Below are 288358 nucleotides of genomic sequence, written 5' to 3' on the forward strand. Positions count from 1 at the left end.
CAACAGAAGCCCAGGTCTTAGCACAATAAAAGTTCATTTCTCACTCATAAAATCTAAATCCCGTGCTTCTGGCAAGAGTAGGGGAGAGATAGAGGAAGCCCCTTCACCTGCTGACATTCGAAACTCTAAAGTGTGTCTCTAGGATTGTCTTTATGCAACCTCTGAGATCATCCAGCGTCCAGCATGCAGCTGGTAAGGATGAAAACGCAGAGAACACGCCACCACTTCAGGTCCCGTTCCACCAGCAAGAATTACTCAGGGGTCCAGTTGGCTGGACTCAGGGGGCGGGGCGGGCTTAGACATAGAGGCTGGGATCTGTGTATGCTGTGGAAGATAGTCAATCTTTGCTACAGCAAAGTACACGGAGAAAAATAAGCCACAGCCAGGACAGCAAGCAGGCTTGTCTAAAATATAAACTAAGCTTCCTGGCAGATGAAAACGGTTAGACAGGGTCCGGAAACTAATTAGTGGGAGACTCGCGATCCCACTACTTAAGACCGTTGCTTTGATTTGAGAGAACTGTGACTCAAACCTGGAAGAAGCATTTGATAATGATGTCGAAAGTGAGTTGGAGCCTTAAGAAAAGTGTTCATTCGGTTCTCATTCCCGCATACCTTTCTCGTGTGGAAGTTCATAAGTGAAATGGGGCGTGGGGGGGGGGGGGGGCGCAGTCGGAGGTGGCTCACGCCTTTAATCCCAGCACTCGGGAGGCAGAGGCAATCAAATCTCTGTGAGTTCAAGGCCAGCCTGGTCTACAGAGCTAGTTCCAGGACAGGCTCCAAAGCTACAGAGAAACCCTGGTCTCTCATCAGTCAGCATCGTCCATCGTGAGCTTTCCGAGCGCTGCTGGGGCTGTTCGCCCTCCGTGGTTCACTTTAGTTGCTGCCCGTGAAGTCCTTCATTCTCCTCCTTTCTTCTGATGCAGACCACTTGTTTCTAAACTCCTCAGTCTCCCGTGAATGTTGGGATTCACTCATCTAGTCGGTGCAGCTGGATGTCACCTTTTCCTCTCTACTCTTGTATGACGCTGCCTGCACTAGACATGAAAGTAATCTTCACCACACAGCATTCAAGGGCGACATTTTGACACCTTTATTGACATGTCAAAATTGAATTTCCTTTTAAATACATCAATAATAAAAGATTTGTCGCTCTCCTGCATCATAATTTATTGCATCTCTTTCATCAATGTTCACTAATTTTAGAAGGGAAAATCTTTGACTTTATAATAGAAGTCAATGGGAAAAGGAAATATACTTCATAGAGATTTACATCTACTATCAACTTGATGATGATGATGATGATGATGATGATGACGATGATGATGAGTGTGTGTGTATGTGAGCATGCTATGGCCCACATGTGAAGTCAGAGGACAAGTCTCAGGAGTTGGTCCCCTCCCTCCATCTTGGGGTTCTGAGCATTGAATTCAGGTTGTCAGGCTGGGAGGCCAGCACCTTTACCTTCTCATTGTCTTGCGGGCCCCATAGCCAACCTTGGGATGCTTGTATTTGCTCAGTAATAGAGACTTAGGGATTGGGGCTCAGTCATTAAAGTGTTTTTGAAGCAAGCAGAAAACATACACACACACACACACACACACACGTATGTGCACACAAACACTCATACACATAAACCACATTTAAAAATTAATGATATTAAAATTTATAAAAAATGGAAAAGTACATTCACACTACCTACTGTTTTAATTTTTTGTAGGTTTCAAAAATGTGATTTTGGGCCCCCATGCTGGAGAATCACTGTTGTTAGTGCGCCATCTAGTGGCCATGCCACATGATTTAATTTTTTTTTAATTTATTTTTATCTTACGCTTTATTGGGGTAGAAGGGGCTTCCCATGCAGCGCAGTCAAGAGCAGGGCAGCCTAGAAGTCTTTACTGCTTGCTTTAATCAGGTCAGCAGGAGAGAAAAGCTTCACCAGTACTTAACTTGGACTGTCGCTGGGGTCGGTGATGGCTGGCCTACCCTTGCGGCAGAAGCCAATCACTGGGAATGGGATTGTTAAACGCTGAGTAGGTAAATGCCTTGCCAGGGTTTTTAAAGGATGCAAGCATCACCACCCAGGCGCATATTTACTTCTTCAGGTTTCCTCCAAATGACGAATATTAGGTTCCATTCAGAGCATCATATAATACCTATTATCTTATAGCACCGTTTTTATCAACAATTCATTAGGCCAAGATGTTGGGTTGGTAATTTTACCCTACCTGAGAGCCCATGACCAAAGTATGAAGGCAGAGAACTCAAGAATAAAGTTCTATGCAGTGATCATGTGCATTTTATAAACGTCTTTGCATGTATCGCATGCTTTCCGGAGCTACGCTCTAACTTGGCACAATGCTAAGCTACCGTTGTGAAGGAGTTTGACTAACTCAGGGTGCATTTATACAGCACAACCGGAGAAGAGCTGGGTAGAGTTTGTCGGAAGTATCCAGAAGGCCCTTAGGTCCTGCAGGTAGCTAGCTGACGGCCCTTAGATCCTGCAGGTAGCTAGCTGACGGCCCTTAGATCCCGCAGGTAGCTAGCTGAAGGCCCTTAGATCCTGCAGGTAGCTAGCTGAAGACCCTTACTCCCTGGGCCAGGGTTGGATGCCACTAATTTAAACCTATCTGGTACTCTTGTTTATCTTAGTCTGGGAGCAACCATGGGAAACGGAAGCTATTGGGTGAAGATAGCTTGGCTTCCCGTTAAACGTGGATAAACCCAAAGAGCAAATCCTTTGTCCTGCTCTGCTCTTTGGCCTGGGTCCAAAGTCCCATCTCCGGAGGCACAGCAGACACTTGAGACCCTGACATGGAGAGTCAGGACGGGTTTCTCAGAGGGCGCTGCCTCTGGGTTTCTTATTGTGATGGACAGATCTACTGGCAAAAGTTGCTGACTATAGGTTTTTCTATTACCTGGACATTGTGTATCAGATTGGACTATATACCAGATATATGGCATGGTCATTTCTGTAAATCAAAAATGATAAAGATAAGCAGTTTTATGTGATTACACCGCATTTTTGTATTGATGCAACATTCAAAACCATTTAAGCTCTCCAGCAGTCAAAACCTTGTTGCCCTATGCTGCCACTGAAAACATTTAAAGATTGTAGAAAATAAAAGAGAGAGAGCCAAAGTATTGAAGTCTTCTTGAGGTTTAATCAATAGCGTGCTGGTAAGAAAATCACCTAGGAGACTGGCAGCTCTGAGCAGACAGTGAATGTATTACACTTTCTCCTCTGGTGCATTTCGAGGTCCTCTCAAGGTCACTGGACAGACAGTTAGACACACGTGTCTGCTGTCATGACTGGCTCCTTGGCCGGCCCCAGGACATCATTCCTATGCCAGGATTGTGGCTCTTCCTTACAGTATGTAGTAGTCAGAGCTTTGAGAAAGTGATTGATTACACCCTTTATCACTTACCTTTGTAGGGATGAGACAAAGATATGAGGAAAGGCATTTAATCAGGAGTTGGAGGAACTGTCAATAGAAAGACATGTCTGCCTTTTGATCTGTTGAGACCTCAGAAGAAAGAAATCTGTGAACCTAGTCAAGGGAGCCGAGCCAGAACTAAAGTGAGTTTTTCAAGCCAGCTCTTCTGTCATCTAACTCCAGTTAGGTGTCTCTAAGAAAGCAAGAAAAGACTGTATTTTTCGCTGGTTGTCGGCTTTTTTAAAAGCTGCAACAGTACTATTACAGCCAAAGAAGATGAAGTATCTGACTTCCCTTTGGGGCTGAATCACCCTGGACACACACACACACACCCCAAATAATTTTCTCACTTTTTAAATATTTTATTACTGTAAATTAATTGTAAAGATCACTGTATTTTTGTTTTTTATTTGATTTGATTTGATTTTGATTAGCTCATCAAATAGCAGGTTTCCTTGTGGCAACCTTTATAATACTTTATTTTGACCAGCGGATTCTCTGTCTGTTTGTCTAGTCTCTCTCTCTTTCTCTCTGTCTCTCTCTGTGTCTCTCTGTTTCTCTCTGTCTCTCTCTCTCTCACACACACACACCCCTGCCTCACTTCCCCCACTATGCCCTTTTATCCCTTTCCACTTTATCTAGTTTTTAAACATTCATTCAGGCTGTGGCCTGCTGTAAGTCACTCCCTATTATGAAAGACAGTAGCTTGCTGCTGTGCCTTGCCCTAAGAGACTCCATTTAATAAAATGGCATCAGGCTCCCTGCTTCAGTGCAAACACAGAGGCAGGATGGCTCTGTGCCTCACTGTGCACCTCCCTGGATGCCACCCTCTGTCCAGCATCACCCACGAGGCACAGAATGATGAGTAGTGAATTCCTAGCAGTGGAAAGTTACTGTATGACATCAGCGTAGGCCGGGGATGTGTGAGCACACGAGCGCACTAAAAACACGTTAGAACAACAGCAAAAGCCAGGCCAGAGAGCTAACTGAACATATACACAAGCAAGGGACACAACAGGTGAAGAACTCCCCCGTCCAGCTCAGGTACCGCTGCTGCACACAGTCCACTCAAGCTGCTTTCTATCCATCTGTGTGTTCATCCATCCAGTCCTGGTCTAGCACTCTGCCTCCCTATTTGCATCCTATGCCTCTCTGGATCATCTCAACTCCATTGCCTGGCTGAACCCTGAGGCTGACCTTGGTCACAATTATTTTATCTCACCACCTGTGATGACTGTCAGCTTTGCTATCAGCTCTCTTCTCTGCCCCTGTAAGATCTCTCTGAAGGCCTTGAACTCTGCTGTGGCCTCTTTCCTACTTCTGTAGCTGTAGTAGCTACGTTTCTGATACTGTGAGAAAACACCATGACCAAGGCACCAAATAAAAGAATTTACTTGGAGGCCAAAGCAGGCCTGAGGCAGCAAACTCCACAAGAGCAGGTGCACAGGAGGAACTGCTGAGCAAGTGGGTCAGAGCCAGAGACCACTGTGGGTCCAGGCATGGTCTGGGACCTCTGAGAAAGTAGGCAGGAACCAGAAACATTTGTGGGTACGGGCGTAAGTCTGGGACCTCCAAGGGAGAAGATCAGAGCCAGAGACTTTGCAGGACCAACCCCCAAGCCAGTGACCTCCACAGGAGCAGATCCAGACCAGGGACATTTACAGAAACATGTCTGAGCCAGCAATGTAGACCAGAGTAGGCCTGAGACAGCAAACTCCACAGGAGCAGAACAAACCCCAGGAGCTCTGAGTGACCTCCAGAAACATGGAGTGACCAAAGGGGTAACTAGAACCGTGGCACTGACTGTACCATAAGGAACAACCATCTGAGTGGATCCAAATCCACTGGCACCTAGAAGATTAATCAACAGAATCACAAACAGCCCCAACCACATCAATTAGAGGAAAAGATGAGTAAACAAGGTAAGAACACACGCAACACCACAAAGAGCAACATGATACCAGTAAAATCTAGAAACCCTACAACAGCAAGACTTGAACAACCAAATATAGATGAAGCAGAAGAAAATGACCTAAAAAAATAACTTCAGGAGAATTTTTGAGACTCTTAAAAGAGGAAATGAGAAATTGGCTCAAAGAAATGGAGGAAAACACAAACAAAAAATTGGAAGACATCAGCAAATCCCTTAATAAAAACCAAGAAAAAGAAATCAAACATATGAAAGAAACTATTCAAGACTTGAAAACTGAAATAGAGACAATAAAGAAAACACAAACCGAGGGAATTATAGAAACAGAAATCATGAGAAAATGATCAGGAACCACAAATACAAACACAAACAGCAGAATATAAGAGATGGAAGAGAGAATCTCAAGCACTGAAGATACAATAGAGGAAACAGACTCTTCGGTCAAAGAAAACATTAAATCTAACAAAAGCTTAACCGAAAATATCCATGAAATATGGGACACCATGAAAAAGACCAAACCTAAGAACAATAGGTATAGAAGAAGAAAAAGTTCAACTCAAAAGCACAGAAAATATATTTAACAAAATCATAGAAGAAAACTTTCCCAATCTAAAAAAAGATATGCCTATTAAGACACAAGAGACTTACAGAACACCAAACAGACTGGATCAAAAAAAAAAAGTCACCCCTCCACATAATAATCAAAACATTAAACATACAGAATAAAGAAAGAGTATTAAGAGCTTCAGAGGGAAAAGGCCAAGGAATATATAAAGGCAGACCTATCAGAATTACACCTGACTTTTTCTTGGAGACAATGAAAGCCAGAAGGTCATGGTCAAGCATTATGTAGACATTAAGAGACCACAGATGCCAGCCCAGACTACTATACCCAGCAAAACTTTCAATCACCATAGAAGGACAAAATAAGATATTCCGTGACAAAATGAAATTTAACCAATCCCTCGCCACAAACCCAGCCCTACACAATGTACTAGAAGGAAAACTTCAACCCAAGGAGTTAGCTACATCAACAAAAACATAGGCAATTGGTGATCTCACAGCAGCAAATCCCAAAGAAAGGAAAAACACACAAATTAACATCACAAACAACAAAAACTAAATCAACAGAAGATAACAATCATTGGTCATTAATGTCCCTTAATATAAATGGACTCAACTAACCTATAAAAAGGCACAGGCTAGCTCTTGTAGACCAGGCTGGTCAAGAGCTAGTTCTGGGACAGGCACCAAAGCTACAGAGAAACCCTGTCTCGAAACCGCGCCCCCCCCCCAAAAAAAGGCACAGGCTAACAGATTGGATACAAAAACAGAATCCGTCCATCTTCTGCATAAAAGAAACACCTCAACCTCAAAGACAGACATAGCCTCAGAGTAAAGGTTGGAAAAAAATTTTCCAATCAAAGGGACCTAAGAAACAAGCTGGTGTAGCTAACCAAATATCTAACAAAACAGACTTCAAACTAAAATCAATCAAAACAAACAAAAAAGGACATTAATCACAAGAAAAATCCATCAAGAGGAAATCTCAATACTAAAAATCTATGCCCCCAAATAAAAGGGCACCCTCATATGTAAAAGAAACACTTCTAAAGCTTAAATCATACATTAAATCCCACACACTAAGAGTGGGAGACTTCAACATCCCACTCTCACCACTGGACAGGTCAGTGAGACGAAAAATTAACTGAGAAATAAGGGAACTAACAGACGTTATGACCAAATGGACTTAACAGACAGCTATAGAATATTCCATTCAAACAGAAAAGAATGTACCTTCTTCCCAGCACCTCATGGAACCTTCTCAAAAACTGACCATACTCGGTGACAGAACAAACCTCAACAGATACAAAAAATTGGAATAACCCCATGTATCTTATCAGATCACCATGGCTTAAAACTAGAAGTCAACAGCAATACTAATTCTAGAAAGCCCACAAACACATGAAAATTAATCAATGCTCACCTGAATCATCAATGGGTCAAGGAAGAAATAAAGGGAAAAATTAAAGACTTCTTAAAATTCAATGAAAATGATCACACAACATACCCAAATTTATGGAACACAATGAAAGCAGTGCAAAGAGGAAAGTTCATAGCACTAAATGTCTGTATTAAGAAGCTGAAAAATCCCACACTCCTGAATTTACAGAGCATTTGAAAACTTGAGAACAAAAAGAAACAAACTCACCCAAGAGAACTAGACAGAAGGAAATAATTTTTTTTTGTTTTTTGTTTTTTCGAGACAGGGTTTCTCTGTGGCTTTGGAGCCTGTCCTGGAACTAGCTCTGTAGACCAGGCTGGTCTTGAACTCACAGAGATCCGCCTGCCTCTGCCTCCTGAGTGCTGGGATTAAAGGCGTGCGCCACCATGGCCTGGCTAGAAGGAAATAATTAAACTGAGAGCTGAAATAAACAAAACAGAAAGAAAGAAAGAAAACAATACAAAGAATCAATGAGAAAAAGAGTTGGTTCTTTGAGAAAATCAACAAAATAGACAAACCTTTATCCAAACTAACAAAAAGGCAGATAGAATATCCAAATTAACAAAATCAGAAATGAAAAAGGGGTACTTAACAACAGACACAGAAGAAATACAGAGAATCATCAGGTCATATTTCAAAAACCTGTATTTCACAAAATTGGAAAACTTAGAGGAAATGGACAATTTTCTGGATAAATATCACTTACCAAAATTTAATCAAGACCAGATAAGCAAATTAAACAGATCTATAACTGCTGAAAAAATAGAAACAGTCATCAAAAGTCTCCCAACCACAAAAAGTCCAGGACCAGATGGTTTCAGCTCAGAATTCTACAAGATTTTCAAAGAAGAACTAATACCAATATTATTCCACACAATAGAAAGAGAAGGAACATTGTCAAACCCTTTTTATGATAGGGATACCCAAACCACATAAAGACATCACTAAGAAAGAGAATTAAAGACCAATCTCATTCATGAACATTGATGCAAAAATACTAAATAAAACACTGTCAAATTGAATCCAAGAACACATCAGAACCATCATCCACCATGATCAAGCCAGCTTCATCCCAGAGACACAGGGATGGTTCAACATACGAAAATCTGTCAATGTAATCCACCATATAAACAAACTGAAAAATAAAAACCACATGATCATCTCCTTAGATGCTGAAAAAGTTTTCAACAAAATACAACATTTCTTCATGATAAAGGTCTTGGAGAGAGCAGGGATACAAGGAACATACTTAAACATAATAAAGGCAATATACAACAAGCCAACAGCCAACATGAAACTAAATAGAGAGAAACTCACAGCAATCCCACTGAAATCAGGAACAAGATAAGGATGTCCACTCTCTCCATATCTATTCAATATAGTTCTTGAGGTCCTAGCTAGAGCAATTAAGACACCAAAAGGAGTTCAAGTGGCTATGAATCAGAAAAGAAATTAAATTCCCACTATTTGCTGATGATATGATAGTTTACATAAGCGACCCCAAAAATTCTACCAAGGAACTTCTACAACTCATAAACACTTTCAGTAATGTAGCAGGATACAAGATTAGCTCAAAAAAATCAGTAGCCCTCCTGTACACAGATGATAAATGGACTGAGAAAGAAATCAGAGAAGCATCACCCTTCACAATAGCCACAAATAGCATAAAATATTTCAGAGCAACTCTAACCAAACAAATGGAAGACCTGTATGACAAGAACTTTAAATCTCTGAAGAAAGAAATTGAAGAAGACACCAGAAAGTGGAAAGATCTTCCATGCTCTTGGGTAGGTAGAATAACATAGTAAAAATGGCAATCTTACAAAAGCAATCTACAGATTCAATGCAATGCCCAGCAAAATCCCAGCAAAATTCTACACAGATCTTGAAAGACTAGTACTCAACTTCTTATGGAAAAGTAAAAACACCCAGGATAGCCAAAACAATCCTGTGTAATCAAAGAACTTCTGGAGACATTACAATCCCTGACTTCAAATGCTGCTACAAAGCTACAGTACTCAAAACAGCCTGGTATTGGTATAAAAACAGACAGGAGTACCAATGAAACCGAATCAAAGACCTTAGTAACAATCCACACACCTTCAAACACCTGATTTTTGACAAAGAAGCAAAAAATATCAAAAGGAAAAAAGAAAGCATATTTAACAAATGATGCTAGCATAACTGGACATCAACATGTAGAAGAATGAAAATAGATCCATATCTATCACCATGCACAAAACTCAAGTCCAAATGGATCAAAGACCTCAACATAAAGCCAGCTACACTGAACCTTATAGAAGAGAAAGTGGGAAGTACACTTGAACGCATTGGCACAAGAGACCACTTCCTATATATAACCTCAGTAGCCCAGACACTGAGAGAAACAATTAATAAATGGGACCTCCTGAAACTGAAAAACTTCTGTAAAGCAAAGGACATGGTCAACAAGACAAAATGACAGCTTTCAGAATGGGACAAGATCTTCACCAATACTACATCAGACAGAGCTCTGATCTCCAAAATATACAACGAACTCAAGAAATTGATCATCAAAAGAACAAACAATCCAATAAAAAAAATGGAGTACAGACCTAAACAGAAAACTCTCCACAGAGGAATCTAAAATGGCTGAAAGACACTTAAGCAAATGTTCAGCATCCTTAGTCATCAGAGAAATGCAAATCAAAACAACTCTGAGATTCCATCTTACACCTGTAAGAATGGCCAAGATCAAAAACATTGATGATAACTTATGCTGGAGAGGTTGTGGGGTAAAGGAAACATTCCTGCATTGCTGGTGGGAGTGCAAGTTGGTACATCCCCTTTGGATATCAGTGTGGTGATTTCTCAAAAAACAAGGAAACAACCTTCCTCAAGACCTAGCAATACCACTTTTTGGGTAAATACCCAAACGATCCTCAATCATGCCACATAGACATGTGCTCAGCTATGTTCATAGCAGCTTTGTTTGTCATATCCAGAATCTGGAAACAACCTAAATGCCCCTCGACTGAAGAATGGATAAGGAAAATGTACATTTATACAATGGAGTACTACACAGCAGAAAAAAATAATGACATCTTGAAATTTGCAGACAAATGGATGGAGCTAGAAAACATCATATAAAGTGAGGTAACCCAGACCCAGAAAGACAGTTATCACATGTACTCACTCATAGGTGGTTTTTTAACATAAAGCAAAGAAAACCAGCCTACAACTCACAATCCCAGAGAACCTAGACAACAATGAGGACTTTAAGAGAGACATATATGGGTCTAATATACATGGGAAGTAGAAAAAGACAAGATCTCGTAAGTAAATTGGGAGCATGGGGACCTTGGGAGAGGGTTGAAGGGGAAACGAGAGGCAGAGAGGGGAGAAGAGAAAAATGTGGAGCTCAATACAAATCAATTTAGAAAAAAGCAAACAACAACAACATAAATATCCAGTTATGCCAGCATCATTTGTTAAATATACTTTCTTTTTTCCATTTGATATTTTTTGCTTCTTTGTCAAAAATCAGGTGTTCAAAGGTGTGTGGATTCAATATAGTTCTTGAGGTCCTAGACTGCATTTCTTATTCAGCTCCAAAGCAAACAGGATTCAGACTGCAAGCAAGTTATAGTCATCGTGTAGCAGGGTCTCTGACTGTGTGTGTCCTGAGTATCTGGAAGCAGCTCAGCATCTGTCCCTCACTGCAGCATGGCACTCTGCAGCACAGAGTGGCGGCCGCAGGTCCTGCAGATTAGGAACACTTCTCTGTAGGGGTGTGGAAGATTGGACCCAGGACTCCTCTCCAACATTTGCAGCTATGATGTCATCAGGTCTGTGATTTCTTTACTGTATATGCAGTCATTTTCTCCAGCTTTATTTTTCTGTGTATGTGAAAAAAGCATAAACACATTCTTGACCCCAGATTAATATAGGGCCAGGTCTTTTTATAATTTATTGTAAGTGCTTTTTTACTTTGCCTTAACAAAGGTCACCTTGATGTCATTACACCAGATCTGTTGCAGCGATCTGTATAGCTTTTATCCTTCTAGGCTGTTTTTATGGAGCCATGACATGCTCCACATTTTTTTTATTATTAACCATATATGTAGTCTGTTATTGGAAGAGCCATGTGTAAAATTTTGTATAAAATTTTTTAAGGAATCTTTATAACATTTGCAAAATATAGTTGTGCAAATAGCAGCAACGATCAGCAGGGAAAAGATTATTATTACTCTGGCTTTTTAATTGAGCAAACGCATTTGTCTAAGAATCACTATTTTAAAATTATCAATTAATCTGTTGCTTAGGATAAGAAACGTTAATCATAGTCTGTACTCTGCTAAAGCATCTCCTAGATTCTATCCTGTTTTTCTGTATTAAACAAGCTACTGCTTTAAATTAAGAGTTTAATATCTTAACTGGCAAAACGGGAACGTGCAGCCGTAAAAGCAGACCATTTTTTTCCATAAAATTGCTGTAGGATAAGTTTTGTGTTTAATATACATGCTTGTCATAGATGATTTATAATTAATATATTTTTACCTGCTTGAGTGCTTCTTTGGCAGCTTTTATAAGCTGACTATTGGAATTTGGCTCATTGCTCCCATTATGAATTTTATTTAGTGGCTCAAGGTCTCCCAATAAGAATATTATAATTAAAACTTTAGCCATTGTATATCTAATTAAAAGTTTGTAAACTGTCCTCCTTTTAAGTTGTAAGTCTGCTTCGTTTACAGGAAAATGGGGGAAAAAAGGCATATTTAACTAATGATGCTGGCATAACTTGATATTATCACCTAGAAAAATAAAAACAGATCGATATTTATCTCTATGCACAAAACTGAAATCCAAATGAATCGAAGACCTCAATATAAAATCAACCACATTGAACCTCACAGAAGAAAAAGTTAGAAGTACACTTGAATGCATTGGCACATCTCAAACACAGCCTCAGTGGCACAGACATCGAGAGAAACAATTAATAAATAAGATCTCCTAAACTAACGAGCTTCTGTATAGCAAAGGACACTGCCAATAAGACATAATATCAGCCTATAGAATGGGAAAAGAACTTTACTAATCCATTCCAAAACATACAAAGAACTCAGGAAATTAGTCATCCAAAGAACAAATAATCCAATAAAAATATATGGTACAGCCCTAAACTGAAAACTCTCAACAGATGAACCCAAAATGACTAAAAGACACCCAAAAAATGCTCAAATCCTTAGTCATCAGGAAAATGCAAATCAAAACAACTCTGAGATTCCATCCTATCACCATAAGAATGGCCAAGATCAAAGACACTGATGACAACTTACGCTGAAGAGAATGTGGGGTGAAGAAAAGTTTCTCACTGGTGGGAGTGCAGATTGGCACAGCGACTTTGGATTCTAGTATGGCAATTTCTCAGAAAATTAGGCAATGAACTACCTTAAAACTCATCGATACCACATTTGGGCCTATACACAAAAGATGCTCAACCATACCATAAGGACATGTCAACTATGTTCACAGAAGAACTACTTTGTCAAAGCCAGAATCTGAAAACAACCTAAAATGTTCCTCTTTTACATAAGTTATAAACGAGAGATCCTTTGCGATAGCCACAAATACCATAAAATGTCTTGGAGTAACTCTAACCAAACAAGTGGAAGAATCTGCATGATAAGAACTTTATATCTTTAAAGAAACTGAAGACATCAGAAAATGGAAGGATCTTATTCTTTTGGGAAGTTAGGACAAACATAGCAAAAATGACCATCTTCCTGAAAGCCATCTACAGATTCAATGCAAAATGCCCATTAAAGTTACAGCAGAATTCTTCACAAACCTTGAAAGAACAATCCTCAACTTCATAAGGAAAAGAAAAACTCAGGATAGCCTAAGTAATTCTAAAAAATCCTGAACAATAAAAGAATTTTTGAATGCCTCACAATCTCTGACTTTAAACTTCATTACAGAGCCACAGTACTGAAAACAACCCGATATTGGCATAAAAACAGATGCTAGAACCAAAGGAACGGATATCCACCCCTTGGATAGCAATCCACACACCTATGGTTTTTAATAAAGAAGCAAAAATTGTGAAATGGAAAAGAAGCATATTTAACCTGCTCATTTATTTTTAATTGTCCTGAAGCTGCAACTTTCTGAGGCTCCTTTTTTGCAAACCTGCCTGTCAGCTCTTAGCTGAAGGAGGGGCACGGCAGGGGGTAGGATATGCTCCCTCCTTCTGCCAGCCTTCCAGCTGTACTAGGAACCCTAGGAAGCATGCAATGCCCCTTCTTCATTTCCCTTTCTGCTTTTTGAGTTTAAAAGGCCCATCAGAGGTCAGTGGCTGACACAGTTACAGGCTCTCTGGTGTCTGCCATCAAAGCGTGCAGTCACAAGCTTTGGCAGGTGTAGCCGTGGGTTTTTACTATCTCTGCTTTTTTATTTTAACTTGTAATCATAAAATTAGGAGAACTCTTGAATCCTCTCCTCTGTTGTATTGACTGACTCTTGGCAGTTGACTGTGTTTGTCCTCTAAACTTACTCTGTCTCCTGCTTGCCTCTCACCCGCCAGTGGGTTAGAGTCAGCTGGCTACTGCGCACGGCTCAAACTTAGCTACAGTGGAAACCTAGGCAATTTTTGGCCAAGTGCCATATTCTCTTCATTTTTCCTACCCATTTTGCAAGCGATCAAAGTTGCATCTCTGTGACCATATCGCCTACAGACTCTAGATATCTCTGCCTTTGTTTTTTCTCTACTTTAACGTCCTTTAGCTATCAACATACATAACTGATTACTATTTACAAATTTTTACTCCCTGATTTTTCTGTCCTGTTTTATTTTATGCTTCCTTAAATTTCATTCTTTATTTTTGAGCTCTCATTACTCACATATCCACCTGTGGTGCAGTTGTTTTTGTTTTTTTGTTTTGTTTTGTTTTGTTTGGGGGGGGGGGTTCCTCACAGTCTCCCCTGTATGTCTGGTCACTTCTCCCATGTGTTTTTTTAGGGTTCACCGATCAGCCCCAAGTTGCAGGGCGCCACTATGTTGTGGTCTGGGTTCAGCCTGGACCATAAATTATTTTTCTGACCAGAGGGGAGGCATGGGAATAAAGACACTACTCACATGACTTTATCTGGAAGGAGTTCTCGGGGATCCCTCATGAAATCCTGAGTTCACATTCTGAAATTTTACCCACGTTTATTCTCCAAACAGCTTTTCTACCAAAAGGTAAACTGAGGGGGAAATTCATTAGCATTCTGTCACATCCACACCCCTCTATGCCCATCTTGCCACATCTTCCTCTCTGTCTGAGTGCTCTGCATGTCTGCCCTGTCACATAGACTGAATTAATACCTCTTTCCCAGAAGATCTCCCAAATTACAAGGAAGGATCAGAGCAACATTAGCATATGCTGACCCTTTGTTTAGGATGGCGACAGTTTGTCTGGAAAGGCTAGGTGACCACCTTCTGTGTGGCCAGGTACAAACTGTGGCCTGAAAGTCTGGCCGCCATATAATGTAGAAATACGGGCCTGTATAATGTGGCCCTACAGCGCAGCCATATTCATGACAATCAAGAGCTGGAGTCAACCATGGTCCATGAACAGACTAAGACATGAAGAAAATGTAGAGTAAATACAAATAGGACGGTGTCCTCCATAGGGAGAGTGAGGTCCTGACATTGTGGCCACGTGCACGCCACTGGAGGATGTTAGGTGAAACAGGCCAGGCACAGAAAGACAAATACTGCGTGTTTTCATTCATGTATGGAGACTTAAAAGAAAATTGATGTCATAGGAATAGAAACCAAACAGTGCTAAGAGGAGGGTGGAGGGGAGAGAAGGGGCTGGATAACAGGCATCCAAATGCATTCAGACAGGAACACAGTCTAGCACTCTAGAGCTCGGTAGAATAACTGGGAGCTAGTCTGTCTTTAGACAACAGAAGCGATGAATTCAGAGCTCCCCCACCTGTAGAAGTGATAGATGTTTAAGGAGGCAGATATGCTAACTGTCCTCACTCAGTTACTCTAGCTGTGCACATGTCATGTGATCACACTCTCCAGAACTGGATAACTCACTATGGACCACTTTGAAACCCTGCCAGCTCAGCAGCACTTTCCACCCACACTTCCTGACCCAACTGCTCTCTTTTAGCTGTGACCCTAGCTTTTCACGGCTGAGCCATCTCTCCAGTCCCTGATGCAGCTACTCAGAGTATGAGGTTCTCAGTTAACTTACCTTTTTCTCTTTTTTTGCAGTGCCAGAGACTGAACCTGGAGCCTCACACATGCTAAGCAAATGCCCTGCCACTGATCCACATCCCTAGACAGTTCATGGTGGTGTTTCCATGCTTAACACTGCTTGATGCTACGATGGTATGTTAATTGTAAGGCCAACCCCGATACTCAGTCTGGGCAGTCGGAGCTGCGGCCACTCCCTGTCTGTATTAGCAGGACTCACTGGCACGACCTAGTCAGTGTCGCTTTGGTGCTAAGCATCTTCTGTCTGGACAAATGGCTAGGTTGCTTATTCCAGAAGGCATCCCAACAACCCATTACTTCTAAAGAAAGTATACCTGACAGTTTGGACCTAAAATTTTTGAAATCCTGTGCCTTGATATTCTCATCAACCTTGGACTCGGATTTTTATTCAATCCTGAGCCTTCTTTTAAAAAAATGAAATTTTACATCCAATATACCTGATTTGCCTTGCCCTTTGCAGAGATGCTACCAAAGTGAGCAACAAACTCGGGTTTGTCTAGTCAGCAGGCTGTGTTGATGATCTCTGGAGAGTCAGCTTTTTCTAACTCAGGAGGCTTGCTCACAGAAGACAGTCATAAAATCCTTAAAATCATTGAGTACCACTGCCATGGGAGGTTAGCCGTAGGCTGAGGTCCTTCAGATTGGACAGCACAGAAAAGCACAGCTGTTGGAAAGACAGTCTTGGGTGTCAGGATACCAAAGCCCATTAAAAAGCAGCTTTGAATTGAATTTGAAAATAGAATTTATTTTCCCTCTGGAATAATGGCAACTTTTAGTATTGCATACTCAATAAACCACAAAGAAAAAATAACACTAGATGGCGCTAAAGTCCACATTAATACACACACACACACACACACACACACACACACACACACACTAAGGAAACCAGTAGCAGGAAAAAAAAACCTAATCATTTGCTAACGTGTAAAATCTAGGGGAAAATTATGCAAAGGCACAGGTCAGTTGTGGAGTACTTAACTGTTTAAAAGAATAAACTTTAACCTTCAGCACAGTGACATTTTCCTTCCAGGTTCACATAGGTCTTACCAATTTCTCTTCAACCTGTATGGCTTTTCCTAGTGAAAACATGCAGGAGACTTGCTTCCATTGTGGGCGGAACTAGGGGGACTTCTGGCAGGACCTCCACAATAGAGGAAGGCCTTGTAAAGGAAGTAATGGATCTAAATGGAGTTGCATCTCCACTCACCAGCATAAGAAACAATGCTACAGGAAACCTTGTGCCTGCATAGTATACAGCGTGTCCATGGCCCCTGACAGCAGCACAGCACATGCTCAGTAGGAATATTTACCGTGCCTTTCCAATTCCAAGTGCCGACTTAAGCATCCTTGGCCTGACAAAGGCCAGCCCAGAATAGGTGCTTATCACATACGGCTCCCTAAGAACCTGTTTGTGGGTTGTGTGGAAGTGTAAACGCGTTATTTATATTCACTGACATAAACTGTGACATCTTACTGAAAAAGAGACACACACGTGAAATAAGGTCCGAGGTCCAAAGACCCCCGACAGATCTAGACTGTGGCCTACGCATTTTAAAAGCAGGAACTGTGGAGGCACGAGGGCGGCTGTTGCAAATGACAGAAAGGCTCTGGGTAATTGGCTCAGTAGCCAGTCAGGCTGAAGGAGATGGAAACCGCCACAGGCGATGGGGAAGGCGGGTGAGGAAAGACAGTGAGCAGTCTCCTTCCACCAGCGCGTCTGAGGCAGCCTCTCACGCGCCGCGACAAAGCCAGGAGGTCAAGAGCCGCATTTCTTGATTAGCTGCTGCTGGGGACACTTTCAAATAGCAAAAGTCTGGGGCTTTGTGGTGCATCCCGGAAACGAGCCCGCAGGCTAGAAGGGGAGGAAAAACCAGCCCACTGCCTTCTTCCACTCGTCCCTTTCTGATCCAGCCTAATTCCGTGTCTCAGAAGAGCTTATATTGTTGTTATTTAGAGAAAAGTCCGAGTTTCTCTATCGATTGAAAGACTTTCCTTATCATTATCATGCACGCAGACACAAAAGGACCTGGGAGTCTGCTTGTGGCTCATGGCCTTACCGCAGCCCAGGAGCACAAACACCCACTTAGAAGCATCACCACTTTCCTCTGACCTGACATTACCGGACTGTTCGGTTCACACCCTGAGCCCTGGAAGCCCTAACAAACTGGGATAGGCTATCTGCCCACAGGTAATAGTGAAATGCAGAAAATGCACGCATTAGTAAGCATTGTTGGTTCCAGGAGGGACGCAGAATTAAGCAGTTCTTCTAGTCAAGGCAGGGTCCTGCCCATCACCATTGCTTTGGCTCCAGTCTTTCAGGCAAGAATCTGGTCTGACAAGTTTGAAAGAACTGAAATCTCTTCTGGGAGACAAGCTCTCCCTCTGGCCGGTGTGGAGGTCAGCCTTTTCCTACTCTCAGCATGAGACCCTCAGGGAATCTGCAATTGTGAGGAGACCATGGTTTCAAAGTCAGCTAATCAAAGGAAGGAGCAAGATGTCTCCTGGGTGTCTTCATTCCTGGCAAGCAAGACAATTACAGCAGATAAGGCTTTTTCCATGGTACCAGTCACAAGGCCAGCATCTCAAATGAAACGGATACTCACTCATAAAACATCAATGGGATGCCTACTGTGTGCCAGCGCTATAGAAACAGCAAACCCAGAGCCCCGCCCACAAGGAACAGAGACCCAGCAGAGCAGAAAGAGAGCTAGCATTCAGAGACGCTGGTGCAAAGTGTGGGCTATCTGCAAGTTCATTGGACAGGAGCCCATGCAGGAAACTCAACCAACCGACACCCCAACAGACAGAGGCCTGTATCCCAGCCTTTGTGCCCCTAATGCTAAGGGCGAGTGGGGAACCCAAGACGGGTCCATCTGCTCTGTGATGACGCCCAGCCTGGCCTCTTCTCTTCCTGCTCCCCTTCTCTAGCATGGAAGCATTTGTGGTCACACCTGCTTCCCTGGGACTGTAAGACGGCTGGCAGGCAAGATGGCAGGAAGGAGGACGAAGATGGAAGAAAGCAAGCCATACAAAACATGCCCTCCCTCTTTCCTTCCTCTCTCCCTCTCTTCTGACCTCCCCCCATCCCTTCTTCTCTTTTTTTAAACTCAGGAAAGCAAAACTTTCCCAGAGATCACAGCACAGGGTTATCTTACATCTAATCTGTCAGAGTTTTGTCATGGGGCCACCTTGACTAGAAGATAGCAGCTAGTAAGAGGGACCTTGTTATAGGGGTCAAGTTAGTTACCTCACAGTGTGGGCCATGTTAGTACATCTCCAGTGCTTTTTTCCACACATTCAAGGAACCCTTGATGGCCTAGGTCTTGTGAGCCTTGAAGGGAAAGTTCTGGCAGGGTTCCTGATACGTCTATGATAACTGCTCTTTCAGTATAGTTGGCTAGAGCAAGATAAAGAGAGAGGGAAGTTCAGCTTTCAAAAGACAACCCTGATTCAGTCAGTCTGTTTGTGTCAGACCAGCTATTCAAAGAGGAAGATTCACCATGTCTTCCTAAATACATCCATTCTTCCACCCTCAATGGCTTGGTGTCACTTTTAGGCTGTTAAAAACCCAGTAATGGGGGGCTGGAGAGATAGCTCAGAGGTTAAGAGAACAGGCTGTTCTTCCAGAGGTCCTGAGTTCAATTCCTGGCAACCACATGGTTACTCACAACCATCTATAATGGGATCTGATGCCCTCTTCTGGCCTACAGGCATACATTCAGGCAGAACATTGTATATATAAACCCTGTCGTGGTAGCACACACCTTTCATCCCAGCACTCAGAAGGCAGAGGCAGGTGGATGTCTCTGAGTTGGAGGTCAGCATGGTCTGCAGAGTGAGTTCCAGGACAGCCAGGACTGTTTCACAGAGAGACCATCTCCAAAACATAAACAAACAAAAACAAAACAAACAAACAACAAAAAAAACCCAACTGGGTTTTGAAACCAGTGACTTAAGCCCCACCCCTTCAGCTGGTGTTCCCACTACCAGACTACAAGACAACAGAACAGTCCCTCACCAAAGCCACCTGCCACAGGAACAAGTATTCCCTAACTTACTGTTTCCTGGGCAGAGAATGTCCGACAGTCATTCATTATCTGCAGGCACAGATGCAGTCCTGAACTCCTCAGACTCTTCAATAGCAACCGTATGACAGGTACTAGGACCATCAGTTTATCAACAAAGTAGCCAAGGCACAGGAAAATTATGTCACCTGTCCCAGCCACATAGTTAGCAGCAAAGCTGGCTTCAAGCCCAGACTATCTGCTTTGTGTTGGGAACTGAGCAGCGACTGTTAGTCCTAAATCATTCCTCCTCATATTAGGGAAGATTACATTTCTCCACTGCTCTTGGGGACACCAACAGTGGGGAACCTTGTGACCGGTGCTGGTCGGGGCTAACAATGCAGGAATATAAAGAACTTAGGATTCTAGGGGCTAGAGAGATGGCTCAGAGGTTAAGAGCATTGCCTGCTCTTCCAAAGGTCCTGAGTTCAATTTCCAGCAACCACATGGTGGCTCACCACCATCTGTAATGAGATCTAGTGCCCTCTTCTGGCCTTCAGGCATACATGCAGGCAGAACACTGTATACTTAATAAATAAATAAATGTAAAAAGAAATGAGCTGTTTTTAACTCTGAGATTCCAGCTTACATCTGTCAGAATGGCCAAGATCAAAAACACTGATGACAACTTATGCTGGAGAGGATGTGAGATAAGACAAACACTCCTCCACTGCTGATGGGAATGCAAACTGGTACAGCCACTTTGGAAATCAGTATGGAGATTTCTCAGAAAATTGAGAGACAATCTACCTCAAAACCCAACAATACAACTTTTGAGTATATACCCAAAGGATGCTCAATCATACCACATGAACATGTGTTCAGCTATGTTCATAGCAACATTATTTGTAATAGCCAGAACCTGGAAACAACCTAAATGCCCCTCAACCAAAGAATAGGTAAAGAAATTGTGGTACATTTACACACAGTAAAAAAATAACAACAACTTGAAATTTGCAGGCAAATGGATAGATCTAGAAAAAAACATATTGAGTGAGGTAACCCAGACCCAGAAAAATAAATATAATATGTACTCACTCATAAGTGGCTTTAAGACATAAAGCAAGGAAAACCAGCCTACAGTTCACAATCCCGGAGAACCTAGACAACAAAAAGGATCCTAGAAGAGACATACATGGATCTACATAGGAAGGAGAAAAAGACAAGATCTCCTGAGTAAATTGTGAATGTGGGGGTCACAGGAGAGGGTAGAAGGGCAGTGGGGAGAAAGAGGGGGGAGTAGAGAAAAATGAATAACTCAATAAAAACAATAATAAATAAGTAAATAAACCCCTAGATTCAAAGGGCTAAAAAAATTTTAAGGTTTTAGCTGTTCATTTGGTATCTCTTTTGTCTCTGTTGTGTCCTAGATGTAATGATCTGTCCTGCCCCTTTAAGAGACAAGCCACACCTACTCCCTCCCTCCCCCCTCTCCCATCCTCCCCCCACACACCCCAGGCTTCCAACCTGAGTCCCTTGCTTTTCAATCTCCCTCTTGCAGAGGCAGCTTCTGTCTCTCCCCACTTCTCCCCTTCTCCCTTCTGTTTCTCTCTCTCCTCTTCTCTCCTTCTCCCTCTTCCCTTCCATAACTCACTAAATAAATATCCAACCTCATTCTGCATGGCGTGCCTATTCATGTCGCTGTCTTTCACCCACTGAGTGGCTCCCTGCCCGGGACCAGCCGCCTTCGGAGACCTGTGGCATGGTCTCATGGTGGACTGGCTGCCCCATCCAGGACTCTCACCCACTCCAGATCCCTGCCTGGGACTCATGGCCCACTGCAGCCACTTGGGGAACTGCACGGTCCCTGCGTGGGACTGGTTGCTCTCAAGACCCGCTGCCCACTGCCACCGCTTGGGGACCTGCAGTGTTTCTGCCCCTGCAGCCACTTGGGGATCTGCAGCATTCTTACTTAATCCATTACACTAGGTACTGCTTCAGGACGTTGAGATTCAACAAGCAAGACAACCTGGTTCTTCCCAGAGTGCTGTAGTCTCCAGGGAAGACAGTTATATAAAATTTGATGGAACAATGGGTCTAGAAAAATTCAAGGTACTGTAAAAATATAGAGGAACTGGAGTGATAGCTTAGGGGTTGAGAGAATTTATCGTGCTTGCAGAGGACCAGGGTTCAATTCCCAGTACCCACACAGAAATGCACAACTATCTGTAATTCTAGTTCCAGGGGATCAAAACCCCTTCTGACCTCCACAGGCACGCCAGGGTGCACAGACATAAACTTAGGCAAATCACTCACGCACATAAAACAATACCAAGTAAACCTTTAAAAAAAAAACAAACAATCACAGGATCACAGAGGGGTGCTTCCTATTGGAGGAGGGGAACAGGCAGCTGGTCAAAACGGAAAGGAGGTTCTTAAGCTCTCGGCAGGGTTGCTGTCAGCTAGACCAAGAGGTAGGAAGCCAGGGTTATTGGAGAATTAGAAGGAAAGGCAAAACTTCTAGGGCAGAAGTTTGAAGGTGCCAACAGATGTGGGCAGGAGAGTCATGAAAAGCTCTGACTTTCTAAGACAACTGAAGGCTGAGTGCTTTGTTTACGAATTTAGCTTTTTGGCAAAGCAGAATCTCTAATAAATGAGACCATGGCATTGTTCTTGCCATTTTGTTCCTTAAGCAGCTTGTTAACTCCACGGTACACTGAGCATTTAAAAATGAGGAGGTTTTTTTTTTCCTCATTAACTTCAGAATGTTTGGAAATAAATTTCTTGATTCTTTGATACTTGAAGGCATTTCTCGTGCTCCGGCTGGAGGAAAGGAGGTAAATGTCTGTTATCTAACGAATGCTTGTTGTTCTAGCTTTTTTTGTTAGTTTGTTTGTTTGGTTGGTTGGTTTTTGGTTTTTGTTTGTTTGTTTGTTTTCTGAGATAGGGTTTCTCACTCCCAAGGCTCCAATGCCGTCTTCTGGTCTCCTTGGGCACCAGGCACCTACATGGTATACAGGCATGCGTGCAGACAAAATACTCATACACATTATCATTCTTAGGGTTTCTATTGCTGTGATAAAACACCATGAGCAAAGGTAGCCTAGGGAGAAAGGGTTTATTTCACCTTCTACATTAGGTAATAGTCCATTACTGAAGGAAGTCAAGGCAGGAACTCAGGTGGGACAGGAACCTGGAGGCAGAAGCTGATGCAGCATCCGTGGAGGAGCGCTGCTCACTCACTTGCTCCTCACGGCTTGCTCAGCTTGCTTTTTTAGATACCTCAGACCACCTGTCCAGGGTTTATATACCTGTCAGTCGGTATATATAAAAAAAGAATGTTTATAAACCACCCACCGTAGCCAATCCCACCTACATCAATCAAAAAAAAATGTGTTGTAGCTTTTCCTTCAGGCCAAACTTACGGTGGTCAGTTTTTGAGTAAGATCCCCTCTTCTCAGATATGTCTGTCCCTATCATGTGTCAATTTGACATAAAACTAGCTAACACAAACATAAAGTATCTATTAATTAAAATATGCCAGACTGCTTTGTAGAAAATAGAAAAGACACTGTTAACAAATAAATACAATAAGATCTAAGGTTTTTGGGAAATATATTCATGGATTGAAGATACCAAAACAGTAAAGAGTAATTCTTTCCAAATGTATCTATATATTCAATAAAAGCAATGTTGATTATGTTGTTTGGTTTTGTATATAACTTGACAGGCTGTTTCTAAATACACTGAGCAATATAAAGGGCCAAACAGGTGCAGGCAGTGCTTTAAACCTGGACTTCTGACTCCCAAGGCCATGGAGCCGCAGGCGGACAAAGGTACAAGGAAACAGACTACAGGAAGAGGCTGAGAGAGGGGGGAGCCATGCAGTCAGCCACACAGACATTCAGGTCACGAGAAAGGCATGATACAGGCCAGTGGAGGGAAAGAGAATCTGTTCCGTCAATAATCCTGGGGTAATTAGACAAAATTATTACAAACATAAGCTTGACCCAGCCCTAATCCCCAAAGACATTAATTCCATTATTTAAAAAGTGGGGTGCTGTAGAAATGGACCAGCAGCTAAGAACACTGGCTAGCCTTTCAGAAGACGTGGGTTCAATTCTCAGCACCTACACGGCAGCTCACAACTGTCTGCAACTCCAGTTCCAGGGGATCTGATGTCCCCTTCTTACCCACACAGGCACCAGGCACGTACACAGTGCACATAGACGTTCAGGCAAAACACTCATATGTATAAAATAAAATAAATGAATCTAATAAAAATAAATAAATTTAAACACAGAAAATTGTTTAAAAAGTATAAATGTGAAAAGAGAAATGAAAGAACTTTAAGAAAGCATGACAGGAAGATACTGTCATTATTTTAAATTTTTAAAAAAGACTTAAGACTATAAGAGACACCAATCCTAAAGTGGCCCCAAAAGCATGGCTTACACATTCAGCTACAGGGGAATGGTCCTGGATGCCTGGCAGCACTCATCCATAAGAATGAAAGAAGCCCAGAGTGGAAGAGACTGTGTTTAAAGCAAAGAGCTGAGGGCTCTTCTCCCATCATATAAGGACTTCTACAATTGTTCTGTTCGTCATTTTAAAAGGCAATCTGCTTGCTTATTCCCCGCTTGGAGCCCTTCCACTCTCCGGAGTTTGTTCTCCCTCCATAAATCCATGTTCAGTCTGCTCAGGAAGAAGAAAGAGGAGGAGGAAGAGGAGGAGAAGGAAAGAGAGGGGGAAAGGAAGAGGGAGAGAGGAAGAGAAAAAGGAAGAGGAGAAGGAACAAGAGGAGAAGGAGGGGGAGAAGGAGAAGGGGAGAGGGAGAGGGAGGAGGAAAAGGAAGAGGAAGAGAAGAGATAAGGAAGGAGAAGGGGGTTTTTAAAAATATTTTTAGCTATGTATATATGTAGGAGTGTATAGGTGCAGGAACCTGTAGGTACCAGAAGAAAGCATAGAATCTCCCAGAGCTTAAATTATAGGTGGTTGTGAGCCACTAAAAGAGGATGTTGGGAACTGAATTTGGGTCCCCTGGAAGAGCAGCAAGCACTTTTAACCCCTGAGCCATCTGTCCCAAGCTTCGGTGTTTTTAATCCAAGAATCCAACCCTGGCTATTAGAAAGTGCATCAATTTTCAGTGAGACTTTGGGCTTCAGTGGAGTTCTGGTTATCAGAACTGAGAGTCGTAACACATTGGTACAAGTAAATGGAAAGACTTGAGGATATTTTGTCAAAAGATATTTATTTCAGCATGGTCTTGTTCCCTTACACCAGCTCTTCCTTTCATCCGTCAGCCAGGTCCTCTGTTGGTGCCCAAGTCTAAGAATAGTGATGGAAACTTCAGGAAGCTTCTCCACTCGCCACCCAACCCCCAAGTACCACTGGTAGCTGAAGAGAGATCCATATCTGAGTTACTAGCTGCGGGATAGCACTGGGGAAAATATCAATTACAAACTGACTGTTTCCTGAGGGGACAGTATTGGACTCACATTTTCAGGAAATCACCCACAAAAATAAGTAAATAAAATAAAATCACCCACAATAATGTGCACCTAAAAATTGCACAGCTGGGTCTGGTTGGCACAGTCCCATAATCCCAGCTACTCGGGAAGCTGAGGCAGGAGAATCACAAGATTAAGGCCTGCTGTGCTGTGGCTGAGCTGGTTCAAGGCCAGGCTGAGTAGCAAAGCAAGGCCTGAGATCTCGGAACTAAAATAGAAAGGAGGGTTGAGGATACATCTCAGAAAACTCTCCCCTAGTGGTACAGAACACACAGGCAGGCAGACAGACAGAAAGGCATCAAAAGTAGCAAACACAGGCTACCTCACAAACCCCTCTAACTTCTTCAGGTACTGTCTGTGCTTCCAGTACAGGAACTCCAGTGAGAAATCACGCAAAAACATTTGCTCTGAAACCATCTATGACATTTCCTCCGTTTAAAACAACAACAGACCGATAATTATAGTGTATGGTCATTCGAGTCATGCCTCTGAAAATAGCATGCAGGTGAATTCTTTGGAGAGAACAGATCTATCTGGGTATTTTACTGTGCAATGGATTTTATTCCAAGTAGCCTCAGAGGCACTGTGTATATAAGTTAAGCCCACACTCCTTCACCCGGTGTAGCTCTAGCTTGGGTTGTATGCAGCAAGTCTACTGATGTAGAAGTGCTGGGCATTAAACAAAACCCCAAAATAACGTTGTGGGAGCTTGTGTTCTTTATATGTTCCAAAGCACCTTTCCTAGAGTAGAGATGGTTTTTGAAATATTCATAAGGGCCGATTCTGAGTGTGGCTATCCCGAGCTCCATTATAGCCAATCAGTTTTACACATTCTCCCAAATCGTCACATTAATGCACCTTAGGAACCTAGCCATTGAATCTGACAGCTAAAACCAAACAAACAAACGAAACCTAAAATAAAATCAGCATTGCCTTGTAAAGCATTTTATCAATCTTCCAGTTTGGTGAAGGAACGCCATATGAGAACTGTAAATAGAAAATGTATTTGAGTACCAGAGGAAAAGTTAAAGTACTTGCCTAAACTCTTAGAACTGGGCTGCATGCTTTGGCTTTCTTTGGGGAAAAGTTCAAACTATGTATTAAGGCAGCGCACTGAACAAACAAATGGAGAAAATTCAGAGAATTGTTTGTCCCAGATACATACGCTAAGGCCTAGAGAGGCCCACGTTTGGGTCAGCTGTCACTGTCTTGAAATTCTTTTGGTTTCAACTTACTGGGGTTTTGCTTGCTTGTGGTTTTGCTGTTGTTTATTTATTTATATTTATTTTTGGTTTTGTTTAGACAGGCTCTCAGTCTGTAGCGCAAACTGGCCTGGCATTCTCTCTATAATCCAGGTTGGCTTCAAATTCATGACCGTCTTCCTTGGGGCTGGCATTACAGACATGAGCCACACTTGGCTTCTACTTCTCTATTTTGAAATTCCTGTCAGTTTTTTTTTAACATGGCATCCTGGGGATCCCACAGATTATGCACTTCCCCCTTCCTTGTTCTTCCCCTCCCTCTCCTCAGGAGACCACACAAGACCACTTTTCACTTGGGAGAGCAAGTGCAAGCAGAAGGTCTTTCCACAGCCAACATTTAGTAACTTGTGAGAAGACTCGTTGAAGTCGCCGGAAGTTGTTAAGCTCATTTAGAGGTTACTACAGGGAAAGCCACAGAGTAAAATCAAGGACCCAAGCCCACAGGGCGGAGTCCGGGAGAGCAAAGGTGGAGCTGCTATCGCCTGCTCCCACGGCCCCACTGGGTCATTCCTCCCCCAGAGCTAACGCGTGATGATCAGCACAGAGTCAATAAGGGTCTCCCCTGAGCCTGGTGTCCTGACCTTAGCCTGCTTGTGGCCCCAGGAAGGACCCAAGGAGCCCACACACTAACTTTTGTTCTAGGTCTTCAGGTGTAGGTACGTTCTACCTCAAATCACCCTGTTAGATCCAGGTTCCCAGGTAGGGACACTCTATCATATCTGATGCTCCAAGCACTGTATCATCCCCCAGAGCCAAAGACAAAAGGTCCCAAGGTTAAATTATCTGTTAAATATTCAACGAATAAAATTACGCATTATACAGTTTGTCTAGTCTCTTTACATCTGTGTTCATGCCTGGAACTGGTCTATAAACTTTTTACTTTCCCTGTTCTGTCTAAATCTGTTATCAGTACTTGTACTAAACTTATTGAGCAGACTTGGGAATGCTCCTTCTTTTTCTATGATCTAAGAGTTCTCATAAAATTGGCATTACTTATTAAATATTTATTAGAACTTGCTCTTTAATCATTGGCAGACCTTACAGTTTTTTTTTAAAACTTGCCAGTGCTGAATTTAATGGTTTTTTTCCCTGCATGAGCTAAGATTAACACATAAAGTTTCTCCTTACAGCATCGTTAAGACTTTTACATCAATGCATTTCTCGTACTGAACCATTTACTAATTTTTGTATATTGCCCAATTTGATTTGCAAATATTTTTGGGGTATATGTTTATCTGTGTGTATATGTTCATGTAGTGTGCTTAGATACATGTGTGTATGCATGCCTGTTGGGGCCAGGTCTACCCAGTTGCCCTTCGTCTTCAGTTTTGCATGGCAGGCATGTGCAAACGCAAGCAGAGGCCTGAAGTTGGCACCTGGTCTCTTCCTCCACCACTCGGCACTCTATCTATTGAGACAGGGTCTCTTACCGAACCCAGGGTTTGCTGGCTCCGCTAGTCTTAGCTTGACTGCTTGCTCCAGGATTCCCAGTCTTCATCTGCCACGCGACGGGATTAAAGGAGGGCTGCGACACCCATTCAGTTTTATGTGGGTCCTAGGTATCTGGACTCCGGTCCCCACACTTACACAGCAAGTTCTGTACCTGCTGGGACAGCTACCCAGCCCTTCACCTGGTTTTTCAAGACAGAGTCTCTAACTGGGCCTGTAGCTTGCCGGTTTAGCTAGACGAACTGGCCAACAAAACCCAGAGATCCTCCTGGCTCTGCCTGCCCAGGGCTGGGATTACAATGCAGCACCACGGCCTGCTTTTAAATGCAGGTGCTGGGGATCAAACTCGGGTCCTCATGGCACAGCGAGCACTGACTGAGGGTCATCCTCCTAGCGCCGAGATGTGCACACATTTTATAAAACAGTCTTCTGAGGTGTAATACATCTGCTATTTTATCTCATTTGACTATCAAAACTATACTATATGTAAAAGCAAATTAAATTATCTGCAAGGTAGTGGTGGCGCACGCCTTTAATCCCAGCACTTGGAAGGCAGAGGCAGGCAGATCGGTGAGTTTGAGGCCAACCTGGTCTACAGAGTGAGTTTCAGGACAGCGAGAGCTGTTACACAGAGAAACCCTGTCTCAAAAAATAACAGCATCAAAATAATAATGATGAAATAAAAATAAGACAAAACAATTTGCAAATATATTTTTATATTTATATATTTTATATTTCTTAATATATACATATATAAAACAATATTGGTCCAATATTGATTACTTTTTTCTTAAAATATTTATTTCACCCAGATTTCAAAAGTTGCTGCTATCTTCATTTCTTATTATCTATCGTTTTTACAGTAGATTTATAGTAGCTGTACCCTTTTATATGTTCTTGTTTGCTGATATCTTAGTCTTTTCTCTTGAACAAAATTGCTAGAATTTTCCATCCCTTCAAATAGCCATGTTTAGCTGGGTATGGTTTGAAATTCCAGTATCTGGGAGGTAGGGGCAGCAGGATCAGGCTATAGAGTGAGTTCAAGGGCAGCCTCTGCTACACAAAACCCTATCTTAAAAAAAAAAAAAAAAGCTGGGCGGTGGTGGCGCACGCCTTTAATCCCAGCACTTGGGAGGCAGAGGCAGGCGGATCTCTGTGAGTTTGAGGCCAGCCTGGTCTACAAGAGCTAGTTCCAGGACAGGAACCAAAAGGCTACGGAGATACCTTGTCTCGAAAATCCAAAAAAAAAAAAAAAAAAAAAAAAGACAAAATACAAACAGAAGAAAAATGATCACATTGCTTAAGTCACATCTACAGGCTGTCAAAGTTTGATTCCTAGCCAAAAAGAAACATATCCAATGGGAGAAATTTATCTCTCATGCTCTTGAATTTAAGTTCAAGACAGACAAGCGGCTTGCCTCTGCTTCTGAGAGGGTGGAGTGGTTTAAAGTCAGCATGCTCTGGGGGTGTGGGACATGGTTCTTCAAAGGGTAGAAGACAGAATAGACCATGTTCCTATGGCTCCTTTTTGTAGAAGCATTGACCTGATCATGAAGGCAGAACCCTCCAGACCTGAACAGTAACCATCGGGTCACACGTCCCAGGACGCCACACAGCGGATCAGGCACATAACGGACGGAGCTGAAGCAGACACACTACAGCCCTGGAGTTGGGCTCTGCTGTGACTGTTAACTTTCATGTCTTTCAAAGCATTTCTCTCCAGCACTTTCAGATCATTTCTTTTGCAAATCGTTTAGTATTTCATAGCATAATTTTACTTAGTTGGAAATTGAGACCACAGTCTAATATTCTAACTTTAATAATATTTTTTTAAAAATATAAAGATAACCTCATAGATTATTGTCTTTTGTTCAGTGTATTTTTTTTTAATATTTATTTATTTATTATGTATACAGTGTTCTGTCTGTGTGTATGCCCACAGGCCAGAAGAGGGCACCCGACCCCATTACAGATGGTTGTGAGCCACCATGTGGTTGCTGGGAATTGAACTCAGGACCTTTGAAAGAGCAGGCAATGCTCTTAACCACTGAGCCATCTCTCCAGCCCCTCAGTGTATTTTTTGAAAGCATTTTTTTTCCCAGATAAATTTCATGAGTGGGTCTTATAGAAGAGGGAAAACACTAGAAAACAGACTTAGGACAATGTGTGCACAATACAATGAGACACAGGGTGCAATATTTCAGAAACCTCCCACCGGGGAAGCACTAACTCAGGAAAAAAAAATATGAGCATCTTCAGGATACTGCAGATCAGAGGCTGATGTTCATCTGGGTCTGAAGCGAGCAGGTCTTTGAGTCCTGACTGCTTGGGCTCTAGCTGCTGGTCTGTTCCCCACAGTCCTCTGTAAAATTCAAATGTGATAAAGTAGGCAAAGTGCCTATCAGTTACTTTTCTCATCACTGCGGTCAAGCATCCCACAGGTAACAATGTGAGGGGGGGAAGAAGGATTTATTCTGACGGCATGAGAGGGCTCAGCCCATCGCAGCAGAGAAGGCAGTAGGTAGCTTCATGGCGGTGGGAGCATAGAGGAACTGCTTGTTCACATCTCTGCATACCAGAAAGCAGAGATAGAGACTGGCGCTCAAAACTGGGGTGGGCTATAACTCCGAAAGCTTACCTTTTGTGGTCCACCCCCTCCAGCTAGACATCACCTCCCCCAAACTTTCCTCAACCTCCCAAAATAGTCCCACCAGCTGGGACCAAGAGTTGAGATAAAAGCCTGTTGGGAATATTTTAGCTCAAACCATAATAGTACCTGAACAAGAGGTACATGACAAGTTATGCCTAATATTATTGATGACTGGAGGAAGAAATTGCTACATAGATGACAAAGCATTCTAACCAGAAACATGTTCCAGAGGATACACATAGATTGAAGATTCCTAGTGATTTTTCCTCTTACCATAGAGGGGCAAAAATCCTGCCATGTTAATGATTTGCACATATCTACAGGGGAGCAGCTCCCAGCATGTTCTACACACATACACACACACACACACACACCCGCATGCACACACGTGCTAAGAGATTCAGCAGTCTCTGCCCATCCCTTCCAAACAAGAAAACAGTTCACGTGCATTTGTACATTTAAGAAAGCATCTTCCTTTCCAGAAGAATGAAATACTTAGAAATGCCTATTTTGGTTGTTTTTAGCACTGCAATGTCCTCATCAGTTTTGAGTTATTCTTGCTGGAGTAGATAAAATTTCAGCTTTTTTGTTGGAAACCTTACTGAACAATTCGAAACTGGTGTCTGAATTTCCAAGTAGTTCATTTACCTTAAGTATTCTGAAGATATATAATCATTGGTGAGTTGGAGAGAGCGGATTTCCACACTCATGCTGTTGGGAGAAAAATTCCCACCCGTCTCTTGATATTTGAGCTATTTGCAGAAGCACTGATTGCCTGTTTTCGGGGCTGTCTTCTCAAGAATGCTTGTGTGTGCAAAACAACCTTAGTTAACAGAGGCGGTGATTCCCTCTGGAGCAGGGAACAGCATGTCTGCTGTTACGTACAATGTAATGGCATAATGCAGCCCTTTCTCTCTGAAATGCAAAAAAACAAATATGATCACAGCCTGCCCTGGAAGACTCCGGTCAAACCTCCCCTCAAGCCAACCCTCTGCCCATACGAGAATCATCTGTCAATTTTCCTATGGTGTTTGTTGGATATTAAGTCTTGGAGAACTTTTTTTAAAAAATTGATATTCTGACAACTATTACTGCACGATAAACCACCCTTCATCTCTTTGCAAGAGTCTTATGTGTTCTGCAGCATCCAGGGGGCATGGCTAACTGGCAGGTTAAAAGGAAACGTGAGAGTCTGCAGCGTTCTGAACCTTCATTTGATCACCAGCAAACGGAGCTAAGAAAAGACGAACAGTCCTACCAGTGAGTAACCTTGGGAAGCTCTTTGATCCCCTTTTGCTAAATTCCCCTGAGAGAAGGAAGGTCTGGATGACTTCAGTCTCTAACACTCAAGACCCCAGGAAAGGGCCAAGAAGAATGAAAGTTGTATGGGTGAAGGGGTGGGGCGGTGGGTGGAGTATAACTATAAAGTTCTCTGTGCCGGAACTGGGGATTTCAGACTCTAGGACACAAACTCCTGTTCTGCTACAGAAACCTGGGATGGCTCACACAGTCTCATAGAAGTCGAGTGCTGGAACTTTGACAGTGGCTTTCGGGTTTGAAAGTGTGTGATGCTCTCCAGCCCCTCCTCTGTATCCTTAGGGGATTGTCTCAGCTCTAAGCACGTACATCCCCTGTCTGTTAAGTCTCCACCACTGCATGCATGTCCTTTTCATGCCTTCACCGCTCCCCTTTCCCAAGCGGGTGAGGTCTGCACAGAGAAACCACGGCATGCCTTAGACTTCTTGTCTAAACATCCCCAGCATGGATGGTGGTGGAGGCGGGCTGTTTGCTCAGAAATTCCTCACTTCCACAATGAGCATTTCAATTTACAGAATGTCAATGAGATTTATCTCATTGCTGGTTGGTGAAGTGTAAGGCCAGCATTTCTGACTTTGTGATATACGGGTGTTTGGGCGAGCTGCGGAGCGTTGAGCAAAGTAAATGTTTCCATTCCACCCCGCTCGCCAGGCGCACATAGGCACAACCTTTCCTTTCCCTCCTAAAGTAAACACAGCTGGGTCACGCTGTAGGGTTTTTTTTTTTCCTTTCTTTTTTACTGCTGGTATTTTATTTAAATGTTTGCGTCCATATCCTGAGTTGGTATTTTCTTTCCTCAAGTCTTTGTTTTACAGTCATCTTTGAAACAAGATGGTGGCCTCCTGTAAGAAAGGAGGCTCAAACTCTTGAGTGTTGGGCTGGAGAGATGGCTCAGAGGTTAAGAGCATTGCCTGCTCTTCCAAAGGTCCTGAGTTCAATTCCCAGCAACCACATGGTGGCTCACAACCATCTGTAACGAGGTCTGGTGCCCTCTCTGGCCTGCAGGCATACACACAGACAGAATATTGTATACATAATAAATAAATAAATATTTAAAAAAAAACAACTCTTGAGTGTTTGTCTGCCTGGCACCCAGCGGCCAACCCAAGTCGGACAAATGTCAACAATGGTAAACCGTTTTGAGGGGCATTCTAGTTACAGCAGCAAGCGTTGCTTTTCCTGACTCCTACACCCCTGTCATGAGTCCTATCATGATACTAAGTGTCTTCTGTATCCACGTGGATGTTACTTCAAAGGCCCAGGCCTCACAGCTCCTTCGACTTCACTAAACTGGCTCCCTTTAGCCACCCTTTAGCCAAGATGCTGGAGTCTGTCATTCCCTAGTGAAAGACTCATGGCGGCACATCCCCAGGCTGGTGGAAGACAGACAGATACGCCATGCGGAGCTTGGGTAAAGAGTTTATTTAAAGAGTAAGGGGATTATAGAGTAAAGCGGGGAGGGAGAGAAGGGGAGGCAGTAGTTACCTCTTCAGAAGAGAGGCAGACGGGTGAAAATGGAGAGAAGATACAAGATCAGCTTGCCTAGGCAGGCAGGCTCCGGTGGGAGGAATACTGGGGGAACGGAGCTTGTCTCTTAAAGGGACAGGGTACCCAGGTGACAGGAAAGGTCAGCAAAATGATAACACCTAGACCCTCCCAGCTGTACTCACTCTTCAACCCCATGGAGTTTTCTTACCCCCTTGGCTCACCCTTTCTGGGCTTCATGTATTTCCCTGCCCAGGAGTTTACAGGAATACCCTGAACCCTCTTGGGAATTTGTCCATCACAGGCTCTGGAGAAACCCTAATCCCAGACCTGCCCTGGGGCCACTTTCTCAGTTTCTGTACCTACTGCTGAGGCTGAAGAAATCTCAGGGAAAGACCTTTACACCCCTTTATTCTCGTTCCTTTGTTTCCCAACCACAGCTGCGATGATGACGCAATCACTTCCTCTAGACCAGGGCTTCTCGATCTTCCTAAGGCTGCAACACTTCATGTTGTGGTGACCGCCAACTATAACATTATTTTCCTTGCTACTCCATAAATGTAATTTTGGTACTCTTATGAATCGTAAACGCCTAGTTTCCGATGGTCTTTGGGAGTCCCGGCCCACAGGTTGAGAACTGCTGCTCTAGGTCTCCAGACTTCTATTAAATGACCCCCTCTGCTGGTAGTGATTTTCAGGCAAATAACTCCACGCTGCTCAGTCCTCAGAATCGCCGGATCCGGACCCACCCTCTCTCCAGGCTCTTCCAGTTTTCTCTCTAGCCTTTCTGCACTCCACTGCACATGCGCCTGTGCACGCCCCGGCAGGCAGCAGGCCTTCAGACTCTCCTCCACTGACTTCTCCACTCTGAGCCATTCAGCCATTTCTTTTCTTACAGACGGATTTGATGACTGTGTGCCTACTTGCCTGAAAAATCACTTCCTCCCCCAAAGTCCCTTTTGTTAATCCTTTGACAGGTAAACTTGTTTGACCAGGTGTGATTGTCTGTGGAATTACTGAAATGTTTAAACACCTAGGTGTAGTGAATTCTGCATTCTCCCTGGATTCCTCCCTCTTTCCTCACTTTCTAAATCAGCCAATCTGGAACAAACTGTGAGGCTGACCATCAGCAAGGAGGAAAAGTCAACACCTCCTTGCGTTAGCGGAAAAAAGGCAAGCATCTTGGCTACCAATGCTTCTGCCTGCTGGCTGTGGATATAGCCCCTTTTACAAAAAGATTGCTAATTTTCAACGACTCTAACATTAGCTATGCCCAACCATCCTAACCATCAGTGGCCCTCGGGCCCTCTGCATCCTTAGTGGTGGGGCTCTGTCTTGGTCTTCCTTTCTGCCTACAGAAATTACAAAGGCTGAGTCCGTACTGCCTTCTTCTGGAGCATTCCTTGGTCTACGGTCTGGCTTCCTCCTCCAATTAATTACTTTGCCAAGGTCGCCAGTTCCTAGGTCTAGGGAACTTTCCAGGCTGCTGAATTCTTCCTTCCTCTCCTTTATCTTCAAGGGTTCTATCCTCCAGCTTTGTGACATTTTCGAATCCCTGGTAGTGGGTTTCTCTGCCGACATGAGCCAGTAAGCCAAATCAAGCCTAATTAAAAGTAAGGAACCAGGTCTAATCTAAGCAGTGCACTCAGAGGTGAAGAAGAAATCCCAAAGCAGGTCTACTGACTGGAACTTAAACACCCTATAGGCACGGTCTTGAACAGCTGGGGGGCGGGGGAAGCTGCTGCTTGGCAAGCTTTCTTAGAGGGGGCAGGGTTTGGAGTGGGAGGAGGCGGGCTGAGATGGAGCTTCTGTGGAACACTCTGGTTTTCTCCTTTAGCGATTTCATCCTCCTTTTCTGGCTTTCCAGCTGCTTAAATATGAACGTCTCCACTATTTTCCTTTTCTCTTCTATTACATATGCTCTAATCTAGGAATTGGGCCTACCTGCGTACCGACTGCCGAGGGCAGAAATCTACATCTCTACTGCAGTCTTTTCTTCCAATCCCCAGGCTTCTTCATTTGACTCTGGACGGGACATTTCCTCTATGATGCCTCACAGGCAGTCCAGGTGCAACATATCTAGCATAAAACTCACTTTTCTCTCTCAAACATATTCTCATTTGGGAAAATAGCACCATGCTTTACTGTGTGGCTCTCCCAAGAAGCCAGCCAGCCACTTCTGTTTTCCACGTCCTTCCACACGGTCAATGCCGGCATCTCAGGACTTCTCCAGTGCACATCCAAGTTCCCTCCCTTGTTACCACACCCAGTTCAAGCCTTCATCCCTGGATATTCCATTTCTTTTACAGTGACTAGAAGCCTCTTTCTAGATTGCTGACTTCCACCACAGGACTCCATGGCTTTCAAGTTAAGTCTAAAATGATGTGGAGTGTTGTGCTGGCCGGTTTTCTGCCAACTTGACACATGATAGAGTCATTTGCGGAGGGGGGACATCAATTGAAACCATGCCCATAGGCAAGCCTGTGGTACATTTTCTTGGCTGATGAATTGTGTGGAAGGGCCCAGCTCCCTGAGGGCAGTGCCACCCCGGGCTGGTAGTCCTGGGTGCTGTAAGGAAGCAGGATGAATAAGTCATGAAGAAAGAGTCAGTAATCAGTACACTCCACAGCTTCTGAATCAGCTCCCCTCACCCCCCTCGCTCCCTGAGTCCCAGCCCTGACTTCCATGGATGATGGCCTACAAGCTGTAAAATGAAACAATTTCTTGTTCTCCAAGATGCTTTTGTCCCAGGTGTTTGATCATAGCAATAGAAACCCGAACTAAGATAGATATTACGTGGTGGCCTTTGTGATCTATCTTTAGCCTACTTTTCCAGATTCCCCTGTGTGGATAAAGATGTATCCAGCCATATTCAGCTGTAGTTCTGGTCAAGGCAAACTCTTACAGGTCAGCAGATGCACTGTGTTCTGTCCAGCGTCTCACCGGTAACCATGGCACCCCCTCCATCTGAAACCTGACCCTTTCTTGCCACACTGCTTTGCTTCTAGTCTTATTTTTCACGCTCATCTTGGATGCTGCACCCTTATAGAACCTTTTCTGGATGTCCAGCATCCTTCATTCTGGATATACTCTTCTTTATTCTCCTACAGTGCCTTTGCATAGACTTATGATTGCTTTTATGTGGGTCTAAATGATCTGCCTGATTCAGCTATTAAATATTAAAAACTAAGAACTCTTCCCAAGTTGAAATCTCTTGCTGCCTCTGGGCAATATGTCAGCCCCCCCCCCCCCAATCGGTTTTCTTACTTTACCCTCTGCCTTTTTCCATGCCAACCAATGTCAGCATTACCACCAGAGGGACAATCTTCAGATGCAGATTTGATCTATATTCTTGTCCTGCTTAGAAATGGCTCTGAAGGAGGAAGTGAATCAAAACTGGGAGATATTTTCAAAATGTTGCTTTCGTGTCTAAATCCATGAATGAGTTCAAAGGTGGCCTCGCACAAATGAGACTTTCGTTAGGTTTTCTATGATTAATAAACTATTTATTGACCTATGAAAACTATTCACGAGTTTGTTTTAGTTTTTGTTTTGAGACAGGGCCTACTATAAATTCCAAGGTAGTCTAGAACTCACTATAGCTAAGCTAACCTGGAACTTCCCATCTTCCTCTCCACCTCCCAGATGCTGGGGTTACACAAAAGCACCACCATTACCCTTGTAAGAAGATTAGTCAGTTTGACAGAGAGAACCTTCATCAAGAGCCTTGCATAGGTAAGACTGGAGTGGGCTTTTTAAAAAGTAAGGAACTGTCAGAATTAGCAGTGGAGAAGTTGTCTGTAAACCAGAATAGAGACTGCTCATTGTGATGTTCACGAGCCACACCATCCAACGTGGCTTTCTCAGGATGAAACCTTGCTCTGCACCTCATTCCCCTACTTGAGCCTAACACACCGGAGGGAAAAGCAATGCCAAAAGAATTCTGGAGAGACACTGGGGGCAAGGAGCTAAAGGGGTCAGACAGACAGCATTTTAAGGCCTAGCTTTTAGCTTCTTTTAAGATTATAATTTAATAATATTTCTCCCTTTACTATTTTCCTTCCACACCCTCCCACATTCCCCTCCCCACCCTCCTTCAAATTCACAGCCTCTTTTCATCAATTGTTATTGTATACATATCTGCATCAAGGCTGGACAACCAATCGGTGTGCTCTTCCCTGGGGAGGACCAACTCTCCTGCTTTCTTTGCCTTTAGTACCTTGTGTGGGGTTGAGGCCTCATGGGCTTTTCCCACCCAATTTGGCGTTTTCATTGGTGTCTTTCTTGTTCAGCTCATGTTTGGGCATCCATATCCATGAGACTTTCTGGGTGTAGGTTCTGATACTACCGGGAGACACAATCTCATAATAAAGATGTATCATTTTAACATCCTGATAGGAAAATAACTGAAATATAGATTGACCTAGAATTTTTTTTTAAAGAAACTCATTAGTTACTGTAGTATCTAACCAAAGCAACTACTTTGTATTTAAGTGTATATTCATGCTGTATAAGAAAAAAGAAAGGGGGCTGGAGAGATGGCTCAGTGGTTAAGAGCATTGCCTGGTCTTCCAAAGGTCCTGAGTTCAATTCCCGGCAACCACATGGTAGCTCACAACCATCTGTAATGAGGTCTGGTGCCCTCTTCTGGCCTGCACGCGTACACACAGACAGAATATTGTATACATAATAAACAAATAAATATTTAAAAAAAAAGAAAAAACTTGAGACAAAATAAATTTAACTTTCAGCAAACAAACAAACAAAACCAGTCATAAACAGGAAACCCTGGGGACCAGGGGAAGACTGGGAGTTTCCTACAGACAGAAGACTAAAGAAGCAGTGAGAAGAAGAAAAACAGGGGGTTGTGTCAAAATTACTTTCCTTCTAAACTTAAAGGAGAGGGGCTTCCTTACTACAAGGTCTGCTGAGGGATTTAGCCTCTCTTATACATGCTTTCTTTCTCTTTCTTTCTCCTGCTCTCCCTTCCCTCTCCCCCCTCTTTCTCTCTCCCTCTCTCTTTTTCCCTCTCCCCTATTTCTCTTTCTCTCTCTTCCCTCTTCCCCATTTCTGAGCAAGTTAAGCAGTTTCACCTCAACAGAAATTTAGCACAAGTGACTCCATTTAGTTTGATCTGTTAGGGCCTAATGCAGGCACACAGCCCAAACTGTACACATATATGCATTGTAAGGGATGAAAACTGTCGTGCAAACATGCTTTATAAGAGGTGAACAATGTCCTCATAAGAGAGGACAGTTAGATTAACACCAGAAGAGCAGGGCCACAGGTACAGGCAGTGGTAGGGAGCTTATCTTGTGGGGACAAGGTTCTAAGGTGGTCCTTTAGCACTGCCAAGGGGGGCAGAAAGCCTGCTAGTACCTCGGTACTAGTTACTTTCCACGGAGGACCTGCGTTTAATTCCTGCCATCCATAGTGGCTCACAACTGTCTGTGACTCCAGTTCCAAGGGATCCAGAGCCCTCTACTGGTCTCCAGTGGCACTGCACACAGCTGGTGTTCAGACACAAGTACAAACATGCACTTCATAAATGTTGTGGGAGTTCTATCTATTTAGCCATGACTTTGGGGGTGGTTTGCCATGGGTGTAGTTTTCTCTGGAGATGTGAGCGGATAAAATAGAGGAGCAGAGTCACCTGCTTTCTCTAGGGTGGTCAGAACTGGAGCAAGCCCTGTAGTTGTTCCTCAGTGCCCTTGGGAGAATGATGACCAACAGAGACTGGACCAGCAGAGGCCATTGTACCCCTTAGTAAATTGTTAGGCTTTTGTGGGTTCTCATTTCATATAAACATTCAAAAAATAAAACCTGTAAAGAAAATTTAAAGGGATAGGGTGAGGGAAGGAGAGAAAAAGATGGAGGAAAATGTATTTGATATGTTTTATCTTACAGAAGAGCCTTCAGAAGTAAAGACAAAAAAGGTAAGCCTTTGTTGGTTATGGCCCAGTCTTGAGAAAGAGGTTGCTAGTTACAGAGAAGCATGAGGAAGCAATGGCTGGGATCCAACGATGGTCAGCGGAGGGACTTAACAAAGCCAATTGTTGTGGGATATTCTTTCGCACTGACAATCCGAGAGAACTAATAAAGTTAGGCCTTAAATCAGAGGGCGGAGTCCATGACTGGCTGACCAGAATTAGCCAGAGAGATTTTGGAGAGCAGATAAGGAGGTACAGCAATAGAGGGGGAGGGGTTTAGGGAGATTTCGAGGGTCTTTCTCCATCTGGGAGGTGGAACGAGTCAGCCCTTCGTTTCTCCACTGCTTTCTTAATCTATTGAGTTTGTATCCCAATATCTGACTCCCGAGTTCTTTACTGATGAAAGAATAACTTAGATAAACACATCATTTAGATTCTCCTCACCCCTGTGTCTTCAGAGACAAGGAGTGGGACAGAGCTTTCAGATGAAGTCCCCAAACTAAGGAGAGTCAGTGACCTTTCCCCTGCTTTTTCAGTATTGGTTGATCCCATATTTGGGGACAGCACATTCGGGATCCATTTGCTATTCAAAAATAATCACACGTGCGTGAAAATGAATTAACAAGTATTGGCAACTACAACAGAAAATTTTAGGGAAAGAATACCGAAGTTAACAAGGAAAGGGAAACAAAGGTCAGTGAGATGGTTCAGCAGGTCAAGGGATTTGCCACTGAGCCAGATGACCTGTGCCCAAGTCCTAGGATCCACATGATGGGAGGAGGGAACTGACTCCTACAAGCTGTCCTCTGACCTCTCTCTCTCTCTCTCTCTCTCTCTCTCTCTCTCTCTCTCTCTCTCTCTCTCTCTCTTTCTCTCTCTCTCTCTCTCTCTCTCTCTCTCTGTGTGTGTGTGTGTGTGTGTGTGTGTGTGTGTGTGTGTGACTTTACAATACATTTAACTTATAAAAATTAAATGAAAACAAACTGCGTGGTGGTGGTGCACACCTTTCATCCCAACACTTGGGAGATGCTGGGATGAAAGGTGGGTCTCTGTGACTTCGAGACCAGCCTGGTCTACAGAGCAAATGCCAGGACAGGCTCCAAAGCTACAAAGAAACCCTGTCTCAAAAAGCCTAAATAAATAAATAAAATGAAATGAAAATTAAATGAAAACAAAATGCTACAAGGTACCTTTGTCTCCAGAGAAAGCGATAACTGTTTAAAATACGGTCTGATGTGTGAAACTCAGTGTGGAATTCAAATACGGCAGGAAATGAGTGTTTCTTCTCACTTACCTCCAAATAAATAGCTCTGTGTTCGAAGTTTCTCTGCAGGATATGAGGTCACGGGTGGTATGAATCACACGGATTGGCTAATAGCTAAACAAGGATTTTTAACTTTCTATTTGTCTTGGAAACTGGGACAGGGTGAATTAATATCAGTTTCGCTATGATTTCTAAAGTCTTTTTAGAGTCCTGGATAGAAAACTGGAACATCTGGGTTAACGTCTAGGCCTCCAGTGATCGGAACATTTCACTCTGAGCCCTACAACAATCAGGTGTTCTAGTACACCGAAGGAAGTTCGCCAAGATAATGACATTTTAAAAAGTCTTGAGTACTAATACGATTCGTCTTTTGGAAAAGACCTAGATGGGAAATACATAATTATTTTTGACAGAGATATTAACTATTACCTAGCATGACTTTGAGTGTAAGTTGTAGCAGTGTACTGGACTCTTTTAGGACAAATATAACATTTAGGATTGAGAACATGAAGTTTGGGTGGTTGGGGGTGATCATCTCCCTCCAAGGACAAACAGAGAAGTCATTGCTGCTGGCTCAGCACCGTGAGAAAAGACTGATTGGTGGTAGTGGTTTGAATGGAATGTTAGAAATCGAGCCCAGTGCTGAAAGGAACTTGTTATTAGACTCTGAATGAAATGTATTAGCGGATTCCAAACCTGGGTAACAAGAATGTATCAACTTTTGAGGGAAGCACTAAAGCAAAATTCTCCAGAGTCTCCGAGCACTAAAAGTATTATAAAAACAGTCCTTAATCATTGAAAAAAAAAAAGAGAGAGAGAGAGAGAGAGACAATAAAAGAGGAAGCGGGAGAGTGAGGCAAGGAAGGAAAGGGTGGGGAGAGAGACGGATTCATGAGAAGATATAAAATAAAGAAAAGAACATATTCAGTATTTGCAGCCAAATTTAATGGTGCGGGGAATCGGGAGTTGGCCTGGTCTAGCTGCCTTGAGAGGCGCGTGTCATGGTTTCTGAGGTTTGAGTCCAGGACTCCTGCAGCGCTGTGTACCTTTCCGTTCTTGAGAAACCAAGGCATTCCTCAGGTAGTGAAGCACACAGGCTTTCTGTGTGGTTCTGCATGCCACAGCAGTTGGCACAGCACGTAGAAGCTTGGCAGAACAATTAGTCTTAGACATTAATCTTATATGCCCTGTCTAGCTTGCAGCCACCGCTATATCCTGGCAACCGCATTGTATTCTATTTTGATAAGAGCATAAAAAGCCTGATTGCCTGAAATAAATTTGTCTCAGTCTCATTCTTGCTGAGACCCTTCCAAATGGCCTGCCTCGCTCCCACTGACCATATCAGGAGATGGCTTACACAATGGTATGTTTTTCCATGAGAACTTAAACAATATAAGAATATATAAGTGGGTATTAGGAATGAACATAAATTCTGTGGTTGCTGGAAAGATGATGACATAGCTCCTGACTTCAAACATACTGTGTTGGGTGCTGGAGAAATATCTCAGGGGTGCAACACTTCTCTAACATGAGTGAGGCCTTGGGTTTTCTTCCCAGCATTGCAATAGCACACATATAAACACACACATGCACACAAATACACATACACACACATATAAACACACACACACATATATTTATTAAAAAACACTCAGTTGCCAATGCAACTGGCCAATAAATATGTCTGGGAGTTTCTAGAAGTTGAATGAATGTAAGCATTAAGAACCATGAAGACATTAATCTTACTGTAACTGTGTGCATAGACAAGAGCAGGCGGGTAAAAGGGCTTAGTGTCTCCCTCAGTGTGTCCCTTAGTGTCTCCCTTTGTGACCCAGGTATCGAGGTGCTACCAGACCTAATATGTATAGGACATGCTCTTAGAAATGTCCGATTTGGGCCTGGAGAGGTTCATTTATTTATTATGTATACAGTGTCCTGCCTGCATGTATGCCTGCACACCAGAAGAGGGTACCAAATTTCTTTCTAAATAGCTGTGAGCCACCATGTGGTTGCTGGGAATTGAACTCAGGACCTCCGGAAGAGCTGCCGGTGCTCCTAACCATCTCTCCAGTCCACTGCAGAGGTCTTTTTAGTGGCTGGCATGAGCATCCCTGAGATGGCTAATGAGGAAGGCAAAGAATCAATTTGCCATCTGTGATACTGATGCAAACATATCCAGGCAAAGGTTTTCCAAAAGGAATGTCAAGCATTCCTAGTTGTTCTACCACAATTATTAAAATATGCAGCTAAGCCGTCCAGATGCCCACGGTAAGTGGCCTTATACTGACCACTGGAGGACTGCATGACATGCCAAGAAGCACAGGCTTTAGTGTGAGGGACAGGAAATCAGGTCCCATCGTGATAAGTTGCTAGAACAGCTCTTTTATAGAACCCCCAGTAAATTTCCCATCTGGAAATGGGTCTTTAATATCCAACACACGGGCAAGACATAACTCTTGGCAGTAATGGAAGCAGAGAACCCGACTCTGCAGTTACCTGGGGTAAAGGAAGTCATCCTTAGCAGTCCTTTATTGCTCTGCTACTCAAATCCTGGGTGGTATTAGGTGCTGCCTTTGCATATGTGTGTGCATGTGTGTGTGTGTGTGTGTGTGTGTGTGTGTGTGTGTGTGTGTGTGTGTGTGTGAAGGTTGAGCCTAGGGTGTTATGTACCTAGTTCCTCCAAACTGAAACATTACCTCATAGAGGAAGCTTATAAAACTAAAAAAGTAAACAAAGATTTTAAGCCTCAGGGACAGCATGAAATTTATAAGGTTCAGAAAGTGGTAAGAGTTGCAAGGTCCTTGGATGCTACAATACCAACGAGACAAGAAAGATATGCCTACTGGTGCAATAACGGCTACACTATTAAGGATGTAACCAACTGATGTCCGATTGGCTCTGAAGCTTACTCTCTCAAGGACAGTGCTCATGTCCAGTACCGTAGACCTGGTCAAAGGTTAAAAATTGGAGAAGTCATAGACATACAGGGTAAATCTATTACTTGTGTTTTGCTAAACTGACATGTTGTCAAACTGCCTCCTAAATATTTGTATTTATGTGCATATATTAGTGCTTTGATGAGCCTTGATCAAAGAAATTTGTCTTTGCAACAAACAACAGCATTAATGCAGGCATTTGCGGCTCATTAGGATGCTGAGAACAAGTGATTGTTGAGGGTTTATTTTTTTGTTTGTTTTTCGAGACAGAGTTTCTCTGTGTAGCTTTGGAGCCTGTCCTGGAACTTGCTCTGTAGACCAAGCTGGCCTCAAACTCACGGAAATCCACCTGCCTCTGCCTCTTGAGTGCTGGAATTAAAGACATGTACCACCACCACCCAACTGAATGTTCAATTTTAAATGGAGCATTTAAGGCTCAAGGAACACTGCAGGAAAGGGACAAGTGGACTGTAAGTGCTGGATGATTAGTCTAGGGCCATGGAATACTGGCCATAACATGGTCACGGCACACACAAACTCACAGGAGCTGCGCTAACCTACCATCAAGTCTGTACTAGTCTGAACCTGTAAACATTCAGTCACAGATGGGGTAGGTGCTCATGAGGGCCAGCCCTGACCTAAGGAGCTACTGGCACTCGAAGACTTCTGGAAGGGAGAAGCCATTGCCTTCAGTGATGCAGCCCCTATGAAATCCAGTGAAGCGCTTCACTCCCAAGATCCACTAGGGCCACCTTATTCAAACCGAGAGGGTCACAAAGCAACAACAAAAAGACATTTAAGTGGATTGGGGTCTTGCTGAGAAAATTAGAATCGCTGGAGAGGGGTGCTGGGAATGTAACATATGTATGTATAAAATTATTAAAGAAAAATAAACTAAAAAGAATGGATTTTTGAGGCCCCTCACTAATGTTTGAAAAACAGAAAGAAATTGCTGGGAAGGGAGGAGACTCTCCAGTGGACACGTTGGGAAGGGAGTTCCAGAGATGAAACTTTCCTGAGTCATTACCCATGCCAGAGTGAGCTTTCCCCACCAGCTGCCTTTGAGTCACCCACCCTCTTTTTTTTTTTAAGATTTATTTATTTATTATGCATACAGTGTTCTGTCTGTATGTATGCTTGCTGGCCAGAAGAGGGCACCAGATCTCATTACAGATGGCTGTGAGCCACCTTGTGGTTGCTGGGAATTGAACTCAGGACCTCTGGAAGAGCAGTCAGTGCTCTTAACCTCTGAGCTATCTCTCCAGTCCCTCACCCACCCTCTTGTAAGTAACCTTGCACCCATGCACAGTGGTATTTTGTTTGTGATCTGACAAATAAAGCTTGCCTGAAGATCAGAGAACAGAGCTAAACCACTAGTTAGCCATGGTAGCCAAGTAGTGGAGGCATACATCTTCAATCCCAACACTTAGGAGACAGAAACAGGTGGATTTCCATGAGTTCAAGGCCAGCCTGGACTATACCAGATTGAATCTGTCTAAAAGAGAAACAGAGCTCAGACAAAGGTGGTCCCAACACTTGGGATCACAGGCCTTTAATCCCAGCACTAAGGAGATGGAGACAGGAGTGATATGGCTGAGCGGAGAGAGGAATATAAGGCAGGAGGAGACAGGAGTTCAGTGCAGTCTGAGCATGCAGTCTTGAAGTTTCGTAGAAAGAACAGTCAGTCTGAGGATTCGTAGAGACAGGATCACCCCTTAGGTCTGAGTATTGGTAGAGGTAAGAACACTCGAATGGCTGGCTGCTCTGCTTCTCTGATCTCTCAGCATTAACCCCTATATCTGACTCCAGGTTTTTATTATTAACACCAATTAGAATTTGTGCTACACCCCTAGCCTTCCACATAATCCCAGCCAGCTCATTGGTTCTCTAAGCTCTTCTTGGGTGGCATCGCTTACTGAGTCCGCCATCAGTGTTGTATCTGGGGCGAACAGACATTTACTCACCTCTCCCGGGAAGTCAGGAAACACAAGACCATGCACACACCAGACAAACACTCTACCTCTGGTTTCTCTGTTACAGCCCAGCTCTGGCCGTCCTGGAACTCGCTTCATAGACCAGGCTGGCCTCAGAATCACAGAGATCCGATCTTAGTTTGTTAAATAACACTAAAAGTTATAGGATCTTCAACCCCAGTGGGTAATCTCAGGATACCCACAGCCAACAAGATTTGTGTTAATTCCAAATGCAGACTATTAATAATAAATCAAAAAGAGGATATCTTAAAGAGCACACACAGCCTAGACTTTGAAGCCAAACAAATTTGGGTTCTGATCTTATCTTCCTACTTAACAGCCACGGGCTTTGAGGCATTAATTTCTTTCAATCTTCTGGACGTAAATGGGACCACAGTGTTTACTTCGATGTGTTGTCGGATTCCACGAAGCATCGCCTGCCATTTCTCAGGGGTGTGACCCAGGGCACAGTCTGTTTAGCGTCCCTATCATGTCAGGTGTTTAACTCATTTAGACTCAGGGTGGTTGTGAGAATTACAACCGTTAGCGCACAGACACGATGGCTGACATGTGGGAAATGCTCGGGCAGTGTTATTTGGTTCTGTTTGTTTGTAGGGTGTCTCCTTTGGTTTAATCAGTAGCCAGAAATTGGGCCAATGAAAATGGCATGAATATGAAAACAAATGCACATATAATTGTCTAAGAAGATGCCGCCCTTGTCCGTGTGGCTTTGGCACCACGTGGCTAAGGGTCAGAGAGATTGGGAGAGGAGCAGCATGGGCTCTGGAGAACACTGTGTCTGGTCTGACAAACAACGGGGGTAAGTCCCTTCTTCCCGCCCCGTCTGTCCCAGCAGCCATCCTTGAAGGTCCCTGCCCTGTACCTGACAGTTCCACTGGCCATCCAGTCACACTCCTTCATTCCCTCCAGGTTCCCCTCCGGACCAAGCAGATAAGTTCAGCCAGTGCTACACACCACACCCCACTCAGTCCCTTCTTTGACTCATTTCTTTTCTTTCCTGTGATAATGCAAGTTTCTCCTCATACCAGGAACTAATTCAGAAAAAATGTTGCCATGGAAGTTGCTGGAAGTTTCCATATATTGGCAGAAGAACAGTTAACTGGCCTGTCAGGCCATATAGTCCCCATAGAGGTCACCTCTGATAGCTGGCCTTCCATGACTAAGTAAACACACCAGTTGGTGTACGGGAGCAGTCAGCATTCCTCCTGACAGGACGAGATGTGGAAAAAACCTGCGGGAAAGGTAGGAGACAGCTTATTAAATGTGTGTCAGACCTACTGCCTGATACCTCTTAAGCCCAGTCTGATTCCTTTCGGGCCCCTGACACATGCTAATTGGCATTATTCCATTAGCAGATGCTGACTGGAGCCGGAGCCAGCTTCCTGCTTCTCCGGTGCTCGGCGTGACATCGTCTCATCAGCACCAAATGGGGCTCCTCAAACAAGTGGGATATGCTAAATGGGTACTTAGATGTATTTAGACAGCTTATTCATCCATGAATATGGCACAACACATCGTGTGCTCTTTTGCGGGGTAGGAAAAAAATGTCACAAACTATGGGAGAGAATGAGTCAAATGGAAGTCAACTGGGTATAAACAGTGTGTGTCTATGTGGCGTGGCCAGCCCTCAGAGTTCACATCAGTGGGCAGCCTTCGGGATGTTCATGCATTCACTCGTTTACTAATAAATATTCATAATTTGCTAGGCCAGACTCTGTTCTCGGTGTAGGAAATACAGTGATAAACAAACAGATCAACACCCTTCGCCATTGTCAAACTTCCACAGTAAGTAGACTGTGGTGTGTGCGTCAACTGGGATGGATGTGATGGAGGAAGACAACATACAGGGGGCATCGTGAGCCTTGTCTGGCCAGAAGCTCCCTGAGCGGGCACCCAAACAAAGGAGCAGGGGAAAGTACTCAGGGAGAGGGCAGAGAAGCAGGAAGGCCCTGAACGGGATCACATTTAGAGGACACGGAAGCCAGTGGATGATGCAGCGTGAGTGTGGTTCTCAGGGAGCCGCCCAAGGGTGTGAAGGGGAGTGAGGACCAGCAGGCCTTGGGAAGGACTTGAGCTTGGCTGCACTTTACAGTTCACTGCAGGGTTTTCAGCCAGGTGAGTTTCTAGTATGGATCCCGGCCCCAGGAATGCTTCTGGAATCTTGGTATGTGTTGCCAGTGCAAAGGCAGAGAAGAAGAGACATTGAGTCACAGAGATTCTAAGCTGAGGACGAGATGAGCTGCCTCATCCTTCAGATGAGCCCTGTGGTATCTAGCGTCAAGGACTGACCCTAGAAGGGCAAAGATGGAAGTAATGGGGGAGGTCAAGGAATTGATGCCTGAATGAAGAATGAGATGGAAGTAGCAAAAAGTGGTCAGATACCAAGTACAACTTGCAGGCAGAGCCTAGGGAATGTCCCCAAAGGTCAGAAAAAGGATGAAAGGGCAAGGGACTAGTCCAAGATGGCTTGGTGTAACACGAGGGCCTGTTTCTTGGGGTGTCTGTCCTGCCCGTTTCCTGCAGCTGGTAAGTCCCAAAGAAAATCGCACAGAGGTCTCCAGAAGTTATAAACTGATTGGCCCATTAGCTCAGGTTTCGTATTAGCTCTTATAACTTATATTAGCCCATTATTCTAGTATATGTTAGCCACATGGCTCAGTACCTTTTTCAGCGGGGCAGGTCATATCCTGCTTCTTCAGTGTCTGGACAGGACTGCAGAAAGAGCTTCCTTCTTCCCAGAATACTCCTGTTTTCATTGCCCCGCCTCTACTTCCTGTCTGGTTGTCCTGCCTAAACTTTCTGCCTGGCTACTGGCCAATCAGCGTTTATTTAAAACATAATTGACAGAATATTGACAATTCTCCCCTCTTTTTTTTTTTATTGGGTGTGGTTGTATACACCTTTAATCACTTGGGGCCTGAGTAATCGAATGGATGGAGTTCCTGTTTGACTGAGATGAGAAAGGCCAAGGGAGGAACCAAGATGACACTTCCATATCAACATAACCCTCTCATGGGAATGCCCCCCAACAACATGGTAATGCTGCCCTCCTCCACTCCCACACTCCCCCCCCCACACACAGCAAGTGCTCACTCAATGCTCCTGGGATGGGGAGGAGCTGGGAGCATGCGTAGCTGAGCATCTTTAAGGTGGTTTGATAGAAGTTAAGTACTTAGTTCTTATGTTCTAAGTAATTTCTGGAAGGAGAGATGAAGATGTCAAGCAGGAAACCTTCCTGCCCACGGCACTCAATCACCGCCCCGCAGAAGAGGTTTCGCTGTCTCGCAGGAATCCTCCCTTCATCTCTAAACTCAAGAGAAGTGCAGGATGCCTTATCCTGTGAGCGACATTCCTACCTCCCCCAGGGTGTGGTACTTAAACTGAACAGCTAAGTGACAAATAGCAGAGACTTAGCCACCACACGAGCAGCAGAGAAATCCTGTAAAGTCAAGCCTGACTTGGTTCGTTCTGAACATCTGAGACCCTGTATGTGGCAAGTATGATTTCATTTTCAGAATCCCTGCCAAATTCTTAAGCTGCTTATTGTTGACCATTTATATAAGAAAAAAACAAAATGAAACAAAAAGAAACCCTGGCAACACTTTGTTCTTCCAATCATTGGATACCATAGGCAACCATGGTCCTTATTTACTGATTCTATATAACGATCAGTGGTATGCTTTCCCAATTGGATCCTAAGATGACCAAGATTTCCAGCATAAATGGCTCTTGACAAACTTGGCCCAGAATCAAGCAGTATGTTTCCTCTGGTTTTGGGGGGGAAAAATCAAAGTTATTATAAATGGTTACTAAGGGGAAATGTTCATTATTTTCTCCACTGATTCGAAATAGGTCAGATTGAAAACCAAAGGCTTCCCTAAGGTTGCAATTAAGTATGAATATTAAAAATTTGAGAACAAATAAAAAACAATCAACTTCTTTTAAACCCTCTCATCATTGATATTTCATTGCATTTTTTCCACCTTGGGCGAGATTACATTCTTTGGAGAAAAGGAAGGAAGATGAAAACTGATTCTGTTCGGTGTGCAGCAGGTTGGTGTGCAGCAGGTCTGTAGGATGAGACTTAGAGGAAGTCTGGTTTGAGAACGAATGTTTGGAAAGATTGAGTTGGCAGGGTTGGGGTAGCGCGCACACACAGGCTCACCATGCAGCCCGAACTTCTGGGAGGAGTTCTCCAGGTCAGTCTGACATTACCCGTAAAAGTCTCTTTCCACCCAAGCCATCCACTCCTATAAAACTGGCTTAGTCAAGTCAATATGTGGGCTAGCAATGTAAATTTAATTACAATGAGGCTTGAGTAAACACTGGCTGGCGCTGAGACGTTCTTGGACTATGGAGTGATAACCGAATTAAGTAGGATTATTTCATCACGATCCAGTTAAGCCCACACAGTTACACATGAGAAGCTAATATTTCTAGCTCTTTTTAGTCTAGCAAAACATACAGATCTATCTAACGTGAGCTATGTTAGCAGGCTTCTTTGGGGAGTTATGAAGCATTTGGTGGGACTGCATCTCCAAAGCAGAGGGACAGAGGACTGTGAGGGGGGTTACACTGCAGCCCACCCAAAGTGTCTAGTGGACCCCCCACACACACCCTGATGGGGCTCATTATAAGTCAGATCCATCGTTCTAGTCTTTTTAGTGGGCTGAATGTCCACAGACCGTGCTGTGGAAAAGACACAGGCCCTCTCTAAGCAGAGCCACCCAGGAATTATTTCTTCCAGGATCTCTTTGACCTCCCTGTCAGAGCGTTTCAACATTGAGACATTTGCTTCTCGGTAAAATTCTGCATTTCTTCAAAACCTGGGAGTGCTTTGATTGTTGTTGATCTTCAGGTTGAGGCAAGGAGAGGCATCTATGCGATATTTAATAACGTTTACTGGATGTGTGGTGAGTGAAATAGAGATGCAAATGCCTCCTATATGCTAAGCTTGGGCTAAAGAGATAGATGCTGCTGTGTACAGAGTGAGATTCTGAGTCGGGAAGATGGGGACACAGAGAAGAATAAAGGACCGTACTGATGGGAGGCGAGCTCAGCTGGAGCTGGGGGCAGGGGGAGATTGTGCAAAGCTGGAAAAAGAGCCGGACCACTGAAGGGAGGGCACAAGAGCAGAGCCCTCTTGTGGAGATGAAAGATCCTGCAGCCTAATATACTTCAGTGCCTAACACAGTTCTGGGTCCAGACCAGGTAGCTCAGATCCTGATATTCGTGGAGTGACTGACCACCGTGGCACTTCCAAGCTCTCACAGGCAAGAGACAGAATGTGCAAAGCCTTCAGCATGGAATCTACACACAGGAAACAATTATTACTGTTATCTTATGACGTGACACATGCCAGAGACCTTCATTCTACTGTGGTGGAGGTGAGACTTGGGGCTGTGGGTACAGACATGGGGTTGGCATGGCCTCCCCTCTAGGCTGGATCAAGAATATTAATATGCCATAGGTTATCTCGAAACGGAATCTCTGACGTTCATTTCAGGGCAGATTAAGGAGCTTGTCCTACCTGTAAGGCATCAGCTGCTGAGGATCCTGGTGAAGGCGGCACTCGTGGCATCTAGAGCAGGGGTTCTCAATCTTCCTAAGGCTACCACCCGATAACCCAGTTACTCATGGTGTGGGGATCCCCAGACATAAAATTACTTTGTTGCTACTTCATAACTCTCATTTTGCTACTGTTATGAATTCTACTATAAATATCTGATATGAGGTCTTAAAGGGGTCTCAGCCCACCGGTTGAGAACCATTGATCTATTTAACTAGTGTTCAAGACTTCATTACATTAGCCCAGGTGGCTCCCACTTTTACCTCCTATTGGCTGTTAGAGCCACTAATAGGCAAATCTTGATCACTGTTCAATTGCTTTAGGTTTATCTGACTACCCTCTGGGCTGGTTGGGTTTTAAGAACTTGACAGAAACATAGACATATCTGGGAAGAGGGAATCTCAATTGAGAAAAAATGCCTCCATCCGATGGCCTATAGGTGGAGCACACCCCGTCCTGGGTTGTGGAAGACAGAGAACAAACTAGTAAGGAGCCATAGTTCACTTCAGCTCCTGCCCTGGCTTCCCTCAAGGGGCTGTGACTTGAGATATGTAAGCCAAATAAGACCTTTCCTCCCCAAGTTGGTTTTAATCAAGTGTTTTGGCACAGTACCATAAATGAAACTGAGACAGCCTCTCTATACCAAAATGTCTATGAGGACAGTATAGTTACTATGCCATCCCTTATGGTCCCACAATGCTCACAATACCGGCAATGCTCAGTAATCTTAGCGGATGGCTACCAACGCAGTGACCCTTTGTCCTGTCATTCTATGATGCGAAGATTCTAGGGACACTATAAATTTTTCTGAAGGTATATCTGGTGTGTAGCTAGGATATTACCAGTAGAAAACTTTAATAAAGTAAGCTGGCAGCTGTACCTTGTTAAACAATTTTTAAATTACCTTGAGAAGCCTCATTTTAAAATTAGTTTGGGAAAACCCTCAAAAAGGTCTTAATTGCCCATACTATTTTCCTGGAAACTTAAAACAAAATTTCTGCTCGCCCTCAAATAAAACTTCTACTCTCGAAATCACGAATACTTTTTAAATGTAAGAATACTGGCATTAATCACTTATTCATTTAAATCTGTTGCTATATAGTTCATAGTGATAAAGATTTTGCATGTTAAGTGATTACATGGAGAAGTAGGAACAGACGGATGAGCCAGTAAACTGGGGAAACCTGGGCTAGCATGGTGGTTTAAAAGAGAATGATCCAGGGCTAGAAAGATGGCTCAGTGGTTAAGAGTCCTGCCTGCTCTTCCCGAGGTCCTGAGTTCAATTCCCAGCAACCACATGGTGGCTCACAACCATCTGTAATGGGGTCTGGTGCCCTCTTCTGGCCTTCAGGCATGCACACAGACAGAATATTGTATACATAATAAATAAATAATTTTTTTTTAAAAAAAGAATGGTCCCTATAGGCTCATATATTTGAATGTTTGGTCTGCAGTTGGTCTGGGAAGGATTAGGACGGTGTGGCTTTATTGGAGGAGGTGTGTCACTGGGTGTGGTTTGGAGGTTTCAGAAGCCCAAGCCTTTCCCACTTTGGAGCCTGTAGGTCAGACGGAAGCACTCAGCTACCACTCCAGGACACTGCCTGCCTGCAGCCGCGCTCCCACCACGAAGGTCACAGTCTCTGAAACTGTGAAGGTCATGGCCTCTGAAATTGTGAGCCCCCAGATGAAATGCTTACTTTTAGAAGTTGCCTTAGGCATGGCCTTTGTCTGGGCAATAGGAAGTAACTAAAACAGCTACCTAAGCCACACCTTCCCGGATGGAGTCCCATTTTTGCTACACGTACCGCATTTGCCTTCAAAAGCACGCCCACATTCACTATAACGTATACTCTCCTATTTATCTTCTCCATACACGTTCCCTGAGAATTAATTACTTCGCATCCCTTGTGTGTTCATATGCACACGTATACATGTGTTTGTGCACATGTATGTGGAAGCTAGAGGTGGATACTTGGTCTTCCTTAGTAGCTCAACTTCTGCCTGAAATCGGCTCTCACTAAACCAGGGACTCAGCAACTGGCTAGACTGGATGTCCAGGAAGCTTTAGGTATCCACATGTTTACGCCACCCCCACCTCTCATATCCATAGCACTGGGTTAGGAGTGGGTGCTGGGGATCATGACTCAGGCCCTTGTGCTTGGGCAGCAGGGACTCTTCTGCCTGAGATACCATCCTCTTCCTCAGAGTCCTTACTAACTCTGACAGCTCATGACTTACAAAGCAATTTTATTAGTAAACCAGATGTGTGGTGTGCATGTGTGTGTGTGTGTGTGAGACTACATGATTTAATACAAGTTATTAACGGCGTCACCTGAGAAAATTACTTTTTCTGTTTTGACCTTCTTTCTCCATTTGCTAGACTTCCCATCTTTCAAGCTTGCTGTGATGGGGGATGACAGCAAATCAATACTACTCATTGTGAGCTTGGTACTCAGTACGTGCTAAATAAATACTACTTCTCATTGTGAGCTTGGTACTCAGTAGGTGCTAAATAAATACTATTTCTCATTGTGAGCTTGGTACTCAGTAGGTGCTAAATAAATACTACTTCTCATTGTGAGCTTGGTACTCAGTAGGTGCTAAATAAATACTACTTCTCATTGTGAGCTTGGTACTCAGTAGGTGCTAAATAAATACTACTTCTCATTGTGAGCTTGGTACTCAGTAGGTGCTAAATAAATACTACTTCTCATTGTGAGCTTGGTACTCAGTACGTGCTAAATAAATACTACTTCTCATTGTGAGCTTGGTACTCAGTAGGTGCTTAATAAATACTACTTCTCATTGTGAGCTTGGTACTCAGTAGGTGCTAAATAAATACTACTTCTCATTGTGAGTTTGGTACTCAGTAGGCGCTAAATAAATACTACTTCTCATTGTGAGCTTGGTACTCAGTAGGCGCTAAATAAATACTACTTCTCATTGTGAGCTTGGTACTCAGTAGGTGCTTAATAAATACTACTTCTCATTGTGAGCTTGGTACTCAGTAGGTGATTAATACACGAGTCCAGTATTTTTGCATTTTCCAGTGTCTAACCATTTTGTTTATCCTTGTCCTTATATAAAGGCTGCCTTCCCTGTAATCCATCTGCAAGTCTCAATGGCCCCTAGGCAATATTCTAAATAATTCAAGAGGCATCCTGGCTAGCTTTTTTTTTTTTTAAATCAATTTGAAGTCCACGAAAAGAGGGAATCTCAAAGGAGGAATTGCTTCTATCAGACTGGCCTGTGGGCATGTCTGTGAGGCATTTCCTGATTGATGAGGGATGGGGGAGGACCCAGGCCATCATGGGCAAGGACACTCCTACACAAGTATCTTGGGATATATAAGAAAGCGGGCTGAGCAAGTTGGGGAGAGCAAGTCAGAAAGAAGCATTCCTCTGCTCTGGTGACAGACTGACTTCCATCAGTGATGGGCCGTATCAGGATGCGTAAGGCAAATAAACCCCTCCCTCACCAAGGTGCATTGGGCACCTTGCTATTAAAGCAACAGACGGCAGACTATGACCCAGAAAAATCTTATCTGTCCACCATGCCTCATAGAGACACTCCAGGAAACACCTGTCTGAGTACTTAAAGTTGTCATGATTATTGTGATTAAAAAAAAAAACCGAACTGATTAACATATATGGCAGACCAGTAGCTACCTCTGCACATAGACTACCATGATGAGAAATAAAGAACACGGGCCTGGAGCTGCGCTTGGGAAGGGGAGGAAGGAGGAAACCAGGAAACGTTCTAGTGGATTTTCAAAAAGAATAGTCTAGCATGTTGAAAAACAATGACATTTCGGTTCTCTGTAGATGGAACCCGCACTCAAAATCCTTGGGATGTAAGCTAACGGTGCCATGAGCTAATCAAATTTGAAAGCTCCGGTGCTCGCTGTTAAAATCCTGATCTGTTGTAGCCGCTTTCAGACTAAAAATAGTTTTAAAAATGAAAGAATCGGGGATGTTGTCATGTCAAAGTAATTTTAGATTTCATAATTTAGAAAAATATAAGCTGTTAAGTTCCAGCCAGTGTTCTACTTAGGGGTCCATTTAGAGTCAGCAGACCAAAATCTTGGTTAAAAAAAAAATCTATTTTTACGGACGAAGTTTTTTATCATTATTAATAAATCCACTACAAGTAATACTGCATTTTGACAGGGCCCCAACAGATGAAATCTGCTATGGTTCCATTCAGCACGTGTTTCAACAAAACAGGTAGAATGAGAATCATATGGTAAGAAAAAATTTTAAATATGATTGGTAGGCTCCATCCCAAACTTCCTGAATTAGACTCTCTGATTAGGAGTGGGAAGCCAATCTTGTCTGACTTTCTCCTAAGACTCTGTGGAGAAGCCTGGCTTTGGACTTACTGCTGGGCCTTTAAGAGCGTCAGACGGCACCAGAAAGTCACCGGAATCAGCAGTGGCTGTGGCTGGACCCTGTTCAACAGTACTTAGCGGGATTCCCCAAACACACGTCTTCTCGGGTCTTGGACTGAGAGTGCCTGCCTGGTCTCTCATGTTCCATCCTCACAATTTTATCTTTCCCCTTTTCTAATCAATGTTTGGGAAAAAATGTTTATTTGGAAAAATGAAATTCATTTTTCTATGCTTAGTCAAGCAAAACTAAAAATAAATATTGAACTGTGTCTGGGGCAGCAGTGAAGAGAAAGGCAGAGGCCGAGCCTACATACTAAAGTCGCTTTAGGGCATCTTTTCAGGAAGTTAGTCTTGAAAGTGCTGTTAAAATATTCAGTGTGTGCTGTGTGTGTGCTTCTGTGTGTGTATGTGCCTGTGTGTGTGTAGTTGTGTGTGCTTGTGTACTTGTGTTTGTGTGTATACTGGTGTTTGTGTATGCACTTTGTATGTGTGCTTGTGTGTGTTCTCATGTGCACTTCTATGTGCGCTTGTGTGCTTGTGTTTGTGTTTGTGTGTGCTTGTGTGTGCAGACAGGTGCATAGACGCCACTGTGGCGGCACAGATGTCACACGACAACTTCCCATGTTGGCCTTCGCCTGCCCTGCGCCTTGTTAGAGTATCTTCACCGCTGTGTAAGCCAGGCTCGCTGCCCTCCTGTCTCTCCCTCATCCTTCTAAGGTGTTCTGGGGTTACTGGTGCTTACCTACTGGGTAGTTTTTGATCTGGGTTCTGGGGACCCCCAACTCAGGTCATCAGGTTTGGCTTTTAATCACCGAATCCCCACCTCCATGCCTCTAAAAATCTTAACTCAAAATTATAACTATTTTACACATACACACACATACACACATATAAAAAGAGTGAACCTAGAATCTCCAAATCAGTGAACATACTCTAAACCCAAGGAAAATTCATCAGGGCGAGAGATGGCTCAGGGGTTAAAAGCTTTTAGAGGACCAGAGTTCAGTGTCCGCTATCTGAGTCAGTCAGCTTAAAACTAGTGTAACTCCAACAGGAACCTGCACTTGTGCACACACATGCACGCACATGCACACACATATGCACACATACACTTCCATACATGCACATACACGCATGCACATACACACACACGATGGAATAATAAGCCTTTGAGAAAGAGAACGTCCCACCTGAGGCGGGTACTTGACTCTCCATGAGCCGCCACCTCTCCCCACTGCGTACTGTCTCCCCACTTAAGAAAGGCACTCAGATGCATGAGTCCAGGTTATTACTTAGAAGGAAAATTATAAAAAGTTTTGAGTGAGGCAAATTTATAAAACACACATTAAATTTTGTTCCTATATTTAAAACACCCGAGATCAGGTGCCTACTTAAGAACTGATAAGCCTTGGCACTTAGAATCCCACAGGATTTATCTTCTTTATCTTCTTGTTTTTTGTGTTTCCTTGAAATGGAGAGTTTTGAAAACTTGGGATTGTTTGTTGCTTTATTCTGACTAACAGTACCTTGGTTTCTATTTAAGTGTATCCTACCCCTAATCTGGCCTCTGGGCATTAGAAGAAGCCGTGACTGATGCCATCACCACTCCCAGAACTGCCCCATTTCCCTGCCAAGCCCAGCACTTATTTCTTAGAATCAGCAGCTGGAAGAAGCCCTTACGGGTCTCATCCGGATGAGATGCAATTTACGGACCCTCTTCAGTTTTGTTGCCAGAGTGACGCCAGCCCCATCATACCCGAGAGGCAGCACCTTCGTGCCCTTAGTGGTTGCTGTGAAGGGAGAAGAGAAGGTGGCCCCGGTGGTTACACCAGCTCCACACATCTTTACGTAAACAGCTGCAACCACAATAAAATGCTCGCTGGTAACATGGCTCTGAAGGATGAGGGATCTGAGAAGCCGGATGGTCATTTTTAACCCTGTGTTCACAGTACTGAGCCCCCATTCCACATCCTTTTCCCTAGGGCCCCCCCAACCACTTTCTCCTTAACTCCCTGACAGCCAGTCTGCTACAGAGAATACCAGACAGCACTCAGAGAGCTGTCCTTAGTCCGCCACTACGAGAACCGCTTTCCCAGTGAGCCAGTCAACCTTTCTTCCTCATCTCTGTCTCTAGAACATCTCACTTTGACCACGCCCAGCATTCCCTAGGAAGACGTCTATCTGCTTCTCCTCTGCCTTTCATCCCGCTTCTGATTTCATTCTTTCTCCATACCCATGAGTGTTTAAGGTAACAATTCTTTTGGACCCCTTGTCCCTCCAGTGAGCATGCTGAGCCTGGGTTTTCGTCCCTTCCTGTCCTTCAGCCACTGGTCATACCCAACCCATGAGTCTCTCTAAGCCTCCTTCACTCAGACCCTTGTGAGCTCTGGTGTTGTGCTGGTCCATCCTGACCTGTCAGTGATGTCCACCTTAACCCTGTATTCCCTCGGCATAGGGTACAGGTTTAGAAGGCCAGGGTGACTCTGGGGCTGACAGTTAGCACTGCCAGGAAACCAGATTTTAATATGGGAAGGAAGCTGACGCATCAATTGGTCCAAACCCTCCGTTCCAGTGCTGGAGAGGCAGATGACCATTTCTTGGCAGATGTGGGAATACTCAGCTCTCCCAGGTACTCACTTGTCCTAAAACTAGAACTTAAGTTTCTCCCAAACCTGGCTGGAGTACATGATATCAGAATAAACTATGACACAGAGAGAAAAATCGGATTAGGATATTTTAAAGCTGTTTTATCCCTCTATAAAAATAAAGTCCCTACGGCAATCACAAGACTTTTGAAGAGACCCTTGCCGTAACGTGTGCACCGTGTGACGGTGCTTCACACAAACAGTACAATCCGGTCACATAAAACATCACAGATTGCATTTGTAAATAGGCAACGGAAACATCAAGTCACAGAGCGTATGTATTTATACTGATTTAAATGCCCCAAGTCCATCACATTTGGGGCCACTGAGTAGTCCATGTAACTTAAGAGTTTACAGATACACAAGCAGATGGACAAACAAGCCTGTTACAGCGAAGGTTTAGAGTTGCTCAGACATTTTGATAGGGACACACATCCTTGGCGACAAATAATGACACCTTTAATTTCCCAGTGAGAGCTCTTGTGCCAGGGTACAGCATAAAGAGTACAGAGAAGGGGGACAGCCCAACAAGCACCCCATTTCCACTGCTTACTCCACACTCCACAGGCTGTGGCATAACCCCGTGCATGTTATCAGAGTCTGTCCATTCTGGTCTGAAATGATGGTTTTTGGCTGGAAAAACCTCCAAACTAACTTTATGTTTTATAAATACCCGACTCCTCCTTCTACATCTTTTAAAGATGAAAAGAAGTCACTGATGTTTTTCTAAAAAAAGCTCAACTTTGTTTCTTATAAGTTAACAGGCTCTATTTTTAAGGAATGAAAATATATAGCTTTGTTTTTCCTTTGAGAAAGCCTGATAAGAGGATCATGGTCAGTCACATTGCCTTCTGCTTTAAGATCACCAAAGATGTTGAAGGCTAAGACGCTATTTTCCAGAACTTAAAACTCTCAAAATCAACCTCCCCTTTCCCCAGCACAGTGAGCAACCGGTGTGCCTTACTTCACTTCCTAGCAACCATCTTAAGACACCATTTGGTTTTATCTCAAAAGACAAAACAATTTCCGCCCTGCTACTGATTTTGTGGACCACACGAAGTTAAATAAGGAAGAGATTAAATCATGACACCAGAGAAAGACAGACACACAATTAAGTGGATGCCACAAAGGGTGTGTCTGAGAACACAGAAGTGACTGAGTCTGAGTCAGATTTCACCCTCGTGGACTTTAAGATGCCCTCGGCTGTAGTCTCACTGGGGAAAAGCCTCACTTTCCCGTTCTGCCCGGCTGCAGTATCCTTCAGGGGCTCCAGAAATACCACTCTTTTACCTGCCTTCCGTTCATCAGTGGAGGCATCACCAGAGGGGCCGGGACTGAGAACGGAGGAATGGGCACTGCTTTGGTTCAGCACATCTTTCTGTCTCTTGGACTTACATTTGCATGGGCACGGTGTCAGGTACAGATAAAGCAAGACCAGGACTATGCTGGCCACGCAGGCGGCGAGCGTGGTGAAAGCCGTGTTAAACGCCTCATGAGCGTGGGATCTGTTTATGGTGAAATTGCTCACGTTTATCATGATATCCACAGTTTCATTTAACAGGCGTTGCCTATTCATTGCGATACAAGAATAAACTCCGGCATCCTCAAAACCAGGGCTCTCTATAACCAGACTGCCATTGTAAAACACACGAAAGTTTCCCATGTCTTTATCGGGCTCCAGCAGTCTGTTATCCGGGCCAACCCAGATGAAATCAGTGTTTCCATTACCAGTCTTGCTGTCACAGTGAACAACCAGCCTTTCCCCGACCTGTGCCTCGTGAATAAAGCCAAGCACGTGGAAGGAGCTATTGATGACGCTCTCAGAACAGTTCAGAAAGCTATCCTGGAGCAAGGGCAGCTGACGGGAGTGCCTGGAGTCAGACCACAGGCGACAGGTGTAGTCGTTCTTAAAATCCATCACGGAGCTAAAGTGTCTACGGTACCAAAAGATCAGCAATGAGTACAGGGAACAATCACAGACAAACGGATTTCCATGAAGGTAGATGCCCCTCAGCTGCTTTCCCGGCACTAAATTTAGGTGGTGCATTGGTATGGAAGGGATTCGATTATAAGAAACATCTAAAAATGTCAGATCGGGCAGCCTGAACCTCCCCACATACAAATCCATAGGAAACTGTGTGAGGAGGTTCCCACTCAAGTAGAGTTTCTGCAAGTGGGAGAGCCCTCCGAATGCTGCCGGGTCCAGGGAGGAAATGCGGTTGTTGTAGAGGAGGAGCACCTCCAGGACCTTCAGCTCCTGGAACACGGCACTTTTCACCGACTTCAGCCGATTGGATGATAAGTCAAGACACTTTAAATTTGGAGTCGTGGAGAAACTGCCCGTGGAGATGCTGGTGATGTTGTTGTGACGAATAATCAGAGTACTCAGCTTGACGAACGACACAGGGATCCAGTCGGCATCGAGAAGTCCAATTCTGTTATGGCTCAGATCCAGTCTTTTCATCAGTCTGAAAAGGTTCCCAGGTACCTTAGACAGGTTCTTGTTGGTGCAGCTGACAATGTCAGTGGCGCAGATGCAAGCCGTGGGACACATTCCTGAGGCGCCGGGGTTCACCATCATGGTGATCACCAACAAACAGAGCAGCTCTCTGCAACCCGGTCTGACAGCTCCAGGCAGGGTGGGCAGTGTGTGGAACCTTAACGACATTATGGTCGCCTCTCAGTCTCTTCCAGTCGCTTCTCACCAGTTCAGCCACCCACCAATCTGGCAACAATATTTAAAAAGGGAGGAAAGTACAGGTTAACTACCACTAGTTAAGCCCTCAGTTATTCCGCATTTACTTCCGTTTCAATTAACTTCGGAAATGACTTTCATTTCCAACAAGGGAGCCAAAAGAAAGAAAGGAAGCCTGTTAAATGCATTTTTTTCTCCTTGGTTCCTCCAACTCTGTAGGCTTTCCAGGTACCTTCTCTCAATGCAACCGTCTCACTATCAGAAACTCAGTTTTTAAAAAGGACACATTCTGCCTTAACTCCCTCCACCAACACAAAAACACACAATCGCATCCCATAAACAATTGAACGGAAATACTTAGCCAGCCGTCGGTCTAGCCGACCACTCACAGCGCTGGGAAGCCGCCGCGGCTCGGGAGAGGCCGCCGACGGTCGTGCGCTCGGCAGCTCCGCGCGTCGCCGGGTCGCTTCGAGCCCCGCGCGCTCGCACCTTCCCTCCTGCTCCCGGTGGGCGGCAGCCTCTCAACTTTGGCGACTTTGGAGGCGGCGGCGGTGGAGCAGTGTCCTCGGCTCTCGCTCGGCTGCAGGTACCGCTCGGGCTCGAGCGCGCCGGGAGCGGGGTGGGGTGGGCGGCGGGTAAAGCCAGCCCGCCGGTGGCGCTCGCAGGCTGCAGGGCCCGGGCTCCCGCGCCCGCCGCCCGCCTTTTATCCCGCGCGCCCGGGGTCGGGAGCGGGCGGGAGGCGGGTCCCCGCGTCCTCGCTCCTCGGGCGCCGCGGCGGGCGGAGCGGGAGAGGGGGGGTGCAGCCAATCGCAGAGGCGGCCCCGTGCGGGCTCCGCGCCGCCTCTCGGCCGGGTGGGACCGCAGCGCGGCCTGCGACTCTGCCACCCCCAGGCCCCGCGCCCCTCGCCCCGCACCCGCGGGGGAGCCGCCCAGCCCGGTAGGGAGCCGCCCAGTCTGCCGGGGAGCCGCGCACCGGAGCCCGCGCGTGGCGGCCCGCAGGTGGCACCCCACCCCGACCTCAGATCCTGGTTTAGGGGCTGGGGCGAGCGAGGGGCCTGGCGGGCGCTGTGCACCGGGTGCTTGCTTGGGTTCCCGCCCGGGGTTTGGAGGAGGACAGTAGTGAGGGCCGCAGCGCGTTCCCTCGGGCGACACCGGGGTTTTGCGGGGAGGGGCGGAGGGGGGGGGATGCCAAGGCGCCGCGGGGACGCCCCTCGGTTCCCAGGGAAAGTTCGAGCCCTTTCCTAACTCGGAGAAGGCAGCCCGAGGCACCGGGCCCAATTCTAGTTGCAAGGGGGCAGGAAAGAAGGCTCAAGAGACCTTCCGGCTGGAGCGCAAAGATAAGGGCATTAGCCTTAAAAAAAAAAATAAACAAACAAAAATCCGGAGTCCTGCTGGCAGCTGCGGGGACTAGGATTAATCCGGTAGGGGTGGCTACGCAGAAGGACTTGTCCCCTAAAGGCCCTGCAGCCACCAGGCTCCAGTAGACTGAGGTAGCGTGCTGGGAAGGCATAAGCTGGACAAGGCAATGTGAAAATGAGGTAGAGCTTGAGGCTGGTGAGCTTTTCGATTAAAAATCCATTTCTGTTTAAGGCTTAAACGACGGGATTTGACTGAGCCAAATGATCCATTTGGCCGCTGTACACGGATTAAAATAAATAAATTACTGTCCCTACAAAAACATGCCAACTACAGTAGAAGGGATAGGGAACCAATGAAAGGCCGACAAAATTAGGGAGGCAGTGGGGGCAGAGCGTATGACTGCTAATACTACTTAAAACTAAATGATTACCTCACCTTCCCCACACCCCACCCCAGGCAACCTTAAATTTAGTGGAAACTCCCCGAGTGAGTTTTTGGCATGGATCTGGTGGACCCGTACAAGTGTGTTGTGTTAACCTGTGTATGAACTGGTTCTGGCATAGCACTGTGTATCCAAGTGTGTCCAAGCGAGAGTAACTCAGTTCGTGCTGTTTTCTCTTTCACTGAAGATCGACTTTACCACAGGCGCCCAGCCTAGTGCGCTCCAAGAGTGCATTCTTCATGCCCCCAGAGAAATAGGTTAAGCTTTTCGGGTGGACCTCACCCCCTGGCTTCTCAAAGAAACTTGGGTTTGAAGGCTTCATGGTCATAAAGTTGAGTGTAACCTGGAAGTAGAATCAGGTCATCAACGGAATGCCAATAAGTGACCGGGTTTTGCAGTAGTTTGCTTACATCCTATTGGAAGGAAATAGCCTGTGCTTGGCATAGAATGAGCTAAAATGGGTGTTTTTTTAAAAAATAGCGTAAGTTATGTTGTAGTTGGAGGCAATTGGCAGAAGTAGCATGCCATCACCCCACAGCGTAAAGTAGTTGTACCCAGACTCCTAAGCAAGGCTGTTTGCAACCTGATCTTTGAGCCACCCACGTACGTCAGAAGCAAGAGAATTGTGAAAGGGGCGTATTTACTAGCATGGAGACGAGAAAGATGCCTTGAATGATGGCAAAAGGTGTGGCCTTATTTTGTGGAAGGTAACATTTTTATTTTTCAGGCATTCTTTAATCTTTATCTTCTAATAGATCCCCACCATATTAGTCCATTTTCTGTTGCTCTAACAGAATACCAAAAACAGCATTTTTCTTCTCCAGAGAAATGTAACTGAGCTCACGGTTACCGAGGCCGATGTCCTAGGTCAGTTCTGCCTCTGCGTGGGTTCCCATGGCGCTCACAATGTGGTGGATGGAATGATAGCAAGGTGAGAGAGGAAGTGGAGCAGCCTGCCAGAGAGGTTCAGGAGCCAAATTTGGTCTTTTTATAACACCTTTAGCATCTGTGGTCCCTTGAAACCTGCTTCAATCCCTTCCAAGGGCGAGCCTCCATGGATTAATGACTTGGCATTAGGCCCCACCCCCTAAAAGTCCCAGCACTCTTACGTCGCCACACATGGTCAGGCTTCTATTGCATGAATTTGGGGGGGAGGGATACAGACTCAAATCATATCCAAACCATAGCACCCCCTCTCCACTTTAAGGAACATCCTATGAAGGCCACGGTATCCTCTGTCATGGTCATGCTGTGTGACACTTGGTTGGTGTAGGTAAAACCTGGAGCCCATTCTAGATGGCGATCGTCTGTCTCCTCCTTCTTACCCTTGACACTTCATAAAGCTTGTCTGGAAGCAGGGAGAAGCGTAGAGGAGCCGAGAAACACCTGAAAGGGTCCCAGTGCTCTCCTTTCTTGTTTAACTGTATTCCCTCCTGGTCCCCCTTGGTTTTGCGCGAACGGTTCTGCACTGAGCCTGTGTCCCTTGTGACTGATCTAGTCCTAATGCACCCAGCAGAGGCGCATGCCTGCTCTGCCGTGCCAGATGAAGCTGTGTTTGCACACAGCATCTCACTCACTGTCCACCTCCACCCACCCCGCAGCGTGACACTGTCCCATAACCCGATGATAAACAGCTGCACTCCAAACTGTTTGAAAATGGAATGCGTTCAAATGGTCTTGAGGAGTTTAAATTGAACAGAACAGAGAAGTTTCTTCCTCCAACTTGGAATGAGTACCAAGGCAGATGGCCGGGTGCCGTCTCGGCGCCTTAAAATAGGACAGGCGGGTGTTCCTCTGGTCTCGTCCACGCGGTGTTATCTGCTGGTGTTTCTGACCGTTTGAGAATGACTCCAGGGGATAGTAGGAAGTGCCTTTGACACGTGGCTTTGGAATCTTGTGCACTGAGATGGGTGTGATCGTGGAGCATCTTTCTGGTTTCGGAAGCCTCTCCTGGCTGAAGGTGGTGATCGAGATGAGGTCCCTGGGCCTTCAAGCTCTGTGGTTTCCAAGTTCTCAGGTTATATTAAAAAGCTTAAAGAATTAGCGATCAAAGACAAGAGGTTATTGTGGCAGGAGTATATCAGACTTCTCTGGGGGACTGGAACTAATACAATGGATATATATATTAAAAGGAGATTCACCACCTTGCCTTATACTGCTGTCTAGGTTGTCTGTCACCGGCAGTCTTCACACTGGGGAGACATAGAACCTGGTAGCCGTGCTGTCTGTGAGGCTGGATGCCTCAGCAGTCCCAGCCTGGGGCTGGAGGCTTAGAGGATTCCCTGTTCCACTGTTGGGTGGATTCTTCAGTCCGTGTTGGAAGCCTGAAGAAGTCGCATTCTGGTATGAGCAACCAAACACGACAGCGGTACTGGCAGGATTTGGGTAGATGACCTTGCCAGCAAGAGCCAGGGCCCGCAGGCAAAAAGCAAAGCCTTTTGGCCTCCAGATCTCCTCCCCATCTGAGCTGCTGCGTGGAGGTGCTGCCCACATTCAGGCTGGGTCTTCTCATCTCAGAAACCTGATCGAGAAAATTCCTCCCAGCTTTGCCCAGCAAGCTTGCCTTTTAGTTTGTTCCAGATCCAGTGAAGTTGACAAGCAAGATTAGCTATCGCAGTTAGTCATCTTTACTAATAACTGCCATTCGGTAGGGCTTTCTCTCCTGTGTGGGGTTTTCATGTCCTCGCCTTCATTCCCTTTGATTCTAGCACATTTTCTGTGACCCAGTGAAATCTCTCTCTCTCTCCCCACTCCCTCCTTGTCTCTGTCTCTCTTTCTCATTCTCTTATGTGTCTGTTTGCGTGTGTGAGTCTCTCTTTTTTTCTCGCATGCGCACGTGTGTGTGTGTGTGTGTGTGTGTGTTTACACGCACACTCACTAACTCTCGCGCCTGTGGCACTCTGTTTTTTGCTCATCGAGTCCTCACTACCAGGTAGCACTCATAATAGCGGAACGGGAAAGGGGGTGTTTCTGAGAGCGAGGGTTCTCATATTAGGTGAGAGCACTGGACGCCAAGGGTCACACAGAACTTCATGAGTCAGAGGCTCCGCTTTGGGTCCTTGTCCCACAAACTTGCGCAAGAAATTCACAGACAAGAAGGGTGTGCATGGAAGGGAACTTTTTATTATAGAGATACAGTTTAAAGAAGATTAAACTCCATGGCCGAAAGCAGAGCTCAGGAGAGGATCCAAGAAAGGGGAAACCCACGGAACTGTTTGTCCAGGGGCTTTCTATAGGATGGCAGAAACGAAAGGAAGACGGAAGGCATTTCTGTTGTGATTGGTTCATTCTCGGGGTATTTCACAAGTTGAGCCAATGGGGGCCCAAACTCTGTGCTTGTCCCAGGCCCAACAAGGGAGATGACCACACGCTGCTCCCCTGATGCTCTCCCGGGGGGCGGGGGGAGTGGTCCAGCTATGAAGCCCCCGTTCATCTTTGTTTGCTGTTGACCTTGACTGTTGGCATTTCGCCCTGACAGCTGTGCGCCTTGCAGGTGCTGCTGGCCTTGGACCCTGCTGGGGTCTGCTGGCCATTACTTAGTCTGTGTGCTCTATTTTCATGCTGCCACGACCAGTTTGCAGTTTTGCCGTGGTGGGAGCTTACTACTTCCATAGTTACAGAGATGTTTGCCTTGGCTACTTCTGGTCTGGCTCCCTGTCCATGGGTGGTCCCTTTCTGGAACAGGGGGAGGCATTTTGGAAATCAGTTTCCCCCATGGTGAAGCCTGTTCTAATTGACTGCATTAGAAATAAGAACTTGTGAAAGCAAGTGCACCTTTCCCACATTCCCCCAGGAGAGGGTCTTGGGGCGAGCCAGCTCATCTGCCAGAACTGGCTCCAAGGCCTGCCCTTGCGCTCAGCTGGCCAGCCAGCTTCTCTAATACCCTTTTCATCCCTAACCTCTGCTTCTCTGCTACTATAGAGGTTTTACTCAAGTGTCTACCCGTAGGAAACACATGGTTTTGCCCACCAGCCCCAGAAGTGCCTCCACCTTTTGTAGCCTTTTCTGGTCTTGGCTGGCTCCTGCTGGTGTGTATAAGTTGCCCGACTTCTGCAAGGGAGGCAGCACTCTGCCCCGCTTCCCTCATTGTTGGAGATTATATTCAGAACAGACTCAAACTCCAGCTCAGTTCATGTATGGGTTGAAGGGTTGTAGTGATATTTTGTTTGTGTTTGCCTGCAGATCAGAGTGCAGAGTTAAGCCATTAGAGGCCAGGCAGTGGTGGCACACACCTTTAATCCCAGGACTCAGGGGGGGGGGATAGATTGAGCTCTGTTAGTTCAAGGCCACCTGAGCTACATGAAATTGATCCAGTCTAAAAGAGAAACTGAGCTCACACAAAGGAGATCCCAGCAATTGGGATCCCTTACCTTTAATCCTAGGGAGGTGGAGACAGGAGTGATATGGCTGGGAAGAAAGAGGAATGTAAGACAGTAAGAGATGAGCTCAATGCAGTCTGAGGACAGGATGGCCCATTTGCTCTGAGTGTTGGTAGAGGTAAGAACCTAGTGGCCGCTTGCTCTGCTTCTCCTATCCTTCAGCTTTCACACCCTGATAGCTGACCAGTTAGAATTCGAACTACACAGGATTCCAGGAGGCATGTGTCAATCTACAGTTTGCTCTTCTGGAAGCAGCCTCTAGTTGACTGGAAATGGTTCCCCGGCCACGTCCCCTCCCCAGGGAGAGCCCAGAATGGACACCCCTGAAGCAGTATCCACGCACTGGGCTTCATCCTCATTCCATGTTGTTGTTAATCAATGGAGAGAAAAGTCACCATTTTAGACATTTTAACATACAATAAGTTCATATTTCAGTATGCTTATAGTAATATGTACCGAGCATCACTGTCTAAGTCCTCCCTGGTCCTCCCTGTTGAAGTTTAAATGTGAAATGTCCCCCCCTGGGCTCTCGTGTTTGATCAGCTGGTCCCCTGCTGGGTGCAAACCTGGCTGTGGGGCTTAGCTGGAGGACCTGGTGCTTTCACAGCCTGGGCCCCCTGCCTGCCACTGTCTGCTTCCTGTAGTATGACCAGAAATTCACACTCTGCCAGGGTGCCTTCCCAAAGCGATGGACTATGAAACCTTGAACTGTAAGCCAAAGGCCCTCCCTTAAGTACTTCCTGCCAGGGATTTTTCATAACAAGAAATATAGCTGCTATACCCTCCCCCGCCCTTTCAAGCACTGTCCCACTTTGCTGGCTAGGTCCATAAATGGGATCCTACAGTCGGTAGCCTTCTGTGTATGACATCGCTTACTCCTTTCAAGGTTTGAGTGGCATTGGAACCAGCCTGTAGAAATCCCTGCATAGTTGACTTAGCTTTATTTGAAAATAAAAAGGGGAGAGGGTACAATCCCGTTTTTCAGAGTCTTGAACTCCAAAAGTATTAGACCCCTGTGTGACAATAGAATTCTAATAGTACTATGAGGTTCAGAAGTCTAAGATCGAGTCTTCAGCGGCATCCCCATAACTTACCCCAAACTCCCAATGATTAGTACTTGATTGTGACACGTGCTCTCCTCTAAAGGCTCTTCAGACTTCCAAACTATCCAGTGTGACCTCCGTTGCTCAAGCCGGTGACACTGACTGGGTAAACAGCAGGTACTGACTAACTGGGACAGGTCCAGGCATAATTTCATGTGGGTTGGTGATTAATGCACTGAGCACACAGCCTTCTTGGGCTCTGAAGTGGTTGGTGTCTGTCTCTGGCTTCTTCCACAAAAGCCACATAAGTATGGTCCTTTACAAACGACAGATTGTTTTATCAAGTATTTAATTTTTTAATTATTTATTTGGTGAGTTAATTGAAGGGTTTTTTTTTCTCTTTTTTTGAAACAATGTCTAAGTATGTAGTTCTTGCTGGTGGAGATCCAACACAGGTCTCCAACCCCAGATCCTCCTGCCTCAGCCTTCTGAGTGTTGGGGTACAGGTGCGTCACCAGACTTGGCTTAGGTATTCAGCTCTGGTTGCATATCACATCCTCATTGCAGCATCTTTTCTAACGTGGCAGGAATGTGAGTAAACAAATTAGCATGCATACATCTGGTGTTACGCTATATTTATTGTCTCTTAAGCTGTGGGTTGTGACTGAGGGTGAGTAACTGAATGTCAGGATTGAAAAAAATGGCAACAGTAAGACTTTCTGAACATTTAACAATCAAAAATTAATTCAGAATTAATAGGCAGTGAATCTGACAGTTATCTGCCAGTGCTTTCCTGTGTTGTCCCATGTGACGTCACTGCAGCCTTGGTTCTGAACGTACAGCATGCATACATGCCATGCAGCGCTGATGAATGCTGCTCAGGATACCTCAGCTGAGACTAAGGACTATAGTCTATGAATTGCAGTGTTTTTACTGTTATACAAGGTTTTCTGCTTCTATAGAAACATGATGGTCTAATTATGGAAAATGAAAACATTTAATATTCTTCTACCATTGTTCCTCAGCGTACAGATAATTGAATTAGTATGTTTGGATTATGTTGTGTTAGTTTGTCTTTAAATGATATTGTTTGAAATGCTGACTAGTGTTTTATTAAAAAAATTTTAAGCAAAAATTGACTTAGGAATAGGATACAATTTCTGAAATAGCCTAAACATACTTCTGCCATTTTGTTTTACGTATTTATGCAAACTAGTTATCATCATTGGTGACTATAAAATCAAAATATCAGTCAGCTCAGAAAAAAACATTGACAATGCTGTGTCCTTCAGCATCAAATACTTGCCATGATTTGAAGATTCATTTATTTTTTTAAAGTACACATGCGTGTGTGTGTGTGTGTGTGTGTGTGTGTGTGTGTGTGTACGCATTCAAGTACATGTATGTGTGAGAGCAAGTACCCTTGGAGGCCAGAAGAGGGCACTGGATCTCCTGGTTAACTCTATAACTCTGTAACTCTATACAGGCAGTTGTGAGCCATCCAACCTGAGTACTGGGAACTGACCATTGATCTCTGGTCCTCAGCAAGAGCGTCACATAGTCTTTACCAGTGAGCCATCCCTCTAGCCCCAGGATTTAATGCTTTCTGTAAAAAATAAACCACATTCATCTTGGTGCAATGAAAGTTTGCTTTCATCTCCAATAATAATAAATTATTATTTAATAAATAAATAATAGTAAAAGTATACACTAAAAATTATTTTAAAATAAAAAAATTTATTTCAGCATGTTTTCAGTTTGTACACCTATCTTAATACACACATGCATACCTATATCTGTCATTTTGTAATAATGTATAGGGCAAAAATGGGTCACCAGTGGAAAAGGTTAAGAAGCCCTGTTTTATTGCTATTTAAGATAATGTGGAATAATAAAAGCGTAATATTTATTGACATCGAAATTACAAAATGGTACAATTCTGATTCTTATTAAAATAAATAGATGTATATATATATATGAATTGTAGATTATGTAAACAAATTATATCTCTACATCATTGGTGGTGCTTAAAATACAACTTTACTTATCTGCATGTTCTATTATTCTACAATTCTTTTATGATGAGAAAAATACAACAGAATGTTCTTGCTGGCTAGTGCGGATTCGTGGTTAATCACCTGCTTCAGACCCCCCCCCCCCCCCCCGCTTCTCAAGCAGACAGTGAAGCAGCCCCTGTCTTGGGGAGGGCAACAGCTGTCGCCTCTGTTGGCAGCACAGTTGTTTATCTGGCAGATACACACTGAGCACCTACAGTGTTCCAGGCACACTAGTGTGAGAATTATAGTGCCATATAAATGCCCTGACAGGCAGACCAGTGTAATGGAAGCAGATTCTGATCATTAGTCTGCATTCCCAGGTCCAGGTCGGGACACAGCATCCTTGGTTGAATTTCACTGCAAAAAGTTGTGAGTCCCCTCCCATGGCACATCTGTCATCCAGCGTTTGGGAGGGTCACATGCTCCCCTACCCCCAAGCCACCATTTGTTTTTCAATAAAAAAAACAATAATACCAATAATATTTAAGGACTTTATCCCTAATCATGAAATTACTGTGAATCCCGTGAAGGATTAGAAGGTAGAGGAGGCGAATCAGAGAATGCCATTCATAATCTCGCTGGTAAATTAAGGTTTCTGCTCAAGGAATAAATCTGCTGGAGTGAGAAACCTGAAGTCTGTAGCATGATTTTCTTCTTTGCCACAATTATGCTTTGATAGAAATAGACTTCTCCTCCCTCTTTCCTACTCCTGTTCCCCTCCCCCTTTCTTTCTCCTGCTCCTCCCCTTCTTCTTCCTCCTCCCCTTTTCCTTCTTCTGCGACTCCTCTTCCTATTCCTCCTGCTCCTTCTCTTCCTTCTTCTTTTGTTGCTATGCAACCCAAACTGGCCTCCAACTGGCCAGTCGCTAAGTTTGCAGGCGTGTATCACTATGCCCCTTTTCTTTGTCCTTTTTCTTTCATTTTCCAAATTCAGCCTTGGGGATGAAATACACCAGGAAGAATTTTCTTCTAAAAGCTCTTAGGGCTGAGGAGATGGCTCAGTGGATAAAATGTTCACTGCTCAGGCGTAAGGACAGGAGTTCAGATGTGCACAACCTCATACAGAACTAGAGCCACATGCCTGTCACCCCAGCACTCCCCAAGGGGGAGTCACTGACCACCCAGTCTAGGGGAACTGCAAGCTCTGGACTCAGTCAAAGAGCCAGTCTCAAAAAACAAGGTAGAGAGCTACTGAGGAGACATTCAGTGTCCACCTCTGGTCTCCACAAATGTATGCATGGGTAAACACACTGCAAAAACATGCATACAAATACGACATGCACACACCAAAAAGAAAGAAAGAAAGAAACTTTACATTTTTTAAAAACTCAGTGTGGGGGCTGGAGAGATGGCTCAGTGGTTAAGAGCATTGCCTGCTCTTCCAAAGGTCCTGAGTTCAATTCCCGGCAACCACATGGTGGCTCACAACCATCTGTAATGAGGTCTGGTGCCCTCTTCTAGGCTGCAGACATACAGACAGACTATTGTATACATAATAAATAAATAAATTTAAAAAAAAAATAAAAATAAAAACTCAGTGTGCTGAAACAATGTTCGGAAGTATTATGATTATTAGGGTCTGAGGCAAAATTGGCAGGGATGTAATTTTTATTTTGTTCATCACTAGCCTGGAGGGATCATCTCATTGAATTCCTAAATGCTGTTATATCCTCAAATCTGGAGTCATTGTTTTCATTCTGATACACACTGGTAACATTCAAAGCTCCCAGGTTTGAGGATTTCCTATAGCATTAATTATCATGGCTTTATAAAAGGCAGGTGTGGTTATTTAAAGTAACATCTAATTTGAAGCAAACACCATTCACCAGCTCGCATTACCACAAGTGAAATAAGATAGCATTGAGCGAGAAGAGAGATTTCCCTTGTCCACAGCCAGCGTGACCACAATGCTCTGCCAGTTATTTTCAGCAAACAGGCCTTTGTGGTCGATGCTCCATGGATAATTGGCTGTGGAACTCTGACCTTTGAGTTTGTAGTAATGAAATGTAACATCACATTCCGTAGGAGAAGGGCTTCTGGAAAGACCACAGGAAGTGGCCATAGCGAGTACACGCGGTCTAGACAATACTTCATTCACTCCATTCCGTGCTGCTCCCTGAACTACTACAAGGACCCTAGGTAGTGGCTCTTAAAACCCCCATTTTCTACCAGGAGCTATGGGGGCTTAGCTGGTGAACTGACCCAAGATCAGAGAGGTACGTACCTCCTCTTTTACCCTGGTCTTTCTTACTTGAGTTTCAAGCTTAACCATTAGTGCTAATGTTTCCCATTTAGGGAGTAGCAGGGCCAACCATGATTTAAATTCCATTCAGCAAATATTGTTAGTCTTGGCCCCACTCCCAGAACTATAATGTGGTTGCTCTCTTCTAGGAATCTGTAGTGAGATTAGAAATAAATATCAGCAATGACGCAATGTAGAGAATGCAACTTTGTGACCAGGAGCTGAAGCGCCCCAGAATCGTGCAGGACTTTAGTTCTTACTCATTTTGTTGACAAAATATCTCACTCAACAAAGGGAAGTATATGTAAGTAAAAATATAATTTGGGAGAAACTATTAAGAAATCAAGGGTAAAAAAAATATTTCAGAACTAAGCGATGATGCCGGGCATAGTGATACATGCCTGTAATCCCAATTCTTGGGAGGCGGACACAAGAGGGTCTGTGGTTCAAGACTAGCCTCAGCTACGTGGCAAGTTTGAGGTTAGCCTGGGCTACATGCAATCCAATTTTGAATAAATGACAACAAAAGGAATTAAGTAACCTCAAGATTCCTCATTTCTGTGACATTAACAAAGAATTATAAGCCAAGAAAGACATGTCTCTCATGGCATGCACCCCGGGTCAGAAAACACCCTGGAGTCAGTGCCAGATAGCAGCGTCTAACAATAGGGTGCTATGGTGAAAATGACCACTAAAGAATAAAATCCCTGGATTTGGGTCCCAAGTGCTGTTTCTTGGCTCTGTGATCTTCAGAGCTCAGCCTTCAGGTTCCGGCCGTACAGGTGTGTGATACCCTGGCGCTGTATTTGATTTTTGCAAGGCTGCCTCGGGTGAGATGGCTGAACAGGGCTTTGGGATTTAAAAAGCTGTAAATGAGCATTTCCTCTTGTTGCCCTTGGCCTCAGCTATGGTTCGATATAGCACAGATGTTTAATAAACGTTTGTTGAACCTAATGGCCAGGTTTATGTACAAAAATAAACAGAGCTGGAGAGGTGGTTCACCACAGGGTGTTTATGGCAACAATGTGGCTCCCCCAGCCCCGCTCTGCCAGAGCGCGGCAGCCCTCCTATGCTCAGCTGGCCTTGCTCTCTCTGCAGCCGCAGAGGACAGCTGCCCTAGCCACCCAGGCTTCTCAGAGCCCCTGGACACTGACAAAGGTGACTTCTTTGGTGAAGGTCTTTACTTAGGAGTGAAGATAGGCTGTGTCAGAGTTCCACAGAAAATACCCAACGGGTATATAGAAAAAGAAAAGCAAACAAAGCAAGAATCACTCCAGAGAACGGTTTTGACATGCCGCTCTTTGCCTCCTACACTGTGGTAGACAGTCGTGGTAGGAGAAGGTGTGGCTTTCCTTAGCAGCTGCTGACATGCCCGCTGACATTCCCGCATTGTGCAAACAGGAGGGTGAGGAGAACACGCTTCCTGTGGCGGCTGTCCACATTTGCCTCCAAAGAAAATCCACCATGTACTCAATTATATGTGTTAAAATGACTGGCCGGCGGTTTGCTGGGCCAGTCACAGAGAACTTGACTTCTTGGCTGTCGAATCAGTGAGTGTCCCAGGGTGGTCCAGGTGGGGCCAAAGCAGGCGCAGCACCATAGCTCCCACCTGAAAATCTAGAAGCTTGATATTTTTGGCATCTTTTATACATGGAAAATGATGTAACATAAAAACCAAAAGAACATCTGCCTCTCAATTTAAAGTAAGCATTCCAAGGAATATGTTTGGTGAATATAAAACGAGAGTAAACAATAGTACTTAATAAGCTTAATATTTATTGTTATCAAGCTATATAATCTGATGACACACGAGAGATCCCAAGGCACCGTTGAAATCTTTTGTGTTTGTTACTGAGACGGAATCTGGCTTTACACTTGGAATCCTCCGGCTCCATCCTCACATGTGCTAGGGATTATAGCACACATCAACTCCTATTCTCAGTGAATTAGGCTTTTTGTTATTTTTGTTGTTTGTTTGTTTGTTTGTTTGAGACAGGGTCTTGTGTATTCTCAGCCTAGCCTTGAACTCAGTATATAGCAAAGATGACGTTGAACTTCGCGTCCTCCTGCTTCTACCTCTCAAGTGCTGAGAGCACAGAAGTAAGCTGCCATGCCTGGTTTATTATTTATTTATTTATTTACTTACTTACTTACTTATTTATTATGTATACAACATTCCTTCCATGTATGCTTGCATACCAGAAGAGGGCACCAGATCTCATTATAGATGGCTGTGAGCCACCATGTGGTTGCTGGGAATTGAACTCAGGACCTCTGGAAGAGCAGCCAGTGCTCTTAACCTCTGAGCCATCTCTCCAGCCCTGCCATGCCTGGTTTCTGCAGGGCTTCATGTTTGCTAGCCAATTCTCTACCAACTGAGCTCCATCCTCTGCCCCCGCGAACCTTGTTACTCCAGAAATACAGTGGCCTCCGATTCTACCCCAGTGGAAAGAAAATTTAGCATTTCTGTTTAGACTGATGTTTCCCCTTCTCCCTTACCTGATGACGGCAGAGTAGGAGGAGGCAGCACAGCACTGTAAATAAAGTAGAATGGTCATGAGGACGAGCATAGACTCTGTGCCAGGAAAACTGTCAGAAGGCTGGGAGTTACCTGGAGAGAGAAAGGCTCAGAAACAAGTCAGCAGAGGCAGGTATTTGCAGAGCCTCAATAAAATATAGTTGTAAATGTGCATATGGAAAGGAAAGCGAACAATTACATGTGCAGAAATTGCATTCTGTCCAGCTAATTTAATGGAGAAGAACGCTAACGAGGATAGGCAGGGGACCAGACTCAGAGACGGGGGTGAGCAGAACTCCATGCCCTTGAAGGCAATTGACATACAGGACTTCTACCGGCACAAATGTCCAGAGTTTCCTTTAGCCCCCAGCCTCCTGGTGGCAGTCTCCTGACTTGGGACAATGCAGATTGTTTTTATACTTCATGTTAATAGGGTCCGTCTATATTTTGTCTGGTTTGATGCTAAACTTATTTGAGAGATCCATCTGTAGTTTTGGTGTTCGGATTAGCTGTAGATCTGTATGATATTCCACTGTGTGGCAATATCGAATTTTCTTTAACCATTTCTTTAACAGAGGCATTTGGGTAGCTTCTAATTTCTCTCTCTCTCTCTCTCTCTCTCTCTCTCTCTCTCTCTCTCTCTCTCTGTGTGTGTGTGTGTGTGTGTGTCTGTGTGTGTGTGTGTGTCTGTGTGTGTCTGTGTGTGTACATGTGTATGGAGCCCAGAGGGCAATGTCAGGTGTCAGGTGTCTTTCTCAGTTCCTCTCCGCTTTAGTTTTGGGGACAGAATTGCTTGCTGAGCCTGGAGCTAACCGGTCTGCCAGCAAGCCCCAGGGATGTTCCTGTCTCCACCTCCCCAGTGCTGGGATGATAGGCACTCACCATAGTGCTCAGCTTTTCGTAGGTGCTGAAGATAGAACTCAGTCTTCATGCTTACATGGCAAGCATTTTACCAACTGAACCGTATCCCACGCCGACTTTCATCTTTTGTCTATGGCAGTGTCCCTGTGTATACTGTAACACTTGAGTTTGCTAAACATGCACGTTTTTTGTTGTTGTTGTTCGATGGGGTGTTCGTTTGTTTGTTGAGACAGTCTCATAGCCCAGACTGGACTTAATATGTAGCAGAGGATAGCCTTAAAGTCGTGGGACTACAGACGTGCACCATAACACCAGATACCATAGTTTCTTTAGAATATGTACCTGAGATGGATTTGCTCGATGTATTCATGCTCAGGACTAGCAGTAGCTACCAGCTTCCCAAAGTGGTTCTATCCGTTTATCCTCCCGCAAGGAATTTGCGGAAACACAAGTTCTCAACCATCGTCGCTAACAGCAGCGTTTTCCGTCATTTTATCTTGGCGTGGTTCCACCGTGGCCTTCATGTGCTTGCCTTCCAGATTAATGACTCCCGTGGCCCCACTCACTTCTGTGGGGAAGAAGTTCTCAGCTTTAATAGAGTTGATTTTACTCCACTGTTTCTCTTGTGGTTCGTTTGCTTTTCTGTTTTGTATTTAAGGGTGGCTTGGTCCAAGGTCCTGGAGGGGTTTGTATCGAAGGGCAAGCCACCAGGAGTTGGCTTTTGCGTGTAGCGTCAAGAGGTGCCTTTTTTCTCCATCCACCTTTCCTACTGAGACGTGGGGTCATTGTTCTTGAAGGTCAAGTGTTGATAGCTATGCAGGGCTACTTTTGGACTCCTCCCTCTTGCGTTGGGCATGCTGTCCTGGAACCCACAGCTCTCCAGTTTTATTATCAGTAGCTTTAGAATAATAGTTTCCCACTCATGCCATCCTTCTAGGGCACCTTGGCTCTTCTAGCCCTTCATAGTTCCACGTTAATTTTAGAAAGTTTTGACAATTTCTGGAGGCCAATAGACCAACAGTCATCTTGGGTTTTGGTGAGGGATTCTTGCAAGCATGCATTCATCTGGCAGCGCTAATAATACCCTTCTCACATAGCAATGTGTGTGCTTCTGTTTATTTGATTCTATAGTGTTTTCTCAGTGATATCGTATACTTTTCTAATTTATAATTTTTTGTTTTTTGTTTTTTTTTTTGAGGCAGGGTTTCTCTGCATAGCCCTGGTTAGGCTGGAACTAGCTCTGTAGACACCAGGCTGGCCTCAGACTCAAAGAGATCCACCTGCCTCTGCCTCCCAAGTGCTAGAATGAAACGTGTGTTCCATTATCACCTAGCTCTAATAAATTTTAAGTATGTGAGTCTTAATCCCCATTGTAAATGTTTTATTTTCTGTGTATTTCTTGCCAGTTCATAAAAATATGCCAAACTTGTGGAAATTCTGTACGAGGATGATCTTACGTCTCCAAATGACAATTTCATTTCTTGTTTTCTGCTCACCGCGCCCCCATTCCCCCACCCCACCCCCCATAGACCTCAAGTTAGTGTATAAAACTGCTAACAGGCTACTCTAGACTCTGTCCCCAAGCTGAAGAGGAGTTTTCCATGTTCTGCCTTTGACACTGTGTGTATTTTATAGCTATTCTTTACCAAGGTAGGTGTCTGGTCTGCAGCTAACAGGAAAGTGTTCTCATCAGGAGCCAAAGTTGGATTTCTCAGGTGCCTCTCAGCACTGGAGACGCCTGCAGGATTTTCCTTCTCCCTTTGTTCTTGAGGTGAACGGTTTGGCTTCTGAATTGCAGACCAGCCCCACATGCATAGGCTGAACTCTCTGATGTCCTAACACTTGGTTAAGACATTTTAGAAATGTCTGAGACAAGAGGAAAGGGAGAGGTTTTTTTTTCTCATAATACTTAGCCCAGTTTTTAAACCACATTGCATTATTTTAATATTTTGAAAATATCTAAGAGGTTTTGATATTCTTGAAGAATTCTAGAATACAGGTACTAATTCTTTTCAAAATGTTTGAAGAACTCACTGGTGAGCTCTCTGGACCTGAATTTTCACTATGGCAAAAAAATTCTCTTCAGTTATAGCCTATATTTAAATTTATTTATTATTACTAATTGTACACACGTGTGTGCCCAGCACATAGGTGGAGTCTGAGAACACCTTGGAAGAGTCAATTCTCTCCTTCCACCGTGGTCTTCAGGCTTGGTGGCCAGTGCCTTCACCCACAGAGCCATCACACTGGCCCTAGGACTCATTTATAAGACATTATTGAAACAGTCATATGTGAGCCTTGGTAAATTTTATCTTTTGAATTGGCCATTTTGTCCACATTATCAAATTCCTCAGCATAAAGTTATTTTTAGCCTTTCATTATCCTCTTTGCATTGTGTGATCCACAGGGAGACTCTTTTTCATTCCTCTGTCTTAGTCAGAACGGATAGAACGAATAAAATATTATTCATTATATATTATAAGTATATATAACGAATGTACATATGAATGAAATATGTGGAATTTATTGGAGTAGCTTACAAGTTGTGGTCTGCATCATCCAATAATGGCTGTCTCCCGACAAAAATGCCAAGAATCTACTAGTTGTTTGGTCTGAACGTCTCAGCAGACCTGGTGCTGGAGTCCCAGGGAATTCCTAGAGAGCTGCTGGTCTTTGGTCTTCACGGTGAAGTAGGTTCAAAGGAATGCATCAGTGGGAGGATAAATGAACTTGCCGGGGACAGTGAGGGCAAGCAGACGAAAAGTGAAAGCTCCCTTCTACCATGGCCTTCTACGTGAGGAGCTACCCGAAGGTGCGGGGTTCATATTTAGGGGGGAGGTCTTCCCTCTTTGAATGATCCAACCAAGAAAGTCCCTCCCAGACATGCCCAGCTGCTTGGGAGTCAGTGGATTCTGGATGTAGTCACATTGACAGCCAAGGTTAGCCATTACAAGTCCACACTTTGTCAACTTGACGCCCAATGACATCTTAATAACATGCTTTGTTTCCAAATGAAAACAATAAGCAGGTCATAATTGCCTGACAAAACTACCCACACGACAATTGTAAACACATTATATATTTTAGAATAGGTGGCTGCCAAGTCTTTGACAGATTTCCTTAACAGGGCTTCCAGGTATTTGGCCTCCGTAGGAGGTATGAGGGAATGAAATTAAAACAGACAGACATAGAAAAACAGTCTGGGGTCAGATAGAACGGGCTCTCTGATGGAGACACCTCAGCACCCTGGAGGCACTGTGTTTGTTATATACAGTTAAACACAGAGTCAAGGTTATTGCAATCAGCTGAACAGGAGGTGGGGATATTACATACTGATAAAGAAGGAGGCGGGTTATTGCATGCAGGGAAGCAAGGAGGCAGGGTTTATGGCATACAGCTGGTCAAGGAGCCAGATTTCTCTAATCTAATCTAAGTAGGGCCTGTACAAGAAGATAGACTAAAATTTATTATAAATTTTGAAATTGTTGAGACTTTGTTTATAAGATATGGATTTTAGTATGTTCATACGCATGTGAAATGAACATGAAATGGTCACTAGTAGCTACAACTCTGAATAAGATCACATATTATAATTGTGCTGTTTATATCTTCTATATAAACCTGCTTATGGTTCACATTGCTAATAGTGTCGTTCCCGCCTTCTTTTCTTTTTGATTAGCTTTGGCAGGGTATGTTTCTCTTTCCTTTTATATCAAACATTTGTTATATTTATAGCATATAATTGGATTTTTAAAAATGGTCTGACAGTCTTCATCTTTTATTTCAAATTGGATCTATTATATCCCGCGTAATAGCTGACATATTGGGTTTTCATTTTCTCTCATATTATTTTCTTCCTTTCTTTCTGGGTTTCTTTTGTCATCTTTTCTTGCCTCGTTTGGAATACTAAAAGTATTATTTTTTGTATTTATTCTAGTTACCTGCAGGTTGTGTATGATCTTGTTATTCTGACGCAATTATTCTAGAAGCTGTTGTGTGCATCCTTGACTTGCCACGCAATGTCTTAGTCTGTTGAGTATGCTATAACAAAATGCCCTAAACTACATAGCTTACAAAGAACAGAAACAGTTTCTCACAGTTAAGAGGTTGGGGAGTTCCTGGCCACAGGGTAGCAGATCCAGCCCCTTCCTCACACTGCTGCCGTGTAGCTGAGCAAAGAGGCTTCTCTGGTTGTCCTGTCATCCCTGAGAGGTCTAGCCTCATAACCTTATGTCCTGTTTTTATTTCCCTTTGCGGTGGCAACAAAGCCTGACTTAAGAAACTTAGAGCAGAAAGTGTTTATTTTAGCCCACAGCTCCAGGTTATCATCAGTATCAGGGAAGTCACCGGTGGTGGGGCCGTGCAACAGCAAGTCATAGCCACAGTCACAACAGACAAGCATGCTTGCCAGTGCTCAGCTCACCTATCACACTTCATAGTCCAGCCTGTGAAACAGTGCCACCTGCATTCGGGATTGGTCTTCCACCTCAGTTAACCCAATTAAGAAACTCTTGCAGGGCGGTGGGGGCACACACCTTTAATCCCAGCACTCGAGAGGCAGAGGCAGGCGGATCTCTGTGATTTTGAGGTCAGCCTGGTCTGTAGAGCTAGTTCCAGGATAGCTAGGGATGTTCCACAGAGAAACCCTGTCTCAGAAGGAAGGGAGGGAGGGAGGGAGGGAGGGAGGGAGGGAGGGAGGGAGGGAGGGAGGGAGGGAGGGAAGGAGTTTTGTTAACTGCTTATATCCTTTATCAAATTTATCATAAGTATTTTACTTTCCTTTTCTGAAAATTAATTTTTGACTCATCTGTGAGTTAGACAACTGAGAAGCTTAGTTTTTTTGTTGTTGGTGGTATTTATTTATTTATTATGTATACAATATTCTGTCTGTATGTATGCCTGAAGGCTAGAAGAGGGCACCAGACCTCATTACAGATGGTTGTGAGCCACCATGTGGTTGCTGGGAATTGAACTCAGGACCTTTGGAAGAGCAGGCGATGCTCTTAACCACTGAGCCATCTCTCCAGCCCCCTGTTGTTTTGTTTTTAATGTAACTTTGGGGGGGGGGGATAAGGGTGAATGCAGGCATGTACATGCCATGGCAGCTGTGTGAGGTCAGAAGACAGTTCTGTGGAGTCAGTTCTCCATCTTTCTGTGAGTTCCAGGGATCAAACTCAAGTGCTTTACCTGATAAGTCATCTCAACAGCCCCAAAGTAATTTTCTTTCTTCCTTTCTTGCAAAGAGGCCATCTTTAAAATTTTTTATTTATTTTATTTTATTTATGTGTATCTGGTTTTGCCTGCTTGTTTATATATGCACTGTGTGTGTGCAGGTGTCTGAGGAGCCCTGAAGGAGTCAGATCCCTGGAGCTGGAGTTGTAGGTGGTTATGAACCAGCTGATGCGGATACTGGGAAGTAAACTCAGGTCCTCTGCGAGAGAGGACCGTGCTGGGCCACCTCTCCAGCCTCTCAAAGCTCAGCTCCCTGCTGTGCCTGTCCCACAGTCTTAAAGTTGACCATCGCATGCCTAGTCAGGGATGACTGTGCACTGCCTGTATGTACCCTCACTGTGAGAGGGTGTTCACAGAAGCGGGCTGTCCTGTGCTGGATATGATTTCAGCGAGACCATATCTCATGTTGGGGAAGAGAAGCCAAGAGAGTCACTGCAGAGGCTTCCCTGAGTGGTTGACCTGTGTTCTCATTCCAGCCTGCTGAAAACCCATTTCTGTGTGGCCTTGTATCCCATCCCTAGCAGGGTTTTAGGAATATCTCACTGCCATTGTTGATTAGGGACTGTATTCTGTATTGGACACAGGATAAGCATGACATGGAACTATAAATGAATATTACTTATTTAGGCTAATTCACTTTAATAATGTACTTGTTTTATCTTTATAATGAAAGGATTAGTATACATTTATATTAATAGAACACAGCTTAAAGTATATAGCTACTCAGAGAAATTAATTCGCCTGTATTTACTTAACCTGCCCTTTATCTTGTTCTCTTCTCAATCATTAAAAATAGAGGTGGTCTTCCTATGTCTTATTCTCTGAAGCTCTTAGCACTACACCTGACACACTCTGAACTTAGTCTGTGGGTCAAGTTGAATTGCAAAATCTCTTCTTGCTTTAAGAAAAAGGGGTATCTTAAATCAGATTTTGGGAGCTGGTGTTATAACTTGGGAGTAGACTGACTTGCTTAGTATGCATGAGGCCCTGGATTTAGTCCCCAAAAGTGAACCAAAAAAAATCCAGATTTTTTTTAAATAAATGGATATTGTAACTATTTCTAGTTTTATTGAATAGTCATCTGCTTTGGATATATTTGCCCCCTAATGACTAATTTCATTCTATTGTCTATTTTAGAAAATAAACTTGAAGTCCACCTACTGTGTAACTGAGCTCATGTAAAATGTGAGATGGGGCTGGAGAGGTGGCTCATCAGTTAAGAGCACTGGACCCACGTTCAGTTCCCAGCACCCACATCAGGTGGCTTACAACCACCTGGAACTCCAGCTCCAATGGATCACACGCCTTGGCTTCCTAGGGCACTTGAACACAGATACACTCCTATACGAAGGACTTAGAATAAAACTTTTAAAAGTATGAGGTGGAATTTGCTTAAATACTACTAAAAATGTGTATATTTGTGCAAAATAGTTCTAGTAGTGAGGGTAGGCGACACTAGTCATTCTTTGATAAAGTAGTGAATTCACTCGATCAACACAACACTTGCTAAGTGGTTGTCATAGTCCCTTTCTATTGCTATGCTAAAGGCACCACACTGTGGTGAGGAAAGGGTTCATTGGGCTTACACATCCCCATTATGGTCCATCACTGAGGAAAGCCAAGATAGGAATTCAAACAGGGCGGGAGCCCCAGCCAGGGACTGAAGTAGTGGCTGTGGAGGAGTGCTGTGCACTGGCCTGCTCTCCATGGCTTGCTCAGCCTACTTTCTTAGACCTCCGAAGACCACCTTCCCAGGGAGTGACGCGGCCCACAGTAGGCTGGGCTTTCCTACATCAATCACCAATCCAGAAAAAAAAATGGCACACAGGCTTGCCCCTAGGCTTTTCTGACGGTATTTTCTTAGTTGACATCCCTAGCTAGTGTTAAGTTGAGAAAAAAAACAAAACAAAACACTAACAAGGACAGTGGTATTTTGCGGTGATTAAAATGTTACTTTTAATTTTTTGGTTAATTCCCTTAATAACTCGATGGATGGGCAAAAAGAAGGAGCCAGCTAACATTTATACACCTTTGGTTGTCAAAGTCAAGTCCTGTGCTGCCTGGTTCGGTGGCCTATTTGTTTGTATCCACGAAAAATGCCAGAAGAACTTGTGTGCCGGCCAGGATGAGTGTACATACGTATCACCAGCCCAGCCTCAAAGCACACAGCCTAACGACCGTCCCCTAAGTCGGTGCTCTCTTCCTTTCCTGTCCTGTTTCAGAACTCTAGATTTTAAGAACTGAGCAGGTGGACATCAGCTGTGGGCAAACAGTGAGCTTCTGACGAGCTCACCTGGAAGCCACGCAGCGTGGGGAAGAGAAGGCGAGGCTGGTGATACTGTTTGTTTTAGCCTTCTTGTTTAGGGTTTGTTTCTAGGCGCTGAACTAGGGCCAGGAGTTATCTTTGTTTATCCAAATTTATTAAGACTTTGCTTTTAGGAATTTGGGGGTACTTTAGTTTTCAGTAATATTTGGGGAATTTCTAGGTAGTGGCGTTTAAAATGTGGTTTGGTGGAAAGCTTCTGAACACCACACCAGACCAGACCGTGATTGGCAGAGGAGACTTTGAGGGTACAGCGCTGTCCTTACACAAGGTTGTGATGCAGGCAATGGTACAGTGCTCTCTCTTCATTAGTTAGCGAGTGGATGCAGACAGCCTCAGGCCCTGAATATTTCTGCGTATTCCAAACATCCTTCTACATTAACACACCATAGCAAACATAGTGTAGCTCTCTCCAAACCTAGTCCCGTGCCACATAGTGTGGAGGGGGTGCTTGGTCTACAACAGTGGTTAATGTGTACTGAGACATTTGTGTCACCTTCGCAGCTTCCTTCTCTGAGAATCCCTGCCTTTCACAGTCTCTGCCAGAAGGGACCCACTCAGCAGCCCTGACCCACCCCATTACATTGGGAGTAAACCCACGGACACCAACCCTCAGATTCTCTGATGATTTGGGGGCAAGGTATAAAGGCCAGGCCAGGCTGTGGACTGCAGCAACAGCCCCAGGCTCAGGGAGGGCTAAGGCAAGCGTCAGAGCAAGCCAGAGTCAGCTACAGCAGCATTGCTTTGTAGAGTTTCTTAGCTATAGCCAGAGAGGTCAGAGTTTTCGGGAAGACATTAGGCATGCTTTTAAGGGACAGAATTAGTCGGATCAAAAACAAAGATGAAGATGAACGAATTAGAATGCAGCTGTGGTGTGAAAGACCTTTCTCTCCCAACCCTGGTGCCGGGGAGCCCAGCTAGACTTTGCTTCTTGCTTGTAGAGGTCTGTGGACTCGCTGGCTTTATCTTTACAGTCCTCTCATTGTTTTAATTTCAGTTACTTGGAGCCAGGTTTGATTCCTAGCAACCAACTGTCTCTGGTGAAGGGACAATCCCGTCTCCTGGCCACCAGTGCTTTCGGCTCCGCACTGCTCTCTCCTGTCAGGAAAGAGACAACCTGCTGCTGTTTGCTGGCCTTCCAGGAGCATTGTAGAGAAGCAGGATGGCGTGAGGGCCACCTGCGGCACCAGGAACTGACAAGTCACTGTGTGCTTTTGACAGGCAGGGTAAGGGCTCACTACTTACTGCTCGCGGTCTCAGCGGAACCCTCCCTTCTCCACTGAGCTCACTGCGCATACCATACAACACCCCAGTGATGGGAATGCTGTGGAAACACTGATGAGGGCCGCTGTCTGCCGTGGACTTTGCACCTTCACATGGTGCCTACAAGACCCAGCACTCTTTAGTTGATGCCTGCCATGCACACGGTGTGATCTGAACACCTCGCGCCTCTGAGCCCAGTGTTCAGAAACATGCCTGTGCCCTTTGCCACACTTTCTGTGCTTTCGTCTGCCCTTGGGTCCAGCTAGAATTGTTTGAAGTGTATCGGGGACAGCAAATCATTAGTTTTTCCTTGGACAAAAGAAAGAATTGAAGGAAGGGAGGGAGGGAGGGAGGGAGGGAGGGAGGGAGGGAGGGAGGGAGGGAAGAAAAGAAAGGGAAAACCTGAACTTGGTTCAGCCTCATTCACAAAATGGTGACGATTGGAAAGGGCTTCCTGAGCTGGCATGACCTGCCATCTGGTTACTCCCAACTGCTGTGCTTTGGGCCAGCATCCACTCCCAGACCGTCACAAATATGCTCTCTGGGGAAAACCAGCAGAGCAGTACATTCAGATTAGTGCAGATTTGAACGCATTAACGCGGGGCTCCTGAAGGCCCGTCCTGCGCAGGGGTACCATTCACTGGGAAAGGCCCAGTCCCACAAATCACACCTAAGACCAGCAAGGAGAAGTAAAATTTAAAAGGCCCCTGCAGAGGACATGAACAGAAACTGACAACTATCCAAACACCGCATTAAGGACAAGACGGCTCAGTGGGTGGACTCACTGGCCTTCGAGCCTCACAGCCCGATTGCTAACCCTCAGTCGACCTGGTAGGAGAGAAGTGACTTAGGCAGATTTCCCTCTGACCTCCACACGTGTGCTGCGGCACAGACATGTGCGCACACACGTAAGTAAATATAATAAAAATGTTTAAAACACTGTTTACAAATGCCTTCATTCATAAAAAGCTGCTTCTCCTGACAGGCCTGTCATTACCATTTCGTTGCTCTGTTCTATGTCGTTAGAAGCAAGAATAATATTTCGAACACTGGGAAGTCACGCAGAAGTAAGAGAAAATGATGTTTTTGGCATGCTTTGTTCTCTACCGTATTGTGTCCTTGTCTTTTCTGGTACAATAGTAGGATTTATTTTCTAAACATTCCTGCTTTGCAGAATGAATCACTGTGGATGTTGGGGACCAGATGAGTCATCCATCCATCATCCTCCTTCCTCCCTTCCTTCCTTCAGCCATTGTCCTTGTTTTCATCTTCCTTTCGCACACCGATCATCATACTAAAAGGGACACTAGGTGTTCTTCTATTTAAAGCACTTTCGCCTCAGTTATGTTATTTGGATCCTAAGTAATAAGGTGCAGTTGCTATTAACCTCGTCGTGGCTCAGATTCTGTGAAAAGCATTTATCTGGAGACTTGAGTCGTGTGCAGCCTCCCATTGCATCAGCCAGGTGCCTTCCAAATAGGAGATAAGTTTAGGAACGAAAGGTAGGAGAGAATGCGTGCTGGTTGTGCTGATGGATCTGTTTCCACTTTGCTTGGTGTTGCAGTAAATGCCGACTTAAAAAGTTGTTTTTCAAATATGGAGGCTCTTAAATATCTAAGATATTTTATTTATTATGTTAATTTGGGGACACAATTGTTTATTCTTTGTATTCTTTTCAAGGTGAACAAATGTAGGTAGTAGAGGAAAAACACTAATTTTAGCTGGACTACGATTGGGCTGGGCTTGCCACCTAGGCAGGGGCATTGACCGTAGACTCAAAAACTGACGCTGGTCACTGTGATGTCGCTGGTGTGTTGAGTGACTGTCACTGAGGGGGCTCTCTTATGATTCAGCTTCCCTTTCAGTAGAAGATTCCTCCAAGGCCTCGTGGCTCACTTTAATTCTCATTGGCTGATCCTATGGCTTATTATTTGATGCAAGCCATGCAGCACAAAGCATCCCAGTCATTATGCATTTAACAGCCATTGCTTGGAAGCTACTGTTTATCCAATGCAATCATCATGAATCCTTTCATTTCTCCCATCCTGCCTATGTCTATACAGGGCCGAGTAGAAATCTAGGTGTATTGCTCATTACTCCCAAAAGGAGAACTCAGAAATAATTTGTCTTATCCATCTAAAGTGCCCTAGAATTGACTCTCACATAGTATCGTTTGACTGCACCCCTGCTCATAAACCACCGCCCAGTGCTTACTAAAATATTTGTGCATCATCGGCTTTCAATACTTGAAATCAGTTCAGTGCTTGGAAAACCGAGTGTGATTCCATGTGGAGGTTTTCAGATAGAGTGTTTCAGAGAGTTTTAGGTGTGCTTTGCCATTTTTAGTGCAGAGATGGTGAATTTTATTACCATTCCCACCATCCCACCCCGACACTGCATTGGGTGGTTCTCTGATCAGCGTGCTGTCAACAGCAAGGACTCTGTGATGTCAGGAGACTCTGTGTTTCCTTTCAGGGTCAACATATCAAGCGTTAGGTTGGTAAGAAATAATTGACTCCTGGCAGTTTCCCATGGCTCAGTCTGAAGAGCTTCGGGCTTGACCTCCAGCCTGAATCGTGCAATCACGAATTAGTGAGCATTGGTGAGACTGATTCCTTAACTGCCGAGCCTCGGTTTGCCAAATCAGAATAACACATGCTGTGTGGAGTTGATGTGATGGTTAGCAATTACATATAGAAATACTGGGTCTGGCCTGGCGGTGGTGATGCCTGCCTTTAATCCCGGCACTTGGGAGGCAGAGGTGAATCTGTGAGATTGAGACCAGCCTGCTTTACAGAGCAAGTTCCAGGAGAGCCAGGGCTACACAAGGAAACTCTGTCTCAAAACAAAACAAACAAACAAACAAAAAATACTGGGTCTGGAAGTATTAAACATTCAAGAAATAGTTAATAATAGACTGCTGTTACCAACCTAAAATAACATAGAGAGTTTCTTTGCTTTTCCTCTGGCAATTTCTGCATATATGGCAAAAAGGATGGTTGCTATGGTAGAGCGAAATGGGAAATGTTTGTTTGGCAAGCATGATTTTAAAAACCCAAAGCTTTAAAGGCCTTCCAATCCTGTATGCTCTGGTATGTCCTAGTAAGGTCACAGATAAAGTTTGATAGATTCAGTAGAGGATCTAAATAGAAAATGTACTGAAGCAAACCAGGAACAGAGTTTAAAAAAATCAAAAGCCCAGAGTAAAAACATTCTGGACTTTTGGCAGAGGTATTGGACTGACTGAATCCCCATGATTCTATGAGTTATTAATAGTGACTCTTTTTGACGTATTTTAAGTCGATATATATTTGTATGTTGCCATGTGGTATTGGCATGTGGAGACATCCAAGGCTTGATGGTCTATGGAAAACTGTGTAACCCTGGGAGAGAACAGGGAGGTGTCACCCTGTCCTCTGTGACTTACCTACCAGGATGCACTCAGCAAGTGCTCAGGGGACGATGGGCACTGCTGCCGTCCCTGGGACACGGCTTCATCTGCTTGGCCAGGAACTGTGATGAAGTCACGAGTTGGGCAGCAGTAGTGTCTCGGAGCTATTTATGACCACCGTAACAGTGAAGGCCTATATTAGAAGGCTGTGTTTACATGCCGTGCAGCAGACTGTGTCCGTGAATCATTTCCACTGTAACGTTCCATCAAACTGATCAACCAAGTCAGGGAAATCCAAGCAGTCAGTGTCAAGGCTGTGATTAACGCCTCTCCAAGTTAGCTCTACCTTGCTGGCTTCCCGCGTCTGAATGTGAACTGACTCCCACACCCTTCCATGCAGCCTCTCTCTTTCCTGGCCACCATGCTACACCTGCATTATATCCCCTCCACACAAAACATCAGGTAAGCAACAAAAAGTCCGAGGACAGAGCCCCTGTGTGCGTAATTTAAAAAGCGTATTTTTAGCACACGTTTATTGGCTCATTGTCATCTCTCCATTATGTGGCTTCAATTAGTGACCCTGCTGATTCGTTTGTGTCGCGATCAGTAAAGCCCTTTCATTTGTCCATTTAGAGGGACTTGGGGTTTTAGTTAATTATCCCTTCCTGAGCGCCTGAAGGTCAGACTATTACCTTTTGTTTCATTCTGAAGTTAATCTCCTCATTAAGACTGATAGAAAATGAATAATTAAATATGTGCCATTTTCATATTTCAGGTAATGAGAGGCCCTCAGATCCCAGAGGACACCACAAGAGGAGAAGAGTCAAGAAAGTGCGGAAGACCCTGTCTCCAGCAACCATGTGAGTCTCAATCCAATTATGGTGGAAAAGCTTCCGCTAATGTACTTCCCCTAAGCTGAAGCCAGTTGAAAATACTACTCACAGGGCTGGGCTCTGAGTCTCCTAGACTGCTGTGACCAAAACACCCAACAGACCGAGCTCAGCGGGAAGCTGTACTTGCATTCACAGTGCCAGAGAGACCTCGGCCTGTCTTGGCGGAGAAGGTGTGGTGGCAGGAGTGTAGATGGGGAAGCAGAGGCAGCTAGACCAGAACGGGAGGTGAATACAGCTCAAAGGCCTGTCCTGAAGGACCTACTCTTCCTTCTAGGCCCCATCTCCTAAAGCAGTGGTTCTCAACTTAACGTGTTATGATCCCCTTGGGGATCAGCTATCCTGCATATCAGATATTTACATTATGATTCATAACAGTAGCAAAAATGACAGTTATGAAGTAGCAATGAAATAATGTTTATGGTTGGAATAATATTCAAGGGTTGCAACATTAGGAAGGTTGAAAACCACTGTCCTAAAGATGCAAATAGTACCAAAATCTGGTTACCAAGTACTGAAAATATGAGCTTTGGGTGGGGGTCATTTTGTATTCAAACCACAAAAGCAGGGAACCTTTGACATACAGGTTCTCTTGGTTGGGGGTGTGATAACTATATCCAGACGTGTCTCACGCAGTAAGTGCAGAATGAGTGGAAGTGCATGCTGTGACAGCACCTGCTGGCTAGCCATAGAAGAGCTTCGTGGTGACACAGACAAAGGGACTGAGTGGTGTCAGTTGCCAGCCTCCACCCACTTACAGAGCGTACAAGTCCCCTTTGATTCGCTGTGCCAAGTAAGGGTGAATTGTATTAAGCTCTGGATAAGAACCCACGTCTCTAGGGTGTGAGGAAATCCAACTTGAACTAAACCTTTCAGTTATGATCAGGGGATCTTTTGGAAGGCTGAAGCTACAGAAAATAGAAAGATGATAGACGTGACTCACAAGGCCACAGCTGTGGAGTGGAGGCAAAGCCATCCACAACAGCCTCCAGGGTACAGTCTGAAGTCCCGCCAAACTGCCAGACATCATCCATCACCCCAGCCCTTCCTTTGCTTGTTGTCGTTATGGAAGCCCACTCAGCCCAGACCACTCCAGTGCCCTGCCTCTGGCTCCTGTCTCATCTCATTGGTTTTTTTGAGGTATCTTAAGCTCATCCCAACTAAGAGTATTCTCAGCCCTACTGAGGAAGCCCTGTCCTACTAGGAAACATCAAGGTGTCTTATTGGTTGCTTGTATTTGTTTACTCAAGACACAGAAAGTTCCCCAGAGGAAGAGCAAGTCTCAGCTGAGTCTAGAAGATTCAATATTTGACTGACAAAGACAAGCAGTGGGTACTTTAAGTGAGGAAGCAGTGTAGAGTCTCAAATATGGTACAGAAACTAGCCCCATGGGGGAGTGATGATGGCTAGGAGGACTGGCCAGCAGGAAAGGTCTAGGAGCTGGACCAAGGTCCTGGGATTTATCCTGATGGTCAGTAATGTCAGTGTGCATTGCTATGGTTGTAGGAGTGGTTAGATAATTTGACAGGAAGAAGAGGGGAGCAAAGCTTGTGGTAATGCAGCCCCGGAATGAAAAGAGAAATAAGATGCATTCGACCGGATCATTGCTTATATGAAAAAGGGGTGGCAATTACTGCTCAGAACTGAATCTTAAAAATTTGCTGTATCATTCATTATTTTTCTTTAAGTGGTCAACCTTAGTTAGACTCTTCTTGTAGGAAGACTATGTTGTTCCTTTACATGAGGGTCTAGGAAACAGCCTCTCTAAACTGCTCCTGCAAGAATGTGTGTCACAGGGGAAGAGCGTGGGAGCGTGCACATGGATGTATGTGTGTCAGAGGAGCAGGCCCATGGATGGGTGCTCAGCCACACAAGCAGTCTTGTGGCAACCTCATTTCATCCTTGGATGGAAATATTTTCTAGTCTTTGAAAAGCATTGGATGACAGAATGGGGAAATTGTATGATTTTTAATTGAGTGATGCATAGCACTGTTAGAAAACCAAACCTGGACAACTTCTATTTCATTGTGTCATGTTCTGGAGGAATGAACAGGACAGAAAAATAAAGCCTCTGCCCAGAACCAAATGTGTCTTAGTTACTGCTAGAAGGTAGGGCTTGGACTCACAAGAGTCCTGGATAACTGTTTGATGGCCAAAATAGGAGCGGTGATGTCAAGAGCTGTTTAGTTGGACACATGCGTTGCATTCCTTGTGTAATTGGAGGCTGTTCATTCAAGCCACCCCAGACTGGGTATAATCACACAGAAACTATATTATTTGCATTACTACTTGGCCAATAGCTTAAGTGTATTGCTAGCTACCTCTTATATCTTAAATTAACCCACCTCCATTAATCTGTGCATCAGCACAAGGTTGTGGCCTTCTGGCAAAGTTTCAGCTCTCGTGGAGGCATTTGTCTCCTGCAGTGGCTGTGTGGCTTCTCCCTGACTCTCCTACGTGCTCTCTCTCTCTCCATCTCTGTTTAGATTTCCCACCTGGCTTTACTCTGTTAAACCATTGCCTGAAAGCAGCTTTATTCATTAGCCAATAAAAGCAACACATAGACAGAAGGACCTCCCACACCGTTTCCCCTTTTCTGTTTAAATAGAAAGGAAGGTTTTAACTTTAACATAGTAAAATTACATATGACAAAACAGGTATCAAGCAAGAATTATAGTTACATTATTTAGTCCGTTTACATTTGGAAAATTAAGGAAAATACTCTTTTCATTTATCTTATCTTTGTGAGTCTAAAATTTTATATCTAATCTATCTTTTATAATTATAGCTCTTTTTCTTTAACTCCATCAAAGACTCCAGAAGGATATAATATTACCTAAGTAAAGAGGAAGTGCATTGTAAACAACTTGGAAAACTCTAGAATTGACAGAGACATCTTACTGCCTGGACAGTCACCCAAAGTTCTTCTGTAATGTTGCGGGCACCCATCTTCAGCCTACAGGCCATAGTATCTGGAAGACTTTTCCATGAAGGAGGAAATTTTCAAAACTATTTCACCTATATTGGTAGCTTGTCAGTCACTTTCTTCTGTGTCCTGCAGAATGTCTGGCAGACTCTTTCATGAAGCAGGAACCCCGAAGGACTGTATCACCTTTAAGCAAGTTCAGCAGTCGTTTCTCTATGGGTCCTGCACTTCCAGTTCATACAGCATAACATCAAGCAGTCCAGGCAAGAGCAGTTTCTTCCCCAAATGGCTAACAAACTTCTTAAGGAGCCTCTTCGGTTCCCATTATCTCTTGAAGTAGATTGGTGCTGTCAGGAACAGATGTGTCTCATTGTCATGAAAAATTCTAAGTTCTTTTTTTTTTAAAATATTTGTTTATTTATGCATTATGTATACAATATTCTCTCTGTGTGTATGCCTGCATTCCAGAAGAGGGCACCAGACCTCATTACAGATGGTTGTGAGCCACCATGTGGTTGCTGGGAATTGAACTCAGGACCTTTGGAAGAGCAGGCAATGCTCTTAACCACTGAGCCATCTCTCCAGCCCCTCTAAGTTCTTAAGACATTTGAAATGCCATATTCTGAAGGTCTCTGAAAGTTTTGAAGAATACCTATCTAACTGAAATATATCTCTATTTATCTAGAAAACCTAACTAACATGACAACAAGCTTGACTATTATTGATGACTATCTATTAACCTGTATTTCTTAATTATACATTACATTTATAAATGAGCTGCCCAAACACAATACCTTAATCAAGAGCAGAAATATATATATATAAAACAAAGTTGATCTAAAATTTGTATCAGCAGACCAAGATCTGTACCAATGCAAAGTATTAATATTGAGAGCATATCCCCCTTTAAATGTAAACAAACATCTATAAACAATCATTTAGGGAATTTGGGAATTGTTGTCTAAACTAGTTTCTGCTGATTGGAAGCGCTGTTAATCAGGTCTGTCATGGGGTATCCTGTGTGGCAGGTCCATCTCAGCCAGCAGTCCTGAAGCTGTCATGGATGTTGGATCATCTGGGCCATTGTTTTAGGGACTCTTGTTTCATTTGATCAAACCACATTAGTCTGGATGGAATCCACAGGTTCCCACACAATCCTTATTGCAAGCATTACATTTCTCTGGAGAACTAGCCGTGAAGTAAGCCTTGTGTTCATGACCTCTTCACTCAGAGTGTGAGTGGGAAGGAAAAGAGGTCCCTCTGGGAAAGCACAGTCTTCAGACAGCCCCAGTAGTGTGAAGGTTGAGCGAATCCCTTGTAGAAGGATCAGCAAACGTTGTTCTCTGGTCCATCGTGTGGAGACAGTGAGCCTACACAGGGAGTCCAGCACTCCCTGCCCCATAGGAATCCCTTCTTCATCTTTGATGAGCGCCCCCCCACCTCCCGCCACAGAAGCTTGAGTTCTGTTCTCCCTGTTACCATGGTTTCATGTATTGAAGGCCTGGCTCCCTGGCTAGGGTCGCTTGGGCAGGTTATGGAAGCATAAGAGGTGGGGCCTAACTGTAGGAAATCGGTCACTGGAATTGTATCTTGCCTTGCAACCTTGCCTCTATATCTCTGTCTCTCTGCTTGTCTCTCCCCCCACACACACACACTCCCCCTGGCTACCATTAGGTGAACAACTCTGATTTAAGCGCACCCTTCTGCTGTGACATCCTGCCCTGGACTGAGACCATGAGCCCAAATAAATATTTTCTCCTTTAACAAGTTTCTCTCTGGTATTTGCACAACAAAAGGCTACAGAACACACCCTTCTTCATGCTCCTCCATCTCTGCATAAAGCTGTAAGAGAAAAGAATTCATCCTGTCAAGACACAGTCCCTTCCTTTTCTGCCCACTCTTGTCCTTTCTCAGTCCCCACCTTTCACCCAGGAGAAAGTGTCTCCACTTCAGGCAGAGGAATGCTAGGTCCTGCTTCCTGTGCCCCAGGCTGCAGCCTTCTCTCAATAGGGGTACTTCTTCCCCATTCTGAGAAGGAAGGCCCCCAAAGCCAGCTATTCTCCTGCAGACACACATTTTATCTCTCCCCCATTCGGAGAAGGGATAACCCCAAACCCATCCATTCTCCTGCAGATCCCCACCCCCCACTTCAGTGGCCTGGCCCGGTTTGAGGACACGGGGAAGTCATTAGGAGACACTGTGGGGCTTAACTTGGAGAAGGCTGACAGATGCCCTGTAAAATGTGCATAAAGCGAGGACATGTGCCACCGAGAGTCTCTGAAAGGCTGTAAAGTTTTAGCACAAGCCAATAAAGTACTCAAGCAGTGTGGTTTTCATTGGACTCTTGTTTCATTAAGCACAGACCACTTACGAGATCTGTCTGCATGTCCAGCTTGATGAGACTTCCGTTTTGAAATTAGATCAGACACGGCCATAGGTAGTAAGTTTCCCAAGCTTGGTTCTGCCCTTCATGTAATATTCATGTCAACTCTTCCTGCAGACGTTTAGCGTTTTAGAATTAGTTGGATTCAGTTCATTTTATGACAACTTCAGTTTTTAATGCTTTGGCCATCAGACTCATCCTCCGACATCACCAGATCTCTGCTGTGAATTCCCTGGGCGGCCGTTAGCAACGGAGCCAGTAGGATCTTCTTATTTTCTTACTTCATTCTCCTCTCCCCCAGTGTTTCTTAATTTATGATTCTAACTTCACGATATTCTAGGGCTGACTTTTATTGGATTTTGCATCAAGACAAAGGTTCTTCTTTCTTCAGTTGTTTGTGCCAACATTGTGTTAGATGCAGAACAAATCACGGGAAATAAAATGATGTTTCTCATTTTCGGCTCATATTCCACTCCCTATCCCCCCTCCCACACACACACACCTTCTTTTGAGACTGGGTCTCGCTTTTAAGCATAGTTGAGTATGGCCTTGAACTTCTGATCCTTCTGCCTCTACCTCTTGAGTGTGAGGATTGCAGGCATGAGGCAGCCACCTGTTTTATGCAGTGCTGAGGAGCGAAATCACAGCTTTCACATGCCAGACATGCCCTCTAACAGAGAGCTACATCCCTAGCCCTGGGCCTCCCTGGTGTCCATGGTAACAAAGCCCACTTCAGTTATCAGAGAAGGTCACATGGTTCGAAAGAGGCCAGCCAGTTCGAATCCTCCTCCAGAATTTTCCTCCCAGGTCAGCTGAAAGGCTGTTGGTTGTGGGAAGGCTAGCCTTCTATTGTCCTCTTTCCCCAGCTTCTCACTAGGACTCCTGAACTCAGACAGAACAAAGCAATAGGCAAAGAGAAGCACAGATGAGAGATCATTAAATTGAATTCCAAAGCAGCAGTTCTGTCCTCAGGCAGCCCGGACCATTCCTCTGTGGCTTTTCCTATGGATGGGGTATAGGAGATTTTAAATTTTTATACCTATGTAAATGACTTTGAGTCATTAATTACCATTATTTGCTAATAACTCCACATTGTCACAGAAGTCAATCATGTGAATGTAAGTGCTTCTCATGGTAGAGTACTTACTTACCTGTGGTGGAGCTGCTTGGAAAATTCTTAAACCGAATGCACTGAGGTTTGGGGTTCCCTGGCTAATTTCCTTGAGGCAATTCTTGGTTATACCCAGTACCCTGATTCCTTGTTCACAGTTACAGGAAGTGACTGCCTTCATAGACTTCATTATTAATTCATGTTAATGAAAGCTCTGAAGTTTTGATTGGTGAATGCTCAGGTCCTATGTCACCTGTCAAGACACTGTGATTGTATCAAGAAGCTGGAATTTTGGTGGGGATCAGTCTTACCCATCTCTATGGACGATTGTCTTGCTCTTCCAGGCTGGTCTTTGGGACAGGGCCATCATACACTCTGCCAGAAGCAAGGAGAGGAGGCTCTTCTCTCCCCTTCTCTGGGTCCTTTGATAGAAGGCCCCCCAAAGGGCCCAAATTTAAGAGGACAAACTGAGGTGAACTGGTTCAGGATTTTATCAACTTTTCAGAAGAATCAAAAGACACTGAGCCAAATTCAGAGGGTGAGGGAAGGTAACAAAAATACCTGACAAAAGCAGCTTAAAGAAATAAGAGGGGTTTATTTCCGTCCACAGCTAGAAGGGACAGCCATCATGGGGTGGAAAGTCCTGACAGGAGCTTTGAAGCAGCTGGTCACATTGTATCCATATTCAGGAATGGACGGGGCTGATGCTCAGGGGGCTTTCACCTTGTTATTCAGTCTAAGACCCCAGCCCACAAATGGTGTTGCCCATATTTAGGACGAATCTTGCCACCTCAGTTAACATGATCAATCAGCTCCTCCGTTGACATGGCTTCTTTCTTGTGTGATTCTAGATCCTGTCAGTATTCACTATTACAGAGGACTAGGGCAGGGACCCTGACACAGTCCAAGATCTGCAGGATCCTAGTAGAAGGTGTGGCAGTTTGTAATTGGCCCACATAAGCTCACAGGGAGTGGCACTATTAATAAGGAGGTGTGGTTTGCTGGAGTAGGTATTGGCCTTGTTGGAGGAAGTGTGTTACATTGGAGGCAGGCTCATGTATGCTCAAGCCATGCTCAGTGTCTCAGACTACTTCCTGTTGCCTGCACAAGATGAAGAACTCTTAGCTACCTCCCCAGCACCATGTCTACCTGCATGCCACCGTGGTCCACCATGATGATAATGGACTGAACCTCTGAACTATAAGCCACCCATTAAGTGTTTTCCTTTATAGGAGTTGCCATGGTCATGGTGGCACTTCACAGCACTAGAAACCCCAAGGCAGAAGGTATTAGTGGGAGCAGGGCCTTCTCTCTCCATTGATGAGTACCAGGGGAGGCACAGGGCCCAACATGCAGACAGGCAGAGAGTGACTCTCACAGGGCAGGATGCAATGCCTCAGAAAGGAAATGGGCGAGGCCTTGAGATTCAGCCCAGGCCCTGAGGTCCCTCACCTGGTTTAGCCTCCAGCTCTTTACCAGTTTCTCAGACATCTCTTTAGAGTTTACCTTGTGGGAGAGGAAACTGTTGGAAACCTGTGTTTTCTCTCCCAAGACCTTCGCTTTTAAATACAGGTGATAAAAATCAGAACCCTGTTTGCCAATTACAAGTTGAGTGTCCTCAGGAAAGCCATTTAATTTTCCCAAATCTCAGGAGCTCATATGGAAAATTAAAACAAAAATAATAATTACCTTCTAGGATTATTTGAGGACAATCATTATGAGAAAGCGAAAAGCTGTTTAGACAGTGCTCACTCGGAATATAGCAATATCTAGCAACCAAGCTGGCCTGGACCGTGCTACAGGGGTTGAATGGTGGTGGGTGGGGTAGAATCTTTAGGTTGTCTAGTTTGAGAACCGTGGTCTGCTGTTGAAGTGGGCTCTGGGGAAGGGCCTGGACAAATCGCAGGGAGCATAGCTCCCCAGAGCTGGTGTGCGTGTGAAATACGCATGCACTAAACAAGGACCTAGCTCTGCTGATTCAGCGGACTCAAGGGAATGCCCGTTGTAGGGACAATGAAGGAGAGAAGCGTTTTCTATCAACTTTCTCTCCTAGAGTCCTTTGTACATGCACGTTCCTGACGCTCAGCTCTCAAAGCAACACAATTCCCAAATACACCCCAGATCTCCTTCTTCCTCAATCTTCGTTCATCCGGATGATCCGTATTTCGCTTTCTGTTTATCCAATAAAGGAAATTAAAATTTACTTCCCATTTTCCTGATCTCTGATGAGATTAAGCCTCTTCCTGCGTTTATCAACCATTGCATGTTCTCTTCGGCTTCTGTTACTTCACAACATGGGATCAGTTTAGGAGTTGGTTCGAGCATTCGTTGTGGTCATTCTACATTTCTTTCAGTTTCCTTAACCGTTATGACATCAGCTCGTCTGTTTAATTTTACAGCCGCGCAGCGCTTCAGGGCACACACAAGTGTTTGTCTGTCTTCTCTTGGAAGATTTCTTACATTAGATAGAATTCTTTCATCATTTGGACTCATCATGGCCCAAATCTAGAAATAAAAGCAAAAGTAAACTTTATAGTTTCCCGTTCATCTCAGTTTGAGCTTACTCGGACTTGAGTGAAACCACCCATTCGATCGCACTCAGCATGTTCTTGCTCAGCCTAAAGAACAGTATGGGCGGCAGGCTTTTGGAGATGGAAGTTTCACGACGTTAAAGATGTTCAGTTTAGGGTTTTAGAATCTGCGCTGCTGCGTGCTTCCACGGACCTCTGCGTCCCTCCCCACCAGTCATCTGTCGTTTGTCCTCCGTGAATGGGTACAGGGAAGGACTGGGCCTTCTCAGTGGAGTTCCTTCAGCCCTAGTGACACACTCGAAATACTTCAAAAACTTTTCAAAAATGATTTAAATTTTTTTTAAAAAAAATACACAAATCTACAAAATCAAGGTCTCTGTGAGTAGGATCTGTGCGTTGATGTTGCACCAAGACAACTTCAGGGGTCTTCGTGTGCAGCAAGAACAGGCCTTGCCGAGCGTGGTCGTCTTTGGTATACCTTCTGGCAGTCTTCGCTCAGACTCTGAGCTATGTTAAATTGGGACAGTATAACAACATCTTCAGTGACCTCTAGCCTATAAAGCAGAGTTGACGTTTACCCACATGGTATAATAGAATTTATAACTGAGCTCCATGCTTTGACATGGTATAATAGAATTTATAGCTGGTCTCGATGCTTGGCCTGCCAGTGCTTGGCAGAGGTTGAAATCATTTATAGACCTTCCTGCTTTTTCCACTCTTATGATATCCTCTAGATGAAGCATCATTATGAACTTTTGATTGAACTAAAAAAATAGATGGTCAGAGCAGAATGGATTAATCATGGGCGGTTAGTCACGTGACCTACTAATCCCGGAGACAGCCAGCAGCCACTTCTCCCATCTCCACTTTAGGGCTAAAACTAAAATGTATTTAGGGTGTCAAGGAAGCTTTGCAGAATGTGTTGTCAATGAAGAAGCAAGCACAATAGGGTTACAGTAAGACCCACTTCAGTGGATAACTGTTTACTCGATTAGCAACTATGCAATCAGCTGATTGAAAATAGTTCCTGCTGGCTGCAATGGCTCAGTGAGTAAAGATGCCTGCTGCCAAGCCTAACAATCCAAGTTCGGTTCCCTGAGTTTGATTCCTGGACCCACATGGTAGGAGAGAATAGACCTCTGCAAGTTGCAAGTTACCTCCACACACATGCCAAGAAATATACACTCCCCTAAGCTCACAATAAATAAGCAGTTATTAAACAGGCAAACTTGGGGCTATAGAGATGGCCGTTGTTAAGGGCAGTTGTTCTTATAGAGTACCTGGGTTTGATGGTCATCACCCACATGACAGCTCACGACTATACATCACTCCAGTTCCAGGTGGCCCAGTGCCCTCTTCATATCCACACATAAAATAAGTAATCCTACAAAATTTAAAACCAGCATAGTTCCCTAGGAGATGTTCAAGAACAGATAGTTTGTGGTTGGCAAGAGCAATGTATCCAGCATAACGTAGTCCTAAATTTATTGATAAAAATGTAGTATTTCTGCTGAAGAAAGAATTTATTACTGGGTAGGCAAAATTCCTAAAGGGCAAAGATGCTTCATATTTCCCGTATGTGCAAGGATGCAGGCTTCAAGTGCAGAGACGCAGCCTCGTCTTGAGTTTCAGTGTAAACTGATGGAGACCCCTGTGGGTATCTGTTTGGGGACCCAGTCCCTGAGGTTCCCTGATGAAGCTGCTTTGATCGTGAAAGCATGGGTATTGTGTTATAGATCTAATCAGTCTGTTCTTACAGATGGCTTCCCACTTCCCATCAAGCCCATCTCTGTTGAGTCAATAACAGACACCCACGGGCAGAGGTTGGCCATTTGAGGTTTGATTTCCTAGGCCACAGGTACAGAAAAATAGGAGGTCACAGCACCAAAGATTTGAGCTCTTCAGTTCAAAAGCTACATGCAGCATGAAGGAATGTGCTGGAATTCTTTGAAGTTTGATTTATATAACTTCAAATTTCAAAGAGAAATGCATTCCTCCTCCTACAGACTTCAGTTGCTTTAGAAGGCTGATTTTAAAAAAAAATTTTAAAAAAACACAACTGATTTTTAGTAGAACTGAAAAGTCTACTTAACATTTTGGTTGTGTTAATAATAGAGGTCCAAGCCCTGCCGGGTGCCTCCTGTTTTAAAGTCCCTTACAAAGACACGAAAAGATGGCATCACTTTGCCCTCAGGGGAATCTGCATCCCCACGGAAGACAGTTGTGGAAGACCTGTCTCTGGGACAGTCTCTGTGATCATAGGCTTCTCTCACCTCAGACTAAATAAATGCATCTTGAATTTTTCTATGTATTTTTTTCATCTGTGTATTTTAGAATTGTAACTGAATACCAAAGGCAAATGTATATACTGTGTTTGAGACAGAGTCTTATATAGTCCAGGGTGGCCTTGAACTCCTCGACCCTTTTACCTCTGACCTCAGCTTGCATCTTAATCTTAAGTAGGAATCTTAGCTGCCTTCCTGTTGTTGTCTTGCCATCGCCACCATCATCTACAGGACTCATTTCATCTTGTAAAACTGGGACCCCACACACAATGACTAGAAACTTTCCGTTCCCCTCCCACAACTCCTGACAACTCCATTCTACTTCCTGCCTCTAGATTGACCTCTTTAGGTAAGTAGAATCATTCAGTGCCTGTCTGTGGAGACAGCTAGCTAGCCTCAAAGGAGCCGTTTAAAGAGCTAATACTGCCAAGTCTCCTATGCTGCCAGCTGTGCCTGTTCGACCCGAGCTGCCTCGGTGTGTTTGCACAGCTTCTGAGCTCTAACTGGATGTAACGTTGCATAGAGTGGTGAGGAAGCTTCATTCACAGATGCTCTGAACCCCTCCATGGACCCCCAGGAGCACCTGGGCAGAGTCAAGAGGCTGAAGCATGGGATTGTAAACTTAAGACTAGCCTGGTCTACGGAGTGAGACCCTATCAAAAAAAGAAGATGAAGAAGGAGGAGGAGGAGGAAGAGGAGGAGGAGAAAGAAGGGTAGAGAGAGAGGGAGAAAGAGAGAGGGAGGAAGTAGGGAGGGGCGGGAGAGAGAGAGAGAGCATACATCCACAGAATCTAAAACACCATTCGTGGAGGTGGATCAACTCCTCCTCCACAGAGGCCAGCGGAGAAGGAGCCAGCCTGACTCAGCTTTCGCCAGCCCCCAGCCCACAGGGGCTCTCTGCTTGATTATGAGTGCCTGTTGCCATCTGGTATGTGGGTAATAGTGGTAAGAATGAAGACTCAGACTCCCTGTGTCACATGTTGCAATTATTTTATTTAAGACTCGTCACAAGGCCAGAACTGCACCAGTACAACCCCAGACCTGGCATTATTTGATCTACTCCCTGTCTGTTATTCAAGTGATGCCTTTGACAAACTGCTTCAGGGCATCCCTCCCGGTCACCTAAGGGTAGCTTCCTTTCCTAAGGCCTTTCAGAGGCATCTCTGTTGTTTAAAAGCTGTTCAATGAAGTTTTCTTATTTTAAGTAATTGTCATTTCCCTAGGAATCTTGAGGCAAATTTCTGTGTATTTCATTAAATTTTTGTTTTGGACAAAATGCATACCTCTGTATCTCTATTCATGAGACAATAATTTTAGCTGAAGATTTGTTTATGATTTCTGTCATAGTCTGTGTATCGAACCTGAATACACTGAATTGGGGTGTTTTTCACAGGAAACCTCCAAGGTACAGTGTTTCACCAGAATGCCTTTGTCTTGGTTTGTTTTCTATTACTATGATAGAACACCAGGAACAGAAGCAGCTTGGGGAGGAAATGGTTTCTTTGGCTTGTGCTCCCTGGATTACAGTCCATCTAGAGGAGCCAAGGCAGGAGCTGAGGGCAGGAAACTGGAGACAGAAACAGAAGCAGAGCCCACGGAGGGGCATTGCTTACGGGTTTGCTCCCATGGCTTGTCCAGTTTGTTTCTTTTAAACCCTCAGTACCACCTGCCTAGGGGTGCCGCCTCTCATAGTTGTCTGAACCCTCAGGCATCAATCATTAATAAAGAAAATGTCCTATGGACAAACCTACAGGCCAGGCTTACGGAGACATTTTCTCAGCTAAGACCCCCTCTTCCCAGACGGTCTAGACTTGTGACCAGCTGACAAATCCCAGCAGGAGCACAGCCTTCTAAAGTCATGGTCCTGTAATAGAGACACGTGAAGTCATGCTAGTTGTCGCTGTAACCCTTGCTTTACTCTTGTGCCATCTGAAAGGCTCCTCCCTTTTCTGCTGGGCTCTGGGAAGTGCTGGTGTTGCTAAGGTTCTTCTCCCTTCAGCCGGAGACCAAGGTGTCCTTCAGCAGCAGAGCTACTCAGCCCATCACACACAGGGAGAGCTTTGTGTGGGAGAGGCTGTTGGCCGGGCGGGCGCTCACAGAGGCTGCTGCTCTGCTGCCCTGCTGCGTGCAGAAGCAGTTGTGATGATGTGAGCTGCTGTGCCTGCGCCCTTAGTCAGTTGTCTAAAACTGGTGTTAGCTTTCTTTAAGAACATGCCCTATCCTCCCAGTTATTTGGAATGTCTCTTTCATCCCGTAAAAGAGTGTAGGATACTGGGTTAGGACTCACAGATGTGCCAAGGCACACCAGGGGGTCCTTGTGGAGGAGCAGGGGGGAGTCTCACACTCCGTGACATAAATACATGGTTGAGAGACGGCTGTGGGAAGTCGCAGGGTGGACAGAACTCTGGATTTAGAAATCACAGATGCATCAAAGGATCCAGCTCTTCTTGCACACACACACACACACACACACACACACACACACACTCTCCACACAGCATGGGCACTATGTCAGCAGCTCACAGACGTGGTCTAGTTCTACACCCAAAGGCATTGTTAGGTGCTTTTCCTCTTTGTGTGGCGATGAGAAGGAGCTTTTCCAGGTCTCTTTGCTCAACATTCATACTCTGTTCCATGCCGCTGACCTTTCCTGCTTCCTGTCCCATTCCCTTGTTCTACCCCACACCCACTCCCCAAAGAAAGACAGCCCACTTTTACCAGATTTGAGTTGCCTTTAAGTATATACTCAAAGTTTGTGGGACGTGTGTAGAAAAATACTACGCTCCGTATGTATTTTTAAAGACTGTGGTTTTGAGAATCACATAATATATACAGAGGTACCCACTGGAAAAGCCTTTTGTATATTTTCATGATTCTTTTTCCATTCTGAGATTCCCTTTGGGAAAGAAAAAATAAACACCAGAGTTTGAGTCTTGGGAGATGTGTTCTAGATTTTGGGGGGCTAGGGAGAGATGTATAGCATACCAGTGGCACACGTGTGCAGAGAGAGCTGTTGTCAAAATTCAGACCCTGTGTGCACATTGTACACACCACAGCTAAAACCCACCTTTGACTGTCCAGCCTGCACAGAAAGAGCTTGTGCTGACATCTCCCATTGGATGTGAAAGCTGAGATGCAGAAAGATTATAAATGCAGGAGTTTGGAGTCTCGCCCAGGCCCCCTGCCTCTAAGTCTAGTTCATTTGGCACCTGAGAAAAGGCTTTTCGGCTTATTAAAATGTGACTTCCCATTCTGGAATCCCTGCTTTCTCATGCTTTGGTCTGTCACTTTGGCATCCTGGGAAGGAAGCAGAGAACATGGCCCTGGGGATAGGCCCGGGACTGCCCCGTTAAACTTGTTGCAGTACACTTCAGTGCTAGCTCACAAGTCTGTTGCCTGGGCTTATTCAAGGCCACCTCCCTGTCGTTCTTGCTGTTGCCTGCCCTGTCTGTAGCTTGTTCTTTAGAATAAGCTTGTGTTCCTATTCCAGAAGCTGAAGGCTGCTGGCCCCACATCCTCCAGCTGCACAGGGAATAGAGATCTCTGCCACCTACGCTGTCACCAACACACAGACCTTAGGATAAGCCTCACAGAATGAGCCAGGGCCAGCGTCTGGCTTTCATCAGGCTGTCTTACTCCTCGACGCAGCACTTTTCAGGAAAATCTGTTGTCATGCTGCCTGCTAACCATGGCTTAGTGATGGACGGAGAGGTGGGAAGATGGGCTAGGAAGGTGGACTGTGTGCATGTCAGTGAGCTTCTTCAGACATATCAACGAGAAAACACAGCGACGTAATTTTTAGATAATTTATTTATTTATGTGCATTGGTGTCTGTGTGAAGGTGTCAGATCCTCTGGACCTGGAGTTACAGTGAGTTGCGAGCTGCCATGGGGTTGAATTGAATCCTGGTTCCCCTGGAAGAACAGCCAAATGCTCTTAACCACTGAACCATCTCTCTAACCCTTGTAGCAACACAATTAAGCTCCAGTCTACTTCACTATGGTCTGATTAAGCACAGTGTTATCTAAATGCATTGGAAAGTTTTCATCGAAGAATGACACATAGGTTGTGAACAAATGCTTCATAATGGGTAAATGAATGGTCTTAAGGCCTTGCTTAAACCGAGTTGCCTGCTTCTATATTTGTCTGCCCTGATTTCAGACCATCACAATAGTGACGGGGAGCTTCAGGCCTAAGAAGAGAACAGTTGTCACGGTCTGCCTTGCATGGTTCCTACAGGTGGATACTTTACTGTCTTCCTGCCTCTCCCACAGTGTTTCCAGACTCTCCTAGCCTTCCACTTTTATGTTTTCAAAGACAAGGAGAGGATGTTTTCATGTAAAGCTACAGGCGTGCTCATGGGAACAACTAGAAGCCTGTAGCCAGTCAGAAAGACAAAAAGCTGTTTCCCCAGTCTTCCTTCCTCTCCTTCTAGAAACATTTTAAGTTAGAAAAGAATTGTTTCCTTTGCCTTTAAAAATATGGCATAGAGGGAGCTGGAGATATGGATCAGAGGTTAAGAGCATTGCCTGCTCTTCCAAAGGTCCTGAGTTCAATTCCCAGCAACCACATGGTGGCTCACAACCATCTGTAATGGGGTCTGGTGCCGTCTTTTGGCCTGCAGGCATACACACAGACAGAATATTGTATACATAATAAATAAATAAATATTTAAGAAAATATGGCATAGATTTGCTCTCCTTAGTCCATCATAGAGGCCAAGCCGCCTTTTCCTGATTGTCATCCTTGCATCCTCTACATGGTGTGACAACACTGATCACTGGAATCCCCCTTTAGATCTCTCTCTTAGATCTCCACGCAGTCCTTTTGTATGCAGACCCTCTCGTGTGCGCGTACAAAGCATTTGTGTACAGCCGTGTGAGGCTCTGTACAAGGAAGGCCCCGACCAACTCTGTGAAGTTGACTTTTGGCCTCTGACAGCAGAAGAGCTTCTGACTTCACATCAGTTAGCCCTTGTTCCTTTCGATCCGTTTACTAAAAGTCCATGTTCATAACAATAATAAAAACTAAAATATACAAGCAATGCGTAAAAAAGAAAATATCCAAGAATCAATCAATGATTCTAATGGTTTTGAGAAAGGGTCTCTCGTAGCCTAGACTGGCCTCAAACCCATTATGTGGCCAAGGAGGGAGGACCTTGAACTTCTGATCCTCATGCACCTTCCCCGTCTGGAATTATACGTTTGTGCCCAGTATCTGGGGCTTGGGTCTGGGACCTCAGGCATGCTAGACAGGCTCTTCAGCAACTGAGGAACACCTCAGATGTTATGGTTTCTGTCCATAAGTTTTTGTGATATTTTGTTTCAAAGCATCGGTTATTTCCCCATGTTTCTTTCTAAAGTGACCTTTATTACTAAGTTTCTCTGTGGCCTCTAGCCAGCGCCTAGAACACAAGCACTGTGTCTTAGGATGTGACTATTTACAGACACACCCTCAGTGTGATGACCATGGAGGAGGTGTGGATGGCCTCTGTCCATTCCAGTCATCCTTTGTCCCGTCAAGGAGTGCAAAGCCTGCCAAAACACATGACTCTTTCTAGTCTCCAAATATCAATCTGGTGGTGCCAATGCTATGTGGGCCACAGTTTGACAGAAAGGGACATCTTTATTATTAAAAGAGTAAAAGGCTATTTTTGATTTGTGTTAAAAAAAGAATAGATTGATTTATATTAAGTATTTTTCCAGTTCCTAAATTGAAAGTTCTATGCTTTACATAAGAGGTTGCAACCCCTTTATAATAGTTTGCTACTGGGATAGTGCAAGATATTAATGGGTAGCTAGATAATTTGTGTACATTTTTTTTGAACATTAAATGCTAATAGTCATTTGCTGACCATACCAGAATAGGGAGATCTTGGGCTATATCAACCATGAGTATTTGTAAAGGATATTTGTTTATTTTTTGAGGCAATGTCTTATTATGTAGCCCAGGCTAGCCTCAAACTCATGCTCTTCCTCCCCCAGGCCCCAGAATTCTGGAATTACAGTTTTGCAGCACCACACATGACTTATTCTTATAGGATAGCATGTGTATTGTTGTACATATGTATGTGAATGTCTACATGTTTGTGGTCACACATGTGTGTCCAGGTGCATGTGAGCATGTGTGTATGCGTGCATATATGTGTGTGTATGTTTCTTCTTACCTATGCTTTGTGTGTGTGGTCTACATATGTGCATGCATGTGTCTGTGAATGTTTATGAGGGGGGGCGTGTAGACCCAAGACTGACATCAGAAGTTTTCCTTTGTTAATCTTCACCTTATTCTTTGAGGCAGAGTCTCTCAGTTGAGTTCACCAATATGTCTAGTCTAGCTGACCGCTTTGTTCTGGGGATCCCCTGTGTCTGTATTTGAAGCTCTGAACTCAGGGGCTGCCACATCCACCCAGCATGTATATGGGTGCTGGTGTAGACAGAAATTTCTGTCCTGCCTGGTCCCACAGCTGTCCAGTCCCAAATAAACACACAGAGGCTTATATTAATTATAAACTGTTTGGCTAATCACTCAGGCTTATTATTAACTAGCTCTTACGACTTAAATTAACCCATAGTTCTTATCTATGTTTAGCCATGTGGCTTGGTACCTTTTCTCAGTAAGGCATTTTCATCTTGCTTCCTCCGTGTCTGGATGACAATTGCATCTCTGACTTTCCTCTTCCCAGAATTCTCTTAGTCTGGTTGCCCCGCCTAAACTTCTTGCCTGACTACTGGCCAGTCAGAGTTTTATTAAATATGAGTGACTAATTTTTACAGTGTACAAGAGCATTATCCCACAGCATTCTGGGGAGCTGAATGCTAGCCCCATGCTTTCACACCAAAATCTTTATCTACAGAACCATTTTCCCAGCTCCAGTCACTTTTTATTAGAAGAAAGGAATCTTGTCAGCTTTTCTCTGGGGTGTATGAACAAGAAAGCCTGTTTAATGTGTCCTTACATTTCTTATTAAGATGAAAATTTCATGCAATGTCCGGCATATTCTTGTATGGCTTCCCTCGGGACGCTGCCGATACAGGTGGAGAAGTGGGTAAACCCACCAGAGACTTTGGCGTCCTTCCTGGCTGTCAAGATAAGCCAAGTGCCGGTTCCCTTTCTTCACCTGTCAATGGACTTAGGTATAGTTCTCCGCAGCTTCCGAAGCGTCAGAAAGCATTAGGAGGGATAGCAAGAGAGACTGCACGTTTAGTGAGTAATCACTCTTAAGTGCTTAGCATCATCCTTGCTTTAGGCATTCATCCCATGGCCAAATGAGTGCACTCCCAAGGCACTTACTCTGGTGTCTTCTTTTTCAGTTAAGTCGTAAGAGATTTGCAGTTGCTCATACCACCGAAAGGCCGCCTTAGTTTTAGTTGCTCACAGCATCATAGTTCTCCACAGCTGGGTAGAAACCGCTGGATCCACATATGCAGTACACTTTAAAGTTTGGCCATTCCACATCGTCTTGATGTTCCTGATGCATAATTTTTATGTTTGAAAAGTAATAAAGAAATAAATATTTTCAGTGACTTCATCTTTTAGCCAAGGTCTAGCATGGGAGACCGGAATGATGGGGCTCATTCCTCCATAACCTCTGCTCTCAGGACCTGCCGTTCCTCTCTGAGGTATAAACATTTCTCACGCAGCTTCTAGAAATTTCTCTGCAGAGTCATTCAGACCTGGAATATAAGAGTTTAGAGACGGACATAATGAATAAGTGATTTACAGATTTGCAGTTCTGTTTTAATTCTAGAGCACTGGCAGACAAAAGTAAGAGGATCATAGTTCAGGCTAGCCCAGGCTACATAGCAAGACCTTGTCTCAAAAAATAGAACTCATGGTCCATTTTGTGTTAATATTCTTGGCATTCTTTGAAGTCTGGATTAGTTCCTCTTCGACTTTTCCTTTGCACATGGGTGAGATTGGGCCAGCATTATTTACAAGAAGAACTTTCCTTGCTACTGGATGCATTGCCTTTCTACCAGTTGACAATGTAGACACACACATGTGCGCACGCACATGGGTCTGAACTTGGGAAATTTGCTATTTTGATCATTTATCTACTTTTTTCTCTTGATGGCAATACCAGTGTTTTGATTACTCTAGCTTTTTGCTGTCTTTCTTTTTTCCTTTTATTAAAAATATTTTTTCTCTCCTAATACATCCTGATTATCGTTTCTCCTCCCCTCTACCTCTTCAAATCCCTACCTTCTCTCTGATAGATCTACCTCCTTTTTGTCCCTCATTAGAAAACAGACTTCTAAGGGATAATATAATATAAGGGTCTTGTTTTCTTGGTGTCCTGAAGTTTTGGGGTGACTTTTATGTACTATTTTATCATCTTCAAATAAAGATACTTTGACTTCTTCCTTTCCAGTTTTTGTCTTCTTGGTCTCTCTCAGTTGTCTCATTGCTCTAAGACTTCAAGTACTATATTGAATAGGTGTGGGCAGAATGGACAGCTTGTCTTCTTCCTGATTTTAGCGGAATCGCTTTGAGAGTCTCTCTATTTCAGTTGGTATTGGCTATGAGCTTGCTGTGAACTTGTTGAGGCATGTGCCTTGTATCACTAATATCTCCAGGACTTTTATCTTGAAGGGATGTTCGATTTTTGTCAAGGGGCTTTTCTTTTCTTTTTTTCTTTCTTTCTTATTTATTTTGCTTTATGACTAAAAGTCATTTATGAGTGGTGTCTGGGTTACCTCACTCAATATGATGTTTTCTAGATCCATTCATTTGCTTGCAAATTTCAAGATGTCATTGTTTTTTCTTCTATGTATTACTCCACTGTATAAATGTACCACATTTTCCTTATCCATTCTTCAGTCAAGAGGCATTTAGGTTGTTTCCAGGTTCTGGCTATGACAAACAATGCTGCTATGAACATAGTTGAGCACATGTCCTTGTGGTACGTTTGAGCATCCTTTGAGTCTATATTCAAAAGTGGTATTGCCGGGTCTTGAGGTAGGTTGTTTCATAATTTTCTGAGAAATTGGCATACTGATATCCAAAGAGGCTGTACCAGTTTGCACCCCCACCAGCAATGGAGGAGTGTTTGTCAAAAGGCTTTTCTGTGTCTAATCCGTTGCGGATACAGTTTTGATCTTTCAGTGTGTCTGTATCATGGATTACAGTTATCAGTTTATGTATGTTGAACCATCCCTGCATCTCTGTCATGAGGTCTTCTTGATCATGGTGGATGATTTTATTTTATTTTGATGTGTTCTTGGATTTGGTTTGCAAGTATTTTGTGAGAGTCTTTGAAACTATGTTTGTAAGGGAAACTAGTCTGTAATTCTCTTTCCTTGCTGAGTTTTTATGTGGCTTGGGTATCAGGGTAACTGTGGCTTTGTGAAATAAATTGGACAATGTTCCTTCTGTTTCTATTTTGTGGAACATTTCGAGGAGTATTGGAATTAACCCTTCTTTGAAAGTCTGGTAGAATTCTGTGCTAAAATCGTCTGATCCTGGTCTTATTTTGGTTGGTAGACTTTTAATAACTACTTCTGTTTCACAGGGGCTTACAGGTCCATTAAATTGCTTATCTGATCTTGATTTAACTTTGATAAGTAGTATGTATTGAAAAAAGTATCCATTTTTTTTAAAGAGTTCTAGTTTAATGGAGTTCAGATTTTTAAAGTATGTCCTTTTGATTCTCTAGATTTCCCCAGGGTCTGTTGTTACGTCATCCTTTTCATCTCTATTTTTGCTTTTATTTGGATATTCTCTCTGTCTTTTAGTTAATTTGGATAAGGGTTTGTCAATCTTACTGATTTTCTTAAAGAACAAACTCTTTGTTTCACTGACTCTGTAACTCTTGTTGTTTGTTTGTATTTTATTGATTTGAGCCCTGAGTTTGGTTATTTCTTTTTGTCTCCTCCTTTTGGGTGTGTGTGATTTCTTATTTCTATTTTGGAGCTTTCAGGTGTGCTGCTGAGTTGCTACTATGAGATCTCTCTACTTGTTTTTTTTTTTCTTTTTTTATGTTGGCACTTAGTGCTATGAACTTGCCTCTTAGACCTGCCTTCATTGTGTTCCATAAGTTTGGGTATATTGTGTATTCATTTTTATTCTAGAAAGTATTTTATTTCTTCCTATCTTCTAGTTTTTAAAAGATTTATTTATTATAGAATGTTTATAAAGATTTATTTATTTATTATATAGTGTTCTGCCTGCATGTCTGTCTGCCTGCAGGCCAGAAGAGGGCACCAGATCTCATTACGGATGATTGTGAACCACCTTGTGGGTGCAGGGAATTGAACTCAAGTCCTCTGGAAGAGCAGCCAGTGCTCTTCACTGCTGAGCCATCTCTCCAGCCCTTACTGTCTTATTTTCTGTCTTGACCCATTTTTCATTCAGTAGTGAGCTGTTCAGTTTCCATGATTCTGTAAGCTTTCTATTGTTTCTTTTGTTGATGGTGTGCAGCTTTAACCCATGGTGCTCAGGTAGGATGCTGGGGGTTATTTCTATTTTCTTGTATTTGTTGAGACTTTCTTTGTGTACAAGTATGTGATCAGTTTTGGAGAGAGGTACATGAGGTACAAAGAAGAAGGTATTTCCTTTTGTGTTTGGGTGAACTGTTCTATAATTATTTGTTAGATTCATTTGGTTTATAATGTCATTTCTCTCCAGCATTTCTGTTTAATTTTTGTCTGGATGACCTGTCTGTTGGTGTGAGTCAGGTATAGAGGTCTCCCACTATCAGTGTGTGGGGGTCCATATGTGATGTGAGCTGTGGTGGTATTTCTTTTATGAACTTGACTGTCCTGTGTTTGGTGCATACATGTTAAAAGTTGCACTCTCTGTCCTCTTGTTGGGTTTTTTCTTTGAGTATGGAGTGTCCTAGCCTATCTCTTCTGATTAGTTTTGGTTTGAGGTCTCTTTTGTCAGATATTAAAATGGTTACACCAGCTTGCTCCTAGGTCCATTTGCTTGAAATATCTTTTTCTATCCTTTTACCCTGTCTGTATGCAGCAGAAAGATGGATCTTGTTTTCACATTCATTTTGTTAGCCTGTGTCTTTTTATTAGGTGATTAAGACCATTGATCTTGGAAGATATAAATGAGCAGTATTTGTTGATTCCTCTTATTTTGTTGTTGTTGTTGGTGGTGGTGGTGTTGGTGGTGGTGGTGGTGGTGGTGGTGGTGGTGATGGCGGCAGTGGTGGAGGTGGTGGTGTGATGGTGGTATGGTAGTGGTGGTGGTGGTGTGTGTATGTGCTTCCCATCTTTTGATTCATTGGTCTGGGATTATTTATTCCTTGTGTTTTCTTGGATGTGGCTAACCCGTTTAGGTTGAAGTTTTTTCCTCTACTGCATTTTGTAAAGCTGAATTTGTAGATAGATATTGCTTGAATTTGGTTTTATCATGGAATGTCTTATTTTATTCATCTATTCTAATTGAAAGTTTTGCTGAGTATAATAGTCTGGGCTCTCCTCTTGTGCTTAGAGTCTATAGCAATCTGTCCAAGTCTTTTACTATCTCCATTGAGAAGTCAGGTGTTATTCTAATAGGCCTGCCTTTATATGTTCCTGGGTCTTTTCCCCTTGCAGCATTTAATATTCTTTCTTTGTTCTGTGTGTTTACTGTTCTTTTCTCTTCCAGTTTATTTGGTTTTCTGTATGTTTCTTTTACCTTGATAGGCATCTCCTTTAGATTAAGGAAATTTTCTTCTATGATTTTGTTGAATATATTTTCTGTACCTTTGACCTGGGTTTCTTGTTAGTCCTCTGTTCCTATTATTCTTAGATTTGTTCTTTTCATAGTCTTCTAGATTTCCTAGAAATTTGTTCCAGGAGTTTTTTAGATTTAACATTTTCCTTGACAGAGGTGTCCCCTTCTCCAATTGTGTCCTCAATTCCTGAGGTTTTCTCCTCCATCACTTGTATCCTGCTGGTGAGGCTTGCCTCTGAGTTTGCTGTTCAAGTTCCTAAATTTTTCATTCTCACATTTCCCTCATTTTGGGTTTTCCTTGTTGATTCTATTTCCACTTTCAGTTCTGGAACTATTGCCACTTTCAATTTCGTTTCTTTTAACCGTTTGTGTCTTCACTGATTCTTTAAGGGATTTATTCATTCCCTCTTTAAGGACCTCTATCATATCCATAAAGGCTCTCGTAGGGTCTTGTTTTGTGCTTCAGTGATGTTGCAATACTCAGCGCCTGCTGTGGTAGGGTTGCTGGGCTCTGGTGGAGACATTGTCCTGGTTGTCATTGACTGTGTTTTTTTTTCTGGAATCTAGGCATCTGAGTGTAGAAAGATTGTGATTCTAGGTGTTGATATCTGGTCTTGTCTTTGTTGGGTGGATATTTTGTTCCTTTGTTTCTGTTGCCCTCTCTGGTTCTTAGGAGAGTGTGTGGCTATGTGTTGCCCGATTCTTCTGGGATCCTAATAGGTGGTTCTGGGTAAATTGTGTTTCTAGGTATTAGATGCTCACATTTAGGAGTGGGAATGGACTAGGAGTGGGCATTCTGAGGAGGTCTATGGGAGGGAGGAAAGCAGGGTGTTCCACCAGGATCTTCTTAGTCCCATGGGAATGGAATCAGAGAGTGGGGAGAGCCCCAACGGGTAGTCTGCTACAGAGCTAGGGATGAGACTGGGGGATCGAATTTGGAGGAGAGGTGGAAGGGGAAGATGTGAAGCTTGCTTGCGTGCTGGCCTACTTGCTTCTCTAACAGGGTTGGCTGGTGAGTTCCAGGGAATGCCTGCTGGAGTTGGCGGCTGGGATAACAGGATGAGTGGGGAAGAAGGTTGGAGAAGATCTGTGTGATCTGCTGGAGATGTGTGGTGTGTGTGTGTGCACCCACGCACGTGTGTGTGTGTGAAGCCCCAAGCCCTAGCAGGTGGTCTGCTGCTGACCTTGGGTGAGGCTGGGAGGTTGGATGTAGAGGAGAAAAGGGACAGGTGAAGATCTACAGTTAGGCTACCTGCTTCCCTGGCTGGACCAGTCTGCAGGTTCCCAGGGAATGCTTCCTTGCTGGAGTTGGGGACTGGGGAAGGGGCGGTTGGAGGAGAAGGTATGTGTGATCCACTACTATGTAACTGGGAATAAGACTTCTTTTTTTTCTATTTCTTAACATCAAGGAGCATTGGCCTTCCCTTTAGTTCTTTTGCTGTTTGGAGTTATTCTAGGTCTTTTGATTTTCCATATGAACTATGGAATCTATTGGCTAATTTTGAATAAAAATGTGGCGGGGGAGGAACTACTAAGATTTTGATTGATACCGTGATATTCTGATCCGTGTATATAGTTTATCTTTTCCTTACTTTTTCACCACCATTTTTTAAATTTTAGTTTATGGTTTCCATTTTGGGGGATTATCAGTGATTTTTACCATTTTGCCCATTTCATTTTTAATGCTGTTATAAATGGTATTTCTCTTTCATATTCCAATAGATCATTGCTAGCTAGTGTACAGAAATGTAACTGGCCTTTGCATGCTGGCGTCACACTCCACTTATCTATAATCATTTGCTCGTTCTGATAACTTTTAAAAGTAAATTCCCTAGAACTTTCCGTGTAGGCAATCCTCTCATCTTCACGTAGATTCATTGTTCTTGTCCAATCTTTTCACACAATCTTTTGGGGAAATGAACTCTTTGTATCTTTTATTACTGCATATTGCAGTTCTAGTATAACGTCTAATAGAGTGAGTGAGAGTGGACACTCTTGCTTGTTTCCAGTCTTACGGGGTAACGCGGTGTGCGTTCATCACGGAAGGGATGGCTACTGTAATGTTTTCTTTAAGACCCCTTTTCCAGGTGGAGTGCTTTCCCTTCTGTTCCAAATTTACTGTGAATTCTTATCAGGAAGGTATTTGGGCTTTACTCTCTCCACTCGCTAGGAAGATGACAAGATTTTAGCTTGTGTTTGATACTATGGTGAGTTAATGTTGATTAGTTTTCTAGTGTTAAGGCAATCCTGAGTTCATGGGATAAACCCAGTTTGTTCTGAAGCATTATTCTATTGCTGGGTGCTAGAATCCATCTACATGAGCTTGCACTGGTGGGAGGATTTTCTTTTCTTGTAATACCTTCGATTTCATTATTGGGATATCGCCAACCTGAGTTGGGAACTTTTTCCACCTCTGTAATTTCCTTGGAAGAATTTTTTTGAAATTCATATTTGGTTAGAGTTACCAGAGAAGTCATTTGTGCTTGAACTTCTGTGTATGGATTTTAACTACTAATTTAATTTCTTCAGTGCATAGAAGGGTATTTTAAGAACTGCATTAGCCTTGACCCATCAATTATTATGTTTTCCTTGCATCTAGTTTAGGATACTTTATATTTTAATTTCTCTGTTATTTCTTTGGTTACCATGAATAAATTCAAACTATTTAGTTTTTAAGTATTTGAGGACTTTGTACTTATCCTCCTGTTATTGCTTTGTAGTTGAACTCTGTGATGGCTAAGGAACATATTCCATGACTCAAATCCTTTCAAAAATGTGATAAATGTTATGGCTTAGAATATTGTGTACCTGGTTAAATGCCTGAAAATAATGTGTATTTTGCTGGTGTTAGGTAAGTAACATGAGTCAGTTTAGCTGAGAGTACCATTCAAGGCCTCCATGTATTTGCTGCTTTTCTGCCTATCAGATTCGGTTACTAAAGGAAAGTACATATGTTTTTGCTTCATTAGTACATGGGAGGAGAAAGATGTGAATGTCATTGAGAAGATGAATTATTGATGCATAAGCACATCCTCCATCAGTGATGATGATGTAAAACGGTGCTTGGAAACATTGGCCCTTGAATTTGGATCTTGAAATGAGGAGTCAGAGCCATCTTGAAATGGTCAAGAGTTCCGAGTGCAGTGTTCCATATGCTATGATAATGTTAGTTACTTTCTGTGTAGTTTTGGGAGTATTTGCTAAATTAAATTTGACCAGATTTACTCTAGTACACGTCACAGATAAGAGTGTTTTAAATATCTAAAAGTACTTAAAACACAAAGATTGAGGCAAAGCCGTCTTTATCAGGTCTCTGCCTGTAGAGCCTCAATTTGAGCCTCATTTCCTCCCAAAGGCAATGTCTGTCACATCTCAGCCAAAGACTTAATATACCCTGCGGGGCACTGGAAACACGAGATTTACTCAAGTAGTCCACCAAATGTGAGGAGAAAGATGACCCAGTTCCAAATCCTCACTGTCAAGCCTGTATCAACAATATGGCTCGGCAGACCGCCTAGAGAACAGTTTGACATTCTTTTCCTGACGTTAATTCTGGTCTTATTAGCCGAATAAAAGAGGATGTTCAGTTGCTGATATCTGTCCGGTCTTAAGATAACAGAACAACTCAGTATTCAAACCTGGTCTCACGTGCTGACTGCTGAGTGGAATTGCGCGTCTGGAGAATCAGGAAAACTAGGCAGCGGAGCTAGTGAGGCTTGTCCGGAATAAAACTGACTGAGAATGCTGGGTAGATTGTGCTAGTGGAGACTTGGGTAAGGAGCTGAGGAAGCGCGGGGCGCCATCTTGGAGTCTTCCTCAGGCTGTGTCTGTAGTCTGTGGTCCAGGCGGAGCCGCTGGAACAGCTCCTCCCCGCTCCCTTCACAGATGCCCTGCTGTTGTTTCTGCCCCATGGCTCTCCGCTTTTCTTCATTGCCTTTGCCACGACAAATCCTAATCTCTTCACCCAAGGCTTTTGCTCTCTGCCTTCTTTCCGCCCATCTCCCTGTTTATTTTCTCTCTCTATTTCAAGACTACATTTCCCAGCGGGGAACTCAACCTCCCAGAATGTGCCCCTCTGGAAGGGATTTGCCTGCCATGTTTTGAGAACACAGCTTAATCATTTATAGAGAGCTCCAGAAGATCAGATGGCTATCTTGGTCCAGTCAACCCGTCAGTGTGGGGCAGTATGCCCTGCAGGCGTGGAACATGGTCTGTGTCCACAGATATCCTCAACAGTATAACAGTGTCCTGCTTAGGGTTTCCATGGATGTGATGAAACACCGTGACCAAAAGCAAATCGGAGAAGGAAGGGTTTATTTGACATCCACTTCACTGTTCATGATTGGAAGAAGTCATGACAGAAACACAAGCGGGAAGGAACCTGGAGGCAGGAGCTGATGAGAGGCCATGGAGGAGAGCACCTTAGTGGCTTGTTCCCCATGGCTTGCTCAGCCTGGTGTCTTAGAGAACCCAGCTGAGGGATGGCACCACCATGGGCTGGGCCCTCCCCCACTGATTACTAATAAAGAAGATGCCGTACAGGCTTGCCTACAGCCTGATGAGAAGGAGGCATTTCTCAGTTGAGTCTCCCTCCTCTCGGATGACTCTAACTTGTGTGTCAAGGGGACATAGAACTAGCGAGCACTAGTGGTGTAGCTGGCATTTGTCGGACTTGCCTAGTATCGCATAGAAAGCCATTTATTGTGTGCCACACCGTGCCTGGCACAGAGAGGAGCCCCGCAGGCAGACTCTGCACTCCATGTGCCTCTTTCCAGCCAAAGCAATGTCATATTATTCACTTCTGTGCGTTAGATGTGTAAACGAAATGCCATTTGAAGATAACATTATACTACTCATGGAGTCTGTGAGTCACTGAGCTAAAGGAACAGAGGCTCCAGATGTGTGCCCTGTTGTCCGTCATAAATCTGAGATAGCTCTCACTATTAGCACCCCGAGCACAGCAGGGAAAGGAAGGCTGGAGGGAGCAATGAGGGCGTGGGAGGATTTCTCCAAGGGTTCTTCCCACAGTTGCCATGTTTGAGTTCATACTTAGGCACATGCCTGTAATCCAGAAACTGAGAGAGAGAGAGAGAGAGAGAGAGAGAGAGAGAGAGAGAGAGAGAGAGAGAGAGATAGAGAGAGAGAGATAGAGATAAAGAGAGATAAGAGAGAGAGAGAGAGAGAGAGAGAGAGAGAGAGAGAGAGAGAGAGAGACTGAATGAATGAATGAATGAATGTGTGTCTGGTGTGTAGTAACCTTAAGGGCTGGGTCACAATAAGACCTTATCTTGAGGGGAAAATGGTAGTGACTCGGGCGGTGGTGGCACATGCCTTTAATCCCAGCACTTGGGAGGCAGAGTCAGGCATCGGATCTCTGTGAGTTCGAGACCAGCCTGGTCTACAAGAGCTAGTTCCAGGACAGGCTCCAAAGCTACAGAGAAACCCTGTCTCGAAAAACCAAAAAAAAAAAAAAAAAAAAAAAGAAAATGGTAGTGACTGGGTTGAGTGAAAGTAGATGACCTGGGAAACAATGCACTTTACCCAGAAAGCCGTCAGCATCCGGTCACCAAGCATCCGGTCGCCAACTGTAGAGAGACTACACTTTCCCTGTTACCTTTCAAATACACCTGGAAAGAAGCTCCCTGATAGGTTACCCAGTTTCAAGCAGCGCTAAACACGCGTACATACAGGCAACACGTGATGGACTCAGTAGGTTACTCACCCACAAATGAAAAAGGAGGTCATGACTTTGAGAGGAAGTGGGGGGTCATGGGAATAGTTGTATAGGGAAGAAGAGTAAACAAAACACTTAAGTCCTAAATTCTCAAAAATTATGACACAGAATAAATTCTGCCTGCCTGCCAGGACCCACATGAATAGGTGGCAAATTCCCTCTTTCCTGTTTGTGACTTCTAAACAAGGTGCTTAATATAGGACCTTGATTTATTAATATAGATATGCATGCGAATAATTATGGGGGAAATAGCCCCTATACAGTCATAATTTTTATTCATATTTGCCTAATAGTCTGGAGCTTTGATTTTGTTTATTCAAACTGAAAATGAGACCCTAATAACATTATCTTAATAGGAATTGTTCCTCTAAAATAAATAAGTCTGCCAAGTCTGTGGAAGAATAAAATGGTTTGAAGTGAGACTTATAATTCAAGCGCGAACACAGTCTTCATTTTGTCAGGGAAGGCGATTCATCACCTAGCGCATGGGCTCTGTGAAGATATGTGGTCCCATCAGATAGCGAAGCTGGGTCACTCACTGTACTGGGACCAAGTTAAGACCCCTTAGCATCCGCAGCTGCTCTAGACACCATGCTTTGGGCTAGAAGGGAGATAGAAGGCTCTATACATGGCTCAGCCCAGATCTTTGTAATTCTCTGTAAAGTAAACCACAGGATTCTGAGACTGGAGAGTCACCCTCCCTTAATACAGATGTGCAGCGGTCTCACTACTAAGAAGCAAATGCTGCTGCTATATTCCCCATTTATGGTTTTCCTTATTTTATTTTGCCAGTTCCCACTGGTCGGGATTGGTCGGAATTGGTCGACCACAGTTGGTTGCCATTACCAATAATAAAGTTGCTAGTGAATTTGGTGATCATATTCATAGATCTGGGTGAAGTTTATTTACATAGTAAGTTCTATACAATAAGCTGGGTTCTTCAAGGGATACACACAATTAAGATTTTATAGGCAAAAAAAAAAGATTTTATAGGCAGTGACAGATTGGTCTCCATGTCCACCAGTAGGGTACAAGAGCCCATCCCCTCATAACTTCACCAATACTAACTACCATTCCTCCACATCTCCTCCAAACATGCTCCTCCTTCTCCTCCGACCATGCTCCTCCTCCTCCGACCATGCTCCTCCTCCTCCAACCATGCTCTTCCTCCTCCTCTGACCATGCTCCTCCTTCTCCTCCTACCATGCTCCTTCTTCTCCATTCATGTTCCTCCTCCTCCAACAATGCTCCTCCTCCTCTGACCATGCTCCTTCTTCTCCATCCATGTTCCTCCTCCTCCAACCATGCTCCTCCTCCTCTGACCATGCTCCTCCTCCTCCTCCAACCATGCTCCTCCTTCTCCATCCATGTTCCTCCTCCTCCAACCATGCTCCTCCTTCTCCTCCGACCATGCTCCTCCTCCTCCAACCATGCTCCTTCTTCTTTTCTTCCTCATTCTTGCCAAGCTGACATGTACCTCATGCTTTCCTATCGATTTTTTTTACTGCAGGGATCTTTCGTCTATTTATTGGCTATTATTGCTTTGTACAATAAGTCGCTGATCATATCTCTAGTCCATTTTTCCATTGATTTGCTCATTTTTAAGTGATTTGAGTGAGCTCTTTGTAAATTAAAAAAAAATTAGATGTCCATCTGTCAAAGGTTTGTGATGGTTGAAATCAATTCTTTCCTTCCCTTCATCTCAACAGATGGAATTGTTAAGACCTTTTGTACAAAGAATTTCAGACTGATTCTATTTAAAAATGAGATGCAGGAGATAGTAAGAGCCAAACTCCCCCTACTTTAGAAGACAAGTGACTAGAAAGAAGGCAACATGATGTACCCAAGCAAAATGGGAGGGAGCAAAGTGGGGAAAGAGACCAAGTATCCATCTTCATGATCCGCAGGAACGTGCACATCAGAACTCAGAAAGGCTGGCCCTCTTGTGTAAGTCTTGAACAGCTTTCAAAAATTCTGAATCTTCCAAATTTGAAGTGATGCTGCTGACAATTTTTTAGTTCATTTTGAGCATCACACATCATTGTGAAATAATAGAAATGGAGTCTTTAAAGGGCACCAGTGTATACAAGGATGTCATGGCCAGCAAGAGAAGAGTGCAATGGAAAGGCCATTGCAACTAGGGCTATGGTTTACCCTCAGGGCTACTGGATTTCTTTTAGGGCTACTGGGTTATGCCTAGAGCTACTGGATTATACTCAGGGCTACTGGATTACATTTAGGGCTACTGGATTACACCTAGGGCTAACTTCATACTCATTAAATGGGTTTCTTTTCTCCTTAAAAGAAGTCACCGTAAAGCAACTGCAAACTGTGGTGCTCTCCCACTTACTTCAGTAGCTGAGAGCCTAGATGTCTGCCAATTACTCTCAGCGATGGCTTGATGTCTCTGTTTTCTCCAACTTGCGGAAAGATTTTAATGATAACAAAATTGAATGTAAACCTTTTCATAAGGTGGATACTATAATAGTGTTGAGTTCACTTTATTTCTTGAGTATTTGAATAATTAATAAGGTATTTTGATTAAGTGTGTACATTTGTCTTTTTTGATTGTGTTCAGTGTGTATTTTCAAATGTAATGATGAACAAAATTGGAATCCTCCACTGATCCAAAGCAAGGCCTGACAAAAATGATTCCTGTTATGGGAATTAAAGTATGAAAATACTGTAAAGTCAGATCTTTGGGCTGAGTGGGTAAGAGAGTTTGCAGTGAGAACAAGGTACCTAAATTCAAATCCCCATCTCCTACAGAAAAGCCAAGCATAGCCCCAGGTACCTGTAATCCCACCGCTGTAGATGGGTGCGGAAACAGAGGGATCTGTGGAGCTCACTGGCCAACCAGCCTAGGTGAAATCATGAGCTCCCGGTTCAGTGAAAGACCCTGTCTCAACAAATGCGGTGAAGAGCGATGGAAGTCTCCTCCGGTCTCCAAGTGCATGTGCGTCATCTGTACACACACGTGTCCATTCAGCACATACGCAAACACACATAGAAACTGTATTTAAAAAATATTAAGTAAGATCTAGAAGCTTTGTTAGATTCCTCGCATGAGTGTTTGTATTGTTTATAACATGTTCCAAGACATTTAGCAACAGCCCTTTGTTTGCTTTTTGTTGTTGTTGTGGTGGTGGTGGTTGTTGCCTTCCCCCAACAGAACGAATAAGCTGAAGTTTTACAATCTATAGGGATGTGCGCTCTCTAAACCCAGTTCTCCTAGAGATGTTTATATTGACTCTAGAGTGGTCTGAAGCATTGAAGAGGGTTGAAACTTGATTTAAAGACATTTGACCTTGACAAAGAAGAGGGCATTATGATTTAAGTGTGATGATCCCTTTTGGTGGATTGCCTGTGAATTAGCTCCACGGTTGATTAATACCTTTTGGTGGTATTGTCTGTGAATTAGCTCAGTGGTTAAAGAAAGTGCTCGCTTTCTGGAGTTTTACATAATGTAACAGTCCAAGACTCTACAATATACCTGCTAAAAGGGCAAGAGACAGATAGACAGACTTCAGTTTGATGCCTGCTTCCTGGACAAAACGTCAAACAAAAAGATTCTGGGGCCTTTTCTCATTGGCCCGGTGGACTGTTTCCTCAGGGGGTGTTTCATGGCATCTCTTTTTCCTTCGGATCATGTGTGCTTCCGGTGGCCATTCCTGTTTACCTTCATCTCCCCATGTGACCGTAGACTTTTGTGTTTGGAGACTGAGTATGTGCAATGTGGACATTTGTAGCCGGGATCTGACTCCCGCCCTGCCTTGTGCTGAACTTCTGCCTTCAGAAACAAGTTTCAGTGGCCTGGCCCTCAGTTTGAGATCGCTTATTACTTTCCCAAAGAACTTGGTGTTCCAAGATTAAGCTAACTCTAGACAGTATGAGGGGCTGAGTTTTAAGAAGGGGCTCTGAAGTCTGAACTGGTTCCTTGTGCACAGAATCTAAGTGGACTCAGTGAGTGAATGACCAAAAACTCTAACTTGGGGCGGGGGGGGGGAGAGAAATATTTAATTTGTGACAGTTTTCTTCAGAACAGTCTTCTCGAATTTAAAGACCATCTGTATGCGTTGCTGTGTTCTAACAAGGGATTTTGTTATTGGCTGCTCTAGGTTTTTAATAATCGTTTTATACTTTCTGAAAAATACCATTGCCTTTCTTCACTTCCACCCCTTGTCGTCACCATGGAATCTAGTGTCTTTCATCATTGTAAAATATAATGCAACAATGTGTAGATACTGAAACAAATCTAAATCACATTTTTAAAGAAGTATGCTTTTAAGATCTGTGTGGTTTTGGAAGCCTGAGGATTCTTGACCTATTTTTCTTTTTAAGCCTCTTATGCCCCTGGCATATGAAGCTGCCAAGAAATGTATATCAAAGTGTCAGGGACAGAAAAATATGCTGTCACTTGCACCCTTATTTCATGCATTAATATCTGTGCATAAGCGCTCTGTCTTGGTTCAGTCGGTGACGTGAGATGACACACCATCTCCATGTTGACCCACATAGAAAAGTAACCAAGGTTGAAATACTTAGCTCTGTCTAAGGTTTCATTGTCTCAGAAGGAAGGAAAGGCTATAACAGATTTTCCTCTAGACATTCTGTCTGTGTTGGAACAGAAAAAGGAAATCTATAAAACGCAGAAACAGAGGAACCCAGCAAGGATTCAGTGTTGTTGACTAGTTTGTCCCTAAATATCCTGAGCAAAAACAAAATAGGCCCTTAGATAAGATGTGTATTTCCTGAAGGGCCTCAAGTGGAGGTCAGTTATGAAGATGTCCTTGACACTTTCAGACGACAGAACACACTTCTCAGGTGTGTCACACTTAAGATACCAAATTCACAAAAGTCATAAAAAAAAGATGGTAGTATCTGATCACTGGAGCTCTGACATCGGAAGACAGAGTCCCCACTGTTATGATATTGTGTTTGTGATCTGACAAATAAAGCTTGTCTGAAGATCAGAGTGCAGAGCTAAGCCACTAGTTAGACATAGAGGCCAGGTAGTGGTGGCACACACCTTAAATCCCAGGACTCGGGAGACAGAGGCAGACAGATCTCTGTGAGTTCAGTGTCGCCCTACATTGATTGAATCTGCCTAAAAGAGAAACGGAGCTCACACAAACGCGATTCCCGCAGTTGGGGTCACATGCCTTTAATCCAGCGCTAGGGAGGTAGGGACAGGAGCAGTATGGCTGGGCAGAGAGAGGATCATAGGTGGGAGGAGGCAGGAACCCAGGGCAGCCTGAGATTTTGGAGAGAGAGGCAGCCTGAGGGGCAGTCTGAGAATTCAGTCTGAGCATGCAATCTGAGGTTTCGTAGAGAGAGCAGTCTGAGGTTTCGTAGAGACAGGATCACACCTTCAGTCTGAGCACTGGTAGAGTTAGGAACTTTCCAGCGGCTGACTGCACTGCTTCTCTGATCCTCCTGCTATCACCCCTGATAGCCGACTCCCAGTTTCTATTATTAAGAGCAAGTACAGCTGTGGAGCCTACAGAATGTTGCTTAATTTCCTTCTCACTGAGTGTCCATTTAAGATACAGAAAGCAAGTAGGTAATTGTTTCAAGGAAAGCTTTCAGTGTGAGACTGACCACAAAGCTGACTGTAGCCCTGAACGTTTGGAACTGTTTACTTTTGAGATTATAATATAATTATGGGGCCAGGCCACTGGGGGGAGAACTGTGAGCAGCAGCGCAGTGGACCTCAGAGACAACAGTGGCCTCCAGAAGTCATCTTGCCACTGGAGCCTCAGGTGCAGCTCTGTCTGCACCTGGAGGAACAATCATCTGAGCCTTGAGCCCGTAGGTATCTAGAGAAACGATTACCAAAGGCTCTGCTCTGCCCACACCAATTCAGCAGAACCACTATTACACCAACTGGAGGAAAATGGACCCCCTTCCCGAAACACAGGCTCCACCTGTTCAGATTGGAGGAAGAGATGGGTAAACAACAGGGTAAGAATACACTCGACAACATAAAGAGCAATACAGCACCACCAGAAACCAGTGGTTCTACAACAGTAAGACCTAAAAATCCTAATGCAGATTAAGAAGAAAAATAACACCTTAAAAATAACTTTATGAAGATGATTGAGATCCTTAAAGAGGAAATAAAAAATTCCCTTAAAGAAATGGATGTAGCCGGGCGGTGGTGGCGCACGCCTTTAATCCCAGCACTTGGGAGGCAGAGGCAGGCGGATCTCTGTGAGTTCGAGACCAGCCTGGTCTACAAGAGCTAGTTCCAGGACAGGCTCCAAAACCACAGAGAAACCCTGTCTCGAAAAACCAAAAAAAAAAAAAAAAAAAAAGAAATGGATGTAAAGACAACCAAAAAATTGAAAGAAATCAACAAATACGTTAAAGAAAGCCAAGAAAAATCGATCAAACAGGTGAAAGAAATGATTCAAGACTTGGAAACTGAAATAGAGACAATAAAGAAAACAAAAACCAAGGGAAATCTTGAAACATAAAATATGGGTAAACGATCAGGAACTATAGACGCAAGCATAAACAGCAGAATACAAGAGATGGAAAAGAGAATCTCAAGTCTTGAAGATACAGCAGAGGAAATAGATTCATCGGTAAAATAAAATGTTAAATCCAACAAGTTCTTAGCATAAAATATCCAGGAAATCTGGGACACCATGAAAAGACCAAAACTAAGAATAATAGAAATTAAAGAAGATGTCTAGCTCAACGGCACAGAAAATATATTCACCAAAATCATAGAAGAAAACTTGTCCAACCAAAAGAATGTCATGCCTATGAGGATACAAGAAGCTTACAGAACACCAAATAGACTAGACCAAAAAAGAAAGTCCCCTTACCACATAATAACCAAAGCACTAAACATACAGAATAAAGAAAAAATATGAAGAACTGAAAAGGAAAAAGGCCAAGTAACATATAAAGGAAGACCTATCAGAATTATATCTGACTTCTCAATAGACACAATGAAAGCAGGAAGGTCCTGATCAGGTATTATGCAGACAGTAAGAAACCATGGATGCCAGTCCAGGCTACTATATCAGCAAAACTTTCAATCAACATAGAAGGAGAAAATAAGATAGTCCATGACTAAAACCAGACTTAACCAATACCTAGCCACAAACCCAGACCTATAGAAAGTACTAGAAGGAAAACTCCAACTCAAGGAAGTTAGCTAAACCCACAAAAACACAGGCAATAGATAACCCCACACCAACAAATCCCAAAGAAGAGAAACACGCACACAACACCACCAACAAAAACAAAAATAACAGGAACTAGCAATCACTTGTTATTAATATCAATGGATACAGGCTAACAGATTGGATAGGAAAATAGAATCCATCCTTCTGGTGCATACAAGAAACACATCTCAACTACAAAGACAGACATTAGCTCAGAGTAAAGGGTTGGGAAAAGATTTTCAAATCAAATGGACCAAAGAAACAAGCTAGTATAGCTATCCTAATATCTAATAAAATAGACTTCAACCTAAAATTAGTCAAAAAAGATGAAAAAGATCATTTCCTATTCATCACAGGAAAAAAACCATCAAAATGAAATCTCAATTCTGAACATCTGTGCTTCAAATACAAGGGCACCCTCATTTGTGAAAGAAACATTACTAAAGCTTAAATCACACATCAGACCCACACACTAATAGTGGGAGACTTCAGTTCTCCATTCTTATCCCGGGACAGGTCTACCAAACAGAAACTTAACAGAAAAATAAAGGAGCTAACAGATGGCATGACTCAAATGGACTTAACAGATATCTATAGAACATTTCACTCAAACACAAAAGAATATACCTTCTCAGTACCTCATGAATCCTTCTCAAAAACTAACCGCATACTTGGTAACAAAGCAAATCTCAACAGATACAAAAAAAAAATTAGAATAATTTCCTATGTCTTGTGGACTGCCATAGCTTAAAGATAAAATTCAACAACAACACTAATTTCAGAAAGCCCACAAACTCATGGAGACTTAACAATACTCAACTGAATCACCACTGGGTCAAGGAAGGAATAAAGGAAGAAATTAAAGACTTCCTAAAATTCAATGATAATGACCACACAACATATCCAAACTTATGGGCACAATGAAAGCAGTGCTACGAGGAAAGTTCATAGCACTAAATACCTACATAATGAAGCTGGAAAAATCCCAACTAGAAATAACAGAACTCCTAAAAGCCCTAGAGCAAAAAGAAGCAAACTCATGTAAGAGAACTAGACGGCAGGAAATAATCAAATTGAGAGCTGAAATCAACAAAATAGAAACAAAGAAAATAGTACAAAGAATCAATGAGACAAAGAGTTGTTCTTTGAGAAAATCAACAAAATAAACAAACCTTTATCGAAACTAACTAAAAGGCAGAGAGAACATCCAAATTCAAAAAAAAAAAAATCAGAAATGAAAAAGGGCACATAACAACAGACACAGAGGAAATCCAGAGCATCATCAGGTCATACTTCAAAAACCTGTACTCCACAAAATTGGAAAACTTAAAGGAAATGAACAATTTTCAGTATAAGTATCACATCCCAAAATTAAATCAAAACCAGATAAACAGCCGGGCGATGGCGGCGCACACCTTTAATCCCAGCACTCGGGAGGCAGAGGCAGGTGGATCTCTGTGAGTTCGAGACCAGCCTGGTCTACAGAGCTAGTTCCAGCACAGGCTCCAAAAAAATAGATACAGTCTTCAAACGTCTCCCAACCAATAAAAGCTCAGGACCAGATGGTTTCAGCACAGAATTCTACCAGATTTTCAAAGAGCTAATACCAATACTCCTCAAATTGTTCCACACAAGAGAAACAGAAGGAACATTGTCAAACTCTTTTTATGAGTCTACAGTTACCAAACCACACAAAGACACAGCTAAGAATGAGAATTACAGACCAATTGTTCTCATGAACATTGATGCAAAATTACTCAATAAAATATTGGCAAACTGAATCCAATAACACATTAGAAAAATCATCCACCGTGACCAAGTAGGCTTCGTCCCAGAATGCAGGGATGGTTCAACATGAAAATTCTTCAATGTAGTATACCATATAAACAAACTGAAAGAATAATGATTATCTCATTAGATGCTGAAAACGTCTTCGACAAAATTCAAGACCCTTCATGATAAAAGTCTTGGAAAGAACAGGGATACAAGGAACATACAAAAGCATAATAAAGGCAATATACAGCAAACAAACAGCCAACATCAAACTAAATGGAGAGAAACTCAAAGTGATCCCACTGAAATCAGGAACAAGACAAAGCTGTCCACTCTCTCCATATCTATTCAATATAGTACTTGAGGTTCTAGCTAGAGCAATAAGACAACCAAAGAAGATCAAGAGAATACAAATTGGAAAAGAAGAAGTCAAACTTTCACTATTTGCTGATGATATGATAGTTACATATGTCATAAGTGACTCCAAAAATTCTGCCAGGGAACTCCTACAACTCATAACACCTTCAGTAATGTAGCAGGATACAAGATTAGCTCAAAAAAACAAAATCAGTAGCCCTCCTACAAACAGATGATAAAGAGGCTGAAAAAGAAATCAGAGAAACATCACTCTTTACAATGGCCAAAAATAAAATAAAATAAATATCTTGGGTAACACTAACCAAACAAGTGGAAGACCTGTATGACAAGACCTTTAAATCTTTGAAGAAAAAAATTGAAGAAGACACCAAAAAGTGGGAAGATCTCCTATGCTCTTGGATAGGTAGAATTAACAGTAAAAATGGCAATCTTACCAAAAGCAATCTACAGATTCAATGCAATGTCCATCAAAATCCCAGCAAAATTTTTTATAGACCTGGAAAGAACAATACTCAATTTCATATGGAAAAACAAAAGACCCAGTATAGTCGAAATAATCTTGTACAATAAAGGAACTTCTGAAGGCCTCACAATCCCTGAATTCAAACTCTACTACAGAGCTACAGTACTGAAAACAGCCTGGTACTGGCATAAAAACAGACAGGTTGATCAATGGAAATGAATCGAAGGCCCAGATATCCATCCACACACTGATTTTTGACCAAGAAGCAAAAGATATAAAACGGAAAAAAGAAAGCATTTTCAACAAATAGTGCTGGCATAACTGAATATCAACATGTAGAAGAATGCAAATAGATCCATATCTATCACCATGCACAAAACTCAAATCCAAATGGACAAAGACCTGAACATGAAACCAGCCACACTGAACCTCATAGAAGAAAACGTGGGAAGTAGTCTTGGAGTGCATTGGCACAGGAGACCACTTCCTAAATATAACCCCAGGAGCACAGACATGGAGAGAAACAATAAATAAATGGGACCTTGTGAAACTGAGAAGCTATAAAGCAACTGTAAAGCAAAAGAAATGGTCAAAACAAAATATCAGTTGACAGAATGGGAAAAGATCTTCACCAATCCCACACTGGACAGAGGACTGATCTCCAAAATATACAAAGAACTCAAGAGAAACACTCCCCATTGCTGGTGGAGTGCAAACTTGTACAGCCACTTTGGAAATCAGTTATGGGGGTTTCTCAGAAAATTAGGAATCAGTCTACCTCACAACCCAGGAATACTACTCTTGGGCATATGCTCAATCATACCACAAGGACATTTGCTCAACTATGTTCATAGCAGCATTATTCTTAATAGCCGGAACCTGAAAACAACCTAGATGCCCCTCTGCTGAAGAATGGATAAGGAAAATGTGGTATATACACAATGGAGTACTACTCAGTGGTTAAAAAAAAATAATGACATCTTGAAATTTACAGGCAAATGAAGAGAACTAGAAAAAACCATGCTGAGTGAAGTACCTAGACCCAGAAAAACAAATATGATATGTACTCACTCATAAGTGGCTTTTAGACAGAAAGGAAAGAAAAACCAGCCTACAGTCCACAACCCCAGAGAACCTAGTCAACAAAGAAGATCCTAAGAGAAACATACATAGATCTTCCTGGAAGGAAAAAAAGACAAGACCTCCTGAGTAAATACGGAGCATGGGGGGGGGGGGGGAAGGATAGAAGGGGAGAGGAGAAAAAGGGAGTGTGGCAAAACATATAGCTCAATTAAAACAATAAATAAAACAAATTTTTTTTAAAGATACGGAAAACAAGACAGTAAGAGGGGAAGTTCCTACTCCTGTCATCCTTACAGCTTCCAAGAATTTGTAGGCCAGGCGTGGTGATGTTCACCTTTAAGCCCAATGGTCAGAAGTCAGACAGATCTCTCTGTAGTTCAACACCAGTCTTGACAGCACTGAGGCTGGCAGGTAGCAAGTCAGACTGCAGGATCCGGCAGGAAGTGGAGTTCCCACTCAGAAATCCCTCAGTGGAGGCCTCAAGAGGACTTCGGGTCTCCTGGAACTAGAGCTACAAACATTTGTGAGCCACCAGGTGGGTGCTGGGAATTGAACCCCATCCTCTGGAAAAGCAGCCAGTCACTTAGCCTTCTCTCCAGCCCCTTGTAATGACTTTTTAATATATAGAACTTAGGGCATAGACAGCAAAGCAAAAACAGATGGAATTGTTACAAAAGAAGAAGGCAGCCTAAGGTAGAGAAAATACTGGCAGACTACATAGATGATAAAAGGGACTAATATCCAAACATGCATGAAGCTCAGCAGGCTTCCATGTAGGAGCCACGTTGGGGTTCCCAAGACCACTGCTACATTCTGTGATTTCAGAAGAACCCACGAAATGCAGAAAACCTGAAGCTCAGGATTATGGCTTTGTGCAGTGATGGAAGTCAGATTCATACCGACGAAGGCAAACATGCGCATGACAGAGTCTAGGAGAATCCAGGCAAGAGGTTTCAGCTGTTTACCAGGGAGAGTTATACAAGCAAGTGCTAATCCCCCAGCAGCAAATGTGAGAAGGCATGCAAAGTATTGACACCAACTAGGGCGCTTTGGTGTCTCAAGCCATTTCTGAGGGTCAGTCACCACAGCTGACTGACTGGGTAACTGCTCACTCTCTAGGCCTGTTAAGAACAAAACGCTATGGCCTGACTCAGGGAGTAGTCAGTTAAATAATATCCACCATGAATCACATTGTTAGCTACTTTATCTGCTCTGACCTGCGGTGTCAGTACATTCAGAGGCTGTCTCCTGGGATCCATGCAAGTGCCAGAACATTCTTTGGAATGCGCAAGGTTTAAGCACCTAGGTGTTCTACCTAACTCTTTACTGCAGAGGCAAGCATAGTCCTTTGGCAACTGAGCCTGGGAACTAAATTCTAGATTGGTTCCTGTGTTACTCCTGTGAGACTGTGAGTCTTTTCAGTGTGGCACTGTTAGCGGAGCCTTCCATCCTCTTCATGTTTGCAGGGTGCTCTCTCTACTGTGGACCTTGAGAGCTTGTTTGGGGGTTCTAACCAGGAAGTACATATACTCATATCTTTCACCCCAAGACTGGTGCTCCTCTGTTGGGGGAAGATTGTCCTCTATCACCGTGCACACAGCACATGAAACAACGAAGAGGAAGAGGATGGCTGTCTAGCCAGCCGGGTCAGCCAAATGAACCCTGGCCACCAGAGAAGTGACCGATATCACAGCCAGACCCCCCTTCCAGTCCCTGCCTCCACTTTGGATGTGTTAGTATGTCTACTCTGAGAAATCACCATAGACTAAAAGGCAGAGAACCTTTATTATCATCATTAATCCAAAGTGTTATATCGCTGTTGTATTGAAATCGCCATTTTAAGTGCAGGAAAATTAAGGAGGTAGAATTTGAGCAACAGATGAACCCAGAATGGCTGGAACCAAACTAGATTCATTATCTCAGCATAACAAGAAATTCCAAGGGAGGGGTGGCTACAGGCTTGTTCATCCTGATACCGGAAACTAAAATCCATTCCTTTGTTCTTCTCCATTGAAAGTCTTGGTCGCTTACAGCCACTGTAACAAGACACCACTAACACCGTGGCTTGCATATGAATAGTAGAAACTGATTTCTCACAGTTCTGGAAACTAGGAGGCACGGGGCCAAGGCATTGGCTGATTCCGCCCCTGTCTGCTTCACAGATGAAGTGGGGCCTTCCTGCTAAGTCCTTGCAAGGTTGACGTGACAAAGATCTCTGTGACAGTAATCCCATCCAGGGGGGCCTTGACCTCACGACCTAAGCACACCCCAGATGACCCACCTGTTATCATCATCTGAGAGGACTGTGTCTCAACTGTTAGATCTGGAGTGGAGAGGAAGGGTACAGCCATTCTGATCAAGGACCCAAGGACGGCAGCTTTCCCTGTGATTAAGAAATGGCTGCACCAGGTCCAGAAATCTTCACTGCCTCCTAAACAGAGAGCAAAGACATTAAAAAAAAAAAGAAAGGAAGGAAAAAAGGTTTTCCCTTCTATTTCTTTTAAGTAGCAAGAACGCCTTTCCCAGAAACCTCCCCTGGGAGTTTCCTGCCTGTCCTGCTGGCCGGAACTGTTCTTGTCAAGACCGTCACTAGGAAGGAAAGTTCACCACCAGAAATGGCAGTGGGATGGGGTTCCTAAAGGTCTGTGGTTTCTAGAAAACCTTTGAATGATACTAAAAACAATGCCCAATTCTTCAGAAGAGACTAAGTGGGAACCAGGATCCAACTGCTACACATACATGCAAATTCACCACCGTTCTGGGAAACTTCCAATCCTCAGGGTGCCCAGGGCTGTTCATGCTAGAGTGTGCTGGAGTAAATGATTCCAGGGATGTAGTAAGGAGGGCCGCTTGGTCATTCCAGCCGCTCAGCAGCTCAGACCCAAAATAACCACAGAGAAACTGTATTATTTAAATCACTGCTTGCCTATTAGCTCTAACTTCTTATTGGCTAACTCCCACATATTAACTTAACCCATCTCCATTAATCTGTGTATCGCCACGTGGCTGTGGCTTACCGGCTAAAGTTCTGGCGTCTGTCTCTGGTGGGGCTACATAGCTTCTCTCTGACTCTACCTCCTTTCTCCCAGCTTCAGTTTAGTTTTCCTTGCCTACCTAAGTTCTGCCCAATCAACAGGCCAAATCAGTTTCTTTATTCACCAGTGGTGATCACAGCACACAGAGGGGACTCCTACATCACTGGGACACAAAAGCAAAGGCCTGGAGAGTGATGTTTGTAGTTGACAGAAGTTTGATCCCTCCACGTTTTGTCTAGATGCTCTTCACAAATGTAAGCCCTGTTCTGGGACAAAAGCCCACCTTTTACTTCACAAATGCATCCCTCTTGAGTGCAGAGATGTCTATTCCTTGGTCCAGATTTTGGTGCTCCTTAGCCGAGTCTCTTTAATCTCAGAAAAACTCTGTTTTCAGAGGAACTGCAGCTGTTTCTAACATGTTACCCTTAAGTCTGTCCTGTATTCTCCGCACCCTCCTCATCCCTCTCGGGGATCATTTCCTCCTCCACTGTAATGTTCCTTAGGTCTGCCCAGGCTTCTCCCCAGCCGACTCAGTGGGATATTCCATTCATGTAAAAAGCCCTTTGGCTATTCTCTTTTCTATTTGCAGAAATAAGTCCACTACACTCCGGAAGAAACGCAGTTCTGGCTATTACCTCTCAGTTTAGACATCATTCAGTTGCTCTTGTGGTCTCATGTTTTGCATCTGTCGTCCGTCTCTAACCTGTAGCCAGCATTTTAAGTGCTTCCTTCCTGTCCTTCACTCTCTCCTTGCGTTTAAACGCAGGATGAGCTTTGCCATCCTCACCCCTGATGGAACAACTTCCTCTTCTCCTCTTTTTTCTTTCTCTTTGTCAACATCCTATCAAGAACCAACACTTTTTGCTGTTATCATTTTCCATCATCTTTTGCCTTTCCCTGTTCAGTGAATTGGGATAACTACCTTTTTAGACTGACTTACATAATAACACGTGGCCTACTTGTGGGTACAAATGTGCTTTGAATTATTTTTCAAGTAGATGCTTTAAAAGCTGATTCTGGAGCCTGTTGATGTGGAAACTCCCTCAAGAGGGCAAGGTATGGGATCAGTATCCTAGTAACTCACAGTGGGAGCCCAGTTATACTGTAACATATGAACTTGTTGCTTAACAGTTTTGCTTTTTCTCTGATTATAAAAATAATAGCCATTGTGGAGGGCTCAGGAGGACATGTATGTAACATGTGACATGTATGTATAGACATGTGTCCTATAGATAAGGCTTGCAGCCATTAGGAAGGGTGTGGGGGCGTGTGTTGAAGGCAAACACTAGACTGAGTCACTGTGTACTTGCAGTCACTGTCGTGCGGAAGCAAGGCACAGTCCAGATTGTCAGTCCGCATGCCTGCAATGTGTTATCAGCCGACACTTCCCATTGACGTCTAAAACATCTGAGATATTTCTTAAGGAAGTATGAAACAGGTTAATTCAACAGATGCTCAGTATTAATCACAAGAAAATAACAAACAAACCCACATAAAAAGATTTTTTTTTCAAATATCAAGGTTGTAAAAAATAAACACCAAGGAATGGTTCTGATGGAGGAGTCTAAGAAGTCATGAAGTTGCAGGCAATGTGAGACCCTGGGCTGAGCCAGGTAGAAGACAGGTCATGAAATATGAATGACATCTACCCACCGGGTAGTAGTATTATGTTAATGTTACTTTCTAAAATAAAAGCAGCCTGCCAATAAATACAGCTACGGACTTTAGTGTAACATTGTAAAAAGCCAAAAGGAGATGATTTTGAATCTAGAGATTGAGAAATTCAAGTTAGCTGAATTGCACACTTAAAAATTATGCAAAATGTTCAATCGGTTTAAATTCAAAATGACTCAAGTTCTATTCGTATGAAGTCTGGTAACTTTGTTGGTGTCTTTGACACATAAAGAGAAGGAAGTATGAGCTGTTGAATAATAGCCTAAAGAAAATAGAGGGTCTCAGTGCGGGAGCACGAGTAGGTGGATTGGGGGACTGCCCTCCCTAACTAAATCTTTAACTCTTGGAATGCCTTTAGGGAAAGATTATTCCAACTCCATTGAAACACCCAATTGTATTCCCACCTCTGAATTACAAAATACCTAATATTTATTTCAGTGAACAAAGGGAAAAGAGCTATTCCTTGTTTCTTTGCCCCATCTCCTTCTCTGGAGTTGAGCTTTCCATTCAAGCCGTGCTCAGGAGAAGAATAAACAGAGCTACTGGTTGGCGCAGGTCCACGTGTGCTGTGTTCTTTCTGTGTTTCCAGCGTGTGCTGTGTTCTTTCTGTGTGTTTCCAGCGTGTGCTGCTCCAGGAGTGTGGGGACTGCAGTCGCTTTAACTCAAACACAGGCTCTCACACGTTTCTGCAGATCCTGTAACCAAAGTGGCCATGGTGCCTTGTTCCAAACCATCTACCAGGGACTTCTGTCTTCTGCCATTATCCAGGCTTCAGCCGGACACCCTGTGTTAGCTTGACTTCAAGGTAAAGCTTAGAGCCTGGGCAGATGCTGGCAGCCCCTTTCCGACCATGACTGGCGGTTTCAGGTACAGGGTTTTAGGACCCATGGTCTGTCCCCTAAGTGCACTATGAGATGTGTACAAGCACTACAGAAAACTCACTTGAAATAGGCTTAGGGAATTGGGGTTTTATTTTGTTTACTTTTAAAGTATTTTTCGAAAAGGTCAGTGTCTCCTTTAATGGGAACAAGACCAACCTGTGTCTTAGCCACCACAGAGAAATGCTTTCAGAAACCCGATGGCTGGCGTCGTATTTCTGATTTATGGGTTTGATATTTTAGTGTTCTTATAGACTGAGTCCCCAGGCAAGTGCCTCCTACCCTGCCTTATAATCAGATTCTGCTGCCTGTGCGATTAAATGTGTTTGTGGGTGTGTGTGTGTCTCCTGTTCCCAAACAACGGGTACCAGCGACTCTGGGGTCACAACTCCTTCCATTCCCTCAGCATCCTCCTCTTCCTTCTCCCTGCAGTAAGACTGCTGTGATCAGCATGTTTCTACAGGCCTGAAGAATCACATTCATTGCATTCTTTCCTGTTTCAGAAATAACTCTGAAAATCTTAAGTATTTCTTGTTTTGTTTTCCTTGTTTTAGAAGGAACCCATGTAGCAAGGAAAAGTTAAGGAATTGTGGCATCGTGAGGCCAGGTGGTGTGGATGGCTCAGGCCTGGGTAGATGGAGGATTCTGACCTGCTGGCTCTTAGGAACAGCTGTGCTGCCAGTTGTGACAATTCAGAATGATGAGATGAGGACCTGCCATGAGCCTTATCTTTCCTGTCAGAGCGTTATTGCCTAAGGTATAGAATTTTGGCTCCTTCTTTTCTATGTCGGCCTGCAGCCGAAGCCCAGTGTTCTGGGTGATGGAAGAATAGTTACCTCAGGTCCTCTGCTCCGTGAGTGCCTCCACTGTAAGATGCTCCATTAACTTCAGGTTGATGAAGGAAGAAAAGACGCCATCTATTCAGTGATGGAAAAGCATATGTTGTGAGACATATCCCAGTTTCAGAGATATTAAACCATGGCACCGTGTCTTAGAATTGATGAGAGATGATGTGTTAATCCATTGCTTTTCTATTGCTGTGACAAAATACCATGACGGAGGCAACTATGGACGGCAGGGTTTATTAGGGCTTATGGTTGCAAAGGGTCTGAGTCCATGATGACAGGAACATCATGGCAGCCAGCTGCACACTGGGCAGCTGGAGCAGCAGCTGACCGCTCATGCTTGATCCAAAAGCACAAGGCAGAGAAAACAAGCCTGGGGTGGCAGGAGTCTTCAAACTTCAGAGCTTACCCCCAGTGACATACTTCTTCCAGCAAAGCCACTCCCGCTGAGTCTCCCCAAACTGTGCCCCCAACTGGGGACTGAGGACTCTAGGGACATTTCTCCTTCAAACCTCCACATTGCCTGAACCATTCATAGCTTTACCGTCTTAGTGACCCTTTGGGTCTGCGGCCATGAGTAAACCATGGCAGTTCTTAGCAGCTGTTGAACACACAGTGGGTGCCTTCCTGACCTCCAGTCTTGTCTGGTTGGCTGTAAGAAGAGGGTGTGAATCCACTTTGCAAAGCAGAGCAGAGCTCCTCAAGGTTGGAGGGGAGGGAGGAAAAGATGCAAAACCGGGGGACAGGGCTGGAGGATAGGAGTGAGATCTTTCAAAGCTTCTCCAGGAATTGCTTTCTTTGAAGGAGTTGCCTGTGTTGAGCGTGGTTTTGAGAGTGGTACTAAATCTAAATATTTGTGGATTGTTTTAGAAGCGAGTTCCCACCCATCACACAGCTGTCACACCGCAGTAATTGGGAGACTCTGCTCGACTCCTCCAGCTAGCACGCAGAAAGGAAGCCGTGAGGGGGCGGCTGCCCTCTCCGCAGCCGCAATGGGGTTCATGCTTTGTGGGCTGGGCTCTGCAGAGTCATCGCTTCCTCTCGCCAGCCCCTACCTTTCTGAGGGAAGAAGCTCTTTGCTTTTTCTTTTAAGTCTTCACCAGAGCTAAGAACAGGATTTTAACTGATGGCAAAAGAAAAAAAAATACATAAAGCCTGAGGTAATGTTTTATCAGTGTTTATTACTGTGCTGGAAGAAGAGGCCTTGATGAGTGAAGCTGCTGCCGGTTACCATGGCAGTAATCAGTCAAACTGGAACGGGCTGTTTAAGGCCGGCTTAACCCTTTCCTCCCCACACGGCGGCCAAGAGATGGGAAGGTTTTCATAGGCACAATACTGCTGGGTAAGGCAAATGTTCTCTGGATGAGAACCCAACTTTGCTCCTGGCTCTTTGGGTCACCCAGCCGCCAACCGTACTGGCGTGTGCCCCCAGTCTCCTGCTTCTCTAGACACACACAGTTGCTAGTGCCTCAACACCCATTCTCAACTCTCCATGTTCATCTATAGAGAATCCATCTTCTCCAGGAAGCCTTCCACAGACTGGTCACACATGTGCTGAAGCATGCCTCAGCACCCTGTATTCACCTCTGTCTTGGCAAATGCCACTTTGATTGTTGTCTGGGGCATTCTCGGTGACGGATGGGAAGGACCGGGCTGCTTGCCTGTTATTCTGTTTCTGATGAAGTATCGTCTTAGAGAAGTCCCTGAGTTCTGTTAGCATCAGCTTGCCCGTGTGGAATGATGAGATCCACTGCCCAGTGGTTATCGGATTAAAGGGGTCACTCACGTTAAAATATGCCCCATGTCTGCTCAGCAAACACTACAGAAAACCTACCTCCTTGTAAAACCAAAACTCCCTCAGGACAAGGACTTCATCTTTAATTTTTGGATATTCGGATCCTGCCAGATATCGGGCATACAGAGAACATTTTCTGAGTATCAAACACTATGGTTGAGAAATGGGTTTCTATAGACAAATAAATTCTTCAATATGTAATGCTTATCCTTAACACATCCTTAACACAGAGAAAATCCTTTCTTGCTTTTTGTTATAAATTAATTCATGGCCTTTGATAAAGAATTTCACAGATTATAGAAACAAAAACTACTTGTGTTATCATTTGTGTGTCCCCTTATCATACCTATGTTTATGTATACATTTAAATACTATCGAGATATTCGGATTCCACTCTTCAGATTGTTTTCTGTAATGCAATGTACCTAGTGCAAGAGTGACCACGATAACCATTTGGAGGTTTGCAGATCAGTGGTACTAGGTAAATCCATGGTGTATAACCACCGCACCCATCCATCTCCACACTATTTTCGTCTCTCTGAGTGGGCTCACAGGATATCTGTCTTTCGGTGATGGGCTTACTTTAGGTAGCAAGCACATCAGTAGAACATACCACCCCATTCTTCCTTTAAAAGCTGAGCAGTTCCGTATTGTGTCATCTGTAAATAGAGGTACTTTGACTTCTTCCATTGCTGGTTTTTTTTTTTTAAGTTTATTTATTATATATAGTGTTCTGCCTGCATGCGTGCCTGCTCCCCAGAAGAGGGCACCAGATCTCATTATAGATGGTTGTGAACCACCATGTGGTTGCTGGGAATTGAACTCAGGACCTCTGGCAGAGCAGTCAGTGCTCTTAATCACTGAGCCATCTCTCCAGCCCCCTTCCATTGCTGTTTGCATCTCTTTTATTTCTTTGTCTTGCCTTATTGCATTGGCCAGGATTTCAAGTGATGAGAATGGATACTCATTTTTGATTTTAGGGAAAATGCCTTTAGTATAATGCTGGTGACTAGTTATATATATATATTCATGGTGTGTGTTGTTGAATTCTATTTTCAAGGGTTTTAATGAGGATTTTTACTTTTTTGTTTAGCAAGGAAATTGACCAACTGAGTTCTGTTAACAGTGAAGTTTGGCAGCAGTAGCAACAATGGAGTAGGTGCACTCACTGGCAAGTAGTGAAGGGAGACAGGTAAAAACCAACACAACTTGGGCTGGAGAGATGGCTCAATGGTTAAGAGCATTGCCTGCTCTTCCAAAGGTCCTGAGTTCAATTCCTGGCAACCACATGGTGGCTCACAACCATCGGTAATGAGGTCTGGTGCCCTCTTCTGGCCTGCAGACATGCACACAGACAGAATATTGTTTACATAATAAATAAATAAATATTTTTTTAAAAAAACAACTTTTCCATGGGACTTCTTCAGATCTGGACTCTGCTGGAAGGTGCTGCTCCATTTGGAGGAGCATCTTCTCCCATTCTTCCTGGGAATGTCCTCACAACTGCTTCTAAGGGGCATCTCAAGGTTGATTCCAGGTCAAATCAAGTTGACAGTCAAGACTGACCATCATATCTTGCTTTTTTAATACATTGTGGTACACAACTAGGTCATTTATTTGAACTCATTGAGTTTTTAATGTAGGTACTCATTGTTACAAATTCTCCTTAGAGTCGTCTTTGCTGAGTCCTGGTAGGTGCTCTTTCCTTTTTACTTGACTTTGGGAATTTTTAGACTTCTCCCCTGACTTTTTCAGGTCATTCAAAATACATACTGAATCTTTCTGTTTGTATATTTTTCTGTAGTTGTTCTTGCTTTTGAGTTTCAGTTTCATTTTCTTATGGTCTGATATGATACAAAACAATTGTTTTTTGATTTGTTGACTTTAGAATGGGACTGTGGGCATAACTCAGTTGGTAGAGTGATTGCCTAGCACATAGGAAATCCTCGGTTTATCCCCAGCACTGCAAAAACTCAGGTGATGTAGAATATGTCTGTAATTTCACATAAGAGGAAGCAAGAGGATCAGAAGTTCACGGGCATTCTCAGCTATGTAGCAGGTTCAAAGCAAGTCTGATGTATGAGATTCTGTCTCAATTAAATAAAAGGCCTGACCAGGCCATGGTGGTGTAAACCTTTATCCCAACACTTGGGAGGCAGAGGCAGGTGAATCTCTGTGAGTTCGAGGCCAGCCTGGTCTACAGAGCAAGTTCCAGGATAGCCAGAGCTGTTACACAGAGAAACCCTGTCTCAAAAAACAAAACTAAACTAAAATAAAAGCCAACAAAATAAAAGGTCTGTATCATAACCTAAAATGTAAGGGTTTGAAGAAAGTTTCATGGTCTACAGAGAAGAACATGATTTTCATGGTTGTCTGGATTCTGTTGTTTGTTAAATGCTTTTGATTTATGGTAGAGCTTAACTATGAAGTTTCTTTGTTAGTTTTGTGTGCTTGTGTATGGGTGATACATTTGTTGATGAGTGTGTGGCATTAACATCTCCCATTGTTAAAGTATCTCTACCTTTATTTCTGTTTTAGGAAGTTGGACCTTAACTTTTCCAATATTTGATGAGCATATAGTTATGACTGTTTTAACTAGGGTTTCTATCACTGTGAAAAGACACCATGACCACAGCAATTCTTGTAAAGGAAAACATTTAGTTGGGGTGGCTCACTTACAGTTCACAGGTTTAGTCCACCATCATCATGGCAGGATATGGTGGCATGCAGGCAGATGTGGTGCTGGAGAAGAAGCTGAGAGTCCTATATCTTGCAGGCAACAGGAAGTACTGTGTCACTGGACAGTATCTGGAGCATATATGAGACCTCAAAGCTGGCCTCCACAAGGACACACATTCTCCCACAAGACACCACCTACTCCAACAAGGTCACACATCTTAATAGTGCCATTTCCTTTGGGGGCCATTTTCTTTCAAACCGCCACAGTCATGATTATGACTTCTTGATGAATTGTTCTATTAGTACACAGAAGCCTTCTTTTTCTCTGTGACTAATTCTGGCGTGGGTGCTGTTCTGTCAAATATGAGTACAACTTCCGCAGCCCCGAGCATGGCTTTCTACCCTTCCACTTTCAGTCTTTGTTATGGCTGTGCTGAACAGGTGTTTTTGTTACTGACAGCAGATGGGTCTTGTGTTTTAATTCAACCTGCCAGTCTCTGTCTTTTAACTCATTTGCATTTTAATTCATTTTCATTTAGAGTTGTTATGTGTCACTTGAATTGGTTTTGGTTTTTTTTTTTAATCATACTCTGTTCTTTCCTATCTTTCTTAGTCATTTGAAAGGTTAGCCGAGTTGCTGAGTTGGATAGGTGTCTTCCCGAATCGTCCCTGTTTGCCTGTCCTCCTAGGAGGCTCTTACTTTCCCTGGCTGTCATGACTGTGGTTGTCTTCCCACCCCCACCCCCGCCACCCCCCATCTAGGCATAGCATTCCTTTTAAGCATCTTCTGCAATGCGGGGTTAGTGGCTCTGAGTTGTTCTAATTTGTACTAATCCATCGTTTAAAAAGACAGCTTTGTTGAATATAGTAGCCCTGGCATTTGCTCTGACATCGTGTGCACTTCCCAGTTCCTCCGTGTTGATTTCTAAGTTTGTTCCGTTGTGCTGGGAGAAGACACTTTTTGTAACTGCTGTCTTTTTAAAACTCTGCTGAAACTTAGTTGGGGATGGTGACACACATCTTTAACCCAAGCACCTTGGAGGCAGAGACAAGCAGGTCTCTATGAGTTTGGGGCCAACCTGGTCTACAAAGTGAGTTCCAGACCAGCCAGGGCTACATAGTGAGGACTTGTTTTTAAAATTTTTTTTTTAATTACTGAAACTTAATTTGTAGACTAACATTATGGTTCATCCTTTAAAAAAATAAAAAAAGGTGGCGGGGTGGGGTGGGCCTCTGTGTACTTGAAGAATCTGCTGTGCTGTCAGATGAGGTGTTCTGTGTGTTTGTTGCTCTAGTAGGTTTTTGGGCCTTAGTCCTCTGTTCCTTTATCTTCTGATGGTTACTTTTTCTGTCCACTTTTGAGCATGGGATATTGAAGTCTGAAATGTTTGTTGGATTCTTCAATCCTGTGAGGTCCTGCTGTAGTATTTTGGTGGTCTTCCATTAAGTAAGCCAATGTTTATAATTACATTTTTTTTGCCAGACTAAACCTTGTATTACTATATGCTGTCTTTATTGTGTGTAAACTTTTAAAGTTTAGTCTTTTTTGATCTGATATTTGCAGAACCAACCAGCGCTGCTCTCTTTTTTGCGGTTGTTTGCATAGATTATCCTTTTTCAGCCTTTCATTTTCAACGTTTGTGTTTCTGAATCAAATGTGGCTTTTTGTAGCTAGTATATAGTTGGGACATTTGAGGGTTTGGTTTGAGACGGGGATTCACTGCGTAGTCCTGGCTCACCTTAAACTCTCTTTGTAGAACAGGCTGGCCTTGAACTCACAGGGATTCTCGTGCCTTTGCCTCTCAAGCTCTGGGATTAAAGGCGTGTGCCACCACTTCCTGGCTAATGGAGGTTTTTTTTTTTTGTTTTTTTTTTGTTTGTTTGTTTGTTTTTTGTTTTTCAAGACAGGGTTTCTCTGTGGTTTTAAAGCCTGTCCTGGAACTAGCTCTTATAGACCAGGCTGGTCTCGAACTCACAGAGATCCGCCTGCCTCTGCCTCCCAAGTGCTGGGATTAAAGGCGTGCACCACCACCGCCCGGCCAAATGGAGGTTTTAAGTAGCTCAAACTTGCTGTGTGGCAGAGGCTGATCTTGAACTCCTGATCCGCCCCCCCCCCCCACTTCCACCTCCCACCTGCTGGGATTAGAAGCCTGCTCCACTTTCTAATGTCTCCTTTCCTTTTGAATCAAATAATGTTTTTTGCTTATGCTTGCCCTCACAAACTACGTTTTAACTGTTCCAGAAACAATGGTCATCTACCTGGCAGGGGGTAGAGGTGGAGGATGGGAACTTTTTGTGTAGTCAGACCTGAAATTGTTGGATGTTCATCTCTTTTTACTTTCCAGTTCTTCCACCTGGGAGTTACAAACTCAGAATTGCAAAACACTTCATCAGGCAGGTTCTGCCAGTGAACTTGGCATCTAGGCAAAGGGTAGCGTTCCTGGTGCTTCCTGCTCTGCCTTCTTTCCAAAATCCTTTCTCTACTTTAATTTTTAAAAATATTTGTTGGGGGCTGGAGAGATGGCTCGGTTAAGAGCACACACTGCTGTTGCAGTTCCGTAGAAACTGTGTCAGGAGACTCACAACCTCCGGTAAGTCCAGCTCCAGGGGAGCCTGCCGTCCTCTTCTGGTCACCATTGGCACCTACATTCAAGGGTTCAAACCCACACACAGATCCACATGCATATACATAATGGAAAAATAAATATTGGAGCCAGATATAATGCCCAAAGCCTGTAATTGCAGCACTAGGGAAACTGAGGCAAGGTCCTTTCCAATTGTTTGCCATTTTCATAATGCACATTAACACTAACATGGCCGTCTTTGCTTCCGTACATCGTTGCTTCTCTTTTTTAGCCGGTCGCCTTTGGTTGAGCATTACTTCTGAGTCAGATCTGGTCACAGTGGGAGCTGGGTGAGGTGACTGTCGTCGGGAGCTCGGCGTACTTTCTGTGCTGCCATTGCTTTTTGTGTTGCTCTCCGGTTTGAGTTCCTTGGGCAGTGGTGGCGCACGCCTTTGATCCCAGCAGAGGCGGGCAGATCTCTGTGAGTTCGAGGCCAGTCCAGTTTGAGTTCCTTGTGAGAAGGAAGGGATTGGAAAGCGCGCTTGATGCCACGCCTGTGTTATAGCCCGCAGGACACCTCCTTCCTTCGTGTTGATGTATTTATTGTACCACGGGCCTGTAACCTCCCCGAAACGCTGCAGCCGTACCTTCAAAGGTAAAACCCTGCGTGGATACCAGCCTCGCTGCTTCTGACGTTTGCCATCTGGCAGGTTCTTCTTTTCTGGTGTGACTGATGCCATCTTAGAGTCTTGGTCCTAAGTGTCTGGCATTGTTCCTGAGCACACCTGTTTGAAAACATCTTTATCCATCTGTGTAGATGAATTACGATTGGGTTTCCCCCTCCCTTCCTAAGTCAATCGGGCAGCACCCCATTTAAACCTTCCTGGTGATTCAGTGTCGCCCTTCTGTGGGGGGGCCTCTTTGTCCTTGCACTGAGTGGCCCCAAGTGATCAGGTTTTTCTCTGTACTGAGCCTTGGATGTCCGTCTCTCCCCAACACTGTCAGTCTTCGTATTACTTCCACGGAACACTGACTCTTCTGAATTCCTTATTTTTGATTCACTGTGCTTAACAAGCGTTACTCTGTGCCTAGACGTCAAAGATGTTAGAAAGGTTTTGAAGTAAGGAGAAATATAAATATTCATGAGACGTGGTAAGCACCTACCCTGAAAAAGCAAGAGATATGTAAACAACAGTACAGATGTGTCTACCTGGGAGCCAGGAAGAAGCGCGGCCATAGAACTGGGCTGAAGAGCAAGCAGCCTTGGAGTTCCAGCGTAGGGTCCAGCATTTCTGAAGCCTGGTTGTTTCAAGATTCTACCCCAGGGAATTAGTGTTGTGTAGAGTCCTGCTAGCTGGTTGGCATAGAAACCAAATAAACAAAATTAAATACTGTGCTAAATGAGATTTAAATAAGCTTTGACTTTGAGGGCTGTGAACCCAGGGCCGCGGTGTAGCATCCCACTGATCTTCCAGCTGCTGTCTTAAACTCGGCTTCGTGTTTGCAGAGGAGATTTGGTGTTGGAAGCATCCTATTCAATCAAGTGCTTCTGTCTGAGGGAGAGAGAAAGCATTATGATGGCTTCTTTGTAACTGAGCAATCTAAATGCCCTTCATTTTGCCATCCCTTTGAAAAAATACCCACGCAAGGGCAACCTGACCAGTTGAAAAAAAAAGTATTGCTCAGTATCTCAAACATTTTATTTGCATGTGACTAAAATATACATTTTAAAATTCCAACTACATATATCATCCAAATGTTTTCCATGTGCCGGGGACCAAACAAATTTGGTTGTGAGTCTGCAAATCTCCAACCAGGATTACATTACATTTTTATCATAATCTACTGACATCTTCCAAGCACAAATGTGATTTATAATAAGGTGATTTTTTTTCTCTCCTCTTGGACCTTTGACATAGTACTGAATCAACCTCACCAGAGGAGTATCTGATGTAGAAAAACAGCCCATTTCCCCACCGATTGTTGTTCCTGTGGTACTGTTCATGATCACAGGGATGAGACCATTGTAATCAGTAAGGTGTGAACGACAGGCACTTTTACCAAAATTGTTTTTTCTCTTTGTCGTCTTCATGGAGGTTTTTACATGTCTGTGCACATATTTCCAGGGAGTGTGCACGCAGCAGGAAGATGCTCTGCAGCGAGCTTGACACGTAGCCTTTCAGCAGCTCCAGAGGGGACAAAGATCAGCCCTTGGTGGGCGTTTGGGTTCTCCTAAAATGAAAGAAACTTATGGGGCTGAAGAGTCTCTGCCTTGCCAAGTGTTGATGCACACATGCCTTTATGACCAACTTCTTGATTTTTTTAAATCAATACATGAAGTTGCATGAAAGTTAATTATTTGAGATACACACTCACAAAACTTTGCTTCTCCGTGTTAAAAAAGAATGCCCAGACAGTTTACCCAGAGCCACCAGTCAGTACTGTGCGTGTGCATATGTGCTGTGACTCAGCAGTGTCTGTAAAGTGGGGGTGGGTAGCTCAGTGGTAGAATGCATGCTTTTCTAGCATGCATGAGACCCTGGGCTCAGTCCTCAGTACTGCAAGAGGGAGGGATAAAAGGAAACAGGAAAAGGGGGGAAGGGAGGAGATAGGAAAGGACGAGAGGAGTCTTCAGGGGCTCCCACAGCATAGTGTTCAAACTGGGCCTCTACTCAGTTAAAAAAATCAGTGTGTGGTATTAATTTGGCAGTGTGTTAGCAAACGGAATTGTAAGACTGTTTGCAAAGCAGAATCTCAGGGCACCAGATGCACCCCTTGAGATCAGTGTTGTGCTGCTCTCCTTGGGTTCCTAGATGTAGGACTTACCCAGCCTCTCATGGTTGCAGCATGGCTTCTCACCATGATCTGGAGTGAGCAGGTACCGCCGAACTCCTGAAGGTGGCAGCAGTTCAGCTCAGAGGATAGCCCTGTCCAACACCCTCTAACCCACTCCTGCTGCAAAATGCATGAGCTAAACAAGGAACCTGCCAGCTGTGCTCAGAATAAGAGCATCCCTTATCAAAAGGAGCGATTGTTCTCCTGGTCTATGAGAGAAAAGGCAGCTGTCGTCCCACCTACCCATCGTCACAGAAACCCAGCTGTCCCTTCAAAGGACGAAGACATGGTTTGTTCTGGAGTCCAATGTGAGTGACCGTGGTCAGGAATTTCCAGGCCATGGCCTGGAAATGCAGCTGCAGTTTACCTGAGTACCGTGTCCCGGTGTCATAGCCAAACAAAGACAGCCATAAATCAGCCAGGAGGTAGTGGCGCACGCCTTTAATCCCAGCACTTGGGAGGCAAAGGCAGGCAGATCTCTGTGAGTTCCAGGCCAGCCTGGTCTACAAGAGCTATTTCCAGGACAGGCACCAAAGCTACAGAGAAACCCTGTCTCAAAAAAAAAAAAAAAAAAAAAAGACAGCCATAAATCAAGGCACTTCTCAAACACGGGCTGGAAACAGCTGACGAGCGGATTACAGAAAATCCCTGCTAATGGTCTCATATGCTGTTTAGCCTTTGGGGTGGTGGAAGCTAGGTTTAACAAGCAGTCGCAAGGGTGTTAGATCACACATAACCAAGTAGTCACAAGGATGTTGGATCACACATAGAGGGGCATAAATGGTTATTTAGAGGCTTGAGCAGCCCAAGTTAATTTGACTCTAGACCAGAGATAGTCCAGTCTCCACTTTAAAACAAAGACCTTTTTTAAAAGATGTATTTATTTTATGTGTGAATATTTTGCCTATGTGTTATGTCTGTGTGCCATGCACCTATCTGGTACCCTCAAAGACCAGAAGAGGGCACCGTGTTGTTCTAGGAGCCAATTCTGCAAGAGCAATGCACATATTTAACCAAGGAGCCATCTCCCCAAGACCAATCACTGAAATTGGTGATTTCACCAACCCACCAATCTTGTAGGATGTTTAAAGGAGGTGTGAATTCTTTTGGAAACTCCAGTTCACACCACCTTAACTTCATTACTGAAGCTCACAGACCAAACAGATAAAAGATTAACAAAAGGAAAAAGAAATTACTTAAAGTTTACATACACCTACATGCTAACATATAAATTCAAAATGAACATGTGGCCTATGGATTCAGCCACCTGGTTGAGCCCAGTGTGCCATCTTAGCCTAACCAAGCAAAAGTGAGTGGCTTCTAGGTAGGAAAGGCCAGTTCCAGGATGGTGAGAAAGAAAATGGGATATAAGGGTTGTCAGCCGCCTTCTTGGCTGATGAGATTGACGAGAGGCCTACTGTAAGGAACCATGAGGCACCGAAAAGATGGCTCCGTGGTTAAGAGTACTGACTGCTCTCTCAGAGGATCTAGGCTCAATTCCCAGCACTCACAAGGCAGCTCAGAACTGCCTGTGACTCCAGTTCCAGGGAATCTGGCATCCTCACATGGACACGCGTGCAGGCGAAACACCAATGCCATAGAAATAAATAAAACCCTTAAAAAAAATAGAGCTGCTTTTATGAGAGGTTAGCTTGTCTCATGGGGGGATATTTCCCGCTGCTTCTCCATCCAGAGGTCACGTCCAATGAGGGACGGCAGCAGTTGGTGTCCCTTTCCTCTCTGTGGTCATCCTAGGGAGACTCCCGCTTTCCCCACTGAGAAGTGTAAGAAGGGAGATGGGAATTGAAACGTATGTCTGTAGGCTGCTCGCTGGGCTTCTGCTTGACTTGCCAGCACCCAAGGTGCCTCACCTGGCATGGTGTCTGAGGACCAGTGCTCTGTCCTGTGGTGGCTGGAGTTGTCTCAGGAGGAAGTCAGTGACATGTTCATCTGAGGACATAAGTGTCCCCGCTTTGCTGGTGGCCTTGTGAGAACAGTAGGGAAAACCAGCCTGAGGATGAGACTGGAGTCGTCATAACAATGATGCCGAAGAGAGGGAGGGTGGCCCAGAACCGTTCACCCCGGCAGTCTGTCCCCACTGGGAGCACATTGCCTTTTTGATGCTGTGTGTAGTAGTACTTCCTGTGCAGACCTCCAGCCCGCAAATAATGACACAGAGACTTACTATTATGAAAGTTTGGTCTTTAGCTTAGACTTGTCTCAACTACGCTTATAACTTAACGCATTTATATTAATCTTCGTTCTGACATGTGTCTTGTTATCCCTCTCCCATCTTGCACCTCCTTTTCCTTTTGTGTCTGACTGGCAACTCCTCCTTTCTTTCCAGAGTTCTCTCTCTGCCCGCAAGTCCTACTTATACCTCCTGCCTACCTATTGGCCATTCCCTTTTTTGGGTTTTTTTTTTGTTGTTGTTGTTTTTGTTTTTCTGAGACGAGGTTTTTCTTGTAGCTTTTGGACCCTGCCCTGGAACTCACTCTGTAGGCCAGGTTGGCGTCGAACTCAGAGAGATCCACCTGCCTCTGCCTCCGGAGTGCTGGGATTAAAGCTTTGCACCACTACTGCCCGGCTTTCAGCTTTTTATTACACCAACCCCAGACTACATCTTCACACAGTATACAGATACCCTACAGCACTGTGAGTTAGTATTCTGACTGGATGCCAAAACCATTTCAATTGAGAAAAGACTGCGTGGGATTCTGTCAAGGTCTCTGCTAGGCACAGCAGAGCCCACCATGAGGGGGTGTGTATGCTCTAAAAAAGGAAAAGAGGGACCTCATAGCTCAAGGAAGCCCCCCTGAGGGGGACACACTGTTGGAGAGAGGAAAGGTGCTTGGGCAGAGGGTAAGAGGAAGCCATCTTGAAGACAGGAGCCAGCATTTGGTGGTAGGTGTTGGGGTGGGGGGAGTGTGTGTGTGTGTGTGTGTGTGTGTGTGTGTGTGTGTGTGTGTGTTAGGGTTGGGGTGCAGTGGGGTGGGATGGGTGAGTAAAAGGCCGACAGTTAGGCTGGAGAGCCCATTGTTCTGTTCTGGAAAGGTCTATATTTGAATCACCTAACTGGTCGGCTTTCACCATTAGCCTGAACTTCCTCCCAGTTACTTCCATTGCATTTTCTGTGGTCAAATTTTGTTCTTATTTGTTGGTTTTATTAAGAATGACCCTCATAGGTTCTTATGTTTGAATGCTTGGTCCCTCATTGGCAGAACTGTTTCAGAAGGGTTAGGAGGTATGTCATGGGGAATGGACATTGAATTTTTACAGTCCCCCACCAGGCCTGGCCTAGGTCCTTATTCCTCCTACTTGAGCCATCGCTCTAACCCCTGATACTTTCTCTTAACACATCTAGAAGTTTTGTCATCCTTCTCACTTCTATCAGCAAATGTGGTCCACAAAATCTGACTTAAAAATCCGACCTAAAAAAATTCTTTTTCATAATGGGGGAAAAGACCAAATGTCATAATGTTGCTTGAGTGTACAAACACGGATGTTTTCTCCTAGGCTCTTTCTAGGGGCTTATGGCTTAAGATGGGGGAAGAAGAAATCTTTTCCTTCTACCCTTCTAAGTTGTTGGCTGAGGCCCTCAGAACAAAAGACAGATGGACCAGAGAAGAGCCCACAGTTATTAATACCATTATACTGCCACAGACGCCGTCATGAAGACCAGAGGGAACAGTTAAACTCCGTTATTTTCCTTTTACGTGTGATGCACAGTGAACTGTCATGGAGAGAGGAGGCAGGATCTGTTTTCACCCACCGCACCAGTGCCTACCCTGCCTTTTACCCTACCTTGGCCTACCCTGCCATCCCTCTTGGAAGAGAGGGTATTCTTTCCCCTGGGCAGGGAAGGATAGCATGCATACAAGGATCTTTTGTACTGTTTTGGGTAAGGGGCCCTCCTGCATCTACCATTGCTCACATTTTCTCTGTTTAGAACAGTCGCCATGCCAAGGCACAGGGCTGGGACACTGTGTCCCGGACCACACTGCTTTAGCCTCACCAGTGTCTGTTTACCACACTCGTAGACTTTCATCCGCGGGATCTAGATGGTTCCCAATAGAGTATTGTATTTCTATGATGCTCTGTGTATACACCGCAGTACTTCATACATCCGGCTTCTATGGTTTCCAGTGCACACAGAGTAATGACTAGGGCAGGTCTTACCTTTCTTTGGTTTTTGAGACAGAGCGTGTGGTTTACTGTGTAGCTCAGGCCAGTCTTAAACATTTGATTCTCCTGCTTCAGCCTCCCGAGTGTGGCGTTTGTAGGTGCATCAACATGCTTACCTTAGATTTTCTTACTGTTGTACCATGCTGATCGTTAACTACACCGCTATTTAAAAATTATGCTGTATCCGGCATGAATATTCACTGCTGCTCTCCTCTTGTGATAGCCTTTTATTTCTTAGCCTCTTAAAAATGGCTTTAATGTATTAAAAAACAGAACTAACCCATACATTAATGACTTTTGCTACTTAGCACAGTATCTCTCTCTATTCCTCAACAGAAAGACTTAGCTGCTTTATTCTATCTCATCACTTTTAGTCTTTTCTCATGTTTTTTTAACTTTCCCAGTGTGTTGAGCCCTCCTTCTGCATTCTCCTTTCCTTGTTAACTGGGGGTCCTGACAAACCCTTCACTCCACTCGCAAATACCTGATGTTTTTCTTTGCACACTAGCTTCTTCTGGACCACAATGTTGGTCCGTTTTCTCTTGCTGTAACAATAAATTAAGTTTCTAGGGCTGGAAAAATAACTCAGTGGTTAAAAGCGTTTGTTGTTTGTTGCTCTTGCACTGAGGACCCAAGTTCTGTTTCTAGTACCCATGTTAGATGTCTCACAACCACCTGTAACTCAGCTCCAAAGAAATCCGATGCCCGGCTGGGCGATGGTGGCGCACACCTTTAATCCCAGCAGAGGCAGGCGGATCTCTGTGAGTTCGAGACCAGCCTGATCTACAGAGCTAGTTCCAGGACAGGCTCCAAAGCCACAAAGAAACCCTGTCTCGAAAAACCAAAGAAAGAAAGAAAGAAAGAAAGAAAGAAAGAAAGAAAGAAAGAAAGAAAGAAAGAAAGAGAGAAATCCGATGCCCTTTTCTGTATCCCTTGGGCCCTGCACACATGTGGCACACACCACACAAACACACAAATAAATAAATAACGAAAGAAAGCAAGTTCGTTTATTTAGTTAGTTTACCATTCTGGAGGCTGAATTCCAAGATTGAGCACTGGTGTAAAGACCTATGCCTACATCACAGCGTGGCAGATGATATTGCAGTAGAGGCAGCGGAGAAAGCAAGAGGTCCCATATTAACACAAGAATCCAGAGAGCAGTCTTTCTCTTTATGTGGCAACCCCGACCCAAGAACTCCCTCACTTTGCACAAACAGCCCCCCAATAATCCTTCACAAGCCTGACCTCCTAAATGCTCCACCACTTGTCACGTGACCTCACTGGGGTTGAGCTTCATGCACTGAACTCTTGAGGGTAAACTGCATCCAAACATTAACATCTACTATGTAACTGTTTCCTTTTGAGCAAATCGTTCCTTTCTTACCCTTCACTCTGATAAACGAGGCCTGGGGAAGGCTTTGTTGCACCTCGTCTTCTGTTCCTTTAAGGTCACTGTACTCTTAGAGTAAGAAAGATCTCACTTGAAGATGTCTTGCTTTTGCTGGTACAGTTTCAGACTCTGATGGGATTTCCTGGGGCTAAACTTCTGCTGCTGAAGGACTGCCTGATTAGTGCCTTCTACCCCTGTCCATGAGCGCCTACTCACACTGCGCAGCTCACAGCCTTTGATGTTGCTGTCGCCGGCTCTTCCAGTCGGATTCCTAAGGCAGAATGGAAGGCAGTTTAGTGTTTTCCAGCCAGTCTTGGTGAGGCACACCAGGGTCACTGCATCCTGGCAGCCCCAACAAGCTGGGCTGGGTCCCCCATTCTCAGTAATCCAACGAAAGGGTCGAGTAAGAGTGAAAGCAGACAGCAGAGATACTGTGTGGTCACAGTGGAAAGAGGAACAGTCCTGCTACCCCCACTCCAAGTTCATCTCCAGGGTGCAAATAGGGTTAGCTTTAAATAAAGATAAAAAAGTATGGAAAACTCAGTAGTCTCGGTCAGGGTGTGGTCTTGCTCCTAACTGACCCGTGATTATCTCAGCTCCAGGCCCTCCCACAGTGTGGTCTGAGAAGTTGTCAGAATTGTGTGAAATCCTTCCTGGGACATCAGCTTCCCCACTTACTGGTACCAGCGTCCTCATTTTCCCCTCTTCCAGCAAGAGATTCTGGGGGGAGATTCCAGTTTCATGGGAACCATTGTCTAAGTAGTCTGCAAGCCAAAGGGAGGGGCATAAATGTGTCTCTTTAAGATCAATGGTTCACAATCTTCCTAATACTATGACCTTTTCGTATAGTTCCTCATGTTGTGGTGACCCCCCAACCATAAAATTACTATTATTGCTACTTCATACTGTAATTTCGCTGTTATGAATTGTAATGTATCTGGTATACAGGGTATCTGATATGCGACCCTTGTGAAACAGTACTTCTACCTCAAAGGCATCACAACCCACAGTTTGAGACCACTGTCTTAGAGGGAGACACTAGCCAACACAGCCACGGTTGGCTCTGTCAGGTAGGTAGGTAGTGACCAAGAAGGTCAGCAAATTGCAGGCTCCTCGTAGACCCTATAGGAAGATTCTTCCTGCCCTGATAGTCCTCTTGACCACAAAGGCTGAGGCTCACTCGACCAGTCTTCTGTTAAAAGGAAAGCAAGATGCCTTCCTAGGACACCCACATAAGCAGGTTTTGCTTCCTCCAGAAATCTGTAAATCTAATGGTCAGCCATGATTCAGACAGGAGGGCCAAATCCCCACACCAGTTACCAGATTTCAGGGTCCAACCAGCTCAGCCCAAGGCCACGCATGCTCCAGTCCTCCAGGCTGGCATGCCAGGAAGCACCCATCTTAGGAGGAGGAAGCACAGAAGGCTTGCTAGAGGAGGGATGAGGAGCACTCTTCAATCAAGTACATAGGAAGACAGTGGGACCTGACTTCAGCAAGGCCCTTGGGGAAGAAGATAAGAAGGGTGAGCTTTGAAGAATGGCTCAGTGGGGAAAGGCACTTGTCACCAACCCTGATGACCTGGTTTGGTCCCTCAGTCCTACATAGTGGAAGGAGGGTTCCAACTCCTGTAAGTTGTCCTCTGACCTCCACAGCAACCCCTCTACACACACATACACACACACACACACACACACACACACACACACACACAGTTAATTTTAAAAAGAATGGGTAGTTTTGGACAAGAAAAGGTTAGGATGCCCCAAGCAAGTAGGTGTAACTCCCCTAAAGGCACAAAAAAGAAAAAAGCTATGGACGACCCTTCTGGAAAGGGGTTAGTGGAGTCATGGTACCTCCAGCTGGCTGAACCCAACTTGATCCCGCTGGAGGAAATCTATAAAGACTAGTCACGGAGAAATGCTGAGACTGACCCTGGTTATGTCAGAGAGCAGGATACCACAGTGAACCTGCAGGGGCAGGTTGCTTAATGTCATCAGCCACTAACTTTACCTACTAAGCTATTAACTTCCTATTTAATCAGCATAATGTAAGTAATAACTTGTCAAAGTGTCTGGTACATAATAAACCCCCAAAGTGACAGTTATTGTTGCATCTAGCATGCATAGCTCTGTGTACAACACGCCTCACACTTAGGTTTGCATGTTTGTATGCATGTTTGGTTGTACATGTGCTCACATGTGTACAGCACACATGTATAGATAAGTGTGTGCATGTATGTGTGGGAACCAGAAGTTGACATTTAATGTCTTCCTTGATCTCTGTCCACATTATTTACCGTAATGAGATCTCTTCCTGAACCGAGAGCTTGCCGATTCAGATAGTCTGGCTAGCCAGCCCGTTGGTACCAGAGATACCCTGTTTCTGCCTCTTGAATGCTGGTTTACAGGTGGGCCACCACATAAGACAGCTTTTACATGGGTTCTGGGCATCTCAACTCTTAATCTTCATACTTGTCAAGTGTTTCATCAGTTGAGCCATCTCTCTAGCTCATTACAATGGTTTTAAATGCTCGTATAGAAGCCAGGCATGGTTTTGTGTACCTGCAATCCAACATACTCAGAGGGTGGAGGCAGGAGACTCTGTCTAAGGTCTTCTTTAGGTACTCCGTAAATTCAAAGCCAGCCTGGGCTATACAAGACCCTGTCTAAAAAGAAAAAAAAAACACCACAATTTTACTTTTAAATGCTCTTTGAAATCAATTCTCAAATTTCCGTAATTCTGTACTTTTGGTATTTAGTATATGGAAGTTGAATTGTATTGTAGAAAACTGAATTTCTGGCTCAGTATAATATTTGCAGCTAAGATATGGTATGAGCTTTATATTAGAAATATCAACAGAATTTTTTAATATATTATCCTAGACACAAAGTGCCCAAGTGTCATTATATCCAGACGATACAAACAAGTTCTCTCTCAGGTTCTCATGTTTATTCAGGTTGGAAAATCAGTATCAATTTGCACAGTATTTTCATATTTATTCATGGATTAAATTTGTTCAAGTCTTTTTCCAAAAGAGTCAAACCTCATCATTAATTTTATTATATTAGTACATAGATTATTTTTAAAATTCACATCACAGAAATTTCTAAAAATTTTTTGTCGTATTTATGGTGTTCACTGTGATATTTCAACACATGCAAAGCTTGCACTGATTAAATTAGGAGAATTAGTGCTGGTGGTGGGGGCCACTGGTAGAGAACTTGCCTGGGATACCCTAGGCTCCGAGGGTCTAGCCACAGGCACTACGAAAAATAATAAACAAGAAAGGGTCAGCATACTTTTGCATTAATTTCTTCATCGCTGCTTTCTCTTAGTGCCTTTGGTCTCCTCTCTTCTAATTTTCCCTAAAATGTGTAGTGGCTAGTTGTGACCAGTTCATCCACTGCCTGGGGAACTAGAATGTGTTTTTGCTGATGTAAAGAATCCCATTCGGGAATTCAGAAACTCACCTGTTTGTTCCTTTCAGTATTATTATATGTCCTCATTGATATCTCTTTCAATATTACTGATTTAGTTCCTTCATTAAAAGGAGAGACTTGGGGCTGTAGCTGTGGCCCAGTGGTTAAGAGCACTTCCAAATAACCCAAATTCAGTCTCTTTTTTTAAATACATTTTTAATTGATATTTATTGAGCTCTACATTTTTCTCTGCTCCCCTCTCTGCCTCCTCCCTCCCTCCTTTCAGCCCTCCCCTCAAGGTCCCCATGCTCCCAACTTACTCAGAAAATCTTGTCTTTTTCTACTTCCCATGTGGATTAGATCTATGTAAGTCTCTCTTAGTGTCCTCATTGTTGTCTAAGTTCTCTGGGATTGTGGTTTGCAGGGTGGTTTTCTTTGCTTTATGTTTAAAAACCACCTATGAGTGAGTACATGTGATAATTGTCTTTTTGTATCTGGGTTACCTCACTGAAAATAATGTTTTCTAGCTCCATCCATTTTCCTGAAAAATTCAAGCCGTCGTTATTTTTTCTGCTGTGTAGTACTCCATTGTGAAAATGTACCACATTTTCCTTATCCATTCTTCGGTCAAGAGGCATTTAGGTTGTTTCCAGGTTCTGGCTATGACAAACAAAGCTGCTATAACGTAGTTGAGCACATGTCCTTGTGGCATGATTGAGCATCCTTTGGATATATACCCAAAAGTGCCAAATTCAGTTTCTAACACCCACATGGCCTCCTGCACTCTCATACAGTACCCACCTATGCACACACTCGTACACACACACACAAAATAATAATAATGGAAATAACCTTTTAAAAGTGGCTGAATTTCAGACTAGCTAATTTTTTATAAGGAAAAATACATGAGGAAGTGGAGTGTGGTGCTGTGATGGACAGGAAATGTGTGTGTTCATCTTCCTTTCCGGTTTCCAGCAAACCGCTCTAAATCCTTCGCAGAGTGTCTCATTGAGCACGAGGTGCTACAGCTCCTTTGAGTCCATTGTTCGACCTTTGGTTGTGAATCCTAACACGGGTTTCCTAATCCATTGGCGTTTCCAGGGTGATGGGAATCCTGACACAGGTTTCCTAATCCATTGGCGTTTCCAGGGTGATGGGAGTGCCTCTGTTCTTATGAGGCAACCGTTGGTGGGCTACTCAACAGGGATAGCCACTAGAAAGACCACAAAGGTAGAAGCTTAGAGCTCCTAACCCTACCCTGTGCTCTGAGTGAGAGAAGTGACAGGAACCAACTTAATAATTGATCATATTTACACGATGGAGCCTCCATAAATCTCTGGGTTTAGAAAAGATCTTGATGTCTGTCCCACTTTGCTTTCTGTTGAGGTGACAAACACCACAACACAAAAGAAGCACAGGGAGGAAACAGTTTGTTTGGCTTACACATCCCTGGCCGCAGTCCATCACTAAAGGAAGGCAGGAAGTGCAGGCCAGTCTGATGGAGACATTTTCCTAATCGAGGTCTAGTCCTCCCTGATGATCCTAGCTGTGTCAAGCTGACAGAAAACTGGCCATCCCAGTTGCTATACACATGAAGGCCTTGGAGGGAGGGCAGCTGTCCAGAAAGGAGGTGGATGGTCCATGCCCCATCCCATACCTCACTATGTGCTTCTCTTCTATCTGCCTTTCAGGCTGCTCTTCCAAAGGACCAGGGTTCAATTCCCAGCACCAGCATCAAGTAGCTTACAGGAGATCTGACACTTTCTTCAGGTCTCTGTAGACACCCGTACTGACGCACACATATCCCCACACATATCTGTGTAATTAAAAATTGAAAAAAAAAATCTTTGTTATAAATTGGCACCTGAGGTCTGGTGAGATAACTCAGCAGTAAAGACACTCTCTGACAACTGAATTCAATCCTCAGGACTCACATGGTGACAGACAGCTGACCCCTAAGAGTTGCCCTCTGACCTCTACACATGCATTGTGACACACGCACACACACCAGCCCCACACACCTGCACATACATACTTACAAACACAAAATAAATGTAAAAAAGGGGGGGAAAGACATGTTTCATTTGCAACTGAAAGCAGACTCTCCTCCTGTGTCCTGTGAGCCACTCTGGGAAATTACTGAAACCAAGAAGGGGGTTGTGGGAATCTCAGAGTTGGAGCCAACCTGGACAGACACCATGGTTTATCTGATACTCCTCTACTTGTGATTGATATACCACAAGTGTCCTTGACACCTGTTCCTGTGTGGCCAGCCACCTGGTAGTGGGAAGGCCACACATCTGTTCACAGAAGCTCAAGAGCAAGGAGCACAGCTGGAAAGCCAGATTGTTTTGTACCTTAAGCAAGGGTCAAACCCTGTCCCGTGGTGACAGCAAGAAGACAAAGTTGTGGCTGGGTACAGAAAGAAGGGGAGGTGGCTGTCCCTTTGGTGTAACCTGAACAGCCAGAGATAAGCTCAGATGTCAGAGGGGATTCTGGGATGTCACATGATTATGAGGTAGCCAAACACAGTCATCTATGGGCATGGGAGAAAGAGGTATGGTAGCTGGTGTGTTGGCGCACTAGCTAGTGTGCTAGATAGGTGTGCTAGGCTGGTGTGTTGGTGCACTAGGCCACTGTGTCAGGTGTTCTAGGCTGGTGTGTTGGTGCACTAGGCAACTGTGTCAGGTGTGCTAGGCTGGTGTGTTGGTGCACTAGGCCACTGTGTCAGGTGTTCTAGGCTGGTGTGTTGGTGCACTAGGCCACTGTGTCAGGTGTGCTAGGCTGGTGTGTTGGTGCACTAGGCCACTGTGTCAGGTGTGCTAGGCTGGTGTGTTGGTGCACTAGGCCACTGTGTCAGGTGTGCTAGGCTGGTGTGTTGGTGCACTAGGCCACTGTGTCAGGTGTTCTAGGCTGGTGTGTTGGTGCACTAGGCCACTGTGTCAGGTGTGCTAGGCTGGTGTGTTGGTGCACTAAGCCACTGTGCTAGACAGGTGTGCTAGGCTGGTGTGTTGGTGCACTAGGCCACTGTGTCAGGTGTGCTAGGCTGGTGTGTTGATGCACTAGGCCACTGTGTCAGGTGTGCTAGGCTGGTGTGTCGGTGCACTAGGCCACTGTGTCAGGTGTGCTAGGCTGGTGTGTTGGTGCACTAGGCCACTGTGTCAGGTGTGCTAGGCTGGTGTGTTGGTGCACTAGGCCACTGTGTCAGGTGTGCTAGGCTGGTGTGTTGGTGCACTAGGCCACTGTGCTAGACAGGTGTGCTAGGCTGGTGTGTTGGTGCACTAGGCCACGGTCAGGTGTGCTAGGCTGGTGTGTTGGTGCACTAGGCCACTGTGTCAGGTGTGCTAGGCTGGTGTGTTGGTGCACTAGGCCACTGTGTCAGGTGTGCTAGGCTGGTGTGTTGGTGCACTAGGCCACTGTGTCAGGTGTGCTAGGCTGGTGTGTTGGTGCACTAGGCCACTGTGTCAGGTGTTCTAGGCTGGTGTGTTGGTGCACTAGGCCACTGTGTCAGGTGTGCTAGGCTGGTGTGTTGGTGCACTAGGCCACTGTGTCAGGTGTGCTAGGCTGGTGTGTTGGTGCACTAGGCCACTGTGTCAGGTGTGCTAGGCTGGTGTGTTGGTGCACTAGGCCACTGTGCTAGACAGGTGTGCTAGGCTGGTGTGTTGGTGCACTAGGCCACTGTGCTAGACAGGTGTGCTAGGCTGGTGTGTTGGTGCACTAGGCCACGGTCAGGTGTGCTAGGCTGTTGTGTTGATGCACTAGGCCACTGTGTCAGGTGTGCTAGGCTGGTGTGTTGGTGCACTAGGCCACTGTGTCAGGTGTGCTAGGCTGGTGTGTTGGTGCACTAGGCCACTGTGCTAGACAGGTGTGCTAGACTGGTGTGTTGGTGCACTAGGCCACTGTGCTAGATAGGTGTTCTAGGCTGGTGTGTTGGTGCACTAGGCCACTGTGCTAGACAGGTGTGCTAGGCTGGTGTGTTGGTACACTAGGCCACTGTGTCAGGTGTGCTAGGCTGGTGTGTTGGTGCACTAGGCCACTGTGTCAGGTGTGCTAAGCTGGTGTGTTGGTGCACTAGGCCACTGTGTCAGGTGTGCTAGGCTGGTGTGTTGGTGCACTAGGCCACTGTGCTAGATAAGTGTGCTAGGCTGGTGTGTTGGTGCACTAGGCCACTGTGTCAGGTGTGCTAGGCTGGTGTGTTGGTGCACTAGGCCACTGTGTCAGGTATGCTAGGCTGGTGTGTTGGTGCACTAGGCCACTGTGCTAGATAAGTGTGCTAGGCTGGTGTGTTGGTGCACTAGGCCACTGTGCTAGATAGGTGTGCTAGGCTGGTGTGTTGGTACACTAGGCCACTGTGTCAGGTGTGCTAGGCTGGTGTGTTGGTGCACTAGGCCACTGTGTCAGGTGTGCTAGGCTGGTGTGTTGGTGCACTAGGCCACTGTGTCAGGTGTGCTAGGCTGGTGTGTTGGTGCACTAGGCCACTGTGTCAGGTGTGCTAGGCTGGTGTGTTGGTGCACTAGGCCACTGTGTCAGGTGTGCTAGGCTGGTGTGTTGGTGCACTAGGCCACTGTGCTAGATAAGTGTGCTAGGCTGGTGTGTTGGTGCACTAGGCCACTGTGCTAGATAGGTGTGCTAGGCTGGTGTGTTGGTGCACTAGGCCACTGTGCTAGACAGGTGTGCTAGGCTGGTGTGTTGGTGCACTAGGCCACTGTGTCAGGTGTGCTAGGCTGGTGTGTTGGTGCACTAGGCCACTGTGTCAGGTGTGCTAGGCTGGTGTGTTGGTGCACTAGGCCACTGTGTCAGGTGTGCTAGGCTGGTGTGTTGGTGCACTAGGCCACTGTGTCAGGTGTTCTAGGCTGGTGTGTTGGTGCACTAGGCCACTGTGTCAGGTGTGCTAGGCTGGTGTGTTGGTGCACTAGGCCACTGTGCTAGACAGGTGTGCTAGGCTGGTGTGTTGGTGCACTAGGCCACTGTGTCAGGTGTGCTAGGCTGGTGTGTTGGTGCACTAGGCCACTGTGTCAGGTGTTCTAGGCTGGTGTGTTGGTGCACTAGGCCACTGTGTCAGGTGTGCTAGGCTGGTGTGTTGGTGCACTAGGCCACTGTGTCAGGTGTTCTAGGCTGGTGTGTTGGTGCACTAGGCCACTGTTTCAGGTGTGCTAGGCTGGTGTGTTGGTGCACTAGGCCACTGTGCTAGACAGGTGTGCTAGGCTGGTGTGTTGGTGCACTAGGCCACGGTCAGGTGTGCTAGGCTGGTGTGTTGGTGCACTAGGCCACTGTGTCAGGTGTTCTAGGCTGGTGTGTTGGTGCACTAGGCCACTGTGTCAGGTGTGCTAGGCTGGTGTGTTGGTGCACTAGGCCACTGTGTCAGGTGTTCTAGGCTGGTGTGTTGGTGCACTAGGCCACTGTGTCAGGTGTGCTAGGCTGGTGTGTTGGTGCACTAGGCCACTGTGTCAGGTGTGCTAGGCTGGTGTGTTGGTGCACTAGGCCACTGTGTCAGGTGTGCTAGGCTGGTGTGTTGGTGCACTAGGCCACTGTGTCAGGTGTTCTAGGCTGGTGTGTTGGTGCACTAGGCCACTGTGTCAGGTGTGCTAGGCTGGTGTGTTGGTGCACTAGGCCACTGTGTCAGGTGTGCTAGGCTGGTGTGTTGGTGCACTAGGCCACTGTGTCAGGTGTGCTAGGCTGGTGTGTTGGTGCACTAGGCCACTGTGTCAGGTGTGCTAGGCTGGTGTGTTGGTGCACTAGGCCACTGTGTCAGGTGTGCTAGGCTGGTGTGTTGGTGCACTAGGCCACTGTGCTAGATAGGTGTGCTAGGCTGGTGTGTTGGTGCACTAGGCCACTGTGTCAGGTGTGCTAGGCTGGTGTGTTGGTGCACTAGGCCACTGTGCTAGACAGGTGTGCTAGGCTGGTGTGTTGGTGCACTAGGCCACTGTGCTAGATAAGTGTGCTAGGCTGGTGTGTTGGTACACTAGGCCACTGTGCTAGATAAGTGTGCTAGGCTGGTGTGTTGGTGCACTAGGCCACTGTGTCAGGTGTGCTAGGCTGGTGTGTTGGTGCACTAGGCCACTGTGTCAGGTGTGCTAGGCTGGTGTGTTGGTGCACTAGGCCACTGTGCTAGATAAGTGTGCTAGGCTGGTGTGTTGGTGCACTAGGCCACTGTGCTAGATAGGTGTGCTAGGCTGGTGTGTTGGTACACTAGGCCACTGTGTCAGGTGTGCTAGGCTGGTGTGTTGGTGCACTAGGCCACTGTGTCAGGTGTGCTAGGCTGGTGTGTTGGTGCACTAGGCCACTGTGTCAGGTGTGCTAGGCTGGTATGTTGGTGCACTAGGCCACTGTGTCAGGTGTTCTAGGCTGGTGTGTTGGTGCACTAGGCCACTGTGTCAGGTGTGCTAGGCTGGTGTGTTGGTGCACTAGGCCACTGTGTCAGGTGTTCTAGGCTGGTGTGTTGGTGCACTAGGCCACTGTGTCAGGTGTGCTAGGCTGGTGTGTTGGTGCACTAGGCCACTGTGCTAGATAGGTGTGCTAAGCTGGTGTGTTGGTGCACTAGGCCACTGTGCTAGATAGGTGTTCTAGGCTGGTGTGTTGGTGCACTAGGCCACTGTGCTAGACAGGTGTGCTAGGCTGGTGTGTTGGTGCACTAGGCCACTGTGCTAGATAAGTGTGCTAGGCTGGTGTGTTGGTGCACTAGGCCACTGTGCTAGATAAGTGTGCTAGGCTGGTGTGTTGGTGCACTAGGCCACTGTGTCAGGTGTGCTAGGCTGGTGTGTTGGTGCACTAGGCCACTGTGTCAGGTGTGCTAGGCTGGTGTGTTGGTGCACTAGGCCACTGTGCTAGATAAGTGTGCTAGGCTGGTGTGTTGGTGCACTAGGCCACTGTGCTAGATAGGTGTGCTAGGCTGGTGTGTTGGTACATTAGGCCACTGTGTCAGGTGTGCTAGGCTGGTGTGTTGGTGCACTAGGCCACTGTGTCAGGTGTGCTAGGCTGGTGTGTTGGTGCACTAGGCCACTGTGTCAGGTGTGCTAGGCTGGTGTGTTGGTGCACTAGGCCACTGTGTCAGGTGTGCTAGGCTGGTGTGTTGGTGCACTAGGCCACTGTGTCAGGTGTGCTAGGCTGGTGTGTTGGTGCACTAGGCCACTGTGTCAGGTGTTCTAGGCTGGTGTGTTGGTGCACTAGGCCACTGTGTCAGGTGTGCTAGGCTGGTGTGTTGGTGCACTAGGCCACTGTGCTAGACAGGTGTGCTAGGCTGGTGTGTTGGTGCACTAGGCCACGGTCAGGTGTGCTAGGCTGGTGTGTTGGTGCACTAGGCCACTGTGTCAGGTGTGCTAGGCTGGTGTGTTGGTGCACTAGGCCACTGTGTCAGGTGTGCTAGGCTGGTGTGTTGGTGCACTAGGCCACTGTGTCAGGTGTGCTAGGCTGGTGTGTTGGTGCACTAGGCCACTGTGTCAGGTGTGCTAGGCTGGTGTGTTGGTGCACTAGGCCACTGTGTCAGGTGTGCTAGGCTGGTGTGTTGGTGCACTAGGCCACTGTGTCAGGTGTGCTAGGCTGGTGTGTTGGTGCACTAGGCCACTGTGTCAGGTGTGCTAGGCTGGTGTGTTGGTGCACTAGGCCACTGTGTCAGGTGTTCTAGGCTGGTGTGTTGGTGCACTAGGCCACTGTGTCAGGTGTGCTAGGCTGGTGTGTTGGTGCACTAGGCCACTGTGTCAGGTGTGCTAGGCTGGTGTGTTGGTGCACTAGGCCACTGTGTCAGGTGTGCTAGGCTGGTGTGTTGGTGCACTAGGCCACTGTGTCAGGTGTGCTAGGCTGGTGTGTTGGTGCACTAGGCCACTGTGTCAGGTGTGCTAGGCTGGTGTGTTGGTGCACTAGGCCACTGTGCTAGACAGGTGTGCTAGGCTGGTGTGTTGGTGCACTAGGCCACGGTCAGGTGTGCTAGGCTGTTGTGTTGATGCACTAGGCCACTGTGTCAGGTGTGCTAGGCTGGTGTGTTGGTGCACTAGGCCACTGTGTCAGGTGTGCTAGGCTGGTGTGTTGGTGCACTAGGCCACTGTGCTAGACAGGTGTGCTAGGCTGGTGTGTTGGTGCACTAGGCCACTGTGCTAGATAGGTGTTCTAGGCTGGTGTGTTGGTGCACTAGGCCACTGTGCTAGATAGGTGTGCTAGGCTGGTGTGTTGGTACACTAGGCCACTGTGTCAGGTGTGCTAGGCTGGTGTGTTGGTGCACTAGGCCACTGTGTCAGGTGTGCTAAGCTGGTGTGTTGGTGCACTAGGCCACTGTGTCAGGTGTGCTAGGCTGGTGTGTTGGTGCACTAGGCCACTGTGCTAGATAAGTGTGCTAGGCTGGTGTGTTGGTGCACTAGGCCACTGTGTCAGGTGTGCTAGGCTGGTGTGTTGGTGCACTAGGCCACTGTGTCAGGTGTGCTAGGCTGGTGTGTTGGTGCACTAGGCCACTGTGCTAGATAAGTGTGCTAGGCTGGTGTGTTGGTGCACTAGGCCACTGTGCTAGATAGGTGTGCTAGGCTGGTGTGTTGGTACACTAGGCCACTGTGTCAGGTGTGCTAGGCTGGTGTGTTGGTGCACTAGGCCACTGTGTCAGGTGTGCTAGGCTGGTGTGTTGGTGCACTAGGCCACTGTGTCAGGTGTGCTAGGCTGGTGTGTTGGTGCACTAGGCCACTGTGTCAGGTGTTCTAGGCTGGTGTGTTGGTGCACTAGGCCACTGTGTCAGGTGTGCTAGGCTGGTGTGTTGGTGCACTAGGCCACTGTGCTAGATAAGTGTGCTAGGCTGGTGTGTTGGTGCACTAGGCCACTGTGCTAGATAGGTGTGCTAGGCTGGTGTGTTGGTGCACTAGGCCACTGTGCTAGACAGGTGTGCTAGGCTGGTGTGTTGGTGCACTAGGCCACTGTGTCAGGTGTGCTAGGCTGGTGTGTTGGTGCACTAGGCCACTGTGTCAGGTGTTCTAGGCTGGTGTGTTGGTGCACTAGGCCACTGTGTCAGGTGTGCTAGGCTGGTGTGTTGGTGCACTAGGCCACTGTGTCAGGTGTTCTAGGCTGGTGTGTTGGTGCACTAGGCCACTGTGTCAGGTGTGCTAGGCTGGTGTGTTGGTGCACTAGGCCACTGTGCTAGACAGGTGTGCTAGGCTGGTGTGTTGGTGCACTAGGCCACTGTGTCAGGTGTGCTAGGCTGGTGTGTTGGTGCACTAGGCCACTGTGTCAGGTGTTCTAGGCTGGTGTGTTGGTGCACTAGGCCACTGTGTCAGGTGTGCTAGGCTGGTGTGTTGGTGCACTAGGCCACTGTGTCAGGTGTTCTAGGCTGGTGTGTTGGTGCACTAGGCCACTGTGTCAGGTGTGCTAGGCTGGTGTGTTGGTGCACTAGGCCACTGTGCTAGACAGGTGTGCTAGGCTGGTGTGTTGGTGCACTAGGCCACGGTCAGGTGTGCTAGGCTGGTGTGTTGGTGCACTAGGCCACTGTGTCAGGTGTTCTAGGCTGGTGTGTTGGTGCACTAGGCCACTGTGTCAGGTGTGCTAGGCTGGTGTGTTGGTGCACTAGGCCACTGTGTCAGGTGTTCTAGGCTGGTGTGTTGGTGCACTAGGCCACTGTGTCAGGTGTGCTAGGCTGGTGTGTTGGTGCACTAGGCCACTGTGTCAGGTGTGCTAGGCTGGTGTGTTGGTGCACTAGGCCACTGTGTCAGGTGTGCTAGGCTGGTGTGTTGGTGCACTAGGCCACTGTGTCAGGTGTTCTAGGCTGGTGTGTAGGTGCACTAGGCCACTGTGTCAGGTGTGCTAGGCTGGTGTGTTGGTGCACTAGGCCACTGTGTCAGGTGTGCTAGGCTGGTGTGTTGGTGCACTAGGCCACTGTGTCAGGTGTGCTAGGCTGGTGTGTTGGTGCACTAGGCCACTGTGTCAGGTGTGCTAGGCTGGTGTGTTGGTGCACTAGGCCACTGTGTCAGGTGTGCTAGGCTGGTGTGTTGGTGCACTAGGCCACTGTGTCAGGTGTGCTAGGCTGGTGTGTTGGTGCACTAGGCCACTGTGTCAGGTGTGCTAGGCTGGTGTGTTGGTGCACTAGGCCACTGTGCTAGACAGGTGTGCTAGGCTGGTGTGTTGGTGCACTAGGCCACTGTGCTAGATAGGTGTTCTAGGCTGGTGTGTTGGTGCACTAGGCCACTGTGCTAGATAGGTGTGCTAGGCTGGTGTGTTGGTACACTAGGCCACTGTGTCAGGTGTGCTAGGCTGGTGTGTTGGTGCACTAGGCCACTGTGTCAGGTGTGCTAAGCTGGTGTGTTGGTGCACTAGGCCACTGTGTCAGGTGTGCTAGGCTGGTGTGTTGGTGCACTAGGCCACTGTGCTAGATAAGTGTGCTAGGCTGGTGTGTTGGTGCACTAGGCCACTGTGTCAGGTGTGCTAGGCTGGTGTGTTGGTGCACTAGGCCACTGTGTCAGGTGTGCTAGGCTGGTGTGTTGGTGCACTAGGCCACTGTGCTAGATAAGTGTGCTAGGCTGGTGTGTTGGTGCACTAGGCCACTGTGCTAGATAGGTGTGCTAGGCTGGTGTGTTGGTACACTAGGCCACTGTGTCAGGTGTGCTAGGCTGGTGTGTTGGTGCACTAGGCCACTGTGTCAGGTGTGCTAGGCTGGTGTGTTGGTGCACTAGGCCACTGTGTCAGGTGTGCTAGGCTGGTGTGTTGGTGCACTAGGCCACTGTGTCAGGTGTTCTAGGCTGGTGTGTTGGTGCACTAGGCCACTGTGTCAGGTGTGCTAGGCTGGTGTGTTGGTGCACTAGGCCACTGTGCTAGATAAGTGTGCTAGGCTGGTGTGTTGGTGCACTAGGCCACTGTGCTAGATAGGTGTGCTAGGCTGGTGTGTTGGTGCACTAGGCCACTGTGCTAGACAGGTGTGCTAGGCTGGTGTGTTGGTGCACTAGGCCACTGTGTCAGGTGTGCTAGGCTGGTGTGTTGGTGCACTAGGCCACTGTGTCAGGTGTGCTAGGCTGGTGTGTTGGTGCACTAGGCCACTGTGTCAGGTGTGCTAGGCTGGTGTGTTGGTGCACTAGGCCACTGTGCTAGACAGGTGTGCTAGGCTGGTGTGTTGGTGCACTAGGCCACTGTGCTAGATAGGTGTTCTAGGCTGGTGTGTTGGTGCACTAGGCCACTGTGCTAGATAGGTGTGCTAGGCTGGTGTGTTGGTACACTAGGCCACTGTGTCAGGTGTGCTAGGCTGGTGTGTTGGTGCACTAGGCCACTGTGTCAGGTGTGCTAAGCTGGTGTGTTGGTGCACTAGGCCACTGTGTCAGGTGTGCTAGGCTGGTGTGTTGGTGCACTAGGCCACTGTGCTAGATAAGTGTGCTAGGCTGGTGTGTTGGTGCACTAGGCCACTGTGTCAGGTGTGCTAGGCTGGTGTGTTGGTGCACTAGGCCACTGTGTCAGGTGTGCTAGGCTGGTGTGTTGGTGCACTAGGCCACTGTGCTAGATAAGTGTGCTAGGCTGGTGTGTTGGTGCACTAGGCCACTGTGCTAGATAGGTGTGCTAGGCTGGTGTGTTGGTACACTAGGCCACTGTGTCAGGTGTGCTAGGCTGGTGTGTTGGTGCACTAGGCCACTGTGTCAGGTGTGCTAGGCTGGTGTGTTGGTGCACTAGGCCACTGTGTCAGGTGTGCTAGGCTGGTGTGTTGGTGCACTAGGCCACTGTGTCAGGTGTTCTAGGCTGGTGTGTTGGTGCACTAGGCCACTGTGTCAGGTGTGCTAGGCTGGTGTGTTGGTGCACTAGGCCACTGTGCTAGATAAGTGTGCTAGGCTGGTGTGTTGGTGCACTAGGCCACTGTGCTAGATAGGTGTGCTAGGCTGGTGTGTTGGTGCACTAGGCCACTGTGCTAGACAGGTGTGCTAGGCTGGTGTGTTGGTGCACTAGGCCACTGTGTCAGGTGTGCTAGGCTGGTGTGTTGGTGCACTAGGCCACTGTGTCAGGTGTTCTAGGCTGGTGTGTTGGTGCACTAGGCCACTGTGTCAGGTGTGCTAGGCTGGTGTGTTGGTGCACTAGGCCACTGTGTCAGGTGTTCTAGGCTGGTGTGTTGGTGCACTAGGCCACTGTGTCAGGTGTGCTAGGCTGGTGTGTTGGTGCACTAGGCCACTGTGCTAGACAGGTGTGCTAGGCTGGTGTGTTGGTGCACTAGGCCACTGTGTCAGGTGTGCTAGGCTGGTGTGTTGGTGCACTAGGCCACTGTGTCAGGGGTTCTAGGCTGGTGTGTTGGTGCACTAGGCCACTGTGTCAGGTGTGCTAGGCTGGTGTGTTGGTGCACTAGGCCACTGTGTCAGGTGTTCTAGGCTGGTGTGTTGGTGCACTAGGCCACTGTGTCAGGTGTGCTAGGCTGGTGTGTTGGTGCACTAGGCCACTGTGCTAGACAGGTGTGCTAGGCTGGTGTGTTGGTGCACTAGGCCACGGTCAGGTGTGCTAGGCTGGTGTGTTGGTGCACTAGGCCACTGTGTCAGGTGTTCTAGGCTGGTGTGTTGGTGCACTAGGCCACTGTGTCAGGTGTGCTAGGCTGGTGTGTTGGTGCACTAGGCCACTGTGTCAGGTGTTCTAGGCTGGTGTGTTGGTGCACTAGGCCACTGTGTCAGGTGTGCTAGGCTGGTGTGTTGGTGCACTAGGCCACTGTGTCAGGTGTGCTAGGCTGGTGTGTTGGTGCACTAGGCCACTGTGTCAGGTGTGCTAGGCTGGTGTGTTGGTGCACTAGGCCACTGTGTCAGGTGTTCTAGGCTGGTGTGTAGGTGCACTAGGCCACTGTGTCAGGTGTGCTAGGCTGGTGTGTTGGTGCACTAGGCCACTGTGTCAGGTGTGCTAGGCTGGTGTGTTGGTGCACTAGGCCACTGTGTCAGGTGTGCTAGGCTGGTGTGTTGGTGCACTAGGCCACTGTGTCAGGTGTGCTAGGCTGGTGTGTTGGTGCACTAGGCCACTGTGTCAGGTGTGCTAGGCTGGTGTGTTGGTGCACTAGGCCACTGTGCTAGATAGGTGTGCTAGGCTGGTGTTTTGGTGCACTAGGCCACTGTGTCAGGTGTGCTAGGCTGGTGTGTTTGTGCACTAGGCCACTGTGCTAGACAGGTGTGCTAGGCTGGTGTGTTGGTGCACTAGGCCACTGTGCTAGATAAGTGTGCTAGGCTGGTGTGTTGGTACACTAGGCCACTGTGCTAGATAAGTGTGCTAGGCTGGTGTGTTGGTGCACTAGGCCACTGTGTCAGGTGTGCTAGGCTGGTGTGTTGGTGCACTAGGCCACTGTGTCAGGTGTGCTAGGCTGGTGTGTTGGTGCACTAGGTCACTGTGCTAGATAAGTGTGCTAGGCTGGTGTGTTGGTGCACTAGGCCACTGTGCTAGATAGGTGTGCTAGGCTGGTGTGTTGGTACACTAGGCCACTGTGTCAGGTGTGCTAGGCTGGTGTGTTTGTGCACTAGGCCACTGTGTCAGGTGTGCTAGGCTGGTGTGTTGGTGCACTAGGCCACTGTGTCAGGTGTGCTAGGCTGGTGTGTTGGTGCACTAGGCCACTGTGTCAGGTGTTCTAGGCTGGTGTGTTGGTGCACTAGGCCACTGTGTCAGGTGTGCTAGGCTGGTGTGTTGGTGCACTAGGCCACTGTGTCAGGTGTTCTAGGCTGGTGTGTTGGTGCACTAGGCCACTGTGTCAGGTGTGCTAGGCTGGTGTGTTGGTGCACTAGGCCACTGTGCTAGATAGGTGTGCTAGGCTGGTGTGTTGGTGCACTAGGCCACTGTGCTAGATAGGTGTTCTAGGCTGGTGTGTTGGTGCACTAGGCCACTGTGCTAGACAGGTGTGCTAGGCTGGTGTGTTGGTGCACTAGGCCACTGTGCTAGATAAGTGTGCTAGGCTGGTGTGTTGGTGCACTAGGCCACTGTGCTAGATAAGTGTGCTAGGCTGGTGTGTTGGTGCACTAGGCCACTGTGTCAGGTGTGCTAGGCTGGTGTGTTGGTGCACTAGGCCACTGTGTCAGGTGTGCTAGGCTGGTGTGTTGGTGCACTAGGCCACTGTGCTAGATAAGTGTGCTAGGCTGGTGTGTTGGTGCACTAGGCCACTGTGCTAGATAGGTGTGCTAGGCTGGTGTGTTGGTACACTAGGCCACTGTGTCAGGTGTGCTAGGCTGGTGTGTTGGTGCACTAGGCCACTGTGTCAGGTGTGCTAGGCTGGTGTGTTGGTGCACTAGGCCACTGTGTCAGGTGTGCTAGGCTGGTGTGTTGGTGCACTAGGCCACTGTGTCAGGTGTGCTAGGCTGGTGTGTTGGTGCACTAGGCCACTGTGTCAGGTGTGCTAGGCTGGTGTGTTGGTGCACTAGGCCACTGTGTCAGGTGTTCTAGGCTGGTGTGTTGGTGCACTAGGCCACTGTGTCAGGTGTGCTAGGCTGGTGTGTTGGTGCACTAGGCCACTGTGCTAGACAGGTGTGCTAGGCTGGTGTGTTGGTGCACTAGGCCACTGTGTCAGGTGTGCTAGGCTGGTGTGTTGGTGCACTAGGCGACTGTGTCAGGTGTTCTAGGCTGGTGTGTTGGTGCACTAGGCCACTGTGTCAGGTGTGCTAGGCTGGTGTGTTGGTGCACTAGGCCACTGTGTCAGGTGTGCTAGGCTGGTGTGTTGGTGCACTAGGCCACTGTGTCAGGTGTGCTAGGCTGGTGTGTTGGTGCACTAGGCCACTGTGTCAGGTGTGCTAGGCTGGTGTGTTGGTGCACTAGGCCACTGTGCTAGACAGGTGTGCTAGGCTGGTGTGTTGGTGCACTAGGCCACTGTGTCAGGTGTGCTAGGCTGGTGTGTTGGTGCACTAGGCCACTGTGTCAGGTGTGCTAGGCTGGTGTGTTGGTGCACTAGGCCACTGTGTCAGGTGTGCTAGGCTGGTGTGTTGGTGCACTAGGCCACTGTGCTAGACAGGTGTGCTAGGCTGGTGTGTTGGTGCACTAGGCCACTGTGTCAGGTGTTCTAGACTGGTGTGTTGGTGCACTAGGCCACTGTGTCAGGTGTGCTAGGCTGGTGTTTTGGTGCACTAGGCCACTGTGCTAGATAGGTGTGCTAGGCTGGTGTGTTGGTGCACTAGGCCACTGTGTCAGGTGTGCTAGGCTGGTGTGTTGGTGCACTAGGCCACTGTGCTAGACAGGTGTGCTAGGCTGGTGTGTTGGTGCACTAGGCCACTGTGCTAGATAAGTGTGCTAGGCTGGTGTGTTGGTACACTAGGCCACTGTGCTAGATAAGTGTGCTAGGCTGGTGTGTTGGTGCACTAGGCCACTGTGTCAGGTGTGCTATCTGGTGTGTTGGTGCACTAGGCCACTGTGTCAGGTGTGCTAGGCTGGTGTGTTGGTGCACTAGGCCACTGTGCTAGATAGGTGTGCTAGGCTGGTGTGTTGGTGCACTAGGCCACTGTGTCAGGTGTGCTAGGCTGGTGTGTTGGTGCACTAGGCCACTGTGTCAGGTGTGCTAGGCTGGTGTGTTGGTGCACTAGGCCACTGTGTCAGGTGTGCTAGGCTGGTGTGTTGGTGCACTAGGCCACTGTGTCAGGTGTGCTAGGCTGGTGTGTTGGTGCACTAGGCCACTGTGTCAGGTGTGCTAGGCTGGTGTGTTGGTGCACTAGGCCACTGTGTCAGGTGTGCTAGGCTGGTGTGTTGGTGCACTAGGCCACTGTGTCAGGTGTGCTAGGCTGGTGTGTTGGTGCACTAGGCCACTGTGTCAGGTGTGCTAGGCTGGTGTGTTGGTGCACTAGGCCACTGTGTCAGGTGTGCTAGGCTGGTGTGTCGATGCACTAGGCCACTGTGTCAGGTGCTGCATTCTCACTTGCCCTCATTTCAATTTGCTGTGGGTTACCTGGATATAACCCCTTTTGTAAGTTTAGAATCATCCAGGCTTTATGTGGGGTCCAGGCTGGGAAGGGGATCGGCTTCGTCACTGGAGAAAATGAGGATGCATGTCTGACTGAGCTCCCTTCTGTTAACTCACCACCTCCTATTACCCTCACCCCAAACCTTGTATGCATGTGAATCCACATGCAGCCTTCTGCTTCCTACAGAGAATGGAGAGAGAATGGGCAAGGATTATTGGCACTGTGCCCCACTGATGTCTTAGCCCAGTCCAAAGTGGGGTTGGAGGGAGAAAGAAAGGCTGAGGAAATATTAAAAAACCAAAACCAAAACAAACAAACAAACAAAACCCATGGAACTGGCCAGGGAACAGTGCTGGTAAGTACTGACATGTTTAGTGGTGTGACCTCAAGATCCTAGGACAGAGTAAAGGCCAGCTGGATTGGAAAGGGCTCCAGAAATGACCAGGGAATTGAGAAAGAATCCACAGTGCCTGCACTGGCCTCAGTATAAATGCTTAAGGGGCAGCAGCAAGTCCCTAAATTCCTACTTACGATGACGGATGCTGCCACAGGAAATCTCACCAGATAACATCAGGCTTACGTTATAGTCAGACTAGGAAGGCCACAGTTACTTGGTTTAGAGATCTCTTGGCACTGTTGTGAAAACTGACAAGAATGAAAACACCTCCAACCTACGATGAACTGAATATCGTCCTGAGTGCAGGATGACAGAAGAATGCATCCACGTGATGTGCAAGAACCCGCAGGTGACTATGATATCAATTTTGAAAAGTAAAAATTATTTCTAATGTTGTACTTGACGATGTGACAGAAATAGAAACGCTGCTGTAATGGCCTCACGAAGTAGCATTCTATTGTCTACTGTGACCACAGTTTATCCTCTCTCCCCCTTATAGTGGACACATACGTGCTATAGACATGTAAGACTGTGATACATACATGTGCTATACAGTCGATAGAAGCATGTCTGTCTAGACCTTCCAGTGCTCCCAGGAAGCTGGGTCCTGATTATTGAGGGGTTTCCCACTGTGTTTTCTTGACTGAATGCAATGGTAGAGACACCCCATGGTGTGGAAAGAATGCTGGATCTTTCTGCCCAGCCAGAGCTTGCGTTTCCTCAGCCTAATCTACCCCTTCTCCTGAAGAAAGAAACAAGTGACGGTCCCTCGCGTCTGTCAGTTCTAAGCAAAGACAGCACGTCATCAGTGCGACCCTTCTGTCCCAGGAAACATCCTGTGATTTCCCCCTTCCAAATCAGAACTGAACACAACAAGATGGGTTCAGAAGCAGACGCCAAGAATAGTCCACTCCCACTAATAAGGTTGAAGACTTCGCCAACCTTTTCAGAGAACAGATTGGCGTAATTCTGAAGTCACAAATAGTTCTGCTCCTCCAGGAAGAAATTTTTAGAGGACTGAGCCCAGTTAAAAATCCATAAAGAGAGCCAGTGAAACATGAAGGTAGTGGAGAAGACCAGTTGGAGTGACAGAAAATTTAGTGGTCCTTTGTGTTTCTTGGTTTCTCTGTTGCTGTGAGGAGACCAAGGAGGAATGATTCATGCAGTTCACAGTTTCAGAGGCTTCAGTCTATCAGAGTGGGGAGAGCAGCTCACATTGCAGGAGGAGAGGGAGAGGGGAAAGGAGAGGGCAGGGGATGAAGGCAGGACACCCAAGATCAAGTTCACAGCACAAAGGAGATTTATTTGTCCCAGAAGGACAAAGGGCAAGGATAAGGGACAAAGACAGGAGACAGAGGACAAGGAAAAAGGAAGAAGGGAGAGAGAAGGGTTATTCTCCCCGATGGGGACAAAGCACTACCTCTGGATAGAGAGAAGACAGGCATGGCCCATAGGCAAATGGTGGTTTAAAAAGATTAAAGGGGGAAGCCCCATGTTAGGATGAGGTATTTAATTATAATTGGGCATGTAAATTAGCTGATGCAAAGGGGGCTTTGGATTGTTAGACTTCAGTACTTTGATAGCTGGACCTTGGTAGTCAGCCTCAGGAGGAGGAGGGATTGGCCTAATAAGGGAATAGACCTTGGTGGCTAGCTTCAGGAATAATAATAATCTAACGGTTTTTAGCAAGGCAGGGGGAATGGGAGAGAAGGAGGGTAAAAAGCAAAACGTGTAGTCTCCACGCTTGCCGTGCTCGGAAATGCTAGAGCCCCCAGACAGGACTGCGGCAGCCAGCTCTCTCCTCCTCTTGTGTTTCTATTCCCTCCGGTGTCACAGCCCCGCGTGACCACCTGCTCAGGCAGCTCCCTCTGGAAAGTGCCTTCCAGAGAAACTCAGAGTGTGCTAGAATTCCCTGTGTGCTTTTCAGTCTGGCCAAATTGAAAGGTCAGCATCACCAGTACACTCTCCTGGCAGGGACATGCTGAAGGGGCCTGATTTCTTTGGTGGAATTAGTTGGAAAGAAGGCTGTAAAGCTGAACCTAAGTGTGCAAGGCAGTAAGCGTGCAAGGCAGTAAGCGTGCCAGGCAGTAAGTAAGTGGAGAGAAAAACACCAGCTACAGCGGAGGCATCTATAAAATGAAGACGTGAACATATAAGATTCTGCTACTCCCCACCCCAAAGGTGGGAAATTCAAATGTGTACCAGGACCCAGATGGGTCTCTCCCTTTCCGGTAATGATCGAAAGGATAAGTTTGACGCTTAGGCCATCTGGAAAAGAGTTGCCGCAAAGGAAACTCGCAGCACAAGCTGCTAGATAACATAGTTGATAACCTGGAAGAGCTGATACCAATTAGGGTGGAAAGTTGTGCCGAACGGGGACACATAACTACAGTTCAAGTCCTCCGAAGATTTAAGTGTGCTTGCCGGTTGTGGCGACAAATACCCGAGGGGAACAACTGAGGAGGGAGGTTTGCCTTGGCTCAGGGTTCCAGACATTTCTTTCCGTGGTTGGCTGGTGTGAGAACTAATCATGGTTTTTAGCTGGGGAGAGAAGACCTTCACTGAGGACTTGTCTCCATCTGATTGGCCTGAAGGCGTATCTGTGGGGCAGTTTGGTATTTTTTGTTCTTGTTTACTTTTAGTTTTTATTACTAATTAATAAACGGGGCCCGGCCCACTGTGAGTGAAGGGTCCAGCTCACTGTGGTCATGCCCTCCCTGGCAGATGAGCCTGGGCTGCATAAGAAAGGTACCTGAATAGGAGCTGTAGAACAAGCCAGTGAGTGGTCTTCCTCTGTGGTTCAGGCCCCTGCTGCTGCTTGAGTTCCTCGTTCTGACTCAGTGCTCAGACAGTGTAAGCCAATGAAACACTCTCACTCTCCTTACTGAGTTGCTATTGGCTACGGTGTTCTCATAGCAACAACAAGCAAATTAGAACCGTGGTTCCATGGCCTTGAGCCTCAAGTGACACAGGATGAGACAGTGGACAGGTGACTGAGCAGAGCAACTGCCTGACTGAAGCTGGAAGCAGAATCGGGGGAACCCAGGACGAGATACATCCTTCAGAGGTGTTAGTGGTGGTCAGTGTCTGGACCATGCACATGCTCCCAGACTCTTGGCATCTTTTTTCAAGGAGTTTGAAAAGATACACACCCAAGAAGCAAGACAGTTCTACTAAGATCAAAGAGAAAGCACAAATTTGGGGTGCACAGCCCAGAGAAGCAGAGAGCCACCTGAGTGAGCGAGCACTCAAGGGCCACGGAGTTCAGTAGATAAGGGGTGTAGTGAGGGTGGTTTCCCATTTAGATGTCCATGTGTGAGTTATATGACCTTTTCCCTCTGCCTTGTAATCTGTTTATTTATCAATCTTGGATGAACTTAACGCCCTCTGCCTTGTAATCTGTTTATTTATCGATCTTGGATGAACTTAACGCCCTCATGATCCAATTACCTCTCAATAATGCCACCAGCTGGGGACCAAACATGGATTTGAGAGAGAGGACGTGTCATGTTCAGACTTTAACATCTGATAAGATTCATGTCCTGGGCCCAGCAATGGCTCAGCATGTAAAGCTATTCACCAATTTTGATAGTCTGAGTTTAATCCCTGGGACCCATATGGTGGGAAGAGGACAACTGAATCCTTCCCAAAAAGCTCACATCCTAGTGCTTTTTACTTCTGAAATTAAAGTGTTTTTATTCATTGCATTGGGGGTCTTGTTGTTTTTGTTTTGTTTTGCTTTGCTTTTTTAAGACAGGATCTCATGTAGCCCAGGCTAGCCTCAAACTTGCTGTGTAGATGACCTTGAACATTTCACTTCCTACCTCTGCCTCCCAAGTGCTGGGATCACACGAATGAACCACCAAAGCCCCACAAGGTGTTACATTCTCTTGCCCAGACACCTTAGAACACTCAGGATGGGGTCTCACCTCTCTCTTGGCTTCCTTCCCTGAGGAAGGACTTCATCTTCTCACATCTTTCCTATCCCCGAGTGTGATGACTACAGAATCTCTGGTAGTGACTCCTAGGAGAACAAAGGGACCCTGCACCCACCCAGCGCTGTGCTAGATGGTAGAGGTACGCCATCGCTAGGCAAGCACGGTTCCTATTGAGGCAGGGCGGACATTTTCCTGAGGGAAATGGACCATCCAGTGGATAAGCAGCAGGGGGAGAGTGTTTTTAGAATACATTTGTTTATGAGTTGGTGAATGAAGTCCTCATTAGTCCTGCCTGGGCTCTGAGTGGCAGGAGCTCCTGAATGCCTCCCCACAGGACAGGCAGAAGCAGGTTCAAGGCAGCAAAGTCCAGGTAAACAGCAGGCTGGAAGAGGGGGTATAGTTAACATTGTGGGTTTTGTGATGCAAATACCCCCGCCACCTCAGATTTCAAACCACCGCAGTCACTTCCTGGAAATAGAACCATCTGTTCTTGTGAGCCAGCAGCCCCAGCACACCAGGGTTCTAGGCCTTCAAGGTGAGCCCAGCTGCATTCTTCTCCACCCACAACTTTGAATTGCACAAACTGAGAAAAAGCTCCCTCCCTGTATAGAACAAGATACATTCTACAGCCAGCATCCTTTTAGAAAAGAAAGGCTATTTTAGCTGCTATGGCGGTGTAGACTTGTAATCCTAACAGTCCAGAGACCAGGGCGGGAAGACTTAGAGTTGGTGGCCGACCTGAGCAAGACTGCTGCTTTCGTCACCTTGACACTAGCTAGAGTCATCTAGGAAGAGGGAGGCTCCATTGAAAATGTCCCTCCTTCAGAGTGGCCTGTAGGCTAGTCTGTGGGGTTTTTTTCTGGACTGATAATTGCTGTGGAAGGCTCCAAGCCCTGTGGTATTGCCACCCTGGGCAGGTGGTCCTGCCTAGGCTGTATGAGAAAGGGGGCTGAGCAGGCTGCAGCCACGGGAGCAGCAGGAAAGGGGGCTGGAACTTTGGTCACTCATCTTCACAAGGACAGGCTTCCTGGCTCCAGCATAGATGTGTGTTCAGAAACCAGTGGCATTTGCATAATTTGAGGTAGAGGTTTTTCCCCTTCCAGGAGTCAAAAGGTCATCCCTTTGGGCCCCTTCCCAAGCCCAACAAAGAGTTTGGTAGCTTCAAGAAAAATGGGTTTCAGCTGGGCGGTGGCAGCACACATCTTTAATCCCAGCACTCAAGGCAGAGACAGGCGGGTCTCTGTGAGTTCGAGGCCAGCCTGGTCTACAAAGCAAGTTCCATGACAGGATCCAAAGCTATAGAGAGAAAGAGAGAGAGAGATGGAGAGGGAGGGAGGAAGGGAGGGAGGGAGGGAGGGAGAAAGGAAGGAAGGAAGGAAGGAAGGAAGGAAGGAAGGAAGGAAGGAAGGAAGGAAGGAAAAGAAAGGGAAAGGAAAAGAAGAGAAAAAAAAAAGAAATGAAAAAATGGCTTTCAAGACCTGAACAGGCCCGTTGTCACTGTGACCTCTGTTGCTATCTACAACAAAGCCAGCAGGGGACGGTTGACCTGTCAGCTTGTCGCCTCCAAAGTCAGTGACTTCTCAGGTCAACTGAAAACAGGGTCTCCAGAGCAGGAGTTTTCAGGGCTTCTTCAGACTCACCCCTGGCTTTCAGTCTTGCCATCACAGAATCTTACCTTGACTAGGCTCCTAAAAGGACTTCTCATGGTGTTTCATTGGCAAGACTGGGTCGGTCACCTGAGAACACCAAAGGCCGACAGATCAAGATCTCCACGCCTGCTTAGCTCCGTCCCTGGTCCCTGGCGCCTCAGAGGCCACCAAACCCGCGGGCAGGAGCGCTCGAGGGCCAGTTCTGCTCGGCTGTGGGCTGCTCACCCCCAGGCCCATCGTCACGCGCACACAGTTCACGCATGGGCAGGGCTGCCAGTCAGGAAGGTAGAACCACAGAACGTCTCCGAGGTGGCTTCGGAAGACCTGAAGAAGACTGTAGGTCTCATCTGGGACCCAGAAACTGATGGTAAAGTGAGTAAACTGGCCGGCAGACAGGAAGGAGGAGGACACGGGAAATGCTCTGGTGTGGAAGAGCACCTCCTTCCCTGCTCCAAAGGAAGGACACGCCCAGTTTCAAAAGAGATAGCGTGAGAAAAAGAGACAGGGGTGTCTTAACTACAGGCATCTGTGTGTATACCTACACGTGTTCCTGACCTCAGTCTGTGAATTTAAAACATTTTTTTAAATGCATCATATTTTTTTAAATTTCATTGTTTTTATTTTGTGTGCATGGGTGTTTTGCCTGCTAAGAGCAACCAGCGCACCAACCACTGCGGTTCATCTATTTTGGGGGGAGGAGGTGGGGATGCAGCTCATGCTGTAGCTTAGGCGGCCCTCAAACTCACAAACTTCTCAGCCCCCATCACATCAGTTTACGTTAATGTTTTTAATGTATTTTATTTCCCAGCTAAGATAAGGACTTAGCATGATAACAGAGCCGTAGACAATGGGGAAAGCATTCAGTATTCACTGCTAGAGTTTTATTTGTTGGTTTCCAGTGTAGCAGGGTCCAGCGGGTGTCCCTTGGGGGAGAGGGAAAAGTAGGTGTGGAACCAACGATGCAGGCACAGGGAACAGGTTGAAATAAGAAGCTCAGTTTATTTTAGGAAGGGGTAAACTGAGGTGATGTGGTTGCTGTTCATAGCTTCATGACACTTCAAACTTGGCTACAGTTATCAAGGCCTCTGGCAGACCCAGGCTTGCTCTACTGCGCATGCTCCTTCGTATGGGCTCTTAGTATCGCTGGCTCTCAGGCCTGTTAAGGCTTAGCCACCCCACAGTCCAGGCTGGCCCCAAACTCAAGGCAGCAATCCTCTGCTTCAGCCTTCTAGGTAGCTGAGATACGAGCCATTTCCTAGGTTTCGGGACTAAGTGCTTGCTGGAGTCGAGGACGTCTATCTCTGAGGATGCTTCTGGAAGCAGAAAGGCACCAGTGAGCGGGAGGGAGCCTGTCATGCAGACACGTGGAAGTGGTTCTCATGCTCTCATCCGGAGGGTAGGATTGCAAAGCAATCCATGCCTCTGTTGCATGGAGGCACTGGAGCAGGCAGAGGACCAAGAGGGCTGGGATGGTCAGGAATAGAAATTCAGAGGTCCATCCTCTGCTATTCGGTGTGACCGCCCACCTTCCCCGCCCCTGGTTATGTGACAGTCGTAAGTAAGCGCCAGGCTCCTGGTGCCCTTGATCACAGACACCTTTCTAGACTGCAGTTTCTCCATTTTCATTTCTGCTGCAGATGAGGTCACTGTCCACTTCTTTCCAAATTCACTGAAAGAGAAGGGGAGAGATACAGAGACAGGTTTATTTTTAATTGTGTTATATGTACACATGAGTGTGAGAGCCTCAAGAGAGCATTAGATCCCCTGCAGCTGGAGTTGCAGGTGACTGAGAGCCACCCGCAGTGGGTGCTGGGAACCAACTCCGGGGCCCCCTACAGAAGCAGCACTCCGCACCGTCTCTCCAGCCCCAGAGATAAGAAGCAGCTTCCACTTCTCAGCCTCCTCTGTGATCTGTCTCGTGTTGCTCCTCACGTGCGGTTCTTCCAGTGCCTCTGTTTGTTATTTTTTCCATTGCTTGGTTTCCCACCCCAGAGTCTGGAAAGCTCTCTAGAAGCAATCTAAGCAAAAGAGCAGGGATTGTGTTAGTAGAGCCTCAGAAAGGGGCCTGCCACCGACCTGTGCAGGGGCTGGTTTTCATGAGCTAGAGGAGCACATCCTGCTGGATGGGTCCAGCCACACACCAGCATGCCAGGCTTGGGAAACAGGGAATGCCCACTGCAGCGTTACTGTCTTGTGCCCTTGTGCCACGGATAACCTGTCTAGCCAGAAGGTGACCTGTTCAGAGAAGAGCCTATAGCCTTGCTTAATCAAATCCTTACTGCAAACATTATTCTCACACACACACACACACAAAGTTCTTTTTAAAAGCGGTCTTGAACACACATTTATTTTCTCCATTTTCAATGGCTTGTATGTCCTTAAAGACCACATAACGCTACACAGTGGTTTGCCGCTGCCAAGAGCTTCACATCCGACACACATGGCCTTATCTTCAAAGCCATCCCTTTGTTATTCTCTCTTATCTTCTCAAGTTTGTATTTCAGCAAACAATTATTGAAAAATGGATTAGGAGCCAAACTCTTGAATCCTGTTTTGTTTCTCTCCAGCTGGGCATTTTCACTTCATCTGGCCCTGCAGTGTATCCTTGACAGGCACAGGCAAGATGTTCCTGGGCTATTCAGCCATCCCTCGGGGACAGCTCCCCGCAGCTCTCCCAGCTGAGCCTGCCTGGTGCTCCCCTGGACCACCGGCACTGTCCTCAGCAAGCCCCACGCTCACGTCAGTTCATTGTGTTCAGTGTGGGCAAGGAGTCCAGTGTCATTTGAAGAAATGCCTATTTATTAAACTCTACAAAGAAAAAAAACTCAATATTTTATCCATACACATCCTTACAGTTTAGAAATATATTAGCTCATGTAATTCTAAGTTGGAACTTCTATCTGAAAAACAAAAATTAGGGTTGTAACTCAGTGATACAGTGCTTGACTAACACACATATGGCCTTGAGTTCAGTCCCTGGTGCTGGGGTGGGGGGGATAGGAAGAATAGGAAAAGGGAATTAATTTAAGCTAGTAAAATTCAATTATCCTTGAGGCTGCCAAACCTGTATTTTTACATGAGTAATAATTGGTTTGTAAAACAAAACAAGTTATAGGCCTGGAGAGATGGTTCAGTGGTTGAAGGTGCTCATTGTTCCTCCAGAGGGCAGTTCGGGGCCTGGAGAGGGGCAGGGCTTGGGAGGGATGGAGCCTTGGAGGGAGGGGCCTGGAGAGGGGCTTCTAATCCTGTCTCCAAGGATCTAGTGCTCTCTTCTGGTCCCTGAGGGCACCTGAACATATATGGTACATGCCTGCTTTCTCATGAACATATGTGCGCACACACACACACACACAATTATTTTTCAAGGGAACAAGTAAAAGATCCCCATCTGTGGGCCTCAGGCTCCAGAGTAGTTCCACACCCACCCCGTTCTGGCCATTTCGACCATTTCCTCTTTGTCTGGTCTCCAGCCTTTTAGCTTCCACACTTTACCTCTTGTCTCCTTTGAGGCGGTTCCTCTTTTCAGCTCCCTGCCCACTAAGGATGAACTGAACGTTCTAGACTCTGTGTACTAGATACCCAGGCCCATTGTGCCTATGTTGATTTCTGGAAGATTCCCCCTTGATCTCAGGCAGCCACCCGAACCTCAGTCTGAGAGACCTATGTTCTAGTCACACAGAACATTACCCTTCTCCAGCGTGGAGAGAGATGTAAACTCACACCCGCTGCTCTGCCTGTGTCAGGGCTGGCATCTCCATGGCAGAGGCAGCAGGAGGACTGAGCCTCCTCATGCAGCCAAAGCCAAACAGCATCACCAGATGCCACCCAGTGACCCCAAAGCCCAGGACCGTCTGCTTTCATCCGTCTGCCTGTCAGCCCCTGCCGGCTCTTCAGTGCCATAATCTTGTTAAAGTCCTCAGACCCAGCTTCTCCCCAAATCTCGATTGCTTTTTAGTTCTGGATTCGTTCGCATTCAGCATCTCTACTGTGGGGTCGTAGAGGACTTTCTCTCTCAAGCTTTATCTTGGTCTTCCCCAGGCGTGTCACACACCCACACCTGAGCTCACTCACACTCCTACAGTAGGCAAGCTAGACGAGGCCACCATTCCTTTACACCTTCTAGGACTTTCTAAGATCCACCATTTAAGCAGAGATTCTCAGCTAGGGCACACGTTACTTGGAACCTCATCAAGTTCCACCCCTTGACTCCCACCCCAGGATCTGGACTGAAGCAGAATTCCTGGGATGCGGGCCTGAGCATAGATGTTTTGATTTTAGGGTGTTTGTTTTAGGTTTGGGGTTACTGATGAGAACCTCACCTACCTTTCTCTTTGCAATTCACACATTGCCATTTCCTGAAGCTGACTTCCAAGGTGCTGTATGGGATGCCCAGCACAAAGCTTAACAGAAAAACGTCTCCCCTCAGCCTCCTTAGGTCATCCCTGGAGAACTCCATGTCACCTTTGTGAGGTCCCCATCACTCCAGCTCACTGTGAATGAATGAATGGCTGCTGTCTCTCTCCCCATAGATCCAGTTCCCTTTATCTTTACAGTGTCTAGCCTGCGGTAGACAGGAATGGAATGGCTTGTTGATAACAGAAAGAAATTAGAATTTTGCTTTGTTTTTTTAAGATTTTTCAGATTTTTTTAAAGTATTTATGTATTTATATACAATATTCTGTCTGCATGTGTGCCTGCAGGCTGGAAGAGGGCACCAGACCCCATTACAGATGGTTGTGAGCCACCATGTGGTTGCTGGGAATTGAACTCAGGACCTTTGGAAGAGCAGGCAATGCTCTTAACCTCTGAGCCATCTCTCCAGCCCCGATTTTTCAGATTTTTAAGTGTGTGTATGTGTCCACATGTGGTGTGTGTGTGTGTGTGTGTGTGTACATGTGTATGTGAGTATAGAACCTGAGAGCCAGAGGTGTTGGATGCCCTGGAGCTGGAGTTACAAGCAGCTGTGAGCTGTGTCGTGTGGGTGCTGGGAACAGAATTTGGCTTCTCTGGAAGAGCAGTACAGTGTTCTGAAGTGCTGAGCCATCTCTTTTGTCTCAGAACTTAGATTTTTTTTTTTTTGCTTTCACTTTTCTTTGATATGAAACTTAATGAAATACACTGTTAAAAGCGGTGTATTTTTGAGGCTGCCAATCCTTCTGTGTTTTTTACCTGAGTAATAATTGGTTTGTAAAACGAAATTATTGCAGGGTGAAATGGAAAGAAATATTTGCTTAGCTGGAGAGAAGAAGCTGTGCTGCCTACCCAGTAGGCACCACTGATGTGGATTTCTGTGCAGACGGCTTGGCTCTGTGGATCTGGGTATCTTAGATCCGAGCAGGTCAGTTATTCCAAGGTTCCGGAGAGGCCCTATCTGAAAAAGACGTGGGCGGAGGGGAGAAACAGAGACCAAGCAAAGTTCTGTTGTCAAGGTCTCACTTTATTAGTGAAATGGTTGTGGCTTATACAGCCCTTGAATGAGGAATTTGGCTTGGGATGGGGGCAGGGGCATGGCAAGGGCAGGAAGGGACCTTGCCGTGGCAGCGAGGGGCAGCAAGGGTCACAAGTCGACACACCTAGTGTTCTCTACGCAAGCGGAATCGTTCCTTTTGTGATTCCAACCACAAACAATTCTCTAGATAGTTGGAATGTGGGGCGGGTTCCGCTAACAAATAGTTCTCAAGATAGTTGGGTGTGGGGCTTCCCGCAAACATCCTTAGGACAATAGTCCCTGCTATAATCTTTGGGAAAATGGCTCCTGACACATCCTCACACAAAACTCTTCGGTGTCTCCTTCGCACAAAAAGCACCCAGTGGAAGTCCCAGCGGGAAGGCGAGGCTGGATAAACATGAAGTTCAGTTTTGATCTTGTAGCACAGGTTTGTCATCCTTAACCTATCTAGACTCTGCTACAACCCAGCCGCAGCGCAGCGTTGATCCATCATTGAGTCCTGCAGAGCTGCTGACCCCAGGGTTCTCCACAGGGGCAACTATGCCCAGTGTTAGTGTTGTGCTCAACACTCTTCTTACAGGATTCCCTTTAACCCTTGGCTCCATTCCTTGAGATGGGGACTGCCGTCATCCTCAGCTGAGAAAACGGGCTCAGAGAGATAGCCAGATGTGGTCCAGTTCAGCTAGCTCCAGCCTCCGTTCCTCTTCTCTATGTCTACATCACACCTCTTCGTGGCTCCATCTTTGCAAGGAGCTTCCACGCTTTGGGGCTACCCTGGCATCTGAGAGGTACGGCCCCTTCAGTGCTTCTTCCGCCGTCTCTTGGTTTTGCGTGCCTCTCCTGGCCCACAGACTGTCCCAGAGTTGTTTGATTTATGCTGTTATTTCTGGCACTTACTCTAGGGGTGTGAGATCAGTAGATAACATGTCCGTGTCAAGGTATGACCCCTTAAACTTGTCCTCATTTAGTTCTCACAACTCTGGGAAGTAGAACTCTTCTCAGTTTTATAGATAAAAGCTCAGAAAGGTTAAGCAATTGGCTCAGTTCCCAGAGAAAGTAAAGAGGGAGCCATGTTTTATACCTAGGCATCCACCTCTCTCCAGCCGTCTTGCAGGGCCTGTAATAGGACACGAGGGAACTCGTGCACTTCCCTGCGTGCGATTCTGCCCTGGGCCTCTCTTCTCCAGTCACCGTCACTGTCATTTTCCTGCACCCCACAGCCACCAGCCCAGAGCCGATTCCTGCCACTATTCAGGCGTATTACTATTGCAGTCGTTAGAAAACCTACAGACTGGTAACCCCTCCAAACCAAAGATTAAATATAAGGATGATTTTTACGTATAAGTATCTCTGACCTCCTTTAAAGATATAGGCAGACTTCGCATGCCTGGCCCGCAGCAGCTCAGTGCATCGCCCTTTAGGGAGTTGGACCTTTCACGTAAATTGCAGTTTGAGGAACACACACTACTACAGCCCCACCGACCACACGAGGCAGCCGGCAGAGACTCTCCAGGTGTCTAGCCTTGTGTGTGGCTCTACCTAGCTGGCCCTGGGTCAGCTGCTCCCATTAGGCCACACCATCCTTTCTATAACCTCCACATCTGACTGCTAACGTAGGTGTGTCTCCCTGGCGCCTGCCTGTGCAGGTGTGTGAGGGTCTCCACAAGTCCTACAACTAGTGTAGAGCCACACGTGGCTGGGATGGGGGTCTCTCCACAAGTCCTAGAATTAGTGTAGAACCACACGTGGCTGGGATGGGGGTCTCTCCACAAGTCCTAGAATTAGTGTATGACCACACGTGGCTGGGATGAGGGTCTCTCCACAAGTCCTAGAATTAGTGTATGACCACACGTGGCTGGGATGGGGGTCTCTCCACAAGTCCTAGAATTAGTGTATGACCACACGTGGCTGGGATGAGGGTCTCTCCACAAGTCCTAGAATTAGTGTATGACCACACGTGGCTGGGATGGGGGTCTCTCCACAAGTCCTAGAATTAGTGTATGACCACACGTGGCTGGGATGGGGGTCTCTCCACAAGTCCTAGAATTAGTGTATGACCACACGTGGCTGGGATGGGGGTCTCTCCACAAGTCCTAGAATTAGTGTATGACCACACGTGGCTGGGATGGTGGGTCTCTCCACAAGTCCTAGAATTAGTGTATGACCACACGTGGCTGTGGGATGCCTACTGACACAAGACAAATGTCTTCAAAGCAAATAAAAGCAATTATTTTTGGCAGTCTGCACAGACCCAACAATGGGGCTTCTCAGAATATTAAGATTTCCTGCTCTTCTGGGAACCCTGGAACAAAGTACTCTGCTGAAGATTCTCAGATGCGCTGCCAAGAAGATGGGCTCCCTGGCAGGGGAGTTCTGTGTACTATTTAAAGAATGGACCTTATACAAGAGAAGCAGTGCGAGGTGGCCAGGGTTTTCACTGAGGACAAGGAGGGTAGCCATGTGGCAGAGTCAGACAGGAAATGAAGCTGTGTTCAAAACAACACTGGCCATTTGCCCTGTTTGGAAATTCCATTTAAAGTTATTGAATTCATTTTGAGTGCTGTGAATTATTTATTAATGCTCTATATTTAACTTGTTAAATGAAGAATGTGTTCCTGTAAGGGAAAGCCTGTTTCAGTCTATTGCAGATAGTCATGAGACGTATTTCTAAAAGTTAGAGCGTGGTCCCAAGGGGCCCAGTGAAGAAACCAAAACTTTTCTACTCATGTTATCTTTGTGGTAGTTTGGTATCATGGTGGCTGTGCATTTGATTCTCTTCCCTTGCCATCCCTTTTCCCTCTTCTGCTCGTCCTTCTAAATTCATACAGAGGCAGTGACTCCCTCTGAGCCTGCTCGTGTGGTAGAGGCAGACCATCTGGGAAGTGTAGTTACCATGGGTGACCAGCTACAGTGACAAACACAAGGTTTGTAGTTATCCAACTATCATCCTGAGGCAAGGAGGCCTAAGAAAATAGACCTTGATCCATCCACTAGAGCCAACTGGGATGTTTTGTTCATTTTGAGACAGAGTCTCATGTAGCCCAGGCTGGCCTCAAACTAGCCACATAGCTGAAAATGACCTTGAAGGTCTGGTTCTCCATCTCAACCTCCCGAGTACAGGGATTATGGGCTTGCATCACACATCACACACCAAGATATTTATTCATTGATCACTTTACTATGCCTATGTGCATAGTAACAACTGCTAAACATGTAAGTTCCCTTATGGTCAGATTTTTTTAAAGCCATTTTTTTTTCTGGACATTGGTGATGCAGATTAGGCATCACTAATTCAAAACTCCAGAACTCTTTTGAGTACCAGGATGATGCTACAGCAGACAAGTCACTGCTGCAGAATTTGCTGTCTGCACATAATCATTGAAAATATTGAATAAAATTACCTTCAGGTTATGGCTATAGCATGCATATGAAATACATATGTTTCTTATTTATACTTGAGTCCCATCTTCCATATCTCATTGTGAGCATGTAAATTTTCCAAAACTTGGAAAATCCAAAGTTCAACACACTCTGTTTTCAAGAAATACTCAATCAGGACTTGGCCTTTAACTGTCTGCTTAAGGGACTGGAGAGATGGCTCAATGATTAAGAACACCTTATTGCTCTTTCAGAGGAGCAGGGTTCAATTTCTAACACCCACATGTTGATTTATAGCCATCAGTAACTCTTACTCCAGGGTATCTGATGCCCTCTTCTGCCCTCCTCAGGTAACAGGCACCATGTGATGTACAGATATACATGCAGGCAAAACACTCATAAAATAAAATGATTAAATATAATTTAAATTGTTTCAAGTCTGCTTAGGTTTTTGTTTTATCCCTTTATAATTCTTCCATATCTTCCAATATTCTGTCTGTCCAATGTTCAGTAAGATCAATTTAACAGAGATAAGTGTCTTGAGATGTAGTCTATAGGATACAAATAGACCTCTACAAATACTGCTCTATACACAGTTAGTGCTCAACAAATAATAAATATTACATCAGGGGGATACTGTATAGCTTTACTAGTGGAAACAGTGCAAGCATGCAGTTAGAAGGAAGAAAAGTGGAGGAGCAGAACGTTCTCGGCACGGACAACAGGCCAACTGGTCAATCTCTTTAATATTTTGTAAACCTTAGATGAAATAGAAAAATAAAAAGTACACAAATTGACAGTCTATAAAATAAATCACTAGGGCATGTGATAACATATCTACCCTCATTCATAATAAAAATGTAATAAAACATAAAGTATATCAGAAAGAGAAAAGTTATAAATTACTAATATCAGACAGAGCAGCATTGCTGCCTACGTGGCGCACATTAAAAGAATAGCCAAGCAATGTGAGGAAGATGTGGACACAAGGGTGCTTGCCTTGAACGATAGAGCTACTGCACACAAGCAGAAATGGCAATTGGAGTTAGCCATCATCTAGGAAATAAATGCAATTAGTCATCGACAACCTTTCAAAACAGAAAGCACCAGGCCCAGATATGCCTAGGGGGTCGAATCTACACATATAGGGAGATCTCACCAATTTTCCCATCTTCCCAAAACCAGAAGGCTACGGGACACATCCTAACTTACGCTGAGACCGGGCGGCATTGTTCTGTTACCAGAAACATGGCCTCAGTGAAAGAAAAGAACCTGTGGTGTCTTCTGTGCACAGACACCAGAATCTTCCTCAGAATATTAGTAACTTAGTTCCGACAATGTATAAAACAGTTATATAACCATGGTCACGTGGGTTTGATTCCAGCCACATGAGGCAGGTTCAGTTTGCTCCAAAGTCAAGTAATGACCCAATTATTTATTGATTATATTATGATAAGTGTGTCCCTATAATCCCAGCACTTGAAAGGTAGAGACAGGAAAACCAGACTGCTTTTGAGATTGGTCTCAGTTATGGTGTGAGTTCAAGACTACTCTGGGGTACATGAGACACATCCCCAATTTATACAGAGCTAGGCATCAATTCCATAACTTTATGTATTTGAGGCAAGTTCTCTACTGACCAGCCTACATCTGCCTTTCTTTTCTTTTCTTAAAGATTTATTAGTTTATTATGTTTATATGTATACATATGCCTACCTATGTACCTGCAGGACAGAAGAGAACACCAGATCTCATTACAGATGGTTGTGAACCACCATGTAGGTGCTGGGAATTGAACTCAGGACCTCTGGAAGAGCAGCCAGGGCTCTTTACCTCTGAACCATCTCTCCAGCCCCTGCCTTACTGATTTCTAAAACAGAAAAAGGACCAGAATTGACAGCTCCCTAAAACCAGATGTACAGATGGCAAACACGTACATGAAAAGGGGCCCAGCCTCGTAGGTCACAAAGACAGACCTAATGCTCCTATTAAAAATGGTTCAAATCCAAATCCTTAACTAAACCAAATGCTGGTGAGACTGTAGAGCAGCAAGAACTCACCTTCCTTGCCGGTGGGCGCAAAGGGTACAACTAGAATACTGGTGTGGAATATTATTTTAAGGTGTGTTACTTTTGTTTATGCTCAGGAACATTTGTTTAATGATGCAAACATGTGTCTGATTAAATAAAATTCACCTGCGGTCAGGAGGCTGCATCAGCAACTAGTGACAGGAAGTTGTAGGGAGGAGCCAGATGAAGAAGGGTTTTTAAGGAGGAGCTAGAAGAAGCACAAAAACAAAACGCCTTGGGGGACACGAGGTGAGCTGCCTGCTATTCAGCCTCTCTGGGGAGCAGACTTCTATGTCAATCTTTAAATCTTGAGTTCTTTTGAGGAGCAGAATTTCCTCAGGCTGCAATTCTTGCTGCATAACCAGTGCTGGTTAGGATAGCGGTAGCTTCAAAGGCAGCAACAATGAAAAAAGAGGACCACAGGAGACAGACCAGTTGTTCCCCTCGAAGCCAAGCACAGTCTTATCCTAGAGCTAGGCAACTGTGCTTGCTGATACAACCCGGCGATTGATACTTACCCGGGAAGGGCAGGCTGGAGTAAGTGGGAGGAATGACTGCCTGGATTTCTCAGGGAGAAAGGTGGGTGTCAAGGTAGAACACAGAGGGGATTTCTGGGAACGAAATTCCACTCTACAGTACTGTGGTGGGAGGCATTTAAACAATTACTAAAACCCCCAGAACTGAAATTGTTTTAATAACATTTGTTTTTTTTAATGATTTATTTAACTTTATTTTATATGCATTGGTGTGAAGGTATCAGATCTTGTGGAACTGCATTTTCAGACAGTTGTGAGCTGCCATGTGGGTGCTGGGAATTGAACCCAGGTCCTCTGGAAGATCAGTCAGTGCTCTTAACCACTGAGCCATCTCTCCAGCCCCTTTAATAACATTTGTTTACCATGCATGTGGGGGTCGGCTAATAGAGTCAGGTCTCCCTTCTACTGTGTGATGCCCAGGGAACAACTTGGCTTGTCAGGCTTGGCAGCGAGTATGTGAGCTCAAAATGCATGGAACGTTCTAGCACAAGGCATGAATCCCAGTGTAAACTCTGAACTTCAGTTAATAAAATAACAATAGCAGTTTGTTCTACAAACTTCAGGATGTCAGGGTCACCCTGGTGTCAAAATGTCACTTGTGCTGAACACAAGTATAGTAATGTCAACCTGGATCTAAAGCTGTGAGCATGTGGGTTATTGGTGCAGTCCTAACGGTGTTATTGTGTTCCTAGTCCTTAACAAAGGATAGAAACCTTGTTTGTTTTATTGAGACAGAGTCACAATACATTATCTAACCTAGCCAGGAACTCTTTCTGTTTGTTTAACTTTTATTTACTTTTGGAGGCTGGAGAGGTGGCTCAGCAGTTAAAGAGCACTGGCTGCTCTTCCAGAGGTCCTGAGTTCAATTCCTAGCACCCACATGGTGGCTCACAACCATCTACAGTGAGATCTGATGCCCTTTTCTGGCATGTAGGCATACATGCAGACAGAACGCTTATCTAAAATATATATATAAATAAAATGTTAAAAAAAGAAAAATTTATTTACTTTTATTTTATATGTATGAGTGTTTTGCTTGCATGTATGTCTGTCTATACAATATGTGTTTGCATGGTGGTCACGGAGGCCAGAAGAGGGAGTAATATCCCCTAGAAGTGGAGTTATAGCCAGTTGTGGGTTGTCATGTGGGTACTGGGACTCAAACCCTGGTCCTCTGCAAGAACAGAAAGTGCTTTAACCACTGAGCCATCTCTTTCTGCAGCCCCGCTAGCCTCGAACTCTTGAATTCAAGTGATCCTCTCCCTCAGTCTGAGCATCAGGAAGCAAAGGTCTTTAAGTTCATCTTCAAAGAGTAATATGTGTAAACACAACTATTGCCGTGAAACTAAACCACAAAGCTCTGCCTAGCTGTGAAAATTAAGACACAAAATCAGTGACCAGATCCCTCTATTTGTGTTCCAAGTACTTAATTATCTACAGTCACCAAAATTACCGCACATAAAGCTGATTAGCACATCGTATACTTAGGAGGTCCTTGGGTTTAGGGAAGCCTGCTTTCGGCGTGTTACAAAGACAAATGAGAATTTATCAAGGACTCCGAGTATTGGATAGAAGTGTAGATTTTTGCCACGGTTCGGGAGGTGACATCATGTCAGCATCCATCCCGGCACTGGTGAGACCCTGAGAGATCATCTCAAACTCACCTATCACTACCTTCTTGCAGAAGCACGTGGGATTCCAGTCAGTCTGGACCACTCTGCATGTTACCTAGGAAACCATTATTTGTTTTTTCTGCAGCTAGAAGAAAAAGGTGAGTAGAGAAGGGCTTCAGAATCCTCTATTACGGGCTGTTTTGTAGCTCCACGGGGCCTCACTGCTTGCCTGGCTTCTATCCCCTGCTCCAGTTTGATCTGGATCTGCACTGTCCGACCACTGCCCAGACACAAGGCAATATCGGCAGAGCCTCAGAGTGTTGGGTTTTCATCTGTGCTTGCTGCTTTGTGTTTTGTGCATGTTTTGGAGCCAGTGTTTAAAGATCAGGGTATAGCTCATAAAGCCTTTATCCGCTGCCTGTTCCTTTGAAAACCTGAAGTACCTGGCAGTACTGAAACTGTAGCTCCTCACAGGGTAATCTGCTAGAGCAGAGCGGCTGGACACTTAGCTGGGCCACAGGGTTCCATTAAGACTGCTCATCACCTACTGCACCAAGGCAAGGCCGGGACATTCCCTGATCTTCCCCACAGGAAGCGCTAATCTCCATTCACCAGCAGGACACTCCCATTCCTGTGGGAAGTGGTCTCTTTTCCCACATCTGGATGAGATGCGGAGAAATAAGACAGACAATGAAAAGGTTAAGGAAAAGCCAGGTTCTGTTGTACAGAATGATAATCTTCACCACTTACAGAATGATGAGTTCAAGGACAGCTTGGACAACTTACTGAGACCCTGTCTCAAAAAGTAGAAAAGCAGGTTATGGATACAGCTCAGTGGAAGAATGCTTACCTGGCGTGTGCAAAGCCCTGGGTTCAACCCATAGCACTAAAGCAGATAAACAAATGGATGGATGGATAGGTAGATAGATAGATAGATAGATAGATAGATAGATAGATAGATAGATAGATAGGATAGGTAGATGAATATTGTATTAAGCATGGTATTAAATCTTAGCATGTAGGAGGCCAAGGGAAGAAAGTTGTTATGAGTCCAAGGCTAACCTGACCTACCATAGTGAATACCAGGCCAGCCAGGTCTACTTAGTGAGACTCTGATTAAAGGGGGAAAAAAAGATCAGTCTTGGAGTGAGTGTGCAACAGGAAGCCAGCTACTGAGACAGGACCCTGCTCGTTCCCTCTACTTTTCCTCATTTCTGCTCCCTGCAGCTTTGCAACTCCGAGTCCGGCCTCTAGGGACCTGTGTTCTGGAGTGTGTGCTCCACTCCGGCTTCACTCCCAGCTCTAGCTTGCTGCCTGCCTCTTTAATCCATTTGTCTCTCATGCGTCTGGAAGTTAAGGTTCTCGGTGACTCTTAATCGCTCCTACAAACCGACCTTCCTCATTCTCCCCCTCAGTCCTGATTCCTCTTCTACACATGGGCCGTCATGTTTGTTTCTAATTCGATAGTAAGTGCTATCTGTACACTGTGATTCTTCACATAAATGCATCAGAACACTCTGGCTCTTCCTCCCTAACCACCCCATACTCCTTAGAGCTAGTAGAACTGTGAAATAATATAGCCAATTACCTTTAGGAAAAAACAAAAGAGAAGAAAGGCCATGGTCTTCGGTTGGTTATCTTGAAGCCCTTCAGTCAGCGCCCAGCACCAGGCCCACAGCTTTGCTCCCTCTCTGCTGGAATTCCTTTACCTGATCGAGGAGGCAAAAGTTCTCTTTCACTTTCTCCAGCCTCTTTACCAGAACCAATCACTTAAAAATAAGAGATTTGGGGACTGGAGAGATGGCTCAGTGGTTAAGAGCATTGCCTGTTCTTCCAAAGGTCCTGAGTTCAATTCCCAGCAACCACATGGTGGCTCACAACCATCTGTAAAGAGGTCTGGTGCCCTCTTCTGGCTTGCAGACATGCACACAGACAGAATATTCTATGCATAATAAATAAATTTAAAAAAAAAATAAGAGATTTGGTCTGGGTGAACTGGTGCATGACTATAAAAAAAAGCCTGAAAGCAGGAGGATCAGGAGTTCTAGGCCAGCCTCAGATACCTGAGCCCTTGTCTCTAAAAAGAGCAGAGGCAGAAGGATTGGGAGTTCAAGGTTTGACTAAATAGGGACTTCTGCATGGGACCGGGAGGGTAAGTGACTGTCTGAAGGGGGAGGAAATCAGGTGTTAGTTTATTGTTGTTTGGTGTTAGTTTGTTGTTGCAAAGGCCTTTAATTCCAGCACTCAGGGAGGTAGGGGCTGGTGGATCTCTGTGAGTTCAAGGCCAGCCTGGCTTACAGCCAAAGCTACACAGAGAAACCCTGTTTTGTTTTGTTTTTTTTAAAAAAAAAGACAGCTCATCCTATGTATCCCAGGCTAGCCTTGAACCCATGATCTTCTTGTCTTCATCTTCACAGTGCTTAGAAAGAGGTGTGAATCAAGCATGCCCAGTAGAATAAATACTCTAAGCTTTGCGGTTGGGGGCCATCAAGATGTCTCAGTGGGCAAGGGCACTTGCTACCAAACCTGATTTGACCTGAGTTTGATCCTCAGAAATTACATGATGGAAAGAGAACTAACTCCAACAAGTTTTCCTCCGACCTCCACAGGTTCACTGTGGCAAACACACAAGACACACACCACACACAGACACGCAGACACACACACAGTCACACACCCCACACACCACATACACACACAACAAACACACGACACACATGCACACGAGACACACAGACACGCACGCACATGACACAGTCATACACACAACACGCATACCATATGCACACACAACACGTACACACACGACACACACGCACACCGTCACACATGACACACACAAACAAATAGATCTTTTAGATTTTGAAGATTTGTTTTGATGCATGAGTGTTTTGTTCGCCTGTATGCCATTGTGTGTGCCTGGTACCCATGGAGGTGAGAAGAAGGCAGAAGAGCTGCAGTTATGGATGGTTGAGAGCTGTCGTGTGGTTCCTGGGAACTGAACCTGGATCCTCTGTAAGAGCAAAAGATGTTCTCAACCACTGAGCCATCTCACCAGCTCCTGCCACACTCCCCCACTTTTTTTTTTTTTTAAACAAAAGGAGAGAGATTAGGCACAGTGGCGCAAGCCTTTAATCTTCAGAAGGCAGAGGCAGATGGATTTCTGAGTTTGAGGCCAGTCTGGTCTACATAGAAAGTTCCAACCAGGGCTACAGAGTGAGACCCTGTCTCAAAGATCAAACAAAACAAAAGAAAGAAAAAAAATATAGGCATTTAAAACACCGATCCCATGCACTTGAAAAGAAACGGAGGAAACCGATCTGATGTTGGCAGAGTGCTGCTCCACTCTGTGTCCCCAAACTACAGAAAGGGACACTAGATGGTTAACCCAGAGTCTGCTCACCCCAGAAGTAGCTTGCCTCATAGTGACCAGGGACTCCACAGACTCGTCCTGAGGACCTAGAGCCAGCTTTGCTGGCATCTGTATCAGAGGTCTCTGCCAGGCTTCGGAACTGCTGTCAACAGAGTCTGACAGCTCTGGCCTCTCATTAGGGCAGTGGGGGAAAGCCTGTCGGATCCCATGGTCAAGGCCCCTAGAAAAGAAAGAGGCCTTGGCCTGAAGGTGATATTCGGGTTGAGTTAGTTTAGGTCTCTAGACCAGATGTGTAGAACAAATGGGTCCTGATCTGTATTGGCATAGCTAGTCTCTTGGCTTAGCCGAGGTGAACTGGGAAGCTGGCATCTGGGTTCATCCTGTGGCCCAGAGATGAGCCACCTTATGAACTCCACCAAAGAGGAAGCCCCAACCACTGCCCTGGAGCAGCCCCAGAGGCTGCGCCACCCACTGCCACTCAAGGAAGTGCTGACTCTCTCCACAGGGCAAGGATGACTCGGCAATGAGAGCAAAGCTAAACGGAGCTCCTCTCCCTTTTCTCCTTTGGCCTTCCTTCCTCTTTCCTCCCCTGCGCCCAGCGATGGAGAGACTGGACAATAGGCTCTTCCTTGCGCGGACACGTAAGTATGCACCCCTCCCCCAGCACACACACACACCAGGCACAGCCCCCACCGACAAAGAGGGGCTCGGGCCTGTGATAGCCACATGAAACTCACCCAAAACATGCGGTGCCTCTTGCCATTCAGAGAGATAATCAGCGCCTGCTCTCATTTTCGCTAACAAACATCGTAGCAGGCCAGGGTTGCTGGAGTCTGTGGCCACTCAAACTCCCCACGTGACAGTCTCGCCTTCAGATTTTGCTGGCTCCCAGGGCGCTCTAAGCCCCCAGGGTTTAGGAGGGTTCCCCCAGGAATGTAATCATAAGAAAGCCTTAAATAAATGAGGTAAACGTTTCCCCAAGATCCTGACTCTTTGAGTCCAGAATTCCCTCAGATTTCTAAACCCACTGCCCCTAGACGTGGTGACGTACCGGAAACCGGCATAGTCAGTGGTGGCAGGCTCTGTTCCCCTCCAAATCAAAAGTCAAAACCGCCTCTTCGCTGCAGTGTTCCGGTGGTCGCAGAGGGCACCCTGTAGGCATGGGACAGGAGTGGGTTCAGTTTCCTGCTAAGTGCCAGGGTAGGCCAGGTGGGAGGTGGATTCATCTGGCGCGGCTATTTGAGAGGTATTTTCTTCCATGGACACTGCTTCCGAGTCTGTAGGTGGCACTAAAGGTAACAATGGATGTAAGATGTCTGTGTGCAAAAGAGGTTCTCAGGAAATGGCAGCTGCACCTGTTGATTCTGTAAACCAGAGGTACCGGACCTAGAGTGTTCGGAATTACTGGCACGGAATTTAATTATTACTATTAAAAGAATGCGGAGGTCCTGTGTTGGGGGCTGAGACCTGCAGTCCCTCTGAGGCGCCTTGATAAGGCAGGAAGGCTGGTGTCCAAAGATAACACGGCAGCGGCAGCGTGCGACAGAGGGAAAGTCAGGCGCAGAGTGATTCCTGTGTGAACTGAGGTGGAGGCCAGCGGAGTGCCCGGCCAAGGGAGCTTGTCGCAAGTCTCTGCCTCTGCTGGGTGACTCTGACTGGAGACAGCCCAGGGGCTGCGGACCTCAGAACCAGAAAATAAGATATTTCCTTCAGAATGTATTTTAAGTCCGATACTTAGAGCATCGCAAAGTTTACAAGAAACATTTCTTTGTCCTTCGCTGTTTTTTGTCATGTGTTTTATGACCCTGGTGCCAAGCACTGTGCCAGGAGAGAGGCCGCGGAGGGGTGTTTATCTGGAAAGGAAGAATGACATGCACCAAGAAACACCAAGCTGTCTCCTTCCTGAATAAACCAGTTCCACGTCCCAGAATGTAGCTGTGAATAGCATTTGAAAATGCTGGAACCTTTTCTATGAAAAGGCAGAGCTACCAGACGCCAGTGAGTTAGAAAATGGCTGTATCAGGGATCCTACTCTGTGGGCTCAGTAAGTTAAGGCTTAGCATTTTGGTTTTGGGAAAAACAAGGTTTTTCACCAAAAAAATACCCAAGTTGCCACTGGTAGAGTTAATTAATAATGCCACTTTACAGCACTAATTTTTAAATATCCAGACCTTTTTTGTTTGTTTGCTTGTTTTTGATTTTTGAGACAGGGTTTCTCTGTGTAGCTTTGGAGCCTGTCCTGGAACTCACTCTGTAGAACAAGCTGGCCTTGAACTCGCGGAGCTCCCGCCTGCCTCTGCCTCCCAAGTGCTGGGATTAAAGGTGTGCACCACCACCACCCAGCAATATCCAGACTTGTAAAATTATCAGTAGAGGGCTTGAATAGGACAAGTCAGAGATGAAAATGGAAAGCCATTTGTTTTTCAGAGAAAAGTTTACAGTGGAAATTGTGGCATGAAAGTAAAGGGGTGCCCTCCATCAGCTTCTGCTGCCCGCGTCCTCTTGGGTGTGCTTTTAGGCCTAAGGATGAAGCGTTTTTGTTTGAGTTTTTGACATAGGGTCTCATTATGTAGCTCTAAATTACCTGGGACCAGGCTGGCCTTGACTCTCTGTCTGTCTGTATCTCCTGGGTGCTAGGGTCAAAGGCATGCACCCCCATCCCTGACTAGGATAAAGCTTTGGCGTTGGCGTTAGTGTGGACTGAGCAACAGACGTCATGGTAACCAGGGAATAGCTAAGTTACTTGGGGACAGAAAGCATGTCACAGGTAGTATGTGATCGCTCCTAGCGTAGGGTGTGCTGAGAACACGCGGCTGCAGTGAGGGTCTGGGGGAATGGGATGTAGAGATTCAGATTTGCAGAATGAAAATTACTGTGCAACCACAAACATGCACGGACCTCTCAACTGTGCATCTAAAAACAGTCAGACTGGTGAAGGAGTGCGGGTGAGCGCAGCATGGAATCAGAACACACTGCCTCGGTGACTTGGAGTCCCCTGACATTATTTACAGGGGAGAGACACATTTCTAAAATAATAGAAGGCCTCCGGTCTCATGCAGTGCTTAGGTATCTTTTGCGAAAAGGCTTAGAAAAGAAAACCTGTGCCCGTGGGACCATGCAAGCTTGCTGCTGCGTGGTCCAAGCTCACCGCTGAGCCTGACTGCAATGGGAAAGGCTGCTCGGTCTTCTAAGCCTCGAGACAGCCTGTGTTATCCTTGTCCACCTGCAGAGTTCGTTCCTACAGGATGCTCTCATGACCGCTCAGAGCTGTGTTCATCACACAGGGTACTGTCAGCATTTGCATTTTACCTGTGGCTAATCAGGAGTTTTTGTTTTGTTTTGTTTTTGTTTGTTAGTTTTAAGACAGGGTTTCTGTGTGTAGCCCTAACTGTCCTGGAACTAAGTCTACAGATGAGGCTGGCCTCCAACTCACAGAGATCCACCTACCTCTGCCTCCTGAGTGCTGAGATTAAAGGCGTGCGCCACCACCGCCTGGCTCTGTGACTAAGTATTTAAAGTATTATTATGTATGATTAAAGTATGGCTGTTCATACATTGTTTGGAAACCCCATTCACAGTGTACTAGAGCCAAAGGACAGAGGTAGAAGGGGCCTGAGAACCAAGGAAAGAGACTGCTAGGTCCAGATTGCCCCATGGCATTTTATTGGAGACTTAATGGTTTAAGCAGCACCAAGGCAAGAGGATCCTAAGCTCTACAAGAGGAAGGCATCTCCTTGCTGAGCTGGGCCGTGGTCAACAGGATTGGATCGCCCTTTCTCAAAAACAATCTGGGCATCAGTGGTTGGCACGCCACGCTCGACTGACTGTCCTAATAACTTTGTTTGCTATAGAGCTTGGGATATCTGCCAGGACTGCCCAGTAGGCACACTGAGCCAAGATGACTGTAGGCATGTTGAGCTACACCACCCTCCACCTCCCAAACACGCAACCCCCACCACACACATACTACTTCCTCGAGTAAACTGAGATCCGTGCCGCTCGACCCTCACATTTAATAGCTGACACTGGGAAATGGGTCCACAGGAATCAAGCGTCCAGAGTCACGCTTGATTTGTGAGTCAAGGACTTGAGACCCTTTCTACTTTCCCAGCCTGCAAAGCCGGTGCTCTGAACCAGGAAGCCATGCGTGAGCCGAGAGAAGACTGAGCATAAAACAAAGATTCCAAGACAGCTTGTAGACAGTTTCTTGGGTCTCTCATATCATCCACCTCAAACATCCTAAGATCCTACTTAGCAATAACCAAAGAGAAATTGACATATGCTGATTTAGCACAAAATTTAGTTGTTACTAAGCTGGACTTTGTGAGATGTTTTAATTCAGCTCTCAAAATTTGATTTATTTATGTATAGACAAGGTTCTTACTGTGTAATCCTGGCTGGGTTAGAACTTCTGGTCTCAGTCTCCAAGTACCAGGATTATAGGTGTTAAATACCTGGCTTCCAAAGTCTTCTGTTTTCCAAGAAAGATTTATTTGCCGGGTGGTAGTGGCACAAGTCTTTTATCCCAGCACCCAGGAGGCAGAGGCAGGTGGATCTCTGTGAGCTCCAGGACAACCAGGGCTACACCTTGAAACCCTACCTCAATTTATTTATTATTTATTTATTTGTTTGTTTGTTTTTCAAGACAGGGTTCCTCTGTGTCACAGCCCTGGCTGACCTTGAACTCACTGCCACCTGTCTGTCTCTGCCTCCCAAGTGCTGGGATTAAAGGCGTGTGCCACCACCGCCCAAACAAAGAAAATATTTTGTGTGTGTGTCACGCGAGAAGCAGCCAGAGACGTAGGATTCCCTTGAAACTGAGTGTGAGCTGCCTGCCCAGTGCTAGGAACCAGACTCTGACCCTTGGTAAGAACAGTGCACAGGGTTAACCACTGAGCCATCCATCATCGTTCCTGTCCTCTCCAAATTCTTTTGTTATTGTTTTTGTTTTCTAAGATAGGTTCTTGCTAGGTAGCCCAGACGAGTCTCAAACTCATGGTGATCCTCCCTCCTCAGTCCTCCATGTTCTGGAACTGCCCACCTAGTGCACTGCCAGGTTAGGTTTAAATGGAAAGGAAGGTGGTGTTCATTTTGCAGTGCCGAGGATTGAACCCAGGGCCTTGTGCACGCTAGGCAAACATTCTCCAACTGAGCTACAGCCCCAACCCCGCACAGTTCTTCATATACTACTAGAGGAGGCAATTCATTATTATATATTAATTATTAATTATTCAAATGTACTTCTTGTTTTGCGAGGCAGTTTAAACATGTAGGTTTGACTGATTCGAAACAGATTATATAGACCAGGCTGGCCTCAAACTTTCAGTAATCCTCCTGCTTCTGCTTCTCAGTGCTGAGGTTACAGACACTTGATTATTCATATGTACTTAAAAGTACAAATTGAAAAAAAAAAGTTAAAAAGAAAGCCAGGTGGTAGTGTACTTAGCAGGCAGAGACAGGTGGATCTCCATGAGTTCAAGAACAGCCTGGTCTACCAGGTGAGTTCCAGGACAGGCTCCAAAGCTACAGAGATACTCTATTGCTGTGGGACAGTGGTCTATACCCTTGTATTTTAAACGCTTATTGGCCAGTAGCCAGGCAGGAAGTACAGGTGGGGCTACCAGGCAGGAAGTAGAGGTGGGGCAATGAAAACAGGAGAATGTTGGGAAGAGGAAAGCTCAGTCTGCAGTGGCCGAAAAAAAATACCAAGCCACATGGCTAACACAGACAAGCATTATGGGCTAATATAAGTTATAAGAATTAATAAGAAGCCTGAGCTACTAGGCCAACCAGTTAATGACTAATGTAGACCTCTGTGTATTTCTTTGGGACTGAACGACTACAGGACCAGGTGGGACAGAAACCTCTGTCTACACTCTGTCTCGGACTGGGGGCGGGGGATATACAAATTGCCAATTCTTGAAGAGAAATAACCAAAACTATTGTAGGTTATTATATTCATACAAGCAAGGAAAAAACATGGGTTTTGATTTGCTGAATTTGGCCGTCACTTAAAGGTAACCATGCATAGGTTTGAATGCAAATACCTGTTAGCTGAAGAAAATGCATCCCTATGTAAATATTGAATGGGCTGATTTCTGGCCACTCATAGTACCCATTCCCAGAAGAGAAGCACTGCTCCATCAACTAGAGAAGGTGGGTGAAATAGGTAAGCGTAAATTAGTCTGTGTCTGGGACTAATAAAGGTTTGATATTGAAGAAGCGCTAATTGGGCTAGGGGCAGAATGTTTGCTAAATGTCTGTGAGGCTGTGGGTTCCATATCCCAACACCACCAAAAAGGAGGGAGAAAAGCCCATTATTATTTTTGCCCTCATGTTAAAATAGGTCTCACTCTGTAATTAAAGTAATTGGTTAATGTAATTGTTTTCTGTGCTTGGATTTAAGTTAACCATGACTCTAAGTATGGATTTGTAGCATCAGCCTACGTTAATGCAACCAAAAGCAGAGCCCCTCGGCTGGAAAGGCCGCTCAGAAGCTGAGAGTGGTTCCCAACACCCATGTCATGCAGCTCACAACCACCTGTGACCCCATCTCCAGGGGGTCTGATAGCCTGTGTAGATTCTGCAGGTACCTGCACTCATCTGCAAAAACCCATATGCATACACATAAAATAATGATAATAATAAAATTATCCTTTAAAATCCCAACAGAGGCAGGTGGATCTCCAAAAATCTGAGGCCAGCCAGATCTACAAATGGGGTATGGCAAGCTAGAGCTATATAGTGAGACTTTGTCTCAAAACAAAAAATAAAATAAATAAAATAAAATAATGAAAAAAAAACCCTCACAAATGGCTGGGTGTGGAATGCTCCTATAACCCTAACACCGAAGAGGCAGAGGCAGGTGGATAGTGAGTTCAAGGCCTGCTCTAAACCTGCACCCACCTTGCTGAGAAAAACCAAAGAACTCAGCCAGCAGCCTTAGTGTGTGGTCCCTTCTTGTTGCTCTGCAGGTACAGCACGTCTCCCCCCCACCCAAGAGACATGTTCTACCCTCTGTCTCTTTCAATTTCTAATACCACCTTCCCATCCCCTCATTCCTGGTGGCCCAGATGTGTTCCTATCCAGGGCCAACCCCCAGTCACAAGTGTAATTGATAATCTGCCCTTACCAAGGCAAGGACGTGGCTCTAGTGTACCCACTTCCCCATTGACTGGGTCGTCCCACAAGCACACAAGCCTATGGTGGTAACTTATTAACTCAAAGAGAGGAGAATGAAGAGACGGGCCGTGGTGACAGCGTGGAGATCTTCATTCTAGACCCCTGTGGACACACTGTCCAGGTCTATGTTCTCATTCAGTCACTGCATTCACATAGTGCTTATTACGGCCACCATTTTACAAATGAAGAAGTAGATTTAGAGGGATTCGGTGACCACCAGGGTCATGGAACCATATGAGACTCCATTAGGTGTCACAGTCTGTTGGCCCCGCAGCCAGGCGGTCTCAAGTTAACTTATTCCACGACATCACAGCCTTGTCCTCCGTCCACACCACCAGTGGATGTGGAGTTAAATTCCTGGGAGCGTAAGTTTCAGTGCTCTCCACACAGGAGAACACAAACCTAGAGCACAACTAATAAAAACCCAGAGACAGAAATTGGAGTTCAGCCTGAAGGTCAGAAAAGCAAAACAGCCAGCCACCAGCTCTCACCTCTGCCTCAGTCTGAGATGGCGATCCTGCCTCCAGGAATCTCAGAATGAGACTGCGTGAGGGTTGTCTCCTCTCCTTATGGTCCTCTCTAGCGCACCCCTACTGCCCGGTTTCTATGGCAAACTAGTGTGGCTACTAGGATTAAATATGTGTGTCACCACGGCCTGGTCTGTAAGGCTAATCAGTGCGGCTGTTTTACTCTCTGAACTTCAGGCAAGCTTTATTTATAAAATACAAATGAAATATCACTGCACAGACCCTAAACCAAGGTCAGTCATGGGCTGCATCTCCAAAGGATAGCTTTGTCTGCATCTGGGGTCCAGACTGTCGCTGGTCTGAATGGCTCTACTACTGATATTGTCAGCCCAGTAATAGGTTGGCTTTTTTGTTTATTTGGTTTTTAATAGCATTTCAATTATTTGACCATTTGGAACAATCTGAATGGTTTTTCCAAACAAATTTTGCAGTTTAATATCTGTTTAGTTTGGCCCTTGTCTATAACCCAGACAAATTGTCTTAGTAAAAAATGATGCTAGATCTTCAGGAAGGAAGACAGGTGTCAGTGGAGGCAGGAAAGTCACACGCTACATCCTGACAAGTCCCTTTGATCCTTAGGGGCCTACACTTAGGCAAGCCCAGAATTTTTTCATTCTGCCATAGAAAAAAATTTTAAGACAAGATGGCATGAAGTAGAATTGAAATTTATTAAAAGACTTGTTTGTTTGTTTTCTGTGTGAAGTAGGGTTTCTCTGTGTAGCCCTGGCTATCCTGGAACTCACTCTGTAGACCAGGTTGGCCTCAAATTCAGAGATCTCCCTGCCTCTGCCTCCCAGGTGCTAGGATTAAAGGCATGAGCCACCACCGCCTGGCAAAAGACATTTTCGTTTTGCTTTGTTTTTCAAGACAGGGTTTCTCTGTAGCTTTGGAGCCTGTCCTGGAACTAGCTCTTGTAGACTAGTCTGCCCTTGAACTTACAGAGATCCACCAGCCTTTCCCTTTAATTGGGATTAAAGGCGTGCACCACCACCACCCGGCCCAGCAAAAGACGTTTTTACCACGGATCTTTAGCACAGGGGTAATGCAAAGAGTTGCGCAGGGGAAGAATAGATACACCAATGTGTGGATGTAGGCTTCTCAAAGGAGCACTCTGTGTATGGTTAGATTAATTTTATTTTACTGTTTTATGTATATGAGTAGTTTTGCTTGTGTGTGTGTGTGTGTGTGTGTGTGTGTGTGTGTATGTATGTATATGTATATACCATGGGCCTGCCTGATACACTTGAAGGTCAGAAGACAGTGTCAGATCCTCTGGAACTGGAGTTTATTGTAAGCCAACATGTGGGTGCTTGGAATCAAACACAGTTCTCTGCAAGAGCAACAGGTGCCCTCAGCCACTGAGCCCACTCCAGCCCACCTTATTGTTTCATTGTGTTTGTCTATGTGTGTTGTATTCATCTGTGTGTGTTGTATTCATCTGTGTGTGTTGTATTCATCTGTGTGTGTTGTATTCATCTGTGTGTGTTGCTGACCTGAACTCAGGTCCTCGTATTTGTGCAGAAGACACTCTACCAACCAGCCATGCCTCCAACACCTTGACTGTCTTTACAGTGACTATGTCTACGACCTGTGACTTTCTATGTTGAATTGCTCAGAGAGCATAATTTAAAAGAAGGCTTACAGGGTAGAGAATTTGCTTTCATAAACAAAATGGCAAAGTATACGTTATTGTTCAGGTTTAGGAATGAGAGCGAGGTTTTACATATATAACTCAAGGTAAATAGATCATTTTAGCTGTATGTCAGCATGCTTTATCGTCTTTGACATACCTATCTGAGATGTCTCAGGAAAACATCCATTGTCTCTGCACTCATCTTTGGCTTTATTGGTGGCCCAGAGCTTCCTACAGTCAACACGATAATTGTTGCTATACGGAATCCCTTCAGTTATGAAATATCTGTATAGAGTGTTTCTGATAGAATAATCAGCATAGCGTCTTTGAGATCTGGGAACACAGAGACTCACTGCAGAGCCTATGTAGCTTGGGCTCACTACCAAGCCCCTAGGTAGTCAAGGATGACCGTGGATCTCTGATCCTCTTGCCTGCATCTCCCTATTGCTGCAAGTGAGCACACATAGTACCATTCATATCCCGTCAGTTTATGTGACAAACAGAGTCTAGGGCTTCATGCACAGCAGGCCACATCCCCAGCCACTACCCTTTCTAAAACTAAACAACATAATTCAGCTATGCTTAACCCTGGCAGCACCCCCACCTGGCAGCAAAGATGACCACTGAGCAGTTAGTTGGAAGGACTGGCTCTAAAATCCTTCCCTGCTCTATCAGGAAGTTATTCGAGTTTGTGCAGAGTCTCCGGTTCACCACCTGCAAAGTGAAGGTGCGGCGAAGAGCCTGCTGCAGTCATGAAAGGGGAGCCCTGGGAGGAAGGAAGTATATTTAGGGGTGGGTAAAAACGAAGCTTCAGTAGGCTCTTCATCCAATGGTGCCAGATCAGCAATGGAGGCTGTCGACATGGCTCAAAATCAAGGCTGGAAGCAGGAAAACCAGCCGCTGACCTCAAGCAACCTTATTTTATTTATTTTTTTGGTTTTTCAAGATAGGGTTTCCTGTATAGCTTTGAGCCTGTCTTAGAACTAGCTCTGTTGACCAGGCTGGCCTTGAACTCACAGAGAGCCACCTGCCTCTGCCCCCTCCCCACCTCCTGAGTGCTGGGATTAAAGGTGTGCGCCACTGCCGCCCAGTGCAACCTTACTTTAAAGGTGAAGCATAGAAGCCTGACCACCACTTGAATTTACTACTGCTCTTCTATTCTCTGGGCTCCTGATTACAGAACCCCGAGAACCCTCCCCAGCTTCTCACAGTGCCCAGACTTGCTGAAGCTCAGACCTTGGAAACATCTGAAACTCATTGTACAGAATCCAGGTCAGGGCAGAGGCCCTCAAATTATAGAATAAATTTTAAAACAATCAGGTTATCAGTTGGGTTCTAGACCAAAATCGTGTCTGGAGACACTGTAATGATTGTATTACAATTCATTAAAACCTAGAAAACAATTTGGTCAAGATGAAAAAAAAATAGTTTAGGCAAGATGCAGACCATGCAGAAAGTATACCGTTAAATTTTAAGGCACACGTGCGGTGGTTGACATAAAATATTTTTCAGGAGACAACAATGAAGTTCACTTTGTAGACCAGCTTACCTGTAACATAGTGAAAAAAACAAAACCTCAAATAAAGAACATAGGCTCTGCACTTCAGGAAGGTCCTGGGATCCTTTGTTGTTTGTGCTTGAGACAGGTTCTCCCTCTGTGGCTCAAGCTGGCCTGGGTACCAATCCTCCTGCCTCCACCCTCCCAGTGCTGGGGTGGTAAGCATGCGCCACTACACTTGGCTCACTGCAGTTAGAAGCTGGGGCTGTAGCTTGAGGTAGAGGGTAGAGGGCGGGACCTAAGTCAAACACACACACACACACACACACACACACACACATACACACACACACACTGTAATGAGCATGGAAACAGATCCCTCTGAATGAGTAAAAAAAAAGGGAATCTACAGTGTAGATAAAGTAGGAAATCTAGTATAAGGATAAGTATAATATAGAAAATAGAAAAGTAAGAAAACTGTGTGAAGTAGAAAACTATTAAGGTGAATTTTTTTTAAATATTTATTTATTATGTATACAATATTCTGTCTGAATGTCTGAACCAGACCTCATTACAGATGGTTGTGAGCCACCATGTGGTTGCCGGGAATTGAACTCAGGACCTTTGGAAGAGCAGCAATGCTCTTAACCTCTGAGCCATCTCTCCAGCCCCTTAAGGTGAAATATTAAGAGAACATTTCTTCCCACTTAGAGGCTGCACCCAGTAACCTTGGTAACAAAAGTAATCTTGCCATACGAGAAGGACCCCACCCTTCTGTGTCCAGTCGAGACCGATAGCCTAGGACATCTGGCTATCAGAAGGATCGGACTTAATTTTCTATATTATACTTATCCTTATACTACAGATTTCCTACTTGACCTACACTGTAGATTCCCCCTTTTTACTTATCCAGAGGGATCTATTTCCATGCTCATCACACACACACACACACACACACACACACACGCACAAACACACACACCTCCATTCTAATGCTCTGAAGTGCTTAAAGCACCTACTAAAAGTTCACTATTTTCAGAAAAAAAATTTTTTTTTTTTGAAAAAAGCTTCTCCTCCTAGTCTTTTCTGATTCATTTCCTCCTTCTTTCATCTAGGTTTTTGTAGGGGAGGTGAGAGCCCCTCCCACAAATGAGATCATTCCAACCAGAACCCAAGGCCAGTGCTTACCTGTTAAATCACAGGCCCTTTTCTTTCTAACCAGTAGATAGTTTCTAGTGGGAGTCTGAGAGAGGGACTAGAAGGGACCAGTGCTGGTTCTGACCTTTACCTCCTGTACCTGGGGCTGCAGTCACAGGCTGGCTTTTTCTAGGGCAGCCATGGGCCCATATTCCCACTACTAACTGTGGAGGCTCTGTCCTCCCACTGCAGGGCGTGGGCAGATCTAGAGGGCTCTAGACGGAAGTTGGGACGCTGGTTGTAAACAGAGCCCCCTCCCCCCCCACCCCAGACTGATGGGATCGTAGCTACTGAATAAGAGACAGCGAAGCCAGACAACTCTCTTCCAGTCTCCCCAAATCTCTTTCTCCAGTTCCTCCTCCCCACTTCTAAAGCTTTCTACATTGTATTCGCCACACCTGGATAATAAAAGCCGAGGAACTGAACCGTTAAGAAACAGGAAGGGTCAAGATAGAGTTACATTCAAATTACGGAGACAGGCAAAAGGAACACAAATTCGGAGCCAAATTTCTACTTCATGTTTCATCTACATCAGTGATACAGTCTTAAACTTCGGTCATTAGTCTTTCAAAAGCAAGAAAGCAAATGCTGTGTGTATCCTGTCATTTGCCCCAGAGGCCACCGGAAATGGCATCACCTCCCCAGACACTGCCTTATGAACGTTCCAACACCCAGCGTTGAACTTATTTACCCCGAAGACAGTCTGGGCCATTCAGATCTACAGCCAGGAAAGGACTCTCTCTAGGGACAAGATCTGGAATCAACAGAGAGAGACCTTTTTAAAAAAAAATACCACCAGGGGTTTCAATGAGTAAGTACCTCCCAGATTGCTTTTTTCTTTCTTTTTTCTTTTGCTAATGAGTCTCTTTTTAGTCCAGGCTGCCCTCCTACTCCCCGAGGAAGCTCTGAGAAAGACCTTGAGAGATTACTGGGCTCTGCCTACCATTTTCTTTTAAATATAAATTTAAATTTTCTGACAGTCTTTTCTCAGATCCTTTCTGGTTACAAGTCGCCGGGCAAGTGGGGGGATGGGGGCTCCAGCCACCAGACTTGGTGGCACTGAGGGACCAGATGTTATGTGGTCTAGACTGGTAAACAATTAATTTTTTTTTAAAGGTGCAAGGAAACAGCCAATTCAGTGCTAAAGGAAAGAGGATGTGCAACGTCTAGTTATTGGCTGTGCAATCTTGTCTGTTGCGGTTGCCCACAGAGGCTTGGCATCCCAGCCCTGCTTTTCATAAGCATGTGATGGCAGGGAGCTCAGTCCATTTTTCAATCTTGATTTTTGAATGTGTAAATGAGTAAAATGGAAGATACCTAGTTCATAAGTTTCTTAAGAGGAGCACACAGATAACCAAGCAAAGCATTTAAATATCGCCCGAGGAGTCTAGATAATGTTTACAGTTCAATACTTCATTTCACCGCAAATAATAATAGTATTTAGTAATAAAGCTAGCTAACATCCTGAGTGGTGGAAATGGACCCAAACAAACTCCACACCTGTTCTGTTTCCATGTAGAAAATACAGGTTTTGTATACAATAGTTTGTCCAGCAGAGAGTAACAAGGAGGAAAAAAACATGCAAATTTTTCTTTCTAGATAAATTTACTTCCTTCTTTTCATTTCAGCAAGTATTTATAGCTGGAGTTAAAAGCTTAGGTTCTACCCAAAGAAAGGAAACCGACACCCCAAGCTTCTCTAATCCATCAGAAGTTGCCATCAATACCAGGCCAGTTCTGACTTTTGATAGCTGAGCAACCTTGGGCGATTTTGCGTAACTTCTGCCTGCCTCTGTTGATTTCTCTGTAGGTGGAGGTAACTAAAAACTGGGTGGTGAGAGACTCAAACAGTCCAGTCAGCAAGGTCAGTGCTCCTTGAATGTCCACTGGAAAGAGGCGGAAGTGGATGGGCAAGTGAGGGCACATCAGGGGAAGACGCTAAGATCACAGGACTCTGGGAACATTTGGGATGTGGAGGGAGGAGCTTGTGTCTGAGAAGAGCTGCTTTACTGGGCCAGTAAACACAGCAGACCAAGTGTTTAGGAGCAGTGTCCTTGGAAGGCTAGGCCAATCCCTGAGTAGCTCTTCTCTCTCTCTCTCTCTCTCTCTCTCTCTCTCTCTCTCTCTCTCTCTCTCTCTCTCTCTCTCCCACCCACACACACACACACACCCACACATAGATGGGGGGTGGGATTTGTGGAAAATGAAAAAATATTAGCCATACAGACTAAGGAAAAACAGCAGTGAAAGTGAACACTGCTCCACTTGTGAGAACGTTGAAAAATCCTAAAGTATATTTTCAATATACATGTGTATCTGCCTACCTTACATATCTAACAATGGAGTGTATAACCAATATATTATATTCTGTATGGCCTACAATTAACATTAACATACAGTTTGCTATATAAACATAACATAGATGCACATGTCTTGCCTAACATGCATCAGACCCTGGGTAGGATCCCCAGTGCCCACCCTCAAAAAAGTGGAAATAAATAGCAATGGTTGGGTTGAGATACATTCAGGATTTCAGGTTAAGGATTTTTTTTTTCTTTTTTGGTTTTTTGAGACAGGGTTTCTCTGTGGTTTTGGAGCCTGTCCTGGAACTAGCTCTTGTAGACCAGGCTGGTCTCGAACTCACAGAGATCCGCCTGCCTCTGCCTCCCTAGTGCTGGGATTAAAGGCGTGCGCCACCACTGCCTGGCCAGGATTTTAATGTTTCAAGAAGAGTGGAAACAGCCATTTATGAAAAGTAAGAACGACGTGACCCAGCTTTTTGGATGGAATTCATTGTCACCAGATCATTGATTTCCATCCAGAATTGAAGTTCTGAACACACATACAGCAGGCTGCCGTCATTCCAGGCCACAACCAATATTTACCTGGAGGAAGACTGTCCAAAGGTCAGAAGGGAATTGTCTCAGGAATTGTCTCGATTTGGTGAGAGGATAAAGAACCCTGGAGGATTTGGAAGGCTATTGTTACTCCTCCCTTCCCCCCACTAAAGAATTTTACCCACCTGAATGCCTGGAGTTGAGGAGACGCTGGGGGGCTGGGGTGAGGAAGGGTAACCGTCGACCTAATAAGAAATCACTGGTAACCTAGTGGTTCTCCTCCCCTCCAGGCCGCGACGCCTGAAGCAGGGAGAGTGCAGATCTGGTGGGGGGCGGGAATCTCCAGCTGGATCTTACCCCAGGGCCAAATCCCGGACCCTCCCACTCAGCCTGGTGGCTTTATTGCCTCAATTCTGAGTCATCTGCATACAAATAGTATTGATAAGGTGATGGGTGGTCCTTCTTCTTCCTCCTGGATCTGGGGAAGAGAAGCCATTTACACTCTGACTTGGAAAACGGGCGAAACCCTGAGCTAGATAGGGCAAAACTGGGATAGCTCGCTGGCCGGAGGGTGATTGAAACGAAGCTTGCGGGAGGCTGGAGAACTGGTGAGAGTGCCTTGAGAAAGACCAGCTTTGAGGGAACCCCTGAGAAAGAACGAGAAGCACCGCGAAGGATCCAGGTCAAGACAGAACCCAGTGACAGGGACCCCGGAGAGCGCTGCAGAAGTGTGGTCCGCAGCCGCGGGGCAGGTCAAGAATCGGCCTTTGAAAGGAAGCCAAGAAGCCAGTGCTGATTTACTGACAAATGTCTTCGGGTTTGAAGCGATTGGAAGCCAAGTTAAAATCTGAGGAGGAGTGAGTGGGAGGAGAGGACGGGACACAGGCAGTGCAAACAGCGCTTTAAAACTGGCCTTGAAGGCCAGGCGGTAGGACAGGCCTGGAGGTGGAGCCAGCAAAGTTACCTTTCTTTCTTCCTCTTCTCCCCCCCCCCCTTTTTCTTTTTTTCTTTTTTCTTTTCTTAACAGCAAGAAATTAGCAGGGTGGGAGCTAACCTTAGGACTAGTGACTGAAATGCAGACTGCAGGGTTAGTCCGCACTGGAGAGATAGCTTGAGGGTGTAGAGAACTCCCGCGCGACTTGGCTGTTGGCTTTCCCCAGAAGCAGGTACGTGTCCGCCTTTGCACTCGGTGGGAAGGGGGACCTCGGGGTCGGGGGCTCAGGGACTTGGGGTCCTCGGGCTGTTTTCTCTAGAACCTGAGTGGGGCCAGTTTGCTTTGCTGGAGTTTAAAGGGGGCCTGGTGTTCTGCAGGCGTGGCTAGGCCTTTGAGACGCCGGGTGCCCTCTCTTCCTCGCTGGGGGAAACCGAGGCTCGGAGAGATGGGCCTCCAGCCTGAGACCAGTATGGCACTGTGTCTTGGAGGTGAAAGCCAGGTTGCCAACTCAGGATATTTTCCTTACCCTAATAGACAAATTAGAGGGGAAACTGAAGTAACGAATCGGGGTGGTAATACTAAAAATTTGAAAACCTGTATACGATCGAAATCAAGCTTTTAGGAACTGTTTAAAAGATCCAAATGGGAACCTGGCGGTGGTGGCACACGCCTTTAATCACAGCTCTTGGGAGACAGGCAGGCGGGTCTCTGAGTTCGAGGCCAGCCTAATCTGCAGCGTGAGTTCCGGGACAGCCAGAGTTACAAAAAGAAAACCCTTCTTTTTTTCTAAAAAGTGATGGCACCCGCATAGTGAGTATCAGGATCTTCTACTTCATCCTTAAATTTACTCCTTGCATTTCTTTCTGTAGCCCTTAAGATTTATAATAGATTATTAATATGGGAAAACATGCATACTTTAAGAGTTTTTTGTTTTGTTTTTTGATTTTTCGAGCTTTGAGAGATTTCAAGCTTTGTAACTTTTCAGACTCACAGTGTTTGAAGTTCTTCCAGTGATTTATCTGCCAAATCGCAGCGTTATTGAATGTTGGTGGGGTGAGCAGGTACAGCCACGTTCCCAGTGTGTATCCGCCTCTACGCCAGCCTAAACCAGCCTAAGCCGATTTGTAGCCACCGGAAACCCACTTTAAAGGCTGGATGTCATTGTGGTCACAGGTCGCTACCAAGTTAAATATGCAGAGTGACGGCTGTCAAGGCCCTGGAACACACTGGAAACTACATTTTTTCCTAATAGACTGCAGGCCTGAGGCCTGTTAAACAGGTGATGCCACCTGGCTTGGGAGGATGAGATGTGGGCTTCCCAGTGGCCACCTGGCAGTGGTTTCCATGGTGCCACACTAAACCATAGTATTACACAATGCCTTTATATATTTGATGTGGTCCTAAAGCCATTTTTAAAATACTGCTTCTCCCACTTTTGGTGCTGTGTAAAGTAGATATTAGCTTACTTGCCCCAAATCAAAAGTCTGTGGCGAGTTCCCAGGCCCGAGTTCAGAATGCAGTGACTGCCCTTTCCCCCAGAAGCTATCACTGTCCAGGAGTTAGCAGGCCCTGGGGGCCACCCTGGGATCCATAACTGATTAGGCCCCATGCAGGCCGTATAATTTTTGACTGACTAGTTCAACTTAGAAAACGAAACAATTGCCAAAACATAAGGAAGTCAAAAGGTCCTGAGAAATTATTTTTTTGCATTGCCTTAAAATTGAAAGGGATCTTGGAAAAGTAAAAAATAATTATTTGAGCTGGGCATTTTTTAATCTCAGCACTCAGGATGCAGAGGCAGGCAGATCTTCATGTTCAGGGCCAACCTGGTCTACATATCAAGTTACAGGCCTACCAGGCTACATAGTGTAACCCTGTCTCAAAAAACAAACAAAAAAAAAAAAAAACCAGAACTGATGATAGATAGATAGGTTCCCCCTAAATGCCTTTAAAGGGAAAGGAGCTGTTTGAAGGACTTTGAGTGGGCTTTAGTCAGGTCATGGTGATAAGGGTTCCTGCTAGAAAGCCAAGCAGCATCCCAATTGTCAGGTCTGTCATCATGCTTTAAGACATCTCTGTCCCATCTCCCGAGCAACCAGCCTAGTTGGTTTTCACTCTTCCAAAAACTAACCTAATTACCATAAAACATTGATTAATGAAAAATAAATGCTCTGGGTTTGGTTTGCAATAGCTATAAAGTAATAGCCAAAGATTTATAATTCATGCCTTGTGAAACTTCTGAAAAATTAATTATCCCCAAGTAGAGAAAGAAATACAAGCAAATTGGCTTGAAAGTCGTTTTTTTAAAATAGCGGTAGCCGTTATTAATGCATAGTTCTCCCGCAACTTTAGAGGCCCAGATCTTGCAGCACAACAGCTTTGGAGAGTCACAAAACTTTTTAAGAGTGGAATTGTAGGCCTTGTACCCCTCTGAGTCCTTAGACTCTGGGCCTTGGGTACTTCTGCACAGCCCTCCTGCTGAGTCAGCCCCCTCTTATCTGTCCTTGGCAGCCTTATCTCTCCCCTGGAGGGAAGGGAGCAACTCATTTTGAGTTTTCTTTTTGAGCCAACCAGCACCAGCCCCCCCCCACCCCCGTGTTGGGATCTTCGGTGTTTACACCGCCCAGCTGAGACCGCCCTTTTGTATCTGGTTCTGGAGTGCCACAGCTGACCCACTGTTTCCTCCCTAATTAAATGAGTCCATAAAATCGCTTCCAGAACTAATGAGGGACTTCAGCAATTTGCTCTAGCCTGACTATATTCAAATCCCTGTTTGTTTCAGTTTTTCTAAATAAAAAGAACCTGAGACTGGAAGTTTCTGGCCTTCGTTAAGCGTCTGAGAAGATTTGGGGTTTTACTAAAGGTGTCATTTAGTTTTGACCTGTGTTGAGTGGCTTCCTAGCACGGCCCAGTCTTTCCCCTGGGGACCAGGCAGAAGGTGTGTGACTTTGTCCATCTGTTTCTTGTGCGCCCCCACCCCTTGATTTGGTTTCAGCTGCTTACTGGAATGTTCTCTCTCCCTCTCTTTCTCCTTGATGCTATCTGCACCTTCCCCTGAAGGACAATGGAGAATTCTTGCTGGTCTGCTTGACTGGGGGTGGGGGACGCAGCGTGTTTTTCCGAGGTTCTCTGGTTAAGATCCTGCCACATCTTTCCTCAGGGAAGTCATTGTTTGCAGCATTTTGTTTTCCTGGACTATGCTAATACCTGGTTTAATATTTGTGTCTCTTGCTTGAGACCGAAGGATGAGATGTCATAGAGTCATTACCCCTACCCCCAAGCACACACAACCATCCACCCTGGGTTTCCATCCTTGCCTATGAATAAAAACGAATAAGTCCATGATTCCTATAACCTTTTCTATCACATAGGAATGGGGAGAACGATCCCTCTCTCATTTTGTAAACATCAGCTCCCCTGTGGTCGTTGTCTCCTTTGGTTTTTGTGGAACCTGGATGAAAGGTGAACAGTTCTCCCCTTTGCAGATGGTTAAACTGGTGGTGTTCAGTAGCACGGCTCACTGAGAATCACTAACTCCTACTGGTGCGAAGAGCTCGGCAGGCCTTGTTCTAAGTACTTTACATTTGGCTGGAGCCTTGGTTCAGGTTAAGAACACTGCTGCTCAGAACCAGGCAACCACTCAGTCTGCTCACAAGTGCCCCGAACTCCAGCTGCAAGGAATCTGACAGTCTCTACTGGCCCCTGGCAGTGTCTGCCTTCACGGCAGAATAAACAGAATATCGGAGTGCTCCACACTCAGGCCTCGTGTTTCAGAGAGGCCAAGTAACAAAGAGCTGGCAAGGAGAGCCGGTGGCCATCCCAGCATTGTGGATCCAAAGCAGTGTTCTCCTCTAGCATGGTTTTTCTTGTTTTTGACCCAGGCTGGCCTTGAACCCCTGATCCTCCTTTTCTGTCAAGCTGTGTGCTATTACAAGCTTGCACCACACCTGACAGTTCCCCCTGAGGTTCTCCCTTCCCCCTCCTGTTACTTATTTTTTTTTTTCCTCTTGATATTTTGAGACAGGGTCTTACTGTGTAGATCAGGCTGCCCTAAAACTTGTAGCAATTCTCCTGCCTCTGCCTCCCAAGGGTCCTATACTACCAAGCCTAGTTTATCAATGTTTCTAAGCTCAGAAGACAAATAATGTTAGCTCATTCTTTCCCCCTCTCTTTTGGAGACAGCGTCTCCTGTTCTCCTGTTTGGTGGCTGGCCTTGAACTCACTAAGTAACCATAGATGACTTTGATCCTCCCAAGGGCTGCTATTACAGTTTGTGCCACCACTCCCTGGTTGTGTGGTGATGGGGATGCAACTCCTGGCTCTCCGTGGGCTAGGTGAGCCACATCTCCAGCCCTGTGTGCGCTCTACTTCATGCACGGGGTGGTGCACCACAGTGATGAGCTATTATTGTTAAACCTTTTTCCTCTTTGGTTTTGTTGACAGGGTGCTACTCACAGTGTAGCCTTGGCTGTCCCTGGAACTCATCAAGTAGACCAGGCTGGCCTCTAAGGCATAGATACCCAGCTGCCTCTCTCTCTCCCAAGTGATGGGATTAAAGGTGTACCACCACTCCCTGTAGAACTTCTTTTCTCAGAGCAGTAATAAAAACTGGGGGAAGATAAGTCAGTATTTTTATCTGTTCTGTGAAAACTCAGTATTATGCTCCCTATTTTTTTTAAGATTCATTTATTTATTATGTATACAACATTCTGCCTCCATGTATGCCCACACGCCAGAGGAGGGCGCTAGATCTCATTACAGATTGTTGTGAACCACCCTGTGGTTGCTGGGAATTGAACTCAGGACCTCTGGAAGAGCAGACAGTGCTCTTAACCATTGAGCCATCTCTCCAGCCCTATGCTCCCTATTTTTATAGTTTATATTTGTGACCACTTAAAGCCACATGTAGTACAGCCCTGACATTTGTTAGCTGGGCCTAGTGTCCCATTCCTTTTCATTGCAGCACTCTGGAAAGCAGAGGCAAACGGATCTCTGAGTTCTTCAAGGCCAGCTTGGTCTACCTAGTGAATTCTAGGACAGTGAGGGGCTACATAGTGAGACCCAGTTTCAAAGACAAAGCTTCAGGTATCGTGGTACATTCTTATAATAACCAGCACTCAAAGGCTAAAATGGAATGATCAGGAGTTTGAGGCCAGCATCGATTATACAGCAAAGTCTTTTCTCACGAAATAATGAATGACCGTGTGCACCATTAATCCTCCCAGCACTGGGGACGCAGAGGTAGGCGGATCTCTGTGAGTTCAGAGTCAGCCTGTCTACAGAGAAAATCCCAGGACAGCCAGGGCTATGCAGAGAAACCCTGCCTCAAAAAACCAAAGGGGAAAAAATGCCCAGTTTTTTTTTTAAACAATTTAATGCCAGTTATCCACCCATGCCTATTAAAATGTTTACAGTGTATATTCCCTTAGAGTTCTCTGGGCATAGTGGATCCCAACGGCTTTCACACCGCTGGAGTGGCTGCTATGCCCCTGCCTGGGTGACGTTTGGAGTGTTGAAGTGGGAGTCTACTTTTTAATTGTCCCAGGGGGTGCAGCCTAACCACACATGAAGTTTTGTGTTTTGAGACAGGGTCCCACAACAGAGGCTGACCTAGCCAGTAGACTAGGCTGGCCTTCAACTCACATAGATCCTCCTGCCTCTGCAGTTCTGGGATGTGAGGTGTCGCCGCCACCGCCTGGGTTTCATTTGAGGTTTAACTCAGCCCCGGGGACCTGCAAATTCACCAAGCGACAGATTGATAGGAGACTAGAAAGGCAGTTTGGGAATTTACAGGCCAAGAAAGGCTTGGAAGAAGGGTGGAAACTATGCCAGTCATTAGCATTTTTCCTCTGGTTGTAGAAGCCGAAGACTGAACCTAGAGCTTGCCTCAAGTGAGGCCTCTATCCCCGGAACCTTTTTGTTTCTTTTTTTATTTTTTTAAGCGTGTGGGTGGCATTTGGGGGTGGGGTATAAGCACACACATACACGCTCGAGTCTGGAGACTGGTGGTCAGTATGTATGCTTTCCTTTTTTTAAAAAAAACAAGCAATATTTATTTGTCTTTCTGGGTCTGAGAGGTGTCTTCCTCTTGCCATTTTCTACACAGCCCCCCCCCCATTTATTTATTTATTGAGACGGGTTTTCCTTATGTAGTATTGGCTGGTCTGGAATTCGTTAGACCCACCTAGCCTTTTGAACTCACAGAGTTCTGCCCGCCTCGGCCTCCCAAATGCTGGGACGAATGGCGGTCATCACCAGGCACAGCTGCCTGCCTTATTTTTTGTGAACAGTTCTCTGACTGAACCTAAATCTTGCTGTTTTGGCTAGACTAGCTGCCGGGAAAGCCTCTGGGGTCTGCTCGTCTGTGCTTGGAATTTAAGCTGTTAGTGCCTTTTTTACCCACTCAACCATCTGCCCAGCCCAGTAGTTGGATTTTTTTTTTTTTAAGACATTGAAGATGGTTTGAGCTTCAGGAAATGGTGATTGTTGGAAGTAAACAGGAGGTAGATGGAAAACAAATTGCAGGCCTAACAGACAGATCAAGGAGGGTTTATGCTCCTTCCCTCTTCCAACCCCTCCCCCCACACACACTTCAGGCCCAGCCTTCTGGAGCCAGCAATGTGGGTTTTTTGGGGGCACACACCCTCAGGCAGCAGTTCCCCGAACTGTACTTATCCCTTATCTTTCTTAAGCTTGCTGTTCTGCCTAAGGGTGAGCCCCTCCCAGCGCTCTCTCTTCTGTTCTAGCAATTCCCAGACCCAGCTTGTGCAAAAGAGGGAGCTAAGAGGCGCCGCGCAGGGCATCATGGTTCGCCTGTTGGCCTCAGAAGTTCAGCAGCTTCTCCATAACAAGTATGTGGTCGTCCTTGGGGACTCTGTACATAGGGCGGTGTACAAGGACCTGGTGCTCCTGCTGCAGAAGGATTGCCTGCTCAGTCACAAGCAGCTCAGAACCAAAGGGGAGCTGACATTTGAAAAGGATCAGCTGATGAGGGGAGGCGAGCTGGACACCCTACACAACCGCACTGACTACCGCGAGGTGCGCGAGTTCTGCTCCGACCATCATCTGGTGCGCTTCTACTTCCTCACACGCGTCTATTCTGAGTACATGGAGAGCGTCCTAGAGGAGCTGCAGTCGGGCACGCATGCCCCAGATGTGATCATTATGAACTCTTGCCTCTGGGACGTCTCCAGGTATGGACGGAATTCCTTGAGTAGCTACAAGCAGAACCTGGAGAACCTGTTTGGGCGCATGGACCAGGTACTGCCCAAGTCATGCCTGCTAGTGTGGAACACTGCCATGCCTTTGGGTGACAAGATCAAAGCGGCCTTCCTCCCTCAGAAGTGTAAGGGCCAGTACCGGATCTCGGTGGCCACCCTGAAAAAAAGAGTGAGCCAGGCCAATTTCTACAGCCATGCCGAAGCAACAAAGCGCTGCTTCGATGTGCTGGACTTAAATTTCCACTTCCGTCAGGCCAAGAAGCATCTGCAAGGAGATGGGGTGCACTGGAATGAGCATGCACACCGCCGGCTCTCCTACCTGCTGCTTGCCCACATGGCTGATGCTTGGGGGGTGGATCTGCCCCACCGAGACCCATGGGAGCCTGGTCCTGTTGTGTGGGAAGGTCCAAGTCAGGTAGAAGAATGGCAGCCCCAGGTCAACAGAGGTCCCCAGGCCTTTGCCTTGTCTCCACCCATGCCTCTTCCCAGGCCACGCCCACTGTTCCCACCCCCTGGCTTGCCCTTAAGGCCCCCCCCACCCCTCCTAGCATGTTCCCTACCCCCACCTCAGGCGACACCCCCATTACCACACTATCCACAAGATGCCTATTTTTCCTCAGACCATGTTTTCCAGTCAGATGAATTCTATATTCATTCAGATGACCCCCCACCTACCCACGGAGGATATACCTTTGAGGGTGACTTTAGTTTTTATCCCCAACCACCCGTGCCCAACTTCCGCCCACCCTGTTACCAGCGCCAGGCCCCTGTGGTACATAGGGGTTTCCCAAGGCATCTTGCTCGCGGCCCCTATATGCCCTGGAGAGAGAGGCCCAGGCGACCACAAAGACATGCCCCAGCCTGCCTAGAGTCAAGGCCTCAGTAGTCTGACTTAAATCCCTTTACCTCTGGGTGGGGCTATGTGATATTGACTTTCCCTTTCACGACTCAGTCTCCACACACTGACCTTGCTACTTAAGCCCAGCTAGTCCCATCTTGGAAGTCTCTGTGTTCACTGCTGTTAGAGACAAGGAATAGCACACTGGCCCACTCCTGCTGCCTGAGGAGGTCTCCTCCCTCTGAGTGACCAAGCAAGCATTCTTACTACCTCCCCCCCCTCCATCGCTATTCTTGTTGCCTTTTTGTAAAAATAAAATTGAAATACAGAAATTGTTTCCGAAAGTGGTTCTGCCTGTTGTGTGTGAGAGCATGTGTGTGTGTGTTTAATGGCTGCCTCTCCTTGCAGTTAATCCATTAGCTCTTAGAGCAAGGACTGTAGTTTTGACAGCCCTTTAGTAAACTATTCAAAACAGCTTAAAGGAATTCCAAGAGAGTTCCTGTAAATAGATTGGAGTCCTCACAAGGAAGCGGCAGAAATGGAACTTTCGGTGATTCGAATTTCTCAAAGAATTGATGACTTTTAGGACTAGAAAAACTAAATACATTAAAACATCTACAGATGGGAAAACTGAGTGCAGGAAGTGTTTTGACTAGCCTTTCCTACTACTTTATACTTGTTACTGTTTACGTTAACGTGTGTGTGTGTGTGTGTGTGTGTGTGTGTGTGTGTGTGTGTGTGTGAGAGAGAGAGAGAGAGAGAGAGAGAACATGACTTTGAACTTGCCCTCCTGCCTCTGCTTTCTGAGTGCTGGGATTACACACATACATTTCTGTGTCTGGCGGATGGGGTACTGGGAATTAAACTCCAGGGCTTCATGTACACTAAGCAAGCACTCTACCAACTGAGCTATGTCCCCTGCCTCCATTAGCTTTCCAAGCTCAGGCCTGAGGTTACAGCAGCTGTCATCCCCAGAAGGGAAGAGCAGAGGTGGGACACTGTCACTCGGAATTGTGTGGTGAATGAAAAGCTATGCATCTTGGTTAGATGGGAGGTTTACCTTTGACCTGGAGTCCCCATGACTAGTCCTGGCTTGTGGGTGTAAGGAAACTGGAGAAAGATAAGCCACATCTAGTGGCAATGTGAATTATCATTGTCGAGTAAAGCAGCAGATTGGAAGGGACCACCCAGTCACCAGCCCTTTTGGGGTCAACTCAAATGGCCACAACCAGTATTCTGTAAGTCATTAAATGTGTTTAAGTGCTAGACCCTTCCTCAGATAAAATACTCAACTAAGATGCACGTAAAATCTGGGTGATGGCAGTTTTGCACTGAGGGATTGGGCTGCTTCATAGTCACCTAAAGGGTGATAATGTTATTCTTCAAGAGTGACATTCATGAAATCACAAGGAATTGAGACCAGATGGTTCCAGAAGAAATACACAGCACTTAGTCATCATCCCACCAAAGAGAACATATTCCTGGAAAAAGGTTTTTGCTTCAGAGATCCCAGCAGCTGAAGTCCTGGGACTGAAAATACTCTCTGTCCAGTGTTGAGTGTGGAGATGATTAAAGGTATGGGTATGGCTCCACCCCGGTCCTAGAAAGGCCGTGTAAACTGGCCAGCACCTGTGTGACAATCTGATGGTGTATAGTTGAAGGAGTATAGTGATAACCTTTAAGGATCCTAGAAATGTGGTTTTAGCAAAAGCAAACAATTTGCCAGAATGTCAACAGAATCAGAGGGGCAATGTCTGGCTGTGGCCTGGCACCAAAAATCCTCACATTGTACATTAATTCTGGGTTTATTTTCCAAACAGCATGCAACTTCTGGTCTGAGTCTTACTGAGTTTTTATACTTTCAGGAATAAGCCTGATATTCTTTTATCTCTCCCAGATTGGTAAGCATTAATCTTTGTTCATCTCTTTCATTGTGCCTGGTGAGCCAAGTTCTTAGATGTGGTGCCAAGGACCAGATGGTAAATTGATGATGAATTTCTGGGTTATGGATTAAATAGTGATAGCCATTCAATGACAGTTCATAGGGAGATAGAGCAAAAAGGTTTGGTCAGGAATAATGTTTCGTATATAGACGTATTCTCTTATAGGGTGGAAAGTCACAAAGCCAAAATCCATGGGTGATAGTTAATCTTAGTTGTCATCTTGACTATGTCTGTAATTAACTAAAACCCAGTTAACTAGATAGGCAACCATTGTTGGACTAGGTGGATCACAGGCTGTAAAACCATTCTAATAAACCCCCTTTTCTTATAGGTAGGTAGGTAGATAGCCAGACAGACAAATAGAAAATACATATTCATTCTATCAGCTGTTCCTCTAGAAAACCCTAATACAGATTTTGGTACCAGAAGTGGTTCTAGAACAACACAGACATAAGGATGAATATTTTAATTATCTGGCATAGGCTTTCCAATTTGCCAACATCTACAGTTACCAAAGCCTCTCCAGTTTCTGAACCCTCTCCTAGAAACTCAGAGTATTGAAAGCCCCATGGTGTGAACTGTTTTTAAAACTTAGGGAGAGACAGATGGATTTGGTTATCTCTATTTACCAATTGTGAGAAACAATCGATCTGGTCACTCTATATGTAAAATTTTTGACAATTGTGAGGAAAATGAGGATTCTAGTTAGTTGTTCCCATCATTTCTGGGTAAACAGACAAAGGAAAAGAATGGGCTCCGTGATGAAATTAACCAGCTTCTATCATCTCAGGATAGGGTGAAGGACAATGAACTCAGTGCTAAAATTTTCTAGCTTCAGACGAGCAGCAACGGTCTAAAGATTTCTAAATGTAACCTGGGAGAGAGCGAATCTTCTCTCCAGCAGCCACAGGGCTCAAATTGTGGAAAACCAAACCAAAGCACTCCTTAGAAAGTTGGCCAAACACAAGAGACCACTTCCTAAATAGAATCCCAGTAGCACAAACACGAAGAGAAACAAGAAATAAATGGGACCTCCTGAAACTGAAAAGCTTCTGTAAAGAAAAGGACACAATCAACAAGATAAAATGGCAACCTATAGAATGGGGAAAGATCTTCACCAACCCCACATCAGACAGAAGACTAATCTCCAAAATATACAAAGAACTCAAGAAGTTGGTCACCAAAAGAACAAATAATCAAATAAATAAATAAATAAATAAATAAAAAAGGAGTACAGACCTAAACAGAGAACTCTCAACAGAGGAATCTAAAATGGCTGAAAGACACTTAAGGAAATTGTTATGGTTTTAGTCCCTGGTCTCTTTAAGAGACAAGCCAGGCCCACTCCCTCTTCCATCCACTGAGGCAGGCTGATCTTCAGCTTCCTGCCTGAGCTCTCTCTCTTTTCCATCTTCCTCTCAGAGAGGCAGCTTTGCTTCTGCCTCTCTCCCCACTTCTCTGCTTCCCCCCTTCTGTCTCTCCTCTTCTCTTCTCTTCTCTCTCTCTCTCTCTCTCTCTTTCTCTCTCTCCCTTCTCCCTTACCCCTTCATAACCTCCTGAATAAATATTCAACCTCACTCTTGCAAGTTGTGTCTATCCATATTTCTGTCTTCTGCCCCCCCGCTGTGTGTCTCTCTTCCTGGGACCAGCCATTGCTCAGGGACCAGCAGCCATCTCTGCCTGGGACTGGCTGCTCTCAGGGCCTGCTGCCTGCCGCCACATGGCCTGCCACCACCACTTGGGCTACTGCTCTGGGACCGCAGCCGTCTCTGCCTGGGACTGGCTGCTACCAGGGCCCATTGTCTGCCACCACATGGCCCACTACCACCATTTGGGACCTACAGCATTTCTGCTGCCTACTGCCACTGGGGATCTTGCAGCATTTTTTTAAAAAAAAAAATTATAAAAGAAAGCTCAACATCCTTAGCCACCAGAGAAATGCAAATCAAAACAACTCTGAGATTCCATCTTACACCTGTAAGAATGGCCAAGATCAAAATCACTGATGACAGCTTATGCTGGAGAGGTTGTGGGGTAAAGGGAACACTCCTGCATTGCTGGTGGGAGTGTAAGCTGGTACAGCCCCTTTGGATATCATTATGGCGATTTCTCAGAAAATTAGAAAACAACCTTCCTCAAGATTCAGCAATACCTCTTTTGGGTATAGACCCAAAGGATGCTCAATCATACCACAAGGACATGTGCCCAACTATGTTCATAGCAGCATTGTTTGTCATAGCCAGAACCTGGAAACAACCTAAATGCCCCTTGACCGAAGGAAAATGTGATACATTTACACAATGGAGTACTATACACAGCAGAAAAAAATAATGACATCTTGAAATTTGCAGGCAAATGGATGGAGCTAAAAAACATCATATTGAGTGAGATAACCCAGATCCAGAAAAACAATAATCACATGTACTCATAAGTGGTTTTTTAACATAAAGCAAAGAAAACCAGCCTACAAATCACAATCCCAGAGAACCTAGACAACAATGAGGACCCTAAGAGAGACATACATGGATCTAATCTACATGGGAAGTAGGAAAAGACAAGATCTCCTGAGTAAATTGGGAGCATGGGACCATGGGAGAAGGTTGAAGGTGAGGGTAGAGGAAGGAAGGGTAGCAGAGAAAAATGTATAGCTCAATAAAATCAGTTTAAAAAAAGGTCAGCTGAATAGCTGGGCAGTCGTGGTCCATAACTAAAACCAGCACTCGGGAGGCAGAGACAGGCTGGTCTCTATGAGTTTGATGCCAGCCTGGTCTACAGAGTGAGTTCCAGGACAGGCTCCAAAGTTACAGAGAAACCTTGTCTCAAAAAACAAAACAAAACAACCCCCCACTCCAAAAAAAGAAAAAGACAGAAAGAAAAGAAAAAGTTGGTCAGTTTCAGACTCAGAGAATGTTGGCAGTTATGGTAAGGGCATCACTTGGTCAAAAATGGGATCCTGTAACTTGGGATGGAAATGTGTGGGAGGACCCTATTGAAGCTGAGAACTCTGAACCTCAGATTCTCAGGGGTTATCACCTGAGGAAGCAGTCTCTCTACCCTCAGCAGATGTACTCCCACCCCCTCCCTTTGAAACATCGCCTTTTCTGCCTGACTGAGGAAATTAATCCTCCATTGTCTGCTAAACCAGCAGGATTTTCTCTGAATGAAATGCTGGGCAAGAAAATACTGATGTCCCTCAGGGCCCACCAATAGTTGTCTCTAGACCAGTAGCCAGATTCAAGGCTAAGCAGGCTCCTAGAGGGGAGGGAGAATGTGTAATCCCTCAGTAGGTGTGCTACACTGCTAAAGAGCTTGGTGAGTTTGCCAGTTCATTCAAGCAGAAGTCTGGGGAATAGGTGTGGGAACAGATTTTAAGGATGTGGCATAATGGTGGAAGGAATATAAAACTGGATCGCTCTGAGTTGATTTACACGGGCCCACTATATGGGAGATCAAACATTTTTTAAAAGGTGTCAAAAGTTTATTTGATTGACTGAAGCATTTGTCAAAAACTGGCATACTGAAAAGGAGTTGGAGATGCCCAACATCCCTTGGCTTAGTGTTGATGAAGGGATTTTAAGGCTCAGGGAAATTGCAATGCTGGATTGGGTATGCTGCATAAAACTTAATCCTTTAAAATGCAAAAATGGTGAGGGGCACCAGTGCTTTTGACGAGCTTTGTTGTCACCCTTTTCCTTGGTCCAGACCTTGGGGTTGGAGATGCTCAGGTGGATGAATTAAGAGGGGCTTACAGCATTTTACAAGGGTATCTGTACACTGGGGGAAAGGAAACATCCAGGGGTCTATTGGATACTGGTTCTGAATTGACACTGATTCCAGGAGACCCCAAGAAATATTGTGGCCCTCCAGTTAAAGTTGGGACTTATGGAGGTCAGTTCATTATTAGAGTTTTGGCTTAAATATGACTCATAGTAGATCCATTGGGTCTCTGAACTCACCCAAGAGTATTTTCCCAGTCCCAGAATATAACTGGGATAGATATGCTTAGAAGTTGGCACTGTTTCCCTGACCTGTCGAGTGAGGGCTGTCATGGTTGAAAAGGCTAAGTAGAAGCCTTTAGAGTTGCCTCTGCCAAGGAAAATAGTGAATCCAAACCAGTATGGCATCCCTGGAGGAAGTGCAGAAATCAGTGCCACCATCAAGGACTTGAAATATGCAGGGTGGTGGTTCCCACTGCATGTCCCTTTCATTCTCCTTTCTGGCCAGTGCAGAAGACAGATGGGTCATAGGGAAGGACAGTTGGCTATCGAAAACTCAATCAAATAGTGACTCTGATCACAGCTGCTGGACCAGATGTGGTGTCCTTACTTGAGCAGATTAGCACATCTGGTATATGGTATGCAGCTGTTGCTCTAGCAAATGCCTTTTTCTTGGTACCTGTCCACAAGAAGCCATTTGCTTTCAGTTGCCAAGTCTAGCAATATACCTTTATAGTTTTACCTCCGGGATATATTAGCTCTTCAGTCCTGTGTCATAACTTAGTTTAAAGGGGTCTTGGTTGTCTGTTTCTTACATAAAATATGACATTGATGCACTATATTGACAACATTATGCTGATTGTACCAAGTGAGCAGGAGGTAGCAACCACTTTGGACTTGTTGGTAATATGTATGCACACCAGAGGATGGGAAATAAATTCAATTAAAATTCAAGGGCCTTCTACCTCAGTGAAACTCTTCGGGGCCCAGTAGTGTGGGGCATGCAAGAGATACTTCTAAAGTGGAGGATAAGTTATTGTACCTGGCCCCTCCCACCACCAAGAAAGATCCCAACTGTTAGTGGGTCTATTTGGATTCTGCAGATAGTACCTTCCTCACCTGGGTGTGTTACTTCAGCCCATATACCAAGTAACTCAGAAAGCTGCTAATCTGAGTGGGGCCTGGAACAGGAGAAGACTCTTCAATAGGTCCAGACTGCTATGCAGGCTGCTCTACCACTTGAACCATATGATCCAGCGGACCCGATGGTACTTGAGGTGTCAGTGGCAGATAAGAATGCTGTTTGGAGCCTTGGCAGGCACTTACAGGTGAATTACAGAAGAGAGCTTTGGAATTTTGGAGCAAGGCTCTACCATCATCTGCAGACAACTAATCTCTCTTTGAGAGACAGCTCTTGACCTACAGCTGAGCCTCAGTGGAAACTGAACATTTGACAATGGGCCACCAGGTTACCATGCAGCCTGAGATAGGATGTGCACAGCAGAGATCATTATCAAATGGAAGTGGTATCTATGTGATTGCTGATGGTACAAGCAAGTTACGTGAAGAAGTTGCCCAAATGCCTATGGTTTCTTCTCCCATTACACTGACATCTGCTGCCAAGCATTCACCTGTAGCCTCAGGAGTTCCTGTGACCTGTTGACTGTGGAAGACAAGACTAGGACCTGGTTTACTGATGGCTCTGCAAATCATACAGGCACTACCCACAAAGTGGACAACGGGAGCATTACAACCCCTTTCTGGGACAACCCTGAAAGGCACAGGCAAAGGGAAACCTTCATAGTGGGCAGAACTTGGAGCAGTACACGTGGTCATTTTGTTTGGAGGTAGAATTATTCACTAGATCACATGATTGGCTAGAGCCATTGGTTTGACCAGGTGGTCGAGGACTTGGAAAGAGCATGATTGGAAAACTGGTAAGAAAGACATCGGGGGAAGAAGTATGTGGATAGACAAATGGACAAAGGATGTAAAGATACGTGTGTCCCATGTAAACTCAAAAGGTGACCCCAGCTGAGAAGGAGTTCAGTAATCAGGTAGACAGGGTGACCCATTCTGTGCACAGTCAGCCTCTTTCCCCAGCCATTCCTGTCCTTGCCCAATGAGCCCATGGACAAAATGGTCACGGTGGCAGAGATGGGGGTTATGCGTGGTCTAGACAACATGGACTTTCACTCACCAAGGTCGAGCTGGTTACAACTGCCAGATCTGCCAACAGGAGAAACCACCACTGAACCCCAGATATGGCATGGGCACAGCCATATCCGCTAGAAACTGCAAGGTCATGAAGCCAGCACAGCTGTTGGACACCACAGTTCCAGCACAGCTGTTGGACACCACAGTTCCAGCACAGCTGTTGGACACCACAGTTCCAGCACAGCTGTTGGACACCACAGTTCCAGCACAGCTGTTGGACACCACAGTTCCAGCACAGCTGTTGGACACAGTTCCAGCACAGCTGTTGGACACAGTTCCAGCACAGCTGTTGGACACCACAGTTCCAGCACAGCTGTTGGACACCACAGTTCCAGCACAGCTGTTGGACACCACAGTTCCAGCACAGCTGTTGGACACCACAGTTCCAGCACAGCTGTTGGACACCACAGTTCCAGCACAGCTGTTGGACACCACAGTTCCAGCACAGCTGTTGGACACCACAGTTCCAGCACAGCTGTTGGACACCACAGTTCCAGCACAGCTGTTGGACACAGTTCCAGCACAGCTGTTGGACACAGTTCCAGCACAGCTGTTGGACACAGTTCCAGCACAGCTGTTGGACACCACAGTTCCAGCACAGCTGTTGGACACAGTTCCAGCACAGCTGTTGGACACCACAGTTCCAGCACAGCTGTTGGACACCACAGTTCCAGCACAGCTGTTGGACACAGTTCCAGCACAGCTGTTGGACACCACAGTTCCAGCACAGCTGTTGGACACGGTTCCAGCACAGCTGTTGGACACGGTTCCAGCACAGCTGTTGGACACGGTTCCAGCACAGCTGAGCCAATGCTGCTATTGTGGTCCTGCTGCCTCTCACTTTCGGTTTTGGTCTCTGAGTGTCGCATTCTTGGGGGACTTTCCACATTATGATTAATTTTATTTCTTTCCCCAGGAAAATTATGTCTAAATACCTTTAGGAAAGTCCTAAACATTCTACTCCTTGCAGGGAAACAACCTTATCTGGCTCTGGAACTCTTCCTTATGCCCTGGAGATTGTGGTAAGCACAAAGACACTAGCGATTTCTTTATGAGGCCATGGCTCTAGGATCTTCATGGTACATCTGCCCCTAAGCGAACTCAGGAACAGAATAGTCAGAACAGTATAAGCTTAGCAGAAGCTGACAGGCTTCAACCAGCCAGGAGAATTGGCAGCAGATCACAGTCCTCCTTCCACACTGAGCTCAGAGTTTCCTGAAAGTGTAGCTTCCAAGATAGGGGTCATACAGGGTGTGCCCCTAGAGGAAAAGAACTCAGTAGCAAAGTTAGATTGGCTAAAATAAACCTTTTCCCTACATAATAGCAGGTATAGATGATGTAAGGATATAAGAAAAGAGTCAGGTATCAGGACTGGCCATTCATAAAAAGACTTGCTCACACCAGGTTATGGTGATATCATTTAGCTAAGAACAAAAGTATTTTCTTAAACAAATGTATAGATTTTTATAGAGCTCATAAGTGCAAATATTTTATTTATACCAGAGACTGAATAGCAGCTGCAGCAGCTTTTATGTCTGAGGAATTTCTCAGGCTCACACTGACTTGTAAGTAGCTCTTTGACCACCAAGGGTTAATAATACATTGATCAAAGCATGGCGACTCACCTGCACGGACTCAATTATTTTCTATCTGTCTAACGCTTTGAAACCTCAAATACTGCCAGCCTAAGACCAGGCTGCTGCTGTACATTCAGGATGCTTGCTTTGGCAGAAATATTCTCTAGAGTCTTTAAAGTTGGGTTATGGGTCTGATAGTTGAAAGCAAAATCTGTTCTATCTGCACTTGCTAAATGTAACTGAATCTGTGACCCTGGGCGTGCAATACAAAGTCAAACACATGTCTGGGACAAAATGATATGATCTGTATCTCTTGGAAAATCACGAGTTTGTCTTTGTTTTATGAAATCTGTATTAATAAAGAAGCAACCTGACTGCCAGCCGGTAAGAGCTGTGAGATTCTCCCAGCTTTGCTGCCTGACTCAATCATCCCTCATAGACTCCTTACCTACTCTCTGGGACCTGGCCATTGCTAAGACTGGTCGCTGGCATGGCACCATTTCCCAGGGTGAGCAGACAGCAACCTGGTAGCAGGTTGACAACATTGGGCCACTTCTTCATGGAAAGGACATTTTGTCTTTATCGGGGTGGATACTTATTCTGTAATGGATTTGTTTCTTCCTGCATGTAAGGCTTCTGCCAAAACCACCATCTGTGGACTTAGGGAATGCCTTATCCACCATCATAGGAGTCCACGCAGTATTGCTTTTGACCAAGGAACTCACTTCACAGCCAGAGAAGTGTAACAGTGGCTTCCCAATCGTGGAATCCACTGACCTTACCTTGTTTTCACCATCCCGAAGCAGGTGGCCCGATAGAAAGATGGAATAGCCATTTGAAGACACAGTTATAGCACCCATGTAGCAGCAACCTGGAGGGCTAGAACGGTATTCTTCAGAAGGCAGTGTGTGCTTTGAATCAACATACCATTTCCAGGATCCATGGGTCCAGGCATCAGGGGGTGTCAAAGGGACTGGTTCTACCCACTGTCACTCCTAGCCACCCACTAGGAAAATTTTTGCCTCCAGATCCTGCCACCTTAAGTTCTGTTGGCATAGAAGTGTTGGTTCCAGAGGGATCCACGCTCCTGCTAGAAGTCACAATACATTTTGGAAACTCAGATTTTTCTTCTGGCCAGTTTGGTGCCCTTAAGCCAACAAACTACGAAAGAAATAACAGTGTTAGGAGGGGCAATTGATCCAGATTATCGAGGGGAAATTGGATTGCTTCTCCACACTGGAGGTAAGAAACATTATTTGTGGGGAGCAGGAGAGTCTTCAAGATGTCTCTTGGTGCTACCATTGTAAAGGGGTCAAGATCCTCCATCTTGCTCCTTTCGCAGCCAGCTAAGGTCTTGCTGGGAGCTGACTCTTGCACATAACCACTTACATCCCCTGCTGTGGGGAAATCTCTTAGAAAATTACCCAACCCTGTGCCGGGGCTTGAGATCAAGATGCCCCAGCCAACTGCTGCCTCTTTGTTCCTGTGAAACCGCTTGCTTGTTCTACTTCCCTCCACAGCTGCCAACCACGATATGGTTTTTTGGCTTTCAAAGCATCATGACTCTGTGAAGATTGTTTTCTTATTAAGATGGCAGTCACTGACCATCTTAGTAAAGACTCTCAGACTCTGGTTTTGATGGGTGGTCCTTGGGATCTTTGCCCCATAACACTATGTCCTGTGATTATAAATTCCAGCTAAGGTCACATGACCAGTGTGGAAACAGGATTATGATTGATGTGAGTGTTTCTGTCATATTTGTTAAGAACAAACACTTGTGTTTTCTTTATCATGAAATGTAACATCAATTAAGAGACTATACGTGGTTATTATATTAAAGTTTGAGATACTAAAAGAATGTACTTCAAGGGACATTACCACCTATTGTAAAATATATAATGTGTTTGTGATCGTACATGAGATAGTTATATCATAGTGGGCATAATCACGACCTGGTTATTGTTTTCAACTCAAGAGGCTGGGTACACTTGTGAGGGAATTTTTTCATGCTTAAATTATTGGAAGTGGGAAGACCCATCTTTAATCCAGATCTTTTGCAGTGGGAAGATCCAGCCTTACTTTGGGCCACATTTTCTGCTGGCAGGCCTATATGAAAAAGAAGGAAGCTTGCTCTCTTTGCCTGCTTGCATGCGCTCTCACTAGCAAGTCTACTCCTTCATTGGCATCAGAGCCTACTTCTTCAGGATTCTGATGTATACTGAAGACCGGCGAGACATTCAGCTTCATGGACTGAACAACTACCAGATTCTTGGACCTTCCATTGGTTGGTAGGTAGCCATTGTTGAACTAGCTGAACCTCAGCCTGTAAGCCAATCTACTAAATCCCTTCTATATGTATAGATCCATTTGATCAGTTCTCTTCTAGAGAATCCTGACTGATAGACCATGATTCCAGGATAAAAATCCTTGCTGTATGTTACACCGTCCAAACACGACTAAGTTTGTGCCAGACCGTACTAGAACAGCCTGCAGAGTGTTGGCATGCAGTGGAAGAATTCCATCCTGGGCATCTGGTGTCTGCTGTATCAGGTCCACAGACTATCCCCAAATGCATCACAATGTCACATGGTAATTGGGGAGTGACGAAGAGCAATATTCTGAAGCTGAGTAGCTGTCAGCAGCAGCACCCTCTTTAAACAGTTCCAAGGCAAGGCCCATCTTAAAAAGTCAAGAGCACCCCAGAGCTTCACTGGCAAACTCATGTAGTTCGGGTGCCAGGCCTGAGCTCTGGTGCCATCATGCTACTTCTCAACATGTACCTTGGCTGATATAGTACTTCTTGAACTTGGCATATTATTTTCACATCTTACTCCCATGGCTAAATAAAATGGGCTAGTCTGGGTAAGTGTTTTTTGTTGGTGTTTGTTTTTAGATTTATTTATTTTGCTAGTATGAGTGATTTTTGCCTGCCTGTATATATGGGCACCACATGAGTGCCTGGTGTCTGTGGAGATCAGAGGAGAGCAAAGTTACAAATGGTTGTGAACCATGTGGGTACTGGAAATTGAACCTAGGTCCTTTGCAAGAGCAACAAGTGCTCTTAGCCACTGAGCCATCTCTCCGGCCCCTTGCCAAGTAAATTTTGATCGTGTATTTTGCCTCGTCAGCCATTCTAACCCTATCTGCACCATGTGTAATGACAACGTTCTCAATGTTATTTAGTGTGTTGCAAGGCCTTTCCCGGAACCCAGGTTTCAATTCAGCGTGTCCAGAGTGAAACCCTAGAATTTGAATATCTTGGAAGGTTGTAGAAGAGGATCATGCACAAAACCACTGCTATTAAGGTTTCTCCCCCTAAAATATGAAAAGTACAAAACACCTAAATCTGGGTTGTGATGGCATGTTTTCCTACTCCTCCCACATAATGCAGGTCTAGACATTGTCCTAGTTAGGGTTTCTGTTGCTGTGAAGAGACACCATGACCACAGCAACTCTTATAAAGGAAAACATTTAATTAAGCTGGCAGCATATAGTTCAGAGGTTCAGTCCATTATCATTGAAAGACCCTCCAAAAGTGTCTTTCCTCTGGGGAGACCCTTCCCAAGGAACAGCGAGACCACTTGTACGGATGCAAACAGCAAGAGGTTTATTCAGATACACAGGTACCTGGGGCGACAAAGTCTCTCAGGACTTGTGTGCCTTCAGGTCGGGGTAATGGGTTTATATATGTTTTGGGGAGCAAAAAGCGCAGTACAGAAGCGAGAAGCGTAGTTACAGGGTTTTCATTGGTCAGTTTGAATGTGGCCGAGTTCAGGTCGGGACAAGGTCCCTAGTTCCCGAGAATTCAGATACGGGCTGCTTTGGCTCTTATCTAGGGCAGACAGGGTGTCTTCCTCGGTATTCACCGTTCCTCCCCGCCTGGGACAGATGAAGCCCAGCCACATTCTCGGTATTCCCCGTTCCTCCCCCGGCCCAGCCACAGGTGTCTCTATCTCGTTTTGGCAGCTTCTAAACTGCCCTTTGTTCAAACCCTGAATATTCAGTACAAGCCTTGCAAAATGGCGTTACCGGTGCTAAGTTGTTTAACAAGCTGGGGGGGGGGGTCTTTCATCTGGTGCTAAGCTGCTTAGCAAGCTGGATGGGGGTCTTTCAATCATCATGATGGAGAACATGGTGGTGTGTAGGCAGACATGGTGCTAGAGCTGAAAATGCTACATCTTTCAGGCAACAGGAAGTTGACTGAGATACTGCCCAAGCATAGGAAACCTCAAAGCCCGCTCCCATAGCAACACACTTTCTCCAACAAGGCCATACCCATTCCAACAAAGCTACACCTCATAAGGGTACCACTTTCTTTGAGATTATGGGGGCCAATTACATTCAAACTACCATATTCCACTTCCTGGCCCCCATAAGCGACCTTGGTTTCTTTATTATGTGATTTCACTTTTGCCAGTGTTTACTATAAAGCCGAGTTAGATCCAGGGAGTCTGGAGCAGAGTCAAGTGGAATACTTCATCGATGAGAAAGCACAGCTCACATTGTATGGCAGCATCCTCTCAGTATTAGGTAGTAATACTGATCATCACGTCTTCCTGGAATCCTATCTGGAATCATGCTTCCTGGAATCCTCTCTTAGAATTGTTAGGGTCCTGTGAGGTGATACTATGATGCCCTATACATATTCCACTGTTTTCTGCTGCTGGTGATTCATGCGTCAAACAATGATTGCATTATGGGTAGAAAAATGATGACTTATATTTTCCCTCCATTAACCAGAATTGCCCGCGACTGAAGTATGACAGTGAGTTAGGCCAGATACCTCATTCCAGTTAGCTTGACCTATACCAACAAGAGCCAAGCACAGAAGAAAGTCCTGACCCTGGTCATATGAAATGGAGTTCTCCATAAAATCTAGGGCTTTGAGGCACCCCAGGGGCCCCAGTGCTAACACAGATGGTTGAAGTATGCTAAGCACTGAACTCCCAGCAAAGATACAGGTCCCACAGACACAAACATACTGATAGAGGGTGAGTACTCATGGTTTTGAGGGTCGGAAGGAGCCAATGGCTGGCCATTAGGTAAGACTTTATAAAAAACAGCCCTTACTATGGATGTTGAGTGGAGAAAAAAAAATCCCTTTGTATGTGACATCGTCTTCATTGTGGGACTGCATCTTTCCTAACTAGCCAGCATAGCCAACTGAAGGTATTAGCGTGTCTCGGAGTTAATGCACGCGATCCTAGTGTACTATCTTCTATTAGTTTGTTGGCAAATGCATATTTGTTAATTTTTAAAAGAAATTATTTTGTATCAAGAAAAACATTAAATTCTCATAGTTATAAAGTCTAGGTAAGAAATCCACATTATATAAGAGTATTTAAGGAAATTGCTAGTAGGGGAAAGAGTATAATACCTTATTAAGAAATGTCTTCAATTTTCTTTTGATTTCTTTTGAGTTGGGTGGGGTTTGGGTTTGTGAGGCAGAGGCCCATGTAGTCAGACAAGCCGCAAGCTCAATATGTAGCTGGGTAGCTGGGGATGACTTTGAACTGTTCCTCCCGCCTCCTCCTCCACCAAAAAGGAACCACCAGACCCTGCCACTAAGTAATTACTTAATACTCGGGTCTCAAACCTTCTTATGAAAATTATGGGGAGACTTAGCCTTCATAGTATAACAACTATGTAGTATACTAAACCTTCATAGTCTATCTACTAAAGGGTTAAATTTAAGCTTCATTAAAATAACTGTGTTCTGTATTTACTTCATATAATGTCATTTGCTTTATAAATAATAATAATGCTTTTTCCAAGTGTTGAATGAAGTAAGTACTCCCTAAATATAGTGGGGACCTGGGAGACGGCTCTGGGGAAGCACTTGACTTGCAAACATGATGACATGAGTTCAGCCCCTGGTCCTCCATGGGATTAGAGAACTGATTCCTGCAAACGGTCATGTGACCTCACACGTGCACTGTGGGACACACGCACTTACATCCACGCAAAGACATAATAGTAAAAATATTTTGTTGGCTTCAAGGTCTCCGTTCATAAATCAGTCTTCTGGGAGTATGGACTCTGAGTCAGTACTGTAAAGCTCTGGGGGCTGGGGTGTACTTCATGGTACAAGGCTTCTTAGCATGCAAAAGGCTCCAAGGACCGAACAACAGCCCTCAGAGCGTGACTGCTACAAGGCCAATACTGTGAACATCTGCAGAGCTGAGCATGGTGTTGCAGGCCTGTAATCCTAGAACTTCGGAGGAAGAATCAGGTACAGCGTGAGTTTGAAACCCACTTGGACTACACGCTGAGTTCCCAGGGTGGCCTGGATTACAAGCAAGATTTTCTCTGCTTTAAAAAAAAAATCACAGCACTCAAGAGATGGAAGAAAGAATCACGAGCTCAGAGCCAACTTTGACTACTTAGCCTACCCAGGACCACCTGAAATGTCCGACACAAGTGAGAAGAAGACACGAGACGCAAACAAACCCACTTAGGAGTTTATTAGAAGAGGGGGGTGCTCACAAGCCTGAGAAAACGTGTACAGGGGCGGGTGTGGGGGGGGGGCAAAGATGGCGCGACCAGCTTTTAAAAGCCGCCTAGCACATGTGCACAGGGGGAAGCCGCTAATGATGGGCGACCCATGCTTTGCACATGCGCACAGGGGTTTGCGTTTGCCGGAGGATCTCAGTCACTGATGATGCAGATGGCAGAGGACCCATGCATGCACCAAAGGCTTTAGTTGAGTCACTCGTGGAAGTAACCGCCACGCTTGTGCGCACGTGGGTCACGCGGGGCCCTTTGTTCCCAAAGGTCCGCCCACATGTGCTTGCCTTTAGGACCCAGAAGTGCAACCTTATGGGTGGTTGAATAATTACACCACCAGCTCAGAGGTGGCTCCACCCACAATGGGTCGGGTAGGGCCCTCCCATACCAATCACTAATTAAGAAAAGACCCTACAGGCTGCCTACAGCCTGATTTTCTGGAGACATTTTCTCAATTAGGTTTTTCTCCCCTCGGATGACTCTAGCTTGTGTCAGGCTCACATAAAATGACCCAGAAAAGACATCTATACTTCAAAATAACAGTACCAGGGCTAGAGAGGTGGCTCAGCCAATAAGAGCAAGTATTGCTCTTGCAAAAGACAAGTTTGATTCCCAGCACCTACATCAGGAGCCTCACAACTGCCTTTAACTCCAGCTCCAGGGAGCCTGTGCCCTCTTCTGGATTCCCCAGAGATCTGCATGCTCAGACAAAGACACACATGATGCAAAAACTAATAAAAGAACTCTAAGTCAACAGTTCCCACAGCCTTGTAAATGATGCAATCGCTGGAAAGCACTTAGTGCACTGTCTGAGTACATAGTAACTAGTCCATTCAATTAAAATATAGTCGATTTAAGATGTAGCCCTGGTTTATCATTTCTAGATCCTAAAAAGAAAGGGCCAACCAAAATGCATGGTGGACTATGAAGACTCTTAATGGGTTGTTTATTTTAAGGTCAAATGTTGACTTTAGAAAGACCAAAGCTGGAAGACAGCTGGAGCAATGGCCATAGCAAGCTGCTTTAATGGACTTTCTCTATCTCCATAGCCTAGAAAGGACAGCGTTACAAAGATAACTCTTCACCCTGAAGACAAAACATCCCATGAATTTTTTTTAAAAAAAGTATGGCCTTGTATTGAAATATTCAAGTGAAGTACACATGGAGACATTTGGATACAAGCCAGGTGTACACACAGACATTTGGATGCTGTGGCTAGCTTTATTCAGTCTAGAAAGAGTTTGTCTAACATCAGCATAGAAAAAAAAGAACACATTGCATCCACGTTTGGTGACTAGAACCCCAACAAAACGATAATGGGAATGACAGGTCAGCCCTTCTGTGCTGCTGTTCCACAGTTCCCTTGCTCAGATCCAAGAGATGCCTGCCCTCCATAGTTCAGAGAGACCTCCCCAGCCATCTCACCCATTGCCCCCGTGCTCAGGCTCTTCCCAAAGGATGATGGGACATTGATGGACCAACTCCAGGTTCTTTCTCTTCCTTATTCCTTCCTATGAAGGCATATGGTTATTCTAGAGTGTTTTTTTGCATATCTGTGTTACTTATAGCTCATACATATATCTACATACATATGTACATGCATATAAGAGACCGTCTGTTACGTTTATAGGACAAATGTATTGTCTCAGCCCTGTATATTTAGAGATCAGTTGAAGATGATCCTTGTCAGGATTTTAAAATATTTTAGAGGTCTCGGACATGACTCCATGGTAGGAGCACTTGCCCAACATGTGTGAGTCCCTAAGTCCAGTCTCTAGTCACACACGTCACACACACACACACACACACACACACACACACACACACACACACACCATGGTAGAAGAGATTCAACACACTCAACCACCTTTAATCCAAAAGGTGCTCCCTGGAGAAACAGCCTCGAAAGTGCAGGAACTGAAGGGAGGGAAAGCTACCATGAAAGGACAGGAACGGGGAGGACACACACGGTGGCCCTGCCTTATAAAAGACAGACAAGGTTAGCTTCTGCTGCCAGAAGGTGGCCTCATCCTAATCAGGGTGACATTAATAAGAATTCAAATGCAGGACAGAAAAGAAAAGCATGTTACAGAATAACCAAGGACTGGAGAACAGACAAGGACAACTGGCTTGTTCTGGCTCATGATTCTAGTTTAATGACAAGGGATCACATGCAGTGATAACCTTCTTGCTAACAGTGTCCTTAGCTGACACAAGGCTTCACATGGCAAGTTAGATCATGTGCGTGCTTCTGTCTTACAGGATTAAATCATAGGCACCACCCTGATGACCTCATGGACTCCTGAACACCCTCTGCTTCTAAGTGTGATACATGAATTATTGTCGCCATCCATCTCTGAGATAGGGTCTCATTCTGTTGCCTTGATTGGCTGGCCTGGAACTCAGTGCATGGCTTCGAACTTACAGGAGATGCACCTGCCTCTGGCTCTCAAGTGCTGGCATTAAAAATATGTGCCACCACTCCCAGAAAGTACCTCACAGTGGAGGTCACATTTTAAGGTGACTTTTCCTGAAGAGACATTTAAACATAGCCCCACGTACCAAGGGACAGTTCACTCATACCAAAGTACAGACCTAAGAAGGGACGTGGAGGTCAAGAAGTTCTCTAGTTTTGGGAGCTCCTGTCCCACACCATTAGACGGATGAATCAAAACAACATACGTTTATTATGCTGCAGTCCCAGAGAACAGAAATGTGGTAAGAAACCAGTCTCACTAGGTTACAAATCAAGGTGTAGGCAGGGCTGTGCTCCCTTATGGAAGGTGGAAACTGTCAACCTTTCTTTTCCAGCTAGAAGCAGCTCCCACTCCCTGCCTTGTAGCACCCCTTTGTCTTCTAAGCCAGGAATGGTCAAAGCACATCCTTATTGCATTGCACCACATCTTCTGTCTCCCATGGCCACATTTAAGAACATTGTAATGACGCTGGGGCTACCTGATGGTATTTGAATAATCTACCCAGCCTGCAGCTAGCAGACAGCCGCCCTAGTTCCACCTGCCATTTTATTCATTCATTCATTCATTCATTCATTCATTCATTCAAGACAAGTTCTCACAGAGTAGCTCTAGCAGTCCTGGGACTCACTATGTAGACCAGGCTGACCTCAAACTCACAGAGATCTGCCTGCTTCTGCTTCCTGAGTGCTGAGATTAAAGGCGTGCACCACTACACCTGGCCGTCACCTGCCATTTTTATCCCCTCTTACTATGAAACCTCTCAGGTTCTGTCTTAAGAAAGATGTCTTTCGGGGGCTGGAGAGATGGCTCAGCGGTTAAGATCTTTGCCTGCTCTTTCAAAGGTTTTGAGTTCAATTCCCGGCAACCACATGGCTACTCACAACCATCTGTAATTAGGTCTGGTGCCCTCTTCTGGCCTGCAGGAATACACGCAGACAGAATATTGTATTCATAATAAATAAATAAATATTAACGAAGACAAAAAAAAGAAAGATGTCTTTGGATCTGAAAAGATGACTTAGTGGTTAAAAGCACTGGCTGCTAGTCCAGAGGACCTGGGTTTACTTCCCATCACCCACACAGTGGCTCACAACTGTCTGTAATTTCAGTTTCAGAAGATCCAATGCTTGCTTTTGACCTTCATATATACTAGCATACTTGTAGTACGCAGACATACATGCAAGCAAAACACCCATACACACATGTGGAGGGAGGGGGGCAGAGAGGGAGGGGAGACAGGTGTCTTTGAAAAGCCATTATTCTGCCAACCAGGGGTTGAAACTATGTTTTAAAAGATCATAATAACCACTCCCATTCATTTTTGATGCTATGCATCGAACCCAGAATTTCACAAATAGTTAGCCATCACTGGCACTGAACCCCACACAAGACCCCGATCTTCCCATCATAGAGACAACTGTATCTTTGCTAACTAAAGATGGTCTCATTAAAAATGAAAAACCTTGAACTCAAATATGTTTTAGCAGGAATTCTAATACATCAGGGGAGTAATGCTGACTGTTTCATACTGTAACCAGACTATTTCGACCTGAAGCCTGGATCCTGACAGCCCTACCAAGCTAGGCTCCGTCACTAGTCCTCAATAGTTCAATAAAGATGCAATCAACAGTCAACAGCAGAGAAAGGAGGTTTATTCAATATGGCCGCGTTAGGAGGATAATGAACAAATGAAGAGGTCTAGTGACTCCCTCCCCAGCCCAAGGTTTCCTTTGGGGCACTGACCTGAGATCTAAGTTTAAGTTTTTCTTTATTTGTGGAAGGGGGTACCCACATGTGCAGGTCAGAGAACATCCTGCAGGAGTCTGTAGGTTCCAGGGGAACTCATGAAAGGTATTCTGCCCTCAGAGTCCTCTTAAAATTTTGGGTTAAAATAGAGGACAAGAGGGGCTGGAGAAATGGCTCAATGGTTAAGAGCACTTGCTGCTCTTCTAGAGGTCCTGAGTTCAATTCCCAGTAACTACATAGTGGCTCACATCCAACTGTAATGAGATCTGGTGCCCCCTTCTGGTGTGCAGGTATGTATGCAAAGTACTTCTACATAAATAAAATTAAAAAATAATAGAGGGCAAGAGACCCACTAAGTGGCCAAGGTGTGATCCAGCCCACCAGTGTCTCTCCCAGGTGGTCTGACATTTTGTCGGCTGTGTGAAATCTCTTCCTGGGAGGCAAATTCTTCTTCTGACTGCACCAGAAGTTACTCAGCCTTTTCCTAGTATGTTCTTGGGGATGTCTGAACAGATGTCTGTTCAACCCTAATAGAGAAACAGCAGCCCACCAAAGTGACGATACCATCAAAGTCCAATTTGGTGAACAAGTGAGTTTTATTAGGGTTATTGTGGTAGTTGGGATTACATGCTTATCTGGAAGGATTAAGAGGAGTAGCCTTGTTGGAAGAAGTGCATTGCTGGGATGGGCTTTGAGGTTTCAAACACCTATGCTCAATGTTTCTCTCTGTGTGTGTCTGCTGTCTAAGGAGCAGGATGCATAACTCTCAGTTACTGCTCCAACACACTACCTGTCTATGTTTCCATGCTCCCTGCCATGATGATAATGGACTAAGCCTCTGAAACTGTGCCCATGCTCCCAATCAAATGCTTTCCTTTGTAAGAGTTTCCTTCTTTTATAAGAATTGCCTTGATCATGATGCCTCTTCACAGCAATAAAGCACTAATACAATGACAGAGGCAGACAGCTGCCATCACCAAAGCCACACCCACATGGATGACAGCTCACAAAATTTGGAAGTCTGGAGCATACTGTATGGCCTGCAGGCAGATCAACAGGTTTGAGAATGTTCTTTGCAGGTAGTTTAGTGCTCTGAGAGTCTTCCAAGATACTCTACTGCTCTCGTTCTGCCAGGATACTTGGTTTGAACCTCTTTTAGGTAGCTCAGCTTGTTTGAGAATCTCCTAGGCAGTTTAGTTTGTCTGAGAGTGACCGAAGTAACCTTTACCACTTACATGCTCTTGGGGCTATGAGTCTGGTCAGTTTCATGGACTTCCTGAAGCTGTTTTAAGTTGTTTATTTCCTGTCTCAGTGAGCTTCCCTCCATGCTAGAAGGTTTCACCTCTCCTTGGAACGTCCTGTTTTGTCATTCACGGTTAATTTCCTCTTGTTTCATCTCCCTTTTCAAATCCTAAATTTTAAGAAGTTTCCCCCCAAGATGGAAGGTCTTACTCTCAGAAGAAACCGCTACCTGTTGTGATCTAGCTGCCCTCACTCCCCCTGACCAACAGCAGAATGGAACTTCCTTGTGGTCTGTAACTGACAAGGATGTTTGTGTTCTTTCTGGCTGGTGGTTTTCCACAGACGCAGTACAGGTATAAAAGGCTTTAGCTCAGAAAAAAATAAAGGTTGCTGTTCTTCCACCTGAAAAGAAGCCTCTGTGTCTCAAGCCCAGCACACCCTGCCAGTCTCAGCAGCCAGGCTGTACTGGCATGGCACTACACAACATTCTTCAAGGAGTCAATATTCCTGGGGAGAGATTGTGATTCCTCAGGAACCATTGTTTCAAAGGTCTGATAGCCAAAGTTGGGGTAAAAGTGCCCAGAGAAAGTCAGGATATCATGATTGGCAGTTATAGCTGACTCTGATTAATAAAAAAAATGGGGAAATAAATTAGATATTCACAAATGCAGTTTAGTGTGTTCCAAATATAGGGCTATTTAAAAGGGAAAATCATAAAATGAGATCTCAGTGTGGTGGTTTGAATGGGTATGCCCCCCCATAGAGTCATGTGTTTGAATGTTTGGCCCATAGGGAGAGGCACTGTTGGGAGGTATGGCCTTGCTGGAGTAACTGTGGCCTTGTTGAAGAAAGTGTGTCACTGTAGAGGTAGGCTTTGAGGTCTCATATATGCTCAAGCCATGCCCAGTGTGACAATCTCTTTCTTGCTGCCTGTGGCATAACATGTAGAACTCTTCATCTCTTTCTCCAGCACCATGTCTGCCTGCATACCACCATGTCCCACCATGATGATAATGGGTTAAACCTCAGAAATTCTAAGCTAGCCACAATTAAATGTTTTCCTTTATAAGTGTTGCCGTGGTCATGGTGTCTCTTCACAACAATAGAAACCCTAACTAAGACACTCAGTATTGGAAAGATTGGGAAACACTGCCTAAAATACAAAGCCCTTGGCCATTCCCATTGGACTTATCAGTGTTCTCCTGTATACACTTTTCTCTACTGTTGACAGATTTCTGGAGTTGGAGGTGGGAAATATTTTTTAAAAGATTTGGTAGCCATATTTCATCTTCCAACTTGTTCATAGTTTTTGATCAATTATTCATCCCAGAGCACCTGTCCCTTAAAGACTATCTTGTCTGTTGATTTTATGGATGGCAAATCAGGATGTCTGGAAAACAAAATACTGCCTCTTCGAAGCACACAGCATATCAGATGAAATGCCCCCAATTTATAATGTACAGATAAGAAAAGCAAAAGCCTCAGCACTGTGGAACGGAAGTGGTTTCAAACACAAGCAAGAGGCCAGAAAATCCATCTCAGTGCTGGCATGGTGCAGGTCTTCAAATGGCCTTTGTTTATTTCATCACCAAACATCATTTAAAATGTATCAGGAACTATTGGAGCATGCCTCTGCCCAGCTGTTTATCACTCTAAACACAGACAGATGCCTTTTTTCTTCTTAAAACAGATGTCTGCGTGAAATACAGTTTTCTCAAGTTTCTGTTTATGGTTCTGGTAATACGGACAGAAAAAAATCTCGACAGAGAAGATTATCAGTTAAGCACATGAGACTGCCCTGTGTTGTCATTTTCAATACAACTAAAATTTGACCACCTACTATGTGCCAGGCATTGCACAGAACAGCAATCTCACTAGCGGCTCCAAGTGTGCGCTATAATCAGTCTTAGCTCTGACGGGGAAACTGAGTCCTAAGAAGTTGGTGTTCTTGGTGAAGCTCAGAGTGTTGATGAAGAAAGGAAAAGGGCTCGGTCCCTGGCCATCTGCTTTCTTTTTTCGAGACAGGATCCCGTATAGCTCAGGCTGGCCTCCCGTTCCCTGTGTAGCTGAAGATATCCCAGAGCTTGCGATCATCTTGCCTTCACTTTCCATTGCTGAGGTTGCAGTCTTGCTCCACCATGGCCAGTTTATGCTATGGTTAGAGTCCAGGACTTCTTGCAAGCCAGCAAACCCCCTACCAATTGATCTGTATCTTCAGTCCATCCCGGGAAAGTGTAATTCAGTCACAAGCATCACTTCTTCAAACGTCATAACAGTTTTGTGCTTCCCCACCCAGGTCCACGTTAGAATTCCTTAGAGAGTTTTTTGCACTCTGCCATTATCTACAACACGCTCAAGTCAACCTTTAAAACACAGCATTGCTAATGATGACAAACACATTGGGCTTGTTGTTAGCCTTGGACATGCCCGTTTGTAACACTCCTTCGGTTTGGTTACACCATGACAGTTCCAAGAACTAAATTATCTGGGTTCTAACTTGTAGATATTCTCACGCCCATCCTATCAACCCCCCAGTAACTACCAGTTGCCTGGCTTGCTTGCTTGCTTACTTGCTTCCATTTTTCCTCCTTCCTTCCTTCTTCCCTCCCTCCCTTCTTTCCTTTCTTCCTTTCTTTTTCTCTTTTCTTGTGACAGGGTCTCACAATGCATCTCAGGCTTAGAACTCACCATGCAGGCCGGGCTGGCCTCAAACTCATAGAGATGTGCCTGCCTCTGCCCCTGAGTAGCATGGACTCACCACACTCAGCTGAACCAACTGCACGTCCTGCTTTCCTCGTTACCCCAATCAGTGACTGACTACAGGCCAAAACAATAGCAAACATTCAGCCCCCTTTTCTTGTCTCCCTTCTTGCCCCATAACGACCCCATCCTATAGGCAGGTGATGGGCTCCGGTTCTTACACTGCATCCCCTTCCGCAGCGTTTGCCCTGAACAAAACTTGTGTTGTCCACCAGTCCCATTTCCCTTTGTCCTGTCTTCTCACCAACTTGCACTTACTGCGTACCAAGCTCTTCACAAACACACACAGTTTTACCTACTCTTTGAAGAACTGCTAGATGAAGGAACCTTGAAGAACTGCTAGATGAAGGAAACATTAAAGGTGCTGACTTCCAAATGAGCACGGTCAGACTCAAACATGTTAAAGACCTCGTTGAAAGTCCTTTGGTCAGTTGTTAATAGATACAACCAGAATTCCGGTCCCAGTCAAGCTGGCTTCGGCGTCTTCACTCAGGAAACAGCAACCAAGTGACCAGATAAGCGAAGGACCGCCACAACTGACATCGGCTGCTGGAATCCCTGGAGGATGCTGGTGCTGGCACCCTCCCACCCCTGTCCAGTGGCAGGCAGCATTCATCCTTCGCCCTTGTGCACTGTAGGAAAGTGGTGAGGAGGATCCTGTGTGGAGGATTCAAGCTACTAAGTGAGTAGATGATAGAATATTGTCCTGTACAACCTCTGAAAGAGCTCATCTTGACCATGATCCTCACCAGAGCCAATCTCTTCAACCAGAGCTGTCTAGACTCTCCTAGGAAAAGTGCACAACAACTCTCACAGAGTATTCTTGCTTGAAAAATCCAATGGCGTCACATTTCTAGACTCAAATACCCTACTCAGGTCAAAGAGGAGCCCAGGGGGATATATTATTCCATGAAACATTAGGGATGCGATTGGTAAAAATCCAGACCAGGGACTCAACCAACTGAAGGTTGCGTTTCCTTCTTTTGCTTGGGCTGAGGGTAAGGATGGTGAGAGGAAAGAAGGAGCTATCAGGAGAGTCTTATAAAATCATTGCAGCCTATAAGATGGTGAAAATCTTTGCTGACCCACACAGGTTTAGAATTAATATCTAAAATTTGTGAATAACTTCAAAAGTTAAATACAAAACCCACACAAACCAATAAATGGCTAATGAACTGAGGAGACCGTTCTTGAGTAAAGGATGAAACTGACCAATAATACTTAGGAAAGTATCTCTAACAATACGGGAAATGCAAATTAAATTTTTTGAAAGTCCATTTCATCCCAATCAGAATAGTTTTCATCTAGAAAACAAGTAACAGAAGCTGGTAAAGATGTAGGGAAATAGGAACCCTACTCACTCCTGGGTGGGGATGTAAACTTACATAGCCATCACAGACATCAGGAGGGGTTCCTGGAAACGCTACACTAGAACTGCTGTGTGGCCCAGCCGTGCAGCACTGGGGTATGCATCTACAACAGAACTGCTGCATGGCCCATCCATGCAGCACTGGGGTATGCATCTACAACAGAACTGCTGTGTGGCCCAGCCGTGCAGCACTGGGGTATGCATCTACAACAGAACTGCTGCATGGCCCGTCCATGCAGCACCGGGGTATGCATCTACAACAGAACTGCTGCATGGCCCATCCATGCAGCACTGGGGTATGCATCTACAACAGAACTGCTGTGTGGCCCAGCCGTGCAGCACTGGGGTATGCATCTACAACAGAACTGCTGCATGGCCCATCCATGCAGCACTGGGGTATGCATCTACAACAGAACTGCTGCATGGCCCGTCCATGCAGCACCGGGGTATGCATCTACAACAGAACTGCTGCATGGCCCATCCATGCAGCACTGGGGTATGCATCTACAACAGAACTGCTGCATGGCCCATCCATGCAGCACTGGGGTATGCATCTACAACAGAACTGCTGTGTGGCCCAGCCGTGCAGCACTGGGGTATGCATCTACACTAGAACTGCTGTGTGGCCCAGCCGTGCAGCACTGGGGTATGCATCTACAACAGAACTGCTGCATGGCCCGTCCATGCAGCACCGGGGTATGCATCTACAACAGAACTGCTGCATGGCCCATCCATGCAGCACTGGGGTATGCATCTACAACAGAACTGCTGTGTGGCCCAGCCGTGCAGCACTGGGGTATGCATCTACAACAGAACTGCTGCATGGCCCATCCATGCAGCACTGGGGTATGCATCTACAACAGAACTGCTGCATGGCCCGTCCATGCAGCACCGGGGTATGCATCTACAACAGAACTGCTGCATGGCCCATCCATGCAGCACTGGGGTATGCATCTACAACAGAACTGCTGCATGGCCCATCCATGCAGCACTGGGGTATGCATCTACAACAGAACTGCTGTGTGGCCCAGCCGTGCAGCACTGGGGTATGCATCTACACTAGAACTGCTGTGTGGCCCAGCCGTGCAGCACTGGGGTATGCATCTACACTAGAACTGCTGCATGGCCCGTCCATGCAGCACTGGGGTATGCATCTACAACAGAACTGCTGCATGGCCCATCCATGCAGCACTGGGGTATGCATCTACAATAGAACTGCTGTGTGGCCCAGCCGTGCAGCACTGGGGTATGCATCTACAATAGAACTGCTGCATGGCCCGTCCATGCAGCACTGGGGTATGCATCTACAATAGAACTGCTGCATGGCCCGTCCATGCAGCACTGGGGTATGCATCTACAACAGAACTGCTGCATGGCCCATCCATGCAGCACTGGGGTATGCATCTACAATAGAACTGCTGTGTGGCCCATCCATGCAGCACTGGGGTATGCATCTACATTAGAACTGCTGTGTGGCCCAGCCGTGCAGCACTGGGGTATGCATCTACAACAGAACTGCTGCATGGCCCATCCATGCAGCACTGGGGTATGCATCTACAATAGAACTGCTGTGTGGCCCATCCATGCAGCACTGGGGTATGCATCTACATTAGAACTGCTGTGTGGCCCATCCATGCAGCACTGGGGTATGCATCTACAACAGAACTGCTGTGTGGCCCAGCCGTGCAGCACTGGGGTATGCATCTACAACAGAACTGCTGTGTGGCCCAGCCGTGCAGCACTGGGGTATGCATCTACATTAGAACCGGGGTATGCCTAGAGGACTCTTAAAGGCCACTCACCACAGAGATACTTGCATACCCTCATCTACTGCTTCACTGTTCACAATAGCCAGGAAATGGGGCCATCTTACAAGCCCATCGATGTATGGGTGGGTGAAGAAAATGTGGTGCATAGACGCAATGGAATTGTATTAGCCCTAGAGGGGAATGAAATTATGACATTTGCAGGAAAGTGGATGGAAATACTTATTTCATCAAAATAAGCCAGACACAGAAAGACAAAGACTGTAGAAGGCATGAGGTCCACATTCATACAGAGTACTAGAGAATCCAGAATTGTTAAATACGCAGGCTTCTTGTCCAATAGGAGAAACCAACACCTGTTCACATGGACGGCTGGAGTGGATGTTGTTTAGTAACCAGGTGATCTTTTGTTGTTCTGCAGAGCCTGCCCTTTCCTGGATCCCCTTTATCCTGGGCATTGTTTCTCAGTCAATAGAATCCATCCTTATGGAAGAGGTCCCAAGTACTTCGCAAAAAGAGTTTGTTACTGTGCTTATTGCAAACCCTTCCTCCCTCTACTGTTAACCTGAGCATTGTTTCTTGGTCATCAGGACCCATTCTCGTGCTAATAACAAATCCTTCCTTCCTTTGCCCTTGTCCTGAGCTTTGTTTCTGCCCACAGAGCCCATTCTGGTGGAAGAGGTCCTAGGTACTTTGCAAAGGACACGTATTTTGCAAAGGTGTTTCATTGTAGTCATGCCCTAAGCTTTATTGTGATAACTGTCACCAAGAAACTTTTTCCAAAGTTGTATTGTGTTTAAATATGTCAACAATAAACCTGCTTGGGGTCCGACTCCAGGAGTTTGAGCCAGCCCTGCTAACTAAGTTGTGCTCAACCGGGTTTTCTCCTTATCTGTGGCAGTTCTTTTTGCTGTGGACAGTAGAACTTTCAGGGGTCCCCTCAAATGACCAAGTTTTCTCTCATATGCAGGACTTAGATGCATGTGTGCGTGTGTGTGTGTGTGTGTGTGTGTGTGTGTGTGTGTGAGAGAGAGAGAGAGAGAGAGAGAGAGAGAGAGAGAGAGAGAGAGAGAGAGACGAAGCTAGGAAGCAGACCACCATGAAAGGGGTGGGAGACAGCATAGGTGTGTGCATGTGCGTGTGTGTGTACGTGCGTGCATGCATGTGTGTGTGCATGTGTGTATGTGGTGAAGCTAGGAAGCAGACCGTGAAAGGGGAGGAAAACAGCATATGGGAGCCTTGGAAAGAGTAACGGAATACATGTGACATAAAGTCAGCAGTGGGGGGACCAGCAAGAGAGTCTAGAGAGATGGAAGAAGTATTGGGGTGGCAGATAAACCAGAACAAAGTGTAGTAACACACATGTGTGAAAATGTCATAGTGGTATTCTATGGTAACTTAAAAATTTAAAAAGTACCTATGCATCTCATTGAGACTGACTTGATCAAATGTCTTTTAAAAAGGAAAATTTGGAGAAATTTGTATACTGATTGGGTATATGATGTTGTTTTTAATTATATCAAGACTGTGGTCTGGTAATTTACTGTATAGTTATTTCAACTGAGTGGATACTCGTGGACTCCATGACAGTAGTCACAGCATTCGGGGTGGAGAGTAACGTGAATTCCTGTCACAAAACATTTTCCACTAGAGACAAGCATTCTACCCTTGAACTGTATCTCCATGGATGATGTACAGTCAGAGCAGAGCTGATTCGACTCCTGTATCTATTCAGCATTCCTGTCACTTAAATTGATATCACAATTCTCTATATCATATTATGGAACATCTAGCATATGGTAGTTTAGTCATAAAAACATGATAACAGGTCATGTGATATTATCAAGATGCCCGAGTGGTACTTGCCCACTAGAGCAGTTGAAACTGGTCTGAGTCAAGTCGCAGTTGTACCACTTAGTAGTTGTACAACTTTGAACAAGTTGAGAGACTGTGGTTGTTTGAGAGAAAATGGTCCCATGGGCTCATAAGGAATGGCTCTATTAAGAAGTCTGGCCTTGTTGGAGTAGGCTGGCCTTGTGGAAGGAAGTGTGTCACTGAGGGTGGGCTTTGAGGTTTCAGATGCTCAAGCCAGGCCCAGTGTCAGTCTCTCTTCCTTCTGCCTTCAGTTCTGGGTGTAGAATTCTCAGCTACTTTCCCAGCACCAAGTCTGCCTGCATGCCACCATGCTTCCCACAATGGTGATAATGGACTAAACCTCTGAACTGTAAGCCAGCCCCACTTAAATTCTTTCCTTTATAAGAGTTGCTATGGTTTTCTTCATAGCAATAAAAACCCTAAGACAAGCCTCTTGGAGCCTCTGTAGTGGGAGGTAGGAGACAGATGTCATAAATGTCACATACAGCAGAGCAAACCACCCGGCTAGTTGTTAAGCCCTTAATCAAAAAGCAGATACCATTGGCATTCACAGCAGCCACTCCCAACTCTCACAGATGGCCATCTCTGTCTTTCTCAAGTGTCCCATCTCTGTCCACTTTAAAGCCAGGGCCATATCACACATCTGCTCAGATGACTCAAGACCACTCAGGAGCTCCTCACCATAGCCACATGTCATGGAAAACAGCTATCCCCTTCCAGAAATGTCCTCAGCATAAGAAGTATCCTCTGGGCACTCTGAGGTGGTGTTCCTTGCCCACACTCTCAGTGTGAAGCCTGCGCAGGACTGCAGGCGTGTGGATCTCAGTGAGCTAAGCCTCTCGCTGTGCTAGACCATCATATGGTCCTTAGTGGTCATGAGCAGAACAGTGATCATGGCTTTAGAGCTGGGTCAAGTGACACAGGCCTGTGATCCTAGCTACCAAAGAGCCTACAACAGAAGGGAAGCAAGTTCAAGGCCATCCTGGGAAACTTAGTGACCCTTTATCTCAAGATTAAACATTTAATCAGAGTTGGTGGCATTGCTAGCTCAGTGGTAAAGCACCAGCCCAGCAGGCATTAGGCTCTGGATTAAATCCCTTAACACCATAAAAAGAGAAAAATAAATTAAAAAAACCCCTTTAGTGTTCAATGCTTGTGTTTTCAGCCATTCCTTTATCTCCCATACAAACCCATAGAACTACTTTATTCCTTTATCTCCCATATATACTTTATTCCTTTATCTCCCATACAAACCCATAGAACTACTTTATTCCTTTATCTCCCATATATACTTTATTCCTTTATCTCCCATACAAACCCGTAGAACTACTTTATTCCTTTATCTCCCATATATACTTTATTCCTTTATCTCCCATACAAACCCGTAGAACTACTTTATTCCTTTATCTCCCATATATACTTTATTCCTTTATCTCCCATACAAACCCGTAGAACTACTTTATTCCTTTATCTCCCATACAAACCCGTAGAACTACTTTTACTGAAAACTTGGGTGGTGTTCCTTGCCCACACTCTAAGTATGAGATGCTTAGGTGAGAAATTTGAGTTTAGGATTAGACAATTCACCCAACATAGACAGGTCATTTAGACAAGCATCTAGAGCAATAGCTCTCAACCTGGGAGTCAAAGGACCCCTTCACAGGGGTCGTGTGTCAGATACCCTGCATGTCAGATGCTTATGTTGTGGTTCATAATAGTTGCAAAACTACAGTTATGAAAAAACTGTAGTAATTTTAAGGTTGGGGGTCACCACAACATCAGGAACTGTATTAAAGAGTCACAGCACTAAGAAGGTTGAGAGCCATTGGCCTAGAGGGAGAACTGGATAAAATAAGAAGACAAAAAGATTAAAGAGGAGTTTATCAAATTCATCATTCCGATGAATGATCTCATGTTCCTACAGGACTGGGTCTGTTGTCTACCAGAGCGTGTGATGCTCTGGGAGATTCTTACAACATTACTCATGGGCTGGAGCGATGGCACAGAGGTTAAGGACACTGCTTGCTCTCCCAGAGAGCCCTGGGTCCCAGCACCCATATAGCAATCCACAACCATTTATAAGTTCAGTTCCAGGGAATCTTATGCCTTCTTCTCAACTCCTCTGCACACATGTGATACACAGATACACAGTTAGGCAAACCAATCATACACATAGAATAATTCTAAAAGATTATCCACTCAGAGCCTGCGTGAGTCTGTGCTAGGTCCTCTGCCTATGTTATGGTTGTTGGTTTGGTGTTTGGGGAGACTCTTGACCATGGGAGTGAGGGGGTCTCTGACTCTTACACCTGTTCCTTGGACCCTTCCCTCCTACCGCGTTGCCTCGCCCAGTCTTGACGTGAGGGTTCATGCCTGTTCTTACTGTATCTTGTTATCCCTTTGGTTGATGTCCCTAGGAGGTCTGCTCTTTTCAGGGAGGAGATAAAGGAGGGAAGAGTGGATCTGGGAGGAAAGGAGGTGTGTACTGGGGGAGAGGGGGACGGGGAGGAGTGGAGGAAGATAAGCTCTGGTCGGGATGTAGTGTATGAATGAATAAATAAAAATATGAAAACCTCATCCATCCATTCATTCTTCATCAGTTCGTCATTGACTGACCCTTCACTGGGCACAGGGCCCTAGCACTGTGCATAGGATGCAGCTGGAAGGGAGCATACACACCTGACATATTCTGTCACTGAGATTTTGCTAGGAACACACAGAATTTCAGGATGGATATGCAGTACCGTGGGGAATCATTATCAACCGTATTTGATCACCAAGTCTGTCAAGCTGGAGGCCAATTTAATACTCCTCTACAGCAGAATCCAAGCTATTTCTCAACTTAGCTACCTATTATCCCAGAATCCTGGCCCCTTGGGGGAATTCTAGCAGAGCCATGAAGAGATGTGCTCTTTTGTAAGGTTTTCTTGTCTGACTTCATTCCAAGAGACAGGACTTTGTCCCCAGATTCACGGCAACTGATAAAAGTGCACAGAGTCTGAAGGAGGAGTGAGTGGCGTCCAGAAGGCAGGACTCTGCCGCAGGCACAGCTGTTGAAACAGCTCGTGACTAAGACTCAGCTGCCTCCTTGGAGTGTATGGCTTAGGGAAACCTTTTGGCTTACAAAAGGAGTCTTCCATTTGCTTAGGAACTTCTAAAGAAGATACTTAAACCACATACACTCAAGTGGATTAGACATCACCCCTGTGGTGTCCCCAAAGCAGCCAGACCACCAAGGATAGGGACAACCTGGGGGGAGTTCTGCTAAGGGCAGAAAAAGCACTCCTTAGGAACTGGGGGAGGAGCGGAGGTGCCATTCTGGCAGACATTAATTTCAGCCACAGTAGCTTGTGGTGTTAGGAATAAGACAGCACTGTACACCTGTCAGGTGACAGACTAAAGCTGGGAAGGAGGCAAAACAATGGTAGGGTTGACCCATGGACACATGTAGTCCAGCCTGGGGACAAGGATGTCCCCACAGTTGCCAAGGAGGAGAGTGTAGTCTAGGCAGCAAATCCAGTTGCTCCTTTCTTCTGGTCTTTCTCTGCTACTTCTCCAGAGTCTGAAGAAACAACACGCATCCAGCCCCACGAGAACTGATGAGCAGCGCTAGAATCCTGGAAGGGGAATTTCAGGGAAGTGATCTTCTTCCCTGTCAGGTGCCCAAGATGCTGAAGAAAGAAAACAAAAGTAGAGCAAATGGGGCCGCCTTTGCTACCGCTGGAGAGCAGAGTAGAGACTCCTGTAGTCAGGAGGGCTGCCATCAGAAATTTAGATCAACCGGTCACTGGTCTACAGCAGGCAGGCCTAGAAATCCAGTAACCACTTGAAGAAGGGTTAGAGGGACATAGCAAAGAAAGTGAGAACGGTGATGGAGGCTTCTTGTTCCCAGAAGACATTGTGAGGACTGGAGGGAAGGCACAGGGCAGATGCCTAAACATGACCAAGAGGGGAAAGCCAGGGACCCAGAGGCCCTAGAAAATGCCTAAGCTACAATGGGTTTTTGATCCTACTGCACGTACTGGCTTTGTGGGAGCCTAGGCAGTTTGGATGCTCACCTTACTAGACCTGGATGGAGGTGGGTGGTCCTTGGACTTCCCACAGGGCAGGGAACCCTGATTGCTCTTCGGGCTGATGAGGGAGGGGGACTTGATTGGGGGAGGGGGAAGGAAATGGGAGGCGGTAGCGGGGAGGAGGCAGAAATCTTTAATAAATAAATAACAAAAAAAAAAAGAAAGAAAATGCCTAAGCTAGAGTTTCTTTCGGCAGACTTGCAGCCTTAGGCCCCTCCCATCCTGAGGGTAAAACTGTTACTTATCCCTTCTCTGTAGCTTGCTCTGTTGCATTTCCTGAATGGTCAGTTCTTTGTCCATGTGAGCTCACAAGCTTGACATCTCCTAGATGACCACCAGAACCTCCATGACACACTCACCCCTGTGCAAGTCCACCTTGGGGCAGTGGTATGAGACTTATTTTGTTGTTGTTGTTGTTTTATTTTGTTTTTCAGGACAGGGTTTCTCTGTGTAGCTTTGGAGCCTGTCCTTGAACTCACTCTGTAGACCAGGCTGACCTTGAACTCACAGATATCCACCTGCCTCTGCCTCCCTATACAGGCAAGTGCCACCACTGCCCAGCTGAGGTTTAATTTTAAATAGAGCATAAAAGGTAAGATAACTAAGCATTAGGGTGTTGTTCCACCCATCATTGACTCTTCATTGTCTCAGCTCCGTTTCTCCTACAATGTGGTTTGACCAATTGTTAGAATGGAAGTCTTCCTAGGAGACAAGCCCAAGCCTTTGGGTGACACCAGAATCTTACCTTTTTCCTCCCCTAGCATGGGACTCCTGGTTAAGAGACTTCCAATTTCTTGAGGAGGGAGGCCTATTGTCTAATAGTCTAATCACTGAAGGAAGGGCCACAAATACTTTTTTAGAATAACTTTATTTACGCCCAGACAGTTATGGTTCCTCCAGGCAAACAAAATGTGTGCCAGTCTTTAAAACAGGCAGCAATATTGGCCAGGTGGTAGTGGCACACGCCTTTAATCCCAGCACTTGGGAGGCAGAGGCAGGTGGATCTTTGTGAGTTCGAGGCCAGCCTGGTCTACAAGAGTAGTTCCAGAACAGGCTCCAAAGCTATAGAGAAACCCTGTCTCAAAAAACCAACCAACAACAACAATAACAAAACAAAACAAACAAACAAAAAAACCAGGCAGCAATAGGACGTTAGTTACAAAGGCTTTAGAGGAGCTAAGATAGAAACTTGGATGAGACACTGTGGCATTTGTATGAGAACGGCCCCCACAGGCTTATATGTTCGAATACTAGGTCCCCAGTTTGAAAAACTGTTTGGGAAGGATTAGGGGGTGTGACCTTGTTGGAGAAGGTGGATCACTATAGCTAGGATAGACGAGACACTGTAGTGTGTGAACGAAAATGGCCCCCTTAGGCTCATATGTTCAAATCCTTGGTCCCCAGTTAGTAGAACTGTTTGGGAAGGATTAGAGTGTGTGGCCTTGCTGGAGGAGGTGTGTCCCTGGGGGCAGGCTTAGAGGTTTCAAAAGACTCATGCTATTCTCAATGTTCCCTCTTCCAGCATGTGGGTATGAGCTCTTAACTGCTGTCCCAGTTACCTGCTGCCATATCTTCATTCCACTACCACAGACTCCACCCTGGAACTGCATGCCCAGTTAAAATTCTTTGTTTTACACGTTGCCTTGGCCATGGTGTTTTGTCACAATGATAGAAAAGTAACTAATGAAGGACTCTCAAAGATTAGCAACTGTTAGGATACCACCCAGCCTCAGGGCCTAAGAGACAGAAGGACCTGGTGTTTCCTACCCCCAGACACTGGCATCACAAGGGACCTATTTAGGTAAGAACTGGCTTGCCTCACAAAGGAGCAAGGAGTTATGGCTGACAGACAGAGAGGCAAGAAATACTCTGGCAAACAGTGGCCAGTATGGTAGTCAAGGGTCTGTCACAGCCAGCAAGTAGACAAAACAGAGATGGACTAGATCTGAGCACAGAGGGCTGGTGGCCAGCACAGCTCTTAAGCAAAGGGTGGAAGTGGGGTGGGGAAATCATACACACACACACACACACACACACACACACACACACACACACGGACAGACTAAAGTCCATTTTCATAGTGGTGTTCCTATGACATGTGTCATCCCTGGCATTTCTAAGCAGTCATTCACCCTTCCTCAGTTTTTCTTCCGAGGCTGCTGCCTTGTCTTGCTCCATCCTCCTGTCCCCCTCAGCTCTTCATGGCTCTTCTGTTTTCTCCCTTCCTGCACCCACACTCTGAATCCCACTTAGCAAAAGCCTCGGAGATTTCGGTTCCTTCCCTTTCTGACTCTCCACAATGATGGCTCTCTTCAGTGTTCCCTTGGTGACCACTGCAAGCTCTGGGATGGAGTGACCAGTATTTGTATGAGCAGCTTCAACAAGTGGCCCAACCCTCAATAAACATTCAGTTTGTCAATGCTTAAAATACCATCCCCCATGGGAGCGCTCCTGCCTCCCAGAGTTACAGCAAGGGATCCTGAGCTACCCTGCTTTAATGTTCAGATTACAGTTGTAGCCCCCATATTCCCCAACTGGCTGCATAGGTTTTTATTTTGCATTTAACAGAACTCAAAGAATGACTTTCTGTTTCATTTTCTTGAGGACCAGCAGAATTGGGGGTATCTGTTGTTTAGTTTGTGGGTTCAGCAAAAAGGATGCTGGTCATTTTTGTTGAAAGTAGATGAAAGATAAAGATTACAATCTTCAAATTAAAACAGGGCTTGGGTTAGAGACATAGCTCTGTCAGTGCAGTACTTACCTAGCATGCATGAAGCCTTCAGTTTGTTTCCTAGTGCTGCAGGACAGGATGGCATACATTTGTAACATCTGTAATCCCAGTTCACAGAAGGGAAAGGCAGGAAGCACAGAAGTTCATGGTCAGGATGGGATTAATCTTGAGTCCAAGGCCAGCCTGGAATATATGATACCTTGCCTCAAGAAGAAAAAGAAGGAGGAGGAGGAAGAAGAAGAGGAGGAAGAGGAAAAGGAAGAAGAGGAGGAGGACGAGAAAGGAGAAGAAGAGAGAGAAAAAGGAGGAGGAGGAAAAGGAAGAAAAAGAGGAAGAGGTAGAGGAAGAAGACGATGAGGACGAGGAGGAGGAGGAAGAGAAGAGGAGGAGGAGGAGAAGAAGGAGAAGGAGCAGAGAAGGAGAAGAAGAAGAAGGAGAAGGCAGCCTTGAGACATTGCAGAAAGACACAAAATAGGTTGTATGGTTTTCTCCAGTTATCTAATTATCTACACTACAAGAACACAGAAAGCATCTGCATATTGACTTTACTGATGCCAGCAGTAATGCTAGGGCTAGAATATTTGTTTTTTTGGCATGCTGATTCTTGTTTGTTAGCTCACAAGATGGTTTTCCCCCAATGTGCTAGAATTACAGCACAGTTGGTAGATATTTAGGCTATATGGTCTTGAAGGCATGGATCCAAATCCCAGCTCTGCTTTGTGATCTTGAATCAGTTTCCTAACATCTCTCAGTTTAGTTTCTGCACCTACAGTGTGGAGTAACAGCAGGAACATCTATTCTGAGCCAGATGAGGAATCAGTGAGATGATGATGCGTATTGAGGAAGAAAAACAGTCCCCCTACCCTTTTCAGTTTAGTTCCCAGGAGATGCAAATTAAACGAACAAAAGACAGACTAAACTGAGAAAAGATAACTTAAAAAAAACTTTTAATAATATTTACATGTAGAAAGGGAGCTCCCTGTTTGATAAGGTGGTAGGGACTCTTATGTTGTAGACTAGTTCAGACAGGAAAGAGAATGGAGGCTTCAAGGAGCAGTATACATGGGGCAGTGACCAGGAATGAGGTGGCTCATGTATTTGAACACTGGTCCCCAGTTGCAGGTTCTATTTGTGGAGGCTTATGAGGTGTGGCCTTGTTGGAGGAAGTGTGCCACTGGAGGTGGGCTGTGAGAGTTAAAGGACTACAGCTGTTTCTAGTTTGCTCTTTGTGCTTCAGACCTGTGGGTCAGGATGTGAACTCTCAACTTCTCTTCCCTCTGCCAAGCCTTCTCCTTAGTGCTGTTTCTCTGCCATGATGAACTAACTGATGAACGTGTGTCCCTTTGGATCCATAACCAAAATACATTCTTTCTCCTTTAAGCTGATTTGGTCCTGGTGTTTTATCACAGCCACAGAACAATGACTAATAAAGAAGGTGAGTGATGTGGGAGTCCCCTCTGTGTACTTGGGACTTTTAATTTTTATCATTAAAAAATAAATAAACTGCTTTAGACCTATAGCAGGGCAGAACTTAGCTAGGTGGCGAAAACTAAACTGAATGCTGGGAGGAAGAAGGCAGAGTCACAGAGAAGCCATGAAGCTGCCACTGGAGACAGATGCGCTGAAACTTTGCTGGTAAGCCACAATCTCGTGGTGATGCACAGATTAATGAAGATGGGTTAAATTAATATGTAAGAGTTAGCCAATAAGAAGCTAGCACTAATGGGCCAAGCAGTGATTTAAATAATATAGCTTCTGTGTGATTATTTCGGGAGTCTGGGAAATAAACAAGTGGCCCCTAATAACAGGTAAGTGTGGCTTTAATAATCTCTCTTTAGGGGCTGGAGAGATGGCTCAGTGGTTAAGAGCATTGCCTGCTCTTCCAAAGGTCCTGAGTTCAATTCCCGGCAACCACATGGTGACTCACAACCATCTGTAAAGAAGTCTGGTGCCCTCTTCCGGCCTGTAGGCATACAGACAGAATATTGTATACATAATAAATAAATAAAATAAATATAAAAAATCTCTCTTTATACCAACTCTGTGAATGATTCTTTATCTGCTTTGTTCTTGCCTTCTTGACCCCAGAAAAAACACCTCTACCAAAGAAATTTTTTTTTTTATATTTATTTATTTGTTATGTATACAATTTTCTGTCTGTGTGTATGTCTGCAGGCCAGAAGAGGGCACCAGACCCCATTACAGATGGTTGTGAGCCACCATGTGGTTGCTGGGAATTGAACTCAGGACCTTTGGAAGAGCAGGCAATGCTCTTAACCACTGAGCCATCTCTCCAGCCCCAAGAAAATTTTTTTTTTAAATATTTATTTATTTATTATGTATACAATATTCTGTCCGTGTGTATGTCTGCAGGCCAGAAGAGGGCACCAGACCTCATTACAGATGGTTGTGAGCCACCATGTGGTTGCTGGGAATTGAACTCAGGACCTTTGGAAGAGCAGGCAATGCTCTTAACCACTGAGCCATCTCTCCAGCCCCCCAAAGAAAATTTATGCCCACCTTTTAAAACGGGTGAAAGAAAGTCAAAAACCCTTTTGATGTTTGCTATTATTTGTCTTCAGCTCAAAATAGCCCTTAAGCCAAAGTGACCCACCTGAAGGCTACCTGTTCTTATTACTGAAAAGGTTGGAAGGGGTGGGGGGCAGCAGACCAGAGCCCTAACAGAGCCCAGATCTTAGTTTCACTTCACTAGAATGGGACAGAGCTGAGCAAGCAGGTCTCATGAAAACCACAAGTTATGGGTGACCATCAGAAAAACCCCCACAAGCTCTTTTGCTGGCTCAGCAGACGACCCTGAGACTTCTGCAGGCTAAAGATAGCTTTCCCCACCCTGCTGCTGGAAGGTCCCTAACCACTAGGACCTTCCACCAATCAGCCCCCATACTAATCTTTCCTCTACCAATCAACCCCAGGTTAATCCCTCTTCTCTGGAATTCCCCTATTTCCGCTTAGAAGGATCTTGTGATCTTCTTTGGGGGTTGCTCTTTTGCCACCCCAATGCTGGAATCATTAAACATTCTTGTTATTGCATATGTAGTTGTTGGTCATTGGGGGCTTTTTCTCGGACCGTAACACTCCCCTTACACCAGGTGTTAATGAGGACAATCACCTGTTACTGGAGCAGAATGCCTGATGTAATACAGTGCCGGAACCCAGTTTTTCTGCCGGGTCCTCTTAGAATTCAGGTTATCTACACTTAAAACATATCTAATTTTCCTCAAAGTCACTCGTCTGTCCTGGCCAGGTTCCCAGTCTTGACCCAGCTCTTACCCACACACTCCTGGGCTGCAACAGAATGAAATTCAAGTTCTAAGCTCAGGGCTACTACCATTGCTGCACGCACTCTCTGACTTCCTCTCCCCTCACTCTGACTTCCTCTCCCTTCTCCTGCTTTCCACTGTCTCCCACCTCTGTTTTAAGAGGAAGGCATCCCTGAGTGAGGCTTCCTCCCCTTCTCCATAGGTGCTTGTCAATGTTTCTTAGGTTTCCTGTTCACACTTTCCTCCTCCTGGCTGGATTAGGTAGCCCCAAGTGCCCCTTCTCTAACAGTATGAACCATGACTCTTTCTTTTTGGTCTCTGCCCTTATTAGATCACGAGCTCTCTTTAGTTCATCTCGGAATCCAGTGCCCACAGCAGGCCTGGCGGAAAGCAGGTGTCCCTTCAGGACCTGCTGTCCTTCTTTGTGGCCTGGAAGCCAATGGTAGCTTGCGTCCTTTTGCCTGAAGGATATGTGAGGGACGGGAGGGGACAGCTGTGACTGTGCAGAGCTAAGTGAGTGAAAGGTGTGTGGCTGAGACTTAAGTGGCTTTTACAGTAGGACACGTTACATCCCGAAGTAAGAGCATCTGTGGTTTTTTTTTTTTTTTGTGTGTGTGTGTGTGTTTTATTTTTTTGGGCAGTACAGTAACTTTTCTAACGCAGTAATGCTTCAAGTGGGGGTAATTTCCTTTCCAGGGGAAAACCAATTAAATAAATCCTATTTTCTCCCCTCGGTGCTTACAAAGTGTGGGAGTTGTCACCAAACACTACTGAATATTCTAATTTAATCATAAATGGGCAGAAAGAATGGAGCGTAATTACGAGTCCAGAGCAAGATGTGCTAAATATTTTATCATGTTGAGTATACGCGGCGGGAAGGGGGGGACACACACGCTACAGAACCCTCCACTGTAACTGTCAACATTCATTTCACAGGATGTAAACAGCAGCTGAGTGTGAGGAGACAGCAGAGTCTCTAGGACCCGCAGCATATGTGAAAAGGGGTTCTCTTAGAGAGGGGTCGAGAGCACGTCTATCCACAGAGCCATGGTTGTAGTCGGTCAGAAAAAGACCCTCTGAAAACTAAGGGGTGTTTTCTTGAAGCAAACCAGAATGAAAACACGTGTATGCAGCAGGTAGGTTTCATGCAGGAGAAATTGGGAACTGAGAAAAAATGATTGGGAGGAGCCAAGGAGAGCCCAGTAATTCTGTAAAAACAACCTCTCTAGGCCTCTACTCAGAAGGAGCCAGCGGGTGCTTAGTAGGAATGGGGTTGAGGGGGGGCTGTTTTGAGCTCAAATGCCAGAAACCTAGGCAGCTTGTATCTTTCCCCAATATCAAAATTCTGAATATAAATTCATAAGCTATGTCAGTTTCATAGGCTGAAATGTGACAAGCAGGGCCAAGTTCCCTCTTTCAGCTATGTTACTAATATTAACTCTCTGATCATACATTACAGAAGGGCTACACAGGGTTAAAAAGAGGCTACGACATGAGCCTGGCAGTGGTGCACACTTTTAATCCCTGGACGTGGGAGACAGAGAGGCAGGTGGATCTCTGAGTTCCAGGACAGCCAGGGCTACACATAGAGAAACCCTGTCTCAAGAAAAAAACAAACAAACAAAAAGCAGAGGCTACAACAGAGTTCACGCAGTTTGCAGAAGTTTCACTAGAGGTTGATTTAGACCGAAGGAGTCTTGCGTCTTGCCGTAGTTAGATATTAAGAAGACCAAGAGAGCTCCTGGAGGTGCAGAGCCTAGTTGCAGGGTCTCTGGACTGAGCTGAACCTCAGGGTTGAGCTGAGCTGTAGAGGCAAGGCACTGACTGGATCTAGATGGAGAGATGGATGGATGGACAGACGGACGGACGGACAGACGGATGGATGGATGGATGGACAGATGGATGGATAGATACAACAATTTGAGTGGGATGGATCGGCTGTGGGGACCAAGCTGAGCTGAAGCCCAGGGATAATTGGGAATTTTCTGTTTTCTGCCTGTTGGACCCTTACCATATACACAGGGGGTGGGGGTGGGGGTCAGGTGACAGGTTGGTTGGGGCTGTCCCCACTGTAGTGTTAGGTGTCCTCTTCTGTATCGGGGTTCAGTGAGGTTAGTGCATCCTTCAGTTTTATGTGCTGAATAAGTTCTTGCTCATTATGGTCCCAATTTACTTAGTAAGTTCCTAGGTGTGCCTGTCTACTTTTAGGGAGAAGGTGTTTATCAGTGTGAGCCTGTGGTTGATGCTTGACAGGTAGTAGTGGAGCCTGCATGCACACTGCCCCACCCCCACCCCCACCCTTTTGAGTTGCCCGCGAAATGGAGTCAAATGCTGCTTGAGGAATGGAGTCCCACGGAGCAAGTTTCAACCTGAAAAAAACAGACCTTAGCACAACTGAGGCCATGTTAGGGGCACCATCTGATCTTAAAATTTAGCACACAGGCCCCCAACACCTACCAAAATGAGAACAAAGACCTAGTCCATCAAATACCTGGTCTGTAGTTCCAGGAGGGTCCTTACATATAATAGCCTTGCTTTCTGGCTTCTGTAGTGCTGCTTCTCGTGAACGGAAGTATGACAACCCGGATGTGTCTTTTGTGCATTAAAGACAGAACTGTAAGGCTCAGGCTGCATGATTTGGGCGCAGGTGCCGGCTAGCTCTAAGGACTTTCTTGCTGTGGACTTTCTTTCTTGTTGAGAGAACAGAGAAACTTAGTCTACTCTCAGCAAAACACTGAAAAGTCGGTTTCTCTAAACAAAGCCTGCCCGATTCAGCAGGGTGGGTGGGTGGGTGGGGAGTGAGGGGGTTGGGGGCGTGGGGGCGTGTCTACAAATGAGAATCTTTAGGAACTCTGCTTTGTAGGATTGGCCTCTGGGAACGGCTGAGATTTCTTTTTCTTTATTAGTTGTTTTGCATAGGTGGATTTTAAGGTCAAAGGAGATATTTCCAAACCACCTATTTCTGTAAGGAAGCTGGGTGGGGGTTGAGGGGGGGCTGCAGGCTGGGATGTGACCAGAGATACCTTCAAGCCACCAGGAAAGAAAGGCAAGGGTCAGAGAGGGAAGCAGACATTCTGTCTCCTCAGGGTCAGCCTAGCTTTTTGGCCAAGAGCGATAAGGAAGAGGCCAAGCTTTGGGGACAAACATAACACTCAACCTGAGTCCTTCCAGTAACCAGTGGTTGCAGTGGGGGGGGGGGGGCACGGGACGCCAGGACAACGACACAGGTACTAAACACTTAACAAATCACTGCACTAATTAGTTAATTAGTAAGTAATTAGTAAACACGCCAAAGTTGAGAGGACTGAGCAAAAGGGCATAGCTTCTTGCGGTTGAGGAAAGCCCATGAGCTCTCTCAGAGGTTCTCAACCTGGGAGTTGAACACCCCTTTCCCTGGAGTGGCACATCAGATAACCTGCATATCAGGTTTTTGCATTACAATTCATAACAGTGGCAAAATTATAGTTATGAAGTAGACACAGAAATAATTTTACAGTTGGGGGTCACATGAGGAACCATACTAAAGGGCTGCAGCGTTAGGAAGCTTGATAGCCACTCCCTGCTCTCCACGGTTGCTGGAGGCATTGCCTGTAATTTGGAGGCAGGTGTGCTTCCCACAGCTGGGAACTTACTCTGCAACACGAAGATGCCACGTGACGTGACTTATGTCATTCAGCTTATCTCTGTGATGAGTGGTTTAAAATATGACAATGCTTTTCGCAGAGCCCCCCAGAGTCTCTGACACAGTGTACAGCCTGTATAGATACTCCCTGAGCTCCTAGGAGAGGAACAACCCCCCTCCCCCCACACACACTCAGATTTGTCGTTATGGCTATGCCAAGGAATATAAAATAAAAGAATTCCAAGATTCTAAGTAAGCAAAAGGACTTGAGGAAAGTTCAAAACAATGTGTCTGAAAAAAAAGTATCATGCTCATATATGACTTCCTTTTTTTGTTTAGTGCGAGTTTTTTATGTTGCCAAGGTTGGCCCCCAGTTAGCAAAGATCCTCCTGCCCTTGGCTTTCAAATGCTAGGATCACAGGCATGCGTCACCATACCTGCTCCAGTATGGCTTCAACACGAGAAAAAAGATGGCCAAGGGTTCTGGAGGGGAGACTCCCTAGCTCTGAGAGGAGAACCAAGGCACCAGAGCTGGTTTGATCACTTTTACTCCTCTCTCTCTCTCTCTCTCTCTCTCTCTCTCTCTCTCTCTCTCTCTCTCTCTCTCTAACAGGATGTGCTCAGGGCTGTTCTGCAGGAGCTGAGGGCAGGTTATAGATTGGCATCTGCCCTGTGGAGTTGCCTCAGGTGTGACAGTTACCAAAAGCCAGCTGACGCTCAGGTAGGACCCATCATTTCCAGAACAGAGTAGTTTTTGAGAAGGGCCTTGAGAAAAAGGTAGAGACTGTGGGGTACAGGTTAGGAGCCACGGTTGGGGAGAGCCTTGCAGGTGCACATTTAATCTCTTGGGAAACTCACACATGTGTCTTCTTTTGGATTTTCTCCCCCCATTTCCCCACCTCTCCCCAATTAGCCCAAACTGGCTATGACCTTACAGTCCTCCTGTCTCAGGTTCCCCAGTCTGGAGTTTCCAGGATATACCACCACTCTTGGCACAAGGATACAAATGCGTCTGAATAACCATGTGAAATTGAAGAACGTGGTTTGATTTGATCCCCGTCCCAAGTCATTTAATCATGAGAAATAACTAGGTTCATTAAAGTGCACATCATAGTAACTTGACACACAGTATGGGTCCTAAAGAGTCTTTGGTGGAGATCTTCATTCACTGGTGCAGAATAGAAGAACCTGGCAGGGATGTCCTTGAGGGGACTGGGCTGAAAAACCTTGCTGAAATGCTCCCTTAGCAGGCCTGAGCAAGGCTGAGCCGAAAAAGTAACAACTTTTGGCTAGAGCAGAGGAGATTGCTGTACCTCTGCAGGGGCTTCCCCTTTAGCAGTGTTAGCAAAAGAAGTAACATCTTGGGCTGAAGAAGAAGCAGATAGCTCTGCTTGGACGTTCCCTTAAGGGAACAGAGCAGAGCTCAGTAATAGCCACTCTCCAAGAGAAGAGCAGAATTGCTATACCCTGTGGGGAGACCATTCCTCACCGTACCCCAGTTTCAGGTAGCCTGACTTCCTGATAAAGTCAGGACACCTTTCCTCCAGGGCTGAGCTGTCCTATTGGGGCTCAATCCCTCCAGAGCTGTCCTATTGGGGCTCTATCCCTCCAGAGCTGTCCTATTGGGGCTCTATCCCTCCAGAGCTGTCCTATTGGGGCTCTATCCCTCCAGAGCTGTCCTATTGGGGCTCTATTTCTCCAGAGCTGTTCTATTGCAGCTTTAAGTATAGCCTGGCTTCCCAGTAAATCAGGATATCTCTGCAGCGCCGCAGCTGTAACACACCCTACACCTTCCCCTTAGGCAGGGGTGGGAACTCCACTGGTGGAGCGCTGCACAGCACACACAAAGCCCTGGGTTCCACCTCTGGTAGTGTATAAAACTGGGCACAGCGGTTGCATGCTGTATTCTAGCATTTGGAGGGTTGGGGGTAGAAATAGGAGCATCAGATGTCCAAGGCCTCCTCAGAAACCTAGTTTAAGGATAACCTAGAATGTATGAGACTCTGCCTCAAAAATTAAATATATAAGTTTTAATTTTTTCTTTTCTTAGGCAAGGTCTCACTATGGAGTCCTGGCTGTCCTGGAACTCACTATGTAAACCAGGCTGGCATTGAACTCAAAGAGATCCTCCTGCCTCTTCCAAGTGCTGGGATTAAAGGTGTGTGCTACTACACCTGGCCAAGGACTGTGTGTGGAGGTCAGAGGACACCACAGGAATGGTGGTTCTTCCCTCCTGTCCTAGGACCCTGGGATTGAACTCAGGTTCAAGTTTGAGTGACAAGTGGCTTTACCTACTGAGTCGTCTTTCTAGCCCTAACTTAACCATTTTCTTGACGAGCATATCCCCACCAGCACGGGCATTTGAGTGCCACAAGACAATCTACTTTTGACTGGCTCCTTGCTGTAGAACTTGCAGAGAAAGGGTTTCACTGTGAACAGCCTGTCTTCTCTCTTCAACTGTTCTGGGCTCAACCTCGTAATCCTCCTGCCTCAGCCTCCTAAATGCTAGGATTACAAGTGTGCACCATCATTCCCTGTAGGGATAGTTTGTTTGTGACCTAACAAATAAAGTTTGTCTGAAGAGCAGAGTTCAGAGCTAAGCCACTAGTTAGCCACCAGAGGTCAGGGAGTGGTGGCACACGTGTTTAATCCCAGGACTCAAAGACAGAGGCAGAGGGCTCTCTGTTAGTTCAAGGCCATCCTGGGCAACATAAGATTGATTCTGTCTAAAAGAGAAACAGAGCTCTCACAAAGGTGATCCCAGCACTTGGGATCCCACGCCTTTTATCCCAGCACTAGGGTGGTGGAGTCAGGCACACTACAAACGACACAGGCACCAGGAACAGATCGAAATAAGTTCATTTTATTTCAGGAAAGGGTAAGCCTTATATATCCCCACCCTGCTCGGGACGGGGGATCCACTGAGCTGGCATCTGCTGAGGTGATGTGGTTGTTGTCCATAGATAGGTGTTGTGCTTTCCCGTCTCTTTAAGGGACAAGCCACGCCCACTCCCATTACCTCTTCTTCCCTTTCTGTTTCCTTGGCGTGAGCACGTGTCTCTCTGTCTCTCTCTCTTTCTATCTCTCTTTCTTTCTCTCTCCCTCTTTCCCTCAATAAATGTTTTATGGCTACTTTCTGTGTCCATGGGTCTGCTCACAACCGCAGCGCGTGGGACTCTGGAGCTGGCGCCCGGCACCGCTGGGGATCCGCCGGAGTTCGCTGCTGCTCCCTGAGCCCAGGGGGGACCCCCACACATTTATTTTAAGAACGACAATAGGTCCATGTCATCTTTTGCCAGACTCTGCTGCTGTTGTCGAGGCCTCTGGCAGACCCAAGCTGGCGCTACTGCGCATGCTCTTACTTTTGGTCTAGGCTGATGGCTCTCTAGTGGCTGGCTGTTCTACTTCTCTGATCTTTAGCATTAACCGACTCTGGGTTTTTACTAATACCAATTAGAATGTGTGCTACAATTCCCAACTAATGACATTTCATTTTTTATAGCTTAACATTTTAACTGATTTTAACAGGTTCTGTCCAGCTTCCCTGACAGAGGCTGAGAAGGTACTTTGTTTATCATGTGGCAGGCAGTAGGTGTTTCAAAGCGTGTGACCTCATTTTGAGCTCTAGATCTCTATAGGATCCAGCTTGTCATTGCCTGCCTGAGTCCTGCGAATCAGAAGTTGTCCCGTTTTCTGTCTGGCTTGAGGTTTATTCTGATTTCCTAGCACGTGTCTTAGGATAGCGTCTGCATGCAGTCAGAAGACGGAGTTTCCCTTCAGGTTTCTCATCGCACTTTCTTTCCCATCTCATCCTTAGAGAACTGTCAATGCCATTACTTGTAGTTTTCCAGAGTAGATCTTTAAGTTAGCGGTAATTCTACCTCAATTTGTCTCATATGCCTAAAAATAATTGATGGTGGTTGTGGAGCGTCTGAACTTCTGAATTGCCTAATTGGATCATAGAACATGCTCTGTTTTCTGATCTGATTCTTTGCTTTGTTTGAGGGGAAACAAGCAGAGCAAGCGACTCTTCTGAGATGATTAGAAAATAAGAATTTAGAGGGGAGCACCTCCAGATAGACGCATACAGATCCCTTTCAAAATTATAGGCACAGATTATCACTTGCAAGTTGGGGGGGGGAGTCCAAGCAGAGATAGTAGGCAGAATTTTAGTTTTCCAGAATTTATGTTTGAATTTTTCTGAAATCTATGGCTCTGGGGTAACTCATCAGTATCGTGGTCATAGTTTTTTGAGTGTAGCAAGATTGACAGACATTTACTGATTCTTGTAGTCTCTGAGGAAGCGATTGAGCCCTTTGCTCACCTGTATTTTGTAGGCCCACACTTCAGCTCTATGTAAGAGATGCTTTTGATGAAATCCAGGCTGAGGTCAACTAGGAACACTTTGCACGGCTCATCCAGTGCTTATCACATTCTTTAACTATCCAGCACACATTCGTGGCTCTTGGGTGAAATTGAAATACACTGTCACCAAATCACAGTGTACCTTGGTTTTTGCCACAGGTAGTCTTAGTATTTATTGTCTTTACAGTACCCTTACATAGAGTGGTGACTCTGACTGGGTACAGGTGTGAAGAAGGAAGATCCCTATGCCTATATCACACAATCACCTGCACTGAGGACACCGTAGCTTTTTTTCTTGAGTTAGTTTCTGGTGGCTTCATTAGCCACCTTTCTCACTGCTGTTAACAAACATCCTGACCAAAGCAGCCTAAGGAAGAAAGGTTTCCAGTTCCTCTGGGTTCACAGTTTAAAGGTGCAGTCCGACGTAGTAGGGAGGCTATAGTGGAGAGAGTTTGAGGGACTGGTTAAATTGTTCCTGCATCCAGGACACCAACAAATGCTGGTACTCACACGATCTAGTACCAACTCCGGCCTGTGGAGCAGCACAACCCGCCGTGGGCCCAGAGGTTTGTTTCCATGGCAATTCTCAATCCCATCAAGTTGGTGATCAAGATTAAGCATCACAACTCCATCCCTTGTCTACTTGACACTAAAATATCACATTTAAGGCATAGCCTTCTATTCCTTGTCCCCATAGGCTCACGACTGTCTCAACTTCAAAAGAGTTCATAATCTTTATCAGTTTCAATTGTTTTAAAAGTCCGGATAGCAGCCTGGCAGTGGTGGTGGTGGTGGTGGTGGGTGCCTTTAATCCCAGCTCTAGGGAGGCAGAGACTAGAGGATCTCTGTGAGTTCAAGGCCAGCCTGGTCTACAGTTTTCCCAGGCCGGGAACCTTGTCTCAAAGCAAAACAAAACAAAGTCCAGATAAAGTCTGAGACCCAAGGCAATATTTCAGTTGTAAACTCTTATGAAATTATAATCAAGTTACCTACTTCAAATGCACAATGGCACAAGATAAACATTGACAGTCGGAAGGAGAACAAGAGGAACACAGGGAATGATGGTATGATGGTACCAAAAGTAAAAGCCGTCGGGAGTCAGCCTCGACAAAATTACCTTTCTGCCAGAGTGGAGGCATGCGAATTTAGAACTATAGTAAAGAATACAAAGATGTGAACAAAAATAAGAAAATGCAGAAACACATAGAATAGTATCGGGAGGGAATTTCAGTGATTACTGAAAATTCGCCTGTGTTTAATTTCCAACTGGTTAATATACCCCTGACTTCAAAAGGTAGGAGCAGAACAAAAGGACTACATTAACATACAAATTAAAAATCATGGGGTACAGACACCGCTCATGCCCTTGACTCAGGCCCTAGACCAGACACACTGTAGGCAAACCACTCACTGGGTGGAATCCCAAGTTGTTTCCATAAAGGGAACTAGAACTTAGTTGGATCTTTAGACTTTTGTTTTAGGTAGGAACCAACTACTTCCCTATTTCAGGAGCAGGAGGTCTGGCAACTTGACACACCTGTTGACAATAGCCTTGAGAGAGCAGAACTCTGATTTATAAGTGGGACCTTTGTTTGAGTTTGAATGAACTAAAAACAAATCCCTGAACTTTGACCTCTTTGGTTCTCCACCAGGAGCAAAGTCCGTCAGGGAAAAAAAAAACCTTAAATCTTGAAGCTCCACGCCCAGCATCTGGAGTTTGTGATGGAATCTGGATTTCACAGTGCTTGGGGAGCCCCTTCCTCTAGGTTGGCACCTGCAGCGCATACTTCCTACTTTGAGATGGCTCTAGTCCTGACGTGTGGCTTTCCTCAGAGGTCATTCCATGGTTCTTGCATCTTTGACATCCTGACATTCTCAGTGCAACTTAGACTTCACTTTTACAGCCTTAGGTAGTGAGTGGCCTCTTATGGTCCTCTTGCAAAGACTCTGACAATGCCATATATCGTCTCTCTTCGACAGCACTCTGGAACCATCAAGACCCCATGACCCATCTTTGGGTAATTTAACTGGGAATAGCCCCCATAGGCTCATATGTTAAACACTTGGTCACAAGTTGGTAGGACCATTTGGGAAGGATTAGGAGGTGTGGCCTTGTTGCAGGTGTGTCACTGAGAGTGGGCTTCAAGAATTCAAACAGCTCACATCACTACGTGTCTTTCTCTCTTTGTGTCTTATGCTTGTGAATGAAAACGTAAGCTCTTACCTACTGCTCCAGTGCCATGCCCACCCGCTGCCATGTTCTCCACCATGATGGTCAGGGACTTTAACCATTTGAAACTGCAAGCCTCCAAGAAACTCTCTTCTGTAGGTTGCCTTGGGCATGGTTTCTTATGCCAGCAATAGAAAAGAAACTAAGACGCTCCTCAGCCCTGCATCTTTCAAACTTACAAAACCATCACTATAAAGACAATAATTCTAGGTTCTACCATCAGCTCTGGATGGAGCACGCATGCACTCCTTAGATACAGTTGTATCCTCTTCTGTGTGCTGACCCTCGCTGACCCTGTTTCCCTAGGTGGTCGCTTCAAAGGATCAGGGACCTCTGATAGTGATGTGATGTCCTCTGTTTAGGCTCTCTCCTTTCAAATAAATTTGCATGCTTACCAGATGGAACCTTTTTTTTTTTTTTCTGGTTTTTCGAGACAGGATTTCTCTGTAGCTTTTGGAACCTATCCTGGAACTAGCTCTTGTAGACCAGGCTGGCCTCGAACTCCCAGAGATCCGCCTGCCTCTGCCTCCTGAGTGCTGGGATTAAAGGCGTGCGCCACCACTGCCCAGCCAGATGGAACCTTTAAATGTATTTTATTTTTATTTTTTCTGTGTATGGGTATTTTGCCTGTATATATATCTGTGTACTACATACATACCTGGTGCCAACAGAGGCCAAAGTAAGGCATCAGGTCCCTCAGAATTGAAGTTACAGATGTTATAAGTTATCATGTGGTTGCTGGGTATTGGACCTGGGTTTCCCTGGAAGGATAACTAGTAATCTTAACTACTGAACATCTCTCCATCCCCCAAATATAGCCTCTCCCTGCTGCCCCAGGTCACAGTACCAGGTTTCTCCGTAGTGTATTCGTCTCTTTAGCAATTGCAGCTGCTTTCAAGGCTGCCTTGCAAGGTTAAACTTACACTCTTTTCCTTACCAAAGTCCTTTCTGATCTAATTTTTTTCTATCTCTCTGTGTAACCTAGATTAGAGCAGCAGCCATGTCATAGACTAAGGCTCCTTTATGGAGCTCCACTCAAGTCCTTGGGGCATGGCCAGAAGGCAGCCAGAATGCCATAAAAATAGCCCTTAGCTTACTGGGCAGACTCTGCTCCTCTCTGGAATGCTGTGGCTAGGCTTTCACAGTCTGGCTACATCTCTCTCAGCTTTATGGTCCTCCAAACTCCAGACAGAATGGACTGCTTAAGTCAGCTTACAGAATTCTAGGGCATTTCTAGCCCAGAATTCCACACTATTCTATGCTCCTCCTACAAACCAACTCTAAAGGGCTAAGAACCACATGATCGGGTTCATTGCAGCCATGATTCTACTCCTGGCTCCAGTCTCAGCTGCTACTTCTCTTACTGCCGTGACAAAATACCCTCATCAAACAACTTAAGGGAAAAGGATTTATTTGGGCTTCAAGTTTGAGGGGGAAGGCGTGGTAGCAGGAGCACGAGGCACCCAGTGACGCTGTAAGAATTTATTTATTTACATACTTATTTACTTACTGTGTGTATGTGCCACACTGTACCTATGGAGATCAGAGGATAACAGTGTTAGCTGCGGTTCTCTAGAGAGACAGAACTGGTTGCAATGAATACACCTTTAATAGCATGGCTTCAGGCTGTGGTCCAGCTCATCCAAGAATGGTTGTCTACCAACAGAAGATCCGAGAATCCAGTAGTTGTTCAGCCTATGAGGATGGATATCTCAGCTGGTCCAGATTAAAGGTGAATCCTCCCACCTCTAAAGATCTGGATTAAAGATCTTCCTGCTTCAGATGATGTAAGAAAAAGTCCCTCTCAGGTGTGTACAGGCCTGTAGGGTTTTAGTTAATTCTCGACACGGTCAAGTTGATAGCCAAGCACAGCTATCACAATAACTTGTGGGAATCAGTTCTACTTCTATCAGGTGGGTCCCAAGAACGGAACTTAGTTATCAGGCTTGGCAACAAGCATTTCAAACCACTGAGCCATCTTGCCAGCCTTTTTTCTCTTTTTTTATGAAATCTGGGACAACAGCAGATGGAATGATGCCTCTCAAGTTTAGGGTGGGTCTTAGTACCTCAATGAACACAATCTGCAAAATCCCTTACATTCATGCCCAAAAGTTTGTTTCCATGGTGATTCTAAATCCCATAAGGTTGACAGTCGAGATTAATTGCCACAGTGGCTTCAGAGGCCAGGCTCTGGCTCAGTGTCTCTTTGTAGTTTTGATCCGTGACTTTAACTTTTTAAGTGTGTGAACACAATCAAACGACAAAACTATGAGACAGGAAGCAGACAGTTCTAACCACTGCGGCTGCCGCTGGGGGTGGGGGGCGTGAAGAAGTATGACATACTATGCAAGATAGGAAGTGGCCAGTGGGACTGAGGAAGAGACAAATGCTTCTCTCAGTGCTCAGTCTTTCGGGACGCATGCCAAATGCTTATACAAGCCACCATTCATTCCTGCAGCAATCTCAAGCCACAGATATTCAAAGACACCTTTTGGCAAACCCTAGATCAAAACTCAAAACTCAGGCCATGGCACACCGATGACTGTTTCCCTTATACCTTCTGTCTTGAAGGGACCCAAGTGGTTGCTCTTTTTTGTAAGAATGGGAGACAGGTAGCAGGGAACAGTGAGGAACGTTTTGCACGTGTCCTGTAGAAATGGGGAAACAGCATCTCTGCCTCATGACCTCGTCTAGATGTGGCAGGTGTTGAATAAAATCAATCAAGAGTCAGACAGTTTGAGCAGATGTTTCTTCAGAAAAGCAGCAGTTTAATCAACAAAGCTCAGCAGAGCACCCCAAAGAGAGACTGGAGTGGGCTGCCCCGATATGGGGAGCAACATAGTGGGATCTGATTTTACAGACTTTTTTATGAGTGTTTATGGAGTGGTATACTCATGACTTCGGTGAAAATGCGATGGTAGAAGCCCGTCTCTGCTCAGACCTCAGTGTCTGCTGCTGCCTCCTCTCAAAGGCACACTCCTGAGACTCACTCTGTCCAGCCCTTCCTAACAGACTTCTAGGTGCAGAGTTTTTCATCTAGGGAAGTGACTTTACATCAAAGGCAGTATTGACACCATATATCCTGTTCCTACCCACTTCCCCATCTCTTGCCTGGAAGTCAGAAATCAAAACCTCCCCCATCCCCAGAAAACTACGAGAGCCCCCCCTTTTTGCTACACTGACTGGAATTACTCCCTTTAAACACCCTGCCATGTTGTTGTCTGTCTCTGGTGCTGGGGTCTGAACTGTTCCCAAAGCCCCTACTCCCATGCGGTTTTCTATTTGTATGGCATTATAGCTCTTTCAATAAACATGTTACTCCCCCGTCATCCATCTTGGTGACCCTGTTGAACTAACTCCCTTTGAAACATAACAAGATGAGCCTTTTTCTGTTCCAGGTAGTGGTGGACTAGGTCTTCTTTTTAGGGTGTTTCCTTCCATGATCCCCACAAAAGGGAAGGGATATCAACGCTACACTGCAAATGATATAATGATGTGGAGTTTTATTTTGAGGGTGTAGACCCTTCACTGTGTAGGCAAATGTCCCAGAACCCTAGTTTGATATAGTGGGATAAATCTAATACAAATTCAAGGATGTCTAATCACAAAGGACAATTCTGACCATCAGGAGACACAACTGCCAAGATAAAACTATAGTTTTCCTGGGTTACCTTACATCCAACACTGTGCCTGGCATTTGGGTAGTGTCCTCTCTGGACTAGATGGAGGCCTTCTTCCATGCTGTGCTTACAATGAGTTTGCTGTGATTAGCTGTATCTGCTACAAGAATGCACAAAAGAGCAATAGTGGCTTGTGTTTGCCTTCTGACAGCTTCCTGGGCACCAGATGAAGCCTGTCAACATCAGCTTTGCTGTTTTTCCCAAACCCTCACCCTCACTCCTATCTATGAAGCTTGTCTCTCTCAAACTGAGTTGTCAGACCTTGTACTTCCCATTCCCTGTGTCCCCAACTTTGCCATTTCAACCCTGATACTTGTTTTCATTGTGACATCAGGGAACCCAGGAGAAGCAAACCTGAAGGTTCCAGGAAGAGAGGAACAGATCAGAGGCTGGCCTCAGCATCCTGGATTGCTGGGTTGATGAGATGCCAAGCCATATTTGACCCCGGGACTGCTTTCTCTCTGAGTGTGTTTGTGCCTCTAGAATCTCTTTCACCCACAGCTTCTTTTAGTGCCTGTCTGCCTGTGCATGCAGCTTCCTCAACATCAGCTTTCTCAGGGCACCTCATAGCTCCTTTTCTAATTTTTCTTTTTTGAGACAGGGTTTCTCTGTAGCTTTGGAACCATCCTGGAACTCGCTCTGTAGACCAGGTTGGCCTCGAACTCACAGAGATCCACCTGCCTCTGCCTCCCGAGTGCTGGGATTAAAGACATGCACCACCACCACCCAGCCTTCATTGCTTATTTTTAACAACCGTCACTACTAGGAGCCCCATCCCCTCAGTGATTCTTAATTCTGATTCCTAAGAATTACACTGCCATTGACACAGTAACTCTATGAAGGAAGGCCTAGCTTGCCAGAGTGACTCATGAGATCTTAGCCAGCCTAGAGGTTTTCATTACCCTTGACTTAGGGAGTCCAGCCTGGGTCAGTCCCTAGGAGAGCGGTTGTGTATTTAGTTCCCTTAGGAGAGTCTGGGGGTTGGTTTGGCTGGCAAGTTAATGTTGGCAATGACTAATGGCGATGAAAAGGAATCGTCATCAGGACCAAGGCAGCAGCAGGAAAAGGGCTCAGTGCCAGATGCCAGCTGTAGAGTCAGGGGAGGGTGACGCACAGAGAGATGCAGGGATGCTCATTTGAGAATTCGGGGAGTTTGGGGAAGGTGCTAGAGGCCGTGAATCATCAGGAAGGTATTTGCTGGGAACAGAGGGGTCACTGGAGGCCCCAGGTATGCTCTCTCTTTTTCTCCCAGGGCTGTTGAGTCTTATAAAAACGTGTGCAGTCATACAGAGACTGAGACTGTCTCTGTATCAAGTCTTGATAGAGTGAGGATATGGCATTCATTACATATTTATCTTCCTCAGCTTTTAGATAATGTCTTACTCAGTAGCTCAGGCTGGCTTTGAACTTGTGAAGATCCCCCTGCCTCGGACTCCCAAGTGTTGGATTACAGTAGTGAGCCACAGGACCCAGCCTGCAAACTCATAAAAAATAAAAAACTTAAAGTTGTGTGTGGTGTTACATGCCTTTAATCCCAGCACTTCGGAGGCAGAGGCAGGTGGATCTCTGTGAGTTCAAGGCCAGCCTTGTCTACAGAGCAAGTTTCAGGACAGCAGGGCTACACAAGGAAACTCTGTTTTAAGAAAACTAAAAAATGAAAATAAAACGTTCTGTTGAACTTGTCCACATTGGGTTTCATGGTCAAAATTGATGAGGACGATTGACCAGGTCTCTTCCTCAAGAGGGCACCAGATCTCATTACAGATGGTTGTGAGCCACTATGTGGTTGATGGGAATTGAACTTAGGACCTTTGGAAAAACAGACAGTGCTCTTAACTGCTGAGCCATCTCCCTAGACACTGTCTTAAATACAAATAACATAGCAACACAGGCATGTAATTCCATCACTTAGAAGGCAGAGGCAGGGAGAGTCATCTCCCACTCTGAGCAGAGGCAGCATACATACTAAGTTTCAAGACAAGGCTATATAGTAAGACCCTTTCTCACTATCCACCACAAATAAAAATATATTAATTATATAAGTAACATATAAAAGTATACCCTAACTGGAAAATTCAAGCAGTACAGATAAAGCCTAAATCTGTTTTGACCCCATTTCCCAAATCCTTTTAGTCCCACAGGAGGACTAGGCTGACCTGCATTTGTGCCTGTGCAGACTTGCTCTTAAGTTTATTTTGCCTCCTAGAATTGTTTCGACTAAAGTAGGTGGCTGAGGACTTTCACATCTCAAGAAGACCCGTGACCAATTTCCACTCTGTTCAAGAATCACCCAATGGAAGGGCTGATCATGAAACCTATCACATTCAAGGATCTTGGTTCCATCCCCAGTCCTGCAAACATACAAACCGGTGTCTGGCAATCGCCACTGAAGGCAGCCAGTACCGAGAGTCAGGAGAGGCAGACATATCCAGGACTGACAAAGTGCAGTTTGCGAGGTAGACTTATGGATCTAAGTGTGTCCCGGGTAGCACAAGGGGATCCTAGCATGTCCCAGGCAACACAAGGGGATCCTAGCATGTCCCAAGCAACTCAAGGGGATCCTAGCATGTCCCAAGCAACACAAGACAGGGAGAACCCCAAAGCAGGGAGAGCTTACCACTGAGCTGTACAAAGAGGCCAAACAGGAGGTACCTAGACTTTGCCACATATCAGTTAAGAGAGTATCCTGTTGTCAGTGTGAGACAAGACAGACATTGTGTGTTGGAGACTGTGGATCCCTAGACCCTGAATTTTCTGTGACCCCCTGCCTGCTGAGGTAAACAACATGTTTTCCTATGCTTGTAGCTGCTCTGAGCAAACAACTTGTCTTGCAGCTGCTCTGAGCATGAGACCCTCAGGAGTTCCTGATGTCCCGGGAGTGGTTTCTGGGGGGCTTGCAGCTAAAAGTTAGGGCGTGGAAGGAGACCCTATATAAGCTGCCCTGGAACACAATAAAGGGGGCATTCTTGGCATTACCCGTGTCTTTCTGTGTGTAAATGTTTCAGTCTCCAGGCCCTTGCCTGACTCACATACGTAGAGCAGGTGTAATGCATAGAGCAGGCATGGCGCTACACTTGTGGATCCTGTAGGGATTGTCTGGCAGGGTGTCTTGAAATATGGTTGGAATGAAGATGCTGTGGTCAGTCAGATTAAGCAGGGTCCCCACACACTTGGTCCTTAGTGCCTACAAAGGCTGAACCAGTAGAGATTCTACTAAGTCAAAAGCCACAGGGATCGTCTGTGGAGAAAATAAAGAGAAAAATGGCCACTCGCAGCAAAAGTAGAGAGCATGGCTAGGTCCTACCTGGTTTGATACTGTATTGGCTGGTCTGTGGGTGGAACTGAACCCGTGTGAAATCAGAACCTACTGTTAGAACACAAGTACTGTCACGACAGCCAGCTGTCAGCTGCCCCATAGGTGACAACTGGTAGAGGAAGCCCTGAACAAGTGAGAACCTGCCATCTGTCCCTCCCCACAAAACCATTATTTCCATCCCAGCCTCATTCCCAAAACCGTTCAAGGAAAGTTGAATCAGGAATTCAACCCGTAGAATCCTTGCCCATTTCTAATGTTAAAATCTCGTGGGTTTGAAATAATCAAGGAAAAAAAATCAAAATTCCCTTTTAAAGTACAATATGATTAGTAATTACTACTAATACTAATTAGTATTACTTTAATTAAACTATTAGGCTAAACTTTGAAAGTAATTGGCAATCAGGGCATCAGTTAACACAGTTAGCAACGTATGTATATGTGTGTATACATATCCATAGATATAAATAAATATATAAACTTGCCTTTTTAATCTATTAAAACTTGCTTATGTGGGCTAAAATCAAGTAAGTAGTGATTAAACTTGGATTCTACCCCATACTTGAGGACCAGGATTCTGCTAGTCTACCCTGGAGGAAGCTTCACCCCAGGCCCTGGCATCCATATACCTAAAGAGTCTGGAATGTTCCGGTAGAAGCTCCACCCCAAGCCCCCTTCCCCATCTCTCTCCAAATCCTGCTGCATCTCAGAAAGCCTGCCAAATGATGTTCCCTCCCCTAGAGATGCTCAAGAACACTCCCATAGGGTATTTAAACTGCCACCCAGAAAACAGACCTGTGGTTTTCCGGTCTTCTTTTCCCATCTCCTCTCTAGGGGGCTGGAAAACCATCCAGGAACATTTTACCCATTAAATCTGGGCTTTTTCTAATTCAGTTTGATTTGATCTGATTTGGATTGCTGCATCAATAGGGAGGCTTATTAGGGTACAGAAACTTCTCATACATGAGTAGCCCTCCCTCCCTTCTTGTCAACACATGTTTTGAGGACATACACGCCCATCTTGATCACTGACTTTTCATAAGATTGAAAACATAACCGTGCCAAGTCCTGGAGATTTGGGGCTGAACAAGGCAGACAAACCCTTGCCTGTGTCATACGACGAACATGGCGACACTGGTGAAGACAGAAAATAGCATGGAATCATTAAACATACTCAACTAGTGACAAGTAGATGAAAAAGAACAAACCAGGTAAAGAGAGAAAGGAAATGTTCTTGCATGGTAGGTCTTTATTTTGAGTGGGTTGGGAAGTCCTCTTTCAGGGTCCCATTTGAAAGGAGACATAAATGATAAAAACAGAACCATCCAGGCAATGATCCACAGAGCAAACAGAGAAGCCAAGTAAATCTCCAGGAAGGGACTGGAGAACCCTTAATGACTTGACTGTACTAGATGGTGATGGCGACTTACTAGGCAGAGAAGGGAGATGAGGAGGGAAGAGAGACAGAGACAACATACAAGGGTTCTGTGAAACACGATGGTGAACTATGTTCAGAGGGGACATTCCCCAGGACAGGCTGGTGTCAGAGAGTGGGTTGCCTCACTGGCCCCAGATCAGCCATGGATGCCATCCTGCCAGTCATGTTATGTAGTGAAGCCTTGACATCTGGACACAGAGGCTTGGAGAGCTTCCTGGGCTGGCAATCTCAGTATGCACAGTCATAACACATCCAGGATCGTTGGATAAAGGATGATGGAAAAAACTAGAAAAACCTTGCATTTGAAATCTTGCCAGGCTTCCTCCCCTCCGCCTGCTCCTTCCTGGGGCCGTTTTCTGTAATGGACCATTGCTGTGCTAATGGCAGCTTTCAGACTCCAGGAGACATTCTGGATGATACCAAACCAGAAGGTGCTGGAGAACCCCTGAGCTTGCAGCTGATGACAAGTGAGAGGAGTCTTGGATCTGCATTCTGGCTTTGTACTTAGCTCTGCTCACAGTTGGGATGGGGCTGTGTCCCACTGCAAGTTACTACATATTGTGCAAAAGAGAACTGTTTAGGACCAGGCCTTGTCCTGAGAGACTCCATTTTGAGGACAGAGGATGACTATATGTATTGGTGGGCATGCAAACAAAACCATCTGTCAGGCACTGTCCTGGAAATATCAACAGAAAAATAACGTATTTTTCAAGATAGAAAGGGGACTGGAGGTGCGGCTCAGAAGTTCAGAGCTTTTGCTGCATAGTCTTGAGGACTAGAGTTTAAATCCTAGCAGTTACGTAAGAAACTACCAAGAATCCAATGTCCCCTCTGTCACACATGTGTGCACACACCCACATAAACACTTGTGTACATACATAAATAAATAAAGTGAATCTTTAAATGCATATGTAAAGTAGAAAGAGTGCTACCCTATAGATTTATCAAATTGGGATGGTAAGACCACATACAGGTATTAAAATCCTGTCAGGCATGGGGCAGTGAGATGGCTCAGCGGGTAAAGGCACCTGAAACTAAACCTGATGACTTGAATTTGAACCCCAGGACTCATGTGGCAGAGGGATAGAGTCAATTCTCACACCTTGTCCTCTGATTTCCTCTCATGTTCTGTGACATGCTCATATGTGGCATGTGCATGCATGCATGCATGCGCGCACACACACAGAATAAATTAGATGTAACAAAAATAATTAAAATTGTTAGGAATATTCCTAAAAATGAGCCTCTCTGCCGACACAAATAATCCCAATCAGACCAAATCAGACCAAATTAAAAGATATCCAGGTTCTTCAGCCAAGCTCTGGCTCGAGATCTCTCAAACTTTGACCCAGGTCCCAGCACGCTCCTCCAGTACATTGATGATCTCCTTCTCTGCAGTCCTACATTGTCTTTGTCCCAACAGGCCACCTCTGCGCTCCTGAACTTCCTCGGATGCCTGGGATATCGAGTCTGACCAACTAAGCCTCAGCTGTGCTCTCTCCTACAGTGGTATATTTGGGTGTTCAACTTAGCCCGGGGTCTAAGACTCTCACTTCGGATAGGGTCCCGCCCTGCGGGATTTACCACTCCCAATCACAGGGGCTCAAATCTCTCATTTTTAAGCCTGCTAGGGTTCTTTGGCCATTGGATCCCTCACTTTGCCATTTCAGCCAAGCCTTTGTACCAGGCAGCCAGAGAGACCCCAACAGGGACTCTCACCAACCCTGCCATTGTCCCCCGACACTTCTCTCTACTGTGGGATGCCCTTTAATCAGCCCCTGCTCTTGTTCTTCCAGACTGAACAAAACCTTACCATCTCTATACAGATGAGCGGTCTGGACTAGCCATGGGAGTTCTAACCCAACAGGTTGGGCCTTCGAATTGGGCTGTCACCTTTTTATCCAAACAGCTGGACCTCACTGTCTGTGGATGGCAACCATGCCTGAGAACCCTGGCGGCGGCAGCTGAACTCAATCGGGAGGCTCTCAAGATCACCTTGTCCAGGCCAATCATGGTATATTCTACCTACTGCCTCTTAAAATCTTATCAGAAAGTCCAGGTCCAAGAACTTACTGAACAGATCAGACCAAGGAATTTTCCTTGAAATTTCCAAGAAATGTTCAGCATCCTCACTATGAGGTGGACACCTAACACCGTGATGATCCCCACTGACTATTCATCTGGTCACCAAGTGTGTGATTCCAAGGACTAACAGGCAGAGACCTCACAACCACTCTGGGACTTCAGTTTGGCTCAGCCCACACTGCTGATGCAGTCTGCTTGAGTTGCCATCCATTACTACACCCATTCATCTATCTGGACCTGTTGTCTGTCCACCTACCCATCCTTCCATCTGGACCTAGTCCTACCCTTCTACAGCCTTCATGGTCCCACATCTAACATCTACAGGTAAACTCAGCCCTGTGACTTGACTATGGAGTGTCCTCAGTCACCCTTTATCAGGGTTCTCTTGACAATCCTCTTCCCACCCCTCCCTTTTCCATTTCTGTCTGCCTCCCCTCTTGCCTCTCAGGAAGGAATCTTTGGAACTCCTTGAAGTCTTCAGTGGCCTCTGTTACCCTTTGTAGCCCCTTCTATATCTGTATCTGTCTAGATGAACATATCCACATAGACATGTTTACTGTATGCTATGCAATGCACCATCTGGAAAGTTGATATCTTCAGTTAAGAATTGAATAAAGAACCTACATTTGCCTTGGCCAGCTATCTAGGGAGGTCAGGACCCCTTGGAAAACTGTAGGCAACAAAATGACGGAGCCCTTTTACAGGAGTCACTGGAAGATGCTTAAGTGATGGTCAGCTTGACCCATAAAACAGGAAACAGAAAAACAGAGAAGGAAAAGCCAGCCATTGTTTAACACAGACAGTGTAATTGCATTCCGAGAAAACGTCATGGAATTAACGGGAAAACTATTAGAATAACAACCTAACTTCAGTTTCCTTTGGTTATTGTGAAGGTTAGCATTTGATCATAGGTTCTGGAGACGTGGTAGAGAATAAACAAGGTTTCTGTGCAAAAATCCAGAGCTTTTCCAAACGTTGGTTCTATTAGTTGTAAACTACAATGGGGAAAAGTATAACCCTGCAACGCCAATGCAAGCTTTGCTTAAAAAGTCTAGGAAAGAAGAAAAGATGTGTGGTACCCACCGTTCCACACTTCCGGGTGCCCTTGGGCAAAGTGCCTTTGTGTATTTCCACCAGAGCCTGAGAATAAGTGGCTGCCATTGACCTGACTTAGCTCACCAGTGTCAAACCTGAACTCTTGTTCCTCAGCCACGTCTCAGTCTGCTGGCATTTATCAAAAGTGCTGGTGACTATAAATGTCTATCTTCTGCTACTCAAAAGCATCTTTCAGGGACTTAGAACCAAAGATGAAGACTGCAGACTCTGAGACTCCGTGAGATGACTTCATCCTGATTTTGCTTGCTGCCAGCTGTTACGGCATGGGCATGCTGTCGTCCAGAAGCTGTCATTGTTACCTTCAGCAGCAGCAGCCTGTAAGGGAGCCTGCCAACGTTCCCTTATAGTGGGAGGACCCTCAGCTGAGATCTCAGCCACTTCTGCCTGTGCCTCCCTGTCAGCTCTTCTCCTGAGGCGTGTGGCTCCTGGTCTCATGAGGGGACAGAGAGCAGAGCGTGTGGAAGGTTAATGGAAAAGGCGAATGCATCTATGCAGTCATAGAGGAACCATCATGCTAAGGCAAGACTCAGGTGTTGTATTATTTTGGGGTTAAGTAACCCCTTACCCACCTGTAAAAAAAAAAGAAAAGAAAAACAACTTGGGATTTTGTGGAATTGCTAGCTTTGCTGTTCAGCGGCACCATGACCAAGGCAACTCATAAAAGACAGCATCTAACTAGGGGCTTGCTTAACGTGTAGGAAGGTAAGAAGAGAAAGCATCATGGCGGGAGCACAGCAGCGGACAGGCAGGCATGGTGCTGGCTGGAGTAGGAGCTGGGGGCTTACATCTGATCCACAGTGGGGCAGGGGAGCCGGATCTGACCTGGGCTTTTGAAACCCCAACGCCCACCGCCAGTAACACACTTCCTCCAATAAGGCTATACCTTCTCCAACAAGGTCACACCTCCTGATCCTTCCTATACAGTTCACCAACTGGAAATCAAACCTTCAAATATATGACCCTATGGGGGGCCCGTTCTCATTCAAACCCCCACGGCCCCTCCGTTGCTACCTTTTGTTTAAAAAGTCACAGATTCTGGAGGTCACTTGAATTAGTCTCCCATTAACTTTGTTGTAGGTGGCTCCTCTGTCACTTGGTCAGAATGACAGCTGCCTAGCTGGTTTCCAGGGAGCTGAAGGCTGACAGCTCCTCGCTAGGATTGAAGAGTTCCAGCTGGGTGGCCTTTGGAGCTCAGGAGGCAGAAAAGCCTACCCTGCCAGCAGGAGACTTATTTCTGAGCCCTGAGAACACAGAGAACCATGAAGAGTGGCTACATATGCGCAGACCACAGACTGCTTCACCTCCAACCTCCTTTCCTGTCAAACTGTTTCTTACTTTATTTTATAGTTTTTAAATGTTTTAAGTATTTGTTATTGTTGTTGTTGGTGGTGGTGTGCGTGTGCTCCTGTGTCCATAGAGGACAATGTGTGGGAATGGGTACTTTCCTTCTACCGTATGGATCCTGGAGATTAAACTCAGGTCTAAGGGCTTGGCAATGTTATGCCCAAGTTTCTGGTCCCCAAATGAATTCACGGAGCTGGTTTTCCAATGCAAATTATGTGAAAGTTTTTAATTCAAATTCAAGTTTGGACCAACACCTTTCTAGCACCCCAGCATGGTGGGTGCAGAAACCTTTAAAGGGGAAACACCGTAATCAGGAGTTCATGTCCTGTCGTCTTGGGATTGGGTAAGGAGGGCATAGGATAAGGTAGTTTCTGAAACCGTTGGTCAGTTTTTGGGCATGACCTAACAAAGAGCCATTAATAACTGACAAGGTGTCGTCAAAGACAGGATGCCTCCCAGAAACATCTGGATCTTGTTAAATTTTATGGCCTGCTTCCTATCTTAATTGGCCATTTTTAGGGTATCTGTTCAAATTTCTGCTATGGCAGCGCATTTCTGGAGCTGAGATGGCCCACCCTCCACCTCATTATGTGGCTTAAGATGAAGCCTCTTCTTTAAAATGGAGTTTGCAAAGTCAGATCCTCAAAGCATCAAGTGCCGTCGGCCCTTGAGTCATCTCACTGGCTCTACTCCATTATTTTGAGATCAGGTATCACCTTGTAGTCTAGGACGGTCTCAAGCTTTCTGTGTAGTCCAGCCTCAGTCTCTGGAGTGCTGGGATTGTCTGATGTACCATGCTATGATGGACTATCCTCTGATCCACACAACCACTATCCTGGGAGTTCATGTGAACTCCCTTGCCCAAACTGGGCTTGCTGACAGTTTTTATCCCCTCTTGGAGAGTGCCAAGAGTCATGAGACTCAAATATCAAGTCTCTTCCTTACTACCCGTTGCTTGCAACTACACCTTAATTGCACATGGCCTCAGGGAGAGGTTAGAGTGCCTGGGCCAAATTAGGCAAGAGGAAGGAGTCTCCTTCTGTACTGCTGTACGGGGACCTCATCCCTGCTGGATAGACTTCTAGGTCCAGCCTGTTGTGGAGAAGGAGTACCCCTATAAGCAACCCGCTATCTTTGTTCTGTAAGGGTATCCAACAAACTCTTTGGTTCCCCAGAGTGAACTTCATAGAATTGTAGGTCCGTTTGTCATTAGGACCTTAGGAGAAGGGGTGGACATTGCTTACATGTCCCCCTGGGAAGGAGTTTTAACAACATAGAGCCCCACCCAACTCTAGCCTGTGTTTTGATTCCTTCGGTATGTTCTCTAAGACTATCTTGTCTTCAAGGAGATGGATGTGATACTTGGCTCTCCTACCTCCATGCTCCACCACCTTGTGAGGGAACTCCCCTCACACCCCACTTTTTAAAACTTGCTTCAGTAACTAGTACAATGTGCAATTAGCAAAATTAACCTGGTTCAGTGACAGAGTGTCCTTACCTTCCTAGCTTTACAGTTCCCAGCCCAGACACGCGGATCTGTGGTGATGCGTCTAGAGTTTACTACTCAGTCCAGAAATCCTTCTTCCTTGTCACTTCTTCACAATGCCATGTTCTTGGGCTGAGACTGTACATAAGTGTCTTGCTCTAGATTGTCACTCTTTTGTGAGGCTTCTTATGTAAATATGAAATTAATAATTAAAAAAATCTCTCCCTCTCTCCCCTGTGGTATTGGGGACTGAGTATTTTTCTCTTATTAATGACTATTTGTATTTATTTGGTTTCAAGACCCAACTGAAGACTTCACTTAAAATCTCAGAGATGTAACCAGGCTGTGGTGGTGCACACTTTTAATCCCAGCACTCGGCAGAGGCAGGTGGATCTCAATGAGTTTGAGGTCAACCTGGTCTACAAAGCGAGTTCCAGGACATCCAGGACTGTTACACAGAGAAACCCTGTCTCAAAAACCAAACAAACAAAAAGATAGAGGCGATAATGGCCTCACTTACATAAACAACAAAAGCTATTAGGGTATTTGTCATTATATTTCTCATCCAAAGTCTGGAGAATCGAATGGTTTTATACTTGTAGCACATTCAATTTGGGCTTGCCATCCCGCTCCCCCCTCCCTGGGTCCTCCCTCCCCAACTAGAGAGCAAGGACTCAGATCTGTCCCTGTCCGTGTAGAGCACTGTCCACTGTCACCTCTTTCCTTGTCTCTAAAATACCTTGTTTTCCTCACTCTAGAAAACTTTCTCCTGACCTAGGAACTTCAGAACCTTATTTGAACTGTTCATTGTTGCTGTTGATGTCTTGTTTTGAGACAGGGTTTCTTTGTGCCTGGCTGTCCTAGAACTCCTTCTGTGGACCAGGCTGGCCTTGAAATGCAAATTCTTTTTTTTTTTTTTTTTGAGACAGGGTTTCTCTGTAGCTTTAGAGCCTGTCCTGGAACTAGCTCTTGTAGACCAGGCTGGCCTTGAACTCACAGAGATCCACCTGTTTCTGCCTCGCGAGTGCTGGGATTAAAGGCGTGCATTACCACTGCCCCAGGCTGGCCTTGAACTCACAGAGATCCACTAGCCTCTACTTCCTGGGTACTGGGATTAAAGGTGTGTGCCACCATCACTTGTCTTGGACTTTTAAAACAAGATGATACTAGTGTTCTAGCTGCCATCTAAAACCCTTTCCCTCTCTGTCTTCCCTCCACCTGCCCCATCAAGTTTTCCCTCGCAGCATCTCCAAGAAGCACTGTTAGATTCTGTACATGGCGGATTCTGGTTTCTCCTGTTCCTGGGTGGTTTAGCTGACCATCAACTACCTAGAAAACTTCCTTATTTGCCTTCTGGAACATCTTATCCTCCTTCCGTCTGCCACTAAGGGGTTCCCCTCGCCTGATTTCTGCCATACAGAAGTTAATATTGAATCCCTGGTGCATTTTAATGTCCTCATTCTGTCCTCCACAGCTGAGTAAATTATGACTCCACGGCTTTCAGGGCTTCGCGTTCCATTCTACCTTATGGGATGTCTCCTAGTCTAGCTTTGTGCCCTCAACTTAATTGTTTATATCCTTTCCTTCCCTTTCAAGTTGTTATAGCGTGGGGGAGGGGGACACTTCTTCTCTGAAGATTCAGAAATCCAGAAGGCTCTGATCATGGGGATTTTGATTTGGCTTTTTCCAGAGAAACTCTGTGGGGCAAGTTTTAGGCCTTTCCTCCTGGTTTCGCGAGCCACCCTTGGTGGTACTCGATTGTTGTGTGTGTCATTCTATTCCCTGACTCTGTCCTCTCGTGGCGTTCTTCCTGTGCGTCTCTGCATACCGAGCTTCTTAAAAGACTCTAGACCCCTGAATTAGAACCATAGTCCAGGAGGACCTCAAATTAATTTACCTTATTAAGTTATCTAGGTTTACACATAAAATCAGATTCTGAGGGTCCCGGTGTACATGAGTTTTTGGAGGACGCTACCAAGCACACTGCTGAACACTGTCAGTAAATGTCAAACAGACATTTCAAATGTCAGGACTGAAGCAATCTTACCCATGTTTTCTCTGTCCATATTCTTCATCCCAACTGGCTAGAACTCTGTCCTTCCATTGGTATCTCCTGTTTCTCTACTTTTGACCTGTATAGTTCTACCACTTCAGGCCACATCCCAGACTAAAAGAATGAGGCCACACTTCTGTGGGAGAGTTAGCCAGGTAGCTGCCTTGTGGCCCACAATAGCTCCTGGCTATGGTCCTATGTAGCGCTGGTCTCTTCCGTGCTTCTTGTCACATACACGATGCTGAGCTAAGTCATGTGATGTGAAACTTCCTACCACCACTAAGAGACTATAAAATGTTCAATCTTTTCTCTCTCCTGGGGATCGGTTTGGGGAATCTTCCTGGGGACCACTGAAGCTGGCTTTGAAGGTTGTGGTCTGCAGAGGCTCCTCTGCCTGATCCCTTTCCTGACAGTGTCACCTTCCCCTTTTTCTCTCTCCCCTCCCTCCCTCTCTCTTTCTCACTGCGTCTCCTTCTCTTACTCTCACTCTTAACGACGCCCATCTCTAGGTTTTCAAGGAAGCCTCGTTTTCTCTTTAAGTCTGGGCCATAGTCATATTCTCCATGCATTGTACTGCTTCTGTCTAATGCTCTCGCTCCCACCATAATCATGGCCTTGAGGCTCTTTCATTCTAACAACCCTCTCATCAGAAGGAAATTACAAATTGTGTGAAGCTGAGTCAGACAGTCATCATGATTCTCCCACCCAACACAGACGCAGGTTAAGATCTTCCCTAATAAGTCACCTCGTGGGCTACACAGATTATTAGAAATGGGTTAGATCAATATGTAAGAGCTAGCCAATAAGAGGCTAGAACTAATGGGCCAGGCAGTGTTTAAAAGAATACAGTTTCCGTGTAATTATTTTGGGGCATAAGCTAGCCATGCAGGAGCCGGGGAGGCTGGAACGCAGCCCACAGCCCCCACTACAGCAAATTATACTCCTTCCCCTGGATTATTGTAATATCTTCTTAATATGTGTCAATATCTTTTTTTTATGACTCCTTCTGCCAACACCCAGGCGAGACCATGAGGCCTGCAAAGTTTCTCATTTGTGCAGGAAAGAGCAGAGTACCTACAATGTTATAAAGGCCACCTTGGCCACTCTCACCATTGCCCTCATGCCCCCTTGTTCAACCATAGTGCACACCAAACACTATCCTGAGCATTCCAGGCATCTTCTGCCACCAGAGCCCTTGCTACACTGTTCTGTTTGTTTAGAATGTTCTTCCCTGATTGTCTATGTGGTCATTTCCTCGTCTCTTTTAAATAGTCTTCAAATGATCAACTTTACCATTTTCTTCTGATTGCATCAGCCCTCCTCCTCCAGCCCCCTTCACTTCCGCCATGATTCTCCACAAAATGTTAATTGCTTCCAACATCTTTTACAACCATCTGACATAACAATATATTGCTTTTTTTGTCTCTTAGTTTTACAAATGCTTTTTACAGGAGCAGGGGCATTTTTTCAGCTCTCCGTATACCTACCACAGTGTCTGTGCAGGGTGTATGCTCTGTATTTAAGTATGTTGATTATGTTCGGCGAGAAGTTAATTATGTTGGGTGAGAGGTACAACCGGAGAACTACTTCCAAGGCATAAAGACTTTTAGAGTTGTTTGATTGTTTTCTAAGAGTATGCACATGTATGGGGGATGTACACAGCCTGAGGGATCCAGAAGCGGGTGTCAGAAACCCTGGAGCTGAGCTACAAGCAGCCGTGAGCTGCCCGATGTAGTTATTGACAACCACACTACGCTTTTTTTCTTTCTTTTCAAGAGTAGTGTGTGCCTTTAGCCTCTGAGCTATCTCTTCAGCCCTCTACATAAAAATTTATTAAAAATCAACCACAAAGAAGGGGATTCTGGATTTTACTATGTATAAGTTTAAAACTTAGGAGTTAAAGAGGACACACAAGGGCTCCTCTTTAGTAGGTTCTAGAAAAGCTTCATGCTCCCTTGAAACAAGGCTTTTGTAAATTTTGGAGTGAATAATGAAAATCCAAGCTCTAAGCCCTGTTGGAGGAGAGGCCACTTGTTCTTCCCAGTCACCTGGCTAGCTTACACCCGAAATAATCACACAGAAACTGTATTATTTAAATCACTGCTTGGCCCATTAGCTCTAACTTCTTATTGGCTAACTCTTACATCTTAATTTAACCCATCTCTGTTAATCTATGTATCACCATGAGGTTGTGGCCTAGAAGCAAAGTTTCAGTATGTCTATCTCTGGTGGTGGTGGCTCCATGGCTTATCTCTGACTCTGCCTTCTTCCTCCTAGAATTCAGTTCTATCTTCCCTACCTACCTAAATTCTGCCCTATCAACAGGCCAAGGTAGTTTCTTTATTCATTAACAGTAGTCACAGAACACAGAGGGGACTCCCACATAAAAGCCTCTCTCCCAGCTCTGGACGCCGACTTTGTTGAATGCTCTTGCTGAAGTCTGCCTACATGATTCTGTATTTTCCACACAGTGCTGATTTAAGTTGGTATTAATTTGGAGATTTTTTTTCACTACTTCTAATATGCTATCTATGATTATTTCCAAAATTCCTGTTATCTCCTAGATCCAATTTTTAATTTCAAGCATTGTTTTAAGTTAATGAATCCTAGAAAAATTAGGAAAGCAATTTTGAGCAGTGACTGGATTTTTAAAGTGGGTTTTCTTTCTTTCTGGGATTCTCTTAATGACATGAAATGGCTCTGCTAGAAAGAATTTTCTAAGGGATTTATATTAAAAAGCTTTTAGGTAATTAAGGCCAATTTTTAACATTGTTTTTCAATCAGGAAGGATTTTGACTGAAGTGGAGTACTGACTGAGGAGATTGCTGGTGGATGCAGCTCAGACTGCCGCTTTCAAGATTGCTGCCTGCACAGCCCAGGGCCCTCAATACTTTTTTGGTGTTTGTCCCTGGGGAGTCCATGTGTGGACGGTTTATTCCTCTAGGTGATACTCCTGGTATTCAAAAGATGGTACCTCATGGGAGGTTCTTAGATTATTAAGATCATGTCCGGAAGGGAACTGAGGGATTCTTAGCCCCCTGCCCTGTTGGGGTCATCCACATTCCCATCATGTGGTCCTCCCTCCTCCCTTAAGCCTTCTTGGAAACGCCCTCATAGACACGCTTGGAAGTATGTTACCATGGAGATTCTAACTGCGGTCACATGGACAAGGAGCATTCACCATGCCCGCCTGTTAACGTGGTGGATAGCCAACTGACTGACTTGAATACCGAACCAGCGTCTCTGTCCTGGCCATTTTGATTAGAAATTGCCCCCGGGATGGCCGCATTAAACACTGCTTCTTGCTACAGCTGTGGAGGTATTCCCTGGTGGGTTAGCATTTGTATATGTGTGATGTGGGAGTGTCATATATCAATTTGTTGATTTCATTGGTTAAGTAATAAACAAACTGCTTGGGCTCATAGCTTAGAACATAGGTGGGTGGAGTAAACAGAACAGAATGCTGGGAGGAAGAGGAAGTGAGATAAGACGCCTCAGACAGAGATGGACAGCTCTGCTCTCTGGAGCAGAGATGCCATGCTCCCGGCTCCTGGGCAGACACATGCGATGAAGCTCCGACCCAGGATGGACGTAGGCTAGAATCTTCCCGGTAAGCACACCTAGCTGTGCTACATAGAATATTAGAAATGGGCTAGTCCAGGTGCGAGAGTTAGCCTAGAAGAGGCTAGATAGAAATGGGCCAAGCAGTGATTAAAAGAATACAGTGTCCGTGTAATTATTTCGGGGCATAAGCTAGCCAGGCGGCCGGGGTGCTGGGAATGCAGCCCCGCCACTCTTATTACTACATATGTGGACTTTGTAAAACGGTCTGCCCTCTGCAATGTGGGCAGACATCCAATCTGTGGATAAAACAAACACAGAGGAAGGAGCAACCCCAACCCTTCCCACCCCCTTCTGGGGACTGTCTGCTTCTCTCAAGTTGATCCTGCATGTTAAAGTTCTCAGGTGTCCCCAAATTGTCCCCAGGGAGGCCAGGCCTCTCTCAAATGCCTTTTTAGGGGAAGCTTTAGATCCAAATAGAACAATTGCTTGCCTTTTGCCCACTTTAACTGTTGTTTGTTTCTTAGTGAGAGGTTTGGGTTGTGAGTTAAAGTCATTTTTATTTGTGAGCTTAGCCCTGCCTCTCTTGATTCCACCCCTAGGCCTGCATTATCTGGATTCTACAGTGTTTCCTTTTAAATAGGTTTTACAGTTTAGAGTTTTAAGAAACATTTTTAAATTTTCTTTAGTTTAAATAGTTTTCCTCACATATAGTCATCCTCCTGAATATTAACCTTCATCAGTCGATGAAAGGAGACGGAGACAGAGACCCACATTGGAGCACCGTACTGAAACCCCAAGGTCCAAATCAGGAGCAGAAGGAGAGAGAGCACGAGCAAGGAACTCAGGACCGCGAGGGGTGCACCCACATACTGAGACAATGGGGATGTTCTATCGGGAACTCACCAAGGCCAGCTGGCCTGGTCTGAAAAAGCATGGGATAAAACCGGACTTGCTGAACATAGCAGACAATGAAGACTACTGAGAACTCAAGAACAATGACAATGGGTTTCTGATTCTACTGCACATACTGGCTTTGTGAGAGCCTAGGCAGTTTGGATGCTCACCTTACTAGACCTGGATGGAGGTGGGAGGTCCTTGGACTCCTCACTGGGCAGGGAACCCTGATTGCTCTTGGGCTGATGAGAGAGGGAGAGGGGGAGGGAAATGGGAGGTGGTGGCAGGGAGGAGACAGAAATCTTAAATAAATAAATAAATAAATAAATAAATAAATAAATAAATAGTTTTCCTCAAGACTTTCTCTTCAACCCATAGTTTACTGAAAAATTTTTTTTGTTTAATTTCTGAGTAATTGGAGATTTTCTTGTTTTGTTATTTATTTCTACTGTCATTTCATTATAACTAGAAAATATACTTTCTAATTTTTTCAGTTCTCTAAAAGCTGTTAAAATTTGTTGTTTTATTGTCTAGAATATAGTTATCATGTACTATATGTATTTGTAGAGATTTTAGTTTTGAATAGGGACAGATTTTATATTTCTGGAATGAATATGGTTATGGTATATTATTTTTAGTTTATATTGTTGAATTATTCTAAATTCAGCAAGATTTGTTGGTGGGTAGAATTTTTGTAAATGTCAAGTTGATTTATCTGGTTGGCAGTGTTGCTTGGCTATCTACAGTTGAAATTTGTAGCTCAGTACAGAAGAAGAGTTTGCCTCTGACTACAGTTTTACTATTTACATACTTGTGGTGTTTCACTAGTTTTTGCTTTACACATTTTGAAACTCTATTATTGGTTTACTAAATGTTTAATAGTATGTCTTCTTTGTAAATTGATATTATCATTATTGCTGTTAAATGCCCATATATTTTCATCTGAAGTTTGCTTCATTTGATATTTATATAGCCCTTCAGTTATTTGTTATTATTGCCTCTTTTTTTTTTGCTTCATTTTTAAGATAGGGTTGTAGCCCAGGCTGCCCTTGACTCCTGATCTTCTTGCTTCCATCTCCCCAGTACTGTGGTATGCCACCACAGCTGATTCCTGCTTCTTTCTTTCTTTCTTTCTTTCTTTCTTTCTTTCTTTCTTTCTTTCTTTCTTTCCTTTTTATGTATACTGTATTCTACTTGTATGTCTGCCTGTAGGTCAGAAGGCAGCACCAGATCTCATTACAGATGGTTGTGAGCCACCATGGAGTTGCTGGGAGTTGAACTCAGGACCTCTGGAAGAGCAGCCAGTGCTCTTATCCATTGAGCCATCTCTCTAGCCCGTCCCACTCATTTCTTTATACTAAATGCTTTCTTTGTATTTTTACCTCACTTACACGTAATCTTACCTTTGAAGTCAATTTTTAGAAAGCACATAGTTTATGTTTGGTTATCTGGCCCATCAACTGTTTTGGCTGGGTTTGACTAAGGACCTGGCTTAGGAGTGGGCCTTGTCCAGCCCACTTCTGTTTCTGTGAATGAACTTCTGTGGGAGCACAGGACACCTCTTACTTAGTTCTTCAGTGGAAGAATTCAATGGCTATGACACCTTGTACAGTTTCAAAGCCTAGAAGATTTATTACTTCGTCTTTTTATCACAAAAGAAAACCTTAACTCTGTTTAATGAGTTTGGGTTAATGCTGCTGTTATTTCTCCTTCATTCTTTTTCTTCTCTGGTCTCTGCATCCCCTCTCTTTCCACATTCTCTTGAAGTGTTTGAACATTTTGCAACATTCCATTTTGATATTTTCTTTTTTGATGGTGATGGTAACTGAACTCACAGCCTCCTAAGTGCCAGAAGGTCTCTACCATTCAGCCACACTATTCTGTCCCTGTTTAAATTGATATATTATGATGTGGGATGTCCTTCTGATTATGTGTTACTTTTATTGGTTGATGAATAAAGCTGTTTCAGCCAATGGCTTAACAGAGTAAAGGCAGGCGGGAAATCTGAATATATCTATATCTATCTATCTCTATCTCTATCTATCTATCTATCTATATATATATATATATATATATATATATATATATATATATAGAGAGAGAGAGAGAGAGAGAGAGAGTAGGCAGAGTCGCCATGTAGCTGCAGAAGAAGAAGGACTCCTGAACCTTACCGGTAGGCCACAGCCTTGTGGTGATACACAGATTAATAGAAATGGATTAGTTTAAGATATAAGAGCTAGGTAG

General features: G+C 45.4%; 2 protein-coding genes and 1 long non-coding RNA gene across 14 annotated transcripts; 1 reads left to right on the forward strand and 2 right to left on the reverse strand.

The window, feature by feature from the left end:
• Positions 1 to 58281: 58281 nt before the first annotated feature.
• Positions 58282 to 61226, reverse strand: Amigo2 (adhesion molecule with Ig like domain 2). 2 transcript variants are annotated; one of them, XM_075960481.1, is made up of 2 exons: positions 61121 to 61226; positions 58282 to 60761 (listed from the first exon to the last, which is right to left on the reverse strand). In XM_075960481.1, the coding sequence occupies exon 2, from the start codon at positions 60702 to 60704 to the stop codon at positions 59148 to 59150; it is 1557 nt and encodes a 518-aa protein (XP_075816596.1). In that variant the 5' UTR covers positions 60705 to 60761; positions 61121 to 61226; the 3' UTR covers positions 58282 to 59147. The 2 variants fall into 2 exon arrangements, with proteins under 2 accessions (XP_075816596.1, XP_075816595.1); XM_075960480.1 differs by having other exon boundaries at positions 61089 to 61190.
• Positions 61205 to 227605, forward strand: Pced1b (PC-esterase domain containing 1B). 11 transcript variants are annotated; one of them, XM_075960482.1, is made up of 6 exons: positions 61205 to 61317; positions 88616 to 88700; positions 192285 to 192420; positions 204432 to 204627; positions 205626 to 207818; positions 214333 to 215980. In XM_075960482.1, exon 6 carries the CDS (start codon positions 214391 to 214393, stop codon positions 215690 to 215692), a length of 1302 nt encoding a protein of 433 aa, XP_075816597.1. In that variant the 5' UTR covers positions 61205 to 61317; positions 88616 to 88700; positions 192285 to 192420; positions 204432 to 204627; positions 205626 to 207818; positions 214333 to 214390; the 3' UTR covers positions 215693 to 215980. The 11 variants fall into 11 exon arrangements, 10 of the variants coding, with proteins under 10 accessions (XP_075816597.1, XP_075816603.1, XP_075816602.1 ...); XM_075960488.1 differs by having other exon boundaries at positions 205626 to 205679; positions 214333 to 215967; XM_075960484.1 differs by lacking the exon at positions 61205 to 61317 and adding an exon at positions 61565 to 61730.
• On the reverse strand, positions 176324 to 193209 carry LOC142843307 (uncharacterized). The gene is made up of 3 exons (XR_012909615.1): positions 192517 to 193209; positions 189995 to 190115; positions 176324 to 177030 (listed from the first exon to the last, which is right to left on the reverse strand). It is a non-coding gene; the product is annotated as an uncharacterized LOC142843307 (long non-coding RNA).
• Positions 227606 to 288358: the final 60753 nt, after the last annotated feature.

Source organism: Microtus pennsylvanicus, chromosome 2, assembly GCF_037038515.1.
Source record: "Microtus pennsylvanicus isolate mMicPen1 chromosome 2, mMicPen1.hap1, whole genome shotgun sequence".
NCBI classification, from domain to species: domain Eukaryota; kingdom Metazoa; phylum Chordata; class Mammalia; order Rodentia; family Cricetidae; genus Microtus; species Microtus pennsylvanicus.

Coding starts and splice junctions, on each gene's coding strand:
- Amigo2 (XM_075960481.1), bottom strand. CDS start 60,704: ATGTCGTTAAGGTTCCACACACTGCCCACCCTGCCTGGAGCTGTCAGA.
- Pced1b (XM_075960482.1), top strand. CDS start 214,391: ATGGTTCGCCTGTTGGCCTCAGAAGTTCAGCAGCTTCTCCATAACAAG.